The sequence below is a fragment of the Gopherus evgoodei genome, chromosome 4 (assembly GCF_007399415.2).
Source record: "Gopherus evgoodei ecotype Sinaloan lineage chromosome 4, rGopEvg1_v1.p, whole genome shotgun sequence".
Lineage (NCBI taxonomy): Eukaryota > Metazoa > Chordata > Testudines > Testudinidae > Gopherus > Gopherus evgoodei.
This window is the reverse complement of record NC_044325.1, coordinates 87,079,845-87,368,202: the sequence shown is the minus strand read 5'-3', so window position 1 is coordinate 87,368,202 and position 288,358 is coordinate 87,079,845. Positions and strand designations below refer to the sequence as shown.

Genomic DNA, 288,358 nt, shown 5'->3' with positions numbered 1-288,358 from the left:
TGGTTGCATAGACCTTAGGGTTTTGATCCACCAAGGTGCTCATTGCCTCCAAAGGGGTGCTGAGGACCCACAATCCCATTAACTTCAGTGGCCTCCCATGCTTGAGAATGTTCACTTTTGTGGTTTGAGATTTGCACTGGCAGAATCCAAACATATGGCACAAATAATAAACAGTGCTTTCCATTTTCAGAGCACTCTACAAACTTTAACTCACTAAAAATGATTAATTTCTATTAAATGTTAAAATATTTTTAGTTCTAAGGTGCTATAGTTATTTTAGTAGCATAGGCCAGGACAACATTTTAAAAACATAATTGGAGTTCTAAGTTGACACTTTCCCTTTAAGTAAATATACAATTTGTGAGCTGCTTAGACAACATTTCTGGTGGTTATATTCAGAGCAGAATATGCATGCAATGTTTGTAACCCTGATGAAAAGGAAGGGCCTTTCAGCTGTAGAATTAAAATAGTTATCCATGTACTGCTCTAGGGCATTCAAGTCAGTATCATAAACATAAGGAGGGGCAAATGGGTTTGGATAAAACAAGAATCCCTTCAAATCTTCCCCTTCCCCTTGCTTGGGGCCTCCTTTCCCTCATATAAAGTCTCCCAGGATTAACACCAATTTCTCCTCACTTTATCCTGCCTTGGGCCTGGAGGGCTGGACTGGATGGGACTATACTGGAAACCCGTCAGTGCCACGCTTTACCAGGCCATAGAGAACAGTCACCATTGAGCAATGCAAGGCACTCCACCGCTTTTTCCATGCTGAGTATAACATGTCTACAGCAATTCTAGCCCCAGCCCAGAGAGCAAGAACCTGAGTCTGCGAACCAAAGCTCTCCCCCTACATAGCAGCACAGAGCACACATAGCAGGTCAGTAAACCACCTGGCTTTCTCTTCTAGTAGCTTGAGTGTTTCCCTTAAATTCTGAAGAAATCCCAAGAGCTAAGTTCAAAGAGGTGCTTTCTCTTCTTTATAATAATGGAAATATATTGCTGAAAAAGATATGGACATGTATGTCCTCATTTTCCAACAGTGCTTTGGCTGACAGGTTTGATTAGTTGCTCTACAACGGTATGTAATCATAGGTTTTTCTATTTCTGTTACACATAACGCATCATCCATTGTTGAATATAGAGTAGTTGTATCCATGTCGGTCCCAGGATATTAGACAAGGTGGGGGAGATATCTTTTACTGGACATAACTTGTCTCTCTTACCATCAGAAGCTGGTCCAATAAAAGATATTACTTCAGCCACCTTGTTTTTCACACAGCAAATCAGGCACTCAACGATGTCTGGCTTATTTGCTTTGAGCTTGAGCTCTCCTGTTCTCCATAAGAAGTCACCAATATCCTGTACACAGTAGCATTCTGTTACTACAGTGATGAGGAACATTTAAGTGCCTAGATAGATGAGTCAGTTTTGATACCTAGACAGATTGATGCGTGCATTACCTGCCCATTTCATGTACAAATTTAGTTCAGTAAAATAATATTTTAAAATGTACCTTCTGTTTAAAAGACAGACAGACAGGTACAGGGCACAGGACTACTTTCTGAAGAGCCTCCAGTGAAGAATTTGTTGGTGTCTTTTATGGGAGAAAAGGAAGAACTGAGTGGAAATTTTACTAGTTTGCATGTGTTGGAGCAATCACTGTTTTTAAAATGGCAGTAAAAGTGAAAAATGTTTCTAAACCAGTGACGTTGTATGGCAAGAATTTGCTGTTTTCTATACTAGTTAATGTGACTGATAAAAAGCTGCAAGAAGATGGGAGTACTCCAAATGGAAGGTAACAAGGAGATTCTGCCATAAGGTAGGGTGATTCTGCAATCTGTTTTGAAGGGGGACCATTACTTAAAATAGGCAGGCTGAAGTGAACTGTGATGTGAAGTCATGAGGGAAATTAGGGTAAAGTAGGGTTGTCCAGAAAAGAGTGTGAAGGGATGTTCAGCCCACACAGGACCTGAACGGGTTAAGGTGAGTGGGTGAGCCAATTAACTTCCTAGGCTGTACATGGAGGAGGAGCCAGAGATCAAGGAGGACTAACTAGAGATGAAGCTCCCCTGGAGAGGAACAGGAGGAGCCTGTATAAAGCCTAGTAGCTGAGCATAGAAGGAGGCTGTAGTCACTCTCAGGATGAGAGAAGACAATATAGGAAGTAGCCTAGGGATACAGCAGTGTAAAGTTTAGAACTGTGTAGACCTTTACTTTTTGTTGTAGTGTCTCTGGGCTGGAACTCAGTGTTGTGGGGAGGGGCATGTGTTCACTGAGCAACCCCTGGGAAAGTGGTGCCATTGAGGGGCAGTGAATTGGAAGACTGCTTGGGATGGTTGGTACAAAAAGACTTTGGTACATAAACCCCTGGAACAGGAAAACTACAGTGACCTGGCTAGAGGATCAAGCCATGAAGAGGGAGTAGTTGAATCCTGAGAGAGAGAGAGTAAGCACCAAGGAGATGCTCCAGTGGTGAGTAGAACACTGTGTGGCAGAGGGGCTGAAATGTTGAGTTTGTTTGGCCATCCTGGAAGGAGCAATTCCAGATTGGCTTGAGATCAGAAAGCAAACAGATTGGTGCTATCTTGAAAGAAGCCAGATCAAGCTTAGATATTTGGGTTCTTGGAGTGAAAATGAGATGCCAGCCCCATGCCAAAAAAACCAGACACTTGCAAATGACTGATCTACCAGTAGTCCTATATTTGGGGAAGTTACCAGGTACCTTACGCTAACATGATCCTGACACCAATAGTACCTTTGAATAGACCTAGTAAACTGTTGAATGTTTTTATTTAAAGTCTGATGTTGTTTCTTTAAGATGTTTATTGCATGGAATGCTTTGTATATAGTATCTGACCTACAGTGTGGTTTGTAGCATTCTTAGAGGGTTTTCAGGAATTCTTTATTCTGTGTAAGGAGTATGTAAGCTACAGGTATAAGATGCTGCTTACAGGACGATGGATGAGCTAATGAATATGTGTATTATCTTCTATGGCACTTTTCCTTTCTGTGGATTTCTTTGGGAATAATTGGATGTGATAGGAAAGGGAGTGTAATATTTGGTATTAATGGCTATGTAATACAGTGATTAGTCCTGCTTTTGACCTCCTACAAGGAGGGGAAATAGCTTCTGGTTGATCCTACATCACCTGTTGAATTTCTCAGTGCTTCCTGTAACCCAGGTGAAATGAACAAATATTCAATAATCCAATTTACAGTATCCAATGTCAGATGTGGGTCTCTATAAAGCTGCTTGAAGCCTGAGAGTCTTAAGCAAAGTAACTGCAGCTGCAAAGCATTTTGGGAGGCAGTTTGTATGAAAGATGGTGTTCAGAATACCCTTATGGAGGGTAGCCACAACAGTAAAACTAGACTCTCTACCCCTTATCACCCTGATGCCAGACACAACTATATCTGAGCATCTCACAGTCTTTATTGTATTTAGCCATATGTACTCATGTGAGTTAGGGAAGTATTATTATCTCGATTTTACAGATGAGGAACTGAGGTGCAGAAGACGGTGTGATCCTGACCAAGTCAGTGGCATAGGCAGGAACCAGGAAATGTGTCTTGAGTCCCCAGCTAGCATCCTAACTACTAGACCATTCTTCTTCACTTACAGCTACGCAAGCCCCTTGACTTTAGCTGACTTCAGAGTGTTGGACAGATATATCTGAGAGTGGAATTTGACTTGAGATATTTTAAAATGCCAGTTATTTCCACCTACCAACTTTAGTAACTTCCCATATCAAAATAATTCTTCTAATTAAATGCTTAAAGTGCTTAATGCCTTCACATTTAATCATCTGAATAGACATCTGGTATATCTGAACTAAGCTGTCACATTCATTAATGATTGTTTTTGAGAAGCAGAATCAATGTAATAAGATATTGTCATCACTCACTTTTCGTTGCCTTACCATGATGGAGGGATGACAAACTGTCTGATTTTTCCACTTGGTTTTGCTACTGCTGAAGTAAATTCTAAGTGAATGGAATCTCCAGAAACATCCCCTTGATTGGCTTGTTAAACTAAATTAATTAAAGGAACCATAAAACTAAAGCAGATACTGCTGTGCTCTGAGCATAGGTGGAGAGACAGCAGTCACACTACTAAATGTATTCTGTGGAGTTTAAAAATCACGAGGAAAACCCTCCCACAGAAATTAAATAGCACTCATGGGAAAGAACCCTTCTTTCAGCAGTTCTGCTTGGGATTTTCAGAGCCATTAACAGGCCTAATATACTGCATTACCTTTCCAGTCATTTGTTTTTCCTTTGTTGTGATGCCTACTTAAAATATCAAAGCTGTGAGAGGCTCAATGAGATATTGAAAACTGAGTAACAGAGGTTTTATATGACAACCTCAAATCCCTCCCTCTGTCTTATTTAAGAGTTCTTTGCTGGTATCACTAGATGAAAAAGAAATCAAAAGTCCATGGGTGGGACATCAGGACTGACAAGATATAGCCAGATCAAAAAGAAACCTATGTTAATAAATCAAAGAGGCTGAATAAAAGGCAGAACAAAAAATATTTTGAATCATATAACCTAGATGTAACCTGTCTCAACTCAGCATATTTAAGTTCACAAAACTGATTCTCATCCATTTCTTTGCCCTTAATCTGGAACAGGATGGTGTGGAAAACAAAGATGCCTCAATCTTAAAAATAAATAAAACAAAACACACAATTTGGGAGATATTCCTCTGGTGACATCTTAAACTCGCTATTCTTTAACAGCCAATGAACAAAATCAACACCTCTCCTGATGCCAGCTAACCGAGGAAGGCATGAAATACTGGAGGGCACTAAACATTTCTTTACATCTGTTAGAAACAAGTTTAACAATGTTAATCTGTGTGCACTGCTGTGGAACTAAAAAAACTAAACAATGGAGATCTGAAAAACTAATGTGTATGTATGTGCTCTGAAGCTCTTAAGATCTAATATATATAGTCAACACACACATTTCACTCCATTCCTCCACTCCTTTCCTCATTTACACAGGATTGGAAGTGCCCATAATTCTTTGCCACTCCTTCCAGGCCATGGCACAGGTTCATAGATCTTGGTGTTCTAGTTCCTTTCTCTTCAAACTTCTCTTAACAGCCTTTTCCATCGAATGCTTGGTCTTTCACATCCTTTCTTGCTGTCCTTTTCCTCCAGTGCTTTCGTTCCTGTTCTTTCTCCTCGCATTTATCGGATATGCTGTCTAGCCTGTCTATCACTAACAGTCCCAAGTTCATCTGACCCCTAATTTCTATACATACTCTGTCTAGCCTCTGCTTTTCTCCCTTTCTTCTTGGTATATTATCTACTACCTGTATCTTTTCATCCATCTTTTTAAGACCCACTGTTTCCAAACCACAGAGCAGGCATGGATAAGCACATGCAACAGCCCAATGTACTCATACCAACTTTTTCACTGATGCCCATGCACACTGGGTTCTCCAATTCTCCAGATCTCTGATGGCACTAACTGTACTTCCCAAGTACACATTCTTTCTTCCAATTCACTTATTTCCTGAAACTTCAATCAACAGCTCCTCTTCCACCTTCTCTACTTGCATAACTTCAGTTTTCTTTATGTTTAGCTTTGAACCATGGTCTTTAGACACAGATGTCCACTCTGGCCATATTTACCAATTCCTCATTGGTATATGCTGTCAGATCTGCATATGTTAGTCTTCTCTGTCTCCATGGACTTGGTACTCCTACTAGTTTAACTCCATAATTAAGATGAAGAAGTGGACTCAGCACACTGCCCTGTCTCAATCCCACCATCACCTCATAGAATTTCAGAGAGTTCTGTGTTTACTACCTTAGTTCTTGACCCTTGATGCAGCTCCTCTATCATCTCCACTTCTTGACATTCCCCTTCCATCCATCTCAGTACTCCAAATGCCAGCTCCTGCAGAACAAAGTCTTATGTTTTCTGAAGATCAGTAAATGCTACATGGCAGTTGCATCATGCACTTATTTTTTTAAACATGTCTCATTGCAAACATTGCATCTATAGTATTCATAGACTCTAAGGACAGAAGAAACCATCATGATGACTGCAGGCCATAAAACCTCACCAACCCACTTCTGTGTAGGCCCATAACCTGTGGTTGCATTACTGAAGTCCTCAAATCTTCATTTAAAGACTTCAAGTTACAGAGAATCTAGCATTTACTCTAGTTCAAAATGCAGGCAGCCATGCCTCATGCTACAGAGGAAGGCATACCTCCCGACCCCAGAGGATCTGCCAATCTGACATGGGAGAAAATTCCTTCCTGACCCCAAATATGGTGATCAGCTAGACCCTGAACATGTGAGACCCACCCACTAGACATTACAGATAATTCTTTCCCTGGTAACCCAGAGCCCTCAGCATCTAGTGTCCCATCTCCAGCCATTGAAGATATTTGCTAATAGCAGTCACAGATAGCCATATGCCATTGTAGGCACTCATCATACCATCCCATCCATCGATTTATTAAGCTCAGTCTTAAAACAAGTATGTTTTGGTTTTTTTTTGTCCCCACTAGTGCCCTTGGAAGACTGTTCCAGAACTTCACTTCTATGATGGTTAGAAACCTCCATCTAATTTTAAGCCTAAATTAATTAATAAACAGTTGATATCCTTCTCTTCCTTAAAACATGCTACTCCTTTTCTATGTTTTCCTCCACCTTACACCTCAATCTTGCCTCCAAAACTCTCTCATGGACTCTAAGAGGCCAATTGTAGCAGGGGAGTGCCCTGATAGGCATTGGATCATTTGCATCGGCCATGTTTATAGAGCATAGTGATCAGTAGCCTGATTAAAAGCCCACTGAAGACAATGGCAAGGTTCCCATTGACTTTGGTTCAGGATCCTGATGCATACAGCAGACACACTTGTCAAAACAACTGCCTAAGAACTGTTGTATTCATTTATCTACTTATCTGTCTGGTTAAAGAGAAGAAACTTATGAGTAAGACCAGAGAATGCAGCTGAGGATTCATCAAATCCTCTGGTTTATACAATTTGAACACTGACTTTTTCCTCATGCTGCTAAGGAACATCTTCCCTTAAACGTTTGATTGGACTAGACAGATTTAATGCATAGTCAGAGTTTTCACTTTAACTTAGAACTAAACTGTGAGTTGTGATCATGGGAGGTGTCACACTAATTTAGATCACTGCTGCCACTTCAATACTAAATGATAGTATTAAGTGAATTGTGCACTATTCAGAAACATCATTCAGTCACGATTAGAAAATACATTTTATTACAGAGGTATTCATTTGGGTGGATAGTAGAATGATCCTGTTAATAAACTAGCAGTCATACTGCTGGGCTAGCAGGTCATTGAGTTAAAACTCCTAATAGGTCTGAATTCAAGCCCTTATGCTGACTTCCTTCTCAGAGGAAACTTTGAATAACTCATCAGTTGATGTCCTGTCTCCTCTGCGTTGCTTAATAAAAAAGAGACATTCGGGTGGTTTGGGATATGAAATCCATAGACCCAAACCATAATCAGGAACTGTACATATGTGCCATATGAAATCTGCTATATAAATGAGCTACTGTCACTATTCAAATGCAAACCCACACTGATCAGTTTGATCAGTTTCTGTTTGATCCCATCCTGAAAAGGCAAATTAAACTAGTGTACTTTACTACAATGATGTTTTAAACAACTTTGTAGCTAGTCTGATCTCTTCTCTCACAGTTACAAATTGAAGTCTGCCTTTTTAAATGTGTTGACTAGTATGTATTGCCTTCCTGGATAAGGTTGATATTCAATTACTTAATATGGGAAACTCTCATCAAAACCAGTTTTTTAACGATTTAATCTGTATAATCCTATTGAGTGACAACACAGAAGTGAGACATGGTGATCTAAATGCAAAGCACCTTAGATCTAACTCCTTAAAGATACTATTAAAGTGACTGGTCTTCTGTGAACAGAAGCCTGCATCTGCTAGCTTCAGATCCAGATATACTGGTATAAACCTTCACAACTACTAACATCTTTTGCCTAATCCATTGTATAATTTTTATTGGCATAGTCTGGAATTAAAGGTAAATGGGTTTTTTTTATCACTAATTATCAGTTAAAAGTACCATCTTTTAAGACAAATCTCCTTTTTGAACATATTTTTCAAATTAAACATTCATTATTTAACTTTAGCCGTGTAATTTTTTAACCTGACACTCTTTAAGGCAGGCATGATAAACCCTAATCCTTGAATGTTCAGTAATCTCTTTTATTTTGTAAACTTTTTTTAAGAAAGCAACCTAGAAATGTCTTTGATGTAGGTTCATCCTTTATTTACCATAGCTTCTGAAAACCTTTTGATAAATTAACCTCATCAATGGAATAGCATTGTACAATCATTCGTACTTTGATGCATACTATTAGAAGAAATGCCATGCACCACTGCTGCTCACTACAATAGTCGGGAGAAAGAACATGGATGGACTTTAAATGTGTGTTCACATACCCTGCAGAGGAAAGCTTTGTCTGCACCAGAGAACTGAAATGGTTCAGTGTATTTCCACTGGACTGCTTATTCAAAGCAAGAACCACTGTAGGTTTGCTCCACTCTGGTGCTGTTCTAAACAGTTTCAGTTACAGTCCCCTCTGGGTACCTATCACACCGTACCCAGCACAGTTCTTAGAATTGGTGGATCTTGGAAGATTTCAAAAGGCCACTGGTGCACTGTGGGACAATAAGTGGAGGACTACTTTAACTCTTTCAATCCCAGCTCTTTTAGGGACATCCAAGGTGTGTGGGCTGGCACAATTCAGACTAGGCTGGCAGTTAGCCACGCTGAAAAGAAAGTCTAATCCAAATGACATTGGGCACACTTGCAAACTATTTGGAGCGCTTTTGTGTGCAGACTAAAGATTCTCTCTTGCACCAAAATATGCTCATCATAAATAGTTGGGATTAGTGGGCATCAGGGAACCAGTTACATTCACCTGAATCTTAAACTTCCAATCCCCAGCATCAGTCACAGCATCCTAGAGCCTGCTATAATTTATTAAAGCTGGCAACTGCCCTTAAGTCAACGTATACCATTGATGATAGAGTGAAGCTCTACTCAAGTTCAACCTCTTCCCCTCTGCCCCTACCATGCCCCCTAGAGGTGTGGGTAGACCATTGGCCTGGGAGCTCATTTGGCTCATTTTAAACTAGCTGAGAATTTCCCATCACTAGATTGTTTACAACTGGCTAGTAAAACTGGCTCCTTCTGCCAGCTGTAAAGATGCCTAATCACAAATGAAAGTTGTTTTACAAGCATGTGAGGAAGTTCTTAATGTGATCTATATGTAATATTCTCCACCCAGCTACTTATATGTCCCTTTATTATCCAAATCTCTCCAAAAAAATTAACATTGCTAACATGGCTCTGTTTCTCCTCGTCTCTCTCTGTTTGAGGCAGGCTTTAGCAGTTTTGGTGTTTAATATTAATGTGGATGAGGGAACTTCTGTGGAAAAGATTGGATGCAGAGGTGGATTTTGCTGTTAGATCTGGCAGTGAATTGCATATTCTTGTTCTGGCAACTGTGATGGTCCTAAGATGGCCAGATCCCCCACCAATGTAAATCAACATTGCTCCATTGGCTCAAATGGAGCAATGCTGATTTACATCAGCTGCAGATCTGACCCTCTGTCTCCTGGGGTTATGAACCCCTCCCCTATTGCTCATACTGTTGTTACAGTGCAACATAGCTGTCATAGGAAGCAGTGGTCATGGAGAGAGGTGGTCTCTTGGGTAGCAAGACAAATTCCATAGGAGGCTTTGTAAAACAGGACAGCGACCTTAATCTCAACTCTGTGTTCTCTACTTGTGCAGAGAACATGTATCAGGATAATGTGTTCCTGGTGGCCTGTGTTGCTGAGCGGGTGGGCTACTGCTGTCTCTAGAATAGACAATGCTGGAACATGCAACTGCTTGGGATGGAAAGCAGTACTGTATCCTTGCCCACAGTTGCTGGAGAGGGCATGACATTTTTTCTGTCTGCCCTACTTTCACTCATCCCATGTAAAGCTTTTTCAATTGGGCTATATGTCAGAGAAGTGGTTTTCATTCATAGGAAATAAAATTGGAAGACTGATGTCTGCAAAATGTACCCACCAACTGTACACTACACCCCCAGCCCTTGGTGTTTGAGTTTGTAGCGGGGTGGTTACCTGCTCCTGGCCTGCAGGGCTTGAAACAGCCCAGGAGAGGGCTGTGGCTGGAGCAAGAAGCCTGGTCTGACTGGGGAAAATAGCTCAGCTGTGGCCATGCCCCAGTCAGGCCCAGCTGGCCCCTATAAGAGGCTGTGATCCAGAAGCCCACTAAGTCTCCCTCTGCTTGTAGAGGGAGAAGGGCTTGGCTGCAGGGACCTAAGCAAGACACCTAGATTGGGAGCAGGGCTGGGGAAGGGCCAGAGGAGCTGGGAGCTCCGGCCTGGAAAGCCCCAGGCTGCAGGCCTGACTATAGGCTGAATAGGTGCAGGTTGCAATGGGGCAGCCATGCGTAGGCAGAGGGCAGCCGGTCTGAATCCCTTTGCCTGTGATGAGTGGCTTATACAGCAGTCTGCCCAGTGAAGGGGGGCTAGATGGAGACTGGGCAGTAGCCAAGACTGAGGCGAAGTGGGGATAGTGGGTGGGGGTTCCCCTGGGAGGAGAGACCCAGGACTGTGGGGTTATTGCCAGGGGGCGGCATTGGGGCACTGGGGTCCTGGGGGGGGGCATGGAGGCCAGCAGTGGTGGCGAGACACCAGCCTGAAGAGGGCGCTCTGGAGGCTGGATGCTAATTCCAAGGAAAACCAGCAGGAGGCGCCACAGGAGTGAGTCTTGTAACACTACAAGTCAAAGAAGCATAGGTGTAATAAGATATCTAGAACCAAAAAGATTCTGAGGAGAGAAATTCTCCCCAATAACTGAGGGCCTCCCAGCCCCAAGGCAGAATCATGACATGAAAGTAGCAACTTTTTGGCACACTGTTGATATTCATAAATAAGGCATACTAATAATTCAAAGTGCTTTTACCAGACTACCTGCCATTTGTATTTGTTCTTAATTCTAAAAAACTGACTGCATTCTATGGTTCAAATGTTTAAGTTTTTGTTGCAGAATGAACTGCATTCCAAAAAATGTTTAGAACTAGAAATGGACATAAGCAACAATATAATAAGGCAAAGTCTATTTTGAGAATGTTAACAATGTGTGGGAGTTTGTTGGGTCAGAGCCAATATCAGCATTTGGTATAAGACTCAATCATTTAAAACCAGGATCGCAAAGTGTTTAACTGCTGGAGTTAGTGAACTTTCTGCCATTAATTACATATTGATCCTAACTCTTTATTCACAGACAACTACAGATGGGGCCAAAACTGGATCCTCAAGACTTAATCTTATCAGATTTTGTAAGGATATTGGACAAATTTGGAGTATGACAGCCTAGGACTGAAGATTGGGAGTGAACAGTATATATTAGAGTTAAAAAAGAAGGAAACTATTTTAAAACTCCTGAACCAATTTTATTCAAACTTGTCTTGTTTAATAGGTCTCACTTGAAACTAAAAATCAAGCTAAATTAGAAGATGGAACGTAACATAATGTATACAAGGTTAAATACAATGCAAATGGAAATCTTATATTGAAGATTCTGCTTCTCTGTTACTTCACATCATCCTCGTTTTTTCCTTTTCTGGGACTCTGAAGTGTCTTAGATTTCCCCTCCTTTTTACATTTTGTGGTGCACAAGTAACTCTAGTACAACACGTTTAAGCTTTAATTTTCATTGGAAAGTGGGCATGGATTCTCTTAAAAATTGCTATTGAGATGAATCTTTCTTTGATTTGGTTCTAATATTTCTGTGACAGACAGCTGGGCAACAGTAGCTGATCCAGCACCCTGATTACTGCAATCTAGTTCGCTTGAGGATTAGGATGGGCTGAGGAGAGCTAGAAGGCTAATTAGCCCATAAGGCAGAAAATAGCAAAGATACAGGAAGGGGATAAAGAGGCTTTAATAGTTAGGGCCTAGAGTGATATCTCCCAGAGGGAAAATCCGTTCTATCCTATGTGCACCTTGGCCAAAGAATTGAATTAGTGTAAATACAGGGTTGTATGAGTCTGTAAAGTGGTGCGGAAGGACACTGAAACAAACCACAAGGTGCTTACCAAGTTTCCAAGCTGTTGGTAACTTGAAAAGAGACAGGAGCTGGACCCTGCTCTGTCATAATTTCTTTCATTTTTAATGAAAGTAACAAAGGTTTAAAACGAATGTGAATATCCAAGAACAAATTTAGCTGATAATTAAATGCAACCTATTGGACAGCTGCATACCACATTAGTTTTATTTCTAGGTCTGCCAATTAACGTGGCAGCGATCCAAGAATACAAGGACATATCGCAACACCTGTGGCAAATGGAGCTTAGATAGCAGGCTATTAGCAAACAAAAGGTAAATGAAATAGACAAGGTGGGAAAGGAATCTTTTTTGGACTAACTCAGGGGCTGGCAATCTCTGGTGGGCTAGGCCAGTTTGTTTATCTGCCGTGTTGGCAGGTTCGGCAGACCACAGCTCCCATTGGCTGCGGTTTGCCGTCCCAGGCCAATGGGGGCGGCAGGAAGCAGCGTGGGCCAAGGGATGTGCTGGCCATGGCTTCCTGCCTCCCACATTGGCCTGGGACCGTGAACCGCAGCCAGTGGGAGCCTGCCGATGCAGGTAAACAAACTGGCCCGGCCAGCCAGGGTGCTTACCCTGGCGAGTCGTGTGCCAGAGGTTGCCCACCCCTGGACTAACTTCTGTAGTAAATGAGGAAATACATCAAAAAAGATTAAATATGAGATGAATATTTAGATTGTTGGTGTCCGTTTATTGAATTTGCAGTGTTGCTGTAGCCTTGTTGGTCCCAGGCTATGAGCGAGACCAGGTAGGTGAGGTGATATCTCATATTGGATCAACTTCTGCTCATGGAAAGTACAAGCTTCCAAGTTACACAGAGCTCTTCTTCAGGTTTGGGGAAGAAATCCAGATGTCTGTGAGTTAAATACAAGTTGGGACTGTTAAGCAGAAGTGGTAGCTCATGTGGAAGGCAGTCACTTGGAATGAAGTAGGCCATTGGGGGGTTAGGTTGTTAAGCATCAAAGGTTTTGAAGTGGGCAATTGAGTATAAGGCCCCATAGGTGTAGAACCCAGGCCTGAAGAGCTATCAGGCAGCTGACATCTCCAGGCTGTGACCCAGTGGCAGCTTGTAAGCAGCTTGTGCTCTACTTTCCATGACTTGCTGTGGACACAGACCACGGGAAGTTCTACCTCAAGGGTTTGACAAATAGTCTCATAGCTCCTGATTGGTTCCCTGCCCTACATAAACCCAAGGGGCCTTCCAAGAAGAGTCCAGGCACCAGTGTGGATCTCCTCAGCTGCCAAGACTGTTCCTGATCCTTGCTTCTGAATTCCTGGCTCTGGCTTGATTTGAATTTTGCCTCCTGACCTGTGTTCCCCCTAAGCTGCATGGTTGTGTGAGTGCCCAGGAGTTAATCAAGTGCCGCACACTTGATTAGCAGAGCCATGCACAGCAGCATGTGTTCAGGTGCACCTTTTCCTCCACCTCTCCCCCCGCTACTCCCCTGCCCATGTACCTCATCTCAACAGAGTGGGGGAGGGGGAACAGGGCTCAGGATCAGGAGAGGTCAGCTGCTGTGGTCTGAGCCTTCTGGTGAGTGCCTTAATGAGACAGTGCATGGTCTGTCATAGACTTCCCCAGCAGCCAGCACTCTCACTCACCTCCCAACATATACTCGTGATGTTGTTGTGTTACTGCTTAGTACTTCCTGCAATGCACACATAGTCTCTAATTTTATTCTTTCAAAGTGCTGTTAATTTTTTGACTGGTCTATGCATTTCATAATTTTATTTCTCTAATGCTTAAATTTATTTATTGAGTAGTGAGTTCTAAAATGCCTAACCTGTCCTAGCTAGAGTAATTATCCCAATGGTAACTTTTTAAAAATATATATATTGTATCTAGGTTTTTGGTTTCTACTTGTGGAGACATCTGCACATGACCTCCATATGGTGCACATAGCAAAATTCATGGATGGAAGAAATTAGAGGGAACATTGCTCCTAACTCCGACTCTGACTCTTGGTATCAGCCCTTGAAAACTGACTAAACTCCCCCGCTACTCCCAGCCTCAAGTTTTCCCATGCTCTGACCCTTGGCCCTAACTGCCATTGTTGGACTCCTGACATTCAGAGTAGCAGGCAGTATGGTGTGTTACAAATTACTGGATTCTCAAAGAAGAATCATTCACTGCACTAAAACTAAACTATGTACAATTTATTTGAATATTACATATGTTAGTGTATACATTGCTGATGTGGAACACCAACTGCATAGCATTGCAGCTGAATGGACGATGCTAGGAAGAACCCATGAAATGCCCCAAACAAAGACTAGCCAGAGGAGATTAGAACCTGAATACAAAGAAAGAATATAAAACATGAATGCCGGCTACATGTTCTACATGTTAAAGTTCAGTGCTAGCCTAAAAACTGACTCTGTAAGAATGACAGATTCCATATTCATTGCCCCCCACCAGATTGGGTTCCTTTCTCAAGTTAAAGGAAGTTGTTGTTTTTTTTTTTTTTCTCCTTTGCCTCTGAATCTCAGACATCATCCCCACTGACAATGTACAAGCCAAACCATGTAAGCAGGTACACTTGTTTAAGGCTGAGTGGATTCTGTAAGGAAGGACAGAACCACACTTTAAAGTAATATGACATTGCTGATAGTTGCCACATAAGAGTTACGTTAATGTATGGTTTAGAGGCTGTTGATAAGAAATTCCAGCCACCACATCTTACTATTTAGATCAGTGATCCCCAAACTTTTTACCTCACCCCCTGTTAACTCTGTGTGCCCCCCCCCGGGGTGGGGAATGGGGCCGCAGCTCTGGGAGAGGAACACAGACAAGGGTATGGGTGCTGGGGCTGGCAGCTGGGACCCCGGTTGTGGTGCTGGCAACCAGGGCCAGGAGCAGATCAGGGTGGCACTCCTTCCCTGCCCCTTGTGGGGATTGGCCCAGGCCCCATCTGTGCCCCCCCAACATTTCTCAGTGCCCCCCTAGGGGGATGTGCCCCACAGATTGGAGACCTTTGATTTAGATGTATTCAGTATCCAAAGAGGGACAAAATAACCGCAACTAAGTATTATGAAGTGTGCCTCAGAGCAGAATTTGTCCTGAGCATTTCAATGCTGGTGCTGTCACATGGATTGCTATGTGAAGTAATAGCTTGAGTTGTAAATTTCTGGTCTGAGAAGGGCACAAGACAAATGAGGAGGGACAGCACTCTGCATACGGAGCCTCTTGTGAAAGCAAGCTGGAGAAGGAGAAAGTCTGTGCTCACTTTAACAACAGAAATCATTGTGCACCTTAAATTGAATTTGAGGCATAATGTAGGGTATCATACTATATGCAACGTTGCCATTCCTTGTTGTTAATTCATATTGCCTCGCAACTGTCCGGGGTTCAGAAAGATAAGTGTTGGGCTGCTCTGTATTTTGTTGCTATGTAATGTGGTAGAAAACAACTTTGGAGCATCTCCCTGAGTTGCATGCCACCAAAACTAGGCCAGAAATCCTTTCTTGCTGCAGCTGCTAACAGTAATCATGGACCGTGTTCTAGGAGCCCTATGTCTTTATGCCAAATTGTGTGAGCTCTGCAAGAATTATTCACATGGCAACAGGAAACCCCTTGGAATATATAACCTATGCATCTCATTTTCACTTTTGGAAAGAAAATAATTTCAGGTTTTTATGGAGTCATAAGAAGGAAAACATACGGCCTAAGAATCGACTGCTAAATATTCAGTGATGGGTTGGGAGAGCTGGTTGGAAAACTTCAACTGGAATAAAATTTAAAGAATCATGGCTAGCAAGAAATTATAAAAATCTTCACAAAAATATTTTCAATTGCCTGACTAGGTTTCTACAGAGAGTTGGAAACTTTCCTCAAAACCATTTTTAAAAAAGTATGTGTGGGGGGAGGAAATCACTATGAATGTTCTATTTGTTTTCAGAACAGCTAGTTTAGGCAACTCCTTGGTGCTTACTATATTACTGTTTATAACCTTCATAGAGTCAAAGTGTGCTTGTCAGCCAATGTATTCTCCAGTAACTGAAATATGAACAGTAGGAATGGGCAAAACTACTGAAGTGAAACAAGAAACAGCTAAAAGCCTGCATCCAATTATACCTCCATTAATCCTAATCTCCTTCTTGAGTTCAAAAGCATTTGCTAAAATTCTATAATGTTTTCACACTACTTCACTTCCTGTAATGTAATCGGTACACCATTCAGGTTTATAGTAGCAATTCGTATCCTACAATATATCTGCCTATCAAACTTAAAGCACTCTTAAACTCACTTTAAAACCAAGGATGGCAGACATTTATTCTCAACATATATGAAATGATAAATATTCCATACCTTTCATCTAGAAACAAGGTTTCGATAATGTGCAGACAATTCAAAAAATTACTTTACTAGGTTAAAATAAAATCCCTTATTTAAACAGAATGTTCCAAAGCATAAATGGACCGCTTGAATGGCAATAAGAATTGTGATTATGAGAAATCTTTAAGTAAGAAACCATAGGAAAAAAATGACAGCAAATATCTTAGGCCCCATTTTTCAGTCTGTTTCAATTCAGAGTACTTAGCACATGCTTAACTTTAGGGAATGAGGCTTAAGCCCATGTTTAAACTTAAACCTACACAGAAGTGCTTTGCAGAATAGTGGTGGCTTTAAGCATGTGCTTAAGTGTTTTGCTGCATGGGGACTTATAACATATGTTTGAATATGACAAGGTCATGTGTCCCACCTGTAAGTTGACTCTTCCTTCTGCACTGCACCCCTAACATGATGATGGGTATCAATTCAGTACTGACTCCAAGAGAGAGTGCCACCTACTGAATCACTAACAAGCAGAGATCAGGTTTCTGCAAAGGTGAATATCATGATTTCCAGACCAGTATGACTCAGGGTTGTTCTCATGCACGTAGCTATAACACCACCTTACCTCAAAAGAGTCTTATGAGGCTCCGTTAGTGAATATTTGTAAAATGCTTGGAAATATTTTGATGGAAGAATCTGTGGGTGAAATTCTGGCTCCATTGTCAGTATGAGTCTTACCATTGACTTAAATAGGAACAAGATTTCATCCTATAAAAGAAAAAAAATCAGGGTTTTTATGAAATACAGAGAGCATCATTAAAAAAAATTACATTTTAAATTGTAATTGTATATAGCTAATGTCACTGACCCTTTTATTAATACAAACTGAATGTTTAAGCAAAGGCTGTTTATTTCCATGTAGATGACAGAGACAGGACAAAAGCGCTCTTTCCAAAATGTGGTTCACAGAAGAAGCCTTGTCTCCTGTTTCACTAACTGATGGTGAATTCTTTTCAGTTTGCATGATAAACCCTGGCTGTGGCTCAGTCAGCCACTGCCCTGTCATCAGTCTTGTCTAACAAGATAACTGACTCACCCAGACTGCATGGGAGATAACAGTGTTACTCTGGCATAGCCAAAATACAAAGGGGGGCTGCTTTTCCCCCTGAGATGGGGACTAGAACATAAAGTGGGAAATTCCTCACATACCTTCCCATTTTCATGGCCTAATGGTAGCGATGAAGGAAAAAGTGCACTCTGGCACTCAGTCAGATATTTATTTTCTTTCTCTTTAAATTGCGTGCAGCCTACCACATTGTGCTGTGACTCACAACATACCTCCCTAGCCTAACAGGGAAGGTCAGGTAAGTACTTAGAGGGAAGTACTCTCAGGAGCACCTAGATGCACAAAGTGGTTAAGTGGATGGGCCTCTTTGTCTGAATCCTTACAAACAGACACCCCTCCAGAGCATTGTAGGGTGTTGAGCTATCAGAGGTGGCATTTGGGCCAGATCCTCCATGTGTGAAAATAGTAGTAGCTCAGCTGAAGTCAGTGGAGACACAACAGTTACATCAAGGAGCTGGTTTTTAGATATTTCATGATACCTTCTTAAAGATTTAGTGCTCTGGTTAAAGTCCAACTCATTTTTGTGCCTTTTACTTCCCTTAATTCTCACTACAATTTCAATTGGATACAATAATCCTCACCTCCTGCACATCCATTTCTAGAAAGTGGTGTTGTCCACCTTATACAGCTACTGTATTCCAGTTCAGAGCTGTTTGCATTTCAGCATGGAGCACAGTGGTCCCTGCATATACTTTATCCTTAAAGAAGTCTTGTGTCTTACTTGTTTTGTGAAGCATGGAGGCAGCTTTGAACAGAAGGTGCTGAAGATGTGGAAAGTAGTATTATGTACTTGTTTAGATCAACCTGAAAAGATGAAGGGTCTTCAAATTCTTAAAGATTTGTGTTTTACAATCTTTGTCTAATGTCTTTGTGATGACTGCTTGTATCCAATGATTTAAATGGATTAATGTGCATACATTTTAAAGGAGTTAAAATGAAAATGATGAGAAAATCTTTACACAGATAACATTAATTCTAGGGGATTGGTTTATGGAACCCATCCATCACCGTTAATCATTACTGCAGTTTTCAGACAGCTCCAAATTCTGCCACCTCTACTCATGTAGGTCACTCCACAAATTGTCCTAGTGTCTTCAAAGTCACTTCAAAGCACTATATGAGTAGAATCTGATTTTAGTGATACATATATTAGGACCACCATCTTGACCCACACCAGCGATAGAACTGGGATTCGTAAGGACTCATGAGTTTCTCTAGCTTGAACTAAATAGCCAGCTCCTGAAAGTCTTCTTTGTATTAGACTCATATCTTCTATAGATCAGGTAGAGATGGCAATAAAATGCACTGTGTCCAGTGAGTTTTTTGATCCAAAATTGAATCGGTCCAGAATCTCAGACAACATAATATTATCAACAGGTTAAATAATTCAGATTGAAAACCTATACAATTTCCTTTGGGGAAGAAAGTGAACAACATATATGGGGTGATTTGTTAGACAAGAGGGGTGCTAAACATGACATTTTGGAATTTAGGCCATTGTGGAATGCATCAGATTTTGTATTAATTTAATTCTCTATATGGTAGTTGTTTGTGGTGGCTTTTGTGCTAACATCTACATTCAATCTCAGTGCCAACTGCCCACTGTGACCGAATACTTTGATGATTTTTCTAGGGAAATGTATACACAGGATGGAGGAATGGAAGAGAGGTTTGCTAAAGAATAAAAAGGGAGGGGAAAGGCTTCTGTCTTGAAGAAAAACAAGGGAATGTAAGAGATGGGTAAGGAAGCTGGTCAAAACATGTTCAAAATGTTGACAGGCTTGCAAATGCGTATGGATTTTGCACATGCATTTGCACACTGAACATCTTTCATATATTTTCCCCTCAGTTTTGCTCATTCTAATTCTTAAGGACAAGACACAGTCCCTTTCTCCACTTCTGAGCAATCTGGGTCGGGGGGGTTTCCTGCCCAACATGCAAGTGAACAGGGAGTAGGTGAAGTGAGGTGGGGTGTAGCCAGCCCAGCTAACCCAGTGCAACACTGGGGCCATTAATCTGCACGAGATAACAAAGCTGGTGACATTATTCCTCCTTTGGAGCAAGAAGAAAAACCAGGGATGTTGAGGTCGTGTTGCTCTGTCTCTCAGTCACATTCTTGGTCAAACCCTGCATCACATTTCACTTCTCACACTTTGTAAAGTCTCGTTCTGGTCCTAAATAAGGCTTCAGTTTAGGAAACTCTTAAACATGTTCAAGTCCATCCATACTCAGGACAGCACTTAAGCATTTCCTTAACTTTAGGGCATGTTCTCACATCCCACTGAATTCACATACAGGACAGCAGTTTTCTTGAACTGGTGTCTAAATACATATTATAAACACAGAAAGCTGGGGGGAAAGCAATAAAGAAAATGTGAATTATATATAGCTGACAGAATGGATGGTCCAGTGATTAAGGAGATGGGATTTTCAATTCCTTATTTCCCCTATAGGCTTCCTGTGCAATCTTGGGCAAATCGCCTGGGCTTTCTGAGCCTCAATTTCCGCGCTGGTAAAAGGGAGATGATAATACTTCACTAGGGGTGGTGGAGGATAAAAGGATACATTTAAGAATGTGCGGTACTATGGTAAATGAGGCCATAAAAGTACTATAGTTAGAAGATGAAGTTAATAAATATTAGGAAGTTGAGAATTTATGCAAACTCCTAAAAGACAAATGAACAAGCACTGTAGTGATTTGGTTTATTTAGTGTTTAGTAGATTCTAAAGCTCAGGTCTATTGTTAGCATTTGTATACTGATTATAATCTTTTGCACATTTAACAGCCCTTCTCATACTGAAGGATCACCAAGTGGTTCACAAACTTTAAAGTTCATGCATGCAAAAGCTACTATCTATGCCACTAAATGCAGCTGCCTCTGGAGTGTCATTACTAATGGGGCATACTATTCCACTTTTAAACACAGACATGAAAGACAGAAAAACAAGATAGGTGTGTGTGCGGGAGGGAGGGGGGTAAATTACTTTTGCAGAAACTGCAATTTCTTTCAGAAAACCTGTCATTGGCATCTTGCTGTGGAAAACATTTTGTCATGCACATCAGTGTTTCTTTTAAGAGGATGAATCTAGTGAAAGAGTCAAACTACAATCATAATGTGACAGACATTTTAAGACAGTGTTCTCATCAATCAAACTGATAATGAGGTGGCAAATTGCTGCCTTACAGCACAGCTAAAAAGGCAACTACTTCAGGAGGTGTCAATGAAAATGTCAAAGGATTGTCCCCAGGGGAGTTTGAGAAGGTTCTCAGAAACCTTTTTGGAAGCATGAATACAGAATACTTTATTGATCCTAAAGAAGTTGCACTGACATGCTATTTCCCTGTGACATTTGAACCATCAATTTTCTAACTCATGGGGAGATTCTTGGGAGTTTTAATTCACCTTCCTATGTACTCAAATAGTTGTTTTTATACTATCCATAATCTTTACTATTTTAATAACACCAAAAGTAACATTTCATACATTTCAAGCAAGTAAAAAGGCCTGAAAATTATTAATAAATAGCTAGTATAATCATAACTAATAATCATAATTATCTTTATAGATCCATAGATTCTTATATCCTTACTCATGTTAAATAGTTCCTTTTATTCTGAGCTGTCTATTGAAGTCAATAAGACTACTTATGGAGTAATGTGCCACTTAGCTAGAATATGGCCCATAGTGATTTTCATCCACATTCTTAGTGTTTTGACTCCATAATAAAGAGGAAGGACAGTCCTGGGGTTACAGTGTTTCCAGCTCTTCTGATTTTTTTGTTGCAAGTCTTGTGACTCAGCTCTGGAGTCATGATTATGTGAGTATCTCATCATTTATTATAAAAATAAAGTAACTTCCTAGTCCTCATGTATGAGGGGGGAAAAGCTTGAAAATATAAACACTAAAGGTTCAAAAACCAGAAAGTACATAAACATAACTCCCCATATAAAACAAAGCCCTATGATTTTAGATGAAAATCTCATGATTTTTTGGGGGGAGGGGAGTCTGACTCATGATTTGGATACTGGGGTTAAATCATCAGATTAGGATTTAAGGGATCTGGGTCCAGTGGCTGGATGAGTCACAGACTCCCTCTATGTATACTACACTACACTGCAGCTGAGAGGTGTGATTCCTAGCACAGATAGACAGACTTGGCTCTAGCTCAGCTTGAGCTAGCATGCTAAAAATAGCAATTATGGATGTTGTTGTGCAATTGGTGGTGGTTCAGGCTAGCTGTCTGATTTCAAGTCCACCCCAGTGCTGCAAACGTCCACACTGCCATTTTAGTGCACTAGCTTGAGCTCAGCTAGCACAAGTCTGTCTACTCTTGCTGGGAATCACGCTGCTGCGTCGACAAACCGGGGTGAAAGTAAAGCCGAAGACTTACTAGTACGGGGGCTGGCTTCAGCCCCGGAAGGGGCAGGGCTTTGGGCGGAAGGGATGGGGCTGGGGGGTCAGCATCCCTCAACCAGCCCTTCCACGTTGCCTGGCCACACTGCCTGGGACTCCAGCGTGATTTAAAGGGCGCGAGGCTCCGGCCGTTGCTGTGGTAGTGGCAGTGGTTGCCAGAGCCCCATGCCTTTTTAAATCGCCGGCGCTCAGGGGCAGCTGCTCCTTTGCCCACCCCCTGTTGGCAGCTGGGAGGGAGCAAAAGGGGCAATGACATTAAAGTGCTGCAATGGCAGTGCTTTAAGCAGGATCTGTTGTCATGGCAGCACTTTAAAATCAGCTGAGTATGGGGCCAGTACTGGTGGCCACTTTTTACCTTACTTTCACCCCTGGAACAAACCCCATGTGGCCATGATAAGGCCATGTCTACACTAGAGAGCTGTACTGATGCAGCTGTGCCACTGTAAGATCTCCCATGCAGTCACCCTATGCCAAAGGGAGAGAGTTCTCCCGTCAACATAATTAAACCACCCCCAATGAATGGCAGTAGCTTTGTTAGCAGGAAAGCTTCTCCTGCCAACATAGTGCTGTCCACACCAGCACTTCTGTCAGTGTAATTTATGTCGCTCAGGGTGTGATGAGTATTTTTTCCCCACACCCTTGAGCAACGTAAGTTATCCTGACAAAAGTGCTAGTGTAGACATAGCCTAAGTCATTTAGGGCTTGGCTACACCTGCGAGTTAGTGCACAGTAAAGGAGTCCCGTGAGCACTAGCTCACTCCCCGTCCACACTGGCAAGGCACGTAGAGCACTCTGACTCCACAGCTAGAGCTCTCTTGGTACTCCACTTCAGCGAGAGGAATAACAATTGCTGTGCCTTGGCTACAAAGCACGGGCGTTAGTGTGAATGAGGTGTTGCTTTACTGCACTCTGATCGGCCTCTGGAAACGTCCCATAATCCCTTTAAGATCAAGTGGCCACCCTTGTCATTGTTTTGAATTCCTGTAAGACTGCAGAAATGCCCTTCAAAGCTCCATTTCTGACAGCCGCATACAAGCTGTTACTGTGGAATGTTGTGTGTGAGAGAGAGGCAGGAGAGATGGGGGGGTCACTGCTGTGTGAACTTACAAGACAGCATGCTGACCTGCTCTCAGCCCCCCAAAAAATGCACTCTCTTTCCCCCCACATATACACAACACACTCCCTGTCCCACTCCATCCCACCCACCCCCATTTGAAAAGCACGTTGCAGCCACTTGCATGCTGGGATAGTTACCACAATGCACTGCTCTCTGTGGCCATTGCAAGAGCTGCTAATGTGGCCACGCCAGTGCACTGTCCAGCTGTCAGTGTGGATAGACTACAGCGCTTTCCCGAACGTGCTCCCTTCGACTCCGGAACTCCACCAGGGCGATCGGCGGAAGCACAGTCGACAGGGAAGCTGTGGCCGTCGATCCTGCACCATGATGATGGGAGGTAAGTCAAAATAAGATACGTTGACTTCAGCTACATTATTCCTGTAGCTGAAGTTGTGTATCTTACATCGACCCCCGACCCCCACCCCCAGTATATACCAGGCCATAAGAGTTAAGATGGGTGAGGTAATATCTTTCATTGACCTAAGTTCTGTTGGTGAAAGAAACAAACTTTTGAGCTACATGAACATGTTGGGGCAAGAATTCCTCTTCTTTGATTGTTAGTTGATTGAAAAACTGGAAAATCATTTGCAAAAAAATTAAAATTTAAAGTTTTTATTTTTGCTGAATCCAAAATGAACCCATTTTCTGACATTTTCCACCATATTTTTAGCCAATATTTTTATCCAAATTTGTATTTTTCAATCATTTAAAAAAATTTCATTTTCCAAAACACAGCGTTGAGTAGGGAAAATGTGATTTTTATTAAACAAAATATTTCTATAATGAGTTAAAAAATGATTGAGATAAAATTTGTTGGAAAAAATCAGAAAATTTTGTAAAAAAAGGAAAATTTTTCAAAAAATGTTTCATTTACTTAAAAGCTAGTTTTCAATTAAAAACTTCTAGTGCAAAAGATTTCAACCAGCATCCAGGCTTGTACAGTGCCTGGTCTCCAGTCTTCAGTGGGGATAAAAATAAATTCTATGAAATAACAATTGAAATAACATTTTTCTAATATCTATTTATACTTATGTAGTCAAATGCTTTATGCATGCAGCCTAATTACATGTGAAAATCAGTCACTTGAAAGTACAAATTATAATTAAATACCATTGTCTGATAAGCATGTGCATGCAAATATACATGAATTTTGCACATGTAGTTGCACACTGAATGTGTTTGAAAGTCTAGCCGTCTGGGAAAAAGTTTAAGCATTAATAATTACTATAAGGTAATTGGTTTGCATTTAGCTTCTGCATGTATTTAACTGAATATTAATAAAGGAAGAGATTAGCACAAAAGCAAAATACCACAAACCCTTAGCTGTTCAAAATTAGCCTCTGAAATTATACTAGATAACTGGCAAAAAAAAAAAAAAAGAGTAAAACAAACTGTATTTTCACTTTAATATCTAATTGCATCCTCATGGAGAAGACAATGGTTAGGCTTGTCAGTGAGTTAAACTTGATATCCAAGGTATATCTACATGGCGTCTGGGAGTGAGGCTCGCCAGCTGGCTCCACAGACCTGTATTAGCAGGGCTTATGCTACCATGCTAAAAACTAGCTGTATAGATGTTGCAGCTTGGGCCCAAGCCCACCCCAACACTCCATGACAGCCCAAGCTGCAATGTCTACATAGGAATTTTTAGCTCACTAGAGCAAGCCCCACTTACACAAGTCTGTCGACTGGGGCTGGGACCTTAAAAGGTCATTTCTATTTCTAATTACTGTGATTCTATGAAACTATATATTGACCAATGGCTTTACTCCATCCTTATGAATTACATTTTTCAAATTCCATTAAGGACAATGGAAGGACTCCCATTAACTATTATATGATGATGATGGTAGTGCCTAGAGACCAACCAAAAAACATGGCCCATTGTACTAGGAACTGGACAGACACAGCATAGTAGACATCCCTGCCCCCAAAGAACTTACGATCTAGATAGATAAAACAGTCACAGTGTAGGGGAAAGGGATACAAAGTGAGCTGAATCAGGCCAAGTGCTATTACATATAATGGACTGGGATCTGGCTAGTTAGTATCCTGGAATTCAACATCCTAATTAACACGATGGGTATGAGAGAGTTGCTATGTTAGGGTCCAGTCTTTCTTCCTCTGATACCAATGTGTTTTATCACTAATTCAAAGGGCACAACTTGCCCTTAATCATGACTTTGTGTGTGTGTGTGTGTGTGTGTGTGTGTGTGTGTGTGTGTGTGTACTTTTCTGTATATATTTTTTACATTATAAATAATTTTAAAAACATATTAACAAGTTTTTGACCTAAAAAGAAAACCAGCTGAATTTTGAACTAAAAGGTTTGTTTGGTTTGAAATTTGATCATTTTTGGACTGGGTTTATATTGCTTTTTTTGGCAAGTTATAAAGTTAAGAAGTGAATGGTGACAAATCTTAACTGTGCATCAGCATGTAAAGTACCAGAGACTTTACCATGAGAGGGGACCATCAGAGTTTGAGCAAGAATTGCTGGATCTGGAGTCTGATCTTGTTTTCTATACTCTGGTCTCTGAGTGAGCACTGTTGAGTCAGGCTTTTAGCCCCAGAAGGGTATTATTAGTAGTATAATTCAGAGGTATTTCCATTTGCTTCTGGAAATCTCACAAACTCTATTAGTACCAAGCATTTTTTCATACAGCCATACATAGATTCCATATTGTACCTGATCAGTGTTATTGGGTGTTTTGCCTATATAAAGACATTAGAATTTGGGTCTCTTAGCATTAAAATCTGGATACTTTTGGTTTGGACTTTGAAATAGACATCTGAATGGATTTTGTTATTTTGAAAAATATGCTTGCAGCCTTCCCCAGTGAGAGAATCTGGTTTTACTATTTCAAAAACGCTGCTCTTGTGACACATGAGGCAATTGGATGAAACTTGGGTCTCCTCCAGCTAGACCTTTTCCGATGAGGTTGAGGAAAGGGAAGCTGCTGTTCTGAGGATGCACTACAGCCCTCAGTCAGCTTGTTCCAATCTGAAGAGTTGTAAGAATTTTGAGGCATTATAAGCAATGAAAATCCACAGCTGCTATTCACATCCTGAAATTAGTCCCTCCCCAAAAGACTCTTTTGGATGATTATGTGATCCTGTCTCACCGCCCACTCGCTCTGCCATTTCCTAAACTCTGATGTTCTTTACAGCATCTCTGGCAGTTAAAAGAACATATGTATCATTGCTGGTTTCTCCTGCCCACCCACTCCCAATGAGATGATTACAGTGACATTTTAATCAAGAATTAACAACGCATAATTTAAGAAGCAGGGTCTGAGGCTTCACCTGTACAGGAAAATTGCATCAGTTTAATTAAAATCTGTTGTTAAACCAATAGAGTTAAACTGATGCAAAGCCCTGTGTAATGGATTGATGACCTTAGTTTGGTTTAAGAGTAATTTATTTTGCTTTAAACTTGTTCCCAGCTGATTTAGGCTAAATGAATAAAAGCTGCTGTTATACAGACATAACTGTCCACACAAGTATTTGCACTGATTTAGCTAAATCACTTTAAATTCACACTTTAGGTTATACCAGTGAAACTTTCCTATGTAGATACAGCCTTTCAAAAAGGGATTTTTAAAGACAACAGCTTAGATTCAATAAAGCACTTTTACATGAGCCTAAATCCTATTGAAGTCAACGAGATTTATACACATGCTCCAAGTTAGGCATATGCTTACATGCTTTCCTGAATCAGGAACCTAATCCTGTTCCCATTGAAATCAGTAGCAAAACTCTTCTTGACTTCAATAGGAGTAAACTGGGCTCTGACAAGTTTAATATTTACCATGGCAAAGCCCTTTTCCAATGGTTTGTGTGTTTGCTTTATGATTTTAGTGAAAGTTGTTTTCTAGGTACGAGTCCAAAATGGATCCTAGTACTCTAGAATAGTGAGGAAATGTGTTTCAACATTCTTTATATACAGCTTGGGTTTGCTTCTGCAAGATTCATTTGGACATCCTTTATTTTGGAAAAAATTCCACCTGGATCTGAGTTTACAGCTTAGAAACATCTTCATTATGGTCCCCACTCCCTCTTTTTGACTCAGACATGATCTTTCATATATTTATTTTGAGATCAAATAATGTTCTCCTTTTCGCCCTCAGTTCTGAGATCATTCTGTCATTATAATTGCATAGGCTTACACAAATTTTACCTGAAAAATGTGGAGTGAACCAATTGCTTCTAGCAATTCCATTTGGGAATTTCACCTTTCCTCTATCACAGTGGTTGAGCTCATTGTTATGCACTTAAAAGATACTGATGTTAAAAGGGATGTATTGAGCCCTGCTACAAAGAACAAAATCAATGTTGTTTTTTTTAAGATGCATAGGGAAAGAAGGAGGAGGCCTCTTACTCTAAAGCTTGGTAAAATCTGTACTTGCTACAAAAAAACCATCAGCAACAAAACCCAGCAGTATACAGTGTATTTTTGTATTTTAGCTTCTTTCAGACAAATGGTATCCCTTGAAATATTTTCCAGAGTTAGACTCAACATCCCTTACTCAACAGTGCAAAGGTGGAAGGCTCTGGGGAGTAGAAGGACTAATAAGCTTGTGCACTGCAAATGGCTTTCTCTATTCTGCTCTTTATACAAATTCTTAACTCTTCAGGCTATTTCCCTGGTGCTCCACCTGGGATAAGGCAGCTTTAGGCTTTTGGCACAGTATCACAGTGTAGCCCTTAAATAATAATTACCTAAATAAATAGTACCCACAATTGAGAGAAATACAGACATAGAGACAAGGGATCAAAGATATGTATTCATCTGAAAAGAGTTGGAGACAAAAGGTACCTCTGCACTGCAGCTGGGTGCGTGCTTCCTAGCAGGTGTGGGTACACACACACTAGCTCTGTTCAAGCTAGCATGCAAAAAATAGCAGCATGGATGTTGTGGCACTGGCACAACTTGGGCTACCTGCCTGAGCACAAACCCACCTGGATCCCTGTGTACATATTTGGGCTGCTAGCCTGAACCATTGCCCACGCTACTCCTAGTTATGTTGCTATTTTTAATGTGCTACCTTGAGCGGAGCCAGTGTTTGTCTACCTGAGGTGGAAAGCATGTTCCTGGCTGCAGTGTAGATGTACCTTAAATAAGGCAGAGATCCATAGGATACATGTTCCCCTGGTTGAGAACCACTGCTCCACACAGCCTTACCAATGCTGTTGTGAGTGTCTTTCCTCAAGCTGCGGAGGAAAAGACACTCACAACAGCATTGGTAAGGCTGTGTGGAGCAGTGGTTCTCAACCAGGGGTACATGTACCACAGAGGGTATGCAAAGGTAGCTTTGCAAGTCAGGGCTGACCTTACCATGAGGAGAACTGAGGCGGCCGCCTCAGGTGCCAGACTGTGTGCGGGAGAGGATGCCACTAGGACCCAGAGTGTAGAAAATTGTGTCTGCTGCTGGTGCATATGTATTCTCTCTCCTCTAGATGCACAGAGATGGAGGAGTGGAGTGCTGTGCTGGAGAAAGGAGGGCACTAGAGACAAAACAGGCAGGCAGGAGAAAAGGTGAGAGGGAATAACAGAAAGCAGCAGGAGTTACAGGGAGAGAGAGGAGGAGGAGCCTCTTATGTACCTCTCTAGCACCCCCAAAAGCCTGGAGTGATTAACACCAACTTCTCAGGGAGCTTCCTGTTTCCTGTGCTTCCCTGAACCCATTTGAGGAGAACAGGCAGTCAACTGAAGTAGCAGGAGCCAGTTAGGCCCTTAAGATGCTGATATCTTCCCTCACTCAGGCCCTGCTACTGCCTGCTTATTTGTCCCCTTCAACTGAATGTTGAGAGCCACTATAGCTGGCCCAGAACAGCAGTCATGAGTAAAAGAAGAAAACACCCCTCTGGGGCAGCATTCAGAAAAAGCAAGCAAGCAAAGGAAGCTTTTCTATCTAAACAGGAAAGAGCTCTCTTGAGATATATAGACACAAATGTTCACGGTGAGCCTTCCGTCCCCAGTGAGGATGTGAGTGGTGAGGAGATGCCTGATCTTCCAGTTAGTCAGAGTGCAGGTGATTGGGCAGCTACTGCAGCATCCATATCTCCATCTCAAATGGATGTAACCATGCACATTCCTGAAGAAAAGTGTAGATCAGAGAAGAGTGTGGTGGAAGTGCAAGAAACAGCTGCTGCTGAGTTTAGTTCCTTAAGTCTAGATGATCAGGGACTGTAGACCCACCTGAGCAGTAGTCTGAGGGACTTCCTTGTACTGCCTGGACCACAGCCAGTGAAAAACTTCATGTTTCCCAAAGACAATGAAAAGAGAAGTTTCCATCCAACACATTACTGGCGTGAAATCCCCAGTGGTGACAAAGGGGAGAGGCCATGGCTTATGTACTCAAAAACCCAGAATGCTGCATACTGTTTTTGTTGCAAACTTTTCCAGTCTTATGTTCCAGCTACACTGAGTTCTACAGGAACAAAGGACTGGAAAAATCTGGCTAGAAATCTAGCATGCCATGAGAAGGCAGAAATCACCAGGAAGCATTCCATAGGTGGAAAGAGCTTGAGATGAGACTAAGGTTAAAGGCCACCACAGATGATCAGCATCAAGAGAAGACTGCATCAGAGTATCTTTACTGGCAAAATGTTCTGAAAAGGCTCATTGCCATTGTGAAAATGCTTGCTACCCAAAACCTAGCATTGTGTGGCACTTCAGATCAGCTATATGTGCCAAACAATGGAAACATCCTTAAAATTGTGGAGCTGATGGCTGAGTTTGATGCTGTACTCCAAGAGCATCTAAGAAGAGTCACCACCCAAGAAATGTACACACACCAGTACCTTGGAAAAACAATTCAAAATGAGATCTTACAGTTACTGGCAACAAAAGCCAAACAGAAGATTGTGGCAGATCTGAAGTCAGCAAGATATTACTCTGTTATTCTGGACTGCACACCTGACATCAGCCATATGGAACAAATGACTTTAATGGTGCATTTTGTAACAATAGAACCTAGTGAAAATGTCCCTGTAATGGTGACTGTCAGAAAGCATTTTCTAGAATTTATTGACATTGATGATACTACAGGAGTTTGTATGACAAATGTGCTTCTTAAAAAGTTGGAAGATACAGGAATTGCGATAGCTGACATCAGACGTCAGGGCTACAAAAATGGCACCAACATGAGAGGAAAGAACAGAGGAATGCAGACACTGATCTGAGAGTTAAACCCTCGAGCTTTTTTTGTCCCATGCAGTTCTCATTCATTGAACTTGGTGGTCAGTGTTGTAGCATCAGCTTCTAGTGAGGCTCCTGAATTTTTTAATGTAATTCAAAGCATCTATGTATTTTTCTCTGCATCAACTCATCAATGGCAGATTTTGAAGCAACATCTGGGAACATCCTCTCTGACACTGAAACCACTGAGTGCCACATGATGGGAAAGTTGAGTGGAGGCAATAAAGCCTATCAAACACCAAACTGGGAAGACAGATGATGCCATAGTTGCCATTATGGAGGATAATGCTATGACAGGAACTGTCCATGGGAGAACAGTGGCAGAGGGAAATGGAATCACCAGAAACATACATAACTTCAAATTTCTGTGTGACTTAGTGTTGTGGCATGACATACTGTTTAAAATAAATGTTGTAAGCAAGAGACTCCATGGTGTTGACCTTTAATATATCTGGAGCAATCGAACAACTGGACAAAAAAAGTCATACCTACAGTCTTACTAGTCAGATGAGATATTTCAAAATGTTCTAAAGAGTGCACAGAAGTTGGCAGAGGAACTTCAAACTGAAGCTATTTTCCCACCCATTCAAGAATACAAGAGTCACTGAAGAAAATGACATTTTGATTGCGAGGCACAGGATAATCCCATAAGAGACCCCAAACAACAATTCAAAGTTAAATTCTTTAACCAGGTGCTAGATTGTGCAATACAGTCAGTTGAAGAACATTTCATGCAGCTCAAGGAACACAACAGTATATTTGGGATGTTTATGATATTCCAAAACTCCTCACTATACCTGAAGAAGACCTACACCAGCAATGCAGGGCACTAGAGACAGTGTTTACACATGATGACATGCAATATTGATGCGAGTGATTTAGGTGATGAACTGAAAGTGCTGTCAAGATACATTTCAGCAGGATTAACTCCAAAGGCTGTTTTGGAGTATATGTGCACAAATAAAATGACCACCCTCTTTCCAAATGCTTTTGTTGCTCTGCACATACTTCTAACACTTCCTGTAATGGTTGCCAGTGGAGAACGCAGCTTCTCCAAACTGATATTAATAAAAACACATCTACACTCCACAAAGACACAGGAGAGGCTGGTCAGCTTTACAACCATCTCAACAGAGTATGAGCTGGCCCAGACTGTGGACCTTCAGCAGGAAGCAGTTCAAATCTTTGCAACCAAGAAGGCACGGAAAGCACTACTTTGATTATTCAAACAGATAAAAATGCCAGTGTTTACTATACAGACAAGAAAAATTACATTTGCTGTTGAGGTGTTTGAAAGTTAAGTGTTACTTAAAATTTTTAAACAAGGCATTTTAAGTTGTTAGTTCTCCTTTATTGGGGTAGGTAGCAGAGCAGTACCATGAGAGGAGAAGAACAGAAAGAAGGCAGAATTGAGACCTTTTAAAGTTTTGGCCCAAGTGAAGGGGCATGGGGGTGTCATTTGAGCTCCTAGCCTCAGGTGCCAAAATGTGGGCCGGCACTGTTGCAGGTGTTTAGGGGGATCTCCTCCCAAGTGTGTGGAGCAGCACAGGGAAAGGCAGCGGAGCATCATGGGGCTGATTGGAGGCAAGCACTGACAGCTCAAGTGAATGAGAGATAATAGGTAGGGTGGTGATTGACTGTGAAGGGCCTTGAAAGTGATTACAAGCAGCTTATGTTAGATGCAACAGAGATGCGGATATGAATGGTGGAGACAATGGAGTTGTTTAAGAAATGGGGAGGATGTCCCTGTTTTCTATGTATATTTGAGAAGGCAGGAAGTCAAAGATATAATGTGGTGTGTTTTGTCCTTACACTGTATTCAACTAATATATATTTCCAATCGCCCCCCCCGCCCAACTTAAGTCTCTCCTTTTTGTACATTATTTGAGATTGACACAATTATATTGTTGCAGTTTTTATCCGTTAATTTTAAACATTTTTTTCACCCGCATTTTTCATTTTCAAAGTTCTGTGCTGTTTTTCGATTGTATTTCTTGTCGGGCAGTGCTCCATGCCCTTGGCTACCAATGTCTCATCTAAACACTGCTAGACATTTAAAAAAATCCAGATGTGCCCATATGCTTAGTCACTGCATAATCTTCATTTGATTTCCTGTGCCTGTTGAAACACACTCTCCTAAACTCAGAGCATGCTACAATTTAAACACCCTTCATAACCAGTCTCTCTTTCTCTCTCTCTCTCACTCACACACACACACATACACACACACCCCCCAACCTCACTATGTTAACACTAGAATTGAGCACATGTTTCAACACATTTGCTGTGACTATTCATTTGACTGTTTAAAAAATTTGCTTTAGCTCCTTTTGCTTCTCTTTCCCAATCTGCTCTAGCCAATGACTTTACTGGCAAAAATGTGTGTGGAAACACTGGATTTCAAGCAAACATTGAAAAGAGTCACAGGAAGTGAATTCTGAATGTGCAAATGTCAGTATTTGCAGCAGAAATCTAATCCTAAAACCTACATCCATCTAGTCAGATGCAGAAAGTTACCTATGTGTCTGAAGTATAAAGCACAATACATATTTTTTTAATGTAATTCCTTGGGAACTGTTATGTAATTTCATTCTGTATAATACAAATGCCAGCCGGAATAACAATGGCAACAGCAGCAATGCACTACCTGCCTGTGAGGTAGATGTTGATAGGATAATTCCTTTTATTCTGTCTTTAATGGAAAATGGAACATATTGAACCTGATTCTGCTTTCCCTTGTATGCAGTGTACACTGGAGTAATTCTAATGATTTCATTGCACACATACACGTTCAACATAATCAGGTGCTCTGATTTTTCCTTTATAAAAAAATGTCCTATTAGGACTAAATGCCAATAATAACATAGAACATATTGGATGAATTAGGGAGTTTTTACAATGTGGATGAAAAGTAAAATATGTGTAGTAATCCTATATGTTTCTATAATTTCTTCTTGATTGCATTGATATAGAAGATGATAAAAAACCTTCCCTTCCAAACTATAGTATGAATGAGTGGTATTATCTTCCTCAGTTTGTATGACTACATGACAAATAAACCCAAACATTAGTAATATAGCTCTAAATATTATTATCCCAAATAAGTCAATAGCACCTGTTCCTCAAAGGTATTTAGATACCTAACTCCCATTGATTTCCCATTGGACGTTTTCACTTCACCATCTAAGAGGCCCAGTATAATAGGAATCAGATTGGAGGTTAGAACTCCTGAAGTCCTGCTATAGATTAAATGTTTAGCCTTTGGCAAGTCACTTCCCTTGCATCAGTTTCCCAATCTGCAGAACTGAGAACTATTTACTTGCCTTCCTGGGATACTGTGAGAAGTAGTTAATGTTAATAAATTGGCATGCAGATGAACAGGATGATCTTAAAGGCCTTTTCTATACCTAGCTTCTATGAATCTATGAATGCATTTTAATTGCTTTGGAGATATAATATGTTAAATCTTGTCACGTGATTGACCATTATAAATATTTGCATATTTTTAGATGTATCATGGGAAGTCATTATCTGTTCCAGCCACCGCAAACACTGCAGATCCCTGCATTTAATATATAGCTTTTCAAACATGGTTATTTTCTCTATGGATAGAATCAGACCATTCTCACTTAATGGTGCTTATGCAATGTTATTGATGCAGAATAAATTGGCTCTATAAGCATATCAAGGAAACAATGTGATGCTTTAATCCTTCAGCATGTCTAGTTTTGTTGGCAAAACAACAAGGGCTTATAGATATTGTGACTGCTTTAATTTCTGCCTATATCTGGTAATAGTTCATAGCAACTATTTTAAAAGAAGAACTGAAATATACTATAGGATCAAGGCAAAGGAAAGAACAGGTTAGGAACCCACATGAAAAAATGTGAGGTCTAGGGGGCTATGAGGACATTTGTCTCATGATGTAAGAGTTTTCTCATGGGAAAAGTAACACTTTGCTTAAATAAAAGAAAATAGATAGTCAAGGACAATCAGTTATCTGTTCTTCAGACTTTTTTGTTTATGTTCAAGGCATAAACATAATTATTGAAGGAGGCTGTTTCATCTTCCCAGAGTACAAAGTCCGCTTGCTAATGCCACATCAAATGATTCAGAGGGGACCCCAATAGAAACCTGCAAATGACTGTGAAAAAATTCAGGCCATCACTAAAGGCTGGGTACCCCGTGTGTGTGTGTGTGTGTGTGTGTGTGTGAGATTTCCCATCACAGATTAGGTTACTTGGGTGGGGGTCTTATCACACAGGAAGGGTCTGGCTGCAGATTAGTTCTGCACCATTGCAGGTCTGTTATGCAGTCTCATCTTTGACCAAATCCACGGCTAGCACCTTTATTGTATTTTCGCGATAAGCAAGAACATTGGACTGCCTAAGGAACAAAGAGGGAAGCAGAAGGCCTACTGTGTTACTAAAATGTAACTTCTCTACTTTTGGTCATGCATCAGTGACATGAGTGCCAGGCCCCAGACTCTAACCCCACACAGAGCCAAAAAAAAGCTGTCAGTCTCGGCGTGTTCAAAGACACCTCCTTTGTTAGGATAAAACTATAGTGGCATGGTCCATATACTCACTAAAGCATGCCTGAAGTCAAAAAGTCATAGTCCTCCTTTGTACTTATTGCTATTCACATTTTATTTCATACTTGGTGCCCAATTACCATTGCTGTAATTTTTCTATTGTTGGAAGCCATATAAGTTTAGCCACCACTTATCCTATCCAGGTCATGACCTAACGTATTTAGACTATGCAAATATAAGTAGCAGTTCCCTTATCAGTGTAACCAGGTCTCTTTAACACTTAGAAAGCAGAAGATAAATATACTTGGCAGATACAATTTGTTCCATTGCTAAGCCTTCCATTTTACTGATGACCCTACGGGGCTGACATTCACACATAGTTACTATTATAACCTTATACCCTTCAGTTATGTCACTGAAACTGATCAATTTATGTTTACAAAGCCAGACTTACATATAACAGCATGCAAACCTCATCTGTAACAATGAACAGTGGATTTTATGTGTCTAGCTGTAGAGTCCTTTTATGCACATGCTTCTTGGGAAAAAATTGGCCAGATTCTGATCTCACTTATACCAGTTTACACTGATCCAATTCCACTGATCTCACTGGAATTACTCCTGACCTATACCAATATCAGCTGGATGAAAAATCAGGTTCCATTTAAACCAGATTCAGACCTAGTGGAAGCCAACTGATTTTAGCATTGCCATCAGAATTTTAATTTTTCTGCATTTCCTGACTTTTGGAAATGAATTGAGCAGCCTTAATGTTACTTTACAACTCTAATGCTGCCCTCCCAGGACTGTTCTCTAAGGCCTCTACCCTCTTCTCCTTCAAATCCTTTCTCAAACCCATACCAGCCATGATGCCTATACAACATCAACCAGCATTTAATGGCTAGGCTGAGAGGTGTGTGGAAAAATTGATATTCTTTTATGTATTAAGTTAATTACAAAGCTTTCTGTGTGTTTGTATGTATACACACATAAGCAAGTGTGTGTGTGTGTGTGTGTGTGTTCATTTTTCATGTTTTGATCATTTAATTCATCTCCACCTGTCATACATTGTCAGATGGTAAGCTTTTTAATGCAAGGACTGTGTCTACCTCTGTATTAGTACAGCTTCTAGCACAATGAGAATACTGACTAAGGCCTCTATGGATGCTATTCCAATATCAAAATTATATATATTATTGCATTATATTCTTAACAAAAAGTTCAGAAGGAGGTCAAAGCATTTCAGAACTTTCAGATGCTGAAGAGGGCATAATCTTAAACCTCTTTTTAAATATTTAAACCCATATTAGTGCTGAGCCACTTACAGCTACATTAGCATTTAAACAACTTGAAATCCTTAAGTGGCATGAGGTTTAAAGCACAGTAGATCTTTAAACAACATAATTATCTCAACCACCTCAGATCCTCTTAAAAGCACCATCACTTAGAGAGGCATAAGCATGTTACAGTGGCAGAATTGCTCAATCCAGTAATAGCATACATTGAAAAGTGTGTATGGCATTAAGCCCTTTACAGTTAGCCCTTTTAAATCCTTATGACTCTCTGCCTCACTGAAATGAACTGAAAAGCGCATGCTGAAAAGAGGTGCACACTTAATAGGCACCTAGTTAGATGGGCAGAAGATGCAATATCAGATCTGGATGAAGATCCAGTTTAGAATGAATGGGGTGCGGATTCAAGTGTAAATTCAATAATGTCAAAATCCTATAATATTTTGGTCCCAAATGATGGAAATCTCACAAGATTGGCTGCTCATCACAGTATCTGCTTTGTTGAATGACAGCTTTGAAAGATGCAAGACCATCAGTTTTGTAGCATCCAACCCCTTGAATAGTAACTTCAGAAACCTATTGTTTAGTAATCACAGAATAAACTTTTAGGCTGAAATTTTCCAAGCTAAACCTAAGGGGATTGATGTTCAAATCTCATTAAAATGAATAGGAATTGAGTACCAAAATCTCCTACATGGCTTTGAAAATTTCAGCCTAACTCTTCATTATTTTGTTTTCAGTGTATAATGATATCCGGGCCAAATGAACCCTTATCTCCTGGAAGCAAATGCACAACTTATGTTAATGTTATCATGAATTGTATGGACACATCAAAGGGAGAATAGTCAAAAGGTGTTCTGTGATTTTTAAAAGCAGCAAAGAATCCTGTGGCACCTTATAGACTAACAGAGGGTTTTGGAGCATGAAATAGTCTGTAGTCTATAAGGTGCCACCGGATTCTTTGCTGCTTTTACAGATCCAGACTAACACGGCTACCCCTCTGATGCTGTGATTTTTAAAAGTGTTCTGCCTGGTAGCCAGATCTTGCTCTCAGTAAAGTAGTAGGAATTTTGCATAGATTTTAGCCCATAGATAATATATTGTTAGAACAGTTTTCTAACTGTACAAGAGCTGAATAGTTTGAAGTCCCTTGGTAAGGATAATGTAAGCCTGAATCTCCTCTCACGTACATCAGTGTACACCATAAGAAACTCCACTGAATCAATAGTTATAGCATTATGAGATGAAAGAAGATTCTGAGCAATATGGAGAGTAAATTTGTTTCTATGAATTGTATATGCCTTCTAGTGTTATATCCTGCATCACTATATAGTGTGACTTTTAATATGAAGAGTTTAAATACAATCCCATTCTTTTGCCCACATTTATTAGACATAGAGCAATGTTGGCAAATACCAGAATCAACCCTTTAACTAATCATGGAGACATAACATCTTAAGATGCTTTTTTAAACTACAGAGACTTCACAAGCCCTTACTGGGTATTTTGGTTCAAACTGTAGACAATTTTTTGTGATCACTACAGACATCCTCTGAGTATCCCCCTTGAATAGGTTATAATATGCTTTAATCATCTAAAGTTCTTAAATGCTAGTTAACTAATAGAGAAAAGATGATAACTTATTTAAGGAAAATTAGAAACAACCTACTACTTACAGAATCTTAATCAATTTAAAATGATGGCTCAGATTCATTATTTATTAAGTATCAGAGGGGTAGCCATATTAGTCTGGATCTGTAAAAGCAGCAAAGAGTCCTGTGGCACCTTATAAACTAACAGACGTATTGGAGCATGAGCTTGTCATAAACAGATAGCTAAGGGTTAATGTCTCTTTCACCTGAAGCACCTGACCAGAGGACCAATCAGGAAACCGGATTTTTTCAACTCTGGGTGGAGGAAAAAAGTTGTGTCTGAGTCTCTGTCTGTCTGCCTGTATGCTCTCTCGGATGAGGAGTGATTTCTATTTCTTGCTTTCTAATCTTCTGTTTCCAAGTTGTAAGTACAAACATGTTTTTTTGTTTTGTATTTACATGAATATAGTTGCTGGAGTGCTTTGAATTGTATTCTTTTTGAATAAGGCTGTTTATTTAATATTCTTTTAAGCAATTGACCCTGTATTTGTCACCTTAATACAGAGAGACCATTTGTATGTACTTTTCTTTCTTTCTTATATAAAGCTTTCTTTTAAGACCTGTTGGAGTTTTTCTTTAGTGGGGAACTTCAGGGAAATTGAGTCTGTACTCACCAGGAAATTGATGGGAGGAAGAAGTCAGAGGGAGATCTGTGTGTGTTAGATTTATTCGCCTGACTTTGCATACCCTCTGGGTGAGGGGGGAAAGAGAGATTAACTCTCGGTACTTCTGTTTTCCAAGGCTGGGAACGGGGAGGGTGGAATCCCTCTGTTTAGATTCACAGAGCTTGAGTCTGTGTATCTCTCCAGGAGCAGCTGGGGGGAAGGGAAAAGGTTTATTTCCTTTTGTTGTAAGACTCAAGGGATTTGGGTCTTGGGGTCCCCGGGGAAGGTTTTTGGGGGGACCAGAGTGCCCCAAAACACTCTAATTTTTTGGGTGGTGGCAGCAGTACCAGGTCCAAGCTGGTAACTAAGCTTGGAGGTTTTCATGCTAGCCCCCATATTTTGGACGCTCAGGTCCAAATCTGGGACTAAGGTTATCTGACATGGTGGCAGTGGTGGGATAGACAGAATCCAGAAGCCAGTAGGAATATTATATTTTTCTTTTCTCTGCTAGGGGCTTTTTAGCAGAGAGAAACAGTTTGGTTTTAAAAAGGAACCAGAGAGAATTTTTTTTTCTGCTCTCTCTGGCAGTTGTGGCTTGCATATTAAGCAAGAACCCATTAAGGGGCTGTTAAGAGTCTTTTGTGACAATAGCACTCCCATTGAGAGTCATTACCAGCACTATACTCATGCAAATAAAGTGGTTTTTCTGGTTTACTCTACATTGAAAAAAAATTAGCTAGACAAAGAAAGGGAAAAAGCACTGTTGCTAGGCAGACCCCAGGAGGCAACAGAGCCTGCAGTTCAGAAGATAAACACCGGAGGGCACCCCAACACAAAAAACAGGAACCATGCCTACCATGACAAAAATGGAGGCCGAAGAACAAATCAAAGAAGCTGAACACAGGCGAGAACTGGAAAAAAGACTACAAGACATGGAGCTGAGGGAAAGAGAAAAAGAGGCTACCCACAGGAGAGAGTTGGAACTCCTGAGAGAAACCCACCGACAGGCCATGGAATTAGAAAAGGCTAAGCAAAACACAGCCAACCCTAGCAACCCTGCGCCAATGATTGTTCCACAGCATAGGAAATTTCCCACCTACAAGGCAGGTGATGACACTGAGGCCTTCTTGGAAAATTTTGAAAGAGCCTATCTTGGGTACAGCATCCCTGAAGACCAGTACATGGTAGAATTGAGGTCACAGCTCAGTGGACCTTTAGCAGAAGTGGCAGCTGAAATGCCTAAGGGGAACATGAATGACTATAAACTTTTTCAAACCAAGGCCAGATACAGAATGGGGATAACCCCAGATCATGCCCATCGGCATTTCAGAACCCAAAAGTTGAAACCAGATGTGTCATTTCCCAAACACGCCTACTATGTTGGGAAAAATTATGAGGCCTGGATATCAGAACACAATGTTAAAACCTTGGAAGAACTGCACCTCCTCATACAAATGGAGCAGTTCTTGGATGGTGTTCCTGAAGACATCACACGGTACATACAAGATGGAAAACCCAAAGATCTTGCTGAGGCAGGGGAGATTGGAGCCAGATGGATGGAAGTGGCAGAAAGCAAGAAAGCTACTGTCAAGGGGAACGAATACCTCAGGGGGCACACCGACCATAAACCCTACAACCGAGGACAGCCAAAGACCCCACATACAACCCAAGTAAAGCCACAGATGCCCTATTCTTCCACCTCACCAGTCTCCAGTAACTCACCTCGGCCCAGTGACCCATCAGATGGAAGATGCTTTAAGTGTAATGAACTGGGACATATCAAGGCCAACTGTCCAAAGAACACCATGCGAGTGCAATTCCTTACACCACCATCACACCAAAGATCCCCAGGCCTGGATGCCTCTCAAATACCCTTGGAGCAAAGGGAAAATTTGAGAGTGGGCGGAAAGAAGGTTACTGCGTGGAGAGACACGGGGGCACAAGTGTCAGCTATCCACCAATCCTACGTTGACCCCAAATTCATCAACCCAAAGGCCAAAGTTACAATTTACGCCTTCATGTCACAAGCTGTAGACTTGCCTACAGCTGAACTGCCTGTCCAGTACAAAGGCTGGTCAGGAATGTGGACTTTTGCAGTCTATGACAATTATCCTATCCCCATGCTACTGGGGGAAGACTTGGCCAACCAGGTGAAGCGGGCCAAGAGAGTGGGAATGGTTACACGTAGCCAAACCAGGCAAGCTTCCAGACCCATTCCTGTTCCTGAGCCGTCCACAGACGCCCTGTCTGTGTTACCAGAGACCCAGACAGAGGTAGTGGACCCAGATATCATGCTAACCACTGAAACCGCCACAGCACCTCCAGTCCCAGGCCCGGAACTGGAACAGCAACCGGCACCAGCAAGTGCAACCACATCTTCAAACTCAACGCCAGAGGGCGCCAGTGAGCCAAAACTGGCAGAAGCAACAGACAGCCATACCCAAAAGGCTCAGCCAGAGCCTGAAATACCCTCAGGTGCACCAGCGGAGAGCGGTTCACCAGCAACGGAACCAACCCCATCACCTACATTGCTTCCAGAGGGACCAAGCTCAAGTCCACAGTCTGAGGAAGACCTGGTGACCCCAGCCTCAAGGGAACAGTTCCAGACTGAGCAGGAAGCAGATGACAGCCTTCAGAAAGCTTGGGCGGTGGCACGGAGCACCCCACCGCTTCTCAGCTCTTCTAATTGATCCCGGTTTGTTATAGACCAAGGACTTTTATACAAGGAGATTCTTTCTAGTGGACACCGGGAACAATGGCAGCCGCAAAAACAGTTGGTGGTTCCAACTAAGTACCGGGGAAAACTCTTAAGCTTAGCCCATGATCATCCCAGTGGCCATGCTGGGGTGAACAGAACCAAGGACCGGTTGGGGAAGTCCTTCCACTGGGAGAGGATGGGCAAGGACATTGCCAAGTATGTCCAGTCTTGTGAGGTATGCCAAAGAGTGGGAAAACCCCAAGACCAGGTCAAGGCCCCTCTCCAGCCACTCCCCATAACTGAGGTCCCATTTCAGCGAGTAGCTGTGGATATTTTGGGTCCTTTCCCAAAAAAGACGCCCAGAGGAAAGCAGTATGAACTGACTTTAGTGGACTTTGCTACCCCATGGCCGGAAGCAGTAGCTCTAGGCAATACCAGGGCTAACACTGTGTGCCTGGCCCTAACAGACATCTTTGCCAGGGTAGGTTGGCCCTCCGACATCCTTACAGATTCAGGATCTAATTTCCTGGCAGGGACCATGAAAAAACTGTGGGAAACTCATGGGGTGAATTACTTGGTTGCCACCCCGTACCACCATCAAACCAATGGCCTGGTGGAAAGGTTCAATGGAACTTTGGGGGCCATGATACGTAAATTCGTCAACGAATACTCCAATAATTGGGACCTAGTGTTGCAGCAGTTGCTGTTTGCCTACAGGGCTGTACCACATCCCAGTTTAGGTTTTTCACCGTTTGAACTTGTGTATGGCCACGAGGTTAAGGGGCCATTACAGTTGGTGAAGCAGCAATGGGAGGGGTTTACGCCTTCTCCAGGAACTAACATTCTGGACTTTGTAAGCAACCTACAAAGCACCCTCCGACACTCTTTAGCCCTTGCTAGAGAGAACCTAAAGGATGCTCAGAAAGAGCAAAAGGCCTGGTATGACAGACATGCCAGAGAACGTTCCTTCAAGGTAGGAGAGCAGGTTATGGTCTTGAAGGCGCAACAGGCCCATAAGATGGAAGCATCATGGGAAGGGCCATTCACGGTCCAAGAGCGCCTGGGAACTGTGAACTACCTCATAGCATTTCCCAATTCCTCACTAAAGCCTACAGTGTACCATGTTAATTCTCTCAAGCCTTTCTATTCCAGAGACTTACAGGTTTGTCAGCTTACAGTCCAGGGAGATGATGCTGAATGGCCTGACGGTGTCTACTATGACGGGAAAAAAGACGGTGGCGTGGAAGAGGTGACCCTCTCAACCACCCTGGAACGTCTGCAGTGGCGACAAATCAAGGAGCTGTGCACTAGCTTCGCCCCATTGTTCTCAGCCACCCCAGGACGGACTGAACGGGCGTACCACTCCATTGACACAGGTAATGCTCACCCAATCAGAACCCCACCCTACCGGGTGTCTCCTCATGCCCAAGCTGCTATACAACAGGACATCCAGAACATGCTACAGATGGGTATAATCCGCTCATCTACCAGTGCATGGGCATCTCCAGTGGTTCTGGTACCCAAACCAGATGGGGAAATACGCTTTTGCGTGGACTATCGTAAGCTAAATGCGGTAACTCGTCCGGACAACTATCCAATGCCACGCACCGATGAGCTATTGGAAAAGTTGGGACGGGCCCAGTTCATCTCTACAATAGACTTAACCAAGGGGTACTGGCAAGTACCGCTAGATGAACCTGCCAAGGAGAGGTCAGCATTCGTCACCCATGCGGGGGTGTATGAATTCAATGTCCTTCCTTTCGGCCTTCGAAATGTACCCGCCACCTTCCAGAGGCTGGTAGATGGTCTACTAGCAGGACTGGGAGAATTTGCAGTTGCCTACCTCGATGATGTGGCCATTTTTTCAGATTCCTGGCCCGAACACTTACTACACCTAGAAAAGGTCTTTGAGTGCATCAGGCAGGCCGGTCTAACTGTTAAGGCCAAAAAGTGTCAAATAGGCCAAAACAGAGTGACTTACCTGGGGCACCAGGTGGGTCGAGGAACCATAAACCCCCTACAGGCCAAGGTGGATGCTATCCAAAAGTGGCCTATCCCACGGTCAAAGAAACAGGTCCAATCCTTCTTAGGCTTGGCCGGGTACTACAGGCGATTTGTACCACACTACAGCCAAATCGCTGCCCCACCGACCGACCTGACCAAAAAGACCCAGCCAAATGCAGTTAAGTGGACTGATGAGTGTCAAAAGGCCTTTACCCAGCTTAAAACGACACTCATGTCTGACCCTGTGCTCAGGGCCCCGGATTTTGACAAGCCATTCCTGGTAACCACGGATGCATCTGAGCGTGGTATAGGAGCAGTGCTCATGCAGGAAGCAACAGATCACAACTTCCATCCTGTCGTGTTTCTCAGCAAAAAACTGTCTGAGAGGGAAAGTCACTGGTCAGTCAGTGAAAAGGAATGCTATGCCATTGTGTACGCCCTGGAAAAGCTACGCCCATATGTTTGGGGGCGGCGGTTCCAACTACAAACTGACCATGCTGCACTAAAGTGGCTCCATACTGTCAAGGGGAACAACAAGAAACTTCTTCGTTGGAGTTTAGCTCTCCAAAATTTTGATTTTAAAATTCAGCACATCACAGGAGCTTCTAACAAAGTAGCGGATGCACTCTCCCGTGAGAGTTTCCCAGAATCCATTAGTTAAAAAGTGTTCTTAAAATGTAGAAGTCTGTTAGTTATATACTTAGTGGTATATGTAAAGGTGCATGTGTTGTATTAATCTGTTTATTTTAAAGTTCTAGCAGGAAATCGCCGCCAGTGAGCTTCCCCACTGTCTGCAATTTGGGGGGCGTGTCATAAACAGATAGCTAAGAGTTAATGTCTCTTTCACCTGAAGCACCTGACCAGAGGACCAATCAGGAAACCAGATTTTTTCAACTCTGGGTGGAGGAAAAAAGTTGTGTCTGAGACTCTGTCTGTCTGCCTGTATGCTCTCTCGGATGAGGAGTGATTTCTATTTCTTGCTTTCTAATCTTCTGTTTCCAAGTTGTAAGTACAAACATGTTTTTTTGTTTTGTATTTACATGAATATAGTTGCTGGAGTGCTTTGAATTGTATTCTTTTTGAATAAGGCTGTTTATTTAATATTCTTTTAAGCAATTGACCCTGTATTGTCACCTTAATACAGAGAGACCATTTGTATGTACTTTTCTTTCTTTCTTATATAAAGCTTTCTTTTAAGACCTGTTGGAGTTTTTCTTTAGTGGGGAACTTCAGGGAAATTGAGTCTGTACTCACCAGGAAATTGATGGGAGGAAGAAGTCAGAGGGAGATCTGTGTGTGTTAGATTTATTCGCCTGACTTTGCATACCCTCTGGGTGAGGGGGGAAAGAGAGATTAACTCTCGGTACTTCTGTTTTCCAAGGCTGGGAACGGGGAGGGTGGAATCCCTCTGTTTAGATTCACAGAGCTTGTGTCTGTGTATCTCTCCAGGAGCAGCTGGGGGGGAGGGAAAAGTTTTATTTCTCTTTGTTGTAAGACTCAAGGGATTTGGGTCTTGGGGTCCCCAGGGAAGGTTTTTGGGGGGACCAGAGTGCCCCAAAACACTCTAATTTTTTGGGTGGTGGCAGCAGTACCAGGTCCAAGCTGGTAACTAAGCTTGGAGGTTTTCATGCTAACCCCCATATTTTGGACGCTAAGGTCCAAATCTGGGACTAAGGTTATCTGACAGAGCTTTCATGGGCGCATCCAACGAAATGGGTATTCACCCACGAAAGCTCATGCTCCAATACATCTGTTACTCTACAAGGTGCCACAGGACTCTGCTGCTTTTATTATTTATTAAAATAGCTTAACCAGAATTAATGGCTGAGCAGCACCATTGGCTCATTTACACAAGCCATTTGATGGCAACTACATATTTAGATGTGATTAAAGGCACAAAGTCAACCTTCCCACTTAAATATATGTCCATGTATTTAAAGGAATATATGGTCCTTAGTTTCAGATCTGGAAATCAGGGTGTGATCCTACACTCCTTACCCAGGCAAAGCTCCTATGGAAGTCAAAGAATTTGTTTGAATAGAGACTGCAGAATCATTCATTAGTATTCATTAATATTAATACTGTGAAAAAATATTGTATTGTGATTAAACTTCTAACTCCCTATCACTATTAGTGCAGTGTCAGTAATAAATATAAGCCAGTGATTGAGAAATGAGTTAAGCTTTTGGTAAGTTCTAAACACTGAGTTTTCCTGACAAGATACAGCAGACAGAGGATTAATACCATTGCCATTGCACTTAATTTTTGTATTGCATTTTCAGCCCAGGATGACAACGCTTTTAGTCTGAATTAGAAAGTAGTTTATTCCTATTTTTTTAGCAGTTCCAATTTTTAAAGGGACCTTCTTCATATCAATGTAATGAGGAACTATGCCGTGGAAACAAGAGAGGCATTCTTGGAAAAAACAATTCAGTAAGCAAGTTCATTCTTCCTTTCAAAAAAGCCCTCTGACTGCTTGATCTTATGGAAAGCTGTATAGTCAAAATCAGCAAGGAAAAGGGCATTACATGCATTTATCATATTGCTTTTCTAGGTTTAAATAGTCTACTTTTTTCTTGCTTCCATCCTTTAATCCATCTCTTTTTCCACAGCTGAACCAAATCTCTAAACATTAGCAGTTTTCTTTTTTAATACATCTCAGACCTAACTAATGAATAGTAATGATATAGGATTGTTCCAGCCCCACTGAATGCAATAGGAGCTTTGCCATTGACTTAAAGGGTGAATAAGATCAAACCCTTACTGAGCCTTACTAAGTGAACCTATAGGGGTGATAGTCCCAAACCCTATATCCGAGCCCTCCAAAGTTTGGTAAAGTTTGTCTCCAGGTACAGACTTTGCAGTTGTCCCATTCACTATAATTTCCAGATTCAAATTCTTCATGAATTTAGGGAAGACGGAAATTGGTTCCAAACTCTTTGACTCAAATCTTTCTCTGATTTCATTTTCTTAGAGTCCATATCCTTAGTGAGCACCTCACAGCAGCTTTTGGTTGAAGAGCCAGTTTTATGGGATTCGTGGCAGATGTTAATGTTAAGATGTCACTCTTACCTAGAGTTAAGATGCATAGGAGAATAAAGAGTAGGGTTTCTTTTTATTAATGATGTGTCAATGTATGAAGATTCCTGAACATTTAGTAAAGGGATGTCAGGGTGGAGCAGCTGCACAGATTAAGGGCACAGTGAAATCCAACTCCTTTTCATCTTCTAATTTAAATAGCTCTTTGTGAAATTACTCCACAGGGCAATGTGTGAATAACTGCTAAGTAATGCATGATCCATCCCATTTAAAGGTGATACAAATGGGGCTACCTGGGTTAAGCCATCCCCATCCCTCAGTAGCTGTTGTAGACAATTGAACCAGTGATGAGAAAATGCAGTGTCATAAACTGATTCAAGTGATATGGGCTGATTCTTAGCTAATTATTTTATAGTTCATTGATATCCAGCAAATGTGAGAACTGCAAACCTTATAGCCACAAGGTGCCATAAGATAGCTGTAAACAAAATGTCTTTGATCCAACAAATGGTGTGCAATTCTGTACAAGGATCACTATGACAAAGCCTCACAGCAAGGACCACTGCCAAAATAAAAAATAAATCAGGCCCACCTCTGCTATTCCAATCCTGTGCCCATGGGAAAACACTGACATGAAAAAGTCCAAAGCACTGAACCTACCTGTCACACTCAAACCTTCATCTCTGATCCAGTAATGTTTGTGAATTATAAAAGTAAAAGGACTCCTTCATTGGTGTCAGTATAAAATGAAAACCCTTATGAAAAGAGATCTCATGTGCTCTGAGTCTCTAAGGCTACAGCTAGTCTGCATAAGATCTGTTGCTCAGAGGCGTGATTTAAACAAATCACATAGGCACTGGCGTGTACAGTGCTATTTCTGCGTGAGAGCTTCTCCCTCTGACATAAATACTGCCTCTCACGGGGGCTGGAGTAGTTAAACCAATGTCAGCTTAAAGAGCATTGAAACAGTGGCACCACTGTAAACTCTCTAGTGTAGCCATGCCCTAAAACGTTGTAATTCAAGGGGACAAGTAGAATTCTTGAAAACCTGTAAAAACAAGAATACAGGTAAAGCACCATGGAATGTTTGCAGAAAACTTATACTAGAGTCACAGAAATGTAGGGCTGGAAGAGACCTCCAAAGGTCCTCTAGTCTTCTACTGAGGCAGGATCAAGTATACCTAGGTCATCCCTGACTGGTGTTTGTCTAACTTGTTCTTACAATGAGGGGGATTCCACAAACTCCCTTGGAAGCCTATTCCAGTGCTTAACTATATTAGCCATTAAATGTAGAGAGCCTGGCTTAGCTGATCACGTACTGGCCTGGGATGCACAAGACATGGCTTCTATTTTTGGTTTTGGTACTGGCCTGCTAGTGACTTTGGGCTAGTAATTTCACCTCTCTGTGACTCAATTTCCCCATCTGTAATATGGGGATAATGATATGCTACCCCCTTTGTAAGGGGCTTTGTGAACTATTATTCTTTGTTTCCATTTAAAGACAGAAGTCCAAGAGTTAGCAGTAAAAAGCTGTCTACTAATTGTAGATAAATGCTACTTGCTGTTCCCACAAGCTTTAAAATGATGTTTGAACCAGGAGAACATTAACTGAATGATTTTTAGTGCATCTGTTTAATAGTTGTTCTATAATTTTCACTGGAAGTAAATATTTATTCTGAAAAATCACAATTCACTTTATTTTTATTTTTGATTAAGTGGCCCTTAAGTTTTCCTGTGTTACTTGATCTTCTCTTCAGTAAAATTAGTCGGGATCCAAAAGATTTCTTGGTAACCATCCTTGAATTAATTTCAGTGGTGTACATTCAGACCAGATTTTAGTGAATTTATTTTGTCAATCGACTTGCAAGTATTTGGAGGAGAGGTTCAGCCTTCAACCATTCTTCAAATGAGACATAAATAACATGTGTTTAAAGGTTTATTAGCATTGCTTACAAAGAATACATAAAATCATCTTTTAATCTGTTACTGACAGATGTGAAGACTGCAAAACATTTACGAGGCAATTTGGTTTGAGATGTTGACCGAAGTGCCACTTAGTGAGTGAGTTTGGACATTTTTATCAGAGTTTTTGACATTATAACATATTTTAAAAGTACCATTTTTTAAAATGTTCTGGCACAATAGAAATCCAAAGTAAAAGTATTTGAAATTTATTTTTTCTGTTTAACGTGAGTTCAAAAAGGTGTGTTGAACACCAAGGAAGAGAACCTACATGCAGCCATAAGAAGTTTATCACTCTGTTAGAATGAAATCTCACTGAGTACCTGAAAATAGAGGAATTAGATATTTACCTCATTGTGATAGATATGAAGAAAACCCCTTTTTCTGCATATGTCATTAGAGGGTATTCACATTCACCTCAAAATACAGGAAAACAGGACCCTTTCATGAGCTTTTTCACTGCAGCTTTGTATAGTCAAACCTCTTTTATAGGAAGGGGTTGCTCTTGGGGTTAAGGCACTGGACTAGGACTCAAGAGATCTAGGGTGAGTTTCCAGCTCTGCTGCATACCTCCTGTGTGACTTGGGCAAGCCAATTACTCACTCTTTGCCTCAATTCCAATGTACCACTTGTATGATGTATCCTGCTCTTCGTTGTCTGTCCCGTCTATTTACACAGTAAAATCTTCAGGGCCGGGACTGCCTCTTATGATGTTTGTTTTTGTTTTTGTCTTTGTTTTTGTTTTTTTACATTGTTTAACATAACAGAGCTCTGATCTCATTTGGACCCTCATTTGGGTGCAAATAATTGTTGGTGTAAGTAATGTCATGTACACATGTGAGACTCTGATTTCACTCACTAATTGAGTATCTCAATATCCGAAGCTGTTAATTGTAGCTCACAATTATCTGCACTTGGCAACTATGGGCAAACAACAGGGAACCAGCTTTTAGAACCCTAGCCTTAGCTTCTCTTAGGGTGACCATATGTCTCGATTTTATAGGGACAGTCCCAATTTTTGGATCTTTTTCTTATATAGGCTCCTATTACCCCCCACCCCCTGTCCCGATTTTTCACATTTGCTGTCTGGTCACCCTAGCTTCTCTGTCCCTCAGTTTACTCATCTATCAAATATTGGCTGCAAAACTTAATTAGGCAGTATTTTGTAAAGCACTATAATCCTTCCAGAAACAAGGAATTAATTCAAATCCTATCAATTAATTTTACCCTGATACCTTTACTGCAGCATCCTATTATTATTATCCTATTATTATTATTATTTATTGTAATATTTTAGTTTACCACATCCTCCCAAAGGAGATACTAGAAAAAGGCATGGGTAATTTTTTCAAGCTTGGGACACCTTTCTCCTTCTGAAGGTTTGATTTTTTACAGAAAGCAAAGCAAACAGCCAAACTGTTCAATTTTTGATAGGAAAAACTTTGACTGAGTGTTCATTCATTTAGGTAATTAATGCTTTAGTGCTAGTGGTCAGATATGCAATGGAGTTCAGCTCTGGTCAGACCTTTCTCCTTATTTTAATGACAAAATACAACACTGTGCATCTTTAGATCAATGATTCCTACTTAAGGAAACCCCACATTCTGATTTAGTTGATGAATGTCTATTGATTTATTATTACAAGTCTCTTTATTATTCACATCATGACTTTAAGTTCAGGGATGTTCTCTTTAATCTTATTTGTATTAGTATTCCACATACAGTTTGAGTTTGTGTTCTGAATGTCCTCTGCTCTCACCAAGTTTCCTTTAGAGTATATAATATTTCCACTTGGGAGCTCCCATCATACCTTATGTTCTGTGAATATAAGCACATGGAATGTTTAGTTCCAGCAGTACTTTCTCTGCCCTGATTTCAGGCTTCATCCTGCTAAAGTTCTTAATACTAGATTCCCATGTGGACTTTACTAGAAGTTAAGAGAGTTCACCAAGGTAGGATATGGTCAGTTCCACACTATACTGGAGCCATACCATAATACTTCCTTTACATGCATCTTTTTATCTAGCTGTTCAGCCAGAGGATAAGTAAGAAAGGTCTCTAGTTTTGAGCTCTGTAAATAAGAATTGCTGCAAAATTCTCCTCCCAGTTACATCTGGGCAATTGCATTGATTTACAGAAGAAAGGTGTTGTGAGCAAAGGGATAGCCTGGGAAAAGGATAAAAGTGAGACTAAAAGAGGGAAGGAAGCTTAGGACAAGTCAACAGGATATAGGTTAACATGTCATTGGGCTTAAAATTGTGCTAAGTATAGAAAGAACTCAGAGATTTCAGATCTTCCATACAGAGATGGCCTAAGCCAAAACATTCAGGGATCTTTAGATATGGGGTTTTGTTGCAGGAACTTCTCTAGTTTCTAGGCCAGAGATTTTCAAAGGAACCTTTAATGGACTTATGTATTCAACTACCACTGAATTTCAGTGATATTGGGGCACTTAATGCCCTTAGGATATGTTGAAAATCCCAGTCTAAATGTTTAAATTATCTCTTTGCACAATATTATGAATGCACTACATTTCCTAAGTTCTTATTGGATATCCAGTATCTACACTGAAAGCATGTATAATATATAGTTGAAAGCACTTACAGTAAACAGTCTCTAAAAATTGAGGTTCAATATTAGAAGGAAATTCCTTCCTTTCTTTCTTTTTAAAAATATCCTATTACAGCAAAATATCACCAGCTTAGAAGACATGATATAAATAATAGGCCCAATCCTGCATTGTGCTGAGTGACCTCAACTTCCATCAATTTCAAGGGCAATGGAGGTTGCTTGGTGTTCTTAAGGGTCAGCTTCATTTTACATCTTTTTTGTTCATTTGCTTTCTGAAGAAAAAAAATGTTTCACATGAAAAATGACAGATCAATAGCCTTGTTGCTTGTGGTTAGCAGTACTGCATTCAGATATCACAAATTTGGCCCAAAGTATCATGAGATTTGCTTTAAAAATCCTGATATTTTAAAAGAATAATAAATGTAGGGCTCTGTAACCATGAGGGCTAGAAACTAACTTTTCAAAAAATGAAAGCTGAGATTCTCATGGAGAGTTAGACTACAAGGGCAGGGGCTTTAAGAAAATATTGTGAGACTCACGCTAAAATCCTGAATGCTGGCAACACTGCTTGTTGATTGAAGTCCTTTAGTTTTACAATAGAACAAGGCTATTGCAAGCTGTAGCTGTGCAAGCTTCTTCAACAGACTCTTCTGAGGTATCTTAAGGCTGAGCCTGGGAGCCCCCATTTTAAGGTAAGAGCTTATTCAACTCAGTTGGAAATACCTAAAGGTCGCTATCAACCTGAGCCAAGTCAAGCCACATAGGAGGCCAAAAGCTGTGTTTCCCATTACCAATCTTCTCTACCATCCTGTTCCTTATGCTTTTTTTTTTACATCTAGATAAGTGTAAGATATTTGAATTTTGTAAGGGATTGCAAGAGTCCACCTATTTCAGAGGAATGGCATTGTCATACTGTGGGAAAGAATTTTTATTATCCTTTTAGAAATTAAGACTAGTTCAGGAATAGCTCCAAGAATATTATATAACTTATAAAATGTCTATTTAAAAAGGAAACACTTTGTCTTTATTAAAAAAAACACAAACAAAAAACAAAACAAAAACCAAAAAAACCCAGAAGCCTGTGAGATTCCCACCATCGGGACAGAGTTATTTTTCTTCCCCGATGAATTAGTTGTCAGGGGAGGAATTATTTTAGGCATCAAGTTACCTATGATTGTGAGTGACAGACTAACACAAGAGCAGATGCAAGGTTACTGCTGTCTATCCATTATACAGAAAGGAGGCCCGGCTTGTACTTCTCACTGTGACTACTGACTTATGTTATTAAAAGAGTAACTAGAAGCAGGTCAAATCCACAAAACTATCCATACTACTTATAATATTCTATGTCAAATAGTGGATATTTTCTTGGGATATTGCTGAGGGAGGAGTCTTGATTGCCTTACAGTATACTACTGACTCAAAAGTTCATAGAAATATAAACATAACATTTCACTTAAAGAAGAATTGGTATGATAGAATTTAGGCTGTGAAGAATTCTGCAGAAACTGTGTCTCTGGATAAAGCACTTGGTTTAGATATTGAAGTTGCTGTAAATCCACACAAATATGGTTACTATAAATAGCAATATTCTGGATTTATTCAAAGACATATGATCATGAGCACTGCAGCACATCTTGAAAAGAAGTCTATAATCATTTGAAAATAGAAACCGTTAAAAACTCAGTATTCCTCACCCCAGGTGTCTACAGTAACTGGGCTAAGCTATTTAGCTAGAAGAATAGGGAATGCCTTGCTATTGCAATCACTATGCTTCTATGGAGTCTCTAATGACACCCAACATATTGCTGTACTTGTTTAGAGCATATTATATATAACAATATATATCCCTACATATAGAGAAAGAGATATTGATATTAGAGCCATATGAAATGCTTCTATGAATCCACGTGAAACTTACCTGATTTTTTATGTATATTGAAATTTGCTTTGGTTCCTATATAAATCACAGATTGGTTTGGACGTGAAATCATATAGCAACCCAGGTACACTTGCAAATATCACAAACCTCGGCAACCCTTTGGGTGAACCTGGTCTGAGTTTTGAATTCTGAATTTGCAACTATTATATATATATTAATATATATATAGTTGCCATATGATTTCACGTCCAAACCAATCTGTGGTTTATATGGGAACCAAAGCAAATTCCAGTTACTTTGATTGAAAACTCAAAGTAAAATGTATTGCTGTGAATCCTGCATAGATTAGAAAAGAAAATAATATGTATGTGCACTCCATAAAGAATCCATGTGCAACTAGATCCCCATGTTAAAAAGCTATTGCATACACAGTGTGTAGATAAAATAAACAGGTGTGTATATATAATATATATATATGCATGTTAATATTAATGACATCTGGCTATTTTCTCTCTACAGGACTTAATGAAACATAAGAGCACTGTGAACTGCAGTAGTAGACAATAAAGAAACAAAAAGAACAGTGCCACCTAGTGGTAAATAACATATTCAAAGTGAAAAACTAGTTTTCCATAGGTGCTTCGCTCCAGAATTTTGAATTCAAACACAGTTGGGTTTAGCACCGTTCCTTTTGCCCATCGCTTTTCATGGTGAAGCTGAAAGTGCTATAATTTTTTTTTAATTGGGGTTGGCAAGTTGCTCAGTTATACAACAAGAAATGTAACTGCTTACAATCAGCAGCTAAACAAGAAGTTGTTAGACAGTAACTTCGGTAGATACACATGTTCTGATTCACCATTGTGTTAATTCTGTTTTATACCAGTGAATCTGCCTTGAATCAAACTCCTGAGCCATATAAACCATCTTTAGTGGTTTAAAAGATTTGCCCACGATCACACAGCAAAAGTGTGATAGAGCTGGGAAACACATACAAGGAATATTGATCTAGCAACTAGAACACGCTGCTTCTTAGAGACAGTAGTTGGAATTAATTCACAAGGCCAGTTTTTCAAAAATAGATTCTCGACCACCAAGTATGGTTTTGCATAAGCAAATTTGCACTTTTGGAATGAGCATGTGTGTTCTATCTCAGCCTCTGTATGAAACATGAAACTGGTTAATCAATGCATTATTCCAACATCTGAAATTCCAGCATAACTAAAAATTAGCCCCTATATTTTATCTTGGGTGAATCCTGAGCCTATTGAATCAAGAGGAATGTTGCTATTTACTTCAATGGGGCCAGGATTTCACTCCACTGCGCATGTATATCTAAGACCACAGACCATTTTAGTTCTTACTACAAAGTATTTTTCCAAACTCATGTGATCTGTTTACCAGTGCAACTAGTAGTAATGACATAATAAAAGACTGATAATTATTTGTAAGAACCATGACTGTCTGGTACAATATCTGACAATAAGTAATAAATAAACTGAAAGCTACTCCATTAATTTGCTCCATTTAATTGCTTTGGGATAAGGAAGAACAACTACAGTTTTGTCATTAGAAGTTAGAACTAACTTTAAAAAACCTTCACATTTTGGATGTATGCAAGCATCATTGAAAATAAGGAATGGGGGAGAGGAATATTGTTTAGACATGTATTCTGAATGGAATTTTGAGCAAATTTTCTTGGACATTTTCAGCCTAAGACTTAAGGTTAATGAGTTTATTTGTGTCATTAATTCTGGCTCTTAAGCAATAGTACTGGTAATAAAGGGATTGAAATGTCTTATCAAAGGTATGTCATTCATCGTAAGCAATAAAACCTACTCTTTGTCATAAATGTTGGATTTAGTGTTCTGCATGCAGCCAGGAGGAAAGACACTTAAGTGAAACATTATAGGTAACTTCTCGGGCAAAACTTAAGTAACCCGATTGCCGCTGAGATTTCAAGCTCCTGGATAAACAACCATTTTACAATGTTATTGAAACAAGGAACTTTAAATTTAATAACACCAACCTGGAAAGACAATTCAGCTGATTTTTTATTGATGAATAAATTCCAATCCCACAATTCAACTGAAGTCCTGAGTGCTGTGGATGCTCAGCACCCCCAAAACATCAGGTTCAATGTGTTTCAAGTTGGGCACTGAAAAATGGAGGTATCCAAAATCAGAAGCTGCTTTTGAAAGTTGTACGCTAAAATTGGACTCAGAAGGTTACACAGGAATAAGAACCTGTTTTGTTGTTTTTCCAGACACAAAGATAAGCATATACTTTCTGTCTATATAGACTTTTGTTTTAGATCAGGGGTCGGCAACCTTTCAGAAGTGCTGTGCCGAGTCTTCATTTAGTCACTCTAATTTAAGGTTTCGCGTGCCAGTAATACATTTTTAGGTCTCTTTCTATAAGTCTATAATATATAACTAAACTATTGTTATATGTAAAGTAAATAAAGTTTTTAAATGTTTAAGAAGCTTTATGTAGAATTAAATTAAAATGCAGAGCCCCCCAGAGTGGTGGCCAGGACCTGGGCAGTGTGAGTGCCACTGAAAATCAGCTCGCGTGCCGCCTTTGTCACGCATGCCATAGGTTGCTACCCCTGTTTAGATTAAGGAAAACAACAAGAAAGAAACTGAAAACCAGGTCTTTGTTGTAACTATTAGAGAAACTCCCTCCCAAAGAGTAACAACAACTACATTAAAAATAAAAGTCAGATCCTTTGGCTTCAATGGTGCTATGCTGATTTACACTAGCTGAGGAACTGGCTTAAAGCAGCCACAGCACTTCATTACTTTGGGCTAGACTGATGCTCATAATACTTGTTTGCACTTGCTCCTGTGGGTAGAAATTTGTAATACCCCTCCCACCCCATCATGCAAATTAGTTCCCCCCTGCTCTAATCTATATACTGCCCACCTAGTTCCTTGAAGAGGGAGTAGCCAGTGTGCAGGGGTGGCACTTCACACCAGGCCCAGATCCAAGATCCATAGGCCACAAGGTCTGCCATGAGGCATATAGGACAAGATCACAATCTAACCTTTTGTGTCTAGCTATTGAAGGATAATTTGAGCACTGGCAATTAGTGTGCTCTACCAATAAGGCATAATTTTGTGGGGTTCTCTTAGACATGGGGGAGTTTGGCACAAGATTCAGGAATGAGATATAATCCAACATGTGCTATAATATTTCCAGAAAGATGATAAATAAACTGCCTGGTCTAATCTGAATTTCTGGGCAAGGAAAGGACTGTACCACTTAAGAATAGACAAATGGCTCTGGTCTATTTGTAGAAAATGTAATTTCCATATTTTAAAAGTAGGTGCTATTTAAATGGATGATTCAATGAAGTGCCAACAAAAATGCACTGGCTCAGCATTTGCAGTTTTAGGATTGATCTTAATTTATTTTAACAAAATAAAGCAGAAGTCAACAACTTCAGAAACAAAACAAAAAAAACCAGACAGGCAACAAAGTACAGACGACAACCCAAGTTTCCAAATAAATGTCTTGTTTCCTTCAGATGCCTCCTACCCTAGTCTGCGCTCTCTGGAAAGGATGGCCTTTATTCCCTGGAGAAGGTTTCCAGAATATGCCTTTGCTCTTTTTTTCTTAATGAAGAAATCAGTTGCATATGCTTCTCTATTCTTAATTATACAGCTTCATGGAATAGATGGGCTTCTAGGTATCAGGGGCCTAACCTTGGTCTGTCTCTTTTCTCTGATCAACTCAAAAAAGGCAGCTGTAGATAAAAGAGCATAGATGGGATTAAAAATCTTGCAAGAGAAATCAGCATTTCTGCTCTCAGGAGGTCTGGATTCCCTGTGCTTCCATTTCAGACAACTGACTACTACAATCTGTCTTTCAGTCCTCAAATTACTGTCCCATGTATATAATATACCCAGTTTTAATGCACCTGACCCATTAAATCTTATTTGCTGGAAACATTATGATGTTTCCCTTATTCAGTTTAGCCTTCCTCTTCTCTCTACCTCCTCTCCTGATCCTTAACAGACCACTCAACCTTTAGATGATTAGTATGACTGCATGCTAACAGATTCCTGTCCCAAGGAGCTTACAGCAGAAAAGTTCTAGGAGATGAAGAATTAATAGAGGAAAATGATGAGAAAAGAGGTAGATCTGCCAATTGTAACAGGGTGGGATGTCCATGTCAGGGTCAGGAGCATAGCCAGTCCTCTTCTGGAGAGATGCCCAGATGGTACTTGCTGGGGGAACAGATAGCTCAGTGGTTTGAGCATTAACCTACTATACCCAGGGTTATGAGTTCAATGCTTGAAGGGGACACTTAGGAGTGTAGGGCAAAAATCAGTATTTGGTCCTACTAATAAAGGCAGGGTGCTAGACTTAATGACTTTTCAGGGTCCTTCCACTTCTGCAATAGATAAATTTCAATTTATTTATTTTATTTAATCAGCTGACCCAGCTGGAGAACATTAAGTGATTGCATCCAAGTCCCACCTGGGGGGATATAAATGAGGGCCCCAGCTGCCCAACTCTAGGGGAGGGTTTTCATCCCTTCCTAGACTTCAGAGCCCAAGTTTCAACCTGAGCTGTAACTTCAAAGCAGTCTATTTTGGCAGCATAATGAGATCCCACAAACCTTAATCTGTTGATTTGAGCTGGGACATCTGTGAGAGACTGGCCTAGTAAAGAAATCTTAGTATCTAAGAAATTCAGCTTCCACAGCAATTGAAATAAGAAGAGGGAAGGAAATATGCAGTTTGCTGACAGAAATAAAATCACACACAGGCAACTGCTTAGCCTGAATGAGCATTTACTTGCTGGTATTTAAAAAATGCCAAAAGTGAATCATTATTTCCAATCCTTGCTCTGAAAATATACCCCAGGCCTAAAGCACAGCAAAGCATCATGTTCTAAACTCTGGCACATATTTATTCACTGACACTAAGAAGTAATTGATTTTAATATGACTGAAGTAATTGATTTCAACAAATGGCCATGAGCTATATATTAGATGGTGACAACAGCAGGTACGAATATGAATGTGTTATAATTCCACATAGGTCAATGCACAGATTAACAAAGCATTCTAGTCACAGTTTAGGTCATAACATACAAAGTTGTCCAGTAGGTGGTGTTATGAGTCACAAGAACTGGAAGTTTCTCCAGAAAACTAAAGTAACATGAACGTAAGGCAATGTTAACATTTCATGGGGTTTTATAAAGTGTGGTATTGCTAGATTAACGCTTAGAAAGTGGTTAATGAAAGTAATTATATGTAGAATAAAATAACAATGCATATGGAGTGAACCATTTGCACAAGCAAACTCTGCATCTTGCAAGCCATTTCTTTCACAGGACTGCCATGCTGCCACAAATTCATTATGGTATTGTACAGAAGGTGATGAGGGTCAGGCCCTAAAAGCTGAAAGAACGATAGATTTACCAAACTAGTCCAGAAAAATGTGGCTATCCTTGAAAAGAGGAGACCTGAGGAAGGGTGAGCCTTTTTGCTACTCACTTAGCTATTTAATCCTGTTGCGATTCCTGCAGAAGCAAGAAGTTACAAAATAAGGATGAGAGACATCAAGTAGTCTCCAACAGTTTACCAGTCAGGGCATATCCTGAACTATAACTTTGTATCCTAGGTATCTTAGGCATTAGAGAGATACAGTACATTTCAGCTGTATCTCTGACTTCCCTTACTTTTGTGCTTTAATGGTTCAATATAACCAAATCTTCAGAAATTTTGACATTTTTAGATTCTTCATACTATTGTATCAAGTGAAACTAAATAAGATGTAGTCAATCTATTTTTTCATTCTAATGCTTTAGCCAGTAAAATATAAACTACATTCTGAAAATGAATAGCTGCTGAGAAAGAGCAATAGCATGGATTTGTCTGTAGCAGAATTATTGTGCCAATAACCATCCGCTTAGGGTCAGATTTTCAAAAAAGCCCATCACTGACATTTTCTATTATTCCAAGGGGAGCTTCTGGGAATTAACACTTTTGAAAAGCTGGCCACTTCATTTAGATGCCTACCTGGGAGCTGAGTTCTTTTGGGCCCAAGTGTGGGAGCTATTTCTTTGTGCATTTTCAGATGCCTGAGTCATGTGAACATGAACTCTGCTCTCTTCTTCTCAAAAGTAGGAAAACTAGCTTAATGATATGTTGAGGTCCAGAATGTGAGGAAAGGGTCTGCTCTCTTTTGTGTTTCATCACCTCATTTAATGTAACACATGATCTTATCCCATAGGTCCAGTGATGTGTCACTGTTCAGCACATCATAAGACAATGCAGCCATTGATCCAGAGTCCTTAGGTTTCGGTTTAATTTTGCAAACCAGAGGGAGACATCCCCTGGCAAAAGTGAGCTTGTGACTTCTGTTTGAAGGCTGAATTTTGACAGTAAATACTACAAAATGATATATTAACTTACAAAATTCCCTCTGGATGCAAAAGAAACAAAGACTGTTCTTCAGGTCCATCAGTTAATTACGTTACAAACACTAGCCCAATACAATTCAAATCATGGCTATTCTTGAGCATGAGACTATAGCTTAAAGAGCACAAAACCACAGAGATGTGAGTTTATTTAACTACTGTATTCCCTGCTGCCTATTTGTTACTCCAGATGTGCATAATGTTTATCAACATCTCTGGTGTTCAGTGTGCTACAAGGGTGGAAGGAAAGTATAACTCCTTATGAAACAAAAATATACAAATGACCTTTTAATGTAGGTAAGGAGTTAATTGCTTGGATCAGAGCATTAATTATCCAATGATAGTGCTTTCTTCAATGTGCTTACTTTCTGGTAAAGGGTAGTAGTCACATAGCTAGCCTCCTACTCCTTCATATGCGATTTCACATAGATAAGCCAGTAATGGAAAGAAACAAAAATTGAGAGAAACACAGTCAGTTGACTAAATATCTATTCATCAGCTATAAACATCTAATAACAGGGTTTATCTCTAATTTGCCTTTCACCACCAGTTACAGTTTTACTGGTTTATGACAATTCTCTTGTTTATTACTGATAACTAAAGTGAGTAATATCAAGCTGTGATAGGGAGTGCTGATTTATCGGGAGTACAATAAAGAGAAATCATACAACCTCAGCTATTTACTGTGATTAACAAGGGCAGGGTCGACAATACTTATAAGGAAATATAAAAAATGTTGAAAATGTTTGTGGGGCGAAAGGCATCCAAAAAGATGGCATTCACTGAATATTTAACATGGATCCACCATTTCAGCTATATTACTCTTAATTATTAGTATTATTATTTGTATTACCATAGTGCCTAGGAGCCATAAACTTGGAGCAGCAAAACCGCATTGTGCTCGGCTCTGTACAAACACAGAACTTTACCTGTTTTTGTTTTCTGTTTATACATTTTTTAAAAGACAGTAATATGTAGTCAATGTGTTTTAAATTTTGCAGAGGCAAAACAAATTGAACATCAAACTCAACCCAGTATGTTTTAGAATTTTAGCTAACTGGCTGTTTTACAAATTGTCTGTATCTAAATCCATAGAAAACATTGTGGTAATAATGTCCTGATGGCATTCAGTTTTGTGCCATGCAAGTATTTATATCATTATCCATTAATTACAGGTGCAAGAGCTGGAGCTGTGTCGAGTTTATTAGCACAGTGTACTGCTCAGAAGTGGGTAGTAGCGTAGCATACCCACAACATGTCTCTGCTTGGCTATAGAAAGGCTCACTCATTAGAAAGGCAGTTTCAATGAGTGCTGAATGTGTAACCGAAAATGTAGTCAATACACTATTAAGGCTACGTCTACATTACAGCATAAAATCGAAATAACTAAAACCAGTTTTATAAAACCGATATTATAAAATCGATTTTATGCGTCCACAGTAGGGCACATTAATTCGGTGGTGTGCGTCCATGGTCCGAGGCTAGCGTCGATTTCTGGAGCAGTGCACTGTGGGTAGCTACTGTAAAATGATGAGGCCAATAACTTCGATTTCCGTCCACACTAATCCTAAATCGATATAGTAATATCGATTTTAGCGTTACTCCTCTGGTTGGGGAGGAGTACCAAAATTGATTTTAAGGCCCTTAAAATTGATTTAAAGTGTGTTGTAGTGTGGACGGGTACAGCGTTAAATCGATTAACGCTGTTTAAATCGATTTAACTGCGTAGTGTGGACCAGGCCTAAGACAGTTAGGCCCTGATACAAAGCACATTGAAATCAGTGAGAGTATTTTAGTTGGCATTAGTGGGCTTTGGATCAAGCTTTTATTAAGCAAAGCAATCTAGTGCATAACATTGAAAGAAATCCCCATGCTTTGCTGAACTCCAGTGTGTGTGTTCCCTTGTTACTCAGAATTTTAAGCCAAGAAAATTCCAGACCAGGTCTGTAAAAGGTATGGCTACTGCTTTTTCTACCAAAGTATTGACAATTCTCTATAAAGCAAATTCCAAGAGAAATTCTAAATGTTTAAAAATATTTTTGCACTGGTATGCACCAACAATCTTTTCTAAGACAAGCTGGATATTAATTTCTATGTTTAGGCTGGCACTTTGCCAAGATTGCCTTAAAGCTTCAATAGGTAGTAAGCAGCATGTTATCAAACAGTTTTATAACGTGACAACCAATACAGGTAGCTGAGCTTTCACATGAACAATGAATATGACTTCTGTTGCTGCTGCCATTTTAAAATAGGAAACAAAGCATAAGAGATGTGTGAACATAGGCAGCCATTGTTCCAAATACATGCAACTAGATGGCAAAATATTTATTCAGTTTGAAGAACGTATTCTAAAGAAAGACAATATGATTCTGGAAGACCCACCCCTCTGAAGTGCTAAGCAATTCCAGTAAGATTCTTATGTTCAGTTGCCACTGACATAAATCCATTCATCATCTCATAGGAAGTGCTTTGCATCTTTAATATGTTATGGACCTGTTCCTTGGTACAGGCTAAATCTGATTTATTATACTGCAGATGTGCAAAGGGACTTAAAGCTGCAATTCCCCTGTGAATGCCATTCACTCACCCCTCTCTGTATTGATTGGAACGGGATGTGGCCAGAATATAGTATGGTCTAGTCATCCTACGCCAGCCCAACAGTTCCTAAGGGACTGTTCCAACCAGTCTAAGTTATAGCAGTCATAGAAGTGCTATAACTTGCATCAAGGCTCAGAGTGGCCTCTTCCCATCTCCAGGGTGAGTGGAGGCAGAAAAGTGGCTTAGACCTTCTTTTGCATCGTCTTCCACAGCTGGGCCTAGCCTGAGTTTAGCACCGCTGATGATTCAGTCCTACATTTCTAACATATAAGAAACAAAAAGTAATTCTTGTCTTTAAGAAGATGATGACCATCAAATTTAAACACTGGTGTTTTGGATAACGTCACACACTGCATAAGGTAGTTAAATCAATAAAATTTGCATGGATGAATATGTGACAATTTTGTTACGAACATACAAAAGCTCCTTAAATTGTATGGTATGAATTGAAAATATATTTGCTGGTTCTCTTTCTGCCTCTGTAGTTTTCAGAAGATAATTCCAGAGACTAAATTACAGTCTGGTGTGTGAACTCATAATTACATTATTTATACAATCATAGGCGGCACATAAGGGAGACTGGGAGAAGCTAAGCCTCCCCAAACCTCATGCTGCTGTGGTGGGAGCGGTGGAGGATTTGGGACCCCTGGAAGAATCTCTCCCAGCCATAGCCCTGGGGCTGGAGGATAGCTTTTTCAGTGTTGGGGCCACAGCAGCTGGCGAGGCCTCAAGGGGAAGAGGCAGAACAGGATGGGGCCATGGGCAGGGCTGCAGGTGGAAGGTGAGGAATGGGGAAGGGGCTCTGGGCTTGGAGTTCCAGCCCGGGCTGAGATGAGAGCTCAGTATGGTTCCAACTGAGGCTGAAAGCTCGCTCCCAGCAGGAGGCTGAGAGCTCCCAGGCCCCCACACTCCCAGTGGCCCCGTCTGAGTTCTCAGAACCCACTGCCCTGGCCAGGACCACAGGGAAGCTGCGAGCAGTGAGTGGGGTGGTCTTGGCCAGAAGAGGGCAGGGGGCTTGCATCTTCAGGGGGAAGCTTTACCTGACACCCATGTATACAGTGAAGCTGGGATTTTCAGAGGCCTAATTGAGTTAGTTGTCTAAATCATACTGAAATTCAATGGGAGCTGGACATCTAACTCATCGAGGTCTCCAGATTATTGTATACATCAGATACCTGTAAGATAAGAAAATATTTGGTCCCATGCTCTGGCAGCCAAACTTCTAGGTTCAAAAATCTCCAGAGGCTTTTTAATTAGTCAGGGGCTTCAATAGGGACAATACAAGTATGAGAGTATTTAGGTCACATAGGAAACTGAAGTTCTGGCATAATACCAAAGAAGAGCACCAGTGCAGTGCCATTTATGCAGTGGGCCCAGAGAATGTTATGGTTTTCTTGCTGTCAGGGCCATCCTTAGGCATAGGCAACATAGGCAGCTGCGTAGGGCACCTGAAAATTTGGGGCACCGCTGGGTCTTAGTGTCCACCCTCTTGTTTTCCTATCCCTGTTCTGACCCTTCCTGCAGGCTCCCACAGATGGCTGCTCTAGCCTGGTGAGTCTTCCTTGGGAGGGAATCTAGTAGTTAAAAGTGAAAAAACCTCCAGCCTGCCAGACCTCTTAGCACAACACTGAAACTGTTAAAGAGACATTCAAGGGGTAATAAAGCCATTTAACAGGCATTTGCCAACCCCAAGGTATATACTGACAGGTTTCAGAGTGGTAGTCCTGTTAGTCTGTATCAGCAAAAACAAGGACGAGTCCTTGTGTCACCTCAAAGACTAAAAAATTATTTGGGCATAAGCTTTTGTGGACTAGAACCCATTTCATCAGATGTCCACGAAAGCTTATGCCCAAATAAATTTTTATACTGTCAGTTTCTGGCTTTACTGACAAAAACAGTTGTGCATTAATGTAATATTTACACAGAACATATCAGTCTACAGGACCTTAGTTTAAAATTTGCTTTAAAAATATTTCATTAGTGAACTGGTGAAGATTATAAAATCACATTTCTAAAAATGCTTGCATAGAGTTTTAGATGCACAATCATCTTTAGCCTTAAATGTGTGGATCTTCACACATAGTTTTTTAAATAAATCCTTCAAAAGACCTCCCTTATCTAAAATACACATTTTAATTACTATAGTTAAAAAAAAAGTGCTTCCAAGTCTTCCTGTCCTTTCTGTCCATCCCTTCACCACCTCTCCCCCCACTCCCCACTGAAGAGAGCCCTTAAAGGGACGACAGTCCTTCCCTTCCAGATAGCTGGACAAAGAGTTCCCTTTCTTTACTTCTGACTATCCGACAAACTAGTTTTAAAAGAACCCTCCAGCAAAATCAGTACCTTAGTAAGACAAAATCCTTGTTATACCTAAAATCTTTGGAAACATATTTTTTTAAAGTTGGTGAAATTTCATAACCATGTCTCTTGTTATGGAGATCACACAAAGTAAATTACTGTTCCCTTTTTCTAAAAGCAATGAACATTGTTATGAACACACTAAACCTCTCTGATTAATTTAAAAGAATGTCTTTGTTTCAGTGAGTTAATATGTAGTAATCTGGAATGCTGGTTTAAGATTTGAGTACATTTAAAATATAAATTCAACTTAGAAATACTGATGAAGAAAATGTAAAACAGAGAAGAGCTGCATCATGTATTCCATTATATGTAATGCTGTATTCAGCAGGACAGCTGACTCACCCTTACTATGAAGTTTTTGCAAATAAATCTCTGACAAACTTCAGGGCATATCAAAAAACCTGTGACTGACATTTTTTATTCCCAAATTTTAGTGCTTTTAATTAGGTACTTTCTTCATGTCCATTCTGCATGAGGGAAAGTGCATGGAAGTCTCTGCGGGGAACTGTGACTCTTCACCACCATGAGGCAGGCTGGGCATCTCATTATCCTTTGCTGTCAAGTCCCTCCTCCCCCTCCCCACCAGGCTGTGAGCTTGGGCTGCCATCCGGCATAGGGGCACCAGTTTAATAATACTGCCTAGGGCCCCATAAATCCTAAGGACGGCCCTGCTTGCTGTAATTGTTTCATTCTCTTTCACAGAGGCACCTTTCTTTGCAATTTAAACAAAGCTGTCAGGGATTAAATTGAACCAACTAGCTGCTGATATTGTAATCCTTTTGCAGTTCATTGACTATAACGGAATTAAGCATTGGTCAAGTGCCATGTCACTAGTTCAATGGAATTCAGACTTTGGCACCCTGAAAAAGGCAACAGATGTGCTTTAATTGTTATATAATAACTTTTCTCTATATATTTTTTTCAGTTTGCTGTGCTAATGAAATCTAATCTCATTGATCCTGCAGACAAAACCATAACATTAAGGACATTAATGGGAAGACAAAGGACCTGAACAATAACATAATTTAGCAAGAATCAGGGAATCAAAGCTTCACAGAATGTATTAGAAGTGACAGATGGCCGGACCTCATTTTCACAAGCCTCCTTTTTTAAATTAGCTAAACAATCTGAGAATTGATGGCAAATATATGAAAACAACTTGTATACACATAATCATCCTAAAATACAACTGCTTTCCCCAGAATTTCAGTAAATCTGGCCAAAAACAAATTTGGTTGAATTAATTTATGTTGGAATTTCAAGTTATATCAGGGATGAATTTGAATCATAGTACATTATCTTGTGAATACAATAAATCATAAAAGGCCTCAGAGACTATTCTACATAAGACAGTAAAGGAAGTACTGAGTTTATTTCTTTACTTCATGTATAATGTACATAAGCTCATGTCATGAACTCACTAGTGGAAAACAGATTAATAAAAGGACATTCAGTTTTTCATATATTTTGTTATTCCCTCTTTTGTAGTTGTGCATTTGAGTTTTCCTTTCTGTGTCATGCTTCACCCTTCTCTTTATCGTATTTCATCTTGTTGAATTCAGACGATTTCTCCAGTTTGTCAGAGGTGTTTTGAATTGTAATCCTGTCCTCCAAAATGCTTGCACTGCTCTCAGCTTGGTGTCATCTGCCAATTTTATAAGCGTACTCTTCACTCCATTATTCAAATTATTAATGAAAACATCGAATAGTACCAGACCCAAAACTGACCCTTATGGAGCCCCACTAGATATGTCCTCCCAGTTTGACAGCAAACCATTGATAACTATTCTGAGTACGGTCTTTCAACCAGTTGTGCACCCGCCTTACAGTAATTTTATTAACCACATTTCCATAGTTTGCTTATGAGAGTGTCATGTCGTACTTTGTTAAAAGTCTTACTAAAATCAAAATATATCACGACAACTGCTTCCCCTCCTCATCCAATAGGCCAGTAACCCTGTCAAAGACATCTCTTAGAGGTATTATGAAAATGAATTAGTGTTTGTGAAGCATTCTGATACTATAGTGATGAGTGCCTTAGAAAACCCCTTGAGGAAATTAATAGTTCTATCTTCAAAGCAGGGTTTGAATAGTGCACAGTAATTAAGGCCTAAGGCCACACATTGAACAACGAGGAGAAAACAATATATTGAATAGTTGCTTATTAAGTAAACATCATCCATCCAGTTCACTATGTGGTAGGACTCCTATGGAAAAAACATTAGTACATGATCATATAGTTAGACTCTGTCATAAAACATATACACAAGACATCCCTTTTAAAGTTGCACAGGCAATGTTCATTCTGGCATTTCCTAACTTTTAGGTGCGTGGCTTTGCAACTTTAACAATGCTCTTTTAGCATAGATTTATTGTGTGTAGCATAAAAAAAGGAATAATGTTGGTGTTTAAACTTTTCAGCTTTTGACTGAAACCTTTGCTCTCAGACACGAACAGTTTTGCAAACATTTGGAACTTCCAAAGACTACAAGTGCCAAATATTTACTAGGAATGCTAGAAAGTATTGTAATTTTTATCTTGTTCAGTATCACAGTCATGAATGGTTCATAAGAGGTTGTTGTTTTCTACTGGTCAACTTGAGGGTAATTAGTTTAAAAGTTTAGTTACATGCATTTATATATCCCATTATTAATTGCCTTATATCAGTTCGGACTCACCTATTCATGTCTGTGTCAGGATATACTCTAAGAATTATTTCCGGGAAGTTCTGTGGCCTGTGTTATACAGGAAGTCAGATTGTATAACGGTCCCTTCTGGCTTTGGAATCTATGAATTTATGAAATCTATGAATCTCTACAGCACACACAAAGGAGTAAAAGAACCAGGGTGATATCCTGGCCCAATTGAAGTCAATAGGAATTTTGGCATTGGCTTCGGAAGGCCAAGAATTTCACTCATAGTGTGTGTTCACAATTTGTATTATGTATCAAGATTGCATCAATTACATCATCATTATGCCATGACAACAAACATAGCTGCTCATCTTTACAAATAAGACAGCATCACTGAGAGAGCCATGGCAGTGAATTCAAGGCATAAAATGTCAAAAATAGCTTGGTATGAAAAGGAAAAAAATATTTTCATGTTTAGAACAAAATTAGTAAGAAGGAAATATTAAAGGCATGCATCCCACAAATTGTTACATTAAATCAGAGTCATGAAGAGAACAAATCTCTTTCAAAACCCTGGCTCACACTTCTCACAAATGTGGTAGGAGTTTTTCATAAAAGGTCTCTTATTCTATTTGGATTTAGATCAATACTTTGTTCAATGAATCTTAACATTTCATCCATCATTACAAATTTCTCAAGAGGGAAGAAGGAAGATCCTTGTCTCCTTGAGAGCAGAAAACAATGACTGAAATAGGAATACTGTATTTGTTGTTATGGCAATTTATTTAAAAAATGACGTAACCCAATATCATAGACAGTACAAAGGCTGCATCATGTTCTTAGCCTGCAGGTTATGCCTTGCTGCCCAACATTGCCTGATATAGCAGCAACTATGGAGTTATGCTTTAAAAATAAGTTTGAGGACAGTGAATCAATATTTGGATCTGTAATATAGACTAGAAATAAAATCTTTTCAGCATATTCTGAGGAGTTCCAACATACCATAAAACTGTGCTCAAAACCCTTTTCTATTTCTAGTTGTCCACATTATTCTAGAAGATAGGACTGTGATTAGAGATCTAAATAAATATATATCCACCAGCTGCAAACTAAAGAGAAATATATATCCACCGGCTGCAAACTAATAACTCCATTGACAAATGGCAAAGCAAAGTTTGTAGGGGTTTTCCCCCTTCTTTGCATTTTAGTGTTCAATTTTTTTTCACATATACACACAACAGCAGGATTATTTTATTTCCTGGAATCACTTTAACTGCAGAATCACAGAAATGTAGGGCTGGAAAGTCCCTTGAGAAGTCATCAAGTCAAGTCCCTGCACTGTGGCAGGACCCAGTAAACCTAGACTATCCTTGACAGGTTTTTGTGTGACTTGTTCTTAAAAACATTCAATGATGGGGATTCCACAGCCTCCCTTGGAAGCCTATTTCGGAGCTTAACTAGCCTTTTTAGGTAGAAAGTTTTTTCTAATATCTAACCTAAATCTCCCTTGCTACAGATTAAGCCCATCACTTCTTGTCCTACCATCAGTGGACACAGAGAACAATTGATCACAGTTCTCTTTAGAACAGCCCTTAATATATTTGAAGATTGTTATCAGATCCCCTCTCAGGCTTCTTTTCTCAAGACTAAACATGCCCAGTTTTTAAAAACTTTTCCTCCTTATCAGGTTTTCTAAACTTTGTATCAGTTTGTTGCTCTCCTCTTGACTCTCTTCAATTTGTCCACATCTTCCTAAAGTGTGGTGCCTGGAACTGGACAATGTACTCCTGCTGAGGCCACACCAGTGCCAAGTAGAGCAGGCTAATTACATAAGTGTCTTGCATAAGACAGTCTTGTTAATACACCCCAGAATGATATTACTGTTTTTTGCAATTGCATCACATTGTTGACTCATATTCACTTTTTGTGATCCACTATAACACTCAGATCCTTTATAGCAATACTACCACCTAGCCAGTTATTTTCCATTATGTAGTTGTGCATTTGACTTTTCCTTCCCAAGTGAAGTACTTTGCAATTGTCTTTATTGAATTTCATCTTGTTGAATTTAGACCAATTCTCCAGTCAGTAAAGGTTGTTTTGAATTCTAATCCTGTCCTCCAAAGTGCTTGCGACCCCTCCCATCTTGGTGTCATCTGCATATTTTATAAACATACTCTACTCCATTATCCAAGTCATTAAAGAAAATATTGAATTGTACCCAAGACTGATTCTGCAGGACTGTACTAGATATGCCCTCTAGGTGATAGCAAACTAGTGATAAATACTCTTTGAGTACGGTCTTTCAACCAATTGTGCACCACCTTATTGTAGTTTCATCTAGAACACATTTCCCTAGTTTGCTTATGCATGTCATATGGTTCAAGATATAATATACCTACTGTTTCTCCTCAACCAGTAGGCCAGTGACCCTGTCAAAGAATGAAATTAGGTTGGTTTGGAATGATTTGTTCTTGGCTATTCCTTATGACTCTTTGTCATAAACAGATAGTTAAGGGTTAATGTCTTTTTTACCTGTAAAGGATTAACAAACAGGAAACCAAACACCTGACCAGAGGACCAATCAGGAGACAAGATACTTTCAAATCTCAGTGGAGGGAAGCCTTTGTTTGTGTTTTTTGGGTTTGGCTTTGTTCTCTCTGGGTCCTGGAAGGGACTAGATGTGCAACCAGGTTTCTTGCCAATCTCCCTGCTACAGTCTCTTATATATTCAAAATAGTGAGTATTTAGTAAGAAAGGCGCTTATAGTCTTTTGATTGTTTTCTGTATTTGCAAATGTGTATTTGGCTGGAAGTATTTTAAATTGTATTTCTGCTGGAGGAGGTTTTTTCTCCAGTTTCTATAAGCTGACAGACCCTGTAACTTTTACCATCTAAATTGCAGAGATAACTTTTACTTTTTTATTCTTTTTATTAAAAGTTTTGCTTTTAAGACCTGTCTGATTTTTCCCCTTGTTGAGGCTTAAGGGAATTAACAGGGAAGGGGATGGGAGAGGAGAAGGGTGGAATCCCTTTGTTTTAGATTCACGGAGCTTAAATCTGTTTATCTCTCTAGGAGTCCAGGGAGGGAACACCTGGAGGGGAGGAGAAGGTGGGGGAACAAACCTAATTTCTCTGTGTTGTGATTCAAGGAGTTTGAATCACAATGATCTTCCAGGGTAACCCAGGGAGGGAAATCCTAGGAGAGGCATGGGTGAGGGAAAGAGTTTACTTTCCTTGTGTTAAGATCCAGGGGGTCTGGGTCTTGGGGGTCCCCAGGGAAGGTTTTGGGGGAACCAGAGTGTATCAGGCACTGGAATTCCTGATCGGTGGCAGCTTATCAGATCTAAGCAGGTAATTAAGCTTAGAGGAATTCATGCTGGTACCCCAATTTTTGGACTCTAAGGTTCAGATTGGGGAAAGATACTATGACACTCTAACACATTGATTGTTTAATAATTTATTCCAGTATCTTTCCAGGTATTGAATTTAGACTGACAGGTCTATAATTCCCCGAGGTCTTTTTGTTCCCCTTTTTAAGATAGCTACTATGTTTACACTTCCTCACTCTTCGAGACATCACCTTTCTCCAAAGATAATTGCAAACGGTTCCAAGATTGCTTCAGTTAGTTCCTTAAGTACCCTAGGATGAATTTCATCAGGCCCTGCCAACCTGAATACATCTAACTTGTTTAAATACTCTTTAACCTGCTCTTTCCCTATTTTGGCTTGCATTCTCTCCCTCTTGTTGTTAACATTAATTGTGTTGAGTATCTGGTTGCCATTAACCCTTTTAGTGAAGACTGAAGCAAAATAAATATTGAAGACCTCAACTTTATTGATGTCATCATGTATTAGCTCTTCTTCCTCACTGAGTATAGCACCTACATTTTCCTTCATTTTTCCCTTCTCCTAGAAGTGAACATCTTCTTATTGTCTTTTATATCCCTTGCTAGGATAACTCATTTTGTGCTTTAGCCTTTCTGGTTTTATTCCTGCATGTCTTCTATTCTTTTTGTACACCTCCTTAGTAATTTATCCATGTTCCACCTTTTTGTATGATTTCTTTTTGATTTTCAAGTCCTAATGGAGTCATATTGGCCTCCTACTATTCTTCCTATCCTTTCTTTGCATTGTGATAGTTTGCAGTTGTACGTTTAATATTGTATCTTGAGAAACAACCAGCTCACCTGAGCTCCTTTTTCCCATAGATTTTCTTTCAGTTCCCTGAACTTGTTAAAGCCTGCTTTTACTGAAGTTCAGTGTCCTTATTCTGCGGCTCCCACTCCTTTCTTTCCTTAGAATCTTGAAATCTTGCATTTCATGATCACTTTCACCCAAATTAACTTTCACCTTCAGAGTTGCTGCCAATTCTGCCCTGTTGGTCAGAATCAAGTCTAAAATGGCTGCCTCCTTGGTTACTTCCTCCACCTTCTGAAACAAAAATATTGTCCCTAGTACATTCCAAGAACTTATTGGAAATTTTGTGTTTTGCCATATTACTTTTCCTACAGATATCTGGGTAGTTAAAGTCCCCTACTAATACCAGGTCTTGTGTTTTGGATATTTCTGTTATTTGTTCTAGAAATACCTCATCCACCTCTGTTTTCTGATTTGGTGGTATAGAGTAGATCTCTACCATGACATCACCCTTATTTTTTTACCCCTTTTATCTTTACAAAGAGATTCTCAACTGGCCTGTCTCCCACCTCCTTGTGGACCACAGAACAAGTGTATATATTCTTGATGTAAATGCTGTACTTCCTCACTGTTTACCAGGCCTGTCCTTCCTGAACAAGCAATACCCTTCTATACCAATATTTCAGTCATTAGGCTTATCTGTAATGCCAATTAAGTCATCATTTAGCTTACATACTAATATTCCAGTTTTTCCTGTTTATTCCCCATATCTTTGCATTTGTGTATAGACATCTAAGGTCTTAATCAGATTCCCCCATAGAGTTCCCAAATAATATTGCCAAATATTCATAGGGAATAGATAGCAAAATATTGGTGTGATGAGTTTGGTCAGAGGCCCCCTTGGGACTGTGACCTGATGTGCTGAGTTTACCTCTGTGCCTGTTTTCCTTGCCAGCTTGGGACTCCAGAACCCTGCCTTGTTGAGCCAGACATGCTAGCCTGCTGTAACACAGACCCAGGTCTGGTCCCACACCACCAGAGCTGCAGACTTTAACCAAAAACTGCTCAGCAGGTATCCTGCCTCCAGCACCCAGACACCCAGCTCCCAATGGGATCCAAATCCCAAATAAATCCGTTTTACTCCTTATAAATCTTATACAGGGTAAACTCACAAATTGTCTGCCCTCTATAATACTGATAGAGAGATATACACAGCTATTTGCTTCCCCAGGTATTAATCACTTACTTTCGCTTCATTAATAAACAAAAGTGATTTATTAAGTATAAAAAGTAGGATTTAAGTGGCTTCAAGTAATAACAGACAGAACAAAGTAAGTAATCAAGCAAAATAAATCAAAACGCACAAGTCTAAGCCTAATACATTAAGAAACTGATTACAGGTAAAATCTCACCCTCAGAGATGTTCCAATAAGCTGCTTTCACAGACTAGACTCCTTCCTAGTCTAAGTCCAGTCCTTTCCCCTGGTACTGTACTTGTTAGTTCCAGCAGGCATCTTAGGTGGAAAACAGGAGTGTTCTCATGACTGGCAGCCTCCTTTGTTCTGTTCCACCTCTTTTATAGCTTTGGCACAAGGTGGGAATTTTTTTGTCTCTCTGGGTCTCCACCCCTCTCTCTAAATGGAAAAGCACCAGGTTTAAGATGGATTCCAGTATCAGGTGACATGTTCACATGTCCTGTGAGACCCTAACCTCCATTCTTCCTGGGTTGGCTCACACAAATACAGAAAGGCGTGCAAATAAATAAACCATTTACAACCTATTTTCCTAGTCAATGAGAGCCATCAAGATTCAAAACCACCATTAATGGCCCATACTTTGCATAGTTACAATAGGACCTCAGAGTTATACTTCATATTTCTAGTTTCAGATATAAGGATGACACATGCATACAAATAGGATGAATATATTCAGTAAGTCATAAGCTTTGTAATGATACTTTACAACAGACCTTTTGCATAAAGCATATTCCAGTTACATCATATTCATACCCATAAGCATATTTCCATAAAACATTATGGAGTGCAACATCACAACTGGCTTGCTGAAATCCAGATTGTTAGAACATTAGACCTACCACAATGTATTAGACCACTGATCTATCTGACTCAGGCAGTAACCAGAAACTAGTAGGAAGGAGGAATTGTGTGAGTGTTGGGTGCAAAGGAGGATGCAGCTGCTCTCTTTGAATCAAGTAAGGTTATAAACAATACTAAGTAATCCTCAAAAGGCTCAGATTGAGGGCTTATATGAAATTTACATAAAACTTTTCAGTCTGAAATACAAGTCTAGAAATGTTATGATAGAAGAATACTGGGAGATTCCTGGAACTTCTGCTTCTGCTCATCTTTCATAACAATGAGAGAACACCTTTTCTTGTGGTATTTAGGCATTTTGTCTTCAGTCAGGCATAAGTCTGGAATTTAGAAAAAAAAAACAATCTGAATATTTTAGAACCAAAAAGTTTGAGTTTGAATCTAGTAAAAGGTAAATGTTTGGTCACAACTCTTATTTTTTTGAACACATTATCCATCTATACTTATAATGGGGAAACAGTGCCATAAATCCATCTTAAACTATTTTTGCTGGCTGCCTGTCAATTAGCTACTAATCCTTCTGGACTGCATTTTTTCTTGATTCTGAATGCAAATAACTTTACTTCTACAGAATATTCTAACACTCTCTCATTCATCAAGATGTTCCAAAAATCTAACCTGCATAAAGTGAAACCAACAAAATCAAGTTTCATAAACAGTACACATTTCCACTGTAAACATTTTCACTCAGTTCAGAGAATTTTCCTATTTCACTATGCTAATGCCCCTGGTTGGGCCCAGCTCTGTTGATCGTAAGATATAGTTACACCAGAAAAAGAATCCAACCTTTGACTTCATGAGATGATGACTGGAGATTACAGAACAGGGCTGATAACACATCCATCCCCTGGGTCTTTGTTTATAAGGTAGGATGTAAAAAGAGATCCCAATAACTCCCTCCATTTCTGTAAGTGAAGAAAAGCACAAACTTGCAGATCCAGCTCAGAGAGCCATAGTAGGGAGGAGAGTGCTAGCTACCTGCTTTCCCCAACTGAGTTGGCTTCAGCTCAGCAGATTAAGAGGGAGCATGACTGGGAGGAAAGCTGCTTCCAACATATTGGAGGGGAGGCAGTAAGGATATAATCACATATTTAATTAATTGCATAAAGCACTGTGATTGAGAAGGCTCTCACAAAGCAATAGCTACAAAAAGTGCCAAGCTAGTACACCGGAGCACAGGGAGGTCTGTATCCTATGTCATAATGGTTGTTATAACAGCTGGCTAAATTCAACATCAATTGCAGTGGACAAGCAGCAGTTGGGGGCCCTGCTTCTTGGCTGGCCACAAGGGACCCCCACTATAACCTGTCATCACTCATCTAATGAGCTTGAAACAAGAGCAAAGACTTCTTGATCATCATTTGCTATCTTTAGAAGGGGTGGCATGAACTCACAACTGCTGTGTGTGGCAGTCCCAGTTGGAGCTGAGCACTGGGTGCTGATGACAGAGTGTCAGGATCAATTTGCACTCACTCCTAAACTCAAGTGGGCAGACACTGTGGATTCATAGGGAAAATACACGTTTGTTTCTCTCCTGGCTAAAGCAACATTTTAAAAAAGACATTTAAGTCTTGCAAGTCAAACCAAATTGAAGCTATGATTGTGAAGCCAAATCAAATTAAAACATTCAGTATCATGATTTTGAAAGCACATTTGTGTGACTCCTTGGCTCATTACAATTATTTGATTAAAATTTGCTTACTTTTATATGGAGATAAAATACAAGATTAAACAAAGAACATGTCTTGTATTAATCTTAATTAAATATGAGATCAGCTGAGAAATTCCAAACTCATAATGGCATAAATAAGTGGGGTCTGAACCTGTAGAATACTAAGCAGTTTCTGTGAAGAGCTGCACATCCTCATCTCTCACTGCAGTATCATGACAGGCTTACTGAGCTTCTGTTGGACTTTTGGTGCCTAAACCCCATTACCTGGTGATCAGTAAGTTAGCTGACTTGCCCTTTGATCATACAGTGATTGTGGTTTGGTTGGTTGCTCCACGGGTTTGATTAATATGTCTAATTGTCTATCTGTGGCAGCATCTGGTTGATATGGTAGAGTTAAGGGCCATCCAGAAACCCTGTAATCATAGCTTAGCATTCAAAATTTGGCCTGAGTGTAAGTACTCCATATTAAGGTGGAGCCAGGAAGGATTTTTCAGATAACTATTTAGAGGGACAAATCAGTGATTTCAAGTTACAGGAATTAAGGTGTAATAGAAGTTCCATCATTCACAGGCTTTTTTTATATCACACCCAGTAGTCAATAAGCAATTACATTTGGTGAACAATGCAGGCTATATCCTGGCCTATTTTTGCAGCTAGGGTGCACTTTCCTGCCCTAATTGAGGAAATCAAGTACTGGGAAGGAAACCTCTTTAGCTCCACTCCATGAGAGTCCTTCCTACTGGTGCAGATCTGGTTACCATGCCAACTAATGAACTTTCTTCATTAATTTTGAACAGCAGGCTGCAAATCCCAATTAAGGCCCCAATCCTACATAAATGTACGCACGTGCTGTATTTAAACACATGCATAGGCCCATTGATTTCGATAGGACTATTAACATGCTCACAGTTAATCATGTACATAAAGGTTTGCTCAATTAGACCCCATTTGTAGATGTAATAAAATCCCCATGTGACTGGTAGTCTCTGTCCAGGAGAGTCCTCACTATTCAGACTATACTAGCAGGGGTGCTATTGTACTGTTACATGAGGATTGAGATATGGATTGGTGGCTGAGATGTGGGGGAGAGGAAACATATTTCCTGGATGGAGTCAGTGCTATTAGCTACTCATTGTCATAAGCGTTGTTTCCACTTGTAACAAAATTCTGAACAAAAGAATGGGTAAAAGCAATGAGAACTGTGGGGGACGGGGATATTATATTCATGTCTAAGTATATTTGCCCTCCTACTAACAGTGAACCTCACCATGAATTATTACACTATAAATCAAGCCTTAGACTAGTTTAATTATAGAAATGTCTTATTTTAAAAAAAGGAAGAAAAAACTAAAATTAAGGTCCTGACTCTGCAATATGATCCAGGTACATGCAGGGTTCTGCTTCCAAGGAGCATATTACAGGATGGGGCCTTTCAATTTCGCTGTCTCACTACAAGATACCTAAGCATATAGCAATCTCCTTTAACTTACAGCATGCTCTGGGATTCAGGTTCAGATTCTTTAGAAACACCATTCAGAATCTGAAAAGGTTGATTTGGCATCCAGATAACTCACTTGGGTTGTATTTGACATTTATAGGTGGATGTCTCAGCACAATATCCTTGTGGTATGGATAAAATTAGCTCCAAGCAATTGGCTGTGTGGAGTTTTTCAGGATGCAGCTTTATAAAACTAAGGTCCTTTCTACCCTTTATAGCCATTAGAAATTCCATGGCACCTTTAGCATTCTCATTCTTCTTGACCAACATTTCTCTTCCCAGCACTGTTGTGCAATGTACTGTGTGCTGATTGGCTTATCCTTGACTCCAAAGGGTGATATTACTGCCCTATGTAAGTGTTTGCTAGCAATACATTACAAAAGGGATCGAGACGCAAAACTCCCACCTGGCTCAGGATTTCAGACATCCCAAAAGTTTAGGTATGTTCAGATGCAGAATTTTGGTGTGCCCCATTGTAAAGATATGGGCCAGCTATGAAATTTGAATTCAGAATCTCATCTCCTCCAGAAAGTTCAAAGATTCTTCTATCCAGGGTTTTGGTTCAGATCCATCCATAATGATAGTGCTAGAACTTGTTTCTGTTGGAAAATAATGTGATCACTGGCGCATCGTAACTCAGAAAAGGAACATTGCTATGCAGTGAAACCTATATATTCCTTACAGTGGTTCTCAAACTTTTGTACTGGTGACTACTTTCACACAACAAACCTAAGAGTGCAACCCCTGTCTTATAAATTAAAAACACATTTAACTCTATTATAAATGCTGGAGGTGAAGCGGGGTTTAGGATGGAGGCTGACAGCTCACCACCCCCATGTAATAACCTTGTGACCCTCTGAGGGGTCACGACCCCCAGTTTGAGAACCCTGTTTTACTACATTTAAAGTAGGTGTCTGAGATTTGCATAAACAGGAGCCTGAAGTTAAGCTCCTAAACCCTTAATTAGGCACATACATTCTTGAAAATCATGGCTTATAGGGGAAAAATAACTTGGGATTCAATTCTGCAACCCTTACGCACTGTGAGTAACACTTTCACAAGACAGCAGTTCTCTTACTCCTTATGCAGCTTGAGCAGTGTTTACACTGAACTCAGTAGAACCGCTCACATCCATAAGTACTACCCAAGGTCAGTAAGGGTTACTGCATCAGGCACTTAGAAGAATTTGTTTTCTGACAACCTTTTCTCTACTACAGTATTTACTTTTCTCATCCCACCTAATTTACTAGATGAGATATAGCAATACCTATGGAGTGCATCACCACTGGCACCATTGTGACAATCTTTCTCCTGTACTGTAATAGCATTTCTCTGCTATGACTCACTAACAGGCAAATCAAACTACTTGATTTCCTAATGCCATTTTATAGATTATGCCACACTATGACAGGAAGTGCATTGCCCTGTGGGCCAACTTACCTTATCCCATATCACTTTACAAAGCACAAGGCTTTCTCGGTCCATCTTATGGGGGAGGTTAGGATGTTGCTGCTGTGCTCAATTTTCCTGGGCCAAATCCAGGAATATTTGCTCAATCCTTTACACTGTCAATAGTCCAGCTGACTCGGAGCTGCCATTTCCTGGAAGGGGTGAGGCCATGGGAGTTTTGCCTAACTAAGAACAGAAAAAAAGCTGAGATTCCCCTGCATCTTCTAATCCTGTATATGTTTTCTGTGAAGGGGACCCTATCATAAACCTAGTCCAAGATTTGGACCTTAGCGTCCAAAATATGGGGGTTAGAATGAAAACCTCCAAGCTTAGTTACCAGCTTGGACCTGGTAAAGCTGCCACCACCCAAAAAATTAGAGTGTTTTGGGGCACTCTGGTCCCCCCAAAAACCTTCCCTGGGGACCCCAAGACCCAAATCCCTTGAGTCTCACAACAAAGGGAAATAAACCTTTTCCCTTCCCCCCTCCAGGTGTTCCTGGAGAGATACACAGAAGCAAACTCCATGAATCTAAACAGAGGGAGTCCACCCTTTCTATTTCCAGTCCTGGAAACACAAGCACTTCCCTCTTCACCCAGAGGGAATGCAAAGTCAGGCTAGTAAATCTAACACACACAGATTTCCCCTGACTTCTTCCTCCCACCAATTCCCTGGTGAGCACAGACTCAATTCCCTGGAGTCCCCCACTAAAGAAAAACTCCAACAGGTCTTAAAAAGAAAGCTTTATATAAAAAGAAAGAAAAAGTACATAAAAATGGTCTCTCTGTATCAAGGTGACAAATACAGGGTCATTTGTTTAAAAGAATATTGAATAAACAGCCTTATTCAAAAAGAATACAATTCAAAGCACTCCAGCAACTATAGACATGTAAATACAAAAGAAAAAAACAATAACCCCTATTGTTTTTATGATCTCTGTACTCACAACTTGGAAACAGAAGATTAGAAAGCAGGAAATAGAAATCCCCTCATAGCCAAGAGAGAGTCAGGCAGAAGACCAAAGAACAAAGGACTCACACACAAACCTCCCTCCACCCAGATTTGAAAAAGTCCTGTTTCCCGATTGGTCCTCTGGTCAGGTGTTTCAGATTACTTCTTTCCAGATGAAAGAGACGTTAACCCTTAGCTATCTGTTTATGACACGCCCCCCAAATTGCAGACAGTGGGGAAGCTCACTGGTGGCAATTTCCTGCTAGAACTTTAAAATAAACAGATTAATACAACACATGCCACTAAACATATACCACTAAGTATATAACTAACAGACTTCTACATTTTAAGAACACTTTTTAACTAATGGATTCTGGGAAACTCTCACGGGAGAGTGCATCAGCTACTTTGTTAGAAGCTCCTGAGATGTGCTGAATTTCAAAATCAAAATCTTGGAGAGCTAAACTCCAATGAAGAAGTTTCTTGTTGTTCCCCTTGGCAGTATGAAGCCACTTTAGTGCAGCATGGTCAGTTTGTAGTTGGAACCGCTGTCCACAAACATATGGGCGTAGATTTTCCAGGACGTACACAATGGCGTAGCATTCCTTTTCACTGACTGACCAGTGACTTTGCCTCTCAGACAGTTTCTTGCTGAGAAACACGACAGGATGGAAGTTGTGATCCGTTGCTTCCTGCATGAGTACTGCTCCTATACCACGCTCAGATGCACCCGTGGTTACTAGGAATGGCTTGTCAAAGTCCGGGGCCCTGAGCACAGGGTCAGACATGAGCATTGCCTTAAGTTGGGTAAAGGCCTTTTGACACTCATCAGTCCACTTAACTGCATTTGGCTGGGTCTTTTTGGTCAGGTCGGTCAGTGGGGCAGCAATTTGGCTGTAGTGTGGTACAAATCGCCTGTAGTATCCGGCCAAGCCTAAGAAGGATTGGACCTGCTTCTTCGACCTTGGGACAGGCCACTTTTGGATAGCATCCACCTTGGCCTGTAGGGGGTTTATGGTTCCTTGACCCACCTGGTGCCCCAGGTAAGTCACTCTGTTTTGGCCTATTTGACACTTTTTGGCCTTAACAGTTAGTCCGGCCTGCCTGATGCACTCAAAGACCTTTTCCAGGTGTAGTAGGTGTTCGGGCCAGGAGTCTGAAAAAATGGCCACATCATCGAGGTAGGCAACTGCAAATTCTCCCAGTCCTGCTAGTAGACCATCTACCAGCCTCTGGAAGGTGGCAGGGGCATTTCGAAGGCCGAAAGGAAGGACATTAAATTCATACACCCCCGCATGAGTGACGAATGCTGACCTCTCCTTGGCAGGTTCATCTAGCAGTACTTGCCAGTACACCTTGGTTAAGTCTATTGTAGAGATGAACTGGGCCCGTCCCAACTTTTCCAATAGCTCATCGGTACGGGGCATTGGATAGTTGTCCGGACGAGTTACCGCATTTAGCTTATAGTAGTCCACGCAAAAGCGTATTTCCCCATCTGGTTTGGGTACCAGAACCACTGGAGATGCCCATGCACTGGTAGATGAGCGGATTATACCCATCTGTAGCATGTTCTGGATCTCCCGTTCTATAGCAGCTTGGGCATGAGGAGACACCCGATAGGGTGGGATTCTAATGGGGTGAGCATTACCTGTGTCAATGGAGTGGTATGCCCGTTCAGTCCGTCCTGGGGTGGCTGAGAATAATGGGGCGAAGCTAGTGCACAGCTCCTTGATTTGTCGCCGCTGCAGACGTTCCAGGGTGGTTGAGAGGGTCACCTCTTCCACACCACCGTCTTTTTTCCCGTCGTAGTAGACACCGTCAGGCCACTCAGCATCATCTCCCTGGACTGTAAACTGACAAACCTGTAAGTCTTTGGAATAGAAAGGCTTGAGAGAATTAACGTGGTACACTCTGGGCTTTAGTGAGGAATTGGGAAATGCTATGAGGTAGTTCACAGTTCCCAGGTGCTCTTGGACCGTGAATGGCCCTTCCCATGATGCTTCCATCTTATGGGCCTGTTGCACCTTCAAGACCATAACCTGGTCTCCTACCTTGAAGGAACGTTCTCTGGAATGTCTGTCATACCAGGCCTTTTGCTCTTTCTGAGCATCCTTTAGGTTTTCTCTAGCAAGGGCTAAAGAGTGTCGGAGGGTGCTTTGTAGGTCGCTTACAAAGTCCAGAATGTTAGTTCCTGGAGAAGGCGTAAACCCCTCCCATTGCTGCTTCACCAACTGTAACAGTCCCTTAACTTCGTGACCATACACAAGTTCAAACGGTGAAAACCCTAAACTGGGATGTGGTACAGCCCTGTAGGCAAACAGCAACTGCTGCAACACTAGGTCCCAATTATTGGAGTATTCGTTGACGAATTTACGTATCATGGCCCCCAAAGTTCCATTAAACCTTTCCACCAGGCCATTGGTTTGATGGTGGTACGGGGCGGTAACCAAGTGGTTCACCCCATGCATGTCCCACAGTTTTTGCATGGTCACTGCCAGGAAATTAGATCCTGAATCTGTAAGGATGTCGAAGGGCCAACCTACCCTGGCAAAAATGTCTGTTAGGGCCAGGCACACAGTGTTAGCCTTAGTGTTGCCTAGAGCTACTGCTTCCGGCCATCGGGTAGCAAAGTCCACGAAAGTCAGTACGTAGTGCTTTCCTCTGGGCATCTTTTTTGGGAAAGAACCCAGAATATCCACAGCTACTCGCTGAAATGGGACCTCAATTATGGGGAGTGGCTGGAGAGGAGCCTTGACCTGGCCCTTAGGCTTTCCCACTCTTTGGCATACCTCACAAGACCGGACATACTTGGCAACGTCCTTGCCCATCCCCTCCCAGTGGAAGGACTTCCCCAACCGGTCCTTGGTTCTATTCACCCCAGCATGGCCACTGGGATGATCCTGGGCTAAGCTTAAGAGCTTCCCCCGGTACTTAGTTGGAACCACCAACTGTTTTTGCGGCTGCCATTGTTCCCGGTGTCCACCAGAAAGAATGTCCTTGTATAAAAGTCCTTGGTCTATAACAAACCGGGATCGATTAGAAGAGCTGAGAGGCGGTGGGGTGCTCCGTGCCGCCCAAGCTTTCTGCAGGCTGTCATCTGCTTCCTGCTCAATCTGGAACTGTTCCCTTGAGGCTGGGGTTACCAGTTCTTTCTCAGACTGGGGACTTGGGCTTGGTCCCTCTGGAAGCGATGTAGGTGATGGGGTTGTTTCCGTTGCTGGTAAACCGCTCTCCGCTGGTGCACCTGAGGGTATTTCAGGCTCTGGCTGAGCCTTTTGGGTATGGCTGACTGTTGCTTCTGCCAGTTTTGGCTCGCTGGTGCCCTCTGGCGTTGAGTTTGAAGATGTGGTTGCAATTGCTGGTGCTGGTTGCTGTTCCAGTTCCGGGCCTGGGACTGGAGGTGCTGTGGCTGTTTCAGTGGTTGGCATGGTATCCGGGTCCACTACCTCTGTCTGGGTCTCTGGTAACACAGATGGGGCAACTGTGGACGGCTCAGGAACAGGAATGGGTCTGGAAGCTTGCCTGGTTTGGCTACGTGTAACCATTCCCACTCGCTTGGCCCACTTCACCTGGTTGGCCAAGTCTTCCCCCAGTAGCATGGGGATAGGATAATTGTCATAGACTGCAAAAGTCCACATTCCTGACCAGCCTTTGTACTGGACAGGCAGTTCAGCTGTAGGCAAGTCTACAGCTTGTGACATGAAGGGGTAAATTGTCACTTGGGCCTTTGGGTTGATGAATTTGGGGTCTACGAAGGATTGGTGGATAGCTGACACTTGTGCCCCCGTGTCTCTCCACGCAGTAACCTTCTTTCCGCCCACTCTCAAATTTTCCCTTCGCTCCAAGGTATTTGAGAGGCATCTGGGCCTGGGGATCTTTTGGGTGATGGTGGTGTAATGAACTGCACTCGGATGGCATTCTTTGGACAGTTGGCCTTGATATGTCCCAGTTCATTACACTTAAAGCATCTTCCATCTGATGGATCACTGGGCCGAGGTGAGTTACTGGAGACTGGTGAGGTGGAAGAATAGGGCGTCTGTGGCTTTACTTGGGTTGTATGTGGGGTCTTTGGGTGTCCTCGGTTGTAGGGTTTATGGTCGGTGTGGCCTCTGGGGTATTCGTTCCCCTTGACAGTAGCTTTCTTGCTTTCTGCCACTTCCATCCATCTGGCTCCAATCTCCCCCGCCTCGGTGAGATTTTTGGGTTTTCCATCTTGTATGTACCGTGTTATGTCCTCAGGAACACCATCCAAGAACTGCTCCATTTGTATGAGGAGGTGCAGTTCTTCCAAGGATTTAACATTGTGTCCTGATATCCAGGCCTCATAATTTTTCCCAACGTAGTAGGTGTGTTTGGGAAATGACGCATCTGGTTTCCACTTTTGGGTTCTGAAACACCGACGAGCATGATCCGGGGTTATCCCCATTCTGTATCTGGCCTTGGTTTGAAAAAGTTTATAGTCGTTCATGTTCTCCTTAGGCATTTCAGCTGCCACCTCTGCTAAAGGTCCACTGAGTTGTGGCCTCAATTCTACCATGTACTAGTCTTCAGAGATGCGGTACCCAAGACAGACTCTTTCAAAATTTTCCAAGAGGGCCTCGGTGTCATCACTTGCCTTGTAGGTGGGAATTTTTCTGTGCTGTGGAACCATAATTGGCGAAGGGTTGTTAGGATTGGCTGGCGCATGCAGCCCAGCTTGCGCTAAGTCCAGTTCATGTTTTCTCTGTTTTTCCTTCTCTTCACTTTCTTTTTGTTGTTTTTCCATTTCTCGGCAGTAGGCCATGTCTTCTTCTTGTTTCCTTCTGTGGGCCACCTCTTCTTTTTCTTGTTTCCTTCTGTGGGCCACCTCTTCTTCTTCTAGTTTTCTTTTGTGGGCTGCCTCTTTGGCTGCTTGTTCTCTTTTGTAGGCTGCCAGTTTGATGCTTTCTTCCTTTTCTTTCAGCTCCACCTCTTTTTGTCTTTTTTCCAGTTGTCGCCTGTGTTCAGCTTCTTTGATTTGTTCTTCGGCCCATTTTTGTATTGGAAGGCATGGTTCCTGTTTTCTTGTGTTGGGGTGCCCTCCGGTGTTTATTGTCTGAACTGCAGGCTCTGTTGCCTCCTGGGGTCTGCCTAGCAACAGTGCCTTTTTCCCTTTCTTCCTCTAGCTAATTTTTTCAATGTAAAGTGCTGGTATTTGACTCCTAATGGGAGTGCTATTGTGTGACAAAAGACCCGTAACAGCTCCTTAATGGTTTCATGCTTAATATGCAAGCCACAACTGCCAGAGAGAGCAGAAAAAAAAATTCTCTCTGGTTCCCTTTTAAAACCAAACTGTTTCTGTCTGCTAAAAAGCCCCTAGCAGAGAAAAGAAAAATATAATATTCCTACTGGCTTCTGGATTGTATCTTTCCCACAACGCTGCACACCATATCATAAACCTAGTCCAAGATTTGGACCTTAGCGTCCAAAATATGGGGGTTAGCATGAAAACCTCCAGGCTTAGTTACCAGCTTGGACCTGGTAAAGCTGCCACCACCCAAAAAATTAGAGTGTTTTGGGGCACTCTGGTCCCCCCAAAAACCTTCCCTGGGGACCCCAAGACCCAAATCCCTTGAGTCTCACAACAAAGGGAAATAAACCTTTTCCCTTCCCCCCTCCAGGTGTTCCTGGAGAGATACACAGAAGCAAACTCCGTGAATCTAAACAGAGGGAGTCCACTCTCTCTATTTCCAGTCCTGGAAACACAAGCACTTCCCTCTTCACCCAGAGGAAATGCAAAGTCAGGCTAGTAAATCTAACACACACAGATTTCCCCTGACTTCTTCCTCCCACCAATTCCCTGGTGAGCACAGACTCAATTCCCTGGAGTCCCCCACTAAAGAAAAACTCCAACAGGTCTTAAAAAGAAAGCTTTATATAAAAAGAAAGAAAAATTACATAAAATAGTCTCTCTGTATCAAGGTGACAAATACAGGGTCATTTGCTTAAAAGAATATTGAATAAACAGCCTTATTCAAAAAGAATACAATTCAAAGCACTCCAGCAACTATAGACATGTAAATACAAAAGAAAAAACAATAACCCCTATTGTTTTTATGATCTCTATACTCACAACTTGGAAACAGAAGATTAGAAAGCAGGAAATAGAAATCCCCTCATAGCCAAGAGAGAGTCAGGCAGAAGACCAAAGAACAAAGGACTCACACACAAACTTCTCTCCACCCAGATTTGAAAAAGTCCTGTTTCCTGATTGGTCCTCTGGTCAGGTGTTTCAGATTACTTCTTTCCAGGTGAAAGAGACGTTAATCCTTAGCTATCTGTTTATGACAAACCCTTGTCTCCACACTGTCCCCTGGGCTCACCATCTCCCATTGTCCCCTGGACTGGACAACTCCTGCCAGCTCCCCCTACTTCCCTTGCAAAGATGAGGTGGCAGCATCCAAATCACAGAGGAGGTAGCAGGGAAACTTCCTCTGCTTTGCCTTTAGGTTTGGGAGAAGGAAAAGAATGGTTTGCTTCCTTTACCCTCCAAATCCATGTTGCTGGGGCCCTACAGAATGCCTGGGTGAGGTGGTGGGAGAGGCAGCATGCTATGCGGTGGCACTTCCCTATTCCAGAAGCCTGTGCCCCCCTACACACACCACACACACACCACCACACACACACACCACACACACACACACAGTGTGATCCACACTGTGCAGGCTCCCATACAGATGAGACGAGAGTATTATAGTGATTAGATCATGAGAGCCTGAGTAAGGACTTCATGATTTGGTCTAATAATTTTACTAAGTCTTTGCTTTCATTGACATCAGTGGAGCTCTGCAGATTTACATCAGCTCAGGATCTGGCCCTTAACATTTTTGTTGTGCAGGGTTGGAGATATTAACAATTTAAAACATTATAGACAGCACAACAGTTTGAGCCAAAGCTGATAATTTGCACACAGGGTTCAGCTACATGTGATTTTAAATGGCTGAAATGAAGGTGTCCTGGGACAGCATTACTTTGAATGGCATTGCTTTGAATGGACATGAAAAACAACCTCAACAACAAAACCCAGCTACATTTCACTGACATGTAGAGGCTGCCATCTGGTGGCAGTATTAAGAAATTGGTTATTGAAAATAATACACCAAATAATGAATACATTCATTAAAATTAACCCTTGTAAAGTAATACGTTCCTTATATAGTTAATAATGTACATACATTATATACAGAAAGTGAAATCAAGCAGACCATTTCAACAGGGACTTACCTTTCAAGATTAAAAGGAGACATACACTGTGATTCAGGGTAATGTTGCCACTGCAATACTCAGCTCTTCAACAATGCCTTCGACGCATTAGGAATTGATATGTTTTCCCTGAATAACAGATCCCCCCCTGACATTTTGGTGCATATATGTTTGTACAATTGTTTGTAAAAACAGTTGTTTTGTCTCACAAAAAAATCAACCATTTCAAAACTAGTTTTCATTCTGCACTGGAACAGAAATCAAAGTACTGAAAAGTTCCTAAACATAAATGTCAAAAAAACAAAAATAAAACCACTTTTGTACACTTTCAAATTAAAATTGTTATTTCAAATAGACATTTGAAGTAGTTTTAGTTTTTTAAACAAGAAAGAAAGAAAGAAAGAAAGAAAGAAAGAAAAAGAAAAGAAAACGTTTTATGTTGGAATGCAACCAAGTCACTATATTGTTTTGAAATGTTGATTTGAAACAGAAGAAAAATGTTTCAACATTTCTTTTGGGAAAATCAAAATTTTTCATTAGAAATGACATTTTCCTTCAAAAAATTTCAGTTTCAACTAAACCATGTGTTTTGGCAGAAAAACTTTCCGCATAAGAAGTTTTGACTACTGAATAATTGGAAATTGGAAATTTAAATATATTGTAGATATTATACATGTTTAGGTATCCCGAGCACAATATCTTCTGGAATTCCAGTATGCCTCACAATTTAATACAGTGAAACTCAAGAGAAAAATACAAACAAAATCCTTTCTATCTCAAACCATGTTCCATATCATTCAGTGTTACATCCAGCTGTTTATTTAAAATTTAAAGAATTGCTTTAAAAAGAAAAAATACATTGGACCATAGATGAAGGAGTAAGAATAAATTACTTTGGCTAATTAATTATTCTCATATTAATATCACACTCTCTTTATTTATTGAGAATTTAGTGACATTTCTGAAGACCTTATTCTTCCTAAATATCCATTGATGTTGGTAGGAATGTTGCCTAAGTAAAGACTAAATAATGTGATTGTAGGATGAGAGTCTCAGTTTGAGGTATACAGAAGTGGGTAAGCATAAAGATGACCCTGAGCAGACGGGCAACATAAAACTATGCACTTAGGCTCTGAGCCTGCACCATGAAAGTCTATGGGAGCTTTGCCACTGACATCAACAGGTGTAGGCTCAAATCCGTAAGCACTTAAGTGGGTCTTTGATGGTTCATAGGCCTTGTGCATCCTTCTACCCAGGGATGAATTTTATCCATACTGTATATCATCCTCCAGCTTCACAAGTGATAAGATATTTCCTCTGAATTTGTAGACACAGAGGTCTTGATTCTTCATTGCATTAGTTTAGCCTCAGATTCTCCAAAAGTCTCTGCCTCTATCTCATCCAGATTGTTTTGTCTGCTCATTATGAGTTGGCAAGGCATAAAAAAAGACTAACATTGTCTGAACTGTCTAGAACACTGTAGCTACCCACATTTGACTTATGCTCTCTCTTCCCTTAAAATCATCAGCACTTCAGACTGTTCCAGGAAACATTGGTGGGAATTCTGTTCTCCTCCGCAGAGATGAATTATGTGACTAATACTGCATACACATACCAGAATCTCCCAATGACCACACATTGCAAAACTTCTGAAATAATGTTTCCAGAAAATGAAGCTACCACATCAAGTTGTTTTTATTTAGGCTCATGGCAGGGTATGATTTCACCCTGAATGTTCAAGAATTTGAGTAGTAATCCAATTGCCCCAGTACAGGATGATGCCTAAGCATGTGCGTGTGTTACTCCCCCTTGTTTCAATAGGACACCTGACATACTTACGGTTATGGATGTGCTTAAATACCTTTCTGAATCGTGGCCTATTCAAGTAGACAGATCTTTACATACCAGAACTTTCAACAAAATAAATGATTATTTTTCAGGAGAAGGAAGGAAGTGTGGGAGTGGAGAACTGTTGTAAAAAGACTGACAAATACAATGATCACATCTACATATGTAGCCACAAAAACAAACCAATAGAACTGATTGAATGCTTAGTTCTTGGGACTGGGAGTAAGGGCCCCAGAGCTCTATTCCCAGATGTGTGCTGAGTCACTTTGGGTCTGGTCCCAAACTCATAGAATCCAGTGGAAATACTCCATGTATCAGATCCTCTGTATCTTTGGTTAGTCACTGACCCACTATGTACCTTATTTTATTCATCTGTTAATAGGTGAGTATGCTAAGTTAATTATTAATATTTGTCAAATGCTTTGTCATGAAAAGAGAGATAATATTGAAGTGCAAAGTCTTGTTATAACTTCTTTAAGATTTGGGAGGTGAATATGGGATAACCAATGGATCATCACAGCAGGTCCAAAAACAATGTAATGGAAACATTAATTTTGGATGATTCCATTTCACAGGATTCAAAGTGGGCCTGTTTTCCTCCCCACCTCCACCCCTCACAAAATTTTTTGATTTTTTTTAATTGAAAAGGGACAAAATTTTGTCCAGCTATTAATCATTTAGGGCTATGAACAGAGACCATAACATATCAATCCTTCCCCTCTAGACTTGCAGGTTTACTGACACCAGAGTATTATTCCTCTGCATTCATATCAATCTTTGAAAAGTGCTCATCTCTGCATTTTTGTGAAGGACTCTCTTCCATTTTTCACTCATTTGACTCTGTTTTCCTCAGTGCAATGTTCTGGCTTTATGAATATACAACAGAAACCCAAACTGTGAACTAACTGACCTGGGACTCTTTTGAAAGATCATTTTGTTTGATAATGCTATTTTATTTTATTTTATTATTTATTTAAGACAGTTTTCTTTCCTATTGAACTTTCAAGAAAAGTTTCTTCCAAACAGTCATAAAATGAAATTGTGCCCCTTCAGTCAAATGCCCTGTCTGTAATTTCCACAACAGGGCACAGAAATCCATTTCAAATATTCACCACATTCATTCATTGCCTTTTTCTTCTAAGTGCAGGCCGGTGAACTAGAAGCCATTTTCTATTCTCAGTGTCCCACTGACCAGCTGATAAAAATAGATTCAAGAACTCAGATCCTAATCTCACAATGAGCTTTGTATAGGTGACCCCAAACATCCAAGTGGGGCCCTATTGTCTTCAATGGTGCTCCATCCAGAGGGAGAGGTCTGCCAACATGAAGTTTATTGCAGAATTAGAGCCTATGAATTTAGGTTCACAAAAAATTTCACTAGTAATGGTGATATTGCCTAGAGGCCCCATTCAGAGATTGGGATCCCGTTGCACTAAAAAACCAGCTCCTCTAACAAACAGCTTATGATTGAAGTATATGATGAAACACAACAGACAGATACCACAAATAGATGTGGGATGCACAAGTAACAGTGATGCTAACTGTATGTAATAAAACATGGCAGTAGCAAAACTGCCCATCTGTAGTCAGGTTTTTGGGGGGACCTTGGCATAAGAGAGATCTGAAGGAGGATAGCATGGTGATCTTGCAGATGCTTATGAGGTGTTCCAGCCAAGAATAAGAGGCAGCACTGGAGAAAGTGCAAAGGAATTTGTGGGGAAAATTTGGTTAATGTGTAATGAAGAATGGCATCATTGCTGGAGCAGAGCAAAGGTCAACAGCTCAGCAGCTATGAGAGATCATAGTGGGGTCAGGAATAACCCATGAAGTCTCTTAAAATTGAAGACAAGTAGTTTGTACTTGATTTAGTGGGGGAAAAGACCCACTATAAGGATACAAAAAGAAATTGGTGACATGGTTGAAGTGAGGAGTCAGGCAGATGACTTTTCTAGCAGGTTTTTGAATGTATTTAAGGATGACAAGATGGCGTTTGTCGAGAATAGAATTGGTCTAATTTCGGCCTTTGTACATGAAGAGATTGTGAGACCAGTTTCAGCAGAATGCAAGTATGCAAGAGAGACCATCTAGGATGGAATTAGAGGAAAGGAAGTCCAAATAGCAAGTGTAACTAGTACATTCATTGAGCTGAGACATGACGCAGGTTAGAATGACTTTGCTCTACCAGTTTCTTAATAATAATAAATGTTAGACCTAAGTACAATGGCATTTTGAAGCAGGTTTGAAGCAAGAATGTTCCCTTTAAAGTAAATAAAGATAAAATAGATTGGATGTTATTTTCTATTAGCACTCATCACATCTCTTTCCAATTATTAAATTTTCTCCACACCAGATTTCTGACAGAACTGCTCTTTTCTCTCATTGGCTCAATGTGGTTAGAAATCTGAGGTATTTATTGAACACTCTATAAGGTGGAAATGCACCATCCCTATCTAAAACTTGTACATCTTCATTGTCTTTTGAGAAATTTAAATTTTTGCACCAGCTAAAGCTTTCAGTTTGTTAAATATGATTTTTTAAAACTCTTTTGTTTTGCAATATAAAATGGACAAAGGGACCATTTTTTCTTAAACAAATAAAAGTGTAATGGTGCAAATTTTATTTTAATGACTAGATGAAATCCTGTATTCCTTACTCAACCAGAATTCCCATTGACTTCAAAATGCAGGACCCAAATACTCTAGTCTTTACTTGTTCAAAGCTCTGACTGACTTCATCTGTGCTCCCAAATGTGCATTTGTGTATGAATATAAGGTAAATACATGCACATATGGTTAACTAACCAAGGAGTAAAATAACAGGGTGAGGGGCTGCAAGATATAACAATGGTGGAGGACAGCTTCCCCTCTTCTGTTAGATCAGAGGAGAGTGCCTCCCTCCTTGGTTTGTGCAAGCAGAGCTCCCTCTTCTGACTGCTGTGATTAGATCTCTCCTCCTATTTTAACTACCTTAGGTAGCTATCTGCAAGTAAATTTTGTCTGTTGTCCCTTGTTGTATTGGATGGGAGTTTTAACTGGGTCATGCACAGAGTGTGAACTGCAGGATTACCATAAAATAGAAATCTTCATGGAAAATCTGAACTGATGTGTATAAAAGCCACTGTGAACAGAACAAAAGATTAATTCCTGAGTTTTTATGTTTATTGAAAAGGGTATCTACATACAGTCAAATATTGCAACTTCACATTGCTATGATGTAGTTTTCTTTAGTATACAAGAATTCAGTAATTATCACTACAATTCTATCATTTGAAAATACAGCAGATATTCAAGGATTAGGGACTAAAATATTGCAAAATGGGAATAGGACTGACATCCTACAAAGCTAATGCATCTACTTGTCCTTAATATAGGTGGCCCATGTTCCCAAGGTTGGTAAACTGGAAGTACAGTTTAGTAGCCAGTAGATGGGGCTTGACATCTCCTGCCAAGATATGTTTGGTTTATTCAGATTGGAAAGTTAGATCTTTCTTCCTTTTGGATTTTTTACAAGCTTTTTTCCACTTCTGATTACTTTGAGAGTCTGATTTGTTGCCATGCTGTTTATGTATAGTTGGTTGGTGGTATAATACTGATTTATAGTGAGAAATAAATAATACCCAAATTTTAAGAAGCTTTTGAAACAAGAATTCGGACACTACAGTGATGGGGCCACAGAAATATCTAGGTCAGAGGTGGGCAAACTACGGCCCACGGGCCCCTTCTGCCCAGCCCCTGAGCTCCTGGCCTAGGAGTCTAGCCCTCAGCCCTTCCCCTGCTGTTCCCCCTCCCCTGCAGCCTCAGCTCACTGCACCGCTGGCGCAATGCTCTGGGCGGTGGAGCTGCGAGCTCCTGGGGCAGTGGCCTGACCCAGTGCTCTGTGCTGCACGGTAGCATGGCTGGCTCCAGCTGGGCGGCACAGCTGCCTGTCCTGGTGTTCTGGGTGGCGCGGCTGTAGCCCTGCCAGCCACTGGTGCTCCAGGCAGTACGGTAAGGGAGCAGGGAGGTTGAATAGAGGGCAGGGGAGTTCAGGAGGCTGGGGTGTGGATAGGGATTGGGGCGGTCAGAGGGCAGGGAACAGGGGGGTTGAATGGGGGCAGGAGTCCCAGGGGGCAGTCAGGAAGGGGAGGGGTTGGATGGGGCAGCAGGGGGGCAGTCATGGGACAGGGAGAAGGGGTGGTTGGATGGGGCAGAGGTTCCAGGGGGCAGGAAGGAGAGGGGGGTTGGAAGCAGTGGCGGGGGGCAGTCAGGGGTGGGGGTTCCGGGTGCGGTCAGGGGAGAGGGAGCGGGGGGGTGGATGGGGCAGGAGTCCCGAAAAGGGTGGGGTAGATGGGACAGGAGTCAAGAAGCCGGGGGGGGGGAGGGGGTAGGATAGGAGGCGGAGGCCAGGCCACACCTGGCTGTTTTGGAAAGCAAAGCCTGCCCTAACCAGCCTTCCATACAATTTCCAAAACCCAGTGTGGCCCTCAGGCCAAAAAGTTTGCCTGCCCCTATCTAGGTGGAGAGAGATGGTAGACTGGAAGTACAGAAGCTGACATTTTGTAGTAAACTCTTTAAAAGCACTGTTTCATATTATTGTAATTCCCAGGTCGTCTTCTTTCTTAAGGAAGTAACTTCTGAAGTATTCTGCATTCAGAAAGGGTACTCAGCAAAGCACTTGCCTAATTTTAAGCAAGCGCTTAAGTGTGATTGAAGACAACAGAATTTAGCATGTGCTTAAATGCTTTGCTGCATCCTGATCTTAACTTATTTACCCCTTTTTGCTCTATTGTTTGCAAGCCTAAAAAATACATTTTCTATGCATAGGTTTAAGGAGTTCTTGGTCTGTGTTAAAGAATAAGGATGGTCTGTCACCTATTCCTGTCTCCAAAAAACCCGACAAGTTTTAGACTAACAACCAAGTATGAGGTGTGAAAAATGACATTGCTACTCTTCCAGAAATAATAGGGTGTAATGAAGGCTCTCTTTCCTAATATAAAGGTTGAGGCTTGTTTACTCAGTGTGCTATTTCCATCCCAGCACAAGTCCTATGCACCAGTTTAAGTCTTAGGAATAACTCAGAAGAGATTTACCCTCCCAAACCCAAAATAACAGTTCAGGGCTATTTAGTTTGGGGATTTTGGTTTTGTTAGCAGATCTTGTATATTCTTTGTTCCTGAGCACTGACTTAAAGCTCCCCCTCCAGGTGGCTTTTTTTTTTCCTCTGCAGACTTTATACGGGCAGCAGAGTACTGGCCCAATCAGCTGCCCTTAACTCAAATATGATTCACTAATGCGTAAGTTGCTTGATATGTAGATATTCAACCTGTGAGATTTACACGTACATAAATAAATCATTAACAAATGGGTCCTTCAACTGCGTTAGAAAAAATAATAACAGAGATGTTATAATGTACCTGAGCAAAATTGACAATATTAATCATTCATAAATTTAAAACTGACAGTCTTCAGTAACTCAATGACATCCACAAAACAAGCCAATGTATAAATGTCTAATTTATCCATTTTTGAGTTATCAGATCACTGCTGGAAGACAGAAAGAAGACATACTTTTTATTCATGCTAAATAATTGAAAAATGGTTAAAACTTCCCCTCAAAACTTCTTGGGACCAAGACCAAACATGAAAATGTTCAGCCCAAAAGATATGTAGATAGATGATATTTTTTAAGAATGTTGTGGAAAACTGAGGATTAGAATGGAAAGCATATTTCATCCTTCACTAGAGTAGATGCCGCTGTAATTACAGTAACAGAAACAGCTAAACTAGGAAGATGACAGAAGATAGGCAGAAGAAGTGGGAGGATTCTGCATTTAGGATGAGTCACAGTGAGTTTGCAGATAAAATGCAGTAAAATATTTTGGCTGGACAGTGTGAACAGAAGTTAGATGAGATAAGCCAAGTGATTCTCTGTAAGTGGTCAGGTCTTTAAATATGCAGCAGAAGAGAGGTTGTGGAAGGACGGAGACATAGTGAATTATCTGCTAGTTCTATCAGTCTCTCAGTATGAGAGATTGTGGAAGAGATGTTGTGATAGTGCCATATTGCAGCTACAGGGGCAGCATAGTATTACACAGGAACAATTTCAATTTTAAGAAACCAAACTTCCATAGGACGTTGAATGCCCTGAGAAGTCGTAATTAAAACTCTTCAGTGTGAGCTTCTCCAGACAAGCAAGAAACATGAAGGAAGCAAAACTACAATTAAAACTCATTCCAAGTCATCCTGATTAGCGATCCTGACAAAATGGTGTAGTCAAGAAATAAAAATGGAAGGAGTGTTGTCTAGAATTTATAGTAGACAGCTGGGACTCAGGCCTCCTGGATTTCCAGTTGTGCCACTGACTTGCTCCCTTCATGTGGGCAAATCACATGGTCCTCTATATCACAATTGCTCCATCGTACAATGGAAAATTTAGATATTTATTAAAATCCACCTGTGAGGTCATTATTTTTCAGGTGTTTTGTGATACTTACATGAATGGTGCCATATCAAAGTGTACTTCACTAACCAGGCAGCCTTTAACTTTTTATTCATCCCTTCTTACCAGTGACACATCAGCCTTGTTACCTCATTCCACCAATGGCACAGCAACTTTGATACCCAGTTTGTATCCTCCTTTTATAGGCATCTTTGTGCTTTCTCTCATGCTGCTCCTTACATTTGGGATGCCTTCCCTCAACCAAGTCACCTCCTGCACACCTTCAAATCCCATCTATAAACTCACTTCTGCCATCTTGCCTCTGAGAAGTATGTAGGAGGAAATACTAAATACACTAATAAATAAATATATAAGCTGTTTAATGTAACCATCAAGATGTTGGTTGTATCAAAAGGCCCTACCCAATGACTGCTAAGTCAATTAAAAGATTCCCATTGACTTCAGTGGGCATTAGATCCTACGCTTATCGAGTAAGTGCACTATCTTGTTCTAATCTTCTTTATTCTTCCTCTCCCTTCCCACAATTTTGTCTGTTTTTGACCACCCCTATCATCCAGATCCACATGCACTTTTTGTATCATGGTGAATCTAGATTGTATGCTACTTTGGGCAGGGATTGTTTTTTCTTTTATATAAGGCACACTTATCTTTTGGTGCTTGAATATGTTATTTTAAAATGATGAACCATTTGAGAAGAATAAGAAAACATAATATGTTATATGTTAATTATCAGAAAGAAATATACCTCTACCCTAATACAACGTGGCCCAATCTAACATGAATTCGGATATAATGCAGTAAAGCAGTGCTCTGGGGAGCGGGGCTGCACGTTCCGGCAGATCAAAGCAAGTTCGATATAACACGGTTTCACCTTTAACGCAGTAAAATTTTTTGGCTCCCGAGGACAATGCTATATCGAAGTAGAGGTGTATTAAACAAAGTAACAGAACACTTTAACTGACATTAATGAAACCCTGGAGATTCAGCATAGACAGAAAGTAAATGAAGAAACAATCATTAAGAACAAAGGGTGAATCTCAGACAGGATAAGGAAATGTCAGGTTAATCTGACAATTATTTAGCTTCTGTCTTTACAGAGCAGGGAGAGTCTGAAGAACTACTGGCCCATGGGGGTTAGATTTCCTAACATGGAGAGGGCGGAGTGAAAGATTGTTTAGATCATAAGGGAAACGGCTATGGGAAGACTGAATACACTTATGTGGACAAAAGTCTGAACAGTATGTGTATGTGAGTTTCCAAGGAAGTAACCAAAATTAATGACATCCTTACTGATATTTTTAGACAATTGCTAATTTCTTTGTCCTCTGGACTAAATGACAAGGATAATGGAAGAGGCCCTGACTGGGAGAGAGCCAGAAATGAAATTTGGCTAATACCAAAATTAAAAGCATTGAAGTGACAAAGGGTGGTGCATGATTTTAAGGGATTTGGATTTTTCAAATAAATGAGAACTAGGGGTTGAAGTATGCAATGAAGGTTTGACATACAGAAGAGACTGACCTTATTTACCAGCCAAATTCACATGAGATGGGTCAGGATTACTAAAGATTTTACCATGACATGTAGCAGAGGTCAATTTCCACTGAGTGCAGTGGCTTCTGTTACAACATAGAAAAAGTAGGTGTAGAAGTCATTGGATATACATCAGAGATGAATTTTGGCAAATAAAGCTTTGGGCAAAAAAGATAGAGCAGGCTAGAGTGGAACTATTAGGAATCATGCTGACCCATGTAATGGGATTACAGGTAGGTTGTCATCAGCCTCAATGTATGAAGAGAGAGAGAGAGTTTTATGTAAACAAGTAAAGCTGCCATACAAGGGTCTGAGTCAGACTCCAGGAAACTGCCATGATTTGCCATAAGTGAAAAATCTAGTAAATTTGACAAATTGAATAACACATGACAAAAATATTAAAAAATATTAAACTACTAGGTTCGACGGGGACAGGTGAGCAAAACCCACAAGTAAGTGGGGAACATGAAGACCTGGGAGATGGGTCGGAAACAAGACGGAGCGTGGGCTATAATGGCAGAGAGAAAGGAGGGTCAGGGCAAAATTGGGAGGCAAGATCAAACCAGTATCTTAGATGCCTATATACAAATGCAAGAAGTATGGGTAATAAGCGGGAAGAACTGAAAGTGCTAATAAATAAATACAACTATGACATTGTTGGCATCACTGAAACTTGGTGGGACAATACACATGATTGGAATGTTGGTGTGCATGGGTATAGTTTGCTCAGGAAGGATAGACAGGGGAAAAAGGGAGGAGGTGTTGCCTTATATATTAAAAATGTACACATTTGGACTGAGGTGAAGATGGACATAGGAGACGGAAGTGTTGAGAGTCTCTGGGTTAGGATAAAAGGGGTAAAAAACAAGAGTGGTGTCGTGCTAGACTCCTAACCAGGTGGAAGAGGTGGATGAGGCTTTTTTTAAACAACTAACAAAATCATCCAAAGCCCAAGATTTGGTGGTGAAGGGGGACTTCAACTATCCAGATATAAGTTGGGAAAATAACACCGTGGGGCACACACTATCCAATAAGTTCCTGGACTGCATTACAGACAACTTTTTATTTCAGAAGGTTGAAAAAGCTACTGGGGGGAAGCTGTTCTAGACTTGATTTTAACAAATAGGAAGGAACTCGTTGAGAATTTGAAAGTAGAAGGAAGCTTGGGTGAAAGTGATCATGAAATCATAGAGTTTGCAATTCTAAGGAAGGGTAGAAGGGAGTACAGCAAAATAGAGACAATGGATTTCAGGAAGGTGGATTTTGGTAAGCTCAGAGAACTGATAGGTAAGTTCCCATGGGAATCAAGACTGAGGGGAAAAACAACTGAGAGTTGGCAGTTTTTCAAAGGGACACTATTAAGGGCCCAAAAGCAAGCTATTCTGATGGGTAGGAAAGATAGAAAATGTGGCAAAAGACCACCTTGGCTCAACCATAAGATCTTGCATGACCTACAAAATAAAAAGGAGTCATATAAAAAATGGAAACTAAGTCAGATTACAAAGGATGAATATAGGCAAATAACACAGGAATGCAGGGGCAAGATTAGAAAGGCAAAGGCACAAAATGAGCTCAAACTAGCTATGGGAATAAAGGGAAACAAGAAGACTTTTTATCAATACATTAGAAGCAAGAGGAAGACCAAGGACAGGGTAGGCCCACTGCTCAGTGAGGAGGGAGAAATAGTAACAGGAAACTTGGAAATGGCAGAGATGCTTAATGACTTCTTTGTTTCGGTCTTCACTGAGAAGTCTGAAGGAATGTCTAACATAGTGAATGCTTGTGGGAAGGGGGTAAGTTTAGAAGATAAAATAAAAAAAGAGCAAGTAAAAAATCACTAGAAAAGTTAGATGCGTGCAAATCACGAGGGCCTGATGAAATGCATCCTAGAATACTCAAGGAGTTAATAGAGGAGGTATCTGAGCCTCTAGCTATTATCTTTGGAAAGTCATGGGAGACGGGAGAGATTCCAGAAGACTGGAAAAGGGCAAATATAGTGCCCATCTATAAAAAGGGAAATAAAAACAACCCAGGAAACTACAGACCAGTTAGTTTAACTTCTGTGCCAGGGAAGATAATGGAGCAAGTAATTAAAGAAATCATCTGCAAACACTTGGAAGGTGGTAAGGTGATAGGGAATAGCCAGCATGGATTTGTAAAGAACAAATCGTGTCAAACCAATCTGATAGCTTTTTTTGATAGGATAACGAGCCTTGTGGATAAGGGAGAAGCAGTGGATGTGGTATACCTAGACTTTATTAAGGCATTTGATACGTCTCGCATGATATCCTTATAGATAAACTAGGCAAATACAATTTAGATGGGGCTACTACAAGGTGGGTGCATAACTGGCTGGATAACCGTACTCAGAGAGTAGTTATTAATGGCTCCCAATCCTGCTGGAAAGGTATAACAAGTGGGGTTCCGCAGGGGTCTGTTTTGGGACCGGCTCTGTTCAATATCTTCATCAACGACTTAGATGTTGGCATAGAAAGTATGCTTATTAAATTTGCAGACGATACCAAACTGGGAGGGATTGCAACTGCTTTGGAGGACAGGGTCAAAATTCAAAATGGTCTGGACAAATTGGAGAAATGGTCTGAGGTAAAGCGGATGAAGTTCAATAAAGACAAATGCAAAGTGCTCCACTTAGGAAGGAACAATCAGTTTCACACATACAGAAAAATGGGATGAGACTGTCTAGGAAGGAGTATGGCAGAAAGAGATCTAGGGGTCATAGTGGACCACAAGCTAAATATGAGTCAACAGTGTGATACTGTTGCAACAAAAGCAAACGTGATTCTGGGATGCATTAACACGTGTGTTGTAAACAAGACACGAGAAGTCATTCTTCCGCTTTACTCTGCGCTGGTTAGGCCTCAACTGGAGTATTGTGTCTAGTTCTGGGCACCGCATTTCAAGAAAGATGTGGAGAAATTGGAGAGGGTCCAGAGAAGAGCAACAAGAATAATTAAAGGTCTTGAGAACATGACCTATGAAGGAAGGCTGAAAGAATTGGGTTTATTTAGTTTGGAAAAGAGAAGACTGAGAGGGGACATGATAGCAGTTTTCAGGTATCTAAAAAGGTGTCATCAGGAGGAGGGAGAAATTTTGTTCACCTTAGCCTCTAAGGATAGAACAAGAAGCAATGGGCTTAAACTGCAGCAAGGGAGATTTAGGTTGGACATTAGGAAAAAGTTCCTAACTGTCAGGGTAGTTAAACACTGGAATAAATTGCCTAGGGAGGTTGTGGAATCTCCATCTCTGGAGATATTTAAGAGTAGGTTAGATAAATGTCTATCAGGGATGGTCTAGACAGTATTTGGTCCTGCCATGAGGGCAGGGGACTGGACTCCATGACCTCTCAAGGTCCCTTCCAGTCCTAGAGTCAATGAATCTATGAATCTATGGAGTACAGCATCACTGTGGCCCAGATTTGTAAAGGTTTTTGGGTATTGCTCCACTCATAAAATACATAAATAGTCATTGAGCCAAAGAGAATGAGAGACTGACTATAGCCCTGTGGTTAGGCACTCATGAAGTAGGTGGGAGACCCAAGTTCAAGCTGTGCTCCTGTAAAATTTAAATATTTTATAAAATATGGAACAGGTTCAACAGAAGAAAGCTCCAGCCCAGAATGTCCCATAGGCATTAGGGCAATCACCTGAGACTTGTGAGACAATGGTTCAAATCCCTGCATTCTGTATTAGGCAGGAGGGAAGGGTGCAACTGGGTCTCTGACATCTTGTGTGAGTGAATTAACCACAGGACTAAAAGTATACGTTATTCCCCCTCCTTGTTTTTTCTTGACCTGACTTGGCTTAGCCTAACTCCAGGAAAGCATTCCCAGCTGTGAAACCCAAATGGAAGGAGCCACCTACTGCTTTTGTGGGTAGGGGTTTAAGCCCTGCCCTTTCCCTGGCATTTCCTACTGGCTATTTTAGGCTAATCTCCACTCAGAGTGCTGGTTCCCATTTGAGATGCCTAACTCTCCTCATGTGTTGTATAAGAAGCCTGGGTTCCTAACCTGGTGATAGGGCACCTAAAAATTAGGGACTGCCAACACTTAGTCTAACTCCCCTTTGCTCTCTCCTTTCCAGTTCGTGAGTATATATCTCCTCTTTTTATATTGCTTTTTTCCTGACTTTCCCCTGAAGAAAGTTTTCTTTGAAGCAGGGTGTGAATGGTGAGCCAAGATATTTTAACAGTCGGAGTGGGTTCTGCTTGGCGTCTCTACCCTTTTGCTGAACCCAGCCAGTTATGTAAATAGCTCAGTAGAAGAATTTTTGCCATTAAAGTAAAGAAAATGTACACTTCACCATTTTGGAATGGGGGGATCAGTGTGAGGAGTCTCCCCTCACATCAACTTTTTCCTGAGGTAGCTCAATTGACTTTATTGGGGTTACTCAGAATTTACACTGGTGTAAGTGAGAGGAGAAACTAGGCTGGCCAAGACCATTTATTTCTTAAAGCCATCATGGGGATTAGCTTCCATCAGGTATTCTTGCTTTTGACTAGCTTTCTGCAAGTCCAGAATGGTCCTGCACAGGATACAACATGGGGAGGGAGGCGGGAACCAGAAGACTTACGCTAAAGAGGTTGGATTAATTCAACAAAAGAGAGAGCACTTTTAAAGTTAGTTCTAGAGGTACTGAAAAAATCTATAATTGAGATCAATGAAACTGAATGAGAAATGAGGCTGAGAACATCACAAGCGAAGGGAAAAAGGAAAATTAAGAACAGACTGAGGATTGAGGCTCACAGATTTCACTGACATTGTAAACAAAAGGACTAATTTTCCAAGTAAGGCCATCAAATAAAGTAAAGTTTAATGAGTTAGAGAGGAAGATGCACATTTTACTTGAAAGAGTGGATTAAAAGATTTAGTGACACAGCAGGAACACAGAATAGAGATAAACATAAAAGGCTTGTTCGACCCAGCAACCTTTCCCAGTTCAGCAATTCCATATGGCTTTATACTTTTATCTCTGATTCATCGTTCTAAACAAAGTCAATTAAATGCCATAAGAAGAGTATTGTTGCACTGGAGGAGTGGATTTAGGTAGGTGAATCAGGGCCAAATTAATCCCTGGTGTAACACTCCTGAAGTCTAGGAGGGTCAACAGTGTTGTGCCAGGCATTAATTTGGCCCATTGACTTTATCTGGAGCTAAATAGCTCTGTATCTATATCAATGGAGAGGTGCCAAAAATAAAAAGCTGTCTCAGTCTGGGTCCAGGGGGTCTACTTTCTGTTGTCACATCACTGGTGTGTGATGTCATGAGCTGTGAAGCTCTGTTGTAGCAATTCTGCCATAATTTTAGACCACCAAGCTGGACTGACACTTCTTGTTTTAATCTGTGCATGAGAAGTTTGTTCTCTCTCTGGCAGTTCCTAAAAATGTTTACACAGCTTTTTACTGAGTGACTCAAATGGGTCAGGGGCAGAGTAAGGGATTCTCAGGCAGATGATAATGTTTTTTTCATAAACTTGTTCTTTGAAGTTGATGGGGGTGGGGGAGGTACAGTTCATGGCAATGGCCAGATACACAGAATCAAATGAAATTAAAAGGTATGGAAAGTATCAAGCAACCAGTAAAAGTAAAGGACAGCCAAAACCAAGAAGTCTGCAAAAATAAAAATCAGGCAAAAGAAATGTAGTAGATAGCCATGCAACTTACACATAGCAAAGCATTAGAGAATGCCACCGCATCCATAGATATGGCAAGACAAAATAAAGGATATTGCAATAAACATGTCACTGGTACAACAGCTGAGAAAGTGAATATCAAGCTGTCTAGAGGAGCACATGACCATGAGTGCCAACCTCAGGGCAGACTGTCAAGGAACAGGTCAAAAACCCCAAACTGGTTTAATGTTGTATAATTAGATTTCACCTACCAAGTAACAAGTGTGAATTCCTAAAGCCCTATTACAGCCTTAGCATGGAGTCATAGACAGTCCCCTTAGGCACACCAGTCTAGATTGCCACCCAGGCAAGCCTGCCTTTGTGATACCAAAAATCACAACAGTATTCATGTTACCACCAGTCATTTACCCCCAGGTCAATTGTACCTAAGATCTCAAACCAAAGACAATGCTTTTAGCCAATCCAATAGTACTAAAGATTCATGAACTATGAAAAAGAAATAGAGTTATTTTACAAGGTTAAAGCAGAGAAACATAGACACATAAATGAAGATAGAGTCTTGGTTCCAAAAGCTATACGTGCTATAATATGCAAGCACTGTGTGTCTTTTAGGGCTAACCCAAGTCAAATAGCTTGGGGATCCCTTGCTTATGCATAGATATATTGCCCTCTCCAAAATCCAAGCAGCATACTGATCCAGTTTCTTCTGGTCAGGCATTTTTATTCCATCCCCCCAGAGTAGAAGCTGATGGGATGAGTTCATGCACAGATCCCCTCTTCATTCGTGAGGTGGAGAGAAATCAACAAAGTCTTTGTCCTTTGATATTTCACAATTGCTCATTTGATTTCAGTGGACCTTCTTGTGTGCAGGACCGGCACTTTGTACTAACTAATGCCTCTTTCCTGTTTGGTGAGTTGTACAATTACAGAGGTTTACAATGCAAACACTCAAAATAACTTTATACTATGGGCTACAGATGTTATAAGTGAGATCAATACACGCAGCATCCTACAAGCATTTCATCAAGTCTAAACATTCTTATCAACTTTACATCTATTTTAACAATGCTACTCACAGGTGAGCCAGACTGGTTTCCAGCTATGCATTTATCAAGGGGCCTTGGCCTGAGCTTCTGGTCTGGTCTACCAGCTCCTTGGCTCCTGGTCTACCAGCACCACAGTGAAATTAGAGGCTTTGGGAGGAGAATTTTGTTGTTTTATTTGAACTAGTCTGAGGAGTAAGAGAAGTCTTGAGATGGGATTTTAAGGTGGTCTGGGGTTCTGAGAGCAGCGGACAGAGGAAGACAGGAAGGGTCATCTCAAAAATCCTTAATCTCAAAGGATGGCTAAAACAAGGGAATCATCCTGTGGTGGGAGCCATGTGGTGCTGACTATGATGGAAGCAGAGTCTAGAGAAATCACAGACTACAATTGAAGTAAGGGTTAGAGAGAGAAATATAACTAAGGAGGAAAGGCTGACAAAAACCCACCTATATACAGTTCTTGGGACAGGAAGAGTGGGAGAGTCCATAGCTCACTCTCATTGCCTTGCAGGGGGCTTGTGTATCATATGGAATGGTGTAACTGGAGAGCGATCACATCCACTTCCCCTCCCTAAGCAATTGTTCATCCTCAGCCACCTCCTTTCACCACTTTAAGCTCTGAAGAAGGGGACCCACTACAATAGTCCCAGGAACGCTAATGGGTTTTAGTTTCTGTTGTTGTATCTCACCTCAAAGGAGCAGTTAGTTCCTTTCTCTGCTGTATAGTAAATAGCTCTGAGCTTCACTTGTGCTCTGCAAGCTATGACTATTTATCCAGTTCTATGGATTTTTCACATCAATAGCACAAAGCTGATATTTTTTCAACAGTTGCTCAGAGATGTTTCTTCTTTAGGAAAAATGATCCCCTTGTCATGTTACAATAGTTACAAATGTGTGCAGGCCCTTTTATGAGGTTGTAGGTGCGTAGAGGTGTGTGGCGCTCCCTCACTACCAATCTCAGAGGGAGGCCACACCTCTTTGCTGCCATGCCCCTGGAGTAGCAGTCTATCAAAGGAGGAAAGTTAGCAGTCTCGCGGGCTCAACCCTGTCACGGGAGAGCAGCAAACAATCTCAGGACCCAAGCCCATAGGTGAGGCAGGGTCCCAAGCAGTCTAGAGTTCCAGCCCTCAAGTGGTGTACAGTAGTTAGTGACAGTTCAGGGGTCCAGGCCCTTGGGCAGGGCGGAGCGCCTTGCAATCTAGTGCTCTGGTCCTCGTGCAGGGGCAAGCACCACCCACAGTCTATGGACTCAGGCCAGGGGTGAGCACCAAGCAGAGTCTATGGGGTCCCAGCAGGGGTCAGGTGCCCATCAAACAGTCTAGGGTGCTGGTAGTGGTCTCCTCAGGGCATACTGCCAGTGGCAATCCCAGCAACTTCAGTGTTGGTTATGTCTGGCAATCCTGCTCCCTGGGAGCTGTCCTCGGGGCAACAGAAGTCTACTACAGGTTCCAGTTCCAGCAGTGAGCTGGAGGAGTCTGCCTCCTTTGGCAGCTCCTGCTCAAACAAGCTACAGAGACTGCATTTTATGCTTCCTGTTCCTGTCTCGCCTCTCCACATGTGGCATGGTGGGAATGGACTTCCTGATTCTGCCCCCAAGGGGTGTATGGCCCTCCCTTGCTGCCAATCCCTGAGGGAGGCCACACCTCTTTGCCACAGGGATCCACTATGCATTCCTTCTGCCCTTTGGCCAAGAGGGAATAAGGGACAGGGCCATAGCCCTAACCTCCACTTTCTTAAATAGCTTTCAGGAGGCTTGTATAACTGTCAGTACTGGCTTCAATCTATTCCCTTAGGGTAAAGATGGGACTCATGCCTGGCCCCTGCAAAGCGAACAATTAAGGGGCAGCTTCTTTGTTTCCTCCTCTTCCTTCCTCTTCCATCCTGTACCCATCTAGTTGTTAACCAGCATGATTATCCTGTGCCTTGTATTATCTGTTATAGATGACTATTTGTGTGTGAAGCAATCTGTGATACTTGGGTTTGAACAAAGTGATGCCAGAATGAGATTTCTTGTCATGCATTACATTTCCTATTTGCCCTATTAGCTTTACTGTTGCAGACTGGAGACACCAGGATCACATCTTCTTGCTATTTTTGCTCCATCTCATACTTCCCATTTAAACCACTCTCATAATAATTTTCTCCCACTTTGTTTCAAGCCAGGAAGAAGGCTTGAATACACTCTTCTCTTCTCCACCAAACAGTCATTGAAATCCCTCCTTAAAACACACTTCTTCCACTAAGATTTTGATGATAATCCATCAAAAACAAATCCCATCCTGCATGATTTTGGGACTGGACTGCATCTAGGGAATCAGTGTATTATGTGTCTGAACTGTGACACTAAGATCAAGCTACACTCCAGGACTGGGACTATGTCTTCCGTTATACACAGCAACAAGCACATCATTGGTGGTGATAGACATATTATTTTACAATTTAAAGCCCTATAATATGGTTACATTGTTTGCAATCTACATCTTGGGAAAGTGATTGGATGCTAGCTTCAGAGATAGTCTTCAGCTATGCAAACAAAGGTTATTGTTCACAATTCACTCAATGAGGCCTGATGACTTGTACTTTTATCTACAGCTTCCTATTCTATAGGAGCATAAAAAGAAAAACTGCTGGTGGTGAATTGCTTTGGATATTAAAGATTAATCACATCTCAGTGCACTTCTAATCATTTTGAAAAATGAATATATTGGCAAAGGAGATCTCCAGAACTGTGTGTACCTGCTGGCTGTGCATTACTGGACCATTACAATCCTAATGCCACTTGCATCTTATAAATGGACGTCTGAGTTTGCATTACCTTTTGGTGAGCACAGAAATTAGGAAGTGTAGGGTAATACACACTAAAAGCCTGATCCAAAGTCCATTAAAGTAAATGGCAAAAAATTCATTAGGTTTAGACCCTATGTATGGGAGCCAGCTTTGTCTTTGGACCACTGCATTATAGTCTGCATTATAGATATGAAAAAGAAATAATGTACTCTTCATTGTTTTTCTTATTAGCCACTTTTTTGGTGTATCTAAAAAAATCTATTTTGTTCAGTTAAACATATTTCTACACTGTATCTGAAAATATGTGACTCTATGAGGATCTTCATATTGGAAGATTGCCTAAACAGGGAAAGGACTGAAAAGAAAGGAAAACACCAAGAAAATAATGGATTGAGCCCTTCCTGGAGACAAGAACCAGGTACAGTCAAATGCTGGAGCCCATAATTACTTAAAATTCTTTTGACCACTGTATTTCATTGTGAAATTAATCAAACTGTTTCTATTAGAAGCCGGGGTTCATTTCCTTTCCTTAGATAAACACTTGAAGGTGCCAGACTCCTCTGTGGGATGATAAATAACTTCCTAGACGTCATCATAAAGGAAGTTGTTCCTCATAACTCTTCTAAATCTGTTACACATCAAATTTCCTGTGCCTGGCTGCCATGCTGTGATGCTTTCCAAACTGTGTTTCACAAATTCTCAGTGTGCCCTCGAACATCAGGGCATTCCATTTCTAACTCAATCATTGGCCAAGTTTTCAAAACACAGGAGGCCATAGATTGGATTCGTAAACTAGAATATTATGTCCCGCCTACCCAGAATAAAAAAAAGACACAGTTCAGATGTGTGATTTATGGGCTGTTCCGTTTAGTTTTATTCTGTGGTAAGACTGGAAAAAGATGAGATACAGGTTCTACTGAATTGATTATGGAATATGAGATTGCACTTTTACTGGTATTCTCTGTGATTTCATTGACAACCAATAAATATCATAACATCAAACCTGTAGAGTCTTCATCTATTTCCTTTACAACAAAATGGTTATAATAATGATACTTTGAGTTCTATAACAATTTGTAGTGGTGGAGCATTCTTTATCAAAGCACTTTAATTCACCAAATTGCTTAAAGCCTAAAAATCCCACAGTGAGATAAATTAATATTTTTAATATTCAGATCTTGTGAAAATGAGATAGGGAGAATTTAAGTGACTCAACTAAGGTCACACAATAAGTCTGCAGCAGAGTCAGAGATAGAAAGCAGATTGCCTGATGAGCAGTTCTATGTATTTAGCCACCACATTCTGCTTTGTCTCAACACAGTGATCTAACGTCTTGCTCATTGAGGCCAAATATAAACCGGATTTAATATATATCTGAAATCTATTGTACCAGAGGCTATTTTCTTCTGAAAGAATCCCAAACAAGTTATATCTGCCTCTAAAAATGTATGTTTGATAGTTTTTTCCAGTAAGTGAATGTAAAGTATGGTTGGAGAAAGCTAGACTTCTTTATACAATTTAGAGATCCTTTTAAAAAAAAGTCCATTAAGAAGAGAAAATTATCCACAGTTAGCTAGAAGTCAAAGTATTATAAGATGTACACACAATAATCTGAAGGTGTAAAATCATAGGATACTCTGCTTACTCAAGCCTAAAAGGCATTTTATGCCTCTAATTTCAATGAGCAAGGAAGTTTACTAGAAGAAGAGTCTCTTTAGAGCAGGAGTGGGCAAACTTTTCGGCCTGAGGGCCACATCTGGATACGAAAATTGTATGATGAGCCATGAATGCTCACAAAAAAAGGGGGTTGGAGTATGGGAGAGGGTGAGGCTTTGAGCTGGGGGTGTGGGCTGTGGGGTGGGGCCAGAAATGAGGAGTTCAGGGTTTGGGACCAAGGGGTTTGGAGGGCGGAAGGGGGATCAAGGCTGAGGCTGGGGGTTGGGGCATGGGAGGGCATCAGAGTGCAGGCTCCAGGCAGCACTTAGCTCAGGCAGCTCAAGTCCCATCTCTGGCTCCTATGCAAAGGCATAGCCAGGCGGCTCTGCATGCTGCCCCATCCACAGGTGCTGCCCATGGTTCCCAGCCAATGAGAACTGTGGGGGCCACGCTTGGGGGGGCAGCATGCAGAGCCCCCGTACTGCCCCTATGTGTAGGAGCCAGACGGGGGGGACATGCTGCCGCTTCTGGGAGCCATGCGAAGCCATGGCATGCGTGGAGTGGGGCAAACCCCCGACCCCGCTCCCCATCTAGAATGCCAGAGCAGGGCAACCCCCCAGCCCTTCTCCCCAGCAGGAGCTTGAGGGCTGAATTAAAATGTCTGGAGGGCTGGATGTGGTCCCCAGGCTGTAGTTTGCCCACCCCTGCTTTAGAGCCATCTATATTACTGTGTTAAACACTAGTGGAAGTTTTCCTGTTTATATCCTTCCTTTCCTTTACTTCCTATCTGTCAGTGACAATTGTGAGATATACCACAGGAGTGCTCTCTAGAGACCTGTGAATAAGTTCATTAAAAGAAATACAACTTTGTTGTCAAAAAAATTGGATGAAACTCCATCTAGTGCTCTACATTCCAATGATATTACATTCAAAAATTATTCGAAAACACCTGACACAATTTATGACAAGAACAATAGAAATGTACTGGAATTGACAACTCCCACTTCATCTTCATCCTAATGCATCTTCAACCATGAGAAGAAGATACACTTAACTTTGGAATTTATCATATGCTTCATGGGTTGCTTCACTGCAGTGAACAGTGAAAAGGTAAAATGGATTTATTGCTAATATTTTCAGGACCCATGATCAATTCCTTTCTCCCTTATCTTCTACTGAATTATTTTTGGAAACTGGGTTGCAAAGAATGCCTATACAAGTGCTAATTTGTCTAATTGTGAATCAGGCTCTTTAGTTGTTTTTAGGAATTTTGTTTGCCATGGTACTGTAACAGAAGAAAGGAAGTGCTTAGCATACTTCTGCCTACTTCACATTAAAATGAATGATTTCTAAAAAGAATTCTTCAATTGGAAATTAATTATTTGAAAGAGAAAATGTTCATATTGGTTTATAGGTTCTGCTTGTGTGGACTGCTTATGATACCAATGGTTCATAGCTCTCCTTTAAATGCAACACCTTCATAGAATGCATAGGTAACAAAACACTCAGCACTGTAAATCAGAGTATGTGTTTTTAATTTTGTGGGACACCATATATTAGGGATGATTTTGTTTTTCATCTGGACTTCAATTAACAGAGATATAGATCTCTAACTGCACCTATTATTATTGTGTTGCGTACAGGGCCAGACTGAGGCATAGGCAATACAAGTGCATGTGTAGGGCCCAAGCTCCTGGACAGAGGTGGTTACATAAGAATTTCAGCTTGCTTTATTTTTTTAAAAAGATACTTTCTAGCCCTCATAGTTGTGAAGAAATGTTAGAAAACATGACCTGAATGTAACAGGTGCAGTGACATCTACTAGGCTCTTCAGACAGCCTGACACAACAGCTCTGAGACACATGAACTACCCCAGACATCACAATAGGGTGCTAATTCCAAGATCCACTTCTCTGTGGGACCTCATCAACGCTAAGGCCATCAGTGCTCCTTGTACTCTACTGAAACGGTTCTTGCCAAAGTCTTTAATAACTTCTTCCTAGCTAAAGGTCAGAACTAGTCCTCCATTCTCATCCTCTTTGACTGATCACTGTCGACAATGCTTTTCTTCATAAATTCATAATTTATAAGGCTAGAAGGGACCACTGTGATTATCCAGTCTCACCTCCTGTATAATACAGGCCACAGAGCTTCCCTGTTTCAAGTTGAGCAAGCCTCCTAAGGGAGGAAAGCTATCAGTACTGCATAGAGAGAGATTTGTCTCTACTAGAGGAAGTTAAATGTAGAGAAACTTATTGTGTCTAACATACCTATTAAAGAAAGAACTATACAAGAGCAGAGCTTAATAAGAGAAGACCACTCATGATGATGTAGAATTGGTTTGTTTGATACAACAATCACCGCAGTTATATGCAGATAGCCATAGAGCTAACGACAGTATGAAAGGTCCACTTTAGTGTGACAGCCTCTTTATGGACCTGATCTTCAAAACTTGTTTGCAAATATATTTCATTTTTTTAATGTAGGCCAAGAGATATCAGTTATGCCTGAGGAGGTTTCAGTAGTATACCGTAATGTAATGTTAATCCCACTGCATTGAGAATGTTTCAAATATAAACTGCTTCTGACACTTCTCTGCTACAGAGAACATATTAGGGATTTGTACCTAGAATTATACTGAATGGTGTTAAGCACTGAAAAGGAACTCTTCTGTTTGGAAGTATTTCAAAAGTACACTTGCACCAGAACATAATGGGCAGTACAGGACAATAATTAGAATTGGCCTCTATAAGTTTCTCTTGAGCCTTTTAATGTACATTTATTCTGAACTGTAAAAGGAAGACAAGATTTTTTTTTTTTAAATACATACAAAATATTTTCTATTCTACTGACTTTCCAGAATGTATCAAATTTGAAGGGCAAAATAACGTACAGCTATTTGGATTGTGAGCTGTTTGGGGGCAGAGACCATCTTTTTGTTCTGTGTTTATACAGAACCTAGCACAATGAGGTCCTAGTCGCTATGGTAATACAAATAATAAACAATAAGTGAACTACACTGTATGTTCACTATTAGCTACACTGTATGATATGACTTAGAGTGTTATATGCTGCAGCCTACATCTGAGAGGTCTCTTGTTTCATGCGAAGAGCAATTACTATCCAGTTACCAGGGATGAGTCTTGGCCTGAATGTCTGGTGCAGTTTAAGTGTGTTTGGCTCAAAGGTTTGGGGTTGGGTCCCATCTCTTCTATGTATTTTATTAGAAAACAAAGAATGATGTTAATCATTTGGCCCATTGAAGTCAGTGATTAAAATCTCCCACCCTAAATAGATTTCCAATTTTTTGCATCAAACCAGTGAGCTATTAAACAACTGAGAAAGGAAAAGCATCCTCTATTCTTCCTCTTCTAGTCCTCCCATGAGTCACTACCCTTTGTGTACTTGAATGTAAATATAGTGTCACAGCAAATTAATATTTGGTGTCTGAATGGTTTATTTTATTGGCCTACACAAGTTATTAAATCTGAATTATAATACATATAAATTAATGGCCAGTGAGTGTTGTTTAGTTATCGAGAAGCCTTGCCATTGGCAGAGTGACCTGTACTGGCTTTCTTGACAGAAAGAGTTGAAGTTGCTATGCAAAATTCTGGACAATGTGGTATAAATATTTACCCACCCTTAAAGAGGTGCTGGATTCAGCCTCAGGATGTTAAACTCCAGGAGAACGTACAAGTTTTCATAGGAAGTCAAGATCATGTTATACAGGGGAAACATCAGATCTTGATGTAGTAAATGAATGCTTGCACTAACAAGGTTATGATAAAAAGAAGCTTGGACTTGTGCTCAAGCACATCTCATTCATGCCTGCAATAAATAAATAAAAATTTTAAAAAGCATATATCCCCACAGACCCATCTCTGTGGGGTTCCTATAGGGTGCCTGTCAGTGTGGTATCAGAGATGGTGAACTCTCTTCAGTGCTGATACTTGTTATAAATTAATGACAACCAAAAAAGTCCCGTGAAGGCCTGAGACTTGGCTTGCAGTCTCAAAACACATCTTTCATCAGTTTTAGGAAAAATATCTGGTGATCTTTAGGTCAGGGTTTTGTTTCCATACCCCCAATACCAGTATCAGAAATGCAGGCACTGCTGGATAAATTACTGTGGAATTAGATTAGTGGAGTTTTTAATACTTATTTTTCCCCCTTTTAAAATGGCAGTGTGAGACTCAATGTCTTTAAGAAGGCTATGAGCAAGAATTTCAAAAGCTCCCTTCCAAAGCTTTGTCGAAACTGCCCATTTCCTACCTGCAACAATATCCCTGCTATCCTTGGATTTTTTTTTTGGAGGGAAAAACTGTCTAATATGCTTGACTATGTTAACCTGCATGATAAGGAGATGGATGAGTCTACCAAGCTTACTTTTACATGTGACCTGCTGTAAATTAGGATATACCCAGGTCTCCAGAGATGAAAGGCTTGTCCATGAACCTATTGGGACACCATCCTGTTAGGCTTGTTGTTTGTTAAACGAGTGTTGATGTTGTGCTCAGTTTTATAGGCAATAAAAATGCAAACATGATTCCTATCCTGAGAAGTGTGAAAACCCCTTTATTGTAGATATTTGGAATGTTGGTCCTTTATATTTTTGACTTTTGTACTACCAGGATGTTTTTTGGAAAATGTGCCAGGGGGTTAAAGTAAAGAGGTTTCATGGGAGGACAGCTGTTGCTCTTCTGCTAAAGTAGAGAAGCTTCCCCTTCCTCTCCTTGCTGTGAAGGAACAGGGCTGCTTGGCACATACAGACATTTAAATATGTTCTAACAGGATTGTTATTTATATATTCTATAGCACTGCAACTATGCTAGTCCCCTAAAAAAAAGAAACAAGGTGGTCCCTGAGCAGAACTACTAATGGTCTAATTTTAGACTGGATGCAACAAACAGGTACCAAAAAAGTAGGGGAGAAGTTGATTGTCTATGTAAGTAAAATGTACAGATGTCATTGTTGGCTAATTTCTTTTCAGTCTCAATAGTGGAAGTGTCCTTTTAAGGAAGGAAGAACATATTCCTAGATCCCATGTTTTAAAGGATTAAGATGAGAGCATCTTGCACTCTCTCTCACTCCTTCAACCTTCTAAACATAGATATCTTGTACTTTTGTACTATTTGGAAATCATATGTTCAGGGCTAGGTCCTCCGCTAGTGTAAAGTCACAGAGCTCCATTGACATCCACATGTTTCTAGATTCTACTTCTGCCCTAAATAGGGCGACCATACCCCTAAGGGAAAATGGGACACTGTGTAGGGCTAGCCCAAGCCCTCCCACCACCCTGCATGGGACTGGCCTAAGCCACTTACCTGAGTGTGGGTCCCCTCTCCCCCGTGCGAGGCTGGTGGCACTGCTCGTCCCCTGAACGAGCTTGGGGCTGACGTAGTTGCTTGCCTAAGCCCTGCCTGTCTCCTTGCACATTCATCCACACCCCACTTTTCTCAAGAAAGTGGGCATTTGTCCCGTTTGCTCAGGCCACCTGATCAAGTCAGCAAGAGCAAACAGGGCAAATGCTCATTTTTGCCAAAAACAAGTTGGGATGGCCAGGACATGCCTTAAAAAAGGGACTGTCCTGGCCAAAGCAGGATGTATGGTCACCTTAGTTCTAAATAGAGGTTCGGTAACCAGACAAACTTGGGTCAGGTACATGTTTACTGGAGACTGTGTCCTTTCTCCTTTACTGTTATCTATTTTGCTGTCTGGCCTGCTGCAGTATAGGAGTCAACAGTTCTGACCACCCATAGTGTGTGCTTAGCAGCTGCAAGACATAGATGCCAACCTTCAGAATGCATTTTTCTAGCAGTAATATCTCCTGTGGCTGACTTTTTGGTTTGCATTAGGAGTAAGGTTTGATGGCAACCAGGGAATTTTCTTTAGAACATAGGAGAATAAGATCTCCATAACAATTCACTTCATCTAAGCTTTTCTTATGGGGAGTTCACTAATCCCTTGTATACATGAAAATAGGGTCTTGTCTGATTTTTCTGACACTCCATACATGAGGCACTAGTGGCAAGACTTTGAGAATTCTCAGCATTTATGAGAAAAACAGCCATGGCTCACCTTGGGTTTTATGGGAGAAAAGGAATGTGAATCAAAAAAATTAAATTCACAGAACTTTGTGTGTGGCCTTCTCTGCTATGCAGAACATCTTTGTATATGTTCATGTCTGCCATGGCTTTGAGAAAAGTCTTTTACTTGTATAGCAACAAACTATCATAAGTCAGAGTGTTTACGTTCTTAAGTGTTGTGTCATATTTCTTGACTAAGATAATGAAACAAATTAAACAAAACGCCACACAGATTCTTCTGTTAGAAAATGTAACAAAATTGTTACAGATTCAGATTACAGCACTAGGTAGATTTGACTAGCTTCATTTTCTATTTTACAAGAAATCTCAGCTGGCATGCTGAAAGCAAATGCTAAGTACAAATATACATTTTTCACATTAAATTACACAAGGAATGATGGTTTAGTTGTTACCCTCTTTCCACCTACATCCTAACTTTTGCTTGAAGACTTCATTGAAAACCCTAGCCTAAAAGGAGCTAGTTGCCCAAATCCTACTGGCTTTCAACAGGAGTTGGGCACTTCACTCCCTTAGATCCAGCCTAAACACAGATACACACATTTTTCACCAGCAGAGGATCTCTACTGACTTCAGCAAAGCTACATAGATTTTCACTAGTAGAGATGCTCATTTGACACGTCTCAGAACCCCTAGGACACACATTGAGGGTGATTAATTACATACAGCTCATGGGCCAGATTGGCAGCTGGTAGTATATCAGTTTTCGCAAGCTGAGATTTGTCCCATAAATCAATGCATTATGAGTTACCAACAATGGTCATTTTCAAATTTTCTGAGAGGGTCAGTAATTTTGCAGTCTTGTGGTGCCTTTGGTGGCAAAAGAGAGCTTATAGCTTTTCCAGGGATGTAGATGATGGGTGACCTTCTAAGGGCAAGATCACCTAAAAGTGGGTGTCTAAATGAATATATCAGCACCCAAACAAGAGTGGCCTGACTTTCAGAAGCACTGACCACCCACAAGACAAAAAACTGGGCCACTCTTATTTAGGTCTGATATGTGGATTTGAAGTTAAATCCTTAAATCAGCTAGGTTTCCAAAAGTTGCCCTTATTTTTCTAAATGCTTATCTGAATCAAACCCTGGATTTGGATGTGTAACCTAGATCTGCTCAGAGAGGTTCTGTCTCCCTATAATGGTGGCTGAGCCATACATAGAAATGGATGAGTCTACTCCAACCTTGGCTAAGAGCTGGTTTGTTTAGTTGAGCAGTGGAGGATCATGCTTTCAGATGCAAAGGTTCCATGTTTGATCTCTGCTGCCAGTGACCCATCGAAGGAATAAAAAAAGCTGATCCAACCACTTGTGTCTGAAAACCTAAGTTGGAAATCCTAGCATGAGTTGAAGTCTTAAATTGCTCAGTCATTTTAATCTGTCAATTTTATGTAAAACCATTGGGGGGGGGCAAGTGAGGAAAACAGTGATGACACATTAGGACTGTAAGGGAACATAACCCCTCCCCCCCATCTCGTTGGATAGAGCTTTGCAACTGTTTATATGGGATCTTGTCTTGCCACCAAAGCCTTTTGGAGGTTGCTGTCACTGGTAGGATACTGTACTGGGGCCTTAATTAAAATAGTAAACTGTCAGTCCCTGCTGCAGAACCCTGCCATTAATATAAGCATCTGTCATTTTAACATATAATATTGCAACAATTATATGCTTTTAGCTTTATTAGTTTACAGGCCCGTGCAAGCTAAATAAATGCAAAATAAAAGCCATGGTTTTAGTTCTCAAAGAAACTTGTATTATTGTGGCACTGGGTGTGCACTGGGTGTGGAGAAACTAGATATGAGGAAAGCAGGGTATGGAACACTAACCAAAGAGGAACTAGAAGGGGATAAAGGGTCCCTTGGAGGCCAGTTCAGCTATAGGCAAACATAGTAGCTTTGCTTGCATAAGGTAGATCACAAGGTGGGGTCACAAGATAACCAACTCAACACTGCCCAAAACACAGAATATCTGTTAAAATAGCTTGCTAATTTGCAATATTCTATATGGTTATGCTTTTGCAATATGTAGTTGCAACCAAGGGGTCATAGAACAGTCAGCATAATTAACAATAACTGGAAATACCCCAAGCTAAACTTACAGTAAATAACCTGCTGATTTGCAATATTAATTACCAAAAAAGGCAAATAACTTGTGTAATCAATATAACGTTTTTCAGTTTTAACCTTTGTAAGCTTGGTAAAAATTGTAAAGGGCAGAGCAGCCTACCTCTTGCGTGAGGTTACGCTGTCTCTCCCTGTATGCATACTTGTAATCTTGTTTTATCAATAAAGATTGCCTCAGGCTATCTGATTCAAATTAACTGGATGGTGGTCTTTTTCACAACAGGACCATAAAGGCTGCTGGAGTGCGAGGGCTGTCATAGCCAAACATGATGATAGAATCATAGGACTGGAAGGGACCTCAGTAGGTAATCTAGTCCAGTCCCTTGCACTAGACCATTCTTGACTGGTGTTTGGCTAACCTGTTCTTGAAAACGTCCAAAAACAGATTCCACAATTTCCCTAGGAAATTTGTTCCAGTGCTTAAAGACCCTGACAGTTAGGAAGTTTTTCTTAATATCTAACTAAACCTCCATTGCTGCAATTTAAGACCATTGCTGCTTGTCCTATCCTCAGTGGGTAAGGAGAACAATTTTTCACCCTTCTCCTTGTAGCAACCTTTTATGTGCCTGAAACTATTATCATGTCTCCCCACTCAGTCTTCTCTTCTCCAGACTAAATACATCCAAGTTTTTAATCTTTCTCATAGATCATGTTTTCTAAACCCTTTTAATTATTTTTGTTGCTCCCCAGTGGACTTCCTCCAATTTGTCCACATCATTCCTGAAATGTCACCCAAAATTGGACACAATTCTCCAACTGAGACCTTTATCAGTGGAGAAGTTTTTTCAGCCTGTGTGGAACAATTCCTCCCTTGCCACCTTCATTCATCTGAAATAAGCAAGGGAGTCCCACCTTTTTTCACTTTCAGTAAATTTTGCCATGATGGAAAGGCTTAGTAGACAAACGTGGATTTGATTCTTCCCCCCACACACACACACTCCACACAGTCTAGCACAAGGATAAGTTAAAGAGCAAGGATGAAGTAAACGAGACAGAACAAGAACTGTCTTGTTGCTGAGCAGACAAACACAATACTCTATCAGCATATTGTACTAAATGTCTTCATAGCAAGCAGTGATAAGATAATTTGCTTTTCTTGGCTGTGCTGATTGGACTACTCCCTATCCCATAATAGGCCTGAGACAGCAAGAACATGCATTTTCTCCATGCTACTGCTTGATTTTTTTTTCTAAAAATTATTAATCCCTCTCCAGATGATCTGGATTTGCATCTGTTTCAGCATCCTTCCCTGAGATTCAGTAGAGAACCATACTCACATCATGAGTAATGCACATAAGTGTCTGGTAGATTGGATTCTTAATATGATGTTCTACAGAGAAACTTAAGTTTTGCAAGTACTGTACTTCCAGAAAAGGAAGTGTCTATAGCAGGAGCATGGAGACTGTATAATGAAATTGCATTTCTCCATCTACCACTTTTGGTTTAATTACATTAATGGCACAGGAGAAAAAATGGTAAAATACTTTCCCGCACCCGGATCTGCAGCCAAAGAAAAATGTTTTTTGCAAAATACTAGTGGTACTTGAACTTGGCTGAATTTCAGCATGGGATTGAATACCTATGTAATGCAGCATTTGGTGCTCATGGTCAAAGCTGATTAGATACTTACATTTAAATTACAAACCATTATTACACTAGTTGCATGAATAATGGGTTTAGGATTTCAGCCTTTCTTTTGTGATTAGCTCCCAACCTCCTCTCTTCCACTGCAGGGTAGCAAGGCCTTCATCCAAGGAAAACTGTGATCTCCTCTGTATTGAACAACCCTCTGAAGACAGAGTTAAAGCCTGTCAACTCACAATTATGACAAAGAGCAGTCCTATGATGCACAAGAGTTGTACCTTCAAGTCTTTCTCTCATATTTGAGAGAGATACCATGTATCTCAGTAAATCAGCGTAGGTGCTTTCAAATCCACCTGTACTTTAATATTGTCATGTGGTGGTCAGCAGTCAAAAATCAGCATTTGCCCTCACTGAACACAATATCTGAGATAAACATTGCTTTTCTCTGCTCAGAATAGGAAGAACTTCAGTATCGCAGATAAAATTCTGTGGGTAGCTGTAGGTAAATAGTGACATGTCTAAACCACTACACCTTAAGGACCAGATTGCAAAACCCTTTCCTCTCCATAGACCCCAATTTAGGAAAGCAATTAAAGATATGCTTAAGTTTATCCCTATTCAGGAGGGTACTTCAGCATGTGCTTAATATTTAAGTACCCTTAAAGGTATGTTTCTTCAGCAGGGGGCATAATGATATTCACACACATTGTCCCACTGACTTTAGTCATCTGTGTAATTCCTCTCCAGTGTGTGTGGAGGGGTGCGGGGGGGGAGGGGATTGGAAAAATGTCATAACCTGGCCTTAAACCATCATCATTCTCTAATAACTGAGTAGTCCTGTATATGTACTATTTCTGCAGCATAAACTGTGTATGTGTAATCTAAGTATATTTGATATATTTAATGACCTAGATAATAAGTATCAAATGTGGAATTTAAGAGGTTCTTTAGACCTCTTTGTATTTTTACTCACTATCAAATAAATGCATGTTGCCTTCTCAGCTCTTTGCTATTTTCCATTTGTGGCAGTGGTTACACTGAGAAACTTAACCTTTGCTAGTTCACAAGACTTTCCTTATACTCAGACTAGAACATAATTGCAATACTGATATCAACTGGAAATTCTGACCACTGATAATATTCAATAGAATATTTAAAATGATATTCAACAAATTCACAAACTGCAGCTTACAAAGACTAAATCATCAGAGTCTGGGCAGTGGCACTGAGTGCCAAAATTTTCTGTTGTAGTCACTATACTTATTTCCAAAAAGTTACTGCAATTCTTTTCTTTTCAGACCCTTTGTCTGGCATCCATTTTTAGAAGTACAGAAAAATTCCTCCAGCCATCTAGATAGCTAAGTCCTAAAGTGCTATTAAAAACTGTGTAAATATTTCTGTTGCTGGTGTTCCAGTTACCACAAAGGGTTGCTAAGCTATTATCTTTGTCAGGAAGTTTGTTTTGCCCTCATGAAGGAAAACTGCTAGTCATTTTAATGTGGTTATGCAAATAATATCCTGTTTTTTCAACGGATTCCATCAGAGCAATCAAAAACATTCTTATCCTCAATCTCAATCTAGAGCAGGGGTAGGCAACCTATGGCACACTTGCTGAAGGTGGCACACAAGCTGATTTTTTTTCAGTGGCACTCACACTGCCCAGGTCTTGACCACTGGTCCAGGGAGCTCTGCATTTTAATTTAATTTTAAATTAAGCTTCTCAAACATTTTAAAAACCTTAATTACTTTACATACAATAGTTGAGTTTATATTATATAGACTTAGAGAGACACCTTCTAAAAACATTAAAATGTATTACTGGCATGCAAAACCTTAAATTAGAGTGAATAAATGAAGACTCGGCACACCACTTCTGAAAGATTGCCAACCTCTAAGCTAGAACTACTGAATCTTCCTCAGATAACAAGTGGCTCTTAGGAATATTGACAGTGTTCTGGAGTGATTGCAACGGTAAATTTATCTATATTTAACTTTGTCCCAGGAGACCACACTGCACAGAGCCCACGGTGGGAAGATTTTACTATTGCAAAATGAGGAAGACTATTACAAATGGTATATTTATCTCATGTTTATTATCAAAAGAACATAGTTAAACTATGATGTTGCGGTGTTTAATAGAAGGATACAGAGTGTGACACAATTAGGGAAAAGGAGACAATAAAGTGGTAGAGTTAATCATGGTAAAGTGTAAACAAGTATGTAAGCCTTTAACTGACTCTTTTGAACTGTAAATAGACTCCAGGATAGTGAGAATTTTAAACTTTTGTGAGTGTATGCACACAGAAAGAGAAATGTTCATTTTTAAATTAAAGTACTACCCTCCTTGTGGTGTTTGAGGTCTCCACAGCATAGGCCCTGATTCAGCCAAGCATTTAAGCTTGTGCTTACCTTTAAGCAAGTGGTTAAGAGCTTTGCTGGATCAGGACATTTAGTGAGAGTGAGAACCAGAAAGTGAAACTGAATGTAAACAGAAACTGACACTGACTGGTCTAATCTCATTAGAGACCCAGGTAAATAAGGCATAAAAAGTAACTAGTTTAATTAACATAATGGTAAAAAGTGAAGTGCTAGTCCTTCAAATATGAAAGTTATGTACATGCTTATGACTATCCCTTTGGACTGCTTGCATGGGTAAAGTTTGTACAAGCTAATATATATAGGCATTATTCTAAATAGAATCCTAAAGTCATCACTCAGTTTTGTTCACTAATTACTTCCTTGATTTCAGTCACTGTTTTGCCTGAGTAAGGGCTTCCAGCTTTTGGCCATTGTCTTTTTATTATTCAAGGTAACATACTTTTTTTTATCATCAAATATAAGTAGATGTAAACCTGGGTCCAATCTTGAACTAAAATGAACCTCACACTTTAAACTTGAGATGAGTTCAGTTAACCTTTTCGTTTATTTGTGTTAATTCTTGCATGCCTCTGCACTGCCTGGTGTGTTCCTCAGAAATGGAGGTTCCAAAATACTGCCAGGAAATATAGTGCAGTGTTTCTGACCTCTCCGAAACTGAGAAGTAATGAAAATCTGATCAAAGGTTTCATGAGATCTACAGTGTGACTTCCAGGCAATTTTATTCAACTAAATATGAAATGACCAATGTCTGAATTGTTTGAGTTTGGCCCATTAGTCACTCATGCTCTTGACACTGATGACCATGCAGTGACACAGAGCAACTAAAAGGACAGAAAAATATCCTTTCCAAAATAGTCATGTAATTCTATGATTTTAAACTGTAGAGTAGAATATCATGTGTACCGGAAGGACCATCTTGGTCTTACATCTCTATGGATCAATCCAATCTTTTTTGCTAAATCCACACTAATTGATGTGAGAATTTTGATGGTTAGAGTAGAAATATCCTGTTGCCTTCTAGAAAATGTGCAAGCTATTGTAAAACTCTTTCAGGAAGAATTATATCTTGACAAAAAGGCATTTAATTAACCAACTTCCCTATTTTTCTTGTAGGTCTAATTACAGCTCTCCTATAAAGACTCTTGAATTGGGCCTGAATGGTGTGCCTCTAATGCATACACCTTTTAAAATAGGCGTTTTCTCCTAAATAAATGTAAACATTAATGATAAACGTGCAGTTAGAAGCCCTAGGCTGAAGTTCTCTATATATGCACAGAGCAGATGCAGAAGGCGAGATAGTTGCTAGGCTTGAGAGACTGACTCAGCATCCATACCCACTGAATGGTGGCTGTGTAAGGCAAGCTTGGATTGCTGTGTCTCTTTCTGTATCAGCACTGTGCATCAAGAACTTCAGTCTAGGCCTAGGTTTGAGACAGTGGCTTAGCATCCTTAGCCTCTCTTCAAGACTGACAACAAAGGTGCCAGATGCAATGGAAATAACTGTTCTTAATGTGCTTTAATACTAGGTTCCTTGGTATAGTGCAGAAGCATATGTATGAAAAAGATGACTTGTATTTGTAGAAAATACAGCAAGATGATAAAGATGAGCCAATTACTGTTTGCTATTCAGATCAGTAATCCCATTAGTCAATCTGACTACTTCCATGAGAAAGGTAAGCATAATTTGAGCTGATTATATAAAATGTAGAAAAACCAGTCAGAATTTGAACCAGCCTTCCTTTGGATGGCATGTGCTCTTTCATCAGTCTCTTCTGGGATAATGCATGTTCTAAACTGTCATAATGAAGGTGGCAAGGACAAATAAAATGTAACTACAGGACCAGATCTTGTGGACAAAGTTTAACTGAGCTCCCACTAGAATCAATGGCGGTTTTGCTTGACTTAAGGACTGCAGGATTTGGCCTATATTGATTTGTATGCATGTGCTCAGAACTTCACTGAATTGCAAAAATATAAATTCCATAAATGTGCAAGACTCCATCAAACATAGGTATTTCCACTGCTGCTTTTCCAAGCATGCTACATTTAGTTTTCACTCATGAAAAGCACCATCTTATACTACACAAATGCTTTTCTCTTCACTAATTTTTGGGTAGGAGAGGCTTGAGGTTTGTTGTACTGCATCGTGAAATAGTTTGTGCTGTTTTATTCTCTTACCTGGTTGATGTGATCACAAAAAGTCCAATTAGGGCTAAGCTTTTTGCTTCCATTTCTAACAGCAATGTTATGATGGAGATACATTAATTCAGATATATTCAGCAAGGACTAATGCAGAGATTTAAAAAAATCTTACTATAGTCCACTTGCAGAAGGGCTTTCATTTTTTTCTGAGTAACAGGTCAGGGTCAGCCACCTTCTCAAACCAAGTGACCTTTTATAGACGTGGTATTCCAGGCCAATCCCCAATTTTTGTCTCTGGAGAACAGTTAAATCTCCTAGGCTGTTTTCTTTATTGAAAAATGGTAGATTTAGGGCATACTTTTAACTAGTCATGCAAAATATCTAGTAGTAACTTCCAAAAGTATGGGTTCCTATATTTGATTAAACACTCTTCCCTCAGGAGGGAGAAGGGGGAGTGTATTGAGGCCATACCTGAACTGTCCCCCAGACAGAACAACAAAACTGAGTTGGATGTGGACAAACTTGTTACTATGAAATACTGGAATTGGGCTGGGTTTTTTAGATCGTTCAAGGGTACAGGCTGAAGGATAGTATCTACTGCAATGATACAAAGGCCTCATTTTAAGCATTAAGGCAGTACTGTGATAGAAATAATGGGGATAGAGGTGTATGGTTTTATGTATTTATTTCGGTATGTTAGTTTGGGGGGAAGAAAGGTCAAGTTTCAAATATTTAGTGTCTGTGTGCAATTGTCATGCTATATCCACTGTCTTTGAAGTCTTGTTTACTGCTCATTTGGTTCTTTAATATGTGTGAGAATTGTTATAAGTGTTGCTACATCTGTTAACCAATAAAAAGTACCTAAAGAAGTGGAATTTAATTATTTTAATATGTAACTGGGGTTTCCAAATGAACCTGAGGTAGTTTAGAATATAATTCCAATTGCATGTCAAGGGGATTTAGGTACATTTACTCCCTGACACTCCTTTGAAAACAACAGTCAAACCTGGATTAAGGTGGAGGATTCAGAGTCTCTTTTTGCAGACTCCAGTCAAGAGTTGAAATAATGTCACAAATAGTGAACATAATTTTATGCATTAGCTTATCTTTAAAGGTAAGAAAGAACACCATTTTTCCAGACTATCTGTACCAAATGACTCCCTAGAGGTAAGTAGTGAACAGAATTGTTTCTAAACAGGGTGTTTAGTAAAGTTTTTTTTTTTAAAGCATCAATTATTGTCAGTTGATGCAGTTTACCAATTACATTTACATTTTTCTGTCTTAAATTTAAAGAATTATAATGAGGAATTAGAGGCCCCAGAAGGTTAATGGGATGGGTTTGAACCATCTAATATGTAAAAGGCTTTGTGTCAACTCCGAAGTGACCAAAAATGTATGGTTTGTAATTAAATAGGAAACCAGCAACGATCCATTTATTTTGGGGAATTTGTAAGAAACTTTGTACAGTTCTATTACGTCCAAACTCCATGATACTGAACTGGAGAGAGATTTTAATAGTACCTTCTCTGAAAAATACGTTGTCTCATTGTTGACATAGCAATACTAGTTTGTCCACATTACTGAGGTTTTAATGACATTCCACAGGGAAACATTTCTAGAAATTAAAAGGTAATATGACACAGGGGTTGCAAAGTTTCTGCTCATTGTTCTGCTGATGTTGTCACTATCATTGATATGAGAGTCCTCACAAAGTTACCAGCTGTCTTTTACATAAGTTATGCACTTAAAACATTAATATGACCTTTAAAGACCATTCAATGCTTTACCCCTCTCTCTCTCTCTCTCGCCCTCAAAATTATAGACTTGCTCAGAATATACTAGTGTGTGTTTCTTTAAGGCAGCTCAGCATTCAATAATGGGTTTTGTGGGGCTGTACCCAATGAAATGTATTGAGGGGTGCGTAAAGTATGTATTAACATTTTTCTTCAGTAAAACAGACTGTCATGTTTTACAAGGTAAGTTAGACTTACCTATTCATTTCTGTTGCCTAGGAGTTATGTTCATTTCAGCACCTTTCAGTTGTTTTGTTTCTTTTCTGGTGTGTGAATTTAATATTAATGCACCACTTCCACCCACTTAAGTTCCATGTGGCATGTAGTTTTCACATACAAGTCAGCCAGAGTATCTTGGTCCTTATCTGCAACCCCTTATTATTTCTGGTCCTCTCTTATAATTCCATCGTGCTCCAGTTGAAATAACTCCCATTTATTCTAATGAAACCAGACACAGGTCATTCAGAAGGAGCTGCCAATCCTGTAGTGGTTTTGTAATTTGAACAAATAGGGACTAGGTTTGGACCATAACAGCTAAACTCTTAAGTACTTTGACCTAAGCCAGGATTTGGACACAGTTGTCTAAAGGTGAAAGACTAGAGCACTGCTTCACTATCTTGCCCTACCTCCCCACTCCATCCTTGAAAATATACACCTTGTCCCACTTTTGAAAGTTCTCTATCTGTAGAATACACTTCTTTGTATTACAGATTTTAAGACCAGAAGGAATTTTATGATTATCTAATCTGACCTCCTGCATAATACAGGCCAAACCTAGAAATATCTCCTTTCAGGTGTGTAGTTTCAAAATTCCTGGTTGTGCTCATTTGCTTCTGTAGGGCTACTTGTGAAAATATAGTTTATTCATGTGAATAAAGTTTTGCAGGGTCAAGCCCATCCGTATAGCACAGGAAACTTCTGCATTGTAAGATGAATTTTTGTTTTGAGTGGTTTAGGAGATGTGTTAAATGAATTTGCTTATAATGTTCTTATAATGTATTTTTGGATGAAATATCAAAGTTAAGCACTGAAAAGTTAGGAAAAGCCAGATTTAATATCTCCTGTGCAACCTAAATTCAGCCTCCTTATGTGTATGCACTATGATAGTGTTTAATTTCTAGTTTCAAGTCCTGTCTCCAAAGCATGAAGACATTAAAACTTCTCAGTGAAATGGTGGTAAGAATTAATTTTTTTACATGGGCAAAACATATTTTTCCTAACCTACTTTTCAACAGCTGAACTGTTTTAGCTGAAACTTTCCCAAAAAATCTGCCTTAAGCAGATACCCAGCATATGACATTTCAACCCAAATGGTTTATGTTCTCGTAAAGCGCATATACTACTGAAAAACAGGGTCTTACAATGAAAAGTGGTGGATGACCTTAACTATAGACATTGCTACCCATATGGAATTAGCAATATGATGAAACAAGAGTATGTTTTGTTTCATAGGAAATATTTTCCTGCTTGGTAGACAATATATTGGTGATATGGCATACAGTGAAATGCATTGATTAGTCTGTACATCTGCTATATCCACAGAATGTGCTGTATATCTGTATATGCAGTATATTTAGATTATTCCTTTTTTAAAAATCAGTCCCTATACGGCTATCTTAACCATCATGCTCCTAAATTTTCTGGTTATAAAAAATCATGAACAGGCACAATCAAGTATAGATCTCATTTAAACATAAAAGATATTTTAAACTTTCTATGATAGTACAGTCAACAGGAGCTATGACCCAATATTCTCAAGGTACTTTTCCAAGGTTACTTACTTTATTATCTACTTGTAGTGTGATAATGCCTAGACAGAGGTCCCAGTAAGGGGACCAGTTCTTGTCCAAGGTAACTATGAAGATCAATTAAATTAGGTGCACATTATCCCTAATATACAGATAGGGAAACTGGGGCAGAGAAATTTGCTTTGCGTTACAAGTGACCAGAGTCAATGGCATGACCAGGAACAGAATCCAGAACTGCTGACCTGCAATTCTGTTCTTTCATCACTAGACCTCATCCCCTTTATGTTGTACCTTTAGAAGTATTACTTCTAAACTTGGTATCTATTTATGCAATACCAGATCATAAACTCAGCCTGTATAAATTCTTCTGTAATGAGTATTGGTCTCTTCCATGACATTCATAATCCATTTCTACAAAAGGAATGAGCTCTGGTAGTACAAGAAATAAAAGTATGAAAAGACTTGACAATCCTGATACATGCATTTTAATAGCATAACGGATTAAAGAGTAATGATTCCTTTATTTTATTGATGTATGCACAACTCATGGTACACACTTGCTCAGAGTTTTGTGGGAAAACAGGGTGTCAGTCTGAATTCAGTAGTGGTCACATAAATACAGGTTTTTATACTAACAAAGTTTTAGAATGATTAGCTGGAATTAAGAATGAAAACAATACTGTAGGAGCACTCATACATGATATAAGCAAAATGAATCATTGTACCTCTATGGCTATCATGGGCATTAATATCACTGCTTATAGAATCCCATAAATTACATGGCACTTGTAAGCAGCAAATCCTACTTTAGGATTTACTGTCTGCATCTACTTTAGCAAATGTAAGGAGATAAAAATATTGGGTCAAATTTATCCCTGTTGCAACTCAGCTGAAATCAATGGACTTACACTGAGTATAAACACAACCTATGTTAATCCAGTCTACCTTTAGTGTGTTAGTCCTCTGGAGGGTGAAAATTCATTCACAGAATGAAAAGTATTGCCAAAAATGAAATATTTGGTATTATGTCTGTGACAGGGCAAAGACTGAAGCCCATCATTGGATTAAAATATTTCCCAAGCATAGCTGTATTCTGTCCTTTTTCATAAAGTAAATATTCTGCTATCCCTGAGAAACTGCACTTAAAAGCAGAACTCTTTTTCTTGCAGTGAGGTGAAGGCTAATTACTAAAGTATAGTAGAAATGAAAGAGTGACCAATAGTCAGCTACCTGGATTTCCAATTAAAATATGACCTACTGTATTTGTCTGTACAGAATACATACGTTAGACTTTCTGGAGTGATGCTGAAGAAGTCATGACCCTGCATTTTGCTCATGATGGATGGGATAGATTGTATAGGAGTGAGTCCTATTGTGTTTATAGCCCCAGTTCTCCAAAAAAGTCAACATCTCTTTTTAGTTATATAGCTACATAGGCAATATTGATGCCATCTTTAACTAAGATTAGGTAATAAGGGTCAAATGCAGAAATCTTTAAGAGTTGTGACTGGGTATTAAAGCTGCTTTTTTGGGGGGAGGGAGAGGGTCCTAACTAAGAACTTCAGAATTTACCTTCAGGAATTGTTGTAATAGACCAGAGAAGTACTCTTGCAGTACTTGACATATAGCAAGAACTAGCGTTTTTTGCAAAATTTTGGTAAATGTGTTTTTGCAAAGTGTAACCAAAACACTAAGTTTCTTATAGCTCCAGTCAGAACAAGCTTGTTTCCCATATTCTCAGAACTACTTCATCTCTCCAATTTCTTCTCTCTTCTAATTATACCTTTAATATGACTCTATTATGCAGGCAAAATTTGAGGAGACTTTAGCTCCTGCAGTCTGAATTTCTTCAGAGGAAGAAACATCCTTAATGGATAAGTTATCCAAGAAACACTAACAAAGACAGTGAGATACTAGGTCCTTTGGTTGAAAGTAGACACCCAGCCATGGTCAACGCAGTCTGTAGCCTAGAACTGCTCCTAGATTCCTTTCTCAGTGACATGAGGCTTCCACAGAGCAGCACCAGAGAATAATGCTTTCTACCATCCCTAGTTAGGTAGGAGCTCCATTCCATCCTGGTGAACAGTGACCTGGCCTCAGTTATTCATGCCTTTGTCAATTCCTGGCTGAAAGATAGCAATGTGATAAATCTCGGCATGAAGCCTTCAGCACTTAGGAAAGTGCAACTACCACAGAACACGGCAATGCATCTCCTTAGCAGCACAGGCTACCCTCGCTCATTAAACTTGTGCTACGTTCTCTGTACTGGTTTCCCATTGAATATCGCATCAGGTTCAAGATCTCAGTCCTTATTTTCAAGGTGGCAATGGCCTGGGCCCAGGATATCTAAAAGATTGCCTAAAGCTCAGGATGAAGACTCTGTTGGACAATCATATTCCTCTGGCACAATAGAACTCCCTACATTAAGGGTAATACTCATCTGTGCAGGAGTCAGCACTTTTTCAAAGACCACCCCAAGTCTGTGGACCACCCCACAAGAATTGAGGACCATCACAATCCTCTCAACCTTCTGCTCTAAGAGCAAGGCGCAGTTCTTTGACCTGGCCTTCTCTAAGATAAACATGTAGCAACATGTGTATGTTATAAAAATAAATTCCATAACAACATTCTACTGAACACACTCCTCCCTCTGGGGACTGGATGAGAGAGCAAACACGTGATGGATGTTAGTCACGTTGCTTAATGAACTACTGGAAAGCATTCAGATAATGTGGTGAGCCTGATATAAAAATCTATATAGATTAGAATGAAATTAGTGAAAAATGCACCAGATTCCGAGAGGTGCAACACCCACAGTTCTCCTTTTCTCCCAGTCCCATGGAGAATGCCTCGTAAGGTGTCTCTTCTCAATGTCACAGTTGTAATTTTCTCATAGGACTCTCATATAGTGACTCTGTAATAACATGCTTGAATCTTTGAAGGGGAATCCCCCTAGAACGGAAATATCTTTAGAAGGAGCATCTCACTAACTTTGTTCAAGTCTGTGGGAAATTATGATGCTATGAGCTGTTCTAAACTAGAGAGGAATGATCTTTATTTTTAAATCATGGTTTATTCTTGGCAACTCCCCCATCGTGACTTTGTCCCAAAAACAAGATCTTTAGGAGACTCTCAGGAGCTGGAAACCCCATTAGCAGTATTTATTCAGTGGACCTGACAAAGACAAATCTGGTTTTATAACTTTTCTCCTCCCACCCAGCTGTTGTTTTCTCTCCTCATTCCATAGCAGTTACTATCTATTTATGTTAATAACCACTTTGTAGAGATGGAAGGAATAAATGTTCCAAATGAAGAGAAGATCCACTGGAAAGCAGCCCTTTATCTGGACAACCTGATAGATGGCACCAGATTTTATAGTTTTGAAATATTTTCTATTTTTTGTTTTTGTAGGATGGGGCATAAGGCAGTGTTGGATGTAGGCATGCAGAAAACTTTGCTAATCTGAGTGCATTGTGTATGTTGTGAGTGTATGCATATGTACATACAGACTATGAAGTTACCTGTAATTATGTATACAGTAGATTAGACCATTTTCTCTCTCTCTCCCCACTGAACACAAGGTGCATCTACTCTCCAAAAAGTGGCTGTAAAATTGTAGTGTTTCATGTTAATGACTCAACAATTTCAGTATCAAATGTATTATCAATTTCAGATTTTCAATATCAGAGGTCCCCCCCACACCTCACTGCCAACCCTTCAACCTCAATCTGAGACTTTAGAATCAAGCTTGATTCTATTCTTAATTGTACATAATAAAAAATGTTTGCAGGCCAAATTATGCCCTCCATGATATCTACGCAGACCCATTTACGTTAACAAGGTTGTACAGATTGGAACTTGGCAAACTCTTCTGTTGATTATGCACAAAAGAAAACTGGATTCAGCTCACAATAGTGTATTGGTTTGGTTCTGCAAAGTTAGCAGTAGAAAAGAGCAGAAAAATCTTTAGTGTTTTAAAGGCAGGTATAATTCTGAATGCATGTGTAACCCACACACCTCTTGGGTATGGCGATCTCTCTCATCTAGTGGCACCACGATCACTTAGCAAAAGACAGATATTAATGAGTCTGCTCTACAGCCTTAGCTAAGAATCAGTTGGCTTTTAGCCCATGCAGTAGAGGCTCATACATTGAGCTCCAGAGGTCCCAGTTTCAATCCTACAGGCAACTGGGGTCTGTCAACATTATACATGCAGTAAGAAGTTGCCATTTTTACAGTCACTTTTTTCCAGAGTAGAATCACACTTCAGTGTGTTGCATGGTGCACTCACAATTGTATTGGTAGCATGAATGCAATAACCAGGCTTTTATGCCTCCTAGTGATATTTCCCATCAGCACCAACAGTTCTTTCAAAAGAAACTGGCAAACAGACAAAACCTTGGAAATCTTTTTAATTATTCACAATATGTGAAACTTGCCTCTGTGCAAGAGGCCAGCAGAGAGACTTCACACACCACTTTAGTCCCTAGATGGAGGGCTTAAGTAGGAATAAAATTGTGCATAGATCTTTTATTTGCCCTGTGCAGGGGGCGGGGGTAATATCAATCCTGGTGATTACTTTGTGAATTCATCCTCTGGACCTCACTTTGGTATACAAACTAGAGATGGTCCTGAATCAGAACCCTGGAACTGAACTCTGGATTGGACATCCTATTTAATATGCACACCAAAACTCAGAGACAAACATTCCTGAGGCTGCAGGATTTGGCCCTAAATTACACATTTCACTATTCCAAATAATTGCATTTCTGCTACAGTCATTGTATTATGTGGAAATTTGCATTTGATTTGAGCCTGAACCAAAAAACATTGGTGTCCCCATTCATCTGAGTTTGCAGCTTAAAGCTATTGATAATCAGGCTGAATGGTGTGGGTGGCTTACCTGTTTGTCTGTGAATAAGTAAAAGTTGTTCAAAGCTGCTCTCTGTTAGAGTCCTATAGATGTAGGGCTAAAAGGGATCTTGATAGGTCTTCTAGTCCAGTCCCCTGCACTCATGGCAGGACTAAGTATTATCTAAACCAGGAGTAGGCAACCTATGGCATGTGTGCCAAAGGTAGCACGCAAGCGGATTTTCTTAAACATTATAAAAACCTTATTTACTTTCCATACAACAGTAGTTATATATTAGACTTATAGAAAAAGCCCTTCTAAAAGTGTTAAAATGTATTACTGGCACACAAAACCTTAAATTAGAGTGAATAAATGAAGACTCGGCACACCACTTCTGAATAGAGTGACCAGATGTCTTGATTTTATAGAGACAGTCCCCATTTTGGGGTCTTTTTCTTATATAGGCCCCTATTACCCGCAACCCCCTGTCCCGATTTTTCACATTTGCTGTCTGGTCACCCTACTTCTGAAAGGTTGCTGACTCCTGATCTAAACCATCTCTGACAGGTATTTGTCTAACCTATTCTTAATCTTCCAGTGACAGAAATTCCACAACCTCCCTAGGTTATTTGTTCTAGTGCTTAACTATCCTTACTCTTAAGAATCTTTTCCTCATGTCTAACCTAAATCCCCTTTGCTGCAATTTAAGCCCAGTATTTCTTATCCTATCTTCAGTGGTTAAGGAGAACAATTTATCACCCTCCTTTTTATGTACTTGAAGACTGTTATATCCCCCTTTCGTCTTCTGCAGACTAAACAAACCTTATTTTTTTTCAATCTTTCCTCATAGGTCATGTTTTCTAGACCTTTAGTTATGTTTGTTGCTCTCCTCTGGACTTTCTCCAATTTGTCCACACTTTTCTTGAAGTGTGGTGCCCAGAACTGGCCGCAGTACTCCAGTTGAGGCCTTATCAATGCTGAGTAGAGTGGAAGAATTGCTTCTCAGGTTTTGTTTACAACACTCCTGCTGATACATTCCAGAATGTTTTGGTTTTTGTTTTTTTTTTAACAATATTACATTGTTTGACTCCTATTTAGTTTGTGATCCACTATAACTCCCAGATCCTCTTCTGCAGTCATTTCCCACTTGTTCATCACAGTGTATGTCCTGTCCATTTTTCTTGAACTAAACTTGGAAAAATAATATTAAATTTAGAAATGGAAAAAACAAGTTCATATTTTTACTTCACTTTAAAGATATTTTCTATTTTTCACATGAATCTGCAAAGCCTCCATAATATCTAGCGCTTAGTCACTTATTTTAGGCTCAAAATGGCAAAAATAACATTGATTCTATTCCAATTGAAGTCAGAGTCCTCCTCTTATAACTCTGTGGCCAGGCATATGCAGTGTTTTGCATCATCTCCATGATATTCTATTACAAAGAGAAAATAAAGATGTTGGTGCTTAGGCTAGGGAAACTGAAAGAAGCCTGATGAACTTTCTTTTACACACAGCCCTGTTATGGTTTGATTTGGTTTAAATAAATGTCTTGTGGTGACTTGCTTCTATACCTCTTTTTAGTAAAACCATCTCAGGCATTCCCTGCAACAACACCCAAAATTTCCAATACAGCTTTGATTATTTTGTATGTTTTTATTTCAGAAGGTGGAGAAAGCTACTAGGGACTAGACTGTTCTAGATTTGATTTTTGACAAAGAAGGAGGAACACGCTGAGAACTTGAAAGTGGAAGGCAGCTTCGGTGAAAGTGATCATGAAATGGTAGAGTTCATGAGTCTAAGGCAGTGGTGGGCAACCTGAGGCCCATCAGTGTAATCTGTTGGCGGGCCACCAGACAGTTTGTTTCCACAGCTGCCTGCATCTCCCAGTGGCCACGGTTCGCCATTCTCAGCCAAGAGGGAAGATGCGAGAAGCTGCAGCTAGTGTGTCCTTGGCAGATGTAAGTAGGGAGAGCTTATTTTACATCCTCCCTCATAGCATACTTTTTGTGATTTAGTAGAACTAGAATCAAGTCTTGCCACCCAACACATGTGCAGGCATTAGCATATATCTTTGTAAGATCACCTACTTCACTTATACAAATATCATAACTGAGCTGGGAAGGTATATGGTGATTCATGTCTGAGTATCAGGGCAGGGCAGCATTTTTAAATACTAAACCTATGTTTAGACCATAATTGAACAGATAACCAACTGCAGCAAATTGCCAGTACTGTTCTGCTGGGTCTCACACTTTCTTCTTTGGGGAAGGTTCAGGGCACCATTTTAATTACCCCACTAGTGTCCTTGAGGAGGGGAGTGGAGAGGGAGGGACCTGGGCCCACCCTCTTCTCCAGGTCCCAACCAAAGGCCCTGAGGTTTGTGGTGAATCACTTGAACTAGCAGTTCCCTCCCCTGCCCTTCAGCTTGGGTAGGGGCTCCTTACCCTCCTTTTACACAAGCCAGGTGCCCCTTACCTAGGGCTTCTTTTTGGATGTCTCAGCCCACTGCAGCACTCCTCCAAACTTTCCTTTTGTCTCTCTTCAATATTGTTCTCTTCTCCAACTCCTTCAAACTGCTCCAACCAAACCTTCCTGCTCTAACTCCCACACTGTCTGGCTGAAGCAGCGGGGTTTTATCACATAACTGACTGCTGGTGCTCTGATTGGCTTCAGGTGCTCTGATTGGCTTCAGGTGCTCTAGTTAATCTATAACAAACCTTCCTCCCCTTGCAGGGAATAAGGCTTTCTGCTAACACTCTCCTGCTACCCTCTGGCCACGCTGTATCACACAACCAAGAAAAAAGGATATGCAAACCTACATAAAGAACCTTACATAGTTTAGACTTCCAGTTATTGAAAGTTGTGTAATCAAAGGTAAATAGGTATCTTGACTATAAAGCGTACAATTCCTTGGAAACAATTGTCCAGTGCATAAGTTTAACACAATGCTTGTCTAACAAATTTTTCCTTTGTTGGACTGTAAGATTCATCCCCCTCATTTAAAAAGATCAAATAAATAAACTTGAGTTTATGAAATCTATGTTTACATTTAAAACTGTTCTGCTGTTCATTGTAAGATAACTTTGGAGACATGGATTGTGTTATTATATCACTTCCATTAAACATTGGAAGCTCATGCTTTTACAAAAAAAATCATACAAACATTCTTCTCCTGTTAATCCAAACAGAGAGGTTGTGAACTGTACCTCAAAACAGAATTTTTCAATAGTTCTCTTTACATATCAGTAGCACCAATATGGTATGCCAACTACAATGTAATGTAATTGTCATTGTGGAAAAAAAATTGTTTAAGGCAGAATACCTTCTGCATATAGCTCAGAGGCATTTTTAACCAAAAAAGGTAATATAGCATTTCACTGTTTGTAATAGCAACATGAAATACGATGTTTCAAGCTGTTAGAGAAAACATATTTCAACCTTTCCTGCCCATTTCCAAGTTTCTTTCTTTTTAAAAACTGGCTATGATTCTCTGACATATTTATAGACAATTCCATTTTTCACTTTCAAAACATTTTAACAAAGCTTCAGAGATGAATAAAATATCACCTGAGTCCTAGCACTTATATAAGAATGTCTCACACAGTTTGGAACAAATAAACATGTAAAAATCAGTTCCAGTGACTGACAGAAAGTGGAACTAATTAAAAAGACCAAAACCACAGAGATCATTTTTTGAGACAAACATGTCTTTTCCTTGAAAACTTATTTCATTATTTATAACACGAGCAAGGTTACTGCTGCAGTGTATCATGGATAACATTAATACCCTGGAAGTGTTTATAAATGTTTGGCACTGCAATGTGTTGGTCATTACTGTAATAAGATGAATGTAAATGTTAAGCCCTGCTCAGTGACTTTCAATCCAGCACTTTAGGCCTCTGTCTTACCAGTGTACCTACACTGACTTCAGTAAAGTTACTCTTTGATTTACACCAATGTAGACAGAGGAGAATCAGTCTCCATGTAGTTTTTATTAAATGTTTTCTTACATAATTCCACTGCCTATTTAACAATAATATATTAAGCTATTCTGTGGGTCTAGGGTTAATGTTGCAGGGTGTTGAGCACCCTCAATTTCCTTAGACTTTGCCTTGCATTAGATACTGGGCACCCCTTGATCAGGCCCTGACACAAGTCAGGCAAAATGCACTCTCAGAATTACACTGTGCTGTTATGTTCCATTGTGATCAGAGAAATGTAAGTGAATTTCCTGCTGGAGTGGGGAACAGCAGTTGAGTAAGTTTAGGATGGAAGAGTTGTCTTCCTCAACGTGGAAAAAATTCCACAGTCAATGTCATTAAAGAAAAAAACACTTTTTGAAGTAAATTTTTTTATCATTTAATCATGTCACTGTCTGTTCGCAAACTTTGTCCTAGCAATGATAAGATGGCCTGTGAAGCTTGTCCTGAAGATGAAACACTCTAACCATTGTTGGCATGTCAATTGCAAATTAAGCTTACAAACTTGTTCAAGTAAACGTCTGTTAGTCTATAAGGTGCCACAGGATTCTTTGCTGCTTTTACAAACTTGTTCAAGAAATTCAAGGTATGTTCTATTAGAACACTGAACTCCACCTTTATTTATCAGCATGTTTTTATTTTTTTCCCCATTAACTTTCTGTTCATATAAATCAAGGGGGTCCAATTTTGACTATAGGTTTCCTTTTATTTCAAGCACATTGTAGCATCTGAAACTGGAATACGGGAACAGGAGACTGCAACTGCACCTTCCACTGCAGAATGTTCTTCCTTGCCACTGTTACCAAGAAAGGAAGCCCTTTGATTATACTACTGTGCATTAAACTGACTGAAATTTATTTCATTTTATAATCTTGATTCTTTAGTATATTTTAGAATCCAGTTTATCTGAAGTTTGTTAGATTGCTCAGCAGTTCTGTAAAAATCAAATGTACTCAATAAGCATTACAATTCTTTTTAAAATTAAAGCATTAGAGGTAACAAGTTATAGAGCACAAATCTCTGCAGATCCAATTTTGGTTGATGTTAGTGGAAATTCCCTGTGCAAAACAAATGGAGAATCTGCAGCAGAGCTACATGCTGCAGATAACACCGCTACAGCAATGCTGCATGCAACAGTATAGATAAGAAAGACACATTGTGGACTGGAGAGCTTTGCCTTCAAACATGCATTATTGGATATCAGAGCTTGCATCCACAATATGTACACTATTAGAAGCTGCCTTTTATTAATATGTTATGTGGTGTTCTATGAATTCAGGCCATTATTTTTCAAAGGACAAAACAATAGTCTTAGTTGGAAACTGAAAATAAAATAGAAAGTGAATTATGGTGTAACCATCAGACTTTTTTTTTTCAAACTTGTCGTTTAGCAGATGGCTTAATAATACAATTAGTCAAAATTCAGAGGAAATTCTGACACTTTGAAATATGCTACAAATGGAAATGTTTGAAAATATTTAGTTTCAGGTGAATAAAACATTATTAAAATATTTTGTTCAGATTTTGATTTTATGTAAAATTACAATTTATAATACAACATAAAATAAAACAAATTTTAAAACAAAGTTGAAACATTCTGTTCTGATAAGTTTGAAGTGTTCCGTTTTTAACCTTATTGAAACTTTTTCAATTTTTTTCTAAGTGAAATTTCATTGAGACATGTTATTGCAGAAAGTTTTGATTTTGACACAAGAGTCTTTTCCAATGCAAAATTTTTGACAAGCTCTAGATAGTAAATTGAGTATCATGTGTGGAATGTCTCACTTCCTTAGAACAACGTGTTCAAATCCCAATACAGTTGATTCATACTTCTGAGGTAGCTATATTACCATGCAGTTTTCTTGCATGAGGATCGTATGGATGACCAGATGTTTTGTATACATGAAAGATGTTAGAGCACTGTTTGCAATAGTAGAGGCTTGCTCTGGTGTCCTTGATTCACCCCTCTCTGTTGTTCATTGTTTTGCATTCTGATTAGATACCCACAAAGCAGATGGTTGTCAGTGGTGTTGTATGTACATCTGCCTATAAAATGGCAAGGGATGAAAGTCTGTGAACAAATGTAAAATATCTGTAGCTGAGAAAGAGAGCATAATGGAAAGAAAGCAGCAGGAATCAAAGGTATTTCACAGGGGAGAAAAAACTAAAGATAAATATAGAAACACTACAGCAAGTACTAACTGTAGACAAAGGATCAACAAAAACATAGAGGTATCAGTCCTGGGCTGAAGTAGAATAGGTGATGCCTTGCATTTGCTATAATCCAAACTATCTGTCCCAGTTGTAAAGTCTACTGAAAAAACTTATTCCAGTTCATAGGCCATGGAGCTGTGGGGAGGCACTTGGTTCATGGCCTGACTACTTTTTGGCTCGGCCAGACTCCAGCGGTGTTGTGACCCCAGTGCTACTCACTCAAATTTGGAGAGGGTAGAAGCTGTTGGGCCAGGGGGTCAGTCTGCTGGAGGTGGTTGTGGGATGCCTGAGAGGGCAAGAGAAGGGTCAGGCAGGGGTGCAAATCTATGCCCCCACCCTTAAATGGTGTGCCACAGCCCTCACAGGTAGTAAGGTGACTGCTGTTGGCTCAAGTGGTGCAGGCTGAGGGTAGTTCTGGATAAATAAGGAATATTATGCAATCACATAAGAAGGAAACAAGCTTTTGCAAGTGCAAGAACCCAATCACAAAATAGCTGAATCATGATCATATTAAGAGTAGTGTGTGCATATGTAGGCAGTGAAGGCCACTGATATTTTTGGAAGTGACATGCCAAATTTTACTCCTTTTCTTCCTCCTTTAAGTACCAGCTTAACATATCCAAACCAAATGCTTCCCCACTCCCCAATTTCCATCCCCACCAACAGTCTCATGTTAAATAAGAGAAGGAGTGGAAGCTAACCTGCTTTGGATGTGTAAGCTCTACCCTTTAGTGACTGGCCCACAGAGATGATAGATTTGCTGCTACTGCCAGTTAGAGCAGAGGAGTCCTTCTCAATTAGGAGTATGTGTACCCCTGTGGGTACGTGGAGGTCTTCCAGCAGGTACATCAACTCGTCTAGATATTTGCCTCGTTTTACAACAAACTACATAAAAAGCACTAGCAAAGTCAGTACAAACTAAAATTTCATACAGACAATGACTTGTTTATACTGATCTAGATGCACTTAAATGTAAGTACAATATTTATATTCCAAATGATTTATTTTATAGTTTGTGGCAAAAATGAGAAAGTAAGCAATTTTTCAGTAGTAGTGTGCTGTGACACTTTTTTTGTATTTTTGTCTGATTTTGTAAGCAAGTAGTTTTTCAGTGAGGTGAAACTTGGGGTATACAACAAATCAGACTCCTGAAAGGGGTACAGCAGTCTGGAAAGGTTGAGAGCCACTGAGTTAGAGAACATCTCCTTTAGATCAAACGAGGCCTTTGTTTTTGGAGCTGCAAAAGTAACAGTTTAGTTCCAGGTCTGCAGTAGTATTTGATTTTCCTAGTAATTGTGTCTGTCATGAAAGTGTGAATTCCTTACAATAGGTAAATATTTTATCGATGAGGAGGTCAACCTCAGAAAAGTTAACTGATTAATGGTCACGTAGCACATCATTGCCAGAGCTAGGAAAGATCAGATCTATTGACTGCGACACCTGTGCTTTGTCACAGAATCATTCTAAATTTGCATGATATATGCAAGCCTATTGAACTGAAAGAATACATCGTACGCTTTCTTTTATGAGGGTTTATTTACAGAACTAGACAAGTTTTCTCAGCCTTAAACTCTTCTTGTAATTCTATATAAAACAAGTTAACGACTAGCAAGTAATAGTTACAACTTAAGCTTGCCCTGTTTTATGAACACAGGGGAAAAAAGTTTTGTGCAATTCAGTACGTGGTGAATTTAGCATAGTTTTCTCAAAGGAAGTGGTGAAAATCCTTGCTTGGAACATTTTATAGGTAGACTGGATAAGGCATTAATATTAATATTACCTAGGTTTATTACAGTAGTGAATAATAAATGACTTGTTCATCTTCATATCTGAATCAGTTCTTAGTTAGAAGAATCTGCTTTTAAAACTTTTAACTCATCTAGAAAGGTTTATTCCTTTGAAAAATAGCTCAGTCTCTGTTTGTATGGGCTAGGCAGACAGAGGGGTTAGACCAGGGGTTGACAGCCTTTCAGAAGTGATGTGCCGAGTCTTCATTTATTCACTCTAATTTAAGGTTTTGCGTGCCAGTAAACATTTTAACATTTTTAGAAGGTCTTTCTATGTCTTTAATATATAACTAAACTATTGTTGTATGTAAAGTAATTAAGGTTTTTAAAATGTTTAAGAAGCTTCATTTAAAATTTAATTATAATGCAGAGCCCCCTGGATCGGTAGCCAGGACCCAGACAGTGTGAGTGCCACTGAAAATCAGCTTGCATGCTATCTTTGTTATGTGTGCCATAGGTTGCCTACCCTGGGTTAGATAATTATCCTGAGAATTACACGGGCATATGAAACCCAGCAAGGAAGAGAAAGCACCCAAAAAAGCAGGAAATAGTTAAGGACAACATTTCTAATGGTAGAAGTCAATGAGGAAAGTTTAGATTTTTTTTAAAAAAACGTTAGAAACAAAAGCATTCAGTCAAAGCTATTCCCAAAATCCTAAAATTCCATAGAGTGCTCCCTCCTCATTCATTACACTCAAATGTTATGTTGGCTCATTGAATATGAGTATCTTTTTATGAGCAAGAGTGGAAATAGCAAATAACTGGTAAGTGATCCTTCACATATGTAACTTCAGAACATGACACAGGATTGTGCTGTAGGATTGCGAGAATTAGGAAAGCAAGGCATACACTGGGCATTCAGGGCTTTAATTATCATTTTTCAGTTATATATCCTAGTACATTGCAAGGAAATGCTGCTTCATAACTCAGGATGACCGCTACAACTCTTGGACCATCCCACTGTAGGAGAAAAGTTTTAGAAGCCTGTGACACATCACTCGATGAATAGTTCCATACAGAACAGCACTGGTTTCAAGCTGAGTCGTATTTTGGGGGAGGCGGAGTTTAAGGTTTATATGTACTCAGTAAAATTCACCCCTGTGAAGAGGGACAATCCAAGGCCTAGTTACCTCTTTTGTGCCACTGCTGCCCTGTTTTGGGAATTTTAATGGTGCATAGAGCTCATGCTGACTCTCAGCACTGAGATGAATTTCACTGTGGGTATGTGCATGTCACACGTAAAGAAGTGGCCTTAAATCCAAACTCCAGATTCAAATTCAGAGTTGACAAATCAAACCTCCACTTTTAAAAAGGGAAAGTTCAAATATGAACCTACATTTCAGGCTCCCAAGTTTAAGAGTGTTTGGAATTGCTTATGAAAGGAATGCAAAATTCAGATCTGGAGCTGACATTTGGACTGAGTTAACACCTAAAATTCCACTGCAGTTTTCATTTAAAAAAAAAAAAAGCACTTGCATGTTCTTTGGGATCAGTGTTCTCACTCGTACATCCCTGGCATTCAACAATTTCTACTGAGATGTTAAAATAACTTCCCTACATTGTAAAATAAACTGGATTTTACCCTCTGTAATATGAAATTATTCCAATTCCACTAGCAAAAGAACCAGCATACGAGGCACATAACAAGGATTTTTGTTAAAATTTATATCTAATAAATTAATAAAAGCGTATTACATTGTCACCCTTTGTTCTTAAAATCATTTTCACTTTTAAAAGTGTGAAGATTTGTAGCAGGTTTCTCTAATTTAACATTCAGGAGAAAAATTTAATCATTCATCCTGCTCCACTAGCTTGCTGGTGCCCCCTTGTGTTTAAAAGAACTGGACAAATTTTGCCTGATGCTTTTTTAATCCTTTTAAGAAGTAAACTTCATACAGTAGAACTTGAAATACTGCAGCCAGTTGAAAAATCTAATTTTGAGGGGGGGAAATTGAACATTTGAAGTTATTTCATTTTCAAAGGCTCAAAATGGGTCACGTTTGTTTTTCATAAATGTTTTAACTGTTTAAATGTTATAGAAAATATTGAAAATAAAAATTCACATTAAAATGAAAAATTTGGACAGTGCTGACAATTTTTGTTTCATTTTTAATAACTATTTTTCAAAGAATTTGTTTTACTATCTCTATTACAATGGATCTCTTGAACCAAAAATATTTGTTCCACTATTATAGAGGTATTTCATAGAGACATGATTACTAAAACAAAACTAGGTACCTGTGGAGTGAGATACTACGCAGTGTAAGGTTGGCGGAAGCTTGCCCTGTATTCTTAATCAGAGAAGGCATGGTAAGCAAAGATTTACAAGACCTGGGGCCTGATTCTGATGTCACTCCCACATGTGCTATACAGGCATATAGAAATTCTCTGAGCTCAGAATCCGCACCTGTATTATACAACTAGGTTTGTCTGTCCCTTACTTGCTTTCATACCTAGGGCAAGTCACTTAACTATGCTGCCATCTGTAAAAAGAGATATTAACACTATGTACCTTTTTTTTAACAGCATCTTGAGATGAGTGTGAAAGGCTATAAAATGTACCCTCTAAGTCTGTCTGTCTTTTGGCACCATAAAAATGTTGTTGTTCATAGCTATATAATATCAACTTAGTGGCTAATGACTACATTTTGTGTTTAGTCATGTAAACAGAGCTAGGAGAAGGGGAAAAAAACATGGCATTCAGGTCCCAGAACTAACACAAATGTATTTGGGAATTCTCCTCTGAGTCAGCAGCAGAATTGTCAAGCACACATTTGATTGGGACTGGGGTTAATGGCAGAAAATTACACCCATCATATCTGTTTCAACTGAGGTGTCAGTGTGTAGTCCACATTGATTTAGAAGCATAGGATGACATGTCAGCAGCATATCTACCAAAAGAGAAATACTAGACTGTGGCACAGCAATTGGAATAGTGAGGTGCGGATGCAGGTTGGATGGATGGTGCATGCAGCAAGTTCTAAAGGATGCCAAAATGCATTGTGCTTCAAAAGGGGACATTTTAAGACAAATTTTGAAAGGGACCTCAACCTGGCCACCATGTGTTCACAAGTTTGCTTGTGCAACACAGTAGTTTGTACATTCATTTTTTGAATATTATCATCTGTGGAAACATATGATGGTATATACATTATCTGAAGCCCCTTACATTGAATTTTCATCTGTGGTTATTAGGACTTTCCTGTATATACATCTGACTGCTGCCATGAAAGCAGCACATATTCTGGGAGAGGATTCCTTAGTGCAGGCTTTTGACTGAGAATCCCAAGCAGGGTAAGATCCAAATGACCTATCTTCAGCTACCTTTCTTTAGAGATAGAAGATTGTTTATTTGAGTTCTCTGGGACAGTCTTCATTAAATTCCCAATCAACAGTTTAAGGCTCAAATGATCCATTTATTAAGGGTGTATGGAGAAGATGAAATTAAAACAAAATGGTCTGCTTGACACTTCTAGACTGAAATGTGACAAATTAATCTAGATAGGTTCACCTTAAACTTAAATTACTCTTTTTCATTTTTAACACGCTACCGCTTGTGTTGAAGCACACTGTGTTGCAGATGCTGCACCAGGTGTATTAGTTTTAATTATGCAATGAGATATGTGCAGCATACTTTACACCATTGCTGATTGCTCACATGTGGTTGTGTATGTGCAAACACACTCTGCCCTTGTACTTTATTATAATAGGGGAAACAATCATAGCATCCTTATTTTATTTAGATTATACAAAGCATAACATGAATGTGCTCATCAAATACTCTTGGCACCTTTGATTAATTTTTTTAAAATATACTAACATAAACAGACTTGTCAATTCCCCAATAACGCAACACATAGTGATGACAGAAAAGACCAAAATTAATTGACTGACCACATAATCTTCAAATGTGTACACTCATCCAAACCCAACACTCATATCCTTATGTGATATTCAGTCCTGCTTGAGTCTATGTATTCTTCCCTGGCTAAATTATTCCATATAGAAAGGTTTTGTCGTTGTTGTTGTTTTGTTTTTGTTTTTTTCCCCTTGGGGCACATACAACAGCGATATGTTGGTAGGAGGACTGAAGAAGACAACATATCTGTTCCTTTAACTATCAGCACCATCCTTGCATCTGATTTCTGCATAGTTTATTCCCTTTTTTCAAGTAAACCTTCAGGAGCCATGCTTGAATTTGGGCCTCATTTGTTTTTAACACAAGCGCTCTAGAGATGAATTATTTATGTTAACACAGGTAAAACAAAGAGTCCTGTGGCACCTTATAGACAACAGAAGTATTGGAACATAAGCTTTCGTGGGTGAAGTGGGTATTCACCCACGAAAGCTTATGCTCCAATACTTCTGTTAGTCTATAAGGTGCCACAGGACTCTTTGTTGCTTTTTATAGATCCAGACTAACACGGCTACACCTCTGATACAGCTAAGACAACTGACTTAAAACAAACCAGAAATATTGACAACGTAGAATACAGTTAAGGATGAAACATAAATACTCCACTACTTATGGTTGACTATAAATGGGTTTTGTAATACTTGCATGTTAAATACCAGGGGAAATAATTATTGTATTGGACTCCTATGGCACGAGTGGATGAATATAAAACATGTGATTGTTTCCTGAGACATTGTGTAACCATAGTGCATTTGGTAACATCACCCAGATCGTTTTGCAACATAGTGTATCTTTTTTGTACATTTTTTGTAATGACCAGGTTCTGATACGTTCACTCACATTGAGTAGCACTTTAGTCCATGAGTAGCCCTGTTGGTTTCAGTGGAACCATATGAATAATAAAATTGATTAAATCTGACCCTAAATTATTTGCTGTCTCTGCATCAAATGTGCCATTAAATAATTGACACATGGGTAGGTAGGTGTTCTAGTGATTTTATTCCATGATATGTAATAAAGGTGTATCAATGTTTAGCTGTATTTTTCTACCTTAAATCATTATAGTGGTGGCAAATTGCCTCTGCTGCTCTTATGCTGTTCAAATAACTTTGATTATATGTATGCTACTGTCTTCAACTATCCATTTAACCAAACTGCTAAAGAGATGTACTAGAAGGAGCATTGAGAAGGTTTCATAATACCTGAAGTGGATAAAAGGCTTAACCTCTTTTCTATACTTTTTCCGTTCTTTTCCTTGTAAATTGTACAGTGATCTTAGATTGGAAAGGCAACATCACAGTGTGGAACAGCTCACTGAATTCAACATGCATCTCTGGAGAAGAGTATATTACCAATGTAAAAAAAAAAAATGCCAAAGTGCATAAGCAAATACTCGACTCTTTTCTCTGTGTAATCTAAAGGGGGCTGAAGGAACTTTAGCTGAACCATGAAGGCTCTTGCTTTCTAAGCTAGGGGGAACACTGTCTGCTTTTTCTAACTGGTACCTCAGTAGAGTCAGAAAGGTAAGATTTAGAATGCAGCAGTGGCTGGCATAGGTAGAGCTTGCCATTCAGAACCTATATTTGGGATTAGATTGTGACTTGAACTACACACCCATGCAAGGGAGTAAGAAGAGTCATAACTCTCCTTATGCTCTCTTACATAGACCTTAGGTCCAGGCATGCAGGAATAGGTGGCTGTCAGTGGGTGGGGTAGGGAGGGGAGGGAAATGACAAGTGGCTTGGTGCCATCCCTCCACCCACTTGCCAGTGCAGCTGGGCTGGCATGGGGTTTGCTATAATTTCCTTCCCTCCAGAGCAAGGAAGGAGCAGAGGAATTGTGACTCAGAGGTGTGTCTGAGTCAGTGTCTGGCTGCTCCCATGGCAATGCAGCTTATACATAACTTCTTGCAGTTAATCAAAATCTAGCCTTCGAAGTCCTCCCTGAACCCACAGAAGGCATTACACTCCACAGTATCCTCCTCAGTGGGAGATGCACTGAGTTCCTTTAGCTTCCTCAATGTCTCTTGAAAACTTTTACCAGTACAAATGCTAAAACTTGTACTAGTTACTGGTAGCCTCTGAGAAGACCCCAAATCTTGGCTGCTGTAAAGTGAGCAAAGTAAACACAAGTAATACAAGGGAGAATGAGGTGTCAAATGTGTTGTGTGTAAGCAGATGCTATAAAATAATAATTTAGGCCCAGATTCTGCAAGCACTAATGATCATGCTTAACTTTTAGTATGTGAGAACTGTCGCGGGGGACTAGTGCTTGAAGTTAAGCATGTGCATAAGTGTTTGCAGGATCAGGGCCACAGTGAACATTGTGCACTATTCATGGTTACTCCACGTAGAGCTAAGAAGAGAAGATCCTAAGGTAGGAAATATGGGGATCCCTTTTTTTACTTTAAAATAAAGAGTTTGTATCTGAAACCTTCCTTATCTCTCCTGCTGCTCTGCTAGCAGGTTTTATTTTCTTCATTCTTCTGTCATTGTTAAAACAATAAAATGTTTGCTAAATGACTTTTGAAATGTATAGTGATTCAACTTCCACCTGTTTCATTGTGGATAACCCTGGCACAAGTGTTTATTGAGAAAGCAATAAATTAGTTTGGGTAGCAAATGCCCAGTTTGACATCTTTACCCAGTCCTATGCCCTAAAAATGCACCCTATATCTGTTTATAAATTGAAATCTAAATACCTGTCTCACCCTTGCCCAAATGCAGCAAAGCGCTTAAGTCCTTCTAGCACTAGCACTTACTGCTGAAAGGTATGTAAGTGTATGTGATTTTTCATTTGAAGGGGAAAGAAGTCAGCCGGTGCTAGTTATGATGCCTGTACAAGAGGGCCCTGATCCTGCACACTAGCATATACGCTTACCTTTACTAGCTTGGCTAGTCTCATTGAAATCACATATCGGTGAGGTGGTGTCATTACATTTTGGGCCATAGCCTCTTGTTCATTTTTTTTATGCAAAACTCCAACTGACTTCATTGAGAATTCCTCAGTGGGAATGACAGGATATAAACAGCAGGATAGAAAGTGCTTTGAGATGTGTGGATGAAGAGTGCTATATAAAAGCTAGGTATTGGGTATTATATGGTCCTATTGTATCCCTTGTATGTGCCTTACCTGTTGACATTTTGTAACTGACGATTGGGGGTGGGAGGTTATTGCTTAGTGCCACCATTGAAGAAAATACACTAGATATGGGATTATTCTTGTAAACATAGCCAGTGTTTTGTTTCATGATCATGTGATTATCTTCAAAGAGTTTTGCTTTATTGCCCGAGCTATTCTCCTGGGTTCACCGTATTAAAATTCTACGATCAAAGCCAAGAGAGAATTAGTGGTCTCCCTGCCACCCATAGAGTTCACCTCTAAGCCATCCATGGGCTTCATTAAAAATAATTCTAGGACAAAAATTATTAAATCATTCCAGGGCAACTGCAAGGCAATTGGGGAAAACCCTGAACCCCCATAAAATGTCTGTTTTCTGTGTTTCAAATTATGTGAGAGGAGCCCTGCTATACTATCCAGGTATTCAGTATATTTTTCAGGAACAAAGTATAAACATTGCATGCAAGTATATGTACTATAAGCTTGATTGCCAAGTGGTGCTGTCTCCTTCTCTGCTTGTGAGAAAGCATTTTTGTTCAAATAGGCAGACATATGAATACATACACTGGTCCATTCCGCTTCCTCCTTGCAAGTACTCACTCCAATGGTATATTGGGGATTATCACAGACGGAGGAGGGATACTGTTGGTAGAGCCCCCTGTTAAAACACTGACAGAATTTCACTGACATTTACTGAAAGTTCAGTTGGCAGCTATCACAGAGCCTGTCCCTTAAAGGGGAGTCAGCCTACCTGCCACAGGCTTCTGTAAGAGAATGAGCCAACTCTGATACACCTGAAAGGAATTAAATCTGTAGGTGGTTGGTTGGCAGCTAGTGAGCCTGATAAAGGGTTACCAGGGTGCAGCTGGGATAAGTTATAGAGACTGGAAACTGGACCAGCACTCCCAGGAGAACTCACCAGAGCAAAGGCTCTGGAAAGTGTGCTCTGAAGGACAGGTAACTGCCAAGCAATGGCTGGCAAGCCCAGCCTATCAGGAATGATATGCTGTACCAGAAAAGAGCTTCAGCTGTCAGATCTGGGTAGACCTCTAGCTCTGGGGAAGGGCCAGGTAGTGGCAAGATGCCTGATTCCTGGAAAGGGGTCTGGGCAGAGAGATCCCTGCTGGAGTGAAGAGATGGACTAGGTGGGAATAATCTGTTTCAGGATATCCCTCTTCCAACTATGATGCTGGGAAGAAAGCTTGCTTGTATTTTCATTGGATCTTTGGTTAATAAACTAGATCTCCAACCCCCTCAGGAAGGCTGCATTGTTCCCTACATCAAGCCTTAGTGATCTTCTAGATGACATTGTGGGATAGGGAGGCAGGGAGCACCTACAAGGCCACACTTAGCAGCTCTCCCTGGCCATTGAGCCAGGACACCCTGTGACAACAGCCTTATTCTCCAATGTACCTATGTTAATGTTGTACAGGTGCACATTCTATTTGAGTGTATGGTACCTTTTTTGACGGGAAGATTTTGCTTACGTAAGTAGTCTGATGTAAAGGGGATAAATAAAATGAGCAAGATTTTTATGCATTTTTTTCCATGAACCAGTTCAACTTAGAATTATAGACTTCAAGGCAAGAAGGGACCTTTAGTCTGAGCTCCATGCTTTGATATTGACACATTCTCCATTCACAGGATGTTAGTGTGCTATCCAAATCACCTATCTACTGGCACTGCCTGTACAATGGTGAAACCAGAATTGTTTTTTGCTTTATCTGATCATTTTATATCCATGAATGCCCCAACATTCCTTATGAAAGCTACCTGGTACTTTGACATTAGGATAGTAAAGAAGTCCATGGTCCTACACTTACCAAGGTGGTGAAAAGTATTGTTGCGCTGTGTGCCTTGATGATTGTATGAATGCAAATAATCATAAATGGAAGCAACATATCCTGTAGATGGATGAAGACAGGACTGCCTCTTTGAATGCAAGTCTTTGTCCTCAAATTTGATCCTTTATAAGAGTACATGGCACATACTGTATTTTTAATTTTCAAGACCTCTAATGAAGGTTTGATGAGTCATTAACATTTAGTATTGTCCCCATTCATCCAGATGTCTGGTTCAACATATAAAACACCTAAAATAATTATACTGGTTGGCTGGCACAGAAACTTGATGTTTGAAATCTTGTCAGACCAACATTTTCCAAGGCAGTTACAAAACAATTCATCATGAGAAGGGCTGCCTTTGAATGGGTTGTAGTCCCATTCAAGTCATCTGCAAAGAGTAGCCTTTATCAAAAGGCATATGCTCTGTGATAACAACCAAGCCATGAATGACTACTTTGTTGCAATGTATGGTGTATATGTTTAGGAAAGGTCCTGATGCCCAGAATCTTCAGAGATGATAAGAACCCTGATGTGAGGTATTCCACCATCTTAAAATCCAACTTGCTATTTGCTTACCACTGATGGCTTAATTTTGGTCAGCCCCAGCTAGAAAAATGAGTGATTTCACACCCACCAATCATGAAAATATCACTTCTACTCTTTTAACTGGATGCTTCTATGTTTATACAGCTGTCCTTTATGTATGAGAGTGTTCACAAAAAAGGTTGAGTTAAATCCCAGGTTGCTGAGTGTTACTCTATGCAATAAAACCTAGGAATGAGGTTTATGGGCTATATTACGATAGAATCATAGAATATCAGGGTTGGAAGGGACCTCAGGAGATCATCTAGTCCAACCCATGATATTTTGTCACACTGAGTAGCACCTAAATAGTCAGACTACTCACATCTATAAGGCTTTATTTAGTAAGAGTACTGGAATTTGGACCCTTATGGCTGTATTTTCCAAGACTACTATAGGCAGTTGATTTATTGCATGTGAAGATTTCCAGTTTCTACTTTACAAAATCTATGGGGGGGACTTGACTTTTTTTTTTATATTTTAAACTTTGTGAAATATATATTTTGATCTTGTGCTGATATTGGGTTCTGCTGTGACTCTCCAGTAGGAATGAATGAAATTTAGCCAAAGGAAAAGAGAACTCTCTTAGATATTAAGGGCACGATCCTCTAGCAGTTTATATTCACGTGAGTAAGCATAACAAGATTAGGCTCAAATATATCACAGATCTACAACACAACATACTGTACTGCTACTCTAATAATAAAGCAAATACTGTACATTTTCAAAGTTGCCTAATTTCATATTTGCATAAAAATTAAAATTAAAAGGGAGTAAACAATGGGTTTTAAAAATAGCCTAAAAGCACATTGACTCATTTTCAAAGCCTCTCAGGATTACATTCTGTCAAGAAATTATCTAAATTCTAAAATTCCCTTGATTATACATTTACCCAACTGTGTCTTTCCACTCCATCACGTCCAATTTCAAACCTATTCTGAGAAAGACTGTTCTCTTTGTTTTAGTACTGCAGTGACCATAAAAGCCTAACCAGTTAAACCACCAAGGAAACCTGAGAGAGTGAAATTAGGAGTTTGACGACTGAAACACTCCTTCAGTGAGAGAGAAAAGGAATCAACTCTGTGGCCTAGTGCTATGCCTAGAAGGTAAGAGTTTGAGTTCTAATACCATCTCTAGCCCCCATTACTTCTGCGGCTTTGGGTAAGCCAGCTAGAGTTACACTGGCACCCTGCAATTTGCCCTGAATAAGGGGGAGACCATAGCTGCACTGCTCCAGGTGCAATGCAGGCATCAAACTGACTCAGTCACAATAGGGTCTTTGCTTCCTCCTTGTTCTGTGGGAGAAGTAAACTGTGTCTGCCTCATTTTGGAAGCAGTGGTGGCCAGTGTATTGGGGAGAGGACAGAACCAAGGCCCAGCCTACTTGTGCAGGAGGGGAAGCAGAAGCCTTGCAGAGCTGCTCTCTCACACACACACCCCACCCACATATAACCTTCAATGAACGTAGCCCACCCAAGTGAGTGAGGCAGTTCCTTTATGCACTTTACTCTCTTGCACAGGTATTCATGAGCTCCAAAATGCTCTGTTTCTGTTTCCCCATCTCTAACATCACTGATGAGGCTCAGTCAGGCCTTTAAAGATATGTAGGCTCCAAATGGCGCAGGTAAGGACCTAGTGGGATTTTCAAAAGCACCTATCTGCATCTTTAGGCATCTACATTAAAAACCAGGCTCTTAGGAATGATTTTAGATGACAAGGCCTACATATTATAAAAAGAGGGGAAAATAAAGTTAAAAATAAAGTTCTGGTGGACACTCAGCCATTAAATCATGATGTTCTGACTAGGCAGTTGAGCACCAGCAAGATGCATGAGGAGGGCCTCCTTACCACAATCATATTAAATTTTGGCCTTTCCTTGGGTAAAAACCCAAAATGTGCTAAAGGATTTGTTTTCTTTAATGAAAGACTGGTTCAGCATCCATGAAGTCTGGGAAAGTTAAAGAAACAGTTAAACTATGATACACATAAGCAGATTAGGACATTGAAAATCCTCCAAAAGCAGACAGGTCAGATATTACACAGAGGAGAAAGAAATCAATATCTTTAAAAATTACCCTGTTAAGTGTGATTTGGCTTTGCTGATGTCAGTGAACCACCAAAGACTTTATAGTGCTAATAACATCTTAATTATCTTTTACTCTGATTACTATCAGCAGACAAGACACACTAATTTTCTCAGCGCCCTGAATACTGAGGGTGATGTCCAAGAACTCTCCCCAACCTCGTTAAAAGTTCTTCTGAGTCTACAGTGTGTGGTTTCCAAAAGTTGCCTGTGCTTCTGCAGCCTGCTGGAGAAAAAAAAATGTTAGTGACCTTTGAGAGGAATTCTCCCTGCATATGTCAGCTGCTGCCATCATTCAGGCAGGTTACTCAAACCCCCAAGGTCAGGTCACTTGCTGCAAATCCACTTTGTTTAAGGTAGATCTGGGTTGGGATTTATTATATTTATCTATGGGTGTCATCTGCAGGGTTTTATGGATACATAAGAAGGCGCCTTCCTTGCTGTTTTGCAGGCTGCGGTTCAGCGCTCCCCCCGCCCCCTCACCCTTTGCCTGCAGCAAAACTGGAGGAGAGAGCCTGAAATCTCATTTGGCCTCAAAGCCTCCGTCCTAACGTCTCTCCATTTTCTAGGTGCCCCTAATTTCACCCATCCCCGCAATTTCGGAGTCTGACCTGAGCCTGGGATTACCACACCCGCCCGTTCAGCAGTAATGCGTCTCCTCCTGTAAAGGGAATGCTCCTCTCCCCACAATCCCTGTACAAAATACCCAGCTACAGGTGCTCGGATCTAAAATGCTTGTCAACCAACGGTGAAAATAGAGAGAGATCGTATTCCCTGCGCCTCAGGGCAGAGCCACAGAACGGAATAACTAGTTAGTCCAGCAAACACACGCAAACCAAACCACAGGCGCGGTGGGGACCCTAGGGGATGCCTGGAGCCCGAAGCTGGTCTCTGCGGTACCGGGAGCGGGAAGTGTCCCCAACTCTTCCTCGGGCGGTTCCTCCTGCTGCTTAGGATCCGCGTGTGCGTGGGTGAGCCCCATATCCGGGAGAGGTTTAGAAAGAGACGCTCCCATCCTCCTGCTCCCGGCTGGATTTTCTTGCCTAGTTCTGCACCCATCCGAGTCACGTGGGGGGCTGGGTTCCCACTGCCTTATGCCTTCAGCAGCAGCAGTTAGTGTGAGCCGGACTCGGAGCAGAGCGCTGCTATTTAAAGTCAGTGCCTCGCTCTTCACCGGGGGGCTTCTCTAGCAGCGGCTGCAGCAACGATCGATTTAAAACCCCTGTGCATGGCAGAGACTGCATCTGTGACTTTCTGCAAGAGGAGCAGGGTCAGCTCTTAGGTGCGTTTTAAGCTGCTCTGTTTTCCAGGGCATCAAGTTGGGAATTGTCTCCTTTTTTTTTCTCTCTTAAATTTGGCTGTCTTCAATTCCAGGGACCCTACTCTTATTATTAGTGGTTGTAGTAGGATTGCTTGCAACTATGTCGTGTGCCAACCTGCAGTAGCTGACTGGCTTCTTGTGCCCATTGAATGAAAGCCCTAAGCATTTAAAAATTAAAGAGGAAGGATCCCTTCAATTTCAAATATTCTTTTTGGTACTAATTTGCAGCTGAGCTTTCCAGGCTTGGATAAGAAATGGATAAGGATGAGATTGACCTGCAGAGAATCCCCTCAGAGGCACCTTGGGGGCCACGTAAGTGTTTGTAGCAATGTGGGGAAATTCAAAAGGTCTTAGAGTTTGGATCTTGGGGATGTTATTGAAGGGAAAGTCATTTTACTCTAATTTAGTAATTCTAAAGGAAAACCAGATTATCCAAATGCTGTTTTCTTCATCTCTCCCCATCAGAAGTGCCATTTTAAGGAATTTATTAGCAATTTTTATTTAATACTTTAAAATTCCAGGAGCAATATCCTACTTAGCAAAGTACTGGCAAAATAAAGTCTTTATTTTCTTCTAAAACATAGAACATGATCAGTCATAGCTGCCCAAATATAGCAACTAAAAGCTCATTTTTTACAATGCTAATCTACCCATGAAACACTGAAAAGTGCCGTATGTGGTAATGATATATAAACAAATACTATTTCAACGAATTCACATTATAAAATCAAAGACAAAGAAGGACTTAAACTGAAATGTCTTTCTGTGTGTGTTTAAATGAGGTGTGCAGCTAATCAGTTATATCTTTGTTAAAAAAGGTGAATTGTGTATCCCACTATCATTAAATAACAAGTGCAAACAGACATCTATCGATTGGAGAGTGAAAGTACATTCCTTGGCTGAGAACTTACTTAACATTTAGAACCAAAGAACAGATATCTTTGATGATATGGGATGCAGGGAGAGAATTTCCTTGGCTTCCCCTAGAAATAAATCATTGCCATGTGTATGTGTGTCTGTGTGTCTATATGCACACATCATAAATCTTCACTTACTTCAACAATTGGAAAACAAATGACACTATCAATGTTTATTGAATGAAATTTTCTCCTAGTTTAAAGGCTGTTAAACTCAGAACTGAGCTGCTAAGCAGGAACATACTGTAACACTTGATTATCCAGCTGAATTGTATACAAACGGAGTAAATTTAGAATGGCAACGTTTATAAATTCCATGCTTTACAATCAAAATTCCAAATCTAACTGTGTGCTGCTAAGAATAGCACAGGGAGGCCTTTCTTTACTCCCTCTTTTTGGATTCCCACGGAGACTGTTATCCTAAAGTCTGCCTATTAAACAGCCAAATATTTAACTGGAGTTCAGCCCATTTCTAAAAGTAACACTGTATGCTCATCAAATCTCAGACCAGCCAGAGTGTCTCAGGATAAAAAACAAATAAATAAAACATGTGTGGAAATCAACCTGACAGAAAACAGCTGGGTTTTATATCAAAATATTGCTCTTCCGCTGTCCATTAATTGCCCCCATATTAACATATTTATAGTAGAAGAAGAGGTGTAACTTCTTCATTTCAAAGATGAACATGAAGGAGCACTTTGAAATAAAAAGCAGGAAAAACAGGGGAAGCTAGCGTGTTATCAAAGTACATTAACAGTGAAATCAATATGAGGACCAAATGCTAGAATTGTACTAAAAAGAAATACTATTTCTCATGAGGCAGGCAGCTATTTATCATAAGGCAATCAAAGAGATAAGCCAATAGAGCACTGAGAAATTGTAAATAATGCTTTAGTGACATTCTCCATTTTAATTTACTGATTCACTCATTAGCAGCATGAACTGAATGTACCCAATCTCATCAGTATGAGCAGGGAACAATTTGGTCTCACAAATACATCATTGCATTTCTATTGACAAGCCATCCAAAAAGCTTCTTTTGAATGTTTATAAAATATAAGCTATCTAACTATACTGCAGAGCTGTAGATTGTCAGTTTACCTTGGGAACTTTTGCTCCCACTGCAAAAAGATGTAGGTCCCATTCCTGAAGGGGATGAGTGTCATTTGCTGTGTCAGGGCCCCACAAACCCATAGACATGTGATAGTGAGTGGCATTGCTTACTGTTGTCAGCATTCTCTTATGCTGTGGAGTTGCAAGTAGAGGTAGTGCTGGGGCTCCCTCCATAAAGGAGGCATGGGCAACATGATGTCTGAAGGAACCATGCTGACATAGATAAGATGATACCTTGGGAAGCAGTTTGGAGGCAATGGGCCTGAGGCTCAGGATATCTTTGGGGCTGCAGGGCGAGGTCTCCTGCAGAGCTAGAATGGAAGCAAATCCACACTTCCATATATGAAGTTTAAACAATCAAGCCCTTCCCACACCCTCCCAGGGGTGAAATCTTGACCCTACTAAAGTCAATGAGAGTTTTGCCAGGATTTCACCCCATACCCATTTCCCTGGCTCATTCACCTCATTAACTTTGTTTTAATTTGAAATACCCATCTTCACAAATGAATATGTTATGTGTTAAGCCTGAGCACCTCCAGCAGGTAGATTTGGTTCAGTGACGGTTCTTGGGGTCTGCAGCCAGGTGTCTCATTCTGCTGAATAACTTGCAGTACAATATGTCTAGTCCTCCATAAGCCTGGCAAGCAGGACCAGGGCCGGTGCAACCATTTAGGTGACCTAGGCAGTCGCCTAGGACTCTAGGATTTGGGGGGGGCATTTTCTTCGGCAGTGACCATGGCAGCCGGATATTTGGCTGCACCGGTCACCACCAGTATTTAGGTAGAGGGAGCTGGGGCAGAGAAGCGTGGGGAGGGCCACCTGCAGCAAGTAAAGGGGGGGGCAGCACGCAGGGGAACTCCCCACCCCAGCTCACCCCTGCCCCACCTCCTCCCCGAGCACTCCGTTGCCACTTCACTTCTCCCGCCTCCTAGGCTTGCAGCGCCTAAGCTGATTGGCTCCGCAAGCCTGGGAGGCGGGAGAAGTGAAGCAGTGATGGTGTGCTTGGGGAGGAGGTGTGACAGGAGTGAGCTGCTTCACTTCTTCTGCCTCCCAGGCCTGCGGTGCCAATCAGCTTAGGCTCTGCAAATCTAGGAGGCGGGAGAAGTGAAGTGGCAATGGCGTGCTTGGGGAGGAGGCGGAACAGGGGTGAGCTGGGGCGGGTGGGGTGCCTCAGGGCAGAGGGTGGGGTGTGGGGAGCTGCCGCAGGAGGAGCGCCTCGGGACGGAGGAGGGAGCTGCCATGGGGGGGGGTGCCTCAGGGTAGGGTCTCGGGGATGGGGGAGGGTGCAAGGTGGAAGTTTTGCCTAGGATGTGAAACATCCTTGCACCGGCCCTGAGCAGGACAGTTCACCAGTTACTGCAAGGGGTTATGGAGCAAGTGAGCATCAGGAAATAAGTGACACAGCAGAGCTGGCAATGGGGTTAAGACCCAGCATGTTTACCACAACCAGAAGCTGCTATAGCTATGCTCTGTTGTTACGCAACCGTACTTATGAAATATGGAAGAAGGGTAGCCTGCCAAAACAGAAGTCAGAAGAGTCACCCTGGGAAGTGGGAGCATTTGTTGGCACCAAGAGGGGGAAAATGTCCTTTTAAATTTTATTATACCCCCTGGATTCTGATGAGAAAAGGAAATGCTGGGGACTCACTGTGAGTGGGGAGAGAGATTGTATTCAATCAGAATCACTTTTCTTGGGGAATCTTAGCAAACATTGCAGATTTCAGGGCCTGATCCTCATGCTGAATGCCTTCATCTCCCGTTGGCTTCAAGGCACTGAGCACTTCTCGGGAGCTGCTCAGTACCTTGCACAACTGGTACCTTGGCAAGCAACCCTTTCTGGTGCATTTATGGCAGCCTTCTTCACACATTATTAGAGTAAACCTGACATGTAAATACAAGAGAGGAATTTAGCTCTAATTCATCCACCAGCTGTAGGGGAATTTTCCATACATTCTGAAAACAAAGCTAAGTATAACTCAAAGTGCTTAAATGTTCCTTTGTATAGAGCTTAATATCCTAATAGATCAAGGTAACTGTTTTGTTGAATTGCTTGTACAGCCTCGCAATGTATATTGTAAGGGCTGAATCCTGTATGGTACTGAGCACGCTGAAATCAATGAGGGATGAGGGTGTTGAGCAGCTCTCTGGATTGGGCCTATACTGAATAAATGGACTTGACCTCAGACAAGGTGACAAAGCATTTCAAGTACTGTAGTCATCAGAGATTCATTTCATATGCAGTCACAGTTATTTTGTAGGTAAATAATAATCTATTTATTTTGACTCCTTAGGCATAAGCAGGCATATGTCATAATTTGTTTTATTTCCCCTTGTGATAATGGCTGGGGTCTTGACAATATACCTCTGGATGTATAATATTTAACTGGATCTGCTAGGCTAGTGACCACATTATGTGAAATTGGTCTGTATACTTTGGGAGATTACAGTAATAGCTTGGATGGGGACAAGAGGAAAACGTGTACATGCATATTTAAAATTATGAGCCCCAACCATATTTGCCATAAACATTCTGCCTTTCTAATTGGATCCTAAAATCCAGATGCAGGCAGAACTTACTTTGACTTTAAGAGCAGTTAGATAGTTCCAGCAATGCTTTCATGCATATATCTTCATCACTTGTAGAACACCTTTCACACTGACACCTTCAGTACCTCAGTGGTACTATTAAAAAGTCAGTCCTGTGCCAAAGGTTAGAACACATTGGTATCTGAGAAATTGCTGCTATTTTCTGTTCTAAGTATAGGAAAATGCTGCAATGTCTTAGCTGCTACTCTGAGATAATTTAAGTAAAGTTTAGCCTTTTAATAGCAATCAAAATTGGTGGCTTGCCAGTTAGAGCCCTCTCATGCAAACTCTTATTCATGGAAATGGTCCTTGCTAATATTTATATTCTGTGATTGTTAGCCTTGGTTAGGACTACTCGCGTGTATATGGCTTTGCAGGTTCTAAGCCCTTAGAGTGCAACTCCCCAAGATGGAATTTGTCATTTTTTAAATAATCTTTAAAGTTCCATAGATAGCTATCTTTACAGAGAATCACCGCTTTCTTTTTAGAGGTTACAAGGGAACTTGTAAAACATTTTTCTCCTAGGTCAGTTGCACAACGTAGATGCTTATTGGTCATATTATAATCCTGATACTAGCCTTTTTACAGCACTTTTCAAATTGCTTTACAAAAATTTAAGGAATCATGTCAACATCCTGTGAGGCTGGTAAATATTATCATCTCCATTTTACAGAGGGAAGGATTCAGGCAGAGAAATTCAGTGACTTAATTTTGGCTGTAGAGCAAACTAGTCTGAGATCTGGGGTTAAAACTCAGGTGTTTCTGGCGACCAAGCCTGTGATCAGACCATTCCTGTCTGTATGCCAGGAAATTTGATCAGTATGCACCAGTATGTGCAAAATTCTTTCTCTTGTCCACACTACAGATATTTATTGCCTGTTCTGCACTCACTGATGTCAGTTGAAGTTCCGCTCACAGAACAAGCTCAGAATATAGCATAGAAATCTGCATGGCTGATTAGATCAAACAGCAAAATTCTGTCCAAGGAGAAGAGATTAAACACATTTAAAAGTACCTGGTTAATAATGACAGGAAAGGAAATGCATGGATAACAATTAAATTCACAAATACAAAATTCAGAACATGTTGCCTTAAAAAGGTGTTGTACTAGGTAAATCGCACAACCTCTGTCCTGAGCCAGCTATCCTCAGCAGATACTTACTTCAGCAGCATCACAAGGCCAATGTTAAAGTAAGGATGAAAGACTTTTAGACTCTTTTCTTCACAGTAGCCTTAAATATAAATAGTTGCTCTAAAATATAATTTATCCATGCCATCTTTTTCCATTGCTTTTATTTTTGGGGCAGTTTTACAATTGACTTCAGTGGGATAGGATAGGGCCTTATTTAGGACTCTTAGGATTTGATTCCTTAACTTCAGTGGGGTTTGAAAGTGTTCAACCCCTTACGGGATCTGGGCCTGCTTAGTGTGACCAATAACAGGAAGAAATCTATTCATTTATGTCTAGTCTGTCATATTGTAATATCATTTCAAGATCTTGTTTCCCATCCCCCCCCATATGTTTGTGTCTAGTGACTGAATTTTGTTTTTCTGGACTGGCATGTAGAAATTCAAAGAACTTTGTGCCAACCTAGGGAAAAATTATTGCAATGTACAGAAGAAGGAAGTGTTTGTGCCAAAAGTCACTAAATTGACCCAAACTGTTTTGTGGTACTGATGCCTTAAAAGGGAATTCTGCACGTGCATCTGTGCATCTTTTCTGCTCCTATTCTAGCACCAGAGCCACTGCAGGAAAATTTTCAGGGAGTGCAGCAGACCTGTGGGTGTGTTTCACTACTTGTGTACATATGCTCCCTGACTTGATAGTGGCATTGTATGCACACACGCACATGGGGTATTATGAGCAGGAACAATCTGCTCACGGGATAACTGAGAGATGAACATTCAGGCATGCATTAAAACTGCTTTCTTGAACATGAGAATGGGCCCATTTGGTGGTTGTGTGTATGTGAGGGAGCTGAATTAGGCCCTGTGTCCTCTGCTCCAGTATTCAAGTGTGCACACTGTCACTGTCAATGGAAGATATGTATTGAATGGTTTGAGGGCATCAGATGTAGCAGTAGTGAGAGGATAAGTCTGAACAGACTATGTCACAGCAAGCTATATCATGTAGAATGGAGCCCTGGAACAGTTCTACTCACTGGTGGAAATTATTACATTGCTATATAAATCCTGTGTTCACTGGCACAGAGTCTAAACCTGGTCTAAAGAAGAAAAATGCTTCTCTATATGTAATATGCATTTCAGCATGCGATCAGGCAAACCTCGCGCAGATGCTGGTATCTGAGTGCACATTGTGAATGTTCTTTTTGATGAATGACGAGTCAAGGTTTCTAAAAATAAATTAATGGTTTTTCCTTCTTTATTTCCTGTGACTTAATATATTTTATTCAACCATATAATTACCTGGAGACTTAGTGTAGCAGCTGAGTCACCAAGTTTGGATGTGAAACTGAACTGTCTCAACATTTGCAATGGGGTAGAGGATTAGGATCCTGGGTTCGTGATCGGAGTTGAGGACGAAAGGGGACTGGATCTGGGGTTCTGCTGCAGGTTTCTTTCTAATACAGAATATTCACATGTTTAATTTGTAGAATATTGGGAAATGCCCTCTCCAGTCCCTTTAGCACTGTGGAGAGAGTTGGAAAAACCTCATAAATAAATGCATCTGCAAAATCAGTGAAAGAGAATCTAAGAAATCTACTAAGGTTGGTTAATTACTAAAATAATTAATCGTGAGGGAGCTTCCATTTAACTATTCCCTCAACACCATTCCTAATATTGATCAGGCTATAGTCCAAAATAACAATTACTTCCACTTCATTAAGTCAAGCAAACATTTTTAAAATAATTTAAGCTTCCTAGCACATACTCTCAGTTCATCATATTGCTGATAACGAGCCCATAATCTTAAATTCAAATAGGTCTGAAGATATATGTATTTCATTCAGGTTTTAAGTAAGCAAAGAGCCCAGCTTTTTGTGGGGATTATCTACTAAAATATCAGGATCTTCCAACCTATACAAAACATAAGTTTCTGTGTCCTTGGAAAATACAGGGCCCAATCTAAAATATGCTTGGATGTCAGTGGGGAATTGAGGGAGTACATCACTTTAGAGAAGACTCCGAGCACCTCCCAGGATTAGGTCCGTACAGCACCCTGTATATCCAACGCAAAAGCAAACCTTATTAAGTATACTATATGTTTGACTAAAAGGTACATCTTTAGGCAGTATAATGTATGCCTGATATAAGGGCTTGCCTTATAGGATATGCTGTATGGACAATGGCTGGGGATGGGTTACTGAAGTCCACTATGCATTGTACTAATGTCAAAATATTCCACCTAATAAAAATGGAATGACTGAATTGTCTAGAGACATGACTTGGGTAATATTAAAACTTCCTTTCAAAATGATAGATAGTCCTCAGGGCTGCTGTGTCCAGACAACTGATTAAAGAAATTTAGATCATATCAATAATTGTATATGTTTCTAAGTAATATCTACTTCCTGACCTTGTGTGTATTACAAGATAAAATAAGAATTTTCCCTTTTCCCGTCCATGCATTCCTTTTCTGGGCTTAAGAGATACAGGCTCTTAAGTTTTTGGTACATACGATATGTACTATGTCTGTGCATTCTAATCCACACTACTAGCATTTCTTTTTAGCCTCTGTTTGCAAATATATTTTGTATGGAAGGATTGTTTCCTTTTTGTCTTTTTAGGAGCCATAACATATTTAGCTTTATCCACACCTGCCCTTAGAATTCCTGTTGTACTATTGCTGAAAAATAGAGTTTCTATGAATTTCAGTATATAGAGCCTTGTTAAAGTCTTCTGCACAGGGATGAATTGCATCCAGATCATAGATTCTGAACGTCTAGATGATGAAATGAAATAAAAGTTTGAAAGTTGGACCAGCAAAAAAGAAAAAAAAAGAATAGAAGTTAGTTTTATCCTTGGATCCGTGCTTGCATCTTCCAGTTTCTTCAATGAAAGACACCTATAAACACAAGCAGAATTTAGCCCTAATAATTTTATTTCGGTGTCATGGGATTGCAGGTTTCAAGGGACATGGAATTCAATGACCTAAAAGTAGAATCTTATTAGTAGGTGACCTGAATTCTGTCTGAACAATTTTCTAGGTCCTCTGCTGATCACAGGGAAGCAGATTTGAAATATTATTTCACCTTTACAGTCATAATCAATAATGATATTTGGCAGGCAGTTGAGTCTGGGCTAAAATGCATTTCAAAATGAAAGCTCAGTTTAGGACACGCCTTGGAGACTGACTTAAACCAAACAGCAAAGACAAGAAATTCAGTATCATAATTGAAACTCTGAGATAGGTTCAGCTATTGTGCCCCGGTGTTATATAGGAGGTTCAGGCTTCCCATAGGAATGTGTTACACATCTGAGCTACAGTACCTAAGGACATTCTCATACTCAAGAAATTCTCTTTTAAGTTGGATGAGGAGGCTAGATTGATCCAAGAGTTAAACACTGATATATAACATTAATCTGAATAACCCTGCTGAGGTGAGTTTATAATGGAATAAATCTTTTGTACTTCTAAAGCACCTTCCAACTGCAGATATCAAAGTACCTTAAAAACCATAATGAGCTTGCAATGGAGTTGCACAGATGTACCTGGAGGCATCATTTGGAGAAAATAGGCATTGCACAGGTCTTATTGAGAGTGTGATTTGGTTTGCCAAACCTTTATTACAAATTGATTATGCATGAAGAGAGGACTTGACTTTCAGATCTCAATTTGAATTTGCTGGGCTGGCAGTTGAGGGCAAAACCTGAGTAAATCTGAAATGGAGTCAGTGAGAGACAATAAAATGTGGAACCACATAGTGGCAATTTTGCAATGTAGGCTGCTGCAATTTACAGGGAGGGAGACCAAAACAGCATATTTCTGCCCAGAATCAGGGGATTGCAATGCTAGTGTTTAAACCATCATTGCAACCCCACTTCTAAACTGCTCCAGGTGTTCCTCAGCTACAATTCAGGATCTGAATGTAAAGCTGTCATGCTACACTTATTAGTTTGGCTCTCTGCTTCAAAGAGATCATTGGCTGATCAGCACATTTAGAAAATATGGCTTTATTTTAGGTCCATATTAGTTTCCTCCTAGAGCAAATATGGTCTCAAACTCTGGTTATAACAATAATGGATAATAATGCTAACATCAACTGGAAGAAAAACTGCACCTTAACAATACCATTTCAAATGATCATCTAAAAGGTATTTTCTCTTCATGCTGTTCCAGTAAATAAATGTGATAGAAGTATGAATCTTGAAGAAAAAAATCACTGCCAGAATATAAATGATTAGTTGGATGATAAAAAGCAGAACCTCTAAGCCCTGCCAATGGAAAAGCAGAACCCTTTTTCACACTTTAGACTTTAAAATTTCCAAATAATACCTGCTGCATAAATATAAACCTTTCAAGTTAGTTGGTTTTAAGTGGCAGGTACCTGAATTTCATTTTAATCTTTCTCCTCTTAGCAGCTTGCTAATAATCCTTCTGCTAAAGAAGATAGGCTCTTGTTTCCAAAACATAACATTTTTAACTTTTCTATTATAAATGAAGGAAGCCTCTTTTTTGAGTCAGTTTCTCTCTCTTGCAATGTATTTTTCCAGAGTAGTTTATCCAAAGCTAGTCTTGCAAGTTTCCAAGGCCTCTGGCTCTAACCCAGCAAAACACTTAAGCATGTGCTTATCTTTAAGCATGTGAGTAGTCCCAATGCAGGGGTGGTTCCAGGCCCCAGCACACCAAGTGCGTGCTTGGGGCGGCAAGCCGTGGGGGGGCGCTCTGCTGGCGCCGCGAGGGCGGCAGACAGGCTGCCTCCGGTCCGCTAGTCCCACAGCTTTGGTGGACCTCCCACAGGCATGCCTGCGAAGTCCGCTGGTCCCATGGCTTCAGGACTAACAGACCCTCCGCAGGCAAACCACCAGAGGCAGCCTGCCTGCCGTGCTTGGGGCGGCAAAATCCTTAGAGCTGCCCCTGTCCCAATGATCACTTTTGGTGAAGAACAAGGTGGTCAAGTGGATGAAGGCCTGATCCTGGAGTCTCCAGGAATTAAAGATTAAGCTTTAATTAAAGATTGTCATGTGATTAAACCTCCAGGAATACGTCCAACCAAAATTGGCAACCCTACCTTCAGAGGCAATTGAATTTGCACAGTACTTTCCAAGATGTTCTCAGCACGCCCCCGACTAGCATAGTCTTTCTTTTAACTTACCTCCAGAATGATTAATCCAGCAGGGGGCGATTTATCACATGTAGTGAAGATGTGATAAATCAACCATCGAACACTCGCCCGTCGTCTCCAGTATTCCACCAGAGTGAGAAGCGTAGGCAGAGTCGACAGGGAAGCATAAGCAGTCAACCTACCGCAGTGAAGACACTGCGGTAAGTAGATCTAAATAGGTCGACTTCAGCTACATTATTCACATAGCTGAGGCTGCATAACTTAGATCAATTTAGTTTGGGTCCCCTTCTCAGCCCCAATGTAGACCAGGCCTGAGTCACATTACAAGCTAAAGTCTGCATCCCTTTCTCAGGAATATTTTTAATTACTTCAGTGGGTGCTTAGTCTGAGTAAGAAGTGTGGGATCAGCCCATTCTTCCTTAAAGACCCAATCCTGTGATGTGCTGAGCACCCTGAATTCCATGTTAAATTATAAGGGTGCCTGTTCTACCTCCAGTTTAAGTTAGTGAGAGTTTTGCTATTGAGTTCAGTTCAGGAGCATGAACACAGGTCTAATTGGAATTAAAGGTTCACTAACTCACAGGATCTAGCACTAAATCTTTATAGCAATGTCCAGTCAAAGCAGTCCTGGAGGGCCTGATACTGTTTTTGGTATGTTCACATAATTCACCTGGAAGCAGTAAAGACCCACTCATGCAACTGGCTCTCTCCAAACAGACCCCAACACATAGTAAAGTCTGGGGCACAGAACTGCCCACATAGAATCAACTGCAGAATTTAAGCCTGGAAGTTTTTGCAGATGGAAAAACAATTCAGATCTATTTAAACCTTACCTACCCTCTATTAAAAAGAATAGTTAAAACAAATGCATTCTATGTATAAACTGCCAGTGGCTCAATACTAATCAACTGAAGAATATTCAAATTGAAAAATAATCAGTTTTCCTAGTCAGAGGGGTGACACATCCAAACACATTGAGAAGAGTGGGGTTCAGTTTCAGCTCAAAACACTGGACAAATTTCAGCCTTTACCAAATGTAATCCCATTGCCCTTTTGTTTCACAGCAGATTTTGGAACAGAATGTTTACATCTTGCCTCTTCTCTGAGTGGCTGTTTCTGTTATTACTATCTTTTTTTAGGAATAGGTTTTAAGACATAAAAAAGATGAAACTACAGGAGATAAAACAGAGACAGAAGTGGAAGGGGAAGGAGACACTTTAAAATAAACTGTGCGCTAGAAGTTTGCATTCTGTCCGGAACCTGAATTAGTTTTGGAGCAGCCGCATTATTTTTAATATCTATTTCCCCACTTGACTCTTCTGTCTGCTTTTTTCCTTATTTATCATCTAAGTGACCCCTGAGGGGACACTTGTGAAACAAATACTAATCTCTGGTGAAGGACAAAAATGCAGCATTTGTTAAACTGCAAATAACTTGATAAGTTTAGCAAGATCAAACTTTTGAATTCCCATAAATATTTGAAAATCCATCTTTTTATTGTTGTTGTCCCTCTCCCCTGCCCCCAGTGCTGCAGTGTTGCGGGGATCCGGAAGATGGAAGCAAAAAGGATGGGGTGGGGAGATATTGTCCAACTGAAACTCAGGTTAAGCCAATTTTTGGGTGGCTGCCACCTCTTTCCACTTCCTGTCGTTGAGCAAATGCAGATAGGTTTGTAGTAGTGTAGTCTAAGTGTGGGGGGAACAGTTTCTCCCACTGGTTCACATGAACTGCTTTGAACTGGAACAGATGTGGATGTACAGAACTATCTGCTCACAGCAACCATTCCATTTATAACTGCAATTTTCTAGTCAGGTCTTTATCATTTTAACTTATTTTGTGCTTCCACATTCTGTTCCAAACCACATAATAAAATAGCCCCAGTTGGGTGAGTTTTCAACTTGCATTCAAAAACGTTGGAAATGTTATTCTTTGCATGACTTTACAATAGCAAGACTTTTCTGTTCAATGCTTTATTGATAATAGTGATAGGCTGAGGCAGTGTTCATTTTGGATCTGGAGCCTGTTTAAGGTGGGGTTCTGAATGGTGGTTCAAGATCAAACTCAGGCTACTCTGGATTCAGATTCAAGAGTGCTAAAAGCTCAAAAATTGTTCCTTAAAATATTTAATTTCAAACTGATTCTTTCATGAGACCTCTCTTTTATTGGATGATGTTCAAACTAGATGTGGAAAATAGATCCCTTCTTGGTTTGGATACAATCTCTAACCAGATCAGTAATGACGGATTCAGATCCAGGGATTCAAATCCAATTCCCCTGAAATTCAGGCGTGTGTGTGGATGGTGGTTCACTGTTAAACTCTTCATTAATAAAATTCAGCACGGAATGCTTTCCATTCCGTCTTACATAAGAACACAAGAATGGCCATAGTGGGTAAGACCGGTGGTCCATCTAGCCCAATATCCTGCTTCTGACAGTGGCTGGTGCCAGATACTTCAGAAGGAGTGAACAGAACAAGGCAGTTTATCAAGTGATCCATCCTCTGTCATCCAGCCTCAGCTTCTTGTAAATTAGTGGCCTTGGGACATCTGTATTATGAGGTTGTATCTTTGACCATCTTGGCTAATAGCCATTATGGACCTATCTGCCATGAACTTATGTAATTTTTTGTTAACACAGTTATATTTTGGCCTTCGCAACATCCCCTGGCAATGAGTTCCACAGGTTGGCTGTGCCCTGTGTAAGAAGTAGATTGTTTTAAACCTGCTGCCTATTAATTTCATCATGTGACCCCTGGGTTTGTGTATGATCTGAAAGAGAAAACAACACTTTTTCTCCACACCATTCATGACGTTATAGACCTCTCTCATATTTCCCCGAGTCATCTCTTTTCTAAGCTGAATACTCCCAATCTTTTTACTCTTTCCTCATATGGAAGCTGTTCCATACTCCTAATCATTTTTGTTGCCCTTCTCTGCTTTTTCCAATTCTAATATATCTTTTTTGAGATGGGGTGACCAGAACTGCACACAGTATTCAAGTTGTGGGTGTACCATGATTCTATTTAGCGACATTATGTTTTCTGTCTTATCTATCCCTTTCCTAATGGTTCTTAAACATTCTGTTAGCTTTTTTGCTGGTGCTGCACCATGAGCAGATGTTTTCAGAAATGTATCCAGGATGATTCCAAGATCTTTCTTGAATGGTAGCAGCTAATTTAGAGCCCATCATTTTGTGGGTATAGTTGGGATTATGTTTTCCAACATGCATTGCATTTATTAACATTGACTTTCATCTGCCATTTTCTTGCCCAGTCACCCAGTTTTGCGAGATCCCTTTGAAACTCTTCAGAGTCTGCTTTAGAGTTGACTATCTTGAGTAACTGTGTATTATCTGCAAACTTTGCCACTTCACTATTTACCCTTTTTCCAGATCATGTGAAAATATGTTGAACAGCTGTGGTCCCAGTATAGAACCTTAGGGGACCCTGCTATTTACCTCTCTCCACTGTGAAAGTCTATTTATTCCTACTCTTTGTTTCCTATCTTTTAACCAGTTACTGATTCATGAGAGAACTTTCCCTCTTATCCCATAACTCCTTAAGTTGCGTAAAAGCCTTTGGTGAGGGACCTTGTCAAAGGCTTTCTGAAAGTCTAAGTACACTGGATCACCCTTGTCCACATGTTTATTTGACACCCCCGCCCCCAAAGACTTCTGATAGATTGAGGCATGATTTCCCTTTACAAAAGCCATGTTGACTCATCCCACAATGTTTTGTGTTTATCTATGTGTCTGATCAGTCTGTTCTTTGCTACAGTTTCAACCAATTTTCCTGGTACTGAAGTTAGGCTTCCTGGGCTATAATTGCCAGAATCACCTCTGGAGCCTTTTAAAAAATTGGCGTTACAGCTATCCTCCAGTAATCTGGTACAGAGGCTGATTTAAGTGGTAGATTACATACCACAGTTAGTAGTTCTGCAATTCCATATTTGAGTTCCTTCAGAACTTTTAGGTGAATACCATCTGGTATTTATCAACTTGTTCCAAAACATCCTCTATTGACACCTCAATTTGGACAGTTCCTCACATTTGCCACCTAAAAAGAATGTCCCAGGTGTGTGAATTTCCCTCACATCGCCACAATTAAGTCTCATAACATTTCTGTATAGTACATAATTAAATGTTCTGACTCCTGCTGACTGAACTGCAAAGAGGTTAAGGCATATGCCCATGGTTACAGAAAGAATCAGTGGCAATGTTGGGCTTAGAATTCAGAAGTTATTGTCCCCAAGTCCTGTGCTCAGTAAACCAGACCACACTGCCTCTATTACAAAATTATTTTAGTGGTCAATTTTTTCAGAATGCCTTCATTTGTTTGAGAATCAGGGGACTGTGCCTGTCAAATCATTTGTTTTTTAGCTCTCCACTTTCAGCCTTAATATAGCAAACAAATTTCCCCAAAGTTCAGAGACAGATAGGATCATAACTTTTTTTTTATGATTTGGGTTATAACCCTCTGGGATTCAGGCTGGGGTCATGCTTTCAAAGCTATCCATTTGAAGTGAGAGTTTTTGCTTCGCTTATTATGATATTGACTAATGTGCATTTATGGGAATCCTTATGCATGCAGTATTCTCATACTATTCAGAGTTGGGTATAGTAAAGAACTGCAGGATCACATAGCAGGTTGTCATGTTTTGATGAAAAGGAAGAAGGAGCACCTCCCATTCCTATGCTGCCATTTTGTTTGTACAGAAGGAAGTTCTATGGTCCATTTAAATCCCATCTGCCCAATGTATGTAGCTTGCTATATTTTTATTTTACTTATTTTAATTCCCATTAAGAGTTTTGCATGACAAGAAGCCACAGGAGTTCAGCTTTAAGTGCTTTTCTAATGCCTTTGAATATGTTCATGATTACATCTTCTACTGATGCCACTAGAAGAGTCCATTCCACAGATTAGCTCCTGAATTGAAAGATTTTCCTCCTAAATAACTGTACTTTCCCTGCATCATCCATTCTAAGCTTTAGCCCTTGCTTGATATGTGTGCAAGCTATGAAATTCAGGTGCAGGGTGGTGTCCAGATTTCAAACATTTCTGAAGTTGAGGAAGTTTGGATTTGGAATTCAAGTTTTATATATTAGATAGACAGGGCCTAATTGCAAAATTCAGATCAAGGCTTAGCTCTGGATAGCCAACTCTCACGAAGTTCATTGGTGTTTGGACTGGGGACATCTCTAGTTTGTTCAGTCTTTTTCTTGAGCCTTTTACCCTGAATTGTTCTGTCCCCTCTACAGTTAGTGATTTATAATTGCCTGATAAAATATTGACAAATGCTAGCTTTTATTTAAAGAATATCTAGTGTAGGCAACTTAGTACACAATTGTTGATGGGTCAATTCCACCTTTGTTTGCATTAGCTGGTCCCTGTTGACTTTATCCTTTAAGCAGAAGTAATTTTAGGGAGTCTGCTTTTAGTCTCAGACTTTGCTATTTTGTATTCAGAGTAAACAAAGGCTGTAACCCCAAGTGGGTAGAATTAGGTGGGGAAAAGGAATGTGTTCTTTCCTTCAACAAATAAATCAGCTCCTTCTGCAGTGCAAGAGCATATACCAATGTAACAGGGTGTGTATAGTAAGCGTAAGCAGACATATTAACAGAGGGGAAATCTCTGACAAGTTTTAAGTATGTCCCCTGTTCAAGTGATTCTTTTAGCAGACAGGTCTGTCACATTTATTCCCTAATAACTTTTGACAATAGGCAGACATTACCACAGAGTTTATTTTAAGGAAGGTTGTTTAATTCTGCATCTTGAGGGTTTTTCCGGTTACTTTTCCTCTTTTTTTTAATACAAAAAATCGGGTCATTTATTGAGTTTGAGGTATGGTTATATTTGGGAAGGAAGCAATAGACACAGAGAACTGCTGGACTATATCCGAGGTGTCTGGTTATAGGAAAAGTGTTCTCAACTCCCATGGTTTATGCAGACATAATTCCCACTGAAGTGAATGGGAGCTTTGTATACTCCAGTGACTGTAGAATCTGAAGCTCTATCCAGGAATGATCTTATATTACTGAGTTATCTGTTGGTCAGCAGGCAGGGAAAGGAAGACACAATTTTCTTCCACAAGGGAGGAATAGAGTGGTTAGAATCAAGCATCCCTACAGAGCTCCAATTCTTGTGTGCAATGCTCTTACAGTTGCAATCCCTAGCCTTTCCTGGGCAGAGATTGAAAATTATGTTGAAATATGCCAAACTGTGTGTCAGAACAGGACACTTGTTCTTTGGAGCAAAGGAAATTGAAGCTAGGGTTCCAAAGAGAGATGCTAACCCATTTTGTGTCTTAGCACCATAAACCTGGGTCTGTGGGACCTGGGCTTGTGGACTTGGTTTTTCCAAGTCCATGCTGGAGTGTTCACATGGCATTGTAAACCTGCGCCTACAATTCCTGGACCTCGGTCTCACAGCAGACATGTAGCTACTGTATTGTGCAAACCATCTGACTCAAGTTTGCTACTTGAGCTGCATTGCACTGCAAAATGAGGGGCCTTGAACCTGAGTTAGAGGAAATCGGTCTCTGACCCCAGCAGGGTCCTAGGACCTGAGTGCTTGCTGACCCAAGTCAGACTGATTTTGTGTGTCAATGGGAAGGGGGCTTGAGCTCAAACCTGAGTCAGAGCTCGGGTTTAGAGTGCAGTATAGAAAACAAATGCAGATATTCATTGCTTTCATGTCTCTACATTTACTGCTGCAGTCTTTCTGCAACAGTAAACTCTAGGCTGAGTAGCTCCTGAGAGGCACTGAGTGCCCTCCACTCCCCTAGCTTCCCACGGTCAGAGGGCGCCCGGATGGAACAATGAGTCAATATTAGGCAGCTGTGCAACATGCATCTGATCTGATTAATGTATTCTGGGGAAAGCAGGGCTGCCTCGCTTGGGAGAATGATCAAGGATTCAGGAGCAGGAGGAAGATAATATTTAATTTGGGAATTGAGAGGCTTAACTGGGAAGAAGGGTCTGGAAGGATTTTAAAGGGCTTTGGATGGGATTACAATTTTGGTGAATCATGGGTTACATTTTGCTAAGTTTATCAGGGCCGCCCAGAGGATTCCGGGGGCCTGGGGCCGTCGGCGGCAGGTGGATCCGGTGGACCTCCCACAGGCGTGCCTGCGGAGGGTCCGCTGGTCCCGCAGCTCCAGTGGAGCATCCGCAGGTGTGCCTGCGGAAGGTCTACCGGAGCTGCGGGACCTGCAAGCGGCAGGGCCCCCCCCGCGTGGAGAAATGTCTAGAGCTGGCCCTGTTTGGCGGTGGGGGGGCCCCCGCCGCGGGTCTTCGGGGCACTTCAGCAGTGGGTCCTGGAACGGAAGGGCCCCCTGCCGCTGAATTACCGCCGAAGACTGGGTTGCACTTCAGCGGCAGGTCCCGCTTCGGCAGTAATTCACTGTTGGGGGGGTCCTTCCACCCTGGAGCGGAAGGACCCCCCTGCCGGCAAAGACCGGGAGCAGAAGAAGCTCCAGGGCCCGGCCCCGCAAGAGTTTTCCAGGCCCCCTGGAGCGAGTGAAGGACCCCGCACCAAGGGCCCCGAAAAACTCATGGGGGGCCCCTGCGGAGCCTGGGGCAAATTGCCCCTCTTGTCCGTCCCCCCCCCGGCGGCCCTGGAGTTTATTCCTATTTATGCTACAGTACAGATGTATACAACACTTTGCAGTAGTAAAAATACTCCAAAGAATGTACATTATGAGGATAAACACAGAATAGTACAATTACTGCAAGAACTTAAAAGGCAAGTTGCGATTGGATGTTAATACAGGAACATGGAACTATCATACTGGATTAGACCAGTGGTCCATCTAGTCCAGTATCTTGTCTGCAGCATTGGCCAGCACCAGAAGCTTAAGAAGAAGGTCGAGCAGCAGGCAGCTATCGGATGGGATGACTTGACCCAATGGAAGTTTCCTCCCAGCCCCATTGATAAACCCCAAAGCATTAGGGTTTTGTATCTCTTCTAAAAGTCGTGTTTGATTTTGTAGTATTTACTGTTACAACTCTGGATATTCTTTTTATCCACATAAATGTCTAATCTCTTTTGGAAATCTGCTAAGATCTTGGACTCAGTTGATATGTTGTGGCAATGAGTTCCACAGGCTAATGCACATTGTGTTAATAAGTATTTCTTTTTATCAAGTTTCCCTTTGCTGCCTCAGTTTCATTTAATGTCCCCTTGGACATTCAACAGGGGTGGGTGGAGGGTTAGAAGTGTTTTAAAGGAACTTTGTGAATATTGATTTGGAAGCTGGTTCATTTCCAACTTCTGTAATTGGAAGAAGCATGCCAGCCAGATTGTCAATGGATATAAATCAGAATAGCCTCACTGAAGGCCATCTATACCAGCTGAGGATGTGGCCCAGAATCAAAGAGTGGGCAAGGGAGTGGTAAGGAGGGAGGCATGGGTGATGATGGGAGGGTTAAACAAGATTTTTGTGATGTTATAACATACAAATTACTCAATATTATGGCAGTACAAAAGTAACAAATAAACATTAATTTGGATTTGGATTTCTGTTGCTTTGTTGAATAAGAGCAAACTAAGGAATTTTAATTTGAACATGCACAAAAGGAAAAGGAGGGGGGAATTGCAAAGTGAAGATTTACTCAAAGTTTTGAGTTTTAAATGTTAAACTCGTATATTTTCTTTCACTTAGTCTTTTAAAGGGAAAATCCTGCCTTCAAAGTTTTTTCACATCCTTTCCTAATGTTTCTGTTGGAGGGGAAAAATCAGCTTTATGTGGTAGCGCTCAGAGTTTGTGTTGAAGTTTGAGCATGTGTCTTCTTTTGTGTCAAGAAAACACAATGCTCATAAGGAGGAAAAGCAAAGAAAACCAAAAGATAAAGAAAATTTGCCGGCAATCAGGGCCAGCTCTAGCCATTTCGCCGCCCCAAGCACTGCGGCACACCGCAGGGGGCGCTCTGCCGCTCGCCGGTCCCGCGGCTCCGGTGGACCTCCCTCCCGGCAACCGGCAGAGCACTCCCCGCGGCATGCCGCCCCAAGCATGCACTTGGCGCACTGGGGCCTGGAGCCGGCCCTGCTGGCAATCACTTAATGTTTGCACGCAAGTTATTGGAAAACTGTGTGTAGAGCAGGGCACATGGAATCACTTTAGCATGCCAATCTGGTCACAGCAAAGTGTTGTAAGATTAGGTTTGTGCTGGGTTGCTGATCTTGACTCTGGTTAGACAGAAGTTAAACAGAGAAAAATAGGAGGAATAAGTTGATGCAGAAATTTACATGCTGTAGAGGGATTAGCAACAGCTTTTAGTTCACCTCTTGTGGAAACAATACTCTCCTCTTCTTGCCTAGATAGTAAAAAAAAATTTTCAAGATGAGGAAGAAGGTCCAGTGATGTGGTTATTGCCCGAGTACCAGCATATAATGGTAATGATGTCCTTGAAGTGCTTTAAATTCTCTGCCATATTAATTTATTAAGTGCTTTAGGGAATAAAATAAAACAGCTGTCCTGCCATCTGCATATGGACATTTTATTTTATGAAGATTCTAGTCTGATCTAACAATCCTGTAACTTCACTAATAGGTTTGGAAAACCCCTTATCACCCATTTGTAGGTCAAAAATTAAAATGACTTTCCACTTCAGAGAAATTAACATTTTAATTCACTCTCAAGTCCAGCAAAACAGTGGATAAAGCATAGAGTGTGTATGGGTCTAGGCATACATGCAATCAAAATGGAGACAAGAGCAGAGCTGTACATGCTCAGAAGATTCAGCTGAATGCAGAAGAGCTGGGGAAGCCAATGCAGAGAGAGATAAGCATATTAGCATAGGCTAGTAAACCTACCAGCATTTTACAATAGTATCAAAGCTGGGATATAAATTTATTTGTGACATCACTGAAACTTTCTTCTGTCTCTGGCCTCTCTCACCCTTCCTCAATGATACCTCTCTCCTGTTACCTTCTCCTGTAAGTTATTTTCCACTAATAACAATGTACACAACACATAACACTAACATACTACAAACTGCTACTGCACTAGTACTGTGCTAGAGTGGAAAATAAAAACTTACTATGTAAATCCTAAATATAGTGCTTTACAAAGGGATGGCTTGTAGTCTGTTAGTTTTTACCCTTCTGTTATTCACATGAAAAGAAAACCATGTAATGATCTCTCTGGTGTAAATGAAGTTGATAGTCAACAAAACATATTTTATGGTGTGTAAGGGGAGATTCCTGTGAGAGGCAGTGAGAACAAGCCAAACGGGATGCATGGAAGGAGGAATCAGAGGCAGCAATATTACAGATTCACATGTCATTGAATTCATTAAGCATTTTACAAAAGTTCAGTGTGAAGAGAATTTGTTAAAATTGGGAGTTTGCAACATAGAATCAAGGAGTTCTCAGTAGATGCAAAATAAATGGAGAAAGATCCATGTGATCTTACTGAATCTAAAAGATAAATAGAAGGAGGGACACTCTCCACAGTACTATTCTGTGTTCTTGGAACTTCAAAATCTTTGTGCCTTATGTCATAAAATATTATGCAGTATTTACAGAAATGATGCAAAAATGTTGGTTGCAGTATGGTAAGTCCTATTCATTTTTAAGCCTTACTGTGGAATACTGTAATGGCTTTTGTGTAAACAGATAATTAACAAAAATTACAGGTTCACCTTTAGATGGAAAACTTAAGACTTCTATCTTGTTCTGAGTGATACATTCTCTTATTCACCTCAGCATGTGTACATATTCCATTATCCAGGATGTGGTAAAAACATTTTCGAAAGGGCTTTATAAAAGTACTTCCACCTCTTTTTTTTTTTCCTTGATACCAACAGCTATTGCACCCCTGAAAAGAAAATTGCTAAGAACTAATTAATGTGCCTGTAAGGTAAGAGTGTTAAGCTAATGTTTGTAATGGAAGTGTTCAAATTTTATGCACTCTTTGCTTAGATAGCTTTAGAAATTTGTTGGTTAAAGGCAAGGGCCAACGTCCCACTAGGATCTAGGGATGGACTCTAGAGGAGAGAAGAAGATGGATGGGTTAGATCTATGGCTAGGGTTTGGCCAGATTCCAGGTGGTTTCCATTACCTGCATCCTTTATTCTTCAGCCTACAATATGCATATAGTTCTGACCATGTCCACTGAACTTTCCAGCATGAACAGAAAGGGATGATGTGTCAAAACTTCTTGGACTCTGTTACCATAGATATATTGGTTCACATTCTCCCTTTCCAGCCCTTTCTCTGAGACAGGGGGAAGCTTATTTTAATGTGCAAATAGAAGAAGCAGGAAGACCGCAGCTCTATCTCTGTGTAATTAAACACTTAAGTATTGCCAGTGGAAGCAACTGTTTTTAAAGTAACATGATGGAACTGTGTAGGAGTTTTGGTGGCAATAAGCCCAGGTATACTCACAACCGGGAGTACCCTCTCTCTGGCCTCATGTTTCAAATGTCCTTAAGGTCGGCCCCGTTAATGGGATCTGCTTAACTGTTTTTAAAGACCTGATTCAATAAGCAGGTACATAACTTAAAGCAGGTGAATCAATGGAACTACTCACATGTGTAATGTTACATGATACTAAGGCACCATTCAGCAATGTAATTAAGTCCATATCTTAGTGAGGCTCAAATAGGATGAATGATTGTTCAGGTTTTAAAAAAATATATAAAGATATCAATACATTTCATAATCCATATAATAGTAGCCTGTATATACAGATTATTCATACAGGGTAATTCTGGTGGAATGCACTGCATTATAGTTTAAGATTTTTTTTAAATCAGTTCTGCTTCTTTCTGTGAATTCTATTTAGAACTGGTTGAAAATTTCTCCAAATTTTGAGTCTGATTTTTTTTTCAGTTCAGATTTTTTTCTTGGAAATTTTCAATTTCAACAAAAAACATAAGGAGAGGGAAAAATTTCAATAAAAATTCCAGTTTGTTCCTCTCTTTTTCTGCAAATAGCGCTGAAATTCCTATAGTATTTCAGAGATTTTTTTTTTGATATCTCTAGTATCACAAAGAAGCGTCATAATGGGGACATAGAGAATAGTAAGGTATTGATCAGAGTATGTAGGTGCCAATAATATTCTTCTTCAAGTGATTGCACGTGTCCAGTCCATGGGAGGAGTATACGTGCCCAGTGTACTATACCTGGACATTTTTTTCCCCTGTCAGTATCTGTCAGGGCAGTGTATGTGCCCCTAGCACTCGTGCACCATTCCTTTATGGTATACAGACCCAGGCTTCCCTCAACCACCCTCAGTTCCTTCTTTCTGCCCAGGATCAGTATTCGGAGCATGTCAGCTTGCTACTGTACATTTTCTCCCACTGCAGGGGGTTTATCTCCCTTCTGTAAATAGTTAGCTAGTAGTACTTGTTAGTGTAAGTTACCATGGCTTGCTTTGTTGTTTTTTATTACAGCTTTGAGCATCAAATCCGTACTATAAAAGGGGAATAGTCTCCCAGTACTGGGGTTTATGCCGATCTCCAAGCTTTAAGCCTTGTGCCAGCTGCAAAAAGTCTATGCTGATGCGTAACCCTTGTTCCAGGTGACTGAAGAGCCTTGGTGAGGGTCACTTGCAAGATCTTACTCCTTCTGAACCTTCCCGCTCAGGATGGGAATCTGGTATTTCTACCTTGGTTAGCAGTGCCCCTTCAGAAATTGCATTGGAAAGTCAGCACCAATCCCTTTCTCTGGTGCCAGGAAAGAAGCACAGAGCATTGGAACAGCATTCCTGAAAAGAGCCGAGCTCCTCTTGATGGTCAAGGTCCCCAGTACCATCTGCTAGTAAACTATCAGGAAGCAGAGTGCCATACAGGCTGTCTTCTGGACTCAAATTTGCCCACCTAGAACTGGACATTGTATTCCTGCTGAGGCCTCACCAGCACTGGGTAGAATGAGGAAATAACCTCTTGTAACTTACATAGGACGTTTCTATTAATATACCCACAAATTATATTAGCTTTTTAGCAATTGCATCACATTGTTGACTCATATTCCATATGTGACTCACTAGACCCTGCAAATCCTTTTCAGCAATACTATTGCCTCACCAGTTCTTCCCCATTTTGTAGTTATGCATTTGATTTTCTTTTCTTCCTAAGCATAGCACTTTGCCCTTGTCTTTATTGATTTATAGCTTGTTGAATTCAGACCAATTCTCCAATTTGTCAAGGTCTTTTTGAATTCTAATTCTGCCCTCCAAAGTGCTTGCAACCCCTTCCAGCTTGGTGTCGTCTGCAAATTTTATAAGCATATTCTCCACTCCATTATCTAAGTCCTAATGAAAATACTGAATAGCATCAGACCCAGTACAGACCACTACTGGATCCCACTAGTTTCATCCTCCCAGTTTGACAGCAAACCATTGATAACTACTCGTGTACAGCCTTTCAACCATTTGTGGGCCTGTTTTATAGTAATTTCAACAGGACCACGTTTCCTTAGTTTGCTTATGAGAATGCCATGTGGGATTGTGTCAAAAGCCATACAAAAATCAAGATATATTAGTTTAAAACTTCCATCCTATCCTCTAGGCAAGTAACCCTGTCAAAGAAGGAAATTATATTGGTTTGGCGTGAGTTCTTGGCAAATCCATACTGGCTATTCTTTATAATCCAATCATCCTCTAGGTGATTATAAACTGATTGCTTAGTAAGTTGTTGCACTGTCTTTCCAGATATCAAAGTTAAGCTGACCGTTCCACAGTTCCCTGGGTCCTCTTTCTCGTCCCCCTTTTTTTTTTAAAGATAGGTACTATATTTGCCATTCTTCAGTTCTCTGGAACCTCACACGTCCTTTGTGAGTTCTTGAAGATAATTGTTAATGGCTGCAAGACTGCTTCAATTAGTTCCTTAAGTACTGTCAAAGTTAGACTCAGGACTCAGTTTGTCAGACCACTCTGTTTTATTAGCACAGCGCTCTGCTAATAACACCCAGATAATGTGAGCACCATGCAAGACACAAGCTATCTTATTTACACAAATAAGGGGGAGCACTTAACAAAGGAAGCAGAATCTGATAAGTTTACCTGGGCTAGGCATGCATATCTTATTTCCTTACTAACTATTATCGATCTTCTGTTAATGTTTCGCCATTAGCACCCTTGTTTATGTCTAATGTTTCTTTTCCTGGCACCTTTATTTCAAAATTTCTTATTTCTGCTTAAAGGTACATACAACATTTCTTCTTTAATCCACTCTTATTTTTACAATAGAATTCATTCTACTTTCACAGTACCCTGGGACAAACTTCATCTGGCCCAGCCAACTTGAGTACATCCAGCTTATCTAAATATTCTTTAACCTGTTCTTTCCCTATTTTGGCTTGTGTTCCTTCCTCCTTGTTGGTAATATTAATTGGGTTGAGTCTGGTCACAGTTTACCTTTTTAGTGATGACTGAAGCAAAATAAGCCTTCTTGAGGTTGTCTCTTATTACCTCTCCTTTCCTGCTACGTAGAGGCCCTATACTTTCCTTTGTCTTTCTCTTGATTTTAATGTATTTATGGAACCTCTAATTTCCTTTTATGTCCTTTGCTAGGTGCAATTCATTTTGTGCCTTTCTGATTTTGCCCTTACATGCTTGTGCTATTCATTTGTACTCATCCTCAGCAATTTTGTACTTGTTTCTACTTTTTTGTAGGATTCTTTTTGACTGTCAGATCATTAAAGAGCTCGTGATAGAGCCATATTGGCTTCTTTTGTTTGCATCAGGATGGTTTGCTGTTGTGCCTTTAATATTGTCTCTTTGAGAAACTGTTAGCTCTCCTGGACTCCTTTTTTCCCTTAGATTTTCATCCCATGGGACCTTATTTACCACTTCTCCGAGTTTGTTAAAGTGCTTTTTTGAAGTCCATTGTCCTTATTTTGCATCTCACTTCTTCCTTTTCTTAGAATCATAAAATCTATCATTCCATAATCACTCACTCAAATTTCCCTCAATCTTCAGATTCACAGCCAGGTCCTTTCTGTTACTCAGAATGGAGTCTAAAGTGTCTGTCCCTCTGGATACTTCCTCTACCTTCTGAAACAAAAAGTTGGTCCTGCTCTTTCAGTGTTGGACCATTCCAACTGGTTTTCTTATTTGAATTGGAATAAGAGGGAAGGCTGGCCATTGTCCTTTTTCTAGTCCATCTTCTGCTGCTGTTCATAGCCTAATCAGTAAGAGTGTGGACATTTATTTGTAAAATCTACAGGAGGGGAGCTGGAGGAGGGAGAGCTCTGAGGCTCTGCCAACCCTGCAAGTCATGGGAATCCCTCTAATGTCCCTCACATCCACTACAGGCACACTGCCATGCTGCGGATGCCCTGTGCCTCTGCCCTGAATCCCCCATCCCATCATGACTCTGATGGAACTATGTTGCATAATCATACCACTCCTCAGCTAACAGAAGATTCTCTTTCACACAGGGAGTTATGTTCCCATAAGCAGTACATACCAGTGAAAATTCTAAATGAGTGTTTTTGATGTTATCAGTGTGTCTAGTTATTGTCACATCACATAGCTCTTGCTACAATATTGCTTTACTCAGGTAAAGTCAATTTTAGGTTTTTTTTTAAAGATAATCAGTGGATAGAAATGTCCATCTTCTGGACGTGAGCAATGATGTTACCACCAATGATGTCTGTAAATCTTAGAATTGTCTGACCTTCCTCAGTGATGCAATATGATTGATTAAAAATACTATTAAAGTCAGACAATAGCTTGTTGGTTAAAAAACAAAACAGAAAAACCACTTCCTCTCACTGATTTATATGAAGCATATTTTCACTTGGGTATGCTGCTGCCACAGTATTTCAATATTTAAAGAGCACGCCAAATTGTTTATTGAGCAGGTATGTGATATGCCATCCAAAACACCAGGGCTAATATCATAAATCACCCAGATGCAATCTGCATAAAGAAAAGAGCCAAATTGGGCATTAACATACCAGAAAAATTCCAGATGATCAGTGTGTCTCCAGCTATGTCAACATGATCCTAAATTATTATTTTTTTTAATAAGAAGAATGAAGACTATAAGTTGTCTGTCTTCAGCTGCTGTTGGTATTTGATTAGCTGAATCTTGTTTAGGAGGCCTTGGGCCAAGTCCTGCACTTGTGCCTGAAGGCCTGCTCAGCCAGAGACAGTAGAGAAGCCATTTGATATGACTGGTTGAAAAGGAATCCTGACAGTGCAGTGGAGAAATCCACATGGCAGGCTGGAGTAGGTGCTGGGATGTGCCCTGTCAGCTGGCCCACACTGTTCAGTGGTAACAATGCTAGTATACATATATGTGCTTTCGTAATCGCAGGCACTCAACAGTTTTGGAGTTAGCCATGCTCTGTCTAAACTTAATGTTGAAGATATTTATATATATCCATCACCAGGGTATCTCCTGCCACAAGCCACCATTTTATCCCAGCCTCTCAGGCTATGAGAAACATCCCAGCACATGAGTCAGGAATATAGGTTAATGCTCTCTTGAGTTCCCTGTCTGCTAAATCCAGAACTTACACAGCAACGTTTGTGGAGGAACAAATTACCTTTCCTCTTTTTGGTCCATAGGGCCACCAATGGCAGGAATTAGCCCTGCAGAGAGACAATGAATAAAATGGCTATTAGTGAGGATGGGTAAGGAATGGTGTCCCTAGCCTCTGTTTGTCAGAGGGTGGAGATGGATGGCAGGAGAGAGATCACTTGATCATTGCCTGTTAGTTTCACTCCCTCTAGGGCACCTGGCATTGACTACTGTCGATAGACAGGATACTGGGCTAGATGGACCTTTGGTCTGACCCGGTACGGCTGTTCTTATGTTCTTATGTTCTAAGATGAGGATGGTGGAGATCAATTCTAAACAATTTTTTTATTCTTTTATGTAATAAGAGTTAAACATCAAGAAACTGAATTCAAGGCCACATAAGCCAGAATTAGGCTCAAGGTAAAAATTACATAAAGAAAATAAATTAAGAAATTTGAGGTTTTTTACTAATACTGAAATAACTTTTCCTTTAATTGTACTTATATCCTGGTTGATCTATGCAGTTGCTTGATCCTGTTTACAGTTACTACCATCCTCTGTGCACACTGTGTATTGTGTATTTGTGAGTGTGTGTACTATGTATGTATACTGGGAGAAAAAGTTGCTTTAAACCACTTTTCCACTATGCTCTTCCCTCTCCCTCCCCTCTCCAATCCTGGATCAAGCTAGGGACCAAGCTAACCCTCAGTGAAAATCATGGTACCTACTTCCCCTCCTTTTCCCCACTGACTAAGGCTGCTGTAAGTAATAAACTCGATAGCATTCATCACCATGCAATTTTGACAGGTTTCCACGCCCCTTTTAGGGCTGATGTCCTGCCTTCCCACTCCCCGTTTCCGTTGGCGCCAAAGTGTAGGGCGCTGTCGACCATTTTGAAAAAATATGTGTGTGTGTGTGTTTGTTTGACTAGGGGAAGTGTTGTGTATGTTGATGGTTGAGTACATGGAGAGAAAAAGGTTGAAAAAAGAGTGTAAGAGAGAGCGTTAAGAGGAAAAAAGAAAGCATGAGTGGGGTTTAGAGGAAAAAAAGGAAATTTGAAAGAAGAGAGGTAAGTTATTGAAGAAAAGAGGCTGGTTATGAAAGAATAGAAAGATAGAACTTAAAAAAAGGAAATATTTGTTTTTGAAGGGCTAGTTTAAGAAAAAAGTTAAATAATATTGAAAACTAGGTTGAAAAAGGGAAAGGCAAAACCTGTTTGGGAGGCCCGGGGTAAAAAAGGTGAATAAAAAGGCATTGAAACAATTGAATACCAATATAGGTTAAGAAAAAAGCATTAAAAACATTAAAAACTAGGTTTAAAAGGGGAATTTACTAAAGCAAAACCTGTTTAGTAAGCACATGGCCAAAAACTATAAAGGGGTACTAAGAAAAAAGCATTTAAAATGATTAAAAACTAGATTTAAAAAGAGAATTTACAAAGGCAGAACCTGTTTGGTAAGCACAGGGTAAAAAAGTGAATAAAAATCATTCAGAATCAGGGTAGGTTAAAAGAAAGAACAAGACAAGAAAAGGAAAGAGAGCCCCTTTGCAAAGGGCAAAGATAGATAGCACATAGTTGAGTCAGACAGAGAGAGAAAATGAGAGAGAAAGGGGGAGAATTCTCACCTTTTACGTCTTTCTGTAGAATGGGGCAACTTTTCTGGTTCAGATCCTCTCAAACTTGTTATCATCGCCTTTGGATCGGCCCCATCAGAGATGGTTTTACAGCAGCGTCATATAATTCATTTTCCTGAACCAATCCTAGAGTCCCAAGATTTTAAACAAGAGCCAACTCCCTCCTTTCCCCCTGCCCCTTCCTTTTAACTGTTTTATTCTTATCTAAAGAAACAGACCCCTCAGCATTTTTCTGCCATGTTGCCCTTTTACAGGGTTTTTTTTATAAAAGTTAAATCCATAAGCTTTTAGTAACACACCATTTTTTAAAGTTTTTTCCCTAGGTTTTAAACTAACAGGGTTTTTTTTAGTAAAAACAATGTGAAGCTGCAGCAAAGCTCCTGTAAGCAAAGCAGCCTCTGTGGCCTTGTCTACACTACGCGTTTATACAGATTTTAACAGCGTTAAACCGATTTAACGCTGCACTTGTCCACACAACGAGGCCCTTTATCGATATAAAGGGCTCTTTAAACTGGTTTCTGTACTCCTCCCCGACGAGAGGAGTAGCGCTGAAATCGGTATGACCATATCGGATTAGAGTTAGTGTGGCCGCAAATCGACGGTATTGGCCTCCAGGCAGTATCCCACAGTGCACCATTGTGCTCTCTCTCGACAGCAATCTGAACTTGGAGGCACTGGCCAGGTAGACAGGAAAAGCCCTGCGAACTTTTGAATTTCATTTCCTGTTTGGCCAGCGTGGAGAGCTCACCAGCACAGGTGACCACGCAGAGCTCATCAGCACAGGTAACAATGCAGTCTCCTGAGAATCGAAAAAGAGCTCCAGCATGGACCGCAAGGGAGGTACTGGATGTGATCGCTGTATGGAGAGAGGATTCAGTGCTAACAGAACTCCGTTCCAAAAGACGAAATGAAAAAACATTTGAAAAAATTTCCAAGGCCATTAGGAAGAAAGGCCACACCAGGGACTCAGTACAGTGCAGAGTGAAAGTTAAGGAGCTCAGACAAGCCTACCAGAAAACCAAAGAAGCAAACGGAAGGTCCGGGGCAGGGCCGAAAACATGCAGCTTCTACGCTGAGCTGCATGCAATTCTAGGGGGGTCCGCCACCAGTACCCCACCCCTGTCCGTGGATTCCGAGATGGGGGTGGTAATCTCAGCCATGGGTGAGGATTCTGCAGATGGGGAAGATGAGGAGGAGGAAGAGGAGAACGAGCTTGCAGAGAGCACACAGCACTCCGTTCTACCCAACAGCCGGGAGCTTTTTCTCACCCAGACGGAATTACCCTCCCACCCTTCCCAAGGCAGTAGCCCAGACAATGAAGCCATGGAAGTGACCTCTGGTGAGTAAATATAAAACATGGTTTAAAAGCAAGAGTTTTTTAATGATTGATTTGCCCTGAGGACTTTGGATGCATTCGCGGCCAGTATAGTTATTGGAAAAGTTTGTTAACATGTCTGGGGATGGAGCGGAAATCCTCCAGGGACATCTCCATGAAGCTCTCCTGGAGGTACTCCAAAAGCCTTTGCAGAAGGTTTCTGGGCAAGGCAGCCTTGTTCCGTCCACCATGGTAGGACACTTGACCACGCCATGCATGTAGCAAGTAATCTGGTATCATTGCATGACAAAGCCTAGCTGCGTATGGTCCCGGAGATTGCTGGCATTCAAGCAACATCCGTTCTTTATCTCGCTGTGTTATCCTCAGGAGAGTGATATTGTTCATGGTAACCTGGTTGAAATTCAGGAATTTAATTAAGGGGACAGAGATGGCCATTCCTACTGGGCTGTTTGCCTGTTGCTTAAATGAAATCCTTCCTTGCAGGTAGCCAAGCGGGGGGAGGGGAGGAGGGTAATGCACTGAGCTTTTTCACGTTTGGCTAGCAGGGATCTTCCCTGCTACCAGCCACGCGGTGGAGGGGGGGGAAGGAAGGGGGGTGTTTAGCAGTGATCTTCCATGATACCAGCCACACGGTGGTGGGAGGGGTAAAGCGATCATCCCAAAGAATTGGATGCGGGAGGTGGTTTCTGCTGCTGCATGTTAACAGGAAAGATGCAGCACTGAATGGGCTTTGCCTAGTTTTTGGGAAAGGAGGGCACTGTGTATATGAAGGCTGCAGAAGCCGAAAGACAATGGCTTACCATGGCCACATGCAAGCTGAAGTCTGCTGCCTGGACCTGCGTCTGTGAGATCTCCAACACCAGAGCCGCAGGCACTCAATATTAAGATGCAAAATGCGACCTTGTAGTGAAATCACATGTGCTATGTAAGGTGAATAGTGTTGTTCACTGTGAAAGAGTATAACCATTGTTCTGTGAAATGTATCTTTTTAAATGCTTCTCTCCTTTTTTTAACTCCCTCATGTGGCTGCAAATTTTTCAAGCCTCCCTACTCCATCCCGAAGACTATCTCGGATAAGGCAGAGGAAAAAAAAGATGCGAGACAAAGTGTTCTCAGAAATTATGGAAGTGACCCGCAATGAAAGAGCTCATCTGAATAAGTCGAAGGACATGGTATCAAATTACAGGAAAGATGCCAGTGAACGTGAGGATAGGAGGGACGAACGTGAGGAGAGGAGACACGCTCGAGATGAGAGGTGTAGGCAGGATGATCAGTGGTGGCGGGATTCAATGCTGGGGCTGCTGAGTGATCAAACTGACATCCTCCGATGTCTGGTGGAGCTTCAGGAAGAGCAGCGGGGTCACAGAGTGTCACTGCAGCCCCTGTGTAACCACCCTCACCACTCACCATGTTCCATATCTTCCTCACCCAGACGTGTAAGAACGCGTGGGGGAAGGCTTCGTGCACCCACCCACTCCATCCCCGTGGACAGCCCAACCAAAAGGCTGTCATTACTTTGAAATATTTTTAGTGGCGTTTTCCTTCCCTCCAACCTCCTCCCAAACTGCACCCGAGATACCTTGTCAGTTCTCTCCCTCTTTTTATAGTGACTTTTTAATAAAGAATACATGATTTTTAAACGATAGTGACTTTATTTCCTTAAGCAAGCTGTAATAGAAGGGGGAGGGTAGGTTGCTTACAGGGAATGAGTCAATCAAGGGGGGGGTTCATCAAGGGGAAAAAAACACAACAGTCACACCGTACCCTGGCCCATGATAAAACTTGTTTTCAAAGCTTCTCTGATGCGCACCGCTTCGTGGTGTGCTCTTCTAATCACCCTGGTGTCTGGCTGCACGTAATCAGTGGCCAGGTGATTTGCCTCAGCCTCCCACCCCACCATAAAAGTCTCCCCCTTACTCTCACAGAGATTGTGGAGCACACAGCAAGCAGCAATAACAATGAGGACATTGGTTTGGCTGAGGTCTGAGCAAGTCAGTAATGTGTGCCAGCACGCCTTTAAACGGCCAAATGCACATTCTACCACCATTCTGCACTTGCTCAGCCTGTAGCTGAACAGCTCCTGACTACTGTCCAGGCTGCCTGTGTATGGCTTCATGAGCCATGGCATCAAGGGGTAGGCTGGGTCACCCCGGATCACTACAGGCATATCTACATCCCCGGCTGTTGTTTTCTGATCTGGGAAGTAATTCCCTTGCTGCAGCCATTTAAACAGAGTAGTGTTCCTGAAGACGCAAGCGTCATGAACCCTTCCTGGCCATCCCACGTGGATGCTGGTGAAATGTCCCTTGTGATCCACCAGTGCTTGCAGCACCATGGAAAAGTACCCCTTGCGGTTTACGTACTGGGTGCCCTGGTGCTCCAGTGCCAAGATAGGGATATGGGTTCCATCTATCGCCCCCCCCCGCCAGTTAGGGAATCCCATTGCAGCAAAGCCATCCACTATGACCTGCACGTTTCCCAGAGTCACAAACTTTGCTGGCAGCAGCTTAATGATTGCTTTGGCTACTTGCATCACAGCAGCCCCCACAGTAGATTTTCCCACTGCAAATTGATTCCCGACTGACCAGTAGCTGTCTGGCGTTGCAAGCTTCCACAGGGCTATTGCCACTCACTTCTCCACTGTGAGGGCTGCTCTCATCTTGGTATTTTGGTGTTTCAGGGCAGGGGAAAGCAAGTCACAAAGTTCCATGAAAGTGCCCTTATGCATGCGAAAGTTTCACAGTCACTGCAAATCGTCCCAAACCTGCAAAACTATGCAGTCCCACCTGCCTGTGCTTGTTTCCCGGGCCCAAATTCGGTGTTCAATGGCTAGAACCTGCCCTATTACCAGCAGGATCTCCAAAGCTCAGGGGCTCGTGGTTTGAGATAATTCTGGGTCCATGTCCTCATCACTCTCATCGCCGCTATGCTGTAGCCACCGCCTCCTCGCCTGGCTTTGCAGGTCATAGTTCAGCATAGACTGCATGAGAATGCGCGAGGTGTTTACAACGTCCACGATTGCGGTCTTGATCTGAGCAGGGTCCATGCTTGCTGTGCTATGGCGTTGGCACAGTTCAGCCAGGAAAAAAGGTGCGAAACGGTTGTCTGCTGCTTTCATGGAGGGACGGGTGAGGCTGTACCCAGAACCACCCGCAACAATGTTTTTTGCCCCATCAGGCACTGGGATCTCAACCCAGAATTCCAAGGGGCGGGGGAGACTGCGGGAACTATGGGATAGCTACGGAATAGCTACCCACAGTGCAATGCTCTGGAAATCGACGCTAACCTCGGTACATGGATGCACACCGCCGAATTAATGTGCTTAGTGTGGCCGCCTGCACTTGACTTTATACAATCTGTTTTACAAAACCGGTTTATGTAAAATTGGAATAATCCCGTAGTGTAGACGTACCCTGTGAGTGAGTGGATCAGAGAGAAGGAGCTTGCTTCTTTACCTGCTTTTTAACAAACACAGGCTAAAGTTACATTAAGTTTTGCAAAGGGATAATGACTTAAAAAGACAAACCTAAGACACGTCCCTTTTATATTTGTGTTGTAATAAAAAAGAGCAGGCAGAAGCACCCCAGGTTTTTAGTAACTGTTAGTTTATAGTCCCCTTATTTTGTAAACCACTGAATTAGAGAGAAGAAGAAGATTGTTTTTACTAAAAAATAACACGTTAGTTTAAAACCTAGGGGAAAACTTTTAAAAATTGTTTGTTACTAAAAGCTTATGGTTTTAACTTTTATAAAAATCCCTCTGCCTGCTCTTTTTCAATGAAACATTTATGCCAAAGGGGGTAAATAAAGAAATGTGTCTTCATTTAGACATGTCTTTTCAAGTGTTTATACTTTACAAGATTTTCACCTCTCTTTGTTAAAAGGTCAGAAAAGAAGCAATGTGATGCTGCAGCAAAGCGCCTGTTAGCAAAGCAGCCTCTGTGAGTTAGTGGATCAGAGTAAGAAGGCTGCTTCTTTTTCAAACTTTTTAACACAAGTTAAAGTTACATTAAGTTTTGCAAAGGGATAATGACTTGAAAAGACAAACCTAAGACACATCCCTTTTATATGTGTTGTAATAAAAAATTATGCAGAAGCACCCTAGGTTTAAAACCCCAGGTGTTTAGTAACAGACAATTTATAGTCCCCTTATTTTGTAAACCAGTGGATTACAGAGAAGAAGAAGATTGCTTCTTTCCTCACTTTTTAACAAAGAGAGGTGAAAGGCTTTTAAGGGAATAAACACTTGAAAAGACATGCCTAAATGAAGACACATTTTTTTATTTACCCCTTGTCATAGAATTCTCTCTCAAATCTGAACCTTAGAGTCCAGGAATGAGATACTAGCATGAATTTCCCTAAGCTTAATTACCAGCTTAGATCTGATAGGCTGCCACCACCCAAAAATATAGTGTTTTGGGGCACTCTGACCTCCCCAACCTTCCCTGGGGACCCCAAGAACCCAGATCCCTTGGGTTCTTAAAACAAGGAGAAATAAACCATTCTCCCACCTCTCCCCCTCCCAGAATTTCCCTCCCTGGGCTATTCTGAGAGATACTGATCCAACCTCTTAAATCACCATACGGAGAAGCATCTCCCTTCCTTCTCACAAAGAGGCAAACAGATTCAAGGAAAACAGAGAAAGATTCTATCTCTCCCTCCTCCCGTCTTCCCCACCAGTCCTGGTGAGTTATCCCAATCCCCTGGGATAAAACAAGGGAAACAAGAAAAAAACAATCAATCAATCAGGTTCTCTAAAAAGAAATCTTTTAATAAAAGAAAGAAAAAGTAAACAATTATCTCTGTAACTTCAAGATGTAAATATACAGGGTCCTATAGCTTACAGATACCAGAAAGAGACTTCCCCCCAGTACCAATACAAATCAAAATATTCCCAGCAACTTCACATATAAAAGTTAACCAGCCAAATCCACAAATGCAAATAGTGTAAAACAATTAAAAAGCCTAAACCGCCTGTTTTACTTACTATATGAAAAGAAACTTAGAAAGCCTGTAGTAATGTCTGGTCTTTCTCAGACCCTCCAAGAGAAGAACAAAGAACTCACACCCAAACTTCCCTCCACCCGAATTTAAAAGTATCTTGTCTTCTGATTGGTCTTCTGTTCAGGTGTCCAGTTTCCTGCTTGTAACCCTTTACAGGTATAAAAGACATAAACCCTTAACACTCTGTTTATGACACCCCCCTTGACATAAGTGTTTCAATAAAAAAGAGCAGGCAGAAGCACCCCAGGTTTTTAGTAACAAACAGTTTATAACCCCCTTATTTTGTAAACCAATGGATTAGAAAGACAAAGAAGCAAAGCGCCTGTTAGCAAAGCAGCCTCTGTGAGTTAGTGGATCAGAGATAAGAAGGCTGCTTCTGACCCAAACTTTTTAACAAACACAAGTTAAAGTTACATTAAGTTTTGCAAAGGGATAATGACTCGAAAAGACAAACCTAAAACACATCCCTTTTGTATGTGTTGTAATAAAAAAAGAGCAGTGAAGACACAGTCCTTTGGTATAGGTGTTATAATAAATAAAGAGCATGCACAAACAGTCTAGGGTTTATAAAAGTAATGTACAGTGACAAAAAAAAGTTTTTCCCCCTAGGTTTTAGACTAGCACTGCTTATTTTTTAGTAAAAACTGTGAAGCTGCAGCAAAGCCCTGCTCTGCTCTTATCTAAACAACCAGGACCCTGTAACAAAAGCTGAACAACACATACTATAAACCATTTTAAAATGTTTTTTGAAGTAATGTCTGAAACCCCCTCTTTTTAACGTATTAAATAAACACATGAAATAAACCTACCTGAAGACACATTCCTTTATTTGTAGGGGTGTTTCAATAAAAAAAAGAGCATGCAGAAGCACCCCAGACCTAAACCCACAAAACCCTTACTAAGACAAAGTTCCCTCCACCCAAGGTTTTTAGTGTGAACCACTTGAAACAGCCTTTTAAAGGTAGTGAATTAGAAAAGAAGAAGACTCCTTTGAAAAACAGGTTACCTGAAGACACTTTTTTTGTTATTTAGCCCCCTTGGCATAAAAGTGTTTCATTAAAATGTAAAAGAGCAGGCAGAAGCACCCCAGATTTAAAACCCCAGGTTTTTAGTAACAGACAGTTTATATACTCCTTATTTTGTTAACGATTGGATCAGAGAGAAGAAGATTACTTCTTTACCTGCTTTTTAACAAAGAGAAGTGAAAGGCTTGGAAAGGAATAAATAGTTGAAAAGACAAGCCTACCTTAAGACCCATAACCTTCATTTAGCCCCTTAGGCATAGGTGTTTCAATAACATGCAAGTCCGCAGAAACAACCCAGGCTTAAAAACACAGAAAGCCTGTTTATAAAAGTTTTTCTCTAGGTTTAGGCTAGCACTGGTCATTTTTTAGTAAGGACAGCAGGCTTTTGCAGCAGAGCAGCTGTCAGCAAAAACAGCCTCTGTAAACCAGTAGATCAGAGATAAGAAGGCTGCTTCTTTGCCTGTTTTTTAACACATACAAGTGAAAGTTATATTAAGTTTTGTATAGGAATAAACACTTTAAAAGATAAGCCTATATAAAGACAGAGCCCTTTATTTAACAATTTTACATGCATGTTTTAATTAAAAAGAGGGCATGCAGAAAACACGCCAGAGTGAAAACCACAGAACCTTAGTAGGTTTATATCCCCCTTATTTTATAATCCAGTGGATTAGAGAGAAGTTTATTTTCCTTCCCATATATTTGAAGCATTATGTTTTTGTAAAGTTTATTATGAAAAAGCAGTATTGCCTGAGCTGTAACAAAACAAGGCCCCTCTTAGGGATATTTCATAGAAGTTTAGTGAACTAAAAAGGCTTAAGATACTAGCCTGTTCTTTTAAAAATAGTGTTTTTAAAGTACCAAAACAAAAACTGGGTAAGAATATGAAAACTGGCAATTAAGGGGAGTTTACATATGTGTTTTAATTAAAAAAAAACAACAACCCAAGATTGCTTTTTAAAGTTTGGATTTATACAAAAAACACAAGAAAAAATAGCTTATGTAAAAAAAGTTAGCTGTTTTTTACCAGAAACATGGAGCCTTCCTCACCTCCGCTCTACACACACACACACACACACACACACTCTCTCTTTTTTCCTCTCCCCCCTTCCTCTTTTTTTAATTGTTTTTTAAAATCTAAACCAAGGACAAACATTTTTTTAAAAAAGCCAGAGCCACAAAGATCAGGCCATGGGGGTAAGAAAGCTGTCCTGAGTTTTAAGTGAAACAGTGTTGTAGGCAGCCTGTCTGTGTAAGTTGTTATGCTGTAGCATGGCAAGCGTTGATTGTTTGAAAGCGCTTTTCCACTTTATGAGGTATTATCTCCCCCCATCTTACAGCCTATCAGAAATATTAAAAACAACAAGCTAAAAGATACATTGTCGCAAGGACTGCAAAGCAATAGTTACAATATTGTTGATTATTACCTTGTCTAAGGCCTTAGAGAATATATTTTGTTTTGTTTTTATAAAACACTTTTATGCAAACTGTAACCCTAGGGGATGTACAGCATTAAATAATATGAAACAGTAGATAAGAGACCTGAGACATTGTTGAAATCAGAGGGGCTATGATTAAGTCCTAATGCAGAGGGCCTTGGGGTGGAAAATGAAAAGGTACAGCCGAAGCAGAAGATGGTATGATTTAAGAGGGGTTCTGGAGCTGCTTTGCAACAGTCCATAGGGAGCCTATAACCCTCATGCACAAGCACCAGGGCTGGGTCAGGTGGTTGGGCCTTTGCTGGAGGAACAGGCCATTCACATACCTTTTGTTGTTGTTCCTTTTGACCAACCCCACATCCCTGGAACTCCATAAAAACACACTTTACACAGTTATTTTTAACTGACATTTTATTTTATAACTCGGCCTGTTTTGTTCCCAAAACATGCTCTAACTGTTAGTGTTTTTTTCTGAGCAAGATTTTGTAATTTGCTGAACGAAGAAGATGTTCAACATTTTGCATTAAACATTTATCTGTTGGTTTGATGATTTCATCGAAAACGCTATTGGGGTTCTCAGCCTCTGTCACTTTGTACACGGGAGCACGGGCTATAATGGCAGAGAGAAAGGAGGGTCAGGGCAAAGCTGGGAGGCAAGATCAAACCAGTATCTTAGATGCCTATATACAAATGCAAGAAGTATGGGTAATAAGCAGGAAGAACTGGAAGTGCTAATAAATAAATACAACTATGACATTGTTGGCATTACTGAAACTTTGTGGGATAATACACAGGACTGGAATGTTGGTGTGGATGTGTATAGTTTGCTCAGGAAAGATAGACAGGGGAAAAAGGGAGGAGGTGTTGCCTTATATATTAAAAATGTACACACTTGGACTGAGGTGGAGATGGACATAGTAGATGGAAGTGTTGAGAGTCTCTGGGTTAGGCTAAAAGGGGTAAAAAACACGGGTGATGTCATGCTGGGAGTCTACTACAGGCCACCTAATCAGGTGGAAGAGGTGGATGAGGCTTTTTTCAAACAACTAACAAAATCATCCAAAGCCCAAGATTTGGTGGTGATGGGGGACTTCAACTATCCAGATATATGTTGGGAAAATAACGCTGCGGGGCACAGACTATCCAATAAGTTCCTGGACTGCATTGCAGAAAGCTTTTTATTTCAGAAAGTTGAAAAAGCTACTAGGGGGGAAGCTGTTCTAGACTTGATTTTAACCAATAGGGAGGAACTCATTGAGAATTTGAAAGTAGAAGGAAGCTTGGGTGAAAGTGATCATGAAATCATAGAGTTTGCAATTCTAAAGAAGGGTAGAAGGGAGTACAGCAAAATAGAGACAATGGATTTCAGGAAGGTGGATTTTGGTAAGCTCAGAGAGCTGATAGGTAAGGTCCCATGGGAATCAAGGCTGAGGGGAAAAACAACTGAAGAGAGTTGGCAGTTTTTCAAAGGAACACTATTAAGGGCCAAAAAGCAAGCTATTCCGATGGTTAGGAAAGATAGAGAATGTGGCAAAAGACCACCTTGGCTCAACCACGAGATCTTGTATGACCTACAAAATAAAAAGGGGTCATATAAAAAATGGAAACTAGGTCAGATAACAAAGGACGAATATAGGCAAATAACACAGGAATGCAGAGGAAAGATTAGAAAGGCAAAGGCACAAAATGAGCTCAAACTAGCTATGGGAATAAAGGGAAACAAGAAGACTTTTTATCAATACATTAGAAGCAAGAGGAAGACCAAGGACAGGGTAGGCCCACTGCTCAGTGAGGAGGGGGAAACAGTAACAGGAGATTTGGAAATGGCAGAGATGCTTAATGACTTCTTTGTTTCAGTCTTCACTGAGAAGTCTGAAGGAATGTCTAACATAGTGAATGCTTATGGGAAGAGGGTAGGTTTAGAAGATAAAATAAAAAAAGAGCAAGTAAAAAATCACTTAGACAAGTTAGATGCCTGCAAGTCACCAGGGCCTGATGAAATGCATCCTAGAATACTCAAGGAGTTAATAGAGGAGGTATCTGAGCCTCTAGCTATTATCTTTGGGAAATCATGGGAGACGGGGGAGATTCCAGAAGACTGGAAGGGGGCAAATATAGTGCCCATCTATAAAAAGGGAAATAAATACAACCCAGGAAACTACAGACCAGTTAGTTTAACTTCTGTGCCAGGGAAGATAATGGTGCAGGTAATTAAAGAAATCATCTGCAAACACTTGGAAGGTGGTAAGGTGATAGGGAATAGCCAGCATGGATTTGTAAAGAACAAATCGTGTCAAACTAATCTGATAACATTCTTTGATAGGATAACGAGCCTTGTGGATAAGGGAGAAGCGGTGGATGTGATATACCTAGACTTTAGTAAGGCATTTGATACGGTCTCGCATGATATTCTTATAGATAAACTAGGCAAATACAATTTAGATGGGGCTACTATAAGGTGGGTGCATAACTGGCTGGATAACCGTACTCAGAGAGTAGTTGTTAACGGCTCCCAATCCTGCTGGAAAGGTATAACAAATGGGGTTCCGCAGGGGTCTGTTTTGGGACCGGCTCTGTTCAATATCTTCATCAACGATTTAGATGTTGGCATAGAAAGTACGCTTATTAAGTTTGCGGACGATACCAAACTGGGAGGGATTGCAACTGCTTTGGAGGACAGGGTCAAAATTCAAAATGATCTGGACAAATTGGAGAAATGGTCTGAGGTAAAGCGGATGAAGTTCAATAAAGATAAATGCAAAGTGCTCCACTTAGGAAGGAACAATCAGTTTCACACATACAGAATGGGAAGAGACTGTCTAGGAAGGAGTATGGCAGAAAGAAATCTAGGGGTCATAGTGGACCACAAGCTTAATATGAGTCAACAGTGTGATGCTGTTGCAAAAAAAGCAAACGTGATTCTGGGATGCATTAACAGGTGTGTTGTAAACAAGACACGAGAAGTCATTCTTCCACTTTACTCTGCACTGGTTAGGCCTCAACTGGAGTATTGTGTCCAGTTCTGGGCACTGCATTTCAAGAAAGATGTGGAGAAATTGGAGAGGGTCCAGAGAAGAGCAACAAGAATGATTAAAGGTCTTGAGAACATGACCTATGAAGGAAGGCTGAAGGAAATGGGTTTGTTTAGTTTGGAAAAGAGAAGACTGAGAGGGGACATAGCAGCAGTTTTCAGGTATCTAAAAGGGTGTCATCAGCAGGAGGGAGAAAACGTGTTCACCTTAGCCTCTAAGGATAGGACAAGAAGCAATGGGCTTAAACTGCAGCAAGGGAGATTTAGGTTGGACATTAGGAAAAAGTTCCTAACTGTCAGGGTAGTTAAACACTGGAATAGATTGCCTAGGGAAGTTGTGGAATCTCCATCTCTGGAGATATTTAAGAGTAGGTTAGATAAATGTCTATTAGGGATGGTCTGGACAGTATTTGGTCCTGCCATGAGGGCAGGAGACTGGACTCGATGACCTCTCGAGGTCCCTTCTAGTCCTAGAGTCTATGAGTCCACCAATTCTGCCCCTAGAGCTAAATGTTCCTGGGTTAAACAGAGGCACTGCAGTGCGTTTCCCAGCGTGATGATGATATTTAACACACTCTCCATACACAAACTACTGCTAATTTCTTTAATTTTACAGTTCACATCATCTAAAGACCAGTACACGCAGGCATGATGCCTCTGACCAGGGGCATCTATGGTGCACCCTGGACAATCCTCATTTTGTTTTTCTCTCAGGCAGTGCTTGATTCCGTGCACAGCTACTCGTACAATTGCACGCATCACTGTTTTACGGTTATGAACTCGCATTGGCTTAATACCGAATTTTTCCCTCAACTTTAGATAGTGCAGGCCTATAGTGTAAGCGTTCCCCGCTGTTTTGGCATTCTGTGAAGCATCTGGTTTGTGTCTGGGCCAACAGATCGGGCCCAGATCACTTGGTCCTTCGGAGCTGTCAGTGTTCAAAACCTCCAAGTCCTCTGAAGAACCATCACTCAGCTGCTGAAAAATTGACAGTAAGAAATGCGTGTAAGGTATCTTTCTACTTTTTCATAACATGGTTTTAAAGCCTTTTACACTGTGCATCAAGAGATCCCGTCTGCGGGCAGCTTTTAAAAACAACAAACAACAACAACTGAAATATGTCTCTGGGCAGGCTTGATCCAAAAGGCTCTAGCCAATTGAGCATTGGTTCCTGCCAAACCACCCCTTTGAACGTTCTTACATACAATGTACCTGTGCCTTGTCTCTGCACAGACCTTCATCTGATTCGTTTGGGTTCTCCTGGCTGGGGCAGGAGTCTTAAACAAATCATGGCCCAGTGGTCTGGCCTCGTGTTTCTCCACCGCGTTGTTTCTGCGGGTACAGGCATCATTAGCTATCCCTGTCTCCCCGCTCCCATGACCCGTCTCAAACACTGTTTGCCACAACGGCATGTTTGTTTCTTCAGGGCCCATAGCAGCAACCGTATAACGTCTCTTCATAAGAAGCTTGACAGCCGGAGTTGGCCAGGGCCTTCGAAGTGCAGCCATCTTTAATCATCAGAGCCCTTTAAATAGAAGCTCCTCCTTACAACGACAGCCCTAAACTATTGGCTAAGAGTATCATCCGCCATTTAGCACTAGGGGCAGAATTGGTGGACAAAGTGACAGAGGCCGAGAACCCCAATAGCTTTTTAGATGAAATCATCAAACCAACAGATAAATGTTTAATGCAAAATGTTGAACATAAAGAAATGTGTCTTCATTTAGGCATGTCTTTTCAAGTGTTTATACCTTTACAAGACTTTCACCTCTCTTTGTTAAAAGGTCAGAAAATAAGCAATCTTCTTCTTCTCTCTAATTCAGTGGTTTACAAAATAAGGGGACTATAAACTAACAGTTACTAAAAACCTGGGGTGCTTCTGCCTGCTCTTTTTTATTACAACACAAATATAAAAGGGACGTGTCTTAGGTTTGTCTTTTTAAGTCATTATCCCTTTGCAAAACTTAATGTAACTTTAGCCTGTGTTTGTTAAAAAGCAGGTAAAGAAGCAAACTCCTTCTCTCTGATCCACTCACTCACAGAGGCTGCTCTGCTAACAGGAGCTTTGCTGCAGCTTCACATTGTTTTTACTAAAAAAAACCCCCTGTTAGTTTAAAACCTAGGGAAAAAAACTTTAAAAAATGGTGTGTTACTAAAAGCTTATGGATTTAATTTTTATTAAAAAAAACCCTGTTAAAGGTCTACATGGCAGAAAAATGCTGGGAGGTCTGTTTCTTTAGATAAGAATAAAACAGTTAAAAGGAAGGGGTGGGGGAAAGGAGGGAGTTGGCTCTTGTTTAAAATCTTGGGACTCTAGGATTGGTTCAGGAAAATAAATTCTGTGATGCTGCTGTAAAACCACCTCTGAATGGGCCGATCCAAAGGCGGTGATAACAAGTCTAAGAGAATCTGAACCAGAAAAGTTGCCTCATTCTACAGAAAGACTTAAAAGGTGAGAATTCTCCCCCCCTCTCTCTCTCATTTTCTCTCTCTGTCTGACTCAGCTGTGTGCTGTCTATCTTTGCCCTTTGCAAAGGGGCTTTCTTTTTCCTTTTCTTGTCTTGTTCTTTCTTTTAACCTACCCTGATTCTGAATGCTTTTCTGTTCACTTTTTTACCCTGTGCTTACTAAACAGACTCTGCCTGCTTCTCTCCCTCTCATTCTGATTCCACCATGTGCTCTCTATCTTTGCTCTTTTTTCTTGTCCTGTTCTTTCTTTTAACCTCTCTTTTTTTCTTAACCTACACTGGTATTGAATAGTTTCAGTGCTTTTTTATTCACTTTTTTACCCTGTGCTTACCAAACAGGTTCTGCCTTTGTAAATTCTCTTTTTAAATCTAGTTTTTAATCATTTTAAATGCTTTTTTCTTAGTACCCCTTTATAGTTTTTGGCCATGTGCTTACTAAACAGGTTCCTTTTAAACCTAGTTTTTAATGTTTTTAATGCTTTTTTCTTAACCTATATTGGTATTCAATTGTTTCAATGCCTTTTTATTCACCTTTTTTACCCTGGGCCTCCCAAACAGGTCTTGTCTTTCCCTTTTTCAACCTAGTTTTCAATATTATTTAACTTTTTTCTTAAACTAGCCCTTCAAAAACAAATATTTCCTTTTTTTTAAGTTCTATCTTTCTATTCTTTCATAACCAGCCTCTTTTCTTCAATAACTTACCTCTCTTCTTTCAAATTTCCTTTTTTTCCTCTAAACCTTACTCATACTTTCTTTTTTCCTCTTAACACTCTCTCTTACACTATTTTTTCAACCTTTTTCTCTCCATTTACCTAACCACCAACATACACAACACTTCCCCTAGTCAAACAAACACACACACACATTTTTTCAAAATGGCCAACAGCGCCACACTTTGGTGCCAACGGAAACGGGGAGTGGGAAGGCAGGACATAAGCCCTAAAAGGGGTGTAGAAACCTGTCAAAATTGCATGGTGATGAATGCTATCGAGTTTATTACTACTGCTGTATTTTGCACCAGCTGGCCCCTTAGAGGCCATTACGCCAGTGAAAATTGTTTAAGCACTACAATCAATAGCCCCTATCACACACCCTACTACTCCGGCATGACTCCTATGCTGGAAAGGAAGGGTGTAGTGCAGAGCCCACTATGCTGTATCCATATCACTTGGAGATTCTCCTAGGCCAGGGACAAATCTGGCTGCTTTGCTATGCAAAGAAGCTGGAAACTGGTCCAGCAATCTGGCCTTGTATGTGTGTGTATTAATTCTTGGACTGTATGCTTTTCAGGTCAGGGGCATTGTCCTCAAATAGGTTTATACAAGAGACAAGATGGGCGAGGTAATATATTTTACTAAACCATTTTCTGTTGGTGGAAGGAACATGCTTTCGAGCTTCAGAGATCTTCAGGTCTGGAGAAAGAAACTAGACTGTCCAAACTAAATAGAAGGTGGGGCAGATTGTTACACATCACACGCATGTTGTAGGAGACCACTTAAAATGAAGAAGACAATTAACACCTCTTCAGTCAGGACAGTGGAAGATTAGTGGGCAACAGGGTGTTGTAAAAAATGGGCCATAAAACCAGTGTCTCTGTTAAGTCCATGGTTTTCAATCTCCAGGAGAGTTATGAATTTAAGTTCTCAGGCTTGCTTTTTGAAAGAGCTGTGCAGATTTCCTTTAGGGATGTGGACTGGGAGGTCAGATACGGAGTGATTACTTTGTGATAAGTGTTTGCCTATGGGTGATATGGTGTTTTTGTCTTATAATTTTTCTGAGAGTTCATTTGAGAGCTTAGTAATTTATCTGGCTTCACCCACATAGTCGTCATCGGAGCATCTGATGCACTGGATGAGGTATGCCACATGTTCTGACAGGCACGTGTAGGACTCATAAATCTTGAAAGATGTGTTGTGAGGATATTGATCATCATAACAGTGGACATATGTCTAGAGGTTTTGCATCTGTTGTTCTGGCAGGATCTGGTGCCACTTTGAGTTGGTGTGTCCTGGTCAGTGGAGAGCTTGCTTCTGATGCTGATGTTGGAGGGGCGGGGTAAGGGAGTTAAAAGGCCATAAATTAATATTTTGCTTACATAGAGCAATAGCCTATCCAGTGTTATCACATATGTTCCACTCTTACCACTGTTGTTCCATCACATCACATAATAGAATATCTACAGTGCACAGCCAGTCCTAATAAAAAAAAAATAGCAACAACCAAGGGTTCCAAAAATCCAAAAGGTTAAGAAAACAGCATGTGAGTAAATTCAAGGGCAAAACCAGGAAACTTTCTACATGAGGATTGAAACAGTTCCTTCCGTAACTCAATATTGCACCATATTTGGTTTTAATCTATAGGCCATCATTTATTACTGTTGCCCTGCACTCTAGTCAAATATTGCTATCAATAAAAGTACTGTGGCCAGGAGAAAAGAATTTATTTTCCATTTTCAAACAACACATTTATTCTCAGTGTATAATAATTTTAAAGGCAATGATTTTGATATGATATTTGAAGAACACAAAGACTGAATGGTAATGTTTTCATTTCAGAAATAGAAGCACATTCATGAAAACAAAAACCTTTTAGCTGGCAAGTTATGCATGATGCTTTTGAAAACAAGTTGAACATGTTGGTGTGGAACAGAAATTATAAAGACTAAAACAGGAAAGTTTTCAGATAGATTGTAGTTGCAATATGTTGTTGAAACTCTTTTTGGAATTACAGATATGCTGAAGAAAGGTATCCAAAATAAAAAAGAAAATGGCTTTCCTCTAAATATTTTAATAAAAACACAAACTTTCTATTATATGGAATATTATTTTCCATCATGTTTCTAGGTTTGGAGAACAAAATATTAAGGTTTAATTCCATTTTATTCCACTGTTTAGTATTCCCACTGAACTATCTGACAAACATTTACCAGATAAATAAACTAATGCACTTGCTTACTATTTTCTTGCAAAACTATTTTTCAGTAAAGTAAAAATAGAAATAACATATGGTGGAAGCATATAAACTTAATCCCATATTGGAAGGAGGCAGAAGTGAGGAGAGAGAGAAATAATCCCTCTCTTTAAACTACCAAGGTAAAACCCTGGCTCCATGAAGTCGGTGGGAATTTTGCCATTGTCTTTCCTGGGGCCAGGAGTGCATCCTAGAGCAAATCTGCTAATAAGAACACAACACTTTCAGGAATCTCCCTGGGAAATGAGGGCAAAGAATTAATGTGTGCTCTCCCTTTCCATATATCTTCATTTGTGCTGTGAATGCATTTCCCATTTCTCTTTTTTTCATTTATGTTATCAGAACACATACTGAGTGTGGAATGCTATAGCCTGCTCTATGCCTTATTATGCTGGCCTAAAGGTTCTACACTGAAGATTCACAGCGAAGTTAAAATATCTTTGATCATGAAGAAACCATTAATAATTTTATAAATGACTCCCTCCTCTCTGCAAGAGAACAATACGTTCTCTGTGTGCTGTAAACATATTTGTTTGTAGTCCTTTGTATCATTGATTTAAAGATTAAAAAAGCTATTTTTCTGAAACGCAGGAAAAAGTACAGTAACAGTAAACCTGTTTGCTGGCTGCTTAAATGTATGGTAGTTTTATATATTTTATATTCACAATATAAACATAGGTTTTATGGGCTCAGTCCTGCAAACACAATTCTCATTGCAATTTGGAAATGAAGAGGAGATTTGTCTGCACAAGAAATGCAGAATCTCGCCCTGTTTTGGGAACACTATTGCTTGAAGTCATTTGTAGCTAAGCTTTGATTGATAATAAGAATAATATGGTAACCATAATGGTTTCTGGTGATCTGTAGATAACACTGAATAGGTGATGATATTTTCTTTTTTGTGTTCTCTCTGGTTGTCAGGTCGTAGTACATCTGAAAACTGGCCTATACCTGCTGGAGTTTCTTAGTTGCAGGTCTTTTTTCTGCATGGTGTTCTACAGAAGATAACCAATTTATCCTGAAATTAGTAAACTACATGGCAAAGTCAAAGTTCAACCAAGCTACAATATTTTATTTTTCTTTGAAGCATCTAATACTGGCTGCTTCCAGGGATCAGATACAAGACCACATTAGAACAGTGGTAATATCTGGTATGGCAAGTCCTGTCTGATGTCCTTTGGAACTACACTGTCAGGAAGCAGGGAGATAGGGATGCTTTTGGGAACAGGATAGACCTAGAAGCATTGTGTATCTGTGCTCATGCACATTCCCCTGCCACCTCTAAAACTCATGAGATTCTCCAGGTTTGAGGATAGAAGCCACAGCTCATTCCAAGGAATACAATTCGTAGCTGGCCATTGGAACTAGGGTGAAGTAAGTGTGAAAAATAGGGACGGGGGGGTAATAGGCGCCTATATAAGAAAAAGGCCCCAAAATTGGGACTGTCCCTATAAAATCAGGACATCTGGTCACCCTAATTGGAACAATCAAGAAGAAACTCCATGAAGAGAACCTCCAGGAGACTTCCTCTCTTATCCCTTTTTGTAGTGTATAGGAATGGGGTAGTATCTATTCAGATAGCTTGTGATCCCTCTTATGAGACTCCTCATCTATTATTGCTGAAACCACTGGAACTTGACAGAACAGTAGTGTATATGCATAGCTAGACCTAGTCTGTTTGAATAGAGGTAGTAAACATGGTTATTTGGAATCCGACTGCCTGTATGGTGTCTTCATATTCTTAGTGTTGTGCAGAAAGCAAAGACAAAACAGTTGTTTGGAAGGGATACTACCCAATTCCTATACACTGTACCTTCAGATGGACTTTACTGCAAGAGAGGGTGATCTGGCCCTCTGTGAGTCTTTATTCATTTCCCTGGCTGTTGTAACACTTGTACTTCCCTGACAAGGAGCATGTTGGAAAGTACTGGTATTTAACTTCAACCAGACTTTAAGGCAACACCCTGTCTACCAATTTCTGGAATCATTTCAATCCATTCTAAACCTGTGAGATAACATGATGTAACTAACTGCCATAGGTGTGTTTATTTCATCTACAAAACAGCAGCTTAATACAATAGACCTTTGTTAAGGAGGAGACTCTGTTTATGGCGCATACTGTAGACTGCACAGTCATAGTTGGCATCCCTTCTGAGGGCCAAAATATAAAGATTTTATGGGCTGCTTTAAACAGTAATTCATTATTTTAGACTAAACATTATATTAATAAGGCTCTGCACTTCTAGTATGCCTTTCAGCTGAGGATCTCAAAGTTCTATATAAATACATTGGTCCAAATTCTGTCTCCAGCCAGCACTGAAAGTTGAGAATATGCTGACAGCTGAATTCTGTGCTCCAAGAATTTTGCTACCAGGATGGGATTCCCCCAGGAATCCTAAACAGGAGCAGCTTGCTTCCTTGGACAGCATATGCCACACATCCAGCTTGTGCACTAGCAGGCTATGGGCTGGACCTCTTCCTCCGCTAGCAGGCTACACCCTCTTGAAGTGCAGGGATCTGTGTGGTGTTCAAATCTCTCCTAACACCGCCTGGAGAACAAGCAGAGATTCTGCCCTGTTATCTGGATGGGGAAAAGGCTTCCTATGTAGTCTACCTCCCTTGAACACCATCGACATTAATTAAATTAAAGGCACATTTCATATCCATCCAAGATGGTTCCCAACCTAATGAGTCTTTCCAACCTTATTTCTATTATTATAACCCTGTACTTACCTTTTCAGTGAGAGATAGAAAAAGATCACTTCACCCACCAATGAAATTTAGCAGCTTATTAACATTATACAGTAACACTACATTACAGTTTAGAACAGGGAATGAAGAAGATGTCTGAATGCAGGTGAAACTGCGATATCTTTAATGACTACAGATACTACTTCTCTCAGCACAGAATTTCTTAACATAGTGCTGAGGCATTGGTTCTGTACAGCCTATTGAATCAAGCCCACCCCATTTTGCAATACATGCTATTTATTGGTGTTCTATGTAAATCTCCCATACAAGAACAGATTCAGCTCAACTGCGTGTAGACTGAGAGATCTGACAATATAGCAGTGTAAGGTGAAATGGCAGCATTTAGATATGGAACACTGCTAAGTGACTTTTAGACCACATTTATATGCTTACAAAACCTTCAGTAACATACAGTAACTCCTCACTTAATATTGTAGTTATGTGCCTGAAAAATGTGACTCTAAGTGAAATGATGTTAAGCGAATCCAGTTTCCCTATGAGAATTAATGTAAATGGGGGGGATTAGGTTCCAGGGATTTTTTTTCTTGCCAGACAAAAGGCCTCATATACATTTTAAACAATGTTAAACAAGCAATTTAATTCAGGTATTAAATGGGCTGGCAGCCCCCTATCAGCTCCCCTATGCCCCGCCCCCAGTGCTTCCCTCCCACCGGCAGACCCCACAGATCAGCGCCTGCTCCCTTTGCCTCCTGCCTGTGGCAATCAGCTGGCGGGTGGGAGGTGCTGCGGGGGGGTCCATCGGGGGGCTGTGAGCCGTGAACAAAGCAGGCAGCCAAACGAAGTTATAGGGGAGCATTGCACAACTTTAAACAAGCATGTTCTGTAATGGAGCAGGGACGTAACATTGAAACAGCGTTAAGCGAAAGGACATTAAGTGAGGAGTTACTGTATATGCTTCTGTAGAGACCCAAAAGGTGGTAGAGCCCAACATAGTATTAACTTACAATAAAATGTATAGATAAAACAATATGTAGTCTATTTATACCTCCACCCTGCAAGTACTAATGCATGTGTTTAAGTTTATGCAGTGAGTTGTCCCATTGATCTCAATGTGTAAAGTTAAGTATGTGTATAAATCATTGCAGGATTAGGGCCTTAGGCCATGCCCTATATAATTTACAGTCTGCTTAGTGTATGTCCAGCGGGTAGCACAATAAAAGTAATAATGTTTGTGCCCCCACTTGTACAAGTTCAGCATTGCAAGCTGTTATGGCTAAGTGCATTTTACATTTTTACTTATTTTGGATTAACAGGAGAAAGCAGTAGTTCGATATCTGTGATAGCTCAAATATACATATTAAACCAACATATCTTAATATTTCCCTTAATATTCTTCTCCCATAAGCACCTCTGTCCTTTCTCCTGCACTGCTCCTCACACTAGGAGTGACATCCCATCTCCTATGGGCCATGCAAATTAATAATTGATATGTAAAAGTTCTGTTTAAAAGGAACTATCAGAATTCATAGGCTAAAAAAACAATTAACTGCCCTTCATAACCTGCTTTACCTTCTTTTCTATTGTTCTCTTTTCTATTGCCCATGGATCCAACACTTCAAAACACACTCACTGGAGTACTCTTTACTCATTTCAGTAAGCCCATTCAACTCAAATGGCTACTCATGTGAGTAAGGGTTGCAGGATTAAGGCCTTTCAATTGTAATCACTTTGCAGGGGTTACAGTGATTCTGCTCTCAATAGCAGTGATGTAAATACAGAATGATTTCACTGGAATTATCCCACATGTATATCAGTATAACGGGAGCAGAATTTGGCTCATTGTTTCTTTTATTTGGCTATAAATTACCATAAACAACTATGGGGTATGTAGATAATAAGAATTGTGCAAATTATTCAATTAGTCATACAAATAAATAGCTTCCCTCACAAGAACCTGTTAATATTGTGTGTAGAATAAAGTAGTGGCCTTCTCAGTAAGGTTTTAATGAATCATGGAGACTGAAATCTTCTCACCATAGGTCAGAAATGAGCCACATTGGTGGGAAGGGATGGCGGAGTGTTCCTTGACATCCCTGCTGTACTTGTCCTGGAGATGAGGAAAGGATTTCAGTTTCCAGATCTGTTGTTCCTGGATTTTTGTGGGTTTTTTTATAAGCACTAAAATGTATAAAGAAAACAAAGAGGAGGTGGTAAGTGGATCAACTTTGTGGGAAAGATTGTTCTCAGCTTAGTTTAAGCCTGATGGAATAGCCTGTACCTTTGAATGTTGCAGGTAGACAGAAAATCAAGGGAAAACAGAGGGTTCTGAGGGAGAATCCTGCTAGTAATGTACTTCCACAAAGCCATGCTGTGGAAGTCAGATTTTCAGAAAATTCTGCTTTGAAACAGCAATTTTTCTTTATTTGTAGCAGGATGAAGTATAGCACAATATAAGCCAAATGTAGAATCTAGACAGGGGGAAACTCAGTACAAGTGGCAAACAAATATATTTGTTACAGACTACCAAGCAACTTTCTTAACATGGTTTTTGTACACACTTAGCATGATGGGGTCATGACCAGACTCTGAATACTACTGTAATATAATAAATAATAATAAACATGGTGCATTAATTTTAAGGATTCTAGTAACAAATTTGCAATACCAAAGCCCCTTTTGGGAAGGACCTATAATATGATTTTTAAACAATTATTTCACACGGTTAAAAATGCTGTTTATTTTTACTGCCAATCGCTGAATGATTTTTAAATTCTCCAGCACTACCACTGTAGAAATTAGACCCATATTTCTTACATGGCAATGAAACTAATTCTTTGTTTGACATGAGAGACTCTAATCCTTATATTCATGCAAAGGTTGGCAGAACAATGTGCTCTTCTCTGTTGGATTTCAGTGTGTGTTGGGAACAACTGCGGTTTCAAACTTCGATGCATTTATTCCAGCTATTTTCTTATACATAGTCCTTAAATAGAAAACAAATGAAGATGAGATAAGAAAAAACGTCAGTTAAATTATCTCTGAGAAACATTTCATTCAGCTATCTGCAATAATTTGTTTACATACAGTCAGGGTGATTTCATGGTATTCTTTTAGCTGTGAACATACTTCACTTGAGAGCTGTATGTTACACTCAGCCTGCCTGCTGATCGTCCATTGATTCTAATTAAAATTTCTTTTGTGGTTTAGAGCATTAAATGGCCATAAGTACTTATTACTAAAAATATTTAAACAAATTGTTTTGGTATGCAACTAGGGTGTCCAATACTGCAACTCTTATTCACGCCTGAAGTCCTGTTCCCATGGGTACTCCCACAGAAGTCAAAGGGAGGGAGTATTACTCAAGTGAGTTAGGGTTGCAGGATCAAGTCCCAAATTTGCATAAAAGAAAATAATCCATTTATAGTTATGAGAGGACAGTTTGGATGAGAATCTTAACAATCATGTTTCTAAAGTCTGAGCAAAACAGGGGAGGGATAGCTCAGAGGTTTGAGCACTGGCCTGCTAAACCCAGAGCTGTGAGTTCAGTCTTTAAGGGGGCCACTTAAGGATCCAAGGCAAGATCAGTACTTGGTCCTGCTAGTGAAGGCAGGGGGCTGGACTTGAGGACCTTTCAGGGTCCCTTCCAGTTCTAGGAGATGGTATATCTCCATTTGAAGAATGGGAAGATAGGGAATTCATTGGGGAAAATACTCCTGCACGTGCCATACACCATTTACAATAGTATTTTTTTTCAGGGGGACTGTCTTTCTGGTCTTCTTATTCATGATATTCTTCCCTCAGGCTTCTTTATCTTTGGTTCACCAGTGTTTGACCAGTGCTTGATTGTTGTTTTTTAACTTTTTGTTTTCATCGCAACTGATGTCTTCTGGGGTTTTAAGTTTTTAATGAGTACCTCTTTTCCCCTGAGGATTATCTGTCTGACAAAACTGGTTATTACCTGCATGGCCTTCTTCCCAAAAACATGCACCCACACATCTACCTCTAGGCAGAGTTTGGCTGACTTGTTGCATACACATTAGGGAAGTAACCAGAGAATTCCATTCCCCTTTTTCTAAGAAGGAAGGGGGAAATCACAAGATTGAGTTGACCCTGTATATGTAACACACCATTCCACCACAAAAATGCAGCCTCCAACAGTAGGTAGTGCCCTGAGGAATAACTGATTGGTGGACCTGAAAATTTCATAAGATCATAGCAACTGAAAGTTTTTGTCAGATTCAGAAGCAGAATTACTGGAAGAAAATAAGAAAAACTGTTGTAACACTGTATTTCTAACTGGAATTATTCAGTTGTGATTTGGACTACCTTCTCCTTGTACCCTGGGGCAGCCTGCCTGGACCCTGAGTCCAAAGCTCACCTCTGGGCAGAAAGCTGGGAATTGGTTACAGACCTCACTCTCTGGCCCGTGGCGCTTTGGCTATATCGGTGCTGGGGGGAGAAAAGGTGTGGTCATAATTTGCTGCTGTTATAGACCATCTGCAAATTATCTCCTTCACCTCCAGAACACACCCACAGAAGTGGAATCATGACTCAGAAGTCTAGGTTGTAGTGTCCTAGGGCTACTCCTGGAGTGATGCAATTTATGCCCCAATCCTTTCAGGGCTGTGCCTAAAGACTACATCTAAGCCTGGAAGTACTGGCAATGTCTAAACTTAAGGGTGTTCAGATAAATGCAAAGATTTTAGAACTCAAGCAAAATAAATTATTTAAACTTTTCCTAATCTAAGAAGCTTTGAGTTCAGTTTGATTTGAATTTTGAGCAGAGATTTGCTTATATTGTTTGTACCATTTCAACATTCTTTCCTGGAAAAACAAACAAACAAAACCAACTTCATAAGAAACAAAGCAACAGGATCCTCCACAAAAAGGTCACATTGCTTTTGCCATCTTCTGAAACTTTTCAGCTGAAAACCAGTGGAAATCCTGCCACATCATTTCTTTTGGGGAAAGGATGTCCCAGGATCCAGAGGAAAACTCCCTAGAGTGCAGGGACTCCATGGAGAGCGTACCGCAGTCTTTTTATCTTAGTGCCTCCTCCCTAATAGCCCGCCTCAAAATGTTGAAGACGTTCTTTGGATGCACCTGTCCCTCCATCTGAACTGCAGAGTGAAAGTTAACATTCAAACCACTAGCACTAAACCCTTGGGGATTTTCAGGTAAGATTTCCATGTTGCTGTTAGGGAAGGATATTGTACACCTCTGAGCTCCTGTTCAGCTGGCTTTCCTTCCCCTTCCAAATGACTGATCCTCCCAAATATTCATGGGATTACAACCACACAGTATTCAGATGGAGGGGCATAAACCTGTATTGGAGAAGAGGAGAATGCTGCAGCTTTGGCTCCAGTCCCATCATCTTTCCCCAACCTTGCATTCTGTGCCCATTGACCATATTTGGCCTATATCTGGGTTACTTTCATCTCCTTAATACCTAAATGTGGAGGGAGAGAGAGATGGTCCATGAGAGATGCAACAAGAGTCCATATTAGTGTTTCATCATCTCTGTCCTACTGTCCCAATTTATACTGCTTGCCACAAAAAAAAACAACTGCTGCTGAGAAACAGCAATTATTATGACCAGTTACTCTGTGGATCAAAAATCTTGAATGTGATTTCTCCCTAAAGACACACAAATACGAATCAAGAACCTACCTATCTTCACGAATTGTCAGGGATATAAAGACATGGACATTAATGAATAATGGAATTGCCTGGCAATGCCACAGGTCAATGAAATAGAAGACATTTATGCCTAATGTTGACTGACCATGGACGTGCCCAGTTCATTGAAACTATTATTTAAATGTTGTTTAGCCAGGTGCATACAACACCATCATAATTCATATATGGTCAAGGCTGGTGAGACAGAGTACAGTATTTTATTAGATACTACATACCTGTAGGTTTAATGAGATGCAAGGGCAAGGATAGAGAAGAAATAACTTATTGGCCCTCTCGGTTGGCCATTGAGAGAGCAGTAGTTATATCAACACTTATATGCATCTCATGTAACGTGTTCTGATTGGCTAACAGAAAGGGTTGTGATAGTCATACTCCCAGGACATCAAGAATGACCTTAGGGTAAAGAGACAGTGAAGTTGGTAATTTCCATAAAAGACATCATCCTAAGAAAAAATACTAGGTTATGCCCTTGACTCTACAGAGTGAGTGTGTGTTAACATGCTATTTTTGCTATGGATACTAATATTTCTATAAATACCACTGGAAATGTTTTCCAAATCAGAGAAAACATGAATTGTGTTTAATATGTTTAAAATAAAATAGGAATTGAAATCCATATAGTTTACATAAACGAAAATCTCAGTTTGGAAAAGTGGCTTCAACATTTGTTTAAATGCTGCTAAAGTACAAAGGGAAGGTCTGAGGTATAATGTATGGCCACAAGCCATTCAAACTAAAATTCAGTTATGCTTACTATTCTGAACAGTATCCCAAAAATAAATGTAATGGTTTGCACCAGAGTGCTTTTACCTTTTAAGCCAGGTAGCAAATTTGAATTCACTAATTACATGCAGGTTGGGATTTTTGCTAAATGGCTTGGATTGACCTATCCAATATTAAATTATATTATGACATTCTGATGTAGAAAATGACTGTAAACTTGTTCTAACTAGGATCATATCAATAAAGTACTAACATTTCATGTACTTTCTCGTAGTCATAATAAAACAAAATATTTGGTTCCTTACCTACTATGTTTACATTTATTCTTTCATATATTGCCAGGCTACTGGTGTGCAAACACAGATGTAAATATATTCTGGCAGATGGGTGATCGTTTGAAATCACACAATAGCACTGAGTCATCTGGACAGAGTTCCAGTCTGATCTTGCATGTATCCCATTTTAGACTCAATGATTTATGTTCAAAAATGCAACCTCCCAACAAACAGGACTCAATTGACTACTTCCAATTTTCTCTTTATTTAAGCCTTTATCTATACTTATGTTTTGATGCACGACTGTATTTTGATCTGTTTTAGAATTCTTGGATAACTCCTAGACAAACACCCCTCAGTTCACAAACACACATTTTACAAGTGCTGAAGGTATACACAGATCCTTTAGCTTAGGAAAGCAGTAATGATCCGCTCCCATGTTCCTGGTAACCTCAAAAGTCCCAGTGAAGTCACTGGGATTTTATCAGGCACAAGAAAATTCAGAGTAGTGTTCAATATATGCTGTAGAACCATTTGAACACTACATAGCTAGAGAATGAATGACTCAGCCCTTAGGATTCTGCAACTTAGCACAGGGATATCACCTTCATATATGTAGGGAGTGGGTGTGTAAATATATATATTTTTCCTATATATGTGTGTACATATGAATGATAAAAATAGTTAATGTTCCATAATATAAAGTTGCATTGAGCTTTCCAGTGATTTCTTGATTTGTCCACAGCTCTACATTCCTCAAAAGAAAATCCTTTTGTTGTTTGAACTTCTTGTTCATTAATGATTTGCTAAGGTTTGGGATCCATGCCTATATGCTAAAGTAGAGTGGCACCTCCATTCTAAAGCAGTGTGCAAGCTGGGCATCGAGGTTCTCGTGAATTGCTTAAGTTACAAAGAAATGTTATAGTTGTGCCAAGAAACTGAAGAGGTGTGGGAAAAGCACCACAGTTCTAAAGTAGCATGGAGCTGTGCACCAGTATTCTGAACAAGGTGTCAGAAACACACACCATTCTAAAGGAGTGTGGGTGCTGAGCATCCAGGTTCCGAAGAAGCACAACAGTTGTGCCAAGGTTCTGAAGAAGTGTGGGAAATGTACATAGTTTTAAAGTGACATGAGAGCTGGGTTCAAGATTTCAAAAAAGTATGGTAACTGAATGGGAATTCCAAAGAATCATAGTATCCGGATCCCATAGTTCCAAAGAAAAGGAATAGCTGCCCCAAATCTCTGACAAGCACAAGAACTGTGCCAAGGTGACATACATGTCTCTGCTCACATCCTGGGTCAATGCCTTCACTACAGTGGAACAGCTAACTCCTATATGTCCTTCTGTGGAACTCATCTAGCCTGCAAGGAATCTGGAAGGCATTATAATATCCACCTTCTAGCCCTGCCTAGCCTAAGTGAGTTTTGAAGCCACTAGATTAATTGAGCCTGGAGCAAGAACTCTCCTCTGCGCCAGTCCTCAAAACACCAGGAAAATCATATCACCCAATGAATCTGAACTAATGTAATAATTACAAATAAGATTCTGAGCCTTGCAAGGACACCTCAAAGTCCTTCGTAAAACATACTGGATGTAAGTCTCTAAAGACTTAATGAAGTATGCAGACTTCCTAGAGTCCATAGCAAAGCAGCCAGAAAAAAAAGTTTTTAAAAGTCTACAGGTGTCAATTTGAAGAAATTCTAGTGCCATTCTAGCGTGTAAAACACCATAAATCTAGGATATAATGTAATTTATATCCTGTAATTAGTCAAAAATATATGTGGCTACATTGAGGTACCAGAATTTTTTTCTTGATAACTTTATCAAAACACTAAAGAAATCTCTAACAACTATAACGACTACCAACTTTAAGCTAGAGTTACAGTTTTTGAAATATCAATAACCTTATAGGAGAAAATACACACAAGAACATTGTCATTTTAACAACCAAACATTAGAAAGGCAGGAACTGTAAATTCAATTCAGAATTTGATAGTATAAAAAGATTGTGTTGTAAATGCTATGTGGTATTAGAAGGTCAAACTTTTACATAATCCAGCTATCCTATTTAGGAAGCACCTACTGACTGCAGTGTTAATTTGCACGAGTGAGGATTGCAGCCTCAAGCTTTTGTTTACTTTCACTCTCCAGTTCCTCAGTTCTCTGTGAGGTGCTTGTCACTCACATCTTATATATCTCAAAATTGCTACCGTTTCCACAGCCCATTGAAGTCAGTGGGAATTTTTCCATTGAGTCCATGAAGCTTTGAATCAAGCATAAAGCTTCTGAGTTCCTAGAAGTAGAACTACAGGTAAATATTGATATTTTAATACTGAGTAGCTTTTATCACAACACAAAAGATGCTTTAACTGATACATACTTTGAGTTTTATGCAGGTTCAATGGGAGTAGATCACATCGGGTTTTGAGGTTTTGTAAAATCTATTGCAGTATATATTTCCATGTTGATATTTATCACAGGCTATAATGTTCTGTGATGACCTTTATCACAGTATGTGTTTCTGTAGTGTCAACTGCGACAATAAATATATGTTCAAACTGGTTAAAAGGATAATATAGAGTTTTGTAGCCAACCTTTAATTCCATAGTGGAATTCACCTCTACAGACTAATTATTGTGGCAAATAATTCCTTATAGCTGAACTAAATCTGAAATAGTAAATTTGAATTTGGCTGAAGGTTGGCAATTTCAGATTAAGCTAAGAATTCATTAACTCAAAAAACCCAAATAACTTCTTTGCCTGTATAACTTGTATTAAAGATATACAAGGGTATTTTATCAGCTTAGTTAAGTACCAGACTCCCTTTTTTCAGCCCCAGTTTGCATGCACAGAATGAGTGGCTGGCGCAAGAACTTGCCATTAACTACCTGACTTGCCCCCTTCTGAAAATTTACCTCACGGTTGAAGTATGGGTTGAATAAATTCAGAGAAGAGAAAAACAAAATTTGTAAAAAATTGCAGAATTTTATTTGCAGTGAAATGATGTGCCCTGATTCACCCCTATAGTATTGCCAACCCCAAATGTTCAAAAATCATGAGGCAGGCTCACCAATAATCATGACATTCTGTACAAATAATAGATTTGGTGTTCTTTTTATTTGCCTTCTGCTTTTTGAACCTCTAGGCTGCACTGGGGTCACACTTTTGAAGCTTTCTCCACTCTCACAAGGGCTAGAAACTTACTTTTTCTTTAAGAACAAAGGCTGAAATCATCACATATCCACTTGACTCCAGGTGCTGGGCTTTAAGGAAAACAATAATTATCATGAGACTCATGACAAAATCGTGAGAACTGGCAACACTGCTTACACATCTGTTTAAAGGCTAGTTACTTTCCAGAAGGCTCTTAAACACAACACTATAGTGATTGAGATGCAGTTCTCACAGGAGAATATTTAAAACCAAACACTGAGAAAATTCCACATTTTAAAGTTGAGAAAAAAATTGAGACTTCTGAAGTGTATCAGGACCACTGCAGGCAGGAAAGGAAAACAAACACACACAAGAGCTCTGGGCAGCTCTTCCTCTTGAAAATAGTTGGAGGGTCAAATCTTCCTGTCCTTAAACAAATAAAACTCCTACTGTCATCAGTGCCTCCAGTCATAGATATTAACATGTGCTCAGTAACTATACACTTAAATATCTGAGCCATCTTATCCATGGCTATACATTTTATACACATTGGCTCAGGGACTATGTTTTCTGACATATTCTGAACAGTGCTGAGCACATAGATGGTGCCTAGTGAATAATACAGATCCTGACAATAATTGTTGATTTTATGGACTCTGTGGATGCAATTTCTGTTCTTTGCTCTGGAATTGGCCTGCATACAGCTGAAACCCTAAGAAATTGATTCATAAACACATTTGATATTTATACAACACTTTCTCACTCCTGCCTTTACTCAAACTCAAAAAAAAATTACAAAACGAAACGGTGTTGAGTTAAAATGTAAAATTTCACAGCAGCTGTTACTCTGCAACCCAGCATATGGCAGGACCTGCCACTCCTTGGGGGTTTAGTGATGTCTCATCTGATTCTTGTACTCTCTTTTCTTCATCCTTCCTGACCTCTATGCTGCTTTTCGTGGTGTCAGCCATGACATCCTTTCCAACCACCTTGGGACTGTTTGGTGGAGTCTCAGAGAGCTGCCGTTCTTGGTTTTGCTCCCATCTGTCAGAGTCCTTTTTTTCAGCAGAGAGACAGGCTGGTTCAGTGGATAGGGAGCTAGCCCTGAGATACCTAGGTTCTATTCCCACCGTGGACTTCCTTTATGACCTCAGGCCAGTGCCTTAGGGACAGAGTTTCAAGGTTTTTAGGCACCCAAAGATGCAGTTAGGCATCTAGTGGGATTTACAAAGCACCTAACCTTCTAGGCACTTGTGAAAGTCTCACTAGATGCCTAAATACCTTTGAAAATCTGGCCTCTAGTTTCTCTGTGCCCAGTGCCTCATCTGTATAATGGGGATAACAACACTGCTCTACCTCACAGAGGGGCTGTGAAGATAAATAGGTTAGACATTGTGAGGCGCTCAGATACTATGGCGATTTGGCCACATAAGTACCACAGGTAGAGTGGGAACTTTATCTATACCACTGCTATCCCTTCCCTTGGTTTTGGCCCCTTCTTTTCACCTATCCTCCTCACAGCTACCTCTTTTCTGAATGTAACTTGGGCTGTATTTCTTCTGAGTCCCCTGTGTTCTGTCTTTAACACTGCCCCCCCCAAGTCCCTTGCAAGTCCCTTGCAAGTCCCTTCCTGTTTTATAGGTTCATATAACAACTTCCAGATGCTTAATTTAATTATCAGCTCTTTCTTATCTTAATCACCCTGCCTCTTTTTGTAAACAAAATATGGATTCCCTGCCCCAAGGGCACAAGCTGGGAGCAGCACCTCTCCTCTGCAGAACTCACATTTCACACTAAGACTGTGCTGCAGTTAATAGCTCTGCCTGGGGCCAGGATGTGCACTGTGAGCAGAGCTCCTGTACAAAACTGCCCCCACAAAACGGTGGCCTTGCCTTTTAGGTAAAAAATGTAGAGTCACTTGTAACCAACATAGAGGAAAAAATTCTATTGTACAATGGGAAAATAGCATGCAACATCCACTCTGCTGCTAATGCGCAGAATAATTTTATTTTTAACTAAGATGTATTTAAGTCCCTATGGGGCTGAGAAGAGACCATTAGAAAACACATCTTGAGTTTTAATAAGCACTGTAGAAAGCAATTTAAGTAATTATCCAGAAGGGAGCTGGAAAGAGCTGAGGGCACAGTCAGGGTAGCAGGAAGTAAGGCTGAGAGGGGAGGAACAACAAAGCGTGGGAAGAGAGAAGGAAGGCGGGGCAGAGAAAGGCAAGAACTGGTTATGTTTCAGATGGGGTACATTGGGAGGGACTAAGACTGGGATGAAAGTGTTTAGACCAACCTGTTTGTTTTTCTTTTAGGCACTAACAGTGCATTTCATGGGGTGGAATTTCTGCCAGAAGATCTTGGTGAGGGTCTGAATAAAACTGCAATGAGAGTGAATGAGAAATATTCCTCTCTACCTGCTGAGGAGAAGGGGATTCACATTATCAACATCCGAGCTATTGAAGACATCGGATACATCCAGCGTGAAAGTACAGTGAGTAGAGCAGTTATTAATACTTATTTTCTGGGGTTTTGTACCCTGACTCATTGCCCTGGAATCTGAGTGCTTTCATTCTTGGCGCCATCACCCCTCTGCAAAAATATATAAATGTTAAAAATGTATGTTTGGGGATTTGGATAGAGTGAGTTCTGCACTATTCCTTGTCAGATGTGAACAGTTACTGCAACCACAATACAGGCAATTTTAAAGGGTTTGTGTTGACTAATATATAGGAGGAAGGGAGTGAGAGAGATTGAGGGATCCTAATTTGAGCTAAATCATATAAAGGGCTCCTTATTCCCAGATTAAACAAACCAACAAATGAGGCAATGGCAGCTTTTTGAATCTGTGTGGCTGTATTGAAAAGAACCCTTAAATGTCTAAAAATATGCACCCAAAAGCTACAAATCTACATCTGCTTGCATTGATAATGTTACACCAATAACCTGCAGTATAGATTCCTGTTGTCTGAATGGACTTTCACTGTCATTTGTTATGCCTTCATTAAATTTTTTAAGTAAAATGGTTGTACCTTAAATACCCCTGGAGTAACTTCTAAATGTTGTAATGTAGATGCCCAGGTGGTAGGAATCAGTAATCTCAAATACATGTATAAGGTCAATATATATAGAGGTGTGTTGATACCACTGCTATCCCGTTGATCAATGTTGTCCCATTGTTTCCTTGAACTCCCTTGTCTGTCTGTATCCATCTATTGTCTCTTGTCTTATACTCTTGTCTTTATGGCAGGATCTGTCCTTTTTATTTTTTTTTTCTGCTTCTGTTTGTACAGCATGTAGTACAATGGGGTCCTGGCCCATGTTTAGGGTTCCTAGGCATTATGATTATACAAATTAATAGAGATGAGGGAATAGAGTTGAGAAGGGCCGAAACACAAATGTTAAATGATCAGGGCAAATGTAGTAGATATAGAATATTATCTTCCACAATGGAGAAAGAATACTTAATTGGAATTGACTTGGGAGTGAAGAATACCACATGAGCGGCCTCTTAAGTGTGGGGATTTAAAACTAAAATGTCTTTTTAGTGGTTTTACCTTTTAGATTGAGCAGTTTGATCCTCATTTGGTGTAAATCAACATAGCTCTGCTTATTTCAATGTAGCTACACTGATTTACATCAAATGAGGATATGGCCTACCAATATCTTCTCAACCTTAACTCCAGGTTAATGCGGTTATTGGTTTGGAAATTTCCTTAGCATTATAGCAAGAAATTCCTGATATACTTGCCATGTGGAACTATGTATCCTCCCCCAAGTACATAAATGATATTATATTATAGATTACAGGAGTGTAGCTGCTTATTTAATAGAATGGCATCAATATGTCTTCCAAGTTGTACTTGCAAGCTTATTAAAATCTTTCCACCTTGCCAGTTCAGATGTGGACTTCATGATATCCTCATACTTTAGCAATTTTATTGAGGCCAAGTCTATGGACTTCTTAAAGTCCTTAACCGATCAGGTTTTACCACAGTTTAAGTAGGGTGGGATGAGGCAGGGGGAGTGGGGGAAGGAGAGAGGGTACAGAGCTGAGAATCTCAATGTGTGTGATATATTAACCCAGATTTGTGTTTGAGCTATGGAGTGGGAGGTGTTTATCTCTGTGTTTCCCTGTCCCAATGATTTTAACAATTTCTAAATTCAATTTGATTCTGTGCTGGGCTTAGAAAATGAAATGAGCCCATGAGCTGCTTAAATACTTGGTTGAATCCTTTCAGTGCTTATAGTCTCCACAGAAGATGGGGGAATGAACGCTGTACAAATGTGAGTCCATTTGGGACCGAGAGGAAGGATCCATATTTTTTTTTGTACTCTAGAGCATTGGCACATTTCCCTGCTTTTTTAGATCCTCAGTACAGTTCCCATTCTGTTTCTGACTCTTGGTGCAGTTCCCATGCTTTTTTGGAGCATTGGTGCAGTTCTTAAACCTTAGCAAATCACTAGTGAATGACTCCAAAATTAAACCATCTGTACTGTCCAATCCAAATGTATGCACTAGAGCTCACCAAACACTCTGGAATAAAACATGTTTTAAGTAAGTTGACCATGCTGCTTGGGGGAAATAACATGACAAAAACTATTACAACATTCCTTCCCGCTCCCTCCCCCACAAAAGTGAACAACATCTGTTTTTACTAAGGTGAAAATTTCCATTAGAATTATTCGAGAGAGAGGGCAGGGGAGGGAGGGAGTTCGCAAAAGAAGAGCTCAGTTGAAAGAAGTGCTACTGGTCCTCGTCATCCACTGAGCCAGATTCTTTAATGCAGTCTGTCCCCTTTCTGCTGGCTAAAAGGGACCAGAAAGCAAATAAATCTTCTATGCCATCCTTTGCCACCTCTTATTACAGAGGATGTTCTGGGGAGAGGAATGATCCCATCTGGGCTCTTCCCCCATCAACAACTGAACAATGAGTAAATTATGCCTTGTTACCAGTAGCTATGTTGTTATTATTATGCTCGTAAACCAAGAGAGACTTTTGCTTGGTCACCCCAGCCTGGCTGTCTATTTAAAGTGTTTGTCGGCTCCCTTCCAACTCGGGCAGATTGGGAATTGCTGGCCAAAGTCAAAATATTGCCTGAATGTAAATTGCACAATGACTTCAGAATTTGGCCTAGTAATAGGCAAAAATCTTGGGCCCAGTTTGTCTCCTGAAGGCACTGGCTTACATTAGAGGAAGTATGGAACTACCCTATCCCAGAAGGAGTTCTAAGACAGCAGGTTCCTGAAGGTTTGAAGGACAGTAGATTGATAGTGCAGAAAGAGATGTCCTTGGGCCACACTCAACAAGACCCAAGAAGCCCTAAATATGTGGAAGGTGCTTCTGGTGCAGGATCAGAGGAAGAGAGAATGAAGCCTCTTTAAATCAGCCTACCCATTCCAATAAAAACTGACTTTTTAGCAGAATTTACATATTTTTCATGCATCCTGAAGGATTTTGTTTTAATCTGGTCCTAAGAACTTAATATTGAGTTTATTGTAGGCTGTAATTAATTGCACTCTGAATGTTATGAGCAGGGTCAAACCTTGTAATACTTTGAATTAAAACCTCACCAATAGGTATGACCAGATAGAGTCATAGATCATTAGGGCTGGAAGGGACCTCAAGAGATCATGTAAGTCCAACCTCCTGCTCAAAGCAGGACCAATCTCCAAATGGCCCCCTCAAGGATTGAACTCACAACCCTAGGTTTAGCAGGCTAATGCTCAAACCACTGAGCTATCCCTCCCCCAATGATAGCCCTTTGCTTATTTATTCCTTAGCTTCACTGCTGAGATTTCCCTATTGTAAAGATTTTCTCCTGTCCACTTCAGGATCCTTCAATTAACATAACTGTAAAGATAAGCCCCTCACCTAAGACAAAAGGAATACGTGAACCCACCTAGGAGCTTTTGCTGAGTGTGTTGTAGGTCCGGTGTGAGTGGAAGGAAGGAGAGAAGGCTGAACAGACAGAAACAGGGAGAGACAGAAGCCTGATCTACACTTAAAGTTAGGTCAACATAGTGGAGTGCTGTAAGGTATCCTGACCTAATCCGTGGTCTAGACACAGCTAGGTCAGTGGAAGAATGCTTCCATTGACCTAGCTACTGTGGTTCAGGGCAGAGGAGTTTCTACAGAAACAGAGAAACCCCTTCCCATCACTGTTGACTCCACTACACTACAGCAGAATAGTGGCACAGCAATGGTGATGTAGCTATGCAACTGTAGCATCTATAATGTAGAAACGGCCTAATAGAGAGAGAGAGAGAGCCAAAAGAAACAGCTGAAAGTAGGGTATCTGACCCTGGAAGAACCTGGATGGGTTTTTTTAGTCAGAGATGCAGGCTGAAAAGAGTGTTTTTGGTGTTTGTGAGCAAAAGAAACTGTTTCCTGGTCTTTCATTCCTTTTGCATTTAGAGACACAGGACTGTGTACATTTTTTGTAAATAAACAAAACTGCATCAAAGAAATATCTGTTACCAATTTCTGCTCCCAACAGGGACATCCCAGGGCCCCAAACTTTGACTAACCACTTGCGTCAAAACTGGTAACAATATGTAGCTCTCTTCATTTGAGCATGGCCTCTTTGTGAACACTATTGTGTTTCCCCAAATGCTTGCATCCGCTGTCCTATGTACCAAACAAACTGCAGACGCACATATTGCAGTTGGACATTGATGGCCAATTGCTTTCATTTGCACCAGCAATTTATTACAGAGGAAAGTATTTCTTGCCTTAAAATTCTGCCTACTAAATTAAAAGCCATAAAATGTACAAGGGCCCCTGAACCTTTGTAGTGTCACTGCTGCCATTAGTATTGATTGTGAAAACAAGTAAAATCTATTGAGCTATTTCTCCCCTTGTAGCTATGTGTGCACATCCAAAGGCAGAATTTGGCATCGTGTGAGAAATACAATATATGAGAAAGGCATATAAATAGTATTATGTATTAATATTTTATTAATATTAATTTTTGTATTTACCCTGTTGAGTCTGGAATTAATAAAGAAATGATTGATTTAGGGTTCTACTGGAGTTGGAGTTTCAGAAATGCAATTTCTAGTATCTCATAACACCAATGTAAATAGATTTTAATTTGCAGTGAATTATTCCAGTCTGAAGTACATCTCTTTTGTTACAATAAAATTGCAAAGCTATATGGACGGTACATGAGAAAAAAATCAAACTAAGCAAGGATTGAATTTGGTTCCCTGTCTACTATCCACTTGCATTTTTGGCTCAGCTACATAGCCAGCTGGCTCCTGTTAGTCTCTCTCTAACCTGATCTCTTTCCTCAGATGATGCAAACTTGCAGCCATAGATAAGAGAAGTGAGAAATGTTTGCACATGAAATTAATCTGTTTATCAGAATTAAAACACAGATGTCTTTGGTGAAGGACAGATGATCTTACTGGTGATTAGCCTACAAAGGGAGAAAATCAAACTCACCAAGTAGCTCACTTATGAACTAGACAGCTGGTAATTAGATTAAATCCTAGTCATTTTATCTGTTTATTTCTGACCAATAAAACTCCAACTGGTCAATCAAGAGAATTGCAGGTGTTAACTTGCAAAATCTTTGACTAAGTGGCACAGGAGGCAGTCCTCAAACTCTCATGTGTTTGAAGATAAGATGTTCTCTGCTCTGTACAAGGAGAAACAATGTGAATTTGGTTTCTTTTAATATTTGTTTGTTTGATGTCCTTGTCTGCAAGAGTACTAATTACTCTTCTTCCCTCCCCTATTGTTCACAGTTATTAAATTCGCTGTGTCAGGATCCAGATGCCAACTGCAAACATGGACTCTATTTTAGAGATGGCAAGAGGAAAGTGGACTACATCTTGGTTTACCATTACAAGAAATCCTCAGTCAGTAAGACGCTCACTAGACGAATTTATCACAATGACTCAAGTGCCCGAAGCATCAAACAGGATCATCAGCTTCCTGGGAAGGGCGGGCACCTTGACGTGGGAGAGAGTGAGACTCACATGGACTATCATGAAGATGATAAGAGATTCCGCAGAGAGGAGTATGAAGGCAATCTCATGGAGGCTGGTCTGGAATTGGAAAGAGATGAAGATGTAAATAAACTTTTGAACTCTTTTACCTTAATAAGATAAGTAAGGGCCAAATACTGAGAAATATCAAGCAGTTCCTGAGAACTTGAAACCCCTGTTGACTCTAGTGGGAGTTACAGATGCTCATGGCCTCCCAGTATTAACCTTTATTTTTTGTAGCACCCTCAATTCCCTTTCATACCGGTCATCTTAGCAACTAAGTGTCAGCCCCTAGTGTAGTTGATCTCCCAGTATATAAGAGACAGTTTCTGAAGTGAAGGTTTTTTAACTTTTTTTAAATTCATATTTTAATTTCTCAAGAAAAAAACGTGATGCAGGCTTCTCATGACATTTTCATCATCCAGGAATTGAAGTACTCTGAGCAATTAGTGAAGAAAAAACTGGAGCACTTCTAGAACTGTCTTATCTGATACGAATATGCAACTTACTATACATCTAGAGAGGGCCGTCCGGGGGGGGTGCAAGTGGGGCAATTTGCCCCAGGCCCTGCAGGGGCCCCCATGAAAATATAGTATTCTATAGTATTGCAACTTTTTTTATGGAAGGGGCCCCCGAAATTATTTTGCCCCAGGCCCCCTGAATCCTCTGGATTGCTTCTAGATCTTAACTGCCTGAAGTCTGCACTAAACTAAGATGGGTATCAACAGCCCCAAAGAGCCTGATATGTCGATGAGATCAGTAATGAATAAACCCTAGTAGTTGTGAGAAGAGTACACATTACCTCAATTTTTGTCTTAGCATAATAGGATATAACTTTTGCTTCTTCATAAATGTAATATAACACAAACTGATAGCACATTTTGAAACCACTGGGAAAATGTTACTCTATATGCTCAGTAGTAATATTTAAATTCTCTCAGGTATTCATATTATATATAATGTTCATAGTATCAATCAACTTCATGGCCTAAACAAACAAATATACTGTGAACACATTCAGGACAGTAGCATATATAGCCTCTCATGGTGTGGAGGGGCTGAAATGAATGGAATCCCCTTGGTTGTTCACACACTCTCCTCTCACTTAGTCCACACAAGGCCTTCCATGCAGATGCTACAGGTTTCTGTGGGTAGGGGTGGGAGGGTGACCAGACAGTGATACGGAGAAGTCTTTATGTAGCATTGTCCCAAAACAAACCAGTTGAGAAATTCCCATGGAAATGAGTTCTGACCCTATTAATATTAAGCACCACCCCCTAGGACATGTCTCTTATTGTCTATGACACGCCTCCCCTCCCACCCCTGAGAGATAGTGTGGGGTGATAAGCAACAAGGTGGCAGGGAGACATAGTTCCTGAGGGAGTCCTACTGCTGGGGAAAGAGAGAAGCCAGGGGAGTACCATAGAAGGGCCAGCCATCAGTGAATGTCGGACATCTTTGCAGATGGCCAGATCAGACGTATGTAAGTTTTCTCCGCAGATCTCAGGATATCCATATAATTTGGAGAGCCCTTTCTCCTATCCAAGGCCTGCAAATCCTGCCTTCTCTCCCTCAGAAACTCAGTATTTCCCTCCAATTGTACCCCTCTTATGAGTTTGTCCTGGCCATAGCTTTCTCCCCCCTGTTGGAGAGGAACTGAGGACAAAAGTGGAGTGGAGGAGGACAGAAGGTATAGAAGAGGTGACCAGTGTCAATCATTACAATATTTAATACATCTCAGAGTTGGGCTTCTGAACATCATGGGCTTTTAAAACAGCAAATACATTAATATAGACATTGGGGTGGAAATTGTCATGGAATTGCTAAAAGTGATTAACTGATCTACATGGTACTCTTCATAATTAGCCTCCTTGTTAAAATATGTAGAATTTTTTAAAAATCTGTATTTTAAGAGACTTTTTGAAAGTCCTTAAGATGGACCCACATCAGACCCTGAGATATGAACACCCCTGAACTTTTTGGACTGTTCTAAATCGAGATGTGAATTTGACCTAACCCTTAGATTGAACAACTTTCTATTGCTGTGTTTAAAATATTGACATAAATCTGAAGTTTCTCATTTTAGGACCATCTCTTGAAAGTTCATGTTATGGTGTATCCTTTGTTAAAACAGAAGTCACTGACACGTTAATATTACAGCTAAAACTGAGCGTGAAAAAAAACTCCAGCTTCAAACACCCTTTGAACTTTGGTCAATACCCAAACTGCATCTAAATTCTCTGGATTGGGCCCACTTGTAATTCCAATCTGTTTGAAAAAGAGCTAGTTACACTGAAATTGTCACATTTCAGTTTAGCCTCCAAAGGAATGAAATCTGTTCATGGGGGCCTTGTAAATGGTCTAGATTAAGTGCTAGATTAAGTGCAGATTTCAGATCTTATTTCATCTTTCCACTGTTATTAGAGATCAGTGATGCTGTATATAACTCCTTTCACCTGCACAGCAGAAACAATGTGTTCTATTAAAAGACTGTTTGACTATGTAAAATGATTGGGGGTGTATGTGATCTGCTGCCAGTGTGATTAGCAGAAATAGCCATGGTCAGATTCATTTCAAAGGAAGTGACTATGTTTTAATTAACTGATCCAGTCAATATGCCTGAGGTTGCAGAGGGAGAAGGTAAACATTTTGTAAGTTTTATTTACAAGATCTAAGAGCTGAGTCTTAAATCTCTGATCTGCTCATTAAAAAATCCTCAATATATCCATTAAACATTCATGAATGTACAGATAGGACAAACCCTGGAAAAGTGAAATGAGTTTCCATTCAGGTTCTATATTCCCAAATATAAGTAACAAGAGCCTTCCATCTAATTTGCAAACTACCATAGTAGATTGGCAATCTTGTTGTGCCAAGTCATGCAATTAAAATAGTTTACACGGCGGGGTGTCCTCACCTCTGACATGTACTGCTTTAAATAATGTTGAAGGTCTTTGAGTTCAAACTAGGACATCATGCATACCCGTCCTGAGGGACACTGTCCTCTCAATACAAGATATCAAAACAGAAAAGAAATGTACAGAGATGAGAGCCACAGGGATCTACATCAACTTTCATGTCCAAAGCTTGAGTGTAAGGCAAAAGGCTTGCAGCTACTTGCTTGAGTCTGAAAGGCATTATTGGGAGAACCATGAAGTCACACTGCAGATTTTTAATACTAGTAAAAGTGAGCATTTGTTAAAAGGAAGACCTATATTAAGTTGCTTAAACTTTCTTCTGTGAAGTTAACTCATAAATGTTTTTGAATCTATGACACATTGGAGGATGGCAACTATTTATATCCCCTGAATAATGTATTTCCAGAAAGCTGGTGCAGAGTACTGCAAGCTGAAAACAAGCTTTTATACTTGCATAAGCAAGTACAGCAGCGAGAATGGAAAGATAAAGCCAGAAAGATTGAAGTCTTTTGCTGTTTAAAGCTATACCTCAGTTTAAACGGAATAGCCTGTTGATCTGATCAGTGATAAGAACCATTCACTTTAGTGCTTTGAAATGGTAAGGGGAGAAAACCACTATCACAATATAATGTACATTTAAATGTGCATCTGACAAGGGCCTGAAGAATCATGGGTGGCTGTAGGTGTTGGAAAATCTCTACCGCACATGGCTGAGGATGACAAGCACAGGAATCGGACAAGGCACTCTACTTTTGCTAGTTGCACACCTTCCTAAGGTTCCCCTTTTCAGTGGCATGATGGCATCTAGACAATATTTTTGTGGGGAAGGAGGAGGAAGATGTTTTTTTCCTCATGCATATTTGGAGTTTCCAGCACTTCCACTGCGCATGGGAACAAAAAGGCCCAATGCTGTTATCTGTCATCTTTGTGAGTATATACTTTTGAAAGCATGGAATCACCCCAGGTTCTTCCTTGCTTTCATTGTTACAAGAGAGATGGTCATACTTTTGAAGATTCCTGTTCTTCAAATACCTGTACTACTGGCTTTAAAATTCTCAGCAGACTTAGTTGCCTTTGCACATAGCTAACACAGCTGTTCATGTGAAAGCTCCTCCGTTTATGTGCAGGCCAGAGATGAGGCAAGTAGGTACTTCAATAAGGAAGTCAAATCTTCTCTGCAGCTTTTAGGTCACAGAATACAAAAATATCTGAAAACCCAAATATTACTTGTAAACTTGGCTGCCAAAGGAAGGCAGAAAATAGATGGGAGCAATTCCTGTGGTCTGTATGTGTTAATGAGCTCCATGGCTTCCTCTTAATGCTAACTGCTGATTTTGAAGCTTAGTAGTGTGCCTCAAATCAAATGTCACCAGTCTGCTCTTGTGAAATGCATTGGCATGTCCTGTCTGTTCCACTTTGGAATTACATACTGCACTGAGTACATGCAGCTCAGAAGCTGCAAGCATGAACTTTCTCAGCAGCTGAGTCACTACTGGGGGTAGTGAGGAACAAGCCACTGAGAGCAAATGTGTTTGTTAAAAATAAGTTGTATAATAGAAAAGATGAATGAACCCCAACTCTGCATGATTGAGCAGGGACAGCCAACCCCATCCCTGTACACTAGCATTTGAAGGGTGGGGGGCAGGATTGTTATAGGAACCATTACACCAACTCTCTGCCTCTTCACATAGTCAGCTATGCTGGCTTTAGGACAGCTACATGTCAGCCATGCAGTACAAAGTGGCCCTAATGCAGGGAAGAATCTGGACCAATGTATGAAGAAATTGGATATTTTCCTATAAATCTTTCTGTAGTATTAATATAAAAGTTTACCATTTAAGCTCAGATGTATACAACAGCTCTGCAGATGAAGCATTTTTGCCTCTTTCTTACAAGAAGACTGTCATTCTGATCCTTAGAGATTCTGAGCATATGCTGTGAGACGCTGCTGACTATCCTCAACTCCATTTACATCAATCCATTTAACATCTTGCACAAGATGCTCAAACTTCATAGGATCAGGCCCTTTTGGGTATGTCTTCAACCCCACCACCTCGCCGTGTCCTAGAATCCAGCCCAGCCCTGCTATGAGCCCAAACACATACATCACAGTTAAAGTCCCTTAGCCTGTGAGCCCTGAAATCCAAGTCAGCTGGCATGAGCCAGCTGTGCATTTTTAATTGCAGTGTAGACATACTCTTGTCTAATTCAAATGTGAGTGACTGGGTATATTTTCCTTGTCCATAGCAAATACCTTTTATTTTCCAAACAACTCTTACTTTATCAATTTAAAATAAAATAATTATTCTACCTTGGGATAATTATTTTGTTGGAGTACAATGGTGTTTCTTGTTTGTGGTTTGAGCACCTTGTGGACAGTAAATCAGATGATTTATTCAATGATAATATTGTTGGTATTTAGAAGCAGTTGTTTCCCAGTTTTGTTTTAAACAGATGAGATTTATAATGTTGTCTGTTGTGGACTACTTGATTCCTCAGTGTGTATGAAACTGGAAGAAAAATAGCATCTTATTTGATTTCATCTGAATTATTGTCTGTCCCTTCCTTTTTTAGACTAAAATACATGGGGTTGGATTTGTAAAAATACATGCACCTTGGAATGTTTTGTGCCGGGAGGCAGAATTTCTGAAACTCAAGATGCCCACAAAAAAGGTTCGTGATCATTTTCTTTTTCTCCAAGAATCATACCTCCACATACACACAGAATGTACACACAACACTTATATAGAGCTTTTCATCCTCACAGCACTTTACAAGCATTAACTAATCCTCACAACAACTTTGCGAGGGAGATAAGTATTCCTATTTGCCTTTTACACATAAGGAAATTGAGGAGGAATGCCTAATTAACTTGCCTAATGCTACAGAAAGAATCCTGTTCATAACTGGGAACAGAAATCAAGAGTTCCTAGCTCCTGGTCTTATTCTTCACATGATACAAATGAGTTTGTACAGTATTTCATACCTTCAGTACATTTTGGAATGGTAGATTGCAGCTGATAATGCACTCTTAAATATACACTGTGTGGAATATTTATTTTTTCTTACTCCAGCAAAGCCCCAATCCTGAACACACATGTGGGAGTAGCATTTTGCATGCAAATAATTCCATTGAGCTCAGAGACTACTCGTGTGCATAAAGTTAATCATGCATGTAAGTGTTTGCAGGATCTGGAACTAAATTAGCTTAGAATAAATTACCCTTTGGAATATTTGAAGTATCATTATAAAAGTGATAGTGTCTTTTCTCCAGAGACCAAAATTTAAATAATCTTTTATATGAAGCTGTACTATTCAGTGAACATAACTTAGAGGTGGATTAATATTTAATGATATCTTAAGTGCCGGTTCCAGACACTGCAGAGAAAGAAGTCTCTAATGGAACAAGAGACAGCCTCAAAACCCAAAGTAATTTATTGCAAGTAAAACTGAATTTAAACTTTTGGTTTAAATATTGAATTAGTGGCATCCTAGCCCACTTATCGCTTTATTTACTTTAATTATGTTTCCTCTTTTGTTAAGGCCATTAAGCTCCTTGGAGCAATAGTATCACATAGGAAAGGGCATTTTTGTCAAGAGAGTGAGTGAGAGGTTTCTAAGCTTTCAGGCCATAGTCCAATTATTGCCTGTACCTAGCAGAAATGAGGAATGAATTTTCACTTGGCTGCACCTAGAAATGAGCTCAAACCAAACCCCTTCATCTAGACACCTCAGGTAATTTGTATCTGGCTTTAGAGCAGAACTTAGTGGCTCAGGCTGTGAAGTTTATTCTTTTTTTTTTTTTAATCTTCTAATACAATTCCTGTATAACTTTGGCACTTGTTTGGTACCATAGGCCCAAATTGCCCTTACTGCACTGGTGAAAAGTAGATCCACTGTGGTTCCATTACATAGAAGGGGTGGGATGCTAAAAGCCTGTGATGCAGAGCATTCACATGCAAGCTTCCCTGGGCACCCTGGAGGTCAGAAGTATGCTCCTGATGTGGTTACACTCAGTTCTTGGGAGAAGGAATCCATTGCTATGTGGATCTTCCAGTCCTTGCTCTCACCCCACAGAGCGGCTTATGATGGCCACAGAAGTTACTTCAACCTTTAAGCTGCTGTAGTGGCCACAGAGTAGTTCTATGGTTTTAGCTCCCTGAAGCAGTCAGCCTTATCCTTTGGAATAAATAAGGGGCAGGATTTGACTCTTAGGGAATAATTGGACTGAGTTTGCCTCAATTTGCCCCTTTCTTCCATCTGTTTCTCAACCTTTTAAAGAAGGTAGAGCAATAGCACGCTGCTCCTTATTAGTTTATTTGAGTGTATTTATTTAAAAGATGGTTTTATTCCTTATACTTCAGAATCTTTTATTAATAATTTGATAGCAATACAGTATTAATTGTTCATTTCCTTCTTCTCAGGTGTATCAGATAAATCAAGCCCATGGTCTTTTGAAAAAAATTAATTCTGTAATTCAAAAAATAACAGAACCTATCCAGCCAAAAGTAGCAGAACACAAACCAGAGACAGTGAAACGCCTCTCTTATCCCTTCTCCCGGGAGAAACAACACTTGTAAGTGAAAGCTTCATCTAAATTAACTGCTTGCATCAACAGGATCAAGCCTTTGTAATACCACTTGAGACACAGGCATGAATAAGTTAATAGAAAAATGGGCATCAGCACTGATATTGCCGAAGTGATCATTAAAATGGTCACTTTACCTTTTCATAATAAGTTAAATCTTATCTAGTTCACTGTGCAGGAATTGGGCTTTTTAAGAATCTCTGTGTGGCATTTGCGTTCATTTTAGCTGTCATATAGTGTATATAGCACCCCTCCTGACCAAAGTAACAAATATGCCTTTTTGACTACAAAGATTAATGTGTATCATAATACTTATGGTTTTACTATGGTCCTTTTCACTGCAAAAATAAAGTGTTCGGTACGATTTATAGATGGGAGTGTGGTTTGATAAACATAACTGATAGCCTCCTTAATAGTATATGGGCAGGTAATACATTTATTGTGTACCATCTACAAGAAGAGGGCTTGATTTGGCTCTCCTAGAAGTCAGTGGGAGTTTTGCTATTGATTTCCACAGGAACAGGTTTGGGCCCATTATGAGATCTCAAGAATAATTGAAATTGTGTATATATGCATATCAGGAAAAAGCAGAGGCTGGCAAAAGTTTTGTCTCCTCTGGAAACCTCTGGCAAGACCGTTCTACAGGCCCTCCTGGTGTCTCATCCCAGGAGCAGAGAGGTTTTAAGAGGATGTGGCTCTGGGAGAAGAGGCATGGTTTACATGTATACCCAAACACAATTCCCCAGAGCAAATAATAGTCTTTGGGCACAGCATCTCCACCAAAGACATTTATTTTTTACCTTTAGTGGACACAGAACATGAAAGGGAGCTGTGCAGTAGGATGGTATCAGGCAGAATATGGGTGCATGTAAATGACATATTTGCAAAGTTTGCTATATGTCCAGATTTGTAGAATTGACCTGATATGTGAATTTATAGCATGAGGGATGTTCATCCAATAAAATAATCGGATGCCTGAGTATCACAAAGGGTCATATTTAGTAACTTGCACTTGGTTTGAGAAGGATCTTACACTTCTCTGGTCTCACTTTTTTTTTTCCAATGAAACTACTTTTAGAATAATTATGGAATAAAGGAGGCAAAAGCTGGGCCAGTGTAATTAACAAAAGAACTCTTGGCTAGATCAAAAAAATCACTAAGTGAAATGCTAGGTCAGTGTTATGCAAGAAGTCAGAGTAGATGATCATAACGGTCCCTTGTGGCCTTAAAAATCTATGAATCTATAAAACCAATGAAACCTGTTGCCAAACCCCCTAAACTGGGGAATTTGGGATGGGCATTTCTTTTAGAATGGATATTAGATTAGACTCATTTTATGTTTATTCATTGATAATAACATTCATCATAAGCAGTAAACATTACTGCTTAGCAGTATCCCCAGGATAAATGAGAAGAGGTCACCAAGTGTAGAAAATTATAGGCAGCTTTTTACCTAATGAGCATTCTTTTTTTTTCTTTCCTTTCTAATGTTTTGACAGATTTGATTTGTCTGACAAAGAGTCCTTTTTTGACAGCAAAACTAGAAGCACGATAGTAAGTATTGTATTTTAAAATAATTTACAGCAGGGTTATTCCCACAATTATGTGGATTTCAGGTGCTCCTTTGCTAGTTTTAATCCAAACTCCCAGTACCAAATGCCACTAATTGTCAATGGCAGAAATTATTTAAATAACAAAATGAAGCATTTCCAGGGCACAGTTCTAGCGTGGCTGCTAAATACTGTTTGGGATTAACAGTATGCCTTCTTTTGCACAACTCAGTTTTGATTCTATTAGGCTTTGCCTACACTTATGGTGGTGTGTAGAGTTCAGGCACTACATGTGTAGAAACATGCCGCTATGAAAGGCAGAGTGTGTCCACACTTCTCTCTGCAGCGTGTAGCTACATGCAGCAGTGAAAGACTCTGGCAACAGGGAGGCAATGAGGTGTCTTTCCTCACTGCTTTCCACCTGCCAGAGCCTTTCAATATTGCCAGAGCCTTTCACTGCAACTGGGAAAGTCTCTGGCAGCAGGGAGGCAGTGGGACACTACACTGCTAAAAATAGCAGCGTAGACATGGTAAGTGCTGTCTAGGTGTGTAGAGAGCAGCGTAGGCTACATTCACTGGGGGTTCAGGTATTTTGGGTACTCTACTCTGCTTGCCTAAGCTGTGCCTCACCATTTACACTGCTGTTTATACACATGCTCACTTTGCTTGCAGTGTTTGTACTTTATACGCCATCAAATGTGTAGATATACCTTAGAATCTCAATAATTCTGGGACACGCCATGGACTAATGGATAGAGCACCAGACTGGGACTCAGAAGATCTGGATGCCTTTCCTGGCTCTGCCATGAGTCTGCTGGATAACATTGGGCAAGTCACTTCCACTTCCTATGCCTATATTCCCCTATTTGTAAAGTGAGGCTACTGACATACTTTGTAAAGAGCTTTGAGATTTACTGATGGAAAACGTTATCTAAGAGCAATGTATTACTGGCACAGTTGGATATTTTTAAAGCAGCATTGGGCTATGAAGGGAATTTACATCTCCTAACTTTTAAAATAATATCTGTATTTAACAACAACAAAAATGGCATTAAACCAAGCTTAACAGAGACAGAAGTCACTGAATTTCAATCAGAGTTATTGTCTGAACGACCATTTCCCTTTATTATATTAACTTGTGACATTCACTTCTATGGTGCACTTTAGGCAGTGCTAGGGTAGATTTTCAGAACTCTAATAATATTTAGCAGGTGTATAGAATCTTTCATCCACAGCGTTCTTTACAAAGGAAGTCAGTATCATTACCCCCCGCCCCCATTTTACAGACGGTGAAACGGAAGCATTTGGGAGTGAAGTGACTTGCCCAAAGTATACAGTGAATTGGTTCAGAGCCAGGAATAGAATACAGATTCTGCCTTCAGAGCTGGTGTTCTCTTCACTAGACACACTCCCTCTTCTACTGCTTGTACAGCATTTTATAAATTTGCCCTAATTTACATCCCTGCAACTCCATTGCAGGACTTAATGCTCTGTATGTAGAAGTGCCATAGAGAGACAAGTTTAGTGAGGTAATACCATCGATTGGACAAACGTCTGTTGGTGAGAAAGCCAAGCTTTCAAGCTTACACAGAGCTCTTCTGAAGAGCTATTATTATTTATTAATTGTTTTGTGCCAGAGATGTGCAATGAAAATAAAAATAGTCCCTGCCCCCAGAACATTTACAATCTAAGGACTAGATTGTGCTGTAGGCATGTCAGAGGTAATGTAGTCTAGTGGATAGGGTACTGGCTGTGGAGTCAGGAAACCTGGGTTGCATTACAGGCTCTGTTCCTGACCTATGATGTCACCATGAGCAGGTAATTTTATCTTTCTGTGACTGGATTTCCTCCTATCTTCTGTCTGTCTTGTCCATTTAGTTTGTAAGCTCTTCTGGGCAGGGTGTCTCTTGCCATGTTTTCACAATGGAGTTCTGGCACTACAAAAATACAGAAAATAATAATGGGGTCCCCAATCTCATCTGGGACCTTTAGGGGCAAATAATAATAAAGGAATGATTCCTCTGGGGCGCCTCTAACTTCCTGCCAACTTGTTTCTTTGCTCATCTGCTGTATAAACCCTGAGCATCCCCAGACACTACAATTCAGGTAGCCCTTACACAGCTGTATAACGGCAAGGGAATCCTCACACACAGACATGCCCCTTGGCTGTGTCAGGGTAAGGCATGAGGGAGGAGTAGTCACAATATAGCCCTAAATTAAGAAAAGAGCAAAGAGAGGAGATAAAAGGTTTGGGCAGGGAACAAAGATGAAGGGAATATGATCAAGCAGTCCCTTGAGAAGCTAATGCATGTGTCTCAAGATGGGAGGAAGGTTGGCCTAGTGGATAGGGAACTTGACTGGGCTTCAAGAGACTGCAATTCAATTTTCAGTTCAACTACAGGTTTCCTGTATGAACTTAGGCAAGTTGCTTAGTCTACTCAGTGTCTCAGTTCTCAATCTGTAAAATGAGGATAATATTTTCTTACCTCACTTCAATGTTGCAAGGATAAAATCCACCCACAATTATGAGGCATTCACATTCTGTGGTGGAGTCATATATGTACCTCATAAGATAGAAGCAAAGACATCCAAAATTAACCCTTTGAATGTTTATATGAATAGGCATGTAATTTACAGTGCCAGAGTATACTTGGGCATCCTTAGTATGTAAATTCTTCACTAAATAGATCTCAAAGATTCTTTTGGCTCCATCCAGGTCTGTGTGGTAGAGTCCTTCAGCATTACACTTCTGAAACTGGTGCACTCTCTCAAAGCACTGACTTATAAATGTGGCTGCACTATCAAGTTATAAACATTAATTGGCCCTCTCGAATATCTTTAAGAAGGTCAACAGCACCCTCGGCTACCACCTGCCTTGAAAGAAGAGAGGAATGTCCCATATATCCACCTGCCCACTCAGTTCAAGAGGAAAAGGAAATTGCATGATGGTGCCCTAGGCTGGGGAATGGTGTAGAGGAGCGAGAGCAGGCCAGCATCCTGAAGAAACCACTTTATGGTTCTCCTGACTGGACAGGGTAAAGGGGAGTAGGGTGCTGTCCCTCACAGAGTTCATTTATTACTTCATTCATTTTTAATTACAAAAGAATTTCCCCTAGCCTCCCTCCAGGTCCAATATGTGCTTCATTGTATGAGAGCACAACTCTTTACTGAAACAGGGATGAGTATTCAGCCACTCAGGCTGCCTGGTGGAACATGCAAACATGTTCAACAATAAATTAAATAATAAAAAAATGCCATTTTTGGCACTAAAGTCATAATGCCTAGGAAATTTTAGTGTCAAGTTATTTTATTATGTAACTCAGTGATTGACAAAATGGTGAGGTTTTAGAGCTTTGCCTAGATCTAATGGGCCAGATCCTCAGGTGGTAAAATATGCACAGCTCCATTTTAGTCAATGAAGCTATGTCAGTTTACACCAGTTGAGGATCTAACGCTATATGCCAGTTTAGTAACATACAAGATGCTTGTAGGAAAAGATCTTTAATCTGGCATCTATGTATTTCCTATAGTGTCTATGAATAGCATCACTATCATAGTGAACAGTTAAATCTAACCCACTTCCCCTCAAACAAATAATCACATATCTTGCTAACTGACAGTTTAGTCATCAAGCTTTTTTTCCCTTTCTACAGATATTGTGTATGAAAACAACAACATTCCTTAAAACATAATAATATCAAGCTTTTAATAGAGAACATTAATTTACTAGCTGTGATCAACAGCTCATTTGTGCCAAAAACTTTTATTTGGGTTGTACTCTGAAAAAGATTCGTTTACACAGAACATCTTGATGTTCAATGGCAGTATCTCAAGTTATGTTTTCTTTTCTTCCATCTTGCTAATACAGGTTTATGAAATACTGAAAAGAACAACATGTACCAAAGCCAAGTATAGCATGGGTAAGGAACTTTATGTAGGTTTGAGTTCAACATCTTTTTGAGGTGTCACAAATGTTTGCAAATTGCAACTGAAGGGATGGTTTGTTCGTTTGTTTTTGTTTTTATCCTCCATATTTTGATTTAAGTTCATTTAGCTTAGTTATTGTGTTTATGATTTATGTTTAGTCAGGAACATTTTTCATCTGTAAAGATTTAGATTCATTGCTGTAAACCAATTTTATGGTCTGATCTTTAAGTAAATTGTAAAGCAAAATTAATATTTTGAGGCACAAAGAGGTCATTCACAAAGGGACTGGATGGCAGTATAAAACACTAAGATATGGCCCTGCAACTTATAATGTGTGGTCATTTCTTGAACGCTAGGGTTTCAGTCATATCCACATTGAAATCAATGAGAATGTTGCCATGGACTTCAGCGGCTTCAGGATCGCAGTCTAGATCCAGCCACATAATTCCAGTTTATTTCAATAGTCACCTAAAATTGTTTTCATCTGATAGCTCTTTAAAGGCTTGTGTGAAATGATCTCAGTTGACAAGTCTTCAAAACATTCTTCACTAACTCAGCAGACCGGCCACGTATGGGAGTGGGCCTGGGGACTAGATTAATCCCTCATCACTAGAGGTAGAGGTAGTCTCTGTAACAAAGTGGAAGAGTAATATGGGGAAGCTTACACTACTGCTGCCTATGGATGGTGGATTTTAGCCTTCAGAACTGATCCAACCGTTAAATTCACTAAACAGGAAGAAATAAAAATCAGGTCACCCTGATAAAGACCTGCTGACCATGTATCCCCTCTTCAGCTGTTTTATAGTCTCTTTAACACTGATTATGAAAAGCAGGGATCCACTAAACTATGGCACTGAAGTGAATAAATAGCTCATAATAAACCAAATCATATGTGGCAAAAACTAAATTTCCTCAAGTCCAGTCATCTCCACACCTGATATCCCATGGAAGAAACAAATCAAAAGGAAAAACTGACAACTGTTAAAATATTCATTTGTCCACAGGTAGTTAAATACAAGTATGGAAACTTGAATTACAGGTAGCTCTGAACAAATATTGACAGAAATGCTGTTAAGAAATCCATCAAATAATGGAGGGATGGTTAAGACAGAAGTGCTTTGTATACTCTGACTTTGCAATGTAAGTCCCAACCTACAGTGTACAGGTGGCGAGTCCATATATGCCTTAAGATTACTTTGGGTGCAACCAGACACTGTTCCTGTAACATGAGAAATTCAAATTCAGGAGTGGCCTCCCTTTCTCAAAGCTCCTGCTGGATCAGTTTCATAGCCAAAATAATGAACTTGCACTGTGGCAGGGGAAAGTCCCACAGCTCAATGTGGAATCTTGTCTTAGAGTTGGCTGCTTGCTTGCTTGCTTTCCTGGTCAGAAACAGGAACCACATTAACAATTACCTGAATGAGGAAAAAGATGTTACACTTTTGGGTCCCCTTCCTTCTACCACCTTCACCAGATGTGAGCATGGAAAAACCACACACAGTGCATGAGATAAAGAGGTGATTGGGCCATGTAATCAGTGGGTGTAAATCAGTGTGGTTCCATCTGACCTTGTATGTTTGGTAATTATCAAAGAAAGTTTTGGAACAGATTTAAACAAATACTAGTAACTCTGGGATATATTGGAAGTGCTTTCCTCTGAACTTTGCTGCCAAGTAGAAATAACAAAGCTGCCCAGTGAACACTCTCTAGTCTTTGCTGTTTATTAGTGCATACTTGTGAAACTGCAAATTGTAGTCCAAAACTTTTCATGTCCATATATAGTAGGTGGGGTGCTTAAATCTTCAGCAGTGCAATCACTAGGGCTGAGCATTACCTGCCTGCTACCCATTTCTAACTGAAGGCAGTGTGAAACCTGCAGGTAATTCTTACTGCTTGATAACTGTGCAGTCTTCGTAGGATTTTTTTTTAAAGCATGACCTTGAAAGGTTCTGAGCACCTCTTGAGGGTTGAGGACACCCAGCAACTTATCCAGCAGTCACTTAATGCCTTGTAGATCAGGGCCTCAATGAGCTTATAAAAATGCCCACAGTGCCAAAAAACACACCTTTCATTGGTTCGTGCTCTTAGGATATATCGACATTGAAGAGTATATCCATGTCCATGGATGGTAAGGGTGTCTGGGCATGTGTCAGAGGCTGTGACCACATGATAGTGTAGACCAGTGGTTCTCAAATTTATTTGATCAGGCCCCCTTCTTTGTGTCTGTAGTTGTTTATTCCCCGCCCCCCCAAGCATATATACCACCACCCAGCACTGAAGGCAGAGCAAAGAGTAGTGACTGCTGGTTGGACACCCAGCTCTGAAGGCAGCGCTGTGCCAGCAGCAGCACAGAAGTAAGAGAGACCATGTGATCATCAATATCACTTTTCACATTAGACTTACCCTTATTTCTGCGCTGCTGCTGCCACTTCAGGGCTGATAGCCAGAGCCCCGCCACCTCCAGATGATGGATGGGGCCGGGAGAGAAGGAGAGCCAAGCCTAAGTGGTGGGGCTCCAGCTGTACCCTTTATCCCTGTCTCCCGGGTGTGCATGGCCTTTCTGCATGAGCCCCAGCCACCCGGGGCTGAGAGCCAAAGCTCTTATTTAAAAAAAAAAAAGAAAAAAAAGCACACAGTTTGCTCCTCCATTGGCACATTCCCATGCCTTCCTTGGGAGGCCTGCTCCATTGTATGAGAACTACTCATGTAAACATACCCTATATTTCTCTACATCCAGATCCATGCTGTTATGTCAGTAAGGGATCAATAAACAATTGTCTAGACAGAACACACCACAATATGTTGGGGGGGGAGTGTTTTCTCTTTGTAATATTCTTAAACTCTTATTATACACACTGACCCAATTTTGATCAAGTGATCATCAGCTCTGTTGAAATCAATGGAGCAATGTTAATTTACACCAACTGAGGATGTGATCTTAAAAGTCATCGTTCAAGATTAGATAGCAGAGTCACCAAACATATCTTCAGTGGGTAACGAGACCCATTCAAACACTTGTAGAAACTCCATATTTGGCAGTAGCTATATTAATGCCAACAGCTATAATAAAACTTACAGTATATAGAAATTATATACCATAGCCTCCAAGGATCAGTGTCCTACTAAGCAATCTTTGGAATTCTGTAGCAAGATGAGATTTCTAAGTGCATTCTTCACCCATTGCACAATTCTAACTATATGTATAACTTCTCCTGTTACGTCCTCACTTCTCTTAATTTATCCCAAAGTTAAGGAATGAGATCACTCTCCACAAGGCAGAGAATAAACTCCACAGAACTCCCTCACCCCACACACATTACAGATGCAGCATTAACTGCTTTAAGGCTCATGCATGTAACTAATAGACAAATGTGTAAACAGGGACAGGAGAGGGAAGAAAGACGAAAACTACCCTTTTAAATAAAAGATGGAAATGTGGTAAATATGGTAAGTATTATGCCAAGGTCTTTGCAAAGACTTTCCCTACAACTTTGCTAACCAATCTGAAAAACTTTGAGTGTATGATGAGTGCGTATGTATTAGGGTTGCTAACTTTGTATTTCAAAAGTAAAGAACTTGTTTTCTTAGCACCCCTTCCCTGCCCCTCTTCCTGATAGTAGTAGTAGTATTAATACTATTAATAAGCAGTACTCACCTACATTTCCCAGGGGTATTTCTTGCTGCCTTTTGCAGCACTCAGAAACTCCCGATCTTCTTGTACAAAGATTTAAAAATAAGGGACGTCCCTTGTAATAAGAAACTGTTGGCAACCCTAGTAGGTATGTTCCCTTACACAATCAATCCAGCCATATTCTTCTTTCAATCCAGCTTTTGGCTTTAAAATCTGCAGCCTTGCTCTTCAAATCAGACTGACTTTTCAGAGAATGTCATTTATTGTAATGACTGATTTCAAGTCATTGTCTCCTAATTCTTCACTCTCAAATATATGACTTCCTCTTACTCTCTGCAGTTTTCCATTTTGTAAAATGAATCCTGTTTAATGATCTGTATGAATGAAAATGAAACTATATGGAGAGGAATTAGATGGCAGAAGCTTTATTAGCTAACCAAATGAATGCTATTTTGAAGAAATTCTTAAGAAACGTTGGATGTTAACTTGAGACTGTCCAAATTTAAAATTGTACATCGCTATTATTCTTTGCCTTTCAAGGAATCACCAGTCTGCTTGCCAATGGAGTTTACAGTGCTGCATATCCTTTGCATGATGTAAGTGATCTTGGAATATATTTTACATTTCTGCAAATCTGACACCAAGAAATCCTTAATATGTTATATGGTAATGGCATCATCCCAAACATCTTTAGTGTTTCACAAGCTTAATTTCCTGCTCTGCTTTTATAATGAGTTTTCACAACTTGTACAGTCTTTACCTGTCAGCTGTGTTGGCTTTTAATAATGATACCTGCCAAGTTAGTTCCCTGGTCATCAAATGCTACTTTAATATAAAGTTAGTGGAGTTATTAACGTGGCTTGGCAAATTAAAAACTTTTGTTAGTTTTTGACCTTCTGCTCCCAAGGACTCTGGCACTATGGCGAGGAAATGTATTAATATCTGTGACTCCAAGTAGCTAATTTCCTAGTCTAAATCCCCCTGGTATCCCCCTATATAAACAGCAAATGTCAGTGATTGTATGTATAATGGGTTGCCATTGGGGAAGTGTCCAAATACTTTAATGTACAGTGCCAGTAGGGACTGGTAGGATCAGAGGACAGTAAGGAATTTTATTTTACCACTAGTGCCCTGGTGTGGATCTGTATCAGGTTGGTAGTGACCCAAAGATTTCATTTTCTGACTTGATGGCCTTATAAAATGACTTGGGGATCACTATCCATGCCAAAGTGGACTGATAGGTACACCACAGTTAGCATTAACTGACAGCCTTACCCAAGAGACTGAGAAGTGGATGGCTTTGAAACAATTACAGATGGTCTCTTCCTGTATAGGCTTCATGAATGTCAACAGAGCAGTGCTTAATGCCCCTGCTGCATCTGCTCTGTGAGTGTATAAAGGATTGTAGTGTGAAGATGAAGTAACATCGTGGTGGAAAAGGCCCTTTGAACCTCATACTCCTCTCATTTGCAGGGGGTTTAAAACTAATAAAACTTCATTGACTTGAATGGGGTTACCACTGGTTTACATTGGTGTGAATGAGATCAGAATCCAGCCTTTTCTGTATCTGGCATTTATCACAAGCATCTGCTATAGAGATACTATTTAGCATTCATAAAAGATTAAATAAATTCTATTACATGTACATGCTAATGTTCTGCTGTACTTTATTAAACACGTAGACAGATTCTGATAGCCACTGATGAGTATATTTTATTTGTTCCATAATTGTATTCCTTATCATATTTAGAAATGGCCCCAAATCAAAGCCCCAGACTTAATCACCCCTGAGCTTTGGGACAGTTTGGATATGGGTCAGCCTTTTAAGCCAGTCTCCTCTTTTTATAATGCATGAACTAAACCCCAGATATCACTCAAATGTGGGCCTATCTCTAACCACATTCTTCCCTTAACATTTTTAGGCTGCCTTTATTACTTATTCATTCCTTTTACTCCGTGACCAACTTTATTACTTTTTCTTAATGTGCTTGATGACAGAAGACAAAGTGTGCCATGAGGAATGACCCCATATAATACAGCATTATTTAACAAATTGCCTCTCTGTTTTTGATTCATTATGAGAGTAGGATACATGGTATGTGAGACGCATAACAGCTCTGGGTGTGACTTGTTGGGTGATGCAATTTTTCTTTTTTTAAAGGGTGACTACGAAGGTGAAAATGTTGAGCTCAATGACAGAAAAGTAAGTTATATATGCGATTCAGCAAGTTCTCAAGAGTGTTAGCCTCACAAGTCACATTGGACTTTTGAAGTGGAATTGGACATTTGCCAAGATTTCCCAGAAAATATCATGGAAAGTAGTCAGTGCCATATAGCAGAAGCATTTCTAAATGTTAATTTTACTCCAAAATGGATGTGTATAAATTACCCTATATAATAATGGTGCATTTCACATCATCATAGGAAATGTGTCAGCATTTACATTTAATTTCTCTTAAGGTTGCTGTGACATTAAGTACAATCTGGACTGATGGACAACTGTGTCCCCTCAATTCTCCAACCTGGGGAGCCTTTTATACTGCTTTGCTGTGAGATCAACCATTCCTGGCCTGCTCACACATACGTATGTAAATCACTCCCAGCTATACTGCGTGAGTGCTATAACCGGCCACCCATGAATTATACTGCAGGGCAACACCAGCAAACTCACAGTCCCAAACTTTTCCCCAGAAACGTGTGTCTTGTACTGCCAGCACAATTCTGGACAGCACAAGCTCATATAAAGTATATCATTTCATTAATAGAAAATGATCTGCACAAATCCTGTTATCCCAAATTAAGTTTCCCAAACACTTCAATCCAAACACCCACTGGTTTAGATAAAATAATAAAGCAAGTTTATTGACTATAGACAGATAGATTTTAAGTGATTGCAAGTAATGAGGCATAAAAGTCAGAATTGGTTACAAAGAAATAACTAATGCCTAATTTAACAAGCTACATGAACTCAAAGCAAAGGATCTCCCTCACCACATGTTCTAGCAGTCTTACTGGCTGGTTCTTTCAGCCAGGATCCCTCCCCAGTCCAATGATGCTTCCTTTGTCCTTCAAGTGTTGTCGATCCCATGAGTAGAGGTAAAGGGGGAGAGAAATTGGGGCATTGGTTCCCCATTCTTTATTCTTTTTCCTCTTCTTTGAAACAGCTGGCCTTCAAGAGACAAAGTCTTTGGGGATGGGAATCTCCAGCTGTTTCTTTGCCAAAATGTAGATTTCTCACTCGCATCCTTTTTCCTGAGCTGCAGTTCATCTGCAAATTTGCCACCATCAGCTCAGGATTAAACAAAGACTGTGAATGGCTTGCCAACTACAAAACCAGTTTCTCCTCCCTTGGTTTTCACACCTCAACTGCTACAACAGAGCCTCATCCTCCCTGATTGAACTAACCTCATTATCTCTAGCTTGCCTGCATATATATACCTGCCCCTGGAAATTTCCACTACATGCACCTGACGAAGTGGGTATTCATCCACGAAAGCTCATGCTTCAAAACGTCTGTTAGTCTATGGCCTCGTCCAGACTAGGGGAGGAAAATCGATCTTAGATACGCAACTTCAGCTACGTGAATAACGTAGCTGAAGTTGAATATCTAAGATCGAATTACTCACCCGTCCAGACGGCGCGGGATCGATGTCCACGGCTCTCCGTGTCGATTCTGGAACTCCGTTCGGGTTGATGGAATTCTGGAATCGATGTAAGCGCGCTCGGGGATCGATATATCGCGTCTAGACTAGACGCGATATATCGATCCCCGAGCAATCAATTTTAACCCGCCGATACGGCGGGGTAGTCTGGACGTGGGCTATAAGGTGCCACAGGATTCTTTGCTGCTTTTATGGGAGGACAATTGCACAAGATGATATTTGGTACATATATAGTGTTCTGCAAGTATAATCAAATTAATTCTCATAACGCTTCCGTGAAGAAAGGATTCCATTTTACAGACAGAAAAACTGAGACAAAAAGCTTAAGGAGAAAGTTTTCAAAAGAGGACACTAAGTTTGGGGCCTCAGTTATTGAGTTTCTAAACCGGAGACAGCTTGAGGCTGCCTTTCAGAGTTGGTGCATACCCACAACTCCAAATGAAGTCAGTGGGAAGTGTGGGTGGTCAGCATGTCTGAAAATCAGACAAAAGACATCTCAGGTTGGGCACCCAAAATGGAGGCACCCAAAATCAGAGGGCACATTTGGTAATTTGGATATGCCAAAGACCGCATAGAATGGTCATTGGCAGAGCCAAGATTCATAGTCAAATTTCTGACTTCTAGTTCTGTGACTAGCCCTCTGCACTCTGCTGCCTTCTCCTTTATACTTAAGTTAAAAATATCATGTATGTGTAATTTTCCTTACTGAAAAACAAGTTATTTAAACAAAAGCAGGAGCAAAAGACTAAATTTCTTCAAAGCCTTTGAATTATCTTCTTGACCAGTGCCTTTCCAAGGCTCACTCGTTCCACAAATTCTGAAATATTTACTCTCTGCTGACATTCAATTCCTTTAAATAGTTCTTTGGCAAACTGTCATGGTTCTTAACAATTACTCTAGAAACTCTCAAATCTTATTTAGTAGTTGCTCAGGCCTTACATCTTTATCACAAAACTAATGAAGAATTGAGAAATAGCCCTGAAATAAATATTTAGCACCATTGCACTGATGCTTCGTAATCACTGATTTGAAGCTGCACTCTGAATAGCATGCAGCTAAACAGCAGAAATGGTGTGATAGGTTTATATTTGAACTACAAATATAAACCTTTCAATTTGAAGTGTCCTCCAAAATTGAAAAATATGCATTGATGCAAAATCTCTTTAATTCAGTATCTTTCTGATAAATTTTGGGAAGACCATACTAAACATACAAATATATAGACATATCGCCTACTTTTGCAAAAGAGTCTAGTGATTTTAGGTGCCTCACTTTTTGGGTGCCCAATTTAGGACACCTGAAAGGGACCTGATTTTTATAAAGTGCTGAGCACCTGCCCAATCAAGTCAGGTCCTTTTTATAATGTTGCAATTCGGGCACCTGAAAATCAAGGTGCCCAAAATCACTAGTCACTTTTTAAAAATTCAGGCTATAGATCTCAAACTAACAAAACATTTGGTGATGTAGCAAAAGAATCTGAATCACTAGTGTAAAGTAGATTAAAATAAAAATCTAAACAGCAAATCAGCATGAATGTTTGTGTATAATAAAAGGATGACATTCAACCTTCAGTTCCTAAAATGACTGTTCTTACTGTTGTGCTCAAAAAAATAAATTTTGATTGATTTGGGTTGCAGAGAGGAAAATAAGCAAACCACTTAGTATTTACTGACTAAACATCTGTTATGTAAATAAAAATGTAATTATTCTGAATGATTTGAACACATTTTGAGAAGAGGTGAATTACAGCAGGCAAGCTTTGAAGGCTTGAGTAATCACTCTGTAAGAGAACTGCAAAACTGCTCTAAGAATAATGTTCCCTGTATGATCTCCTTTGCTAAGACTAGGCACATGGGAGAATACTTCTGAGACTAATTTGGGCTACAGTTAGAGCCAATAAAGCTTTTGGGTTTTTTTATTTATTTATTTTATTTCATGGTAGAATTGTAAGCTTCTGAGATGTCAGGTTTCACCACATCATGGTTCAAATAACCTAATGACTTTAGGAAACATCAGCCTGTCATTACCTATTCTTATATGAACAAAATATCTGAAACTGGTTTATCTGCACCTAAGGGAAATTAATTTAGAATTCTTGTGTCTAAGACATACAAATTAAAAGCCTTTTATTGAATTAATTATTTAACAATTAGGCAATGCTAGTTTTTATGATTTAATTATTTTGCATCTATGAATCAGTTTAAGCGCTCTTTGGTTTTGTAAATGGGCCAGTGTTCACATCCTCATTCTCAGCCCCCCATGGGCTATTTATATTCCACTTACTGTTTTTTAATAGTTAATTCAGAGAGAGGGTTTGACTTTAAGCCCAGTTTTAGGTAAAAGTGATGCATAAGCTGCACCACCCAGGTGGATAGCCTTGTTTGGCATTGACATACAGAGGCACACCTCCAAATCAAATCCTGCCCAGCTATCCCGGTGCTGCAGGATAGGTTAGTAATTTGCTGCTGGCCTATACCCCCATTCCAACCAGAAGTACGGGTGATAGGGCACAGGCTATGCCCATATCCATGCCCAGTCACCTACCACATGCTCTGGTAGTGGGAAATAAGTGAGCATACAGCTCACTTGCTTGCTTCCTCATGTCTAGAACCAAGATGCAAGTAACCTGTGATAATAAGTGGGATGCTAAGTTGGTTAAAATTAAACTAAAAACAAAGGAAAAAGAGATGCAGTTAGCAGCATATTTTGAAAGAATCCTGCTTGTTATTTCAGAATGTACTTGATGATTAAATTAATCTGATTCTGATTCTCTGTGCTACATTTAATGGTTTTTTTTTCTTACCAAAAGTTACAATTAAGAAAACATGTTGGTAGCAATCAACTCATGCATTTAAATTTGAGACATTTTACCATTGCCAAATGATTGAATGAAGACTGTGGTGACAATTAGAACAGACCTATTCGTTGGTATTGCTTGCATGGATTAATCATTGTTATATTGTTTATATTATTAATTCAAACTAAAGAAAGAAAACTAAATAGAGAGACTATCATTGTACTGGAATTCACAGGTAGATCATAGGAACCTAGGGCTTTATTTTTCCTGGTTCTGTGTGAAGAACTTTCACAGAAATCAATGAGATTTTTGTACCAAGACTAATATTCTGTGGCAAGATAGTGACCTTAAAATGTGCTGAACGGCAAGAAGGATGTCAAGTAGCCAGTTTAATGCCTCCTTGTTCTCTCTCCAGAATTGGACTGGGTCAGGAAGAATCAAATCTCAGAAGTGTAGTCTTGTTTACAATGTAAATTATATAATACATTGAGTGCTTTCAGATGAACCTAGTTTTGTGAGTATTTCATTTCATTTTGTGAGCCATTAATGGTGACCTTTATTTTCTTTGGCCCAAATCCTGACTGAAAATAATTAGTGAAGATCATTGTGTTCTTCTTAAGATCTTAAATGCAGTTTCTTGGACACTTCAGTACACTTCCTCTCTACAGATGCAAAATATTAGTGCAGCAACAGCAAATTAGTTTATTCTAGTTTGCTCTCTCTCTCTCTCATAGCTCCAAGAACAACCATCCTTCACACTCACATCCATTCCGCTAAAGACTTGACTGATGTATGATTTGCAACAAATCATAAAATCAAGATTACCCTCCCCCTTACATCTATCCATTAGTGCTGTTGTTGGAGAGCTTTTAGTGCAGTAGAATTCATCATTGTAGCATGCAGTGTGCCAAACCATCAAGCTTGTTTTTAACACTTAATGCAGACGCATGTATTGGTCGATGGAGGTATGTGCAACCACAAGAAGAGCGACACCAGAGCACAAAATGAACTGTGCAGTAACTTGGAACAAAAGGAGAAATGGCACATTTACATGATGCCTTATTTTAGCTTTCATTTGTGATTTATTTTACAGCTCCTGTGTGAGGAATGGGCAAGCTATGGAGTCTTTTATAAATACCAGCCAATTGACCTGGTGAGGTAAGGAGAATTCTAAATGTCCTGTTTCCAGGCAGAATTTTAGACGTTTCATAAAGTTTTACGCAGTGTGATAGAATCTTTGGATCTTCATAAACACTGATCCTGGAGCCCTTCCCCTACCTTCCACCAGACTTCCCTCATAAAGTTAACAGATACAGATACAGGGCCTGATTCTCTCCCTGGATTCTACTAGTTTCCCTGGTTGGGGATTCCTGGCAGTGGAAAGTCCTCCCTGGGGGATGATGAAGAAAGACACAAACCTTCCATAGACTTGGAGTCCTTGATGCAGCTCAGAGTGAGAGAGGGGGGCAGAACTTGCTAGGGGTGGGTCAGGGCCGGGGCACCCAGTATACATGCTGGTTCCCTGGCTAGAACATAAAGCTACCTTCCCTCCATAGCAGGGGTGGCAGGTTTGTATAATTTCTGGTGGTGCCCAGAACAGGTCCAAGTCCCGTCCCCCCACCCCTGCCTTGTAAGCCGATTATATATATATAATACAAAAATGTGAGGGCTCTGGTGTGGGGCTGATGATGAGGGCTTTGCAATTTGGGAGGGGCTTAGGCAGAGGGTTGGGGTGCAGGGGTGAGGGCTGTGCAGTGAGGCTGGGGGTGAGGGGTTCATGATGCAGAAGGGGACTCAGGGATGGGGCAGAGGGCTAGGGTGTGGGGGGATGAGGGCTCAGGCTGGGGATGAGGGGCTTGAGGTGTGGGAGGGGCTCAGGGCTAGGGCAGAAGGTTGGAGTGTGGGGGGGTGAGGGCTCTGGCTGGGGGTGCAGGCTCTGGGGTGGGGCTGGGAATGGGGAGTTTTGGGTGCAGGCAGGCTGCCCCAGGGCTGGGGTCAGAGTGGATGACACCCCCCCAGCCCTCTCTCTGCCAGGAGCAGCGAGATCTGGTGGAGGGGCCCTCCTCTCCCCTGGCAGCACACTCACCTCACACCACTGTCACTGCATGTGCTCGTAGGGCCCCTCTCAGGTCCAGGAAGCCCCCTCACCTCCCCTGTTGTGGGTGCCAAGTGGGGGGAATGCCATCACATGCGCGCCTCCTTCCCTGCTGCTGCCCCTTGCTGTAGCCTCACTGGGGGTGGGAGACGGGGCTGTCCCTTGCCTAGCTTGGGGCAGGAGAGGTGACCACAGGTTAGGTGGGGAGCCGTGCTGGTGGAGGGTCCCACCAGAAAAGGGAAGGGTCTGGGGCGGAAGGGCAGGGGCAGGGGCAGCCTGCCTTGGCACTAGTTGATGGGGCACTAGGACCCTGCGGCTGCAGTGTGATGCTCGGAGCCACCGGAGTGGAGCATAGCAAGGAGCTGCAGGGGCAGCCACCCACTTGAGGCCGGGATGCTCCAGGGTCCTGGGGAGGTGCATGGGGGTGGCAGGAGGGGCAGGGGAGAGACCCGGCCCCAAACATTGGTGGAGCTGGGCCCTGAATATTGCTGGAGTCCAGGCACCATGGGCCCATATAACTCACTGCCCCTGCTCTGTGAAAGCGCTGTGGTAGGATATTATAATACTTAGATATTTGTGCTAAGTTCTTACAGTGACTATAGACCATTAGACGGACCAACAAAGTATAAAAACCAGAAAGTGATGGGTCCAGATGAGAAACAGACATTTAGAATAGTTAGAGCAGCCCCTTCAAGTGACTTAAACCAGAGTTTGAGTTTTGCAGTTTGCAGTTAAGTTTACATTAAAGCTCTAATGGGAGCAGGGGCAAGGCTTTCTTTTTCTAAATTCCCACTTCACTCTCTCTTGGGTTGACCATACATCACAATACATTCAAAAGTCTTGCTTACCACAATGGGAATTTAAAGTGCACAAAAGAATACAAGATTTTGATTTTTTCTTCTTTTTATTGAGGATGAGGTTTTTTTGTCATTGTTGAGATTCAGGGACCATGGAGTAATTTCAATAAAGAAAAGGGCAAAATTTTTGTTTAGGGATATTTGATCATGGTTAAGCTAAATATATCAGTTTAGACCCAGAGAGGAGCAAAAGAGTTTGGCTAGTAGGGATAACTGACTTCTTTGGTTCCTCCGTCACTGGATTCATTCCAAGAGGCATGCAAAAAGGAATCCTAGGGGAAATGCATTCTAGCTAGTCAAGAGTTTACTTTCCCCTTCAAGCTTAATACTGCTATGATTTGTAATTTTAGCCATGATATATTTTAAGATATAGTAAACATTTCGTTGTTTTTTTTCCTCAATGTATTTCAGAAAATACTTTGGAGAGAAGATTGGACTGTATTTTGCCTGGCTGGGAGTTTATACTCAAATGCTCATTCCTGCTTCCATTGTAGGGGTTATTGTGTTTCTGTATGGCTGTGCAACCGTGGATGAGAATATACCAAGGTAAAAAAAATATGCAAATACTCACTTTTATTTCTTTACACATCCAAACAGCATTCAGAATCCAGGCTGTTATATATGTATGACACTAATGGTTAATTCAAGCTTTATGCTGGTGCTGAGTAGGGTTGGAGCAGTGAAATCTTCAATCCTACCTGGGACCAGGCCATCAGTTGGCATACTAGCCACAGCCCTTTTGCATCACTTATGCAGTGTGATTGAATCATTAGAACTTCACAAATACAGATGGTGGAGCCCCTCCCCTACCTTCTGTCAGCCTGCCTTCATAAAGTTCTTTCATGGCATAGAGAGAATTCATACTGAATAGATTTCAAAAATGACAATGTGAAACTTAAGGAGCTTGATCTATTCAGTTTATCAAAGAGAAGTTTAAGAGGTAACTTGATCACTGTGTACAGGTATTTAGACATGGAAAAGATATCTGATGGAGAGGCTTTTTATTCTTGGTGACAAAGATATAACAAGATCCAATGGCTGGAAGTCAACTTTGAAATAAGATGTAATTTCCTAGCAGGGAGGATGATTAAACTTTGAACATCTTACCTGGGTGGTGGTGGACTCACCATCATTGTTTAGAGTCTTTAAAATGAGATAAAGCATAGCTTTTTAGAAAGATATTCAAATTCAGCTTCTGGAAAAATTCTGCCAGTGTCTGCAGGAAGTCACATGGGATGTAGGATGGTCATAGTAGTCTCTTCTGGCCTTAGAGTCTGTGAATCCTGATGTTCATTTGTTCTCTTCATGGGCCTTGGAGAGAACAGAAAGCTCTCTCCATGCTCAAAACACTTGCAGCTCTACTTCAAGACAATGATTATGAACAAATCTCATGCTTCAGAGATTCAGTCAGTCACCTGTAGGAGTCAGGAAGGATATTTCCCCCCAAAGCACAATTGGCCAGATGTATTTGGGGTGGGAGCAGGGGGCAGTCACCTTCTTCTGAAGAATCAGGCAGTGGCCACAGCTAGAGATAGGATTTTCTGTGTCTCTTCAGAGTATTAGTCCACCCTGTCTGGTGTCCTTTTTCTTAGAAGCTTGACTGGTGTATCTTGTTCACAAGCACAAGATCCAACTGATCACCACATTTGGGGTTGAAAAGGAATTTCCCTCCAAATCATATTGGCAGGGACCTAGCAGGTTTTCACCTTCCTTTGCAGCATGGAGCACAAATCACCTGCTAAGATCATCTGGGCAAATCTCACCCAATCAATTCCCTTCTATTTCAGGGGCCTCAAGGTGTTGGTGGCACCTCAGTCTCTCCTGTTTTCTGCTTGTGGCAAAGAGCAACTTAAACCCAAGTATTTGGCTCAGTATAGGAGTAATAGGGTGAAATTTACTAGCCTGTGATATACAGGGCAAACTAGATGATCTAATAGTCCCATCTGGCCTCAGACTCTATGAAATCTATGAAAAGGTGTACAAGGCACACAAATTCACCCTGTGCAGCCAGTCTTTCTCCTTTGCACAATTCCAGTGCAAGCCTTGCCTCTCTGCATTAAGTTGAATCCCACACTTAGGCTGCAATCGTAAACACACAATGTGACTACTCAGGTGTATAAAGTCAAGCATGTGTGTTTGCAGAATCAAGGCTTTAGTGAATGCATGTGCCCCTATCAGATAATTTGTCGAAGTTTTAACATCATTGCATTTTCTTAGCTGTTGAAGTAAAGATACAATTAAGCATAAAATAGAATGTCCGTGCCAGCAATTTAAGAATCTAGGCAGCCTGGCTCTGGAACAATTATAATTGAGAACTGCTGCATCATAAAACTTCCATATGCCTGATCTGATTGATGTGAACTATTTCTGGCCATTGGAGATGAGAAAAGATTAGATTTCTGGGCATTCGTTTTAGTTTGTCAGGTATAGTGGAAATACCAGTGCTATAGGATATGTAAAATAAATTAAGATAATTGCATGATTTTGTACTGAACAACAGTTTTTCCTTCTGGTACTTGGTTAAAGCAACTAAAAGCCCAAAATAAAATGCTACATATCTATGAAAGTGTAGTGTCATTAAGGCCTAGAGTTTGGCACACCGGGAAGCTAGTTACAACTCGCCATTCCTGGAACCAGCTCTACACCAGCCTCTATCTGATGGACTGCATTAACATATGCTGTCTGGCAATGGGTCCCAAGTGTCTATCTGCCAGCTTGCAATTGCCAGAGCACAGTCAGCTTTGGCCACACCTCCTGCATGCTTCATCCATTTGAGCACTTTACCCGTGATGGGTACTCTTCCACATCAGGGGAATCTCTAGCAGGGAACATTTGGCCTCTTTCTGTTCCCTTTTAATGCTGGAACTCTGCAAAGGGTTTGAAGCAGGTCTCAGGACTGAGCTCACAATATTCAGTACTTGGCAAAAATGCTACGTTATCAGTATTCTTAATAATCTAATAGTGAATTGTTGTTGTTATTTATTAATACAGTGCCATAGGTGTGCATGACATTGTATAAGTATTCACAGTATTCATCTAAGAGTTTGTTCTCCACAGTAGAAAGATAAAATATGTACAGAACAAAATATATATTCTCAGAAAGTAGAATCTGGAAAACAGCTGTGGGTTAAAAACAGATAACTGTGACCTTCTATTTTGTCTACATGCTAAGCTTATGATGAATCAACACTTGTTTAGTTTTGAGTTTATATACACTTAAATTTCCAGAGATGTGACAAAATAATCATGTGTGGCCTGTTGATGAGGTGTGTGCTAAAAATAATTTATTTTAGCTCACTTGTTGACAGCAACTTTTCTGTCCTTTTTCATAATTGTGAATCAGATCATTATATAAATTAATCTTAAAAGAACCTTTAAAAAATTGTGTAACCAGAACACAGACGATATGTCTGTTATAAAGTAGTGGATAGCATCTACTGTGAACAACAAAGACAGCTCAAGAATATATATGTCTAAACTAGGTAATCTGGTCAAATTAGTGAAATCCAGGTGCCTGGTGTTTTTTAATTATACTATTTAGTTATTTATTGTACATTTTCAAAAAAAAGCCTCTAAATTTGCATTTCCAGTTTTGCTTCCATAATCTGTTTCATGTGAAAATGATAGAAATTTAGATATCAACCAGGAACAATGAGATCTGTGTCCACAAATCATGTAGTTGGATGTCCAGGGGAAATTTTCTGGTATGATAGGGTTGCTTTGCATCACTCCAACTGTTGACAAGTTTAGCAGCTGGCTCAGAAGCTACTCTGATATCCCCTTACCAGCATCTAGCATAGCGGTTTTTTCTGTGTAGTGGGCTCATCTTCATGCCCCAGCTGCTAGAGTAATTGCTGGGAACCATAGGCAGTCATGCTTAAAGTAGAGCAGTCCTCTTCCTGCTGTACTTTATGCTGAGCATTGGCGCAGGTTGAAATCAATTTTATCTATCACCCCACCAGTCCTATCCCTAGCTTAGCTCAGAAGAACTAGAGAATCTAGCCCCTAAACTCCATCACTTTCGCATGCTACTGATTGCACCTGCAATTGATTGTAGATGCAAAATTAGCATTTCAATTGAGGCACCTTAAAAAATGTGATTCTAAGATCCATGAATGTAGTAGTGGTTTAATGACAATTCCAAGTTACTTTTTCTCATACCACACAGCAAACTTTAGACCAGACTGCCAAACAGTCTCTTTTCCCCAGTAAATGGAGTGCAAGTCAAAGCCAGAAACATTGGATCAATTTCATTTAATATACCTTTTCTAACATTGTTGCCTTGATCTGAGGTCACATAGTCCCGATAGTGTAGTTTGAGAGACAGAGCTAAGTGAGGGGATCATCTTGAGGACAGTAGAGAGGAAGAACAGTTTTGTGATTAACACACTGGAGATCGGAGTTCAGTTTCCAGGTCTGCCACAGACTGTCTCTCTCTCTCTCTGTCTGCCTCAGTTCCCCATGTGTCAAATGGGGTTAATACTTATTTTTCTCCTATCTTTTGTCTGCCTTTATTTTTATTGTAAGCACTTCAGAACAGGTTCTCTCTCACACTTTGTGTTTATACAGTGAATAGCATAAGGCCTGATTAATTTCCTCTTGATGTCAATGGAGAGACCCCTGTTGACCTGAATGGGAATTGGATCAGGCCTATAGTGGGACCCTGATGTCATTTTGGGGCTTCTAGGACCGACCATAATACAAAATAAGTAACAATACTAAGAAGAGGTTGAGAAGTGAGAAGAAATACAAAGGGAGCATTTGGCAGCCCTGCAAGATGAATGTGCATTCAGTGACCGGGAGCATATGCAGAGGACAAATGTCTTATCAGAAGAGATAACCTGTGCATGGCAGATGAAATGTATTAACCCTTAGTCTTTGCATTTACTTGTTGCTTTCCTCACAGTATGGAGATGTGTGATGAGAGAAACAATATCACCATGTGTCCTCTATGTGACAATACATGCAGTTACTGGAAAATGAGCTCTTCCTGTGCCACTGCTAGAGCGAGTCACCTGTTTGACAACCCAGCAACTGTCTTCTTCTCTGTCTTTATGGCTCTGTGGGGTAAGAAATTTATGGCTTTGACATGAGGTTTTTAATTCTCTTAAATACATGAGGGAAAAAAAACTCCAAAAAAAGTGAAACCAGTATTTTTATGCTTGGACAGTTAATTATGTCAAGTTCCTTCCCACTCAGCCCCCTCCCCCTTCTTTCCAATGAAACTGTCATCTCTAAATTTATATTCTGGACTGAAGGTTAAAATTCAAGCGGTTGCTCAGATGAATATAAAATGAAATTGTTAAGCATATGTCATAAAACTGCTGCATGGCATGTCTAGATTTCATTAAGAGGATTGCATAACTTGCCAACAAAATCTATTTACAGAGCCAGCTTCCAAATTAGAACATTGCTGAAAAGATATAGAATATGTGGGGCAGAGAGGGGAAAGAGGAGCATGATGGCCGTTTGTGTCTCAGAACAAAACATGACCGAGTCTTGCTGCACTCATAAATGCAATTCAGTTTATCAGGAAACAGACCTGGACTAGTGGTCTGCACAGAAGACCATGAACCTGAAGCTGCTGCGATCTAATTGTTTTTCGAATGCTGACTCCTCCTGAACTCTTGAGCAAGTTTCTCTGCTTCAGGTTCCACTTGTAAAATTGAGTTGTTAATATTATCTGTCCCCAGGAAGTATTGTGAGAATGAATTAGATAAAGTTTGTAAAATGGTTAGAAGCACTGTGTAAGTGCTAGAAGTTATTACTATTGTCTCAGCTAGATTTCTAGTGTGGACAGTAGCCCACTACTATCAGAAAACCCCTACACAGGAGATTTATGTTGAAGAGAGATTCAGTGCTGAGGTAACCCAAGGACTTATTCCTTTAGGATAGAGAACTCAGTTAGTCAAGATCATTGTCACTGGTGGGAAGCACAAAGTAATAGTTTCCTTTTAGCTGGTTGGCTGAACAGAAAGAACTCCAGTTTCTAACATTACTAATCTTTATGGGTGACATTCACTTGCTGGTGGAGGTTTCATTTAAGACCCTTCTGGTTATAGAACCGTCACATTGGCCCTGCATGAGGGGGAATACCAATTAAGTGACTAATCACATCCTCTGCAAGTCATGGGGTTTCCATTAGGAGAGTTGGAGATAGATAGTCTGGAACCACTTGTGTACAGAACTAATAAACCTTGCACGTAGGGAGCACAGACGAAGGCTAGCTGCCATTCCAGCCCACAGGCTGCATTTCATCCTCATAGCCTGCCTCCAGCTTGGGGGCAGGGGCATGGATTCATTCCCAACATCCACCATATTGAATAGCCACAACGTCACCAGTGCATCACCAAAAGCAGCACAAGGAGATCTTTGCCTATGCAGGCTTTCATGTATGAGTACTGATCTCCATTTTTGATACTTTTTTCAGAGTAGCAGCCGTGTTAGTCTGTATCTGCAAAAAGAACAAGAGTACTTGTGGCACCTTAGAGACTAACAAATTTATTTCAGCATGAGCTTTCATGAGCTACAGCTCACTTCTTCAGATGCACAGAATGGAACACACAGACAGGAGATATGTATACATACAGAGAACACGAAAAGATGGAAGTATGCATACCAACAGGAAGAGTCTAATCAATTGAGATGAGCTATTATCAGCAGGGGGAAAAAAACTGTGTATCTCATTTAGTTCTGGAAATACAACCCTAGTTTCCATTTACTGAGATGTATAGGGAACCATTTTTTTATTAGCAGTAATTTAAGATGAGGTTAGTGTATCCTTCAAAATAAAGTAAGAACTTTGTTTTCCTGGCCACAGTCATCAATTTATAGAAGCTGCACTACCATCAGCTATGACTGAATATTCTATTCAATGTAAAGTAAGGTTGGAAGTGGAGTGGGTACCTACTATATGGTCCTGTTGAGAGTTAGTTTAAAATGCACTCAGCAAACAGGTATAATAAGATAATCCAGAGGAAATCTGAAGAGGAGAGGTGCAGAATCTGTGGAGATGAGTGATCTGTTATCTTGAACAGCATCTTGTCATGTTACATATATTGAGAAATGTGATATAACCCGGAGCAGCATGCCAACCCATGTCAGAGACTTTAAATAGTCTGATTCTGTCATGTGTAATCAAATATCTACTTGCGCTCTCTCACTCTCTCTCTCTCTGTGAATTAACAGGTACTCCAATTGGTCTGTGGCCTACTCAAATATATCATGACATGGAAGATTGCCTGAGTTCCATTCCTTAGCAGAGTATATTAGTCCCCTCCACCCATTTTTTGGTGATTGAAGGGGCAATCTCTATTATTATGCAAAGTCAGAGTAAACAAACAACTTGGGGGTATGTTGGCAAAACACCTCTCCCACAACTGCTTGTGTATTTGGATTCTTGTATATCCTCCATCACCAGAGCATCTGAAAGCCTCACAGACATTTAGGAAGTTATTCTTTGGAGCAGGGAAATATTGCCCCTATTTTACAATGAAGAACTGAGATATAAGGCGATCAAGGCCCCGATTTTCAAAAAGGATTTAAACGTATGCCTAACTTAAACACTTAAATTTTTCCATTAACTTTAATAATACTACATATATGCTTTAGTACCTCAAAGCAAGGCCTCAGGCCTGGATACATAAAGGTACATAGGCACCTAACCCCCAGAATTGGGCAGGTATGTACTGCTTTTAGAGATCACATGATCCACAAAATACCCTCTCAGCTGCCTATGTTTTTTGGAGTAAGGCTATGTGAACATTACTGCCTATGTGAGAAAATTGATGTCGCTCAGGGGTATAACTATTCCACCCTCCTGAGTGACCTAAGTTTCACCGACATAAGTTTTCATGTGCACAGCGCTATGTCGGCAGGAGAAATTCTCCCACCAACATAGCTACTGCCGCTTGCTGGGGTCAGGTTTTTATGCTGACAGGAGAGCACTTTTTATGCCTGTCGGCATAAAGCGTCTTCACCGCATGCATTGCAGCGCCATAGCTGTAGCGGTTCAAGTGCACCACTGCAGCACTATACATGTAGACATGCCCTAAGGGTACGTCTGCACTACGGGATTATTCCGATTTTACAGAAACCAGTTTTGTAAAACAGATTGTATAAAGTCGAGTGCCCGTGGCCACACAAAGCACAGTAATTCAGCGGTGTGCGTCCATGTACCGAGGCTAGTGTCGATTTCCTGAGCGTTGCACTGTGGGTAGCTATCCCATAGTTCCTGCAGTCTCCCCCGCCCCTTGGAATTCTGGGTTGAGATCCCAGTGCCTGATGGGGCAAAAAACATTGTCACTGGTGCTTCTGGGTACAGCCTCACCCCTCCCTCCATGAAAGCAGCAGCAGCCAACCGTTTCGCGCCTTTTTTCCTGAGTGAACTGTGCAGACACCATTCCATGGCAAGCATGGACCCTGCTGAGCTCAAGACAGCAATCATGGATGTTTTAAAGACCTCGCGCATTCTCATGCAGTCAATGCTGAACTGGGACCTGCAAAGCGAGGCGAGGAGGCAGTGGCTACGGCAGCGCGGCGATGAGAGTGATGAGGACGTGGACACAGAATTCTCTCAAACCGCGGGCCCCTGCACTTTGGAGATCCTGCTGGTAATGGGGCAGGTTCTAACCATTGAATGCCGATTTTGAGCCCGGTAAACATTATGTGACTGCATAATGTTGCAGGTGTGGGACGATTCCCAGTGGCTGCGAAACTTTCGCATGCGCAAGGGCACTTTCATGGAACTTTGTAACTTGCTTTCCTCTGCCCTGAAGCACCAGAATACAAAGATGAGAACAGCCCTCACAGTTGAGAAGCAAGTGCTTCTGGAAACTTACAACCCCAGACAGCTACCAGTCAGTCGGGAATCAATTTGGAGTGGGCAAATCTACTGTGGGGGCTGCTGTAATGCAAGTAGCCAAAGCAATCACTAAGCTGCTGCTGCGAAAGGTTGTGACTCTGGGAAATGTGCAGGTCATAGTGGATAGCTTTGCTGCAATGGGATTCCCTAAATGTGGTGGGGCGATAGATGAAACCCATATCCCTATCTTGGCACTGGAGCACCAGGGCTCCCAGTACGTAAACTGCAAGGAGTACTTTTCCATGGTGCTGCAAGCACTGGTGGATCACAAGGAACATTTCACCAGCATCCACGTGGGATGGCTGGGAAGGGTTCATGACGCTCGCATCTTCAGGAACACTATTCTGTTTAACGGCTGCAGCAAGGGAATTACTTCCCAAACCAGAAAATAACAGTTGGGGATGTTGAAATGCCTGTCGTTATCCTGACTGACCAAGCCTACCCCTTGATGCCATGGCTCATGAAGCCATACACAGGCAGCCTGGACAGTAGTCAGGAGCTGTTCAACTACAGGCTGAGCAAGTGCAGAATGGTGGTAGAATGTGCATTTGGCCATTTAAAGGTGCGCGGGCGCACATTACTGACTCGCTCAGACCTCAGCCAAACCAATGTCCCCATTGTTATTACTTCTTGCTATGTGCTCCACAATCTCTGTGAGAGTAAGCGGGAGACAGTTATGGCGAGGTGGGAGGCTGAGGCAAATCACCTGGCCACTGATTACGCGCAGCCAGACACCAGGGCGATTAGAAGAGCACACCAGGAAGCGGTGCGCATTAGAGAAGCTTTGAAAACCAGTTTAATCACTGGCCAGGGTACAGTGTGACTGTTGTGTTTGTTTCTCCTTGATGAACACCCGCCCCTTGATTGACTCATTCCCTGTAAGCCATCCCACCCCCTTAGATCACAGCTTGCTTTCTAAGGAAATAAAGTCACTCTCGTTTAAAAATCATGTATTCTTTATTACTTAATTTTAAAAAGAGAGAGAGAACTGACAAGGTAGCCCAGGTGGGGTTTGGGAGGAGAATGGTAGGGAAGGAAAAAGCCACTAAAAAAAATCCATAATAATAAGAGCGTTTTGGTTGGGCTATCCACTGGGGTGTAGTGAGCGGGTGCACGGAGCCTATCCCCATGAGTTCTTACTCATCTGGTGGGTGAGCAGGCTAAGGAACACGGTGAGGGGGGAGGGTGGTTATACAGGGGCTGCAGCGGTACTCTGTGATCCTGCTGCCATTCCTGAAGATACACCATACGTTGGAGCATGTCAGTTTGATCACGCAGCAGCCCCAGAGTTGAATCCCGCCACCGCTGATCTTCCTGCCGCCACCTCTCAGCTCGAGCATCTCTCCTGTCTTCACGTTGGTCCCTCCTGTCTCATGTTGGTCCCTCCTGTCCTCATGGTCACTGGCATCTTTCGTATACTTTGCTACCACGTCCTTCCACTCATTCAGATGAGCTCTTTCATTGCGGGTCACTTCCATGGTTTCCAAAAACATTTCTTCTCGCGTTTTTTTTTTACATCGCCTTATCTGAGATAGAGTTCGGGACGAAGTAGGTAGGCTTGAAAAATTTGCAGCTGCATGAGGGAGGGAAAAAATGGAGAGAAGTATTTAAAAAGATACATTTTAGAGAACAATGGTCATACTCTTTCACGGTGAACGACACTATTCACCTTACATAGCACATGTGTTTTCACTACAAGGTCACATTTTGCATCATAATATTGAGGGCCTGTGGCTTTGGTGTTACAGATCACACAGGTCCGGGCAGCAGAATTCGGCTTGCGTGCGGCCATGGTAAGCCATTGTCTTTCGTCTTCTGCATCCTTTGTCTATCCAGCGCCCTCCTTTCCCAAATAGCAAGCAAAGCCCATTGAGTGCTGCTTCTTTCCTGTTAACATGCAGCGGCAGAAACCACCCCGTGGCTGGTATCATGGAAGATCACTGCTAAACACCCCCCTTCCCCTCCCCAACCATGTGGCTGGTAGCAGGAAAGATCCCTGCTAGCCAAACGTGAAAATGCTCAGCGCCAATCGTGCTCCCCTCTCCCCCCGCTTGGCTACCTGCAGGGAAGGAATTCTTTTAAGCCACAGGCAAACAGCCCAGTAGGAATGGCCATCTCTGTCCCCTTAATTAAATTCCTGAATTTCAACCAGGTTACCATGAACAATATCACTCTCCTGAGGATAACACAGCGAGATAAAGAACGGATGTTGCTTGAATGCCAGCAATCACTGGGACCATACGCAGCTAAGCTTTCTCATGCAATGATGCCAGATTACTTGCTACATGCATGGCGTGGTCAAGTGTCCTACCATGGAGGACGGAATAAAGCAGCGCTGCCCAGAAACCTTCTGCAAAGGCTTTTGGAGTACCTCCAGGAGAGCTTCATGGAGATGTCCCTGGAGGATTTCCGCTCCATCTCCAGACATAACAGACTTTGCCAGTAACTGTACTGGCCGCAAATGCATCCCAAAAAATGCTTGCTTTTAAACCATGTCTTATATTTACAGGGTACACTCACCAGAGGTACCTTCCATGGCTTCATTGTCTGGGATAGTTGCTTGGGAGGGCTGGGAGGCTAATTCCGTCTGGGTGAGAAAAAGCTCCTGGCTGTTGGGGAGAACGGAGTGCTGTGTGCTCTCTACAAGCTCATCCTCTCTTCCTCCTCATCTTCCCCATCCACAGAATCCTCAGCCATGGCTGCAATTACCACTCCCACCTCGGAATCCACGGACGGGGTGGGGTAGTGTTGGTGGACCCCCCTAGAATTGCATGCAGCTCAGCATAGAAGCAGCATGTTTTTGGCCCTGCCTCGGACTTTCTGTTTGCTTCTTTGGTTTTCTGGTAGGCTTATCTGAGCTCCTTAACTTTCACACAGCACTGTACTGAGTCCCTGGTGTGGCCTTTCTGCATCATGGCCTTGGAAATTTTTTCAAATGTTTTTTCATTTCATCTTTTGGAACAGAGTTCTGTTAGCACGGAATCCTCTCACCATACAGCAATCAGATCCAGTACCTCCCATGCGGTCCATGCTGGAGCTCTTTTTCAATTCTCAGGAGACTGCATTGTTACCTGTGCTGATAAGGTCTGCGTGGTCACCTGTGATGGTGAGCTCTCCACGCTAGACAAACAGGAAATGAAACTCAAAAGTTCACTAGGCTTTTCCTGTCTACCTGGTCAGTGCATCCAAGTTCAGATGGCTTTCCAGAGCGGTCACAATGGTGCACTGTGGGATAGCTCCTGGAGGCCAATACCATTGAATTGTGGCCACACTAACCCTAATCCGACATGGCAATACCTTTTTCAACGCTACTCCTCTCATCGGGGAGAAGTACAGAAATCAGTTTTAAGAGCCTTTTATATCGATATAAAGGGCTTCGTTGTGTGGACGGGTGCAGCGTAAAATCGGTTTAACGCTGCTAAATTCAGTATAAACGCGTAGTGTAGACCAGGCCTAAAAGTGCACTCTACACCTATGTTTCTGCCTCTGGCCATGTGAATTAAAGATTAATCTTTAAGTAAAGATTTTGTCATGTGATGAAACCTCCAGGAATACATCCAACCAAAATTGGCAACCCTACTCTAGGTACCCAGATGTCTATCTCTCACCCTAAGCCCCAGAGCAATTCACACCCAAGGGAAGATAGGCATTCATTCACCTAACTTATCTGCTGGGCCTGATCCAGTAGATGTGCTCAGAGACTGCCACATAACTTCACACAAAACAACTGGGGGAAAGGAAGGTTTTTTATAAGCTTTAGCCTAGTACTTACCTAGGAAGTGGGAAACCAAGGGCTCAAGTCCTCCCTCTGCCTGAGGGGGAGAAGGTTTTGACCAGGGATCTACCATCTCTCTAAGAGCCCTAACCACAGGGCTATGGGATACTTTGATGTGGGATACTCTCCTGTTTAAGTTGTTCCACTTTAAATATATCATTGATTTAATATTATTTGGGCTGGAGGAAAAGGTAGAATCACTGTGTATCCTAGTGGTTAGAGCACTAAGTGGTGTGGTGGCAGATCCCTCCTCATCAGGCAAAGGGAGGTGGCCTTGAATATGGGGTCTCCCACACCCCAGGTGAGTACCCTCACCACTGGGCTAAATGTTACAGGGGAGCTGTCCCCCAACCCACCCCCAGCTGTTTTGTATGGAGTTGGACAGCCTCTGACCACACCTACTGGATCAGGCCCTGCAGACAAGTTTGGCAGGGGAACCCTCATCTTCCCCCAGTTCATGTATCACAAGCAGATATAGGCACCTCCCTGTGAAGGGTGGGCCTCAGGACATATCAACTATTCCATTGGCTCCTGGCCTAGATTACTGGCTTTTGTGGATTGCATTCCTAGGCACCTATGTCTCCCCATTCATCATATAGGAAGCCTAGGCATCTAACTCAGGCCTTGTGGACAGCGGTGGTGTTCCTATGGTTATCTGGGTGCCTGAGACCCTTTGTGGATGTGGACCTAAGTGACTTCCACAACATCACACAGGAAATCTCTGGAAGGGCTGAGAATGGAACCACAATATCCTGAGTCACAAGATAGGGCCTTAGCTACAAGATCATCCTTCCTCTCGCACATGGCCAACCTGCCTGGCACCCACACAGTTGTTCCACATCTGCTACTGTTGCTACAAGCCAATAGCATGCTGTGCTTCCCAAACACAGGGTTCTTCCCATACCATAACTTTGTTTCAGTGACTTACTGGTATTTCTCATGACACCTCCAACACACATGCTGTAGTGCTGTGCAGACAAGAGTCCATTCATTAGTTATCAGTAAGCGTAAGGTTTTGTCAGTTATTTTTAGTAAAAGTCAGGGACAGGTCACAGGCAATAAACAAAAATTCACAGAAGCCCATGACCTGTCCCTGACTTTTACTAAAAATAACTGTGACAAAATGGGGCTAAGCCCAAGCCCTACTGTGGGAGGAGAGCAGGTGGGTCCCCCCGCCACCCAGAGCAGCTGACAGCACCAGATTTCCCCACCGTGTGCAGCAGCCGAGAGCTGTATGGGCACCTGCAGTGGCTCAAGCTCCAGGGGGCCTCCCACCACCTATGGTTGTTGAGAGTTGTAAGGGGCCCTCCCTCGTCTGCAGCGACTCAGAGATCCGGGGTTCCCCTGCTGCCCACGACAACTAGGAGCTGCGGGGATCCCCGCTGCCCACAGCAGCTCAGAGCTCTGGGGCCAGCAGCTAAGAGCTCTGGGTCCCCTCACCATCTGCGGCTGCTGAGATCCCCTCTGCTGTGGCTCAGAGCTTGGAGCTGCAGGGACCCCCTGCCACACGCAGCACCTGGGAGCTGCGGTTCCCCCATCTCTTAAATTAGCAATCTGACATTGATTTTCTGTCCCCTAAAAATAAGGCCTGAATTTGTGTGGTATGAAACCTCATCCAGAATCCCTCAAAACCCAGCTCAAATAATGATCTAGAAAGCAGTCTACCAGAACCTTTGAGCTCAGTTTGTGCTTATGGGCACAGATGAAATGTAAAATGCATGTGTGTTTGGCAGAAAGCCATTCTTTCTTTGCTACTTCTTTGAACCTGCCACAATCAGTTGGTGCTTCTCATATGAGCTAACAGATGGCTATGTTTCGGATGTAATATTTTCATTTTACATTTTTCTAAGTTGATGCTGCAAAATGATTTCTGGTAACAGCATGAAACAATGTGTCTTTCATTTTCTCACTGTACGTGGAAACTACAGACCACAATGTAAGAACTCTCAGGGGCACAGAGAATGGACAGGGACTCAAGGGTTATATCACAGACTGTTTTACAATATAATTATGATGTTACCAATTTACAGGAAGCACAAGATTTATAAAGGAGTTCTGTTGTAGGCTTTGTACGTGAGAATTTCAGTTGGAGGACTGATGAATGCTAAAAGCACAGCCTGATTCCAGTCACCCTTTTATTTATATTAGTCTCTCTCTCCCCCTCTCTGACTGCAAGGTTTTACTGAATATCATGGTACATCTTGTTGAGCACATCTGTTAGTATTCACTGCAGAAGAATTCTCAGGAGGTTAGCCTTTCTCAATGGACTTGCTTTCATAATTACTTATTTACTGAACTGTGCTGGTTTGTTCCCAGCATTAAAATGTATGTCCTCTGAGAACTTCCTCCACCTCAAAGGCACATACACTGATAAAAAGCGGAAATTTGCTGCAACTCAAGAGTTGTTTTCACATTGCTCCTTTTTCCTGGGTCTACCCTGTTAAAAACAAAATGACTGCTGCACCGTGGATCCCCTTACAATAGCCATTAAAAAGCTCCCTATTTCCAGCACTTAGAAGGTTTGGTCTGTATGCAGTTTTTGTATAACTATTTTGGATAGGTCTGTGATTATTTATTGAAACAGTTATACTAATACAACCTCTAGTGTGGACATATTTACATCAGTATAAAGGTGCCTTATACCAGCATAGCTTATTTTCCTTTATTCTCCTTCCCTAATGGGAATAACTTATAAGTACCTTTAGACCACTATAACTGTGTCCACACTTGGGGATGGGGAAGAGGGGTATCGTGCCACTTTAACTATACCAGTATAGTTAGAGATCTCAACTGTTGTGTATGGATAAAGCTAATACTGTTCAGATTGCTAGGCAGCCATATACAAAAGATGCCTGTAATATCATTACAGAGACAAATATTAGTTAATTTTCATTTGGGCACCTAACTCCCCAAGGTACCTTTGAAAATCCCAGCCTTAATTGTTCACTTAACTATCCATTACAAGGAGCAAACTGGTTTTGTGGGTATGTGAGAATGCATTTCTTTTGGCTCCCATAGTTAAAAGTTGGCTCCCAGAGTTTGGCCCTTAGTATTTACCAAGCACTCCTACTGGGGAATTCAGAATTCTCACCAACATAAATTTCCATTTACAATTTAATTATAAATTATTTTAAAAAACAGCTCCTGAAATTAAGCTGCCCTAATAACTAGCCACCTTCTGTTCAAACCTAATAGAAGTTTTGGATGTACCAGATATGCAAAATCAGGCCCTTATGCACAATAGTTTTACTTGTTAACATCTTGTAGCTATCAGGCCAATTCTGCTCTCAGTTGTTCTCAGTGGAGATCCTCTGGATTTACACCAGGGTAACTGAGAATAAATTTGACCCAACACACCTAAGCAGATACTTCAAACAAATTCTAACCCAGGCCAATTTGATTTGGAAGACCTTATGAATGATCCAAATAACTATGCTGTAACAAACTATTTTTAATTCCCAGCTGCCACTTTTATGGAACACTGGAAGAGAAAACAGATGCGTCTCAACTATAGATGGGATTTGACTGGGTTTGAAGAAGAAGAGGTTAGTTTTTAAGTTGGTTTGGTTTGACTGCATTTCATGGTTTGGTTTTGTTACATTTTAACTTCAATAATTATACTGTAAATGGTGCCGTATTCTAAACTGTTAAGACTTTGCTTCGTGGAATACTGCAAGATTTTTGCAGTAATTCCCTGGTACAAAGGAAAATCCTGTATGTGAACTATTTCTGAGTTTTTTTTATTGTGGGTGTATTGCTAGCACATCTTGTTACCATGGAAGCATAACTGTATATCTTCAACACCCCTCACGCATGTGCACACACACTTTTTAGAAAAAAAATGTTAGGTCATACCTAGTAATGCAGGCCCGGAATATATAGCTCATGCATAATTTCCTGACTCAACAAAGGATATTAAAAGCAGAGAGACTTACTCTTCTCTTGGCTACTCTGCTATAAGTCAGGAATGAGTCTGTGAAAGTTAATAATGTTTACACCATTGTAAAACCAGCATGAAGAATCAGGTTCTGAAAATGGCATAGTTACTCCATTCAAGTCAGTGGGAAAAGCTCCCATAAACTTTAATGGTGCAGGATCACATTTTAATTAGGCAATTTTTGTGGAAAATATTGCAGGTACATTGGTATGGAGCATTGTGTAAAAATACTAGGACACAAATTTGGAGGTTGTCTTTGCTGTGTGTGCCAAAAGACATATTTGGGAGTGGTTAAAGATAGGAAGATCCAAGCAAAAGAGTTTGTTCTCCTTCTCTCTATATATATTTTTATATATATATATATATATAACTACAACTGCCTTCCTTGGACTTTGGATCAAGGGCTTTGAAATGCAGATCCTCAAAATGACTCTTTCCCTTGTATTTCATAAACATTTTAATATTTAGCACTCTTCTCTCTCTCTATATATATGTAGATATATACATAGAGAGAGAGAGAAGAGTTCTAAATATATAGTGTCGAGAGAGAGAGAGAGAGAGAGAGAGAGTTCTAAATATATAGTGTCTAGAGAGAAGAGTGCTAAATATTAAAATGTTTATGGAATACAAGGAAAAGAGTCATTTTGAGGATCTGCATTTCAAAGCCCTTGATCCAAAGTCCACGGAAGGCAGTTGTAGTTTATCAGTGACTTCAATACATTTTGGATGAGACCCTAGCTGCACAATTCATTTGAGCATCTTTGGCATACCCAAAACACCCATAGAAGATAAGGAGAAAAGTTTAGATTTATTCCATCTCAGGTGTTTTGGGTTTTTTAGCAACAATATTTGGATTGCAAATTGGAATTGAAGGCAGTGGGAGTTCTGAGAGGTAAATATTTTGGGCTTTATTCAGCCCCAAAAAACATTCAAAGCTATCACTCAGCTGCAGCTGTTCCACTAACTTCCATGAGAGTTGGACTGGGCCCTATATCTTTGTAAAGTTCATTTCTTGGAAGTTATGCCTGTAGTTCTTTTATTAAAAATATGGCTGCCTGTGCAATCTAGACATAGTGATTATATTCACAATAAATACTATTCAATTATGGGAATGTATTTTAGGAGACCTTTTATTAAACAATGTGTCATGCTACCTGATGGGCCTGATATTATAATTCTACAAAAGCTTTTTTATTTTTAATTGAATTCTCAAAAGAAAGTTTGGTTTCTAGGGCCCCAGTCCTGGTAAGTGCTCCATGTAGGCATATCCTGTGCCAGAGCACTGCAGGATTGGGGCCTGCTATTTTACTGAATGACAATATGAGGTTGGTTTTTTATTTCTAGCTATTGTAAGACGACTGTCCTTTTATTTTAGGTATCTAGTTGTTAGCATACATGAAAATGGAAAGGATTAACTGTATCTTTCCAACAGCTATCCCCTTCGTGAGTGCGTTCAGAGTTCTCTGCAGTAAAAACAATGTCTGACCAGAGACAGCAGCTGTTAATAAAATATATTTTACTCTTCACTTAATATGCTCCCGCTAGCTAATACAGCCCCTTGTTTAATAGCACACTTACGCTCCTAACTTTCCATTGACTTCAATTGGACTTAAGCAGATGCTTAAATGCTTGCTGAATCAGGATCTCAGATGGCATCCAAAATTACTAAAATATTTAATCTTCTATTGGGTACATTTATTCAGTAAACTCTTTCATGCAGTAATGTTAGTATATCTTCAATATGAAAACAAGAGCAGACTGACTTTTCCTGGTTGTGTCTATCCATCCACTCTATCTATCATGTTGTTCCATGTGATTTAAAAATAAATAAATTCAGTGCAATTTGCAACAGTTCAGTAATCATCTTTTTTTGTTTGTTTTTTGTGTTTTGTTTTTTTCTTTCTTTTCTGGTTTCCTGAAGGAAGCAGTCAAGGTTTGGAATTTTTTTAATTGCTCTACCTTTTTTATTACCTGTCTATCAGTGAAAGGTATCTTTTGATTTAACCTACTTCTTTTTTCCAGCATCTAATTTCCTTAAAGCTCCCTCTACAGTGATTCTTTCTTTCCTTTTTTCCAGTGGTTGGACTTCTTTTTTTTCAAATTCATTTTATTTTTCCATCCAGTGCATTCTTGTGGGTACTTTTGGAATCCTTCAGCTATCTTGTTCCTTCTATTTCGGGTTATTTTTCCAAAATCTCCTCTTTTCATTGTATGTGGTTAGTCTAATATGCAGCGTCTGTTGCATTGCAGAGATGTACCTTTCTAGGAATGTTGCCGTAGGTATGAATAAATTTGGTGTTAAAACTTGACCCACCTGAGGGACTCATTGGCAACTTGCCAGTACCCCAAGAGCTGCACATATTTTGCCTAAATTATAGCAGATAACAGCTACCCTTCATGAAGCATGGTTCATAGAGATTATAGTTTGTAGAATGCAATGTTTCATCCTGATCCAAATGGCAATGTCTCATATCAAGATGGGACATCACATGTTGTGATCTGTAGTCTCTGCAAGCTGCACTGTAAATCACAATGACCCATGCTTGATCTGCACAGGGTTACATTTCATATATTCTGTAGAGCTTTTTTCTGTTTCCTAAGCATTTATTCCGTGGAATAGAATTTAGAATGATATAGTACTTCAAAGATTTTAGCTCCAACATGCTATCAACTTTACAGTAGTGATATGTATAGTAAATTAGAATTCCATATGAGAAATGGGAAATTAGTAGGAACTGGACTTATCATTTGTTCATATATAGATGAACTAGGAAATCGATATAATTTCTTTACTATTAAATGTGACTTATTTCACAGGCTCATCCCAGAGCAGAATATGAAGCTAAAGTATTAGAAAAATCACTGAGAAAAGAATACATACATAAAAAGGTATGCTAAAAATATTTATGTATTTAACCACGTAAACTTCTTTGATGAATAAATCCATTTACAGATGACTTGACCAAGATTTTGGAAACAAAAATAAACATAAAGACACTGTTGTATATCACGTGTAAGCTTCCAAACATTTCTTTAACCATTAATTGCATTTGCAGTAGCACATACATTTCATATACATAAAGCTTTTACCAATATAAAAATTAATTCAGTGTTTGGGTATAAGATGTATTTTAATAGAATTCTTCAACTATCATTTGAATTCTTATTAGGCTATGGATAAAGTTTGAGAAATCTATAACTGAACCTGGTATCTTGCAGTATTATAAGTAACTAGAACTTCTCAGGAGAGATTATCATGCCTTCCTAGCATCCATCATCATAACAACATGCTGATTGTTTGGGCCAAACCTTGCAGTCCTTTACTTATTCCAATCAAAGTCTGGCTGAATAAGAACTGAGCAAAAACTGAATGCTGATTCATATCCTACGGCAGATTTTCCCACAGGAGAGGTATATGGAAGAGGAAAACTCAGTAAGCATCTCTGATGGATTTTCCTCCCTACTTTTCCATTGGGAAATTAAGATTTGCTTTCTCCTTCTTTGTGGCATTTGTATTCATTGGAATGGACTGTTCACAAATTTAAAAATGCCTCTAAAAGACACATGTTCAGCCACTGGATTGGAATCTGGCTTTCTGCAATTAGGTCTTGAGATGTTTGTGGCTTTTAAAAATCCTATGGCATTTAATACAATGGTTACTAAAATAATAATAATTAATAATAATAATAATAACCCCAATTTCCTGGCTGAATTCCAGCTTGGGCAATCACCTTCTACATTTCTAAATATAATCCCCCTGCCATCTTAGCTGTATAAGGTATCCTTCACTTCTGGTCCCAACTTTTTTTATTGTGTTGTGGTTAAACAGTTGCTACATGTCACCCCAGAGGTGGCTGCATTTGAGTGGTGCATGAAGTGATACCTGTGAGTAGCTTGTACAGCATAGCAGACGTTTGGATTGTGAGACACAATGGGATCCTTCAAGATAGAAGGTATTATGTAAATACAAGCTATTAGTATAGCCAGTTACTATATGACAATTAGGTTACTTAGTGATGGACACCTTAAATAGACTGGACTGGAATTATTTTAAATTTGTCTGTTTTGTTTTCTTACATGCTTACATTTATGTATAGTTTGGCCATTCTTAAACAATAGCATCAGCTGGTTCTGATACATTTTAGTTAGATTATAGCAGAAAATGTTCAAGCTTAACCTCTTTTTAATACTAAAAGATTTTAATTTCAGCGTGGAATACCTTACATGCAGCATTACTTTTAAAAAAAAAAGCTTTTTTGTGATGAAGAAAGAAGATCTGAATACATTGTTTTTATTTCCCCAGCAAAAGTAGAGGGCTTTGTACTTTTTTTGTTAAATACTTTAGAAATACAGATCTCACTCTTGTAAATTTCAGCCTAAAGTGCCAATGTATTAAAGTTCACGGTAAACATCCCTTCTGAGACCTCCTGGAAGCCAGTCAAACCATGAAAAAAACAGACCAGAAATTCCTGATATTTCTCAGACCAAACCTCAAAATGAATGAAAACTTTCAGAAGAGAAGCCTTTCAGGCTTTCTTTATACATCATAAAGAAGAAGAAGAAAAGGGCATGAGCCTAATATTTTATAAATTCTTTGCAGGTCCCCTTTAAAAGTGGGATTTCTTCCAAATAGTGGGTTGTTGGTTTTTTGTTTTTGTTTTTTAAATAAACCTGAAGCTGGAACACAAAGCATTAAGCAAACTAATAGAGTACTTGTTGCTAAAATGCACTGTGTACTTACTCAGCAGAGAGTGTGTGGATTTATTTGGCATTGTTAGTCAATGCTTTGTAACGTTGTATTGCATGGTCCTTTTTTGTTTCCTTTGATTGCCATCAGAAGCGTCGACATTTGCCAGAAGAGACAGGAAACAAATGGAGACAGAGAGTTAAGAGAGTCATGGCTGGGGTGAAATTGGTACATTTCATTCAAATTTATGGAGAAACTCAAACTATGAGTAATTATGGAAGACACAAATTGATTGTTTTTCTCAACAACCTTTGGTTGTTGAACCTTTTAATATTCACATTCAGTTGTTATTTTCTCCTCTCTTCAGCACTCAGATAGACACTATGTTTACATGTAGTGGGGATGGCACTGCATGGCTAATCTTTGGGTTACCATATTGAATGGATGTTGCATTTTTGTAATGAAGCATGTGCCACATGTTTGATGGAGTTGCCTGCTGTTCTATCAGACAACATGCATGTAACTTTGAATGAGATATTGTTGTTCAGTATAATGTAGTGTCATCTTCTTTAATGTTACTTTCTTTTGACATTTTCTTTCTGCCTTTAAGAAGTCATTCTCATTCTGCAAACTTTACAAATGAAATCAGATCAGAGATGACTTTCTAAATGAGATTGTCCTTCCGAGATAGATTGTGTGATCAAAATTAATAGAGTGATCAAATATAGTAAGTGTGATCCTGCAGAGATTTTGCATGTGAGTAACTTAACTAATGAGTAGTCGCACTGGCATCAATTTTATTCATGTGTGTAAAAGTTACTCATATTCAGATGTTCACAGGATTAGATTCATAGCAAAGCAAAATTAACCCTGGCAACATTGCACTATGGCCCAATCCTGAACAGCCTCCTCCATGTGAGCAATCTATATTGCAATGGGACAACCTGTAGGATTAAGTATTCCTCATGTGAATAAGGCTTGCAGGGACAGTCCTAATGGTGCTTTATTGAAAACATATTCTAACAAAAAAAGTTTAAATCTTTTCTGGGAAAGGAAAATAAAATATTTTACACTAGGAGCAATCTAATTTCACAGAGTAATAGTTTACTTTAAGTGTGTTTCTCAAAAAAGCGGTTCAGACTCATTTATACAATGCAGGATTTAGCACCAAATTGAAGCTGTAAGACGTTTACCTGTATAAAATTTGTATCTTTAAACACTGTATCCTTCTACCTTCTAACTGCTTGTGTGTTTGACTGTTTTCCTGTGCCTTGGTGTGTTTGTTACAAGAACAAATAGAAGGGATCTTTGTAGATGCTGTATTAAATTACAGGGTGGTTTTTTTTCTTTCATATTTTAGACTGATAAAGAGAAACTAACATGGAAAGATCGTTTTCCAGCATATTTTACCAATTTTGTTGGCATTATCTTCATGGTAAGTATTTCCTGGAAAATATTTAAGATTCACCTTAGTGAGTCATTGTGAAATCTGCCTTTTACAATGGGCACCTTTTTATCTAGGAGAAAAAAACTACGCAATCACTTTAAAGTTTTTAAATCATTTGAAAATTACTTTGCTCAGGTGGTACTTGACTTTTGTTTTGCTTGTATGTCTTTCTTTCATAGTGTCTTTAATGAGGACTGGGAAACAAAAGATATATTTCTCTATAGAACTGTACACTTCCCATGCGATGCTTGGAAAGGGATGGTAATTTACCACACATAGTCTGCTTTGGAGAGTTTGTCAGTCAGGGATTCTTTTGGATTATGGGTTCCAAATTAAGTATGTCTTCTCTTACGTCTAAGTCAGAGCAGCTGAAATTCACCAGTCACATGACAACACAGGGTCTGTAACTCAGTAGATGTGCAGAAATTGCTGTAGTTATTATGACTCAGATTGTCCCTTCTCATGGTAATACCTGCAGGAGGGGTGGCTGGGGATCCCCATTCCAGAGTTCTTAACTAATTGTTCCTTGGAATTGTCTCCATGGAATAAGTCCTGGGGTCTCCAAATCTGGATTCTCTAAGGGAGGCCAGGGGCATTCAAATGGAGACCATATGCTTCTATGCCAGTTCTGATCCTTGGTGGCTACTAGCCCCTCAGCTCCTTAGCAGCACAGCTCCAGTACAGCCTCATTATCAGGAATTCTCTCTGGCTTATCTGTCCTCCGCCTTAGTATATGTGTATGAGCAAGAGAAAAGAGAGACTCTCAGTGGAAAAGATAATATAGGCCCTAGGCTATATTATTTCTTCCTGGGAATCTCTGTGAGGATGAGGAAGGACAAAATTGTCCAAGGCCCTAGTCTATACTTGGCCTATCCAGTTGCTGCCTCCTATTCCAGTGTGTAGACCCATGGAATGGCCTCTGAGGGGGCAGAGTTGCTACACAGGTAGTTGACTCCCCACTTCTGCACTTCAGCTAAAGCAAAGAACTCATGGAAATGTTTGATTCTGGGAACAATGATCTAGGCCTACATGTCAAATAGCCCATAGTTTGGTGTTTTAATTATTTATTTTGAATGGGTGGGCCTACACCATTTGGGATCAGAGAACAGAAATATGTTCCTGAAGTCCTCTTAAGGCCCAATCCTGAGAGGATCTGAGTGCCTCCTGTAATTGCAGTGGGAGTCAATCACTTCTCAGGAAAGTGCTCAGTATCTTAGAGGAGCATGTTCTTAACATACTCTTCCATTTAAGCAGTGTAACAATTTAAGCAGGACTTTTTTCCCAAACCTTTCAGGAGTCAGCTATATTTTTCTAGGTTTTATTGTACTCTTGAAATAATATGTAACTGATCTGCAGCACCATTACTTTTAGTTTTATCTTTGAACTCTCACAAAATTGGAAGTCTCAGAGGGACATTCAGAAGTTTAGACACTAAGAAAAGCTAAGCTGTATCACTCTCAGAAATATTCTCCTCTTCGTATCTACTGGCCACATTCATTCCTAGATTTTTCTTTACAATAAGCCACTTAACACATATCCATTAATGTTATGAGCATCAATTAAAAGTGAAGTGGACCAATATTAATATAAACTATACCTCTAGCATTTGCATGTAGATTCCTTTTTATTAAGTGCTAACACCATGATATGAAATTACTGTTATGATCAAAGTGCTAGGAACAGAGGATCTGTGCCAGAGCCAACTGAAGTCAATAAGAGTCCTTTCAGTGATATCAGTGGGATTGGGATCAGGCCCAGGGAGTACATGGGAGGCATTTCAGAGTTAAATCTGCTTGCTGATGAATGACAGTGAGGTGCTTTTATAACAGATAATGCCATCTTGTATTCCCAGATTGGACTGACATTTGCTATCGTGTTTGGAGTCATTATATACAGAATCTCCACTGCAGCAGCCTTAGCCCTCAGCTCAACTCCCTCTGGCCGGTCTAGTGTTAGAGTAACTGTCACTGCAACTGCAGTTATTATTAATCTGGTGGTGATCATCATTCTGGATGAAGTATATGGCTGCATAGCCAGGTGGCTAACTCAGATTGGTAGGTATAAATCATTGTCAGTTCTATTAGATCAGTTATTTCGTAAAGTACAAAAACTACTTATTTACATAGCATCATTTTCTAACTTCAGACAGATGAGCAAAAACAGGAAATTCAACCATAAGGCTGCAATTCTATCTCCTTAGCTTAAAGAAAAAACATCGAAGGGCACATGAAATTGATTTTATTTTTAGCTGCTTTTTCTCTCCGCTGCTATTGCTCCAGTTATGACTGGGCAAAGTGGTTCTGCATAAATTAAAACTCTTGTGCCCAGTCATAACTTATTTTGGACATGCAACTTATTCTGGGTCTTTCTAAGGTTTGGTAATGTACAGACACTTTTTCTTTTTCACTTCCAATTATTATTTATTATTTATTTAGCACAGAAAATATAAAGCCATGGAAAAAGGAAGTGCCAAAACACTGTGGAACCAATTTTCTTGTGCTATTTTCAGACAGGACCAGAAGCAAAAGGGGCAAAAATTTTATCCAACCTCATGTTTTATGCTAGATCCATACTAATTTTACAGACACAAGTAGTTTGGATATTGTCATTGCAAGTGAGATTCATGGGAGTTCCAGACACAGAGTTGTTATCAAATTGGGGCTATTGTTTGAGAGATACTGTAAAGTAGGTCCCCAAATTACCTTTCTTCTTTCTCTAACCAATTTTCTTATCTTCCTCTGCCATAACTGTTTGTTTAAATGTGCAGTTCTGTCATCAATACAGCTGGCATGCTCCCATGGACTTCACTTGAGGACAGCCCTCCTGTTTTGTTATGCTCTTTTGTTGTTTTTTTAAAATCAGAATAAGTTATCTTTGTGGCTTGTTTCTTTTCCCATTGCCTTCAGTCGGATCAGGTTTCTCCACCTCAGTTTAAATATGTTCATATTTCCTTAAGGGGACAGTTGTTTGAATTACATTAGGGAGTTTTCGAAAGTCCCAACTTCATAGACCCGTAACACTTTCCAGTCCAGAAGTTTTCTTTATGTGTGTCTTGTTTACTTCAGAGGTCCCAAAAACAGACAAGAGTTTTGAAGAGCGGCTGATCTTCAAGGCGTTCCTTCTGAAATTTGTCAATGCCTACACTCCCATTTTCTATGTTGCTTTCTTCAAAGGCCGGTGAGTAACCTAAACATGTAGTTTGAGATTATTTTTGTATGCCCATGTTCTGTTTGAATCTCAGTGTGCAGCTAGTACTGGGAGTCTTAAATACATCTACAGATAGTGTGTGCTCCATAGAATTTGTCTCTCTCTCTCTCTCCTAATGCTTCCCACTTTTCTCTCTCATCTCCCCATGTTGTTTCATTTTAAGTGAAATTTGTTTATTTTTCTTTTTTAGATGTACTTTTAAAATAAGTTTGCAGATATGTGTCTGTAATACTTAGGATGTACCTAGAAAACTTAGTAAAAACTTTATAATTTAACTAATTCACCAATTAAATTTAAAACAATAAAATTAAAATATTCCAAACACAAGTACCTAAAATTGTCCTTTTTGAACTTTACTATATGATGACAAATTATTAACTGATCCTAAAGTCCTTGTGCATGTGTAACTCTCACTCAAAGCATTAGCTATTTTACATGGAGGACTGAAGGATCAGATGTATAAAAAAGGTAGAACATAATTCCAATCATTGTTTCCAAACTCTCCTAGATTTGTTGGACGTCCCGGAGACTATGTCTACATTTTTCATTCTTTCCGAATGGAAGAGGTAATCGCTATTCAGCACTGATCAAGAAAATAACAGTGAATCACAATCAAATGATTTGGCAAAAATGCTGACTTAATCTCCTTTCTTGGCTTTAGTGTGCCCCTGGCGGTTGCTTAATGGAATTGTGTATCCAGCTTAGTATTATCATGTTGGGCAAACAGCTGATTCAGAATAATCTCTTTGAGATTGGTATCCCGTAAGTAACATAGTTACCTTCATTTTATAACATTTGTAAAGTACACTGCATATCAACCTTTTATGATGCAAACATCTGGCTTCTTTTGGTTTATAGTCCTCATGCAAGGAATCTGTACAGCAAGACTATGCCTACAATATAGCTGTGCCTTTGCACCCCACAGCATTTTCAAACTCCTCGTGTATTTTTGTAACATGCAGATTTCTTTGAAAAATGTTAAAGACTATTGATTTTATACTCTTTACAGCTGAGTTTGATGTTCAGCATTTGGTTCAGTTGTTACCAGATTTGAATATCAGTGAGTGTTGATCCCTAACTGCTTGTCTTTACCTTTGGCTTTTACACAGTTTTTGTACACATTATGGAAACTGATGACATAAGGCTTTTTTGTGCCTACTGCGTGAATTTAACTGTCATTCCTGAAGCATCCAAACAGGGGTGTGGTGTGGTGTGTTTTAATGGGGAAAAAAACCTGCTGAGATGATCATTTTTGTTTCTTCCAGAAAAATGAAGAAATTAATAAGATATATCAAATTAAAGCGACAACGCTCTTTAGATCATGAGGAGCATATGAAAAAAAAACAACGCTATGAAGTGGACTATAACTTGGAGCCTTTTGCTGGGCTTACTCCAGAATACATGGAAATGAGTGAGTGAAGTGGAAAATAATTAAATAATTAAATTTAAACTGTAATGACTTTAACTGTGGAGATGGTGAGTTGAGTTCTTTGAACTAGCAGATATGATTCATGTTACACTACTTTATAAAGATGTCCTCCCTGGCAGTAACTGAAACCCTGCTGGCTGCTACGGATGACTAACTGGTTCATGTGGTATGGCATCATGGACTGGGTGTATGTATACCACTGTTCTAGAGTGGCTAACTTAGAGAAGAGCCCTATAACAACAGCTCAAGTGGAAAAGGGCTGGCTTCTACCTCCCATACCATACGTTTGTGGTAATAGCTGACAGCCATGGTTCCATATACCTCGATACAGTACTGAAATACCAGATGTTATCTGTTGATCTTTGTTACAGTAACAGTAACACACAGTTTGAAATATACTATATTTATAGCACCATGTACATTTGGCTCCAAGAGACAAATTTTGCTCTTAGTTGCACCCGTGTACACCAGCGATAATTCCACTGAAATTAGTAGAGTTAATTCTGGTTTAAGAGAGCACAAAATTTGGCACTGTTACCTCAATTCTGGGCTGAATCCTCACAGATACTCCAGCGATCTCACATAGATCACACACAAATTGTTATTAGTAATTAGGGCTGTCGATTAATCACAGTTAACTCACGTGATTAACTCAATTGCACTGTTAAATAATAGAATACCAATTGAAATGTATTAAATATTGTGGATGTTTTTCTACATTTTCATATATATTGTATTCTGTGTTGCAGCTGAAATCAAAGTGTATATTATTTTTGCTTGCAAATATTTGCACTGTAAAAATGATAAAAGAAATAGTATTTTTCAATTCACTTCATACAAGTATGATAGTGCAATCTCTTTGTCATGAAATGACAAATGAGGATTTTTTTTACATGGCTGCACTCAAAAACAAAACAATATAAAATTTCAGATCCTACAAGTCCATTCAGTCCTACTACCTGTTCAGCCAATTGCTAAGACAAACAAGTTTGTTTACATTTAATGGCGATAATATTGCCCTCTTCCTATTTACAATGTCACCAGAAAGTGAGAACAGGTATTTGCATTAGAACAGGGACTTATGGCTCTCTAAGCTTGGATGAAGTACCAATTAATCAACTACATATTGAAATTTTTGTGAGGTATAACTCGCAAGTGTCTCTCCGTAGTTAGGGTTTGTAGAAACATTTAGGGGGGAAGCATTAATTTGTTGTAACACACCAAAGCACAGATCATAAACACAGAGCACTCTCAGTGACACAGTTTCTCTTTTCAGTTATCCAGTTTGGATTTGTAACCTTGTTTGTTGCATCCTTCCCACTGGCTCCTTTGTTTGCGTTATTGAACAACATCATTGAAATACGTCTAGATATTGCAAGGTATTTATGTGCCAGATCTGCTAATCATTTTTATGCTCCTTCAAGCTTCGGGCACCATTCCAGAGGACATACGTTCATAATGATGATGCTCATTTAAAAAAACAAGTGTTAATTAAATTTCTGACTCAGACCTTGTGGGAGAATTGTATGTCCCCTGCTCTGTTTTACCCAGATGCTGGCATATATTTCAAGTTTATAGCAATCTTGGATGATGACCCAGCATATGTTGTTCATTTTAAGAGCACTTTCACTGCAGATTTCACAAAACGCAAAGAAGGTACCAATGTGAGATTTCTAAAGATAGCTACAGCATTTGACCCAAGATTTAAGAATCTGAAGTGACTTCCAAAATCTGAGAGGGATGAGGTGTGGAGCATGCTTTCAGAAGTCTTAAAAAAGCAACACTCCAATGTGGAAACTACAGAACCAAACCACCAAAAAAGAAAATCAGCCTTCTGCTGGTGGCATCTAACTCAGCTAATGAAAATGAACATGCGTCGGTCTGCACTGCATTGGATCGTTATCAAGCAGAATCCGTCATCAGCATGGATGGATATGGTGGTTGAAGCATGAAGGGACATGTGAATCTTTGCACATCTGGCACATAAATCTCTTGCGACGCCAGCTACAACAGTGCCGTGAGAACACTTGTTCTCACTTTCAGGTGACACTGTAAACAAGAAGCGGGTAGTATTATCTCGTGAATGTAAACAAACGTGATTGGCTAAAGAAGAAGTAAGACTGAATGGACCTGCAGGATCTAAAATTTTACATTGTTTTATTTTTGAATGCAAGTTTTATTGTACATAATTCTACATTTGTAAGTTCAACTTTCATGATAAAGTGATTGTACTACAGTACTTGATTAGGTGAATTGAAAAATACTATTTCTTTTGTTTTTTTACAGTACAATTACTTGTAATCAAAAATAAATTTTAAGTGAGCACTGTACACTTTGTATTCTGTGTTGTAATTGAAATCAGGATATTTGAAAATGTAGAAAATATCCAAAAATATTTAAATAAATGACTTTCTATTATTAACAGTGCGATTAATCACAATTAATTTTTTAATCGCTTGACAGCTCTATTAGTAATTGATTAATTAGTACTTAATTTAAGCATAGAGTGTCAGCTTACTGTGTTGAAGCAGTGGAAGGGTGGCTGTAATCCACCTTCCCATTCTCCTCATCCTGGAGGATGCTAAGAACTGCTCTGTGTTATGCTGGTTGCTGCAGTCTCATAAGGACCATTCCAGGATTGATTGAAGTGTGGTGCATTCCAGCCCCACTCCCAGCATGACTCCTCCCTGCCTATGCCATACTCCCTATTCAGATGGGGAGCAGGTGGCCTGAAGCTGACTAAACCATCTTTGCATCACTCAGGGGATTTAATTATGTCAGAAGAATTCCCAACTGCCCCTTTAGGGCATCTTCATGGTTGGTTTGTGCTGCCTGACCAGCACAAACTGTCAGAACAGGGATTTATGGCTCTTTAAGCTTGGATGAAGTACCAATTAATCAACTACATATTGAATTTTTTGTGAGGTATAACTCGCAAGTGTCTCTCCGTGGTTAGGGTTTGTAGAAACATTTAGGGGGAAAGCATTAATTTGTTGTAACACACCAAAGCACAGTTCATAAACACAGAGCACTCTCAGTGACACAGTTTCTCTTTTCAGTTATCCAGTTTGGATTTGTAACCTTGTTTGTTGCATCCTTCCCACTGGCTCCTTTGTTTGCGTTATTGAACAACATCATTGAAATACGTCTAGATGCAAAGAAATTTGTCACTGAGCTTAGAAGACCAGTTGCAGTCAGAGCAAAAGATATAGGTAAGTAAATTATCTCATGACTAGGCTATTTGGTAATGTTACTCCTTTTTTTTATTTATTGATTGATGGGGGGAATTTTTTTTATGCTGTTGGCTTAATTAACAGGAAGATCTTTATAGTACAATTGAAAACATTAGAGTGTAACTTAGCTGTGAATTGTCATAACTTATCAAAGCTTTACTTTTAAAATATTAAGAGCAGATTAATCTTTTATTAAGTAAGCATAAAACATCTGAGGATCAGGAATGATCAATAAAACAGTGAAATATAGTGCATGGTTTTCCCCATCTATAGTTCTTCCTGGCCATGCAGGTTTTATTGCGGAAACAAAAGCTTCTGCATTAAAAACTCCAGTTACTCAGCTGGGCAGGGGAGATACATAGGGTCAAAGGGGAGACTGAGTGACTGCTGAAACATGTGGGAGTTATTTCAGCTGCTTGCTTCCTGGCCAGTATGAATTCTGGGACATTGAAAGCTAGACACAGCAGAGGACCTGGCTGAAACCAGGTCCTACAGTTGCATAGAAGCACAATACCAGATCTGCTGCCTGAGAATCTCTTGATGACAGAGGAGATGAGAGATGGATTTGCCCCTGCAAACTGTTTTCCCTCATTACCAGTTAATTGGATACTGGAAATTCACAAATAGAAAACTCATTGAAAAGAATTATTCAAGTTATAGTGTAAGTCAATATGAGCAAAGAAAATCTATTGTTAATTACCATACAATGTGTTCCCCAGTTTTGGGGCATTTCTAAATGCCCCCCCATTGTGCCTAGGTATTGAAGGACACATGACGGATTGTCTCCGTGGTCTTTTCCATTCCTTTTGTCAAATTTTGCCATCACCATCACACCCTTTTTTCTGTAGTTTGTGTGAGTTCCCTGGCTTCTTCAGCAACTGCTGTGTTTTTGAAATGTCTGTTTGTTGTAAATCAATGCTATTGAGATCTTTTAGGAGAATTTCAGATTAATTGAGTTTCTGCCAAGGTTCCAAGGGCCAAAATATCACCTTGTCATGAAGAGAACCACACAAGGCTTGAGACAGAAATCAACAGAAAGAAAGGAGGAGCATGCATAATGAGAGGGGATGTTCTAGCCAATAGAAATCCTATGCAATCATTGGCAGTGAGCAGAGGCCTGCTCCTGCTTCCCACAATGGACTCTTCACCAAGCACAACTTGTACACAGCCCAAGATTGGCCTTTAAACAGGAGCAGGAGAAGGCCCTATATCTGATTCTGTTACAACTCTGCTGGAAAAACAGATGCATTTGTCTACTCCCCTAGTTTTTCTGAAACATGAATTAAGGCACTGTTGCTAAATAGAGATATACTAACAATGACCAGATTTAGAATAAATGATGAGAAAGGTGGAGTTGACCGTATGCTTATTCATTGGTGTTTCATTCATTCACTGCCGCACCACCTGAATTGAAGTGGTTTCCATCATATACATGATTCACAGTTTGATTCAATGCCTCTCAGCACCCCCACTATACAATTTGTTTCAGCACTCCTGTACTTATTGGTTGCTCAGGGTTTATCTTAATTACATAGGATTTTCTAGGTTACAAGGTGCTAGTCCCTGGAAACTTTATGTATAGTAAACACGCACCAAACCAGTAGATGTTAGACAATTCATCTTGAGTGTCTAAGGGCTACAGAAGCTCAAGTCCCAGCTGGGATGCTGTTTTGTCATGAATTGTGGCCTTATACATCCAGATACCAGAGTCATTGGCACAGATGAAACCTGGGACATTCAGCATCAAAAGCACGGGCCCCTAGTACTTGAGCTAAAGGAGAACTCTTTTACCTGTGATTAGTAACCAGAAGGTTGTTACAATCTTGGGGGACAGTAGCAGGTAGGGTGCGTTATCAGATACACAAAATCAGTGTGTTATACCAAGACACCACAGAATGTAAGGAGAGACTGGGCAGTGAGATTGGATGATCTTTGTGCATCGTCCTTCCACCACACCCCCAGAGTTGATACTAAATTAATATGCTGTCAGTATAGCTTTTGAATGCACAGCCTCCATACTGTAGAAACCAGGCTCAGGGGTTCCCAGATACAGTGAAGTGGGCAGCAAGAAGAAACCTTACCAGAGTGGCTCCACTGGAACCATGCTGCTGGTGAGGAGGGCAGAGGCAATGCAAAGAAATAAGGCATCCATGTGGAAAGCCCTGGTTTATGACAGATCCCTTAAGACTGGTACTCTCATCCGGGCAATATATTCTGCAAAGGGATCTTCTGTGGAGATTCTCATTCCCCATGTGTCATTTTTTCCTCCTTCCTACCAAAAATTATTTGGGCCCATTTGATCAAACTTCCTGATTTTTTTCTGTATGTACCCGCTACTCTCTTCCATTTTGCAGTAACCTTGCCGTCCCTTCCCTTCCCTTCCCCCACAAAAGAGTGGCTGCTCAGGAGCTTTTAAAAATGAGGCAGGTGTCTAAATATGGATGTATGGAGCCATATTTTAGGTTCCTGTTGTATGAAATAGGGTTTATTACAAACTGAAGACATTAAAAACCTAAATAAAGCTGTAGTGATGTGCAATCATGAGACGTGGCAGATACATGATATTTTCAGTTAACAATGATAAGTTTAACAATCTGAAAGCATTTACCACCATGTTTGTCTTTCCCTTAGGAATCTGGTATAATATCCTCAGAGGTGTAGGAAAACTTGCTGTAATAATAAATGTAAGTAATTCTTTATCGGTAAAATTTGAATGCAATGGGCCTGATTCTCCACTCCATTACACTGGTTTTCTTCTAACTAATCTCCACTGAAGTCAGTGGAGTCACATGATTTAAAGCAAGCTAATGGACTAGAGAATCAGGTCCCGGGTTTAGTTTTACATTGTCACCGTGTATCATATATTATTTATGCATTATAAAAACTTACAAAATTAAAAGATTTAGCACTAAACACTAATTGGCAATAAAAGCCATAGTAAACATAATCAGTGGTAGCCTTGCATCTTTTTCCAGACTATTTTTACTGCATCTGCTGACCTTAAACTAACCTTGCTTCCTAGTAGTCTAGATATTTTGCAAGTATCTTTCCTTGACCACATTTTTAAACAAATGCTAATTAAAAAAACCTGTCACCCCTCTACACTTATTGGGCCAGACCTTCAACTGGTGTACATCAGTTTAGCTTGACTGCATTCAGTTTACACCACCTGGGGATCTGTCTCTTAATGAAGTGTTCCTATTAGGAAGATGTGATATGATCTATGTTGTTAGGACTCTGTGTAGCTACAGAAATTAATAGAAATGTTTTCATTTACTTCAGTGAATGCAGACCAGGCCCTTAGGAAAACATGCAAGACTACTTTGATATGTCATACAATCAGACTGCTTTGGATCATTTGAGTCTTCAGAAAACTTTTAGACTGGGGTTAAAACAGCAGAATAGCTCTGACTTTTGTTTACATTTACACATTTTTCTGTGTTTGTGTCTGTGTATATATTAAACACAGGGCCGCCGAGAGTGGGTTCGGGCCCCGGTGAAAAAAAATTTTCGGGCCCCCCAGCAAAGGCGGACTGGCTAAATAGAGCCGATGAAGCCGGGCCCCTTTCTGGACCGCCGGGCCCCGGTAATTTATACCAGCTTCCCTCTCCTCTCATCAGCCCTGATTACATGTGTTACACAAACAAACACTATTTCATCTCACAGTCCCTTCACACCCCACAAAAGTTAGATCTGTGTCAAAGTTACAAACAAGGTGAAAAGAGGGTCTAGGAACAACAAGAGAGGAGACAATGCTGGACATGTGACTCATTTTGAATACTGTGCATCTGTGGAGTCTCTGGTTTTCTCCCAGCTTAACTTCTAAGAATGTGATTTCCCCTAACATTATCTTATAAATAGATGTGGATGAAATCTTTCAACCAAAACTTTTTTCAGGAAAAAAATGCAGATTTGGGTCAACTGAAACATTGTGCAAATTTGTATAGATTTTATTGTATTGCTTTGGTCAAAAAAAGAAAAAAAAACCTACAAAAAATCCTAAAAAAGTAAAAATGTTTCATTTCAAATGAAACATTTTGATTCAAAATGGCTTTTTATTTTGAAATTACCTTGAATTTCATTTTGTACAAATTTAAAAAAAGGCTCAAAATCAAAATGAAGCCTTTTGCTTTGAGTAGAACAAAACATTTTGTATGACCCAAAATGATTTTTTTTAATGTTTCTATTCACTAAAAGTTTTGAAAATTTTCATTTTCAGGTCAACCCAAAATTATTTTCTTGAATTTTTAGACTTGACAGAACTAAACAAATCTATTATTTATACAGCTCTACTTTTAAACTCCTTCTCTAGCTACTAGACAGTTGTCACTGTGGAGTCTTCTTCCAACTGGAAGGAGAAGATGAGAGGCCACTCAGAGGCCTGTGCCACTCTTGAAGTGGTCCTCAGGATAGCAAAGAGTATATAGCCCATCACCCTCCCACCAAGCAGGTTAGCTCCACCATGCACCTCAGTAACTTGGGAAATGATTTCTCCACTGAAGACTGATCCAAAACCCATTGAAATCAATAGAAGGACTTCCACTAATTTCAGAGGACTTTGGATCAAGCCTTCATTTCCAAGCAGGGAAGTCTCATAGAGGCAGCACCCAGAACTGCTGACAGAGCCAGTTCCCAGTAAGTCAGTCTTATATTTTGGTGTGCTGCCTTTAATTTCCCCTTTCTCATCTTTCCTGCTTCTCCTCTTTTGCCTTAGAAAATTCTTCCTATTTTCCCACATTCCTCCCTGCAATCTCTCTTCAGGCATTACCCACTGCTGTTCTCTTTACTTTAATCTACTCTCTGTTTTCTATCGTAGCATAAACTTTTTGTACTGCACATACATGAGCTGAGTGCAAATTACAATCTTTCATGATAGCAATAAATGAGAAAAGCCAAAGGTATTGAGAACACAACTAAATTGGCTGTCCTTGTATTCTGTGTATCATGCTTCTTTATAAAACCTGAGGATAATATGAAATTTTAGTGACTGTAAAAAGGCCGTCTGGCCGCATGCTTGCTGTTTTATCTTGATCTAGTTAAAAACCTCATTAAAATTAACAGATTTTTGCAAAGCAGCAGGCATTTAAAGAGTTGATTCACCATAAGTTATTTGCAGCACATAAAAGTACATCCAGAGCAATCAATCAGGGCTTATACAATCCATCTGGGACCAGTTGTAATTGACGCAGAGGGAAACAGCATGGTATTTTTGCTTTTTAGCAATGTTATTTTGTACCGTCATAGACTTAACATAATTAATACATGACAGCAAAGCACAGTAAAATCTAAGACACCTTTAAGGTTGGAAACATTACTGGTATTTAATAAGAAAAATACCTGCTATTTATTTATTCTACTCATTTATCTAAGAATAGCAAAAGACCAAAAGAAAAAAACAAACAAAAAAAAAACAAACAACCCTGCAGTCTAAATCTCCAGAGTCTGGGTCTGATCTGATTGATCAAGTTGTAGTGATCTTTAGCAGCTTTTGCTACAAGGAGATCTTGTTCCCTTTTTGTTGTGATCAGCTACTATCTGATATGCAGAGCCAGTTGAAACACATTTATTTGGAGCCCCCATCTTCAAGGCCCAAAGCTTGGTCTACAATCTTCTCTTTCTGTCTACTCTAAACACAGAATGTGAGGGCTCACGATAGGGGTTGGGAGGGAGCTGAAGTGGGAACAGAAAAGTAGTGTGTCCAGGGCTAGCACATGTGTTTGTGGAATTCAAGGAATAGCGGATAGAGGTTTTCTGCTACATAAGGGTGATAGGGACTGAGTAACGAAAAAGGGGACAATGTCTGGATTCCCCAGGGAGCTCAAGTTGGCTGAGCTCCCTGGGGCAAGTTGGCTGAGATCTCTACTTATAGTTGACACCACGCAGCTCTGGAACTTGAGCAGCAAACATCACGTTGATGGGGTTTCCATATCCTTAGTGACCACTGGACTGCAGACTTAGACGTATTGTCTGAATCAGCCCACTGCATAACATTTCTTCAACTCATAAGCGTTATGTGGGAAAGATACACTTGCGTATATTATCCACTAAGCATTCTGAATATTGCATTCATTCTTTACTCTTATGGCTTAGGCATTTGTGATCTCATTCACATCTGACTTCATTCCACGCCTCGTGTACCTGTATATGTACAGTGAGAATGGCACCATGCATGGCTTCGTGAACCATACACTATCCTCTTTTAATGTCAGCGATTTTCAAGGAGGAACAGCTCCAAATGACCCAATGGAACTTGGCTACGAGGTTCAGATATGCAGGTACTCTCTTGAATGATAGTCATTTTAAATTATTTTCCCTGTTGAATGAAAGTACTAGCTTCTTCCTGTGTCTGGTGGGACTCATAGTTACACAGTCACATACCACCTGATTTAGGTCCTGTTGTAGTCTATTGGCAGCTCAGTCTTCTTTATCCTATATAGAGAGCAGTTACCATTGAAATCTTTGCATATAGGTAAAGTTACCACAGCACTTATAGCATATGCATTGCTTAGTTTGAAAAAAATGAGCTTACCATGTAAATGTTAAAAAACTTGTCAGGGCATTTGCAAAGTGTTTATTGCTGACTAAGTATTTATCAACTATTTGTGTTGGAGGAGGGAGCAAAAAAAAAAAAAATACAAACCCAAGCCTCCAACATTGTCTGTAACTCTTCTATCCAACTTCAGGATCTAGTATGATTGGTGAATTTAGGAGTTTACAAAGTCATAACCATCATCCTTCCAGCTCAGGATAGGGCAACACCACTTCTTAATCATCCAAAGCTGCTGGTGGATCAGTGCAAGGCACTTTTCTCCTTTGCTTGACCAAAAAGCCTCTGCATCACTTCTAGTCACTACAGAACTAAAGGAAGATTCTGGTAATCATATGAGGGTCTTCTGGAACATGCTATATTTTTGAGGCTTGTAAAATATCACATGATAATGTTGTGCTGTGACATGATGTTTTGATGCAGTTCCTTCACAGCATACTGATGCTTTGGGGCAACAAGATGACATTTTGCCAAGATGTCACAGTATTGCATCATGATTCAGCTTGGCAGGAATTGATTTAAATCGGTAGATATCAATAAACATCGATTTTAACTGCCACACTGAAATAGACAGGGGGAAAATATCCATTGGTTACAAACGATGCAAGTACAGCCTCCCCCATGCACCTTGTGTCTGCAAAGATTGGATGCCTCTGGCTCTGCAGCAGTGCAGAGAGACATCTACAGCCTTGCTGTCACAGAGGTGAGGGAATGGGGCCATGGTAGAGAAGCTGCGGAGACTCTCTATGTGGCTATGGGGCCAGTGATGCTAGATCTCTTCAGCACAAAGTGCAAGAAAGGCTATTGTCCTGATGGAGCGGGGCAGAGCAGAATATTTCAGCTGGTCAAGAAATCTGGGTCAACATTGAAATGCATTCTTTGCCTAGGCTAACTTAGATATGCATCAGCTTCAAAATGTCCTCAAAGCCTGCAATTGGGGATCAAAGTCAAAAGCAGCAATGAGAGCAATTCAAACAGCAAAGATAAGGACAAAGATTGGAGACATTACAGAAAAAAAAATGTGGGTTTTTGGTCTGTTTCTATTGGAAAATGATGGAAACTGACAAGAGGGGAAAAAAAGGTAGATCATTCAGAATTTTTCTTCATTTATACTATTTACGACTATCGAAATCAAAAGCTACTGTTAATATGCCTATTAAAATTAAAAATCACTTTTACTGTGACATGAAAGTGAAAACCAACTAGAATCAGCAAAGTTATCTACTCTTGGTACCTTTCCTTTCCGCTGTATCCCTGAGGTGATCTCTCTGGAGGGAGGAAATACCAGTTTGATTGAAATGTTTTCAGTGTAAAGTTATGACTAGAAGGGAAGAGTAGGCTTCATGGCCCAATACATAGCATCGTATTTTCTTCTTTCCTTTCCCCACAAGTCCCTTTTTAATTCCCATTCCATCTTTTCTCTCACGCCCCTTTCTTCTTGTAAAATCACATTTCAGAATATGGAGATATAATTCGTGCATACATATATAATAGAATGGTGCTAATTTAAATTCTTCCATTTTTTGGTCAGAATACTTTTTAAAAACAAAATAAAATTGCTGTTGATACATCAGATTCATCGAATATATAAGCCAGTGCTATGATGAAATTCTTCTCTCATACCCACTCAGCAAGAGCTTGGCTCCAATCTTCTGTTCTTCCTATGTGTGGAAATCTAAATATTGGAGTTCTGATCCGCCATATCAATCTGAGATCAGTATTTTGCTTGTATAGCTGAACCTGAAACATAAAATACCTCCCAAACTTGGAAGAAGTTTAGATTGTGATCTGAATTTTGCAGCTTAGCCCCTCTTTACTCTGAGTTTATATTGTTCATACTGATTAGAAAGCATAAACATTTAAGAGTCGTCATCTTCTAATCCACATAAAATTTGAAGGCTGTGTGTTAGTTTTGTCTTGTTTGGCTGGATTTTTACACAGCCTTTCTGTAAGAGGGATTTGTATCAAGAAGGTCTGAATTAGAGTTTAATGCATATTCCGTAATAAATCCTAATTGTGTGAACATTTTAAAACAACATCCTTGATTTATTATGTCTTTGATTTACAGATACAAAGATTACCGAGAACCCCCGTGGTCTGAAAACAAATATGAAATTTCAAAGGACTTCTGGGCTGTCCTAGCAGCAAGATTAGCATTTGTGATAGTTTTTCAGGTACAGTTTGATGTAAATCTTTTCAGACTCCTAACAAGGAAAGAGACATCACATATATATACATAAAACTATTCCTTAACTAAATGAGATGAATATCATTTACCAGTCAAAGGTCCTCCCTGAGGGCACTGATCTTCACAACCTTCTCAAGCATGATGCAATGCCACAGAACAGCCACAGGATGTATCCCCCACAGGGATACACTGCTCCCTGCACCACATGCAGTGTATATAGACCACTAACTTTAATGGGAGGCGAGACATCACTCAGGTCCCATTTAAATCATAAAAGCAGGGGTTAAGAAAGATTTAAGAGCAGACTTGGAGTAACCAATGTGCACTCAGTACACTTGCACAGGGCCCCCAACATGGGGGGTGCTCTGCTCACTGGATTTGATGGCATTGCAATGGGCCAAATTTGAGTGGTGATGTGACCCCATGTGCCATGTAAAAATTATACTCATTCAAATTTGGCCTGGCCACCTGCCCATCTTGTTCTGCGAGCATGGGGCAGGCAGTGGGAGTGAAGAGAGTCACTGGGCGGCCAGGATTAGGAGGAGTCTCCCTAGCCCAGGACAGCAGTAGAGTGCTGGGCTGGGATGGGGAGGAATAGGGGTCCCACTGGTGAGCCCCCAGGAAGATCCCAAGGCAGCGGGTGAGGGACTCGGGGTAAGTTGTTGGTGGGCTCTTGGGCAAGTGGGAAGGGATTTAGGGCTGTGGGTGAGGGATGGAGGCAAGTGGGGAATGTTAAGCAGTGGGGTGAATTGTGAGGGCTGTTGGAGGACAGTGGGGCATGTTGGGGGGCCAGGATGTGGGGGCTATTACAACAGGGGCTGTGATTCTGGGGGCTTCAGTGGGGAGGGACGTATGTCAGGGCTGATGGGATACATGGAGAGCTTTCAGGATAAGTGGGGACTGGGGAAGGGTTATTGGTGTATATATTGGTCAGGAGGTGCATTTGGGGCTCAGTGTGGTAGGTATGTATGGGTTGGGTGTGCTTCCTGAATGGCCCTCTATTCATGTTGTGCAAATCTGGCAACAGCTGGAGCAAAACTCTGAGCAGTCACAGCATCCCTCAGGTTTGCAGCCACTCCTCTGTCATGACCGCAGATGGTGTGGCAGTCCCTGGGCCTAATTTGAACCTCACCACTCCCAAGTTCATGTGCTCGCTTCTCTGTGGGCGGCCCGATGCAGCCTAATGGCCTCCCTCCCTGCAATCACCCCTTGGGAGGGGTAGTGTGCCCTAATGGCCAGAGTTCATATAAATTACTCCAAGCATTAGAGCAGTGCAGCCCAATGGCCCGAGTCATATAATTTCCCCCTTCGCAGATGGGGTAGTGTGGCCTAGCAGCCAGAGTCCAGGTAACTTGCCCAAGTGTCAGGGAGTGTGGCCCAAGGGCCAGAGCCCATATAATCACCTCTCTCAAACAAGGTAGCATGGCCTAGTGGCCAGAATCCATATGATTCCCATGGTGTGTAGGGCTGGTAGGGGGACCCAGGCTACACTCTCCACCAGGTCCTGACTCAGGGCCCTGGTAGTGGCAAGTTCCCCTTGACACCAGCTCAGCGGGATCCACCTGAAACATGCCGAGCATTTGTGCGACTCTAATGCCATTTTCCTCTAAAGTTCCCCTGGGTCATTTCCTACCATAATCTCTGGGTTCTCTGCTTCAGTGGATCCTCCATTCAATTCCCCTCCTGTGACATACTCCGTCTGGGCATCAGGGTGCATCCCAGCTTGGCTAGCTTCCGGATCCTGGAGCGCAGGCTGTCCCTCCTTGGAAGCTGGCGGCGTTCCTCCTTGCCCTCCAGCAGTCAGCCCAGACTGAGCAGCTCTGCAGGCTTTTATACTTGTTCTCCAGTTGGAGCATGCCCAGCAGAGCCTCAGGGGCGTGGCTTCCTCTGCTAGGCAGGAAGAGTTAACCCCTATGGTACCAATGCGGTGCCGCTCTGCCCCATCACAGTCCCCAATTTCCATAGAACACAGGGCCTCAAAATTCTTTAAATCAAGCCTGCTTAAGTGGTACATAGGCTGCTGTGCTGGTCCTGAGTGGATTTCATCTAGAGTCATTTCTGGAGCAGGCCAAAAAATGAATTTCTAGCCATGGGAAATGCCAAGATTTCAAAATTTGATTTCCTCTGAAATTGGGAGGAAAAAGCCAAGATCTCTGCATGTTTTGCTAAATAAAAATATTTCATATAATGGATTATATAAACATCAAAATTGAAGTCAAAACTAAACATTTTGACCTTATTGAAATGTTTTGATACTATTCCGTCAACATTTTTGACAAAATGGTTATGTTCCCATGAAATGTTCTTTTTTGTCAAATCAGCATTTTGTAACAGTGAACTGTTCCGTCAGAAAATCTCAGCCTTCTTAGTCATTTTTCATGCACTGTTAATGTTAAGCATAAACAGCCATATACCAACTACAATATTTCCCTCTGTCTTCTCATTACTGTATATTTTCTGCATCAGTTAGGGAGACCTATCCCTGCCATTTTCCCCTATGTCGCCTAATATTTATGGAAAAGTGATGGTAAAGATAATTGCTGACACATGGAACTTTCAACATGCTTGTGACAAAGAGAAAGGCCCAGCCTAGAATATTGTCCCTTCTGAACTACAACAAAAATCTAAATATTTTCATTTCATTTGATCTTGCTAACGTTTTCTTAAAATCTATTTTTCAGAACTTGGTCATGTTTATGAGTGACTTTGTGGACTGGATTATCCCAGACATTCCCAAGGATATTAGTCAGCAGATTCATAAAGAGAAAGTTCTCATGGTGGAGGTGTTCATGAAAGAAGAACAGGGAAAGCTGCAAATGCTAGAAACCTGGAAAGACAAGGACATGAAAAAAGGTGAAAACTGTAACAACCACAGCCCCAAGCTCTCAAGGAGCCAAAGCGGGAGCATGTCCTCCTGCCATTCATATCACATTGATGTATAGAAGAGGAAGGTAGTTTTGATTTGTTGAGGCATTCCATTGAGAAACAAGCCATCACTTAAAGGGCAAGACTTGATTTATATACACCCAGGTGAATGTTTAAGTATGTGCAACCATTTTGCTCCCATCTTTGTGAGAAGTGCACTTCTTATAAATATGGAAGGCCACATTCTATTTTGGATAGGAATTTTTTTTTTAAAGTAACGCAGGGAATTTTTATATTTCATAGTTAGATAACACTGTGGATGTTAGTATGTTTTAACAAAATGCTGGTACTTAAAAATGTTCTCTGAGAATCTGACTTTAGCTTATTAATTAAGAAATAACCAAAGTAAATTTCAAATAAGAATTTTAAATCTTTTTGACAGTCCATTCCTGAAAGGCTTCAGGCAGATCTACAAAACATAAGCAAAGTTAATTTTACAATGTGCTCTAGCATTTCATTTAACAGGAGAAAGGAAACAATATAAACCTTATATGGCATCTTCAGTTTCAAAAGATGCAGCTCAGCTCCCCTGGCAGACATAATCTGGATTTGAACTTGCAGATCCTAGGCAAACAAAACTCCCATTGTAGTCACTAGGCTATATACACTGAAGCTGGTGCAGGGTAAATTACCCATTGGGAGATTAACCTTATCGACAGGGATGTGGGCGGGGAGAGAATAGCTTTTTTTTTTTTTTTTTTAAAGCAGGGACTCTATAGGGACCCTGCTAGCAGTCTACTGTGCACTAGAGTCTTCCATTTGGCACTTCCCCACTCAGAAAAATGAGAAGATGAAGTCAACGCAGAGCATGTTAACCTTTATCCCAACTCTGCGCACCACTGACACCTCTTCACTGACCCAAAAAGCTCGTCAGGTGAATGATTCATGTTGATGCAGGTGCTCCAGTGCCCTGGACAGTATTGTGGTCTTGTTATATTCTATTATGGGTTCTGAAGCAGTAGCAGCACAGCAGCAGCACAATTTCATAGGATTTCTCAGCAGCCAGAACAATGTGGAGCATTTTCAAAAGTGTCCTGAATTAATGAGCACATGTATAGCTACAGTAATTTACACTGCCCCACCTAATATCTAGGCACCATTGTTGCTGAAAGAATACACCGAATCCATCTTTCCCCATCAGCTCCTTTTCTACAGCTCACTCTCCTTTGCAATGAAGAGGAGGTCACACCATCACAGCCACTTTGCTTGGCTACAGTCTACCCAACGTGGCAGACTTTCTGATCCTAATAACATCTACTATGCCAGGAAGAGTAAGGGTAGATTGTCACGGAGTGTGGGGAGTCCAGTCCTGTACCCCTCTTTCTGGGACCCACAGTGACACTCAGCCAGCCAGTAAAACAGAAGGTTTATTGGACAACAGGAACACAGGTTACAGCAGAGCTTGCAGGCACAGTCAGGACCCCTTAATCGAGTCCTTCTGGGCTTTCAGGGTGTTTGGATCCTAGCTAGGATACCCTGAATTCCGCCCACACAGCCCCAAGCCCAAACTCAAAACTGCTTCCCTCCTGCCACTCCCTTCCTTTGTCCCCCTTCCCGGGCAAAGGTGTTGACCTTTCCCCTCCCTTACCTAGCTCAGGTTACAGGCTCTGGTATCGTCCATCCCCTAAAGTCCTCCCCTGCTCTCCCATTCCCCACACAGACAGCCCCTACTCCATCACATAGATTCTGTGTGAATACGATCTTATTGTCTTTAATGGAAGTTTTGCCTACTCTGGAACTACAGGACCAGAACTTCAATTACAGGACTTTTATTTTGTCTTAAAATATGTTATCTTATATATAATATATATGTCATTTCCTTAAAATAAATCTAAAATCCTTATCTGGAATGCATATCCAGACCACATCAGTGCAACTGTTTCATGTATAGTACATTTTAGATTAAGGTTTGTCTAATGATAAACTGCACTTCCTAATAATATTGGTGCAATTAACCTCATTCCCTTTAACACCTTCTCTTGTCCATGGCACTTATACTGAAAACAGGAAACTAAACAATAAACTAAACCAAATAACTAAAATAAAAACAAAACTTTCAGTCTATCTACTGTATGGTTTGTTACAAAACCAAATGTCAAAAGACTTATACTTCATGAAAATAAGTGGGGGGCTGGGTGTCTTTTTTCTTTTGTTTGCCAAAGTAATTTAAAGATTTAAAATAGAACTTTAAAAATACCACACTTTGTTTTGTAATATTTATTGGTTTTACTATAAAGTATGTGATTACCTTCAGATGTTTTTTTCTGTAGTCTGTTCAAAAAGACACCAGAAGAGAAATTATGTGAAAAGAAGTGAATTATAATAACCAAATATTGTTAAAACTAATTTAAAATATTGATCCAACCAAATATTTTTATTAATAAAGGACTTATATTTTGTTAATGCTTGTTTCTCTAATATTTTGACTTGCAGGAATGTCACTATTTTTTTTAATTATAGTTTGAGATGTTTAGTAAAATAGGGCCAAATCCTATCTGATTTATTCTCATACAGAATAAGCACTGTGCCTGATAGTATCTATATGCAAAATCAGGCTCACTGACTACAGCAGAGTCACTAGTATAAGTAAGACAAGCAGAGTTTTGTCCATACTCCATATAGAAAATATAATCGTTATTTCATTCATTAATAACCTAAAAAGTCTAGAAAGAAACAAATAGGTAGACACCTTTTATGAAGATAAATGTTAGGGAACTTACTCTGAAGGAATTTCAACTGTATCTAATATTCTTGGCTTAATACTGACATTCCTGTAAATAGTAAACTATGCTCAAGTACATATTTGTCATAAATTTTATTATTTGCTGAAACCATAAGAGTATACTTTCTTTTGTACAGTAAATTGTTTGTTTGAAATGAGATTTTGTATATAAATACTGTATTACTACTTAGATGACTATATAAAAATCCTTTCATGGAAACCATTTTTTAAGAAAAGTAAATGCTTTAATTTTTTTGTTGAACATTTATTCAGAATAAATTTAAATATACAAGAGTTTCTCCTGTGGGACAGAGTCTATTCCCCGTCATCACCACAGACTGTGTGCAAACATGAGTATTGTTGGAATTGAGAGACATGGAAAATGAGTTGAATGAATGCACTACAGTTGGCATAAATGTGGTAATA

At 40.3% G+C, this 288,358-nt stretch overlaps 1 protein-coding gene and 1 long non-coding RNA gene across 3 annotated transcripts; one reads left to right on the top strand and one right to left on the bottom strand.

The window, feature by feature from the left end:
- Positions 1 to 150,016: 150,016 nt before the first annotated feature.
- ANO1 (anoctamin 1) lies at positions 150,017 to 286,564 on the top strand. Its single transcript, XM_030560115.1, has 28 exons — positions 150,017 to 150,096; positions 150,364 to 150,447; positions 211,265 to 211,443; positions 216,705 to 217,031; positions 222,440 to 222,538; positions 224,290 to 224,441; positions 225,953 to 226,007; positions 229,872 to 229,923; positions 234,102 to 234,157; positions 235,723 to 235,764; positions 241,114 to 241,178; positions 243,384 to 243,518; positions 247,879 to 248,039; positions 259,073 to 259,155; positions 261,469 to 261,480; positions 262,365 to 262,436; positions 264,385 to 264,462; positions 265,595 to 265,669; positions 267,534 to 267,735; positions 268,747 to 268,858; positions 269,397 to 269,454; positions 269,550 to 269,650; positions 270,154 to 270,299; positions 273,377 to 273,529; positions 276,182 to 276,234; positions 279,641 to 279,825; positions 282,166 to 282,271; positions 284,967 to 286,564. Exons 2-28 carry the CDS (start codon positions 150,390 to 150,392, stop codon positions 285,225 to 285,227), a joined length of 3,078 nt encoding a protein of 1,025 aa, XP_030415975.1. The 5' UTR covers positions 150,017 to 150,096; positions 150,364 to 150,389; the 3' UTR covers positions 285,228 to 286,564.
- LOC115650335 lies at positions 201,519 to 233,646 on the bottom strand. 2 transcript variants are annotated; one of them, XR_004000068.1, is made up of 3 exons: positions 233,586 to 233,646; positions 216,939 to 217,007; positions 201,519 to 202,077 (listed from the first exon to the last, which is right to left on the bottom strand). It is a non-coding gene; the product is annotated as an uncharacterized LOC115650335 (long non-coding RNA). The 2 variants fall into 2 exon arrangements; XR_004000069.1 differs by lacking the exon at positions 201,519 to 202,077 and adding an exon at positions 209,019 to 209,057.
- Positions 286,565 to 288,358: the final 1,794 nt, after the last annotated feature.

Excerpts from the sequence above, each read along its gene's own strand:
- ANO1 (XM_030560115.1), top strand. The coding sequence starts at position 150,390 with ATGGATAAGGATGAGATTGACCTGCAGAGAATCCCCTCAGAGGCACCT. Across the intron at positions 265,670-267,533 it reads TTGTTGGCATTATCTTCATG|ATTGGACTGACATTTGCTAT; the intron begins GTAAGTATTTCC and ends TTGTATTCCCAG. Across the intron at positions 273,530-276,181 it reads AGTCAGAGCAAAAGATATAG|GAATCTGGTATAATATCCTC; the intron begins GTAAGTAAATTA and ends TCTTTCCCTTAG.